General features: G+C 37.3%; 1 long non-coding RNA gene and 1 pseudogene across 2 annotated transcripts; both read right to left on the bottom strand.

The window, feature by feature from the left end:
- Positions 1-69,648: 69,648 nt before the first annotated feature.
- Positions 69,649-190,308, bottom strand: LOC110214932 (uncharacterized). 2 transcript variants are annotated; one of them, XR_013482866.1, is made up of 4 exons: positions 190,133-190,308; positions 187,688-187,801; positions 138,752-138,855; positions 69,649-70,806 (listed from the first exon to the last, which is right to left on the bottom strand). It is a non-coding gene; the product is annotated as an uncharacterized LOC110214932 (long non-coding RNA). The 2 variants fall into 2 exon arrangements; XR_013482865.1 differs by lacking the exon at positions 190,133-190,308 and adding an exon at positions 189,752-190,023.
- Positions 190,309-217,476: 27,168 nt separating this feature from the next.
- LOC110214794 (mitochondrial import receptor subunit TOM6 homolog pseudogene) lies at positions 217,477-217,730 on the bottom strand (annotated as a pseudogene).
- Positions 217,731-227,500: the final 9,770 nt, after the last annotated feature.

The following is a 227,500-nucleotide window of genomic DNA, read 5'->3' as shown; positions in this document are numbered from 1 at the left end:
TAACTAGTACCAAACTGTTTGATGATTACTGCTTTGTGGTAGTCTGAGATCTAGTACTGCCAGGCTCCCTTCTCCCAGTTTTTTTTTTTATTATATCTCTTGAATTTCTTGACCTTTTGTTTATTTATTTTCCTCCACAAGAATTTAGTTATCCTCCCCCATCTCCATCCCTGCTCTACGTAATATTCCTTTGGTAGTTTAATTGGTATGCTATTGAATAAGTGGGAAAACTAAGTAGTATAGTGGATAGAGCACACCGAAGCCTGGAGTCAGGAAGACCTGAGTTTAAATTTGGCCTCAGACACTTACTAGCTGTGTGACTCTGGGTAAGTAATTTAATTCTGTTTGCCTTAGTTTACTCATTTGTAAAGTGAGCTGGAGAAGGAAATGGCAAACCACTTCAGTATCTTTGCCAAGAAAACCTCATATGGGGTCACCAGGAGTCAAACATGACTGAAACAACTGAACACATACTGAATAAATAAATCAGTTTAGGGAATATTACTATTTTTATTTGTAGTAAGATTCTGGACTTACTTTATCGGTCTCCATATGCACTAGTTGATCAGATCCCCAGAGCCCTACAGCATGACTAGGAATACTTCTGAGAGTTGGGATATTTTTCTTTTTTTTATTTTTAGTTTTCAACATTCACTTCCACAAGATTTTGAGTTCCAAATTTTCTCCCCATCTCATCCCTCCCCTCACCCCAAGATGGCATGCATTCTGTATACCCCTTCTCCTAATCTGCTCTCCCTTCTGTCTCACCTCTCCCTGGCCCCTTTTCTTATTCTCTTCCCCTTCTATTTTCCTGTAGGGCAGCATAGATGTCTATACCCCATTTCCTGTATTTCTTATTTCCCAGTTGCATGTGAAAACAATTTTTTTTAACATGTGTTTTTAAAACTTTAGGTTCCAGATTTTCTCCCTTCCTCCCTCCCTTCCCACTCTCTTTGAAAAGCCAAGCAACTCAATACAGGTCATGCAAAACACTTCCATAGTAGTCATGTTGTGAAAAACTAAGTGTATTTCCCTTCATCCTATCCCCCCCCATTTATTCTATTCTTTCTTTTGACCCTGTCCCTCCTCAGAAGTGTTTGCTTCTGATTACCCCCTCCCCCAATCTGCCCTCTCCTCTATCATCCCCCTGCTCTCTTGTCCCCTTCCTCCACTATTTTCCCGTAGGGTAAGATAGATTTCCAGTTGGGTTATTTTTCTAACCACATCTATTCAAGTCTCCATTGCCCAGCACCATTTAATGTTCTCCTCAAATTCACTGCTACTAGTAATCTAGTCTAACACTTTAAGAAACCTAATACTCTGTGTATTTTCTACTGTATATTGTATAAACACTTTCCCATTGATTGACCTCTCTACTTTTTAGCTAGTACTAAGTTATTTTAATGATTACATATTGTAGTATTGTTTGAAATCTAATAGTGATAGATCCCTTCCTTCTTGCCTTTTTCCCCCATTATAACCTTTAAGATCCTTGATCTTTTGTTTTTCCATATGTTTTTTAATCTCTGTAAAATATTCCCTTCATAGTCTGATTGGCATAGCACTGAATAAATTAATTTAGGTAGTATTGTCATTATTTTATATTGGCTTAATCAACCCATTGAAAAAATTAATGTTTCTCCAGTTATTTAGATCTGTCATTATTTCTGCCAGGCTGTTTTATAGATTCATAGAGTTCCTAAGTGAATCTTGGTATATACCCTCCCAAACATTTTATAGCTTCTGCAGTTAATTTGAATATAGTTTTTTAGCTCTTTTTTTCTCTTGAGTTTTGTTGGTAATAATGATGATGATTTATGTGGATTTATATCTTATTTGTATTTATTTATATTTATTTATTATGTAATATATAACATATAATAAAAATGGTATATTTCTTTATATATTTATTTATTTATCATATATATACATATATATATATCCTATAGTTTTGCTAAAATTGTTACTTCAATTAATTTTTATGTAACTATCCAGTGTTCTCTAGGTACTTCACCATATTATTTGCAAAATTTCATAATTCTGTTTCTTCTTTGCCTATGCTTATTCCCTCAATTTCTTTTTCTTGTATTATTGACATGACAATATTATTTCTAGCATTAGAATTACCAGTAGTGGGGATAATTGGCATTCTTTCTTTATCCCTGATTTTATTGGAAAGGCCTCTAACTTTTTTCCATTAAATATAAGGTTTGTTCTTGGTTTTAGATATTATTTACAATATTAGTGAAAATTATTTATTCTTATTCTATATTCTTCCATTTTGTTGATAAATTTATTGAATTCACATTCACAGTACAATTACTACTGTTTTTTTTTATATTTTCCTCCATCCTGTCTTCTTGTACTCTTTCTTTTGCCCCCACTTTCCTCTTTACAAATAAGAAGGTAGTAAAAGGAAGGGTGTTTACCTGGTATGTAATTTTATAAGTGAACAGCCTGTTTTCTGTTTGTTACAGCTCTTCTTTTGCCTTTACCCTGACCCCAATACCAGGTTTTTACTCTTCGTTTCTTTCTTTTTAATCCTCCCTTCAAGTTCCTCCCTCCAACATGGGAATTTGGTTAGTTTACAGTTATTACTTTCCTTCCCTCACTCTTACACCCCTTTTCAGTTGTGTGTGTGTGTGTATGTGCGAGTGTGTGTGTGTGTGTGTGTGTGTGTGTGTGTGATTGTGTTCAATCTTCCATTGTCTGGTTCAGATTAAAGTAAGGTTCATGGGATATCCATTCCCATAATCCTTCCTCCATGACTATACGTTCATTCTTTTATGTATCTCTATTATGCAGTAGTGATTTTCTCCCCCTTCTTCCTCTTTTCCTCTCCCATATAATTCCTCGTCCCTCCCATTTTTGTCTTCTCCTAAGATTATTAAAACAGAACAAAACCACACCAGACCCTATCATTTTAACCTATCTATAATGACACTTAAAAATATTTAAGTTCTAAAAAAGACATTTGTTTCTTATCCTATTAATATGAAAACAATTTATCACCACATATCCCTTTTCAATACAGAAATATCAGTACCTTTCTATATTTCTCTTGACACCTACATTTCTATTTCAAAATGTCTTCTCAGTTCTGACATTTTCATCAGCAATGTTTGGAAATCTATTCCATTAAGGTTCTTTTTTTTCCCTATAGGATTATACTTAGTTTTGCCAGATAGATTTTATTTGATCAACCTTTATTTCTTCTGAACTATCACATTACAAGTGCGCTCTCTCTCTCTCTCTCTCTCTCTCTCTCTCTCTCTCTCTCTCTCTCTCTCTCTCTCTCTCTCTCTCTCTCTCTCTTTTTCTGGTAACTGCTAGTCTTGTGTGATCTTTACTGTGGCTCCTGCTCCTTGGTACTTGAACTCTTTCCTTTTGGTTGCTTGTACTATTTTATTTTAAAAATTGTCTTGGAAGCTCTGGATTTTGGCTATTATGGTCTTAGAAGATTTCGTTCTGGGAGATTCTTCCCAAAGGTGACTGACTTTCCAAATGTTCACTTTGCTCTCTGGCTGTAAGAATTCTTGGAAATTTTCATTTATATTTTCCTGAAATATGGTGTCTTGATTTTTTTATTATCATGGTTTTTAAATACTCCTATAATTCTTAGATGAACTCTTCTTGACTTCTTTTCCAGGTCATTTGGGTTTTTTATATTATATTTATTATACTTTCTTCTTTTTTCTGAACTTTGGTTTTATTTTAATTTTTATGTTTTCTTATCAAATCATTGTATGTCTAGAACATTCTAATATTCTGAGTATTTTATTCTTGGATGAGGTTTTTCATGATCTGTTCTAGGGGGTAAACCTCTCTAGTTTTTGCACTTAAAATCTCATTTCATTTTTTCCAGGTACTCCTAATGTCCCTGTGGAAAGGATATATTTTTTTTCTCTCTAAGGCTTTACCTGATTTTTCTTGTGGGGTCACTATCCTGCATGGAATTTATCCCTTGGGAGTCTCTCAACCTAAGTCATTTCCTTGTAGTATTTCGAGTTTTCCTCCATTTACTCGTTTCATCAGCCTCAACATCTGGGTTGGGGAGCCTGCAGTTGGGTTAAACTCCACAGCTGAAAGACAAGGTACCTTGGGCATACTCCAGAACTTGGCTGTAGGACCTCTCCCTTTTATAGGCTCTTACTGGAGTACTTCACATCTCCTAACCCCCATGGCTGGGCTCTCAGGTATTACTCTTGTCCTACATTTCTCTTTCAGCCCTCAAGGACTATTTTGGGCTGGATTTGACCAATGTTTCTCTCCCATAAATGGGCCTGGACCACTAGTATTTCAGTAGACTCACTTCAAATACCCTGAGCCATATTTCTCTAGCTGGGATCCTATGTCCAAAGGCTTTGGTGAAGGTTAGGGCTCAACTTGAGCACTGGTAGGCTCAGTCAGGGAGTACTGTACTATCTCTGTTCTACCTTCCACCTACCCTACTTGTCTATCCCAAGGTCTCTAAAAGACCTCATGGTTCCCTCTGGACTCTGGGGTTGGCTCAAGGACTCTAGAGGTAATTCTTTTTATTTCTTTGGAGGATCCGAAAGATCTGGACTCTTCTGTGTTCTATTATACTTCCATCATCCTACAAATCCCATTGACTAACTTTTACAAAGGGACATTTATTGAAAAGATATAGCAAGAACCTAAGTATTAAAACATCACCTTGAACTAGGATATCCTTTCCTCTTAATGACTCAGTCACTGGGGAGAGTGGGCTCAAATTTAAAGAGATAGCTACAAATCCCACCCCAGAATTAACTTCCAGGGACAATGTATCTGTTGGATAAGCTATACCTTTGCTGCTGGTGCTTCTGGGTTGACTTGTCACTGGGCTGGATTCCAGCTCATTCCTTAGACTGTGCTCCTCATTGGGTTTGGCTAATGGCAAACTCTGGGATAGACTCAATTTTCTAGATCTGTTGGCTCTTCCAATCTTTGAAGCTCATAAGGTCAGAATGAAAAAAAAAACACAGACAGAAAACCAACAAGGTTAGGGTTCAAGGTCATAGGAGCTTGGGTATAGGGTTAAGGGTCTACAGCTTTTCTCTCCCCAACCAAAGGCTTGCAGTATTTTTTAATTTTTACTCAGTCACAACCTGGAGAGATAGATTTGGCTTATTTTGTGCGTACCCTCAATTTGGGCACAGTAGTCATTGAAAAGGCTTTTCTTTATCATTTAGTAAGCAGATAGGAAAGTCACAGAACATCTTTGTGTGCTCTGAACTGGGGAACAAGATTCCTCCTTCATACATCATTAGATACTTCCAGAAGCAGGCTCACCAGTCTCCTCTCCCTCCCCCATGGGTTAGGATCAGACAGAATCTATTGCATATGGTCCCAAGACTGGGGATAGTCTCCCATTCTATATTTTATGAACAATTAATATTTTTGTAGTTGTTTAAGTGTGTCCTTATTTCTGTAAAGAGTGTTTAGTCATAGTATTCCTATAGTTCCTATGTGTATTTTGGTAGGTAGAGTCCCAAATATTTAATACCTTATACAATTATTTTGAATGGATTTTCTCTTTCTGTCTCTTCTTAATAGGTTTTGTTGGCCAAACATTAAATTTTACAACTAACAGTTTTGAAAGATTTATATGTGTCATAGGGCAGGGTTGGAAGAATTGGGTGAGAAGAGAAAAAAAGCATCTCTATTTCAGAAGATAAGTTGTTTGGACTAGATGGTTTCTAAGGTCTCTATTGTCTATAGAATGAGTGGGTTGGATCATAGATTCCTAGTGAGACAGAAAAAAGTCTGCCGTCCTCCTGGGTTTCTGGGATACAAGGCAGAATTAGGGAAGTTGTATGGGCTGTTCTAGGACACTGGGCAGTAGGAAAGTAATGTTCTGCACTGTGGATCTACCTGGACTCCCCGATTTCCTGAATCCCGGGGGTAGGGAGGTGGGGAGATACTTTTGTCCAGGAAAATCTCAAATTCCCAGTAAATCTGAGAATTGGTGAACGTATTAGTACTCTTGATGCCCAAGAAGCTCTTTCAAAAATAGGGTCTATTTTATTAAATAGTCTTTGTATGATTTTAAATAAGGCCCAACCCTCATCAAAATTACAAATGACATGAAATTTATCTATGAAGGGTCAATTCAGCTCTTTGTGTCTTTTCTCCTCCTCAGCAGAATTCTTTCTTCCTCAGGCACCCAATTCTCATAAAACAGTGGAATTGTGAAAGGACCTAAAAATCATCAAATCTTCCTCCCCTAGATGAAGAAACTGAGGTGCAGAGAGATATATTGATTTAACCAGTGCCTCAAAGGGAATTAATGGCAAAGCTGGTACTCTACCCTAGGTTTGGGAACTTAATAATCTAATACTCTTTGCACAATACTACATAGTAACCTGTCCTGTCTTTTCCTCTCTCCTTATCTGTCAGATATTATTCAGGTATTATTCAATTTTTATCTATGTGTATGCAATAACTAATGGCAAATACATAATTAATTTTTGTTGAATTATTTTCAGAGGCTTCATTCACACTAAAGTACTGATGAAATTTCAAAGTTGGAGACAGTCATTGTTCACAAATATCCCTTAAAATATTTTCTATTTTAATAGGTATCAAATATTTTAACTAAAGGGCTGAAATTCAGACTGAAGAAATTTAAGTAATAATCAGAAGGTGAGGAAGGATTTGGGGGTAATGTCAGAGTCTTTGAAACCATACCAAGGAACCCTCAAGCTGTCTCTGTCTCAAGCTATTTAGATTTTAATTCCTGAAGCACTATTGTGACAGTGATAATGTTTGAACAGATGGTCCTTACACTCCAAGTTGGTGTGCTCTGTGTGCATTAGGTTTAGATTTTGGTCTTAGTTCACAACCCCTGAAAAGTTTCTTGTTTGCTACCATAGCCCAAATGTCCTAGAACTAGAGCAATTACTTTTTGGGCTGTCCCTGAGAAGCTAAAGGCTAACTCCAGATGACCAGTTTTTGTTTTGGTGATTCAGTACTTACTCATTACCTGCTCCAGGATATACTGTCGGAAAACAGATTAGGAGGAAATATCTGTAATTTTTGGCAAGGGGTGATGATTTTCAGTGCATTTTTAGTCATAAAATTCAAAAAAGAACAGAGGGTCAATATAACCTCATGGCTGTGGTTAGGAATGGGCTAAGAAATTTGAAAGATCAAAATAAACAATTCCTTCAGTCAAAATTTCAATGAATTCCAGCCCTGTCTATGAAATAAGTTTATGGACTAGAAATACATGCACTGGACACTTGGAGCTTTTAGAGGGTTGGAGAGACAGAGGTGAGAACTTCAGCTAGGTCTTCATTAGTGTGAATAACAAATCCTCTGAAGTGGTTGTATACATTTGAATTTTACTGTTCAAAGTCATAATTATGTAAAATGCAGTAATTTGTTCCAGACCAATGGAAATATGAAGTATGAATTTAAATAATGTGACCACTTCAGGGGATTAATTATTCATACTAATAAACCAGCTGTTTTTAAGACTAAAATTCCTTAATAAATTAGCTAGAAGAGACCTTAGAAATTCATAGGATGCTTAGTAATTCTTAGATCCCCTTCAGATCCAAAATTCTGAAATTGCAAGTTGAAGTGTTTCAACAACAATGATTTCAGGGCTGAACAGATATTTTTGGATCATCCAGGTTCTTTGCTTTTCCTCCCTCAGCTTCTTGGTAGCCATCTTCTGGGTATTTCCCCCTTTGGTAGCACTTGCCTCACAGTGGAACTGTGGAACCAGAACATAATGTGAAGATGAAATTTACCTGGTTTCCTAATTTTTTAGTCACTGGTGAAATATTTGGTGACAGAGAAAGTTGCATACCAAAATTAGCTTTGGTGCACATTTTATCTACAATGTTTTCTATAGCTTTCATTAGCATAAGTAAATTAGAGTATACTATTGATAGGTCAACTTAAATAATTGTGCCAAAAATTTAGTCAGAGAAACTCCAGTTCAAATATCCTTTTTCATACCTCATAAGCTTTTTCATTTTAAATAACACCCTCCAAGATAATCTTATGTTATTATTATTATTTTTTAATTACCTGAGAAATGTCAAGTTATGCAATATTGGAAAAAGTCTCTCTGGACCTCAGTTTCCTCATTCATAAAAAGAGGGGTTTGGATAAGATGATCTTTAAGATTGCTTCCAAATCTATAGTAAATTTCTATATTTTCTATTATTTCTATAATAAAGTGTCTACTGTATATAAGGTCATATGGTAGGTGCTATGGGAGATACAAGGCAACATAAAAATACAAACCCTCAAATAAGTTAAAAAGAGAGATATAGGACATAAACATGAAGTAAGTCTTCATGTTTTGTACCAATAAGAGACATTGTGGCTTAATGGATAACATGCTGGATTTGAAGTCAGGAAGACTTAAGTTCAAATACCACCTCTACCATCAACTAGCCATTACGTTTGCAAAAAAGTCACTTAAACCCTCTAAATTGTAGGTGATTTTCTAAGATTTATTTTCTAAGTTATGAACAGATTACAATTTTCTTTGCTGGAGTTAGTTCTCACATCTATGAAATTATAGATCCTTAGTGTATTGTATAGACATGTATATATTCTATGTACTTACACAACAATATAATTCAAGATTTTAGATAACAATTCAAGAAAATATTGCATAAAAGATGTCTGTAAGGAAGGACAAAGTTAATCACTGAAGGAATGGCACAGACAAGATGTACTAGAGGAGTTCTAAGGAAGTTAGTTGGTGCAGTGGATACAGTGCTGGGTCTAAAGTCAGAAAGACTTTGTGAGTTCAAATCCAGCCTCAGACACTTACTAGTTGTGTGACCCTGGACAAGTCACATAACCCTGTTTGCCTCAGTTTCCTTATCTGTAAAATGAGCTGGAGAAGGCAATGGCAAACTACTCCAATATCTTTAAGAAGAAAACTCCAAATGGAGTCACAAAGAGCTGGACATGACTGAAAATTGTCTCACCACCAACAACTACAAGAACAGTCAGAAAAATTTTCACAGAAGAGGTTAGATTTAAATTCACCCTGGAAAATATAGGCAGAAAGGAGAATAGAGTATTCCACAGTAGAGAATCAGTATTAACAAAAATATCAATGTAGAAAAGCATGAGACCTTTGGGGGTCCATAGTGTAAGGATTGAAGAAGAGAATTCTCTTAAGAGAGAAATGGGAGATAAAAATGGAAAATTAGGTTGAGATCATATTGTGAAGGCACTGAATATCATGCTAAGAGTTTGGACTTAATCTTATAGGCAATAGCCACCAAATCTTCTCGAATAGGGGAATGACAAGATGACAACTGTGAGAAACACATGAAATCATAGAATTTTAGAATGTGAAGAGACTTCAAGGGTCCTCTAGTCCAACCTAAAAAAAGACCCCATTATGACACATCCAGGAACTGGTCGACCAAAATGGTGGATGATTTGATTGACCTATTAAAATGGTTTGATTCTTAAAGACCTCTAGTAAAAGTGAAACTATCCACCTTCCACCGTAAACTATTCCACTTTTGGACAGATCTAATTCTTAGGAAGCTCTTCCTAATATCAAGCCTAAATTTGCCTTCCATTCATTGCTCCTTGTTCTGCCCTCTGGAGCCACATAACAACCCTCCAAATATTTGATCACAGTTATAATGTCCCTCCTGAGTCCTCACTTCTCTAAATATCCCCAAGGATTTAAGGCCTTCAATAATCCTGTTTGCCCTTTTCTGGATACTCTCCTGGTTATCAATGGCCCCTCTGAACTGTGATGTCCTAAGTGACTACAATATATCAGATAAAGTCTGATAACAGAGATCAATAAAACTATGACTTCTCTGTTCCTGAAAACTCTTTCATTGCATCCCAAGATCACATTAGTCTTTGTTTTTTGTTCACTACATCAAATTATAGACTCAAATTAAGCTAGAAACTCACTAAAACCTACAGATTCCTTGCAGATAAATTGCTATTTAACCATGCCTTTTCCACCTTGCACTTGTGAGGCTAATCTTTTGAACCCAAGTAGAAGTCTTTACCAAGTTTTGTATCATCTGTAAATTTGATGAACATGGCATCTATTTTTTTATCTAAATAATAAACATGATAAATAGTACAGGGACAAGTACAGATCCCTGGGACATTCTCCTGTAGACTTCTTCCTGCTCAGCTGTCATTAAAATATTAGTGAATACCTTTTGAGTCTGGTCATTCAGCTGTATTACCATTTAGTCTACATTTCTTCAGATTTTCCACAAGAAAAGCATGAGGTACTTTATAAAATGCTTTGCTAAAATCTACATACACTCCAAAATGCTCACCTAATTTACTTGTTTAGTTAGTAATTCTGTCAAAAAAAGAAATAAGGTTAGTCTGGAATGTCCTGGTCTTAATGAAGCTATGCTAGTTATTTATAATCCTGGCTGCCTTTTCTAGAAGCTACCAAGGCCTCTTGTGAATGAAATGTTGAATTTCCCCATGAATGTGTGTGAGAAAGACTGTCTGCTGGTGGTATGCTGAATGGTTTGGAGTGAAGAGACATTGCTGGCGAAAGGATGATTTGCTGCAGTAGTCTCATCGAATAGAATATAGTAGATTGTCTGTTGGTTCAAAAGCTATTTTAGGCTCAAGACTTGGGTTTTTTAAAAATTCTTAGTCATGTTAGTTTTGTTGCTCAGTGCTTTATAGATAACAGGTATTTAAGAAATGTTGAATGACTATTCAATATTGAATTAGGTATACATTGTTATACATTGATAAAATGTTAGTAATCATTGTCATCTAGGCTAGAGATTCTACAGAGAAAGTCTTCTAGAAGACTTCTTTTTCCATTGCTCTTATGCCAAAGAATACACAAATAGACCTATGCCTCACCCCAAATAATACTTTATTCAGTGGCAAAGATGACAATCCATCCACACTTTTGCATCTTGAGCAATCTTGTTCATGTCTTCCCATAAATCCTCCAAAGAATATCTGCCAACAAGCTGAGCTGAGCATCCTGGATGCTACTTGAGTGCATAGGCATTAGCTATCCTTTCCTCTCATTACATCACTGGGCCACCTCATTTTATGGTTATGCCTTTATTCTTTTTTTTCTTTTTTTAATTAATTAATTAATTTTTAGTTTTCAACAATCACTTCCATAAGCTTTTGAGTTTTAAATTTTCTCTCCCTCCCCAATATGGCATACATCTGATATAGGCTCTACATATACAATTCTATTAAACCTATTTTTGTATTGATCCTGATGTAAAAAAGAATTAGAACCAATAGGAAGAACCACAAGAAAAAAGAAACAAAACAAAACAAGGAAAAAAAGAGCAAATAGTATGTTTCAATCTGTATTCAAACTCCATAGTTCTTTCTCTGGACGTTGATAGCATTTTCCATCATGAGATTTTTGGAGATGTCTTAGATTCTTGCACCGCTGAGAAGAGCTAATTTTATCAGAGTTAGTCATCACACAACATGGCTGTTACTGTGTACAACATTCTCCTGGTTCTGCTCACTTCACTCAGCATCAGTCCATACAAGTCTTTCCAGGTTTTCCTGAAGTCTGCTTGCTCATCATTTCTTATAGCACGATAGCATTCCATTACATTCATATCCCACAACTTGTTCAGCCATTCCCCAATTGATGGGCATCCCCTCAATTTCCAATTCTTTACCACCACAGAAAGAGCTCCTATAAATATTTTTGTACGTGTAGGTCCTTTTCTCATTTCTATGATCTCTTTGGGATACAGCCCTAGAAGTGCTATTGCTGGGTCAAAGGGTGTGCACATTGCTCTCCAAATTGCTCTCCAAAATGGTTGGATGGGTGGAGCCAAGATGACGGAGTAAAAGCAGTGACTTGCTTGAACTCTCCCCCAAACCCCTCCAAATACCTGTTAAAAAAAATGGCTCTAAACAAAATGGTTGGATCATTTTACAACTCTACCAACAATGCATTAGTGTTCCAATTTTCCCACGTCTTCTCCAGCATTTATCATTTCCCTGTTTTGTCATGTTAGTCAATCTGATAGGTATGACGTGGTATGTCAGAGTCATTTTGATTTGCATTTCTCTAATCAATAGTGACTTAGAGCATTTTTTAATATGACTGTAGACAGCATTAACTTCTTCATCCAAAAACTGCCTGTTCATATCCTTTGACCATTTATCAATTGGGGAATGACTTGTATTCTTATAAATTTGACTTAGTTCTCTATATAGTTTAGAAATGAGGCCCTTATCAGAGACAGTGGTTGTAAAAATTCTTTCCCAGTTTTCTGTATCCCTCCCAATCTTGGTTGCATCAGCTTTGTTTGTACAAAAACTTTTCAACTTAGTGTAACCAAAATTATCCATTTTGCATTTCATAATGTTCTCTATCTCTTATTTGGTCATAAATTATTCTGTTGTTCATAAATCTGACAGGTAAACTATTCTGTGCTCTCCCAGTTTGCTTATATTATTAGCCTTTATATCTAAATCATGTGTCCATTTTGACTTTATTTTGATATAAGGTGTAAGATGTTGGTCTATGCCTAGTTTCTGCTACACTTTTTTCCAGTTTTCCCACCAGTTTTTGTCAAATAGTGAGTTCTTATTCCAGAAGCTGGGGTCTTTGCATTCATCAAACAGTAGATTACTGTAGTCATTGCCTACTGTGTCTTACATACTTAACCTATTCCACTGATCTACCACTCTATTTCTTAGCTAGTACCAAGTAGTTTTGATGATTGCTACTTTATAACACAATTTAAGATCCAGAACATATGCTTTTATCCTTCATGCCACTTCTGTGCAATTTTTCATGGTTAATAGCCTGACTCACTTCTACCATGCCCCTTTCTATCTCCTTTTGGGTGACCTATAAGTTTAACTCTTGGGAGACTGGAATTCAGTCAATCAAACCATCAACTATTTTGATTGACCACTTGTGCGTCATAGACATATAACATCACTGGAAGAATGGTGATCTTAAAAAGATGGGCCTTTGTTTCAGGCAGAAATTTGAGTTCACTAAAGGTAATTTCCCAAAGCCAGTCCAGTCAGCTCTCTTGCTCTTACTCCATTTTGGATGCAATTCATCTTCCATGTACAATATCTAATGTACTGCATATCTATTCTATTCCGCTGATCCACCATTCTATTTCTTAGTACCAGATAGACTTAATAATTACCACCTTATAATACAGTTCAAGATCTGGTACTGCTGACCTCTTTCTTTTACATTTTTTTTTATTAATTCCTTCGATTTTCTTGACCTTTTGTTCTTCCAAATGAATTTTGTAATTAAATTTTCTAGCTCAATAAAATAATTTTTGGTGGTTTAATTGGGATGACACTGAATAAGCAAATTAGTTTAGGTAGAATTGTCATTTTTATTATATTGGCTCTGATCACCCATGAACAATTAATATTTCTCCAATTATTTAAATCTGACTTTATTTGCATAAAAAGTATTTTTATAATTATGTTCTTATAGTTCCTAGGATTGTCTTGGCAGGTACACTCCCAAGTATTTTACATTGTCTACGGTTATTTTAAATGAAATCTTTTACTATCTTTTCTTGTAAGGCCTTGTTGGTGATACATAGAAATGATGATGATTTATGTGAGTTTATTTTATATACTGCTTTTTGCTAAAATTATTGTTTAAACTATTTTTAGTTGAAATTCTAAGATTTTATGAGTATACCATCATATTGTCTATAGTTTTTTTTTTCTCATTGCCCATGCTAGTGCCTTCAATTTCTTTTTCTTCTCTTACTGCTATTGCTAGCATTTCTAGCACAATATTGGATAACACTGGTAATAATGGGCATCTTTGTTTCACTCCTGATCTTATTGGGAAGGTTTCTGGCTTATCTCCATTAAAGATAATGCTTGCTGATGGTTTTCGGTAGATGCTTCTTATCATTTTAAGAAAAATTCATTTATACCTATGTTTTTAAGTGTTTTTAAATAAAATTGAGTGTTGTATTTTGTGAAAAATTTTTTCTGCTTCTATTGATATAATCGTATGATTTTTGTTGTTTTTGTTATTGATATAACCAATTATGTTAATAGCTTTCCTTATTTGAACCAGCCCTGCTTTTCTGGTATAAATCCTACTTGGTTATAATATATAATAAGCTTTGTGATATATTGTTCTAGTCTCCTAGCTAGTATTTTATTTAGGATTTTTGCATCAATATTCATTAGTGATATTTGTCTATAATTTTCTTTCTCTATTTTTTTCTCTTCCTGGATTAGATATTAGCACCATATTTGTTTCACAAAATGAGTTTGGTAGAACTCCTTCTTTGCTCATTATTCCAAATAATTTATTTAATTTTGGAATTAGTTGTTTTTTTACATGTTTGAGAGAATTCACTTGTAAATTCTTCTGGTCCTGATGCTTTTTTCTTAGGAAGTTCATTTATGACCTGTTCAATTTCTTTTTCTGAAATAGGTTTATTAAGATATTTTATTTTCTCTTCTGTTTTTCTGGGTAGTTTGTATTTGTGTAAGTATTCTTCCATTTCACTTGTTAAATTTATTGGCATATAATTGGGTAAAATAACTCCTAATAATTGCTTTAATTTCATCTTCATTCACCCTTTTCATTTTTGATACCAGTAATTTAGTTTTCTTCTCTTTTATAAAAAAATCACATTAATCTATGGTTTATTTATTTTACTGGGCTATTACATTATTTATATAATATTTTAATATATTATTATAGCCTATTTGATAATATTTTATTCAACATTTTGCACTGATATTCATTAGATATTATTCTAACAAGGACACTAAAAAGCTTGAGAGTGCCAGGCCTAAAGTCAGGAAGACTCACCTTTCTGAGTTTAAATTTGACCTCAGTCAACTTACTAGCTTTGTAAACATGGGCAAGTCACTTAACCCTGTTTGCCTCAGCTTCCTCATCTGTAGAATGAGCTGGAGAAGGAAATGACCAACCACTCCAGTATTTTTGCCAAGAAAACTCCAAATGGTATCATAAAGAGTTGGACATGACTCAAATGACTGAACAACTTTTCCCTAATAGCAAGAATATGCAATAAGGATTGGGGGTCTTTAGTCCCCCTCCTCTCAATCTGGAAATGTGTCTGGTCAGCAAGTCATCAGGGTATGGTGATTTTTTTGTTTCAGGCAGTCTGAGAGGCACAGACTACACACAGCTAGGACTTTTTTATGCCTCTTAACCAAGAGACAACTCGAGGGAATTACTGAGAGAGGAAATTGTGTCAACGAAGCTGGGGTTGAAGGGGAGTCATGTCAAGAAAATGCGATACTGGTAGGCCATTTTGCTTACTCTGGGGAGTCAAGCAAAATGATTGTTACTGCTGCATCTTGTCCTCTCCTCACCAGCTGTGGCCACATGCCTGGCTTAGTCATGGTAGGAAGGGCCAAAATGACTTCTGACGAAGAGACAAATCTTAAGGGCAGAAAGTTGCTCTTATTTAAAATCTTCAGCAAGGTGTCTTCCTGAATCAGTTTAGATTACGAATTCTGAGAGGGGTTCAGGATCATGTAGTCCATCAAGGATTTCTAAATACTCTGAATTTCACTCACTATCAAGATAAAAATCAAATCAAGTTCAAGAAGGCATTTTCATAGGCATCACACTCAATCTAGATCTCATACTCATTGACATAGGTGACAATCACAAAGTAGACTATATAGACCAGAGTATTGTCACTACAATCATTCACCAAGGTGTAATTTATTTTTTTTCTTTTTTTTTCTTTTTCTTTTTATTTTTTTTCCATATGCTTTTGAGTTGAAAATTTTTTTCTCCTTTTTTCTCCCCCCACCACCCTCCCCAAGATGGCGTACAATCTGACATAGGCTTTACATTTACATACCCATTAAACATATTTTCACATTAGTGAAGTTGTAAGTAAAAATTAAAACCAATAGGAGGAACTATCAGAAAGATGAAACAAAACTCAACTGAAGGTAAAAATAAGTGAGAGCGATTTGACTTCCATAGTTCTTTCTTTGGATGTGGACAGCATTTTCCATCCTGAGTCCTCTGGAGATGTCTTAGATCCTCGTAATGCTGAGAAGGGTTCAGTTTAACGTTCTTAGTCATTGCATAACGTGGCTGCTATTGTATACAAAGTCCTCCTGATTCTGCTCACTTCACTCAGCATCAGACCATATAAGTCTTCCCAGGTTTTTCTGAAGTCAGCCTGTTCATCATTTCTTATAGAACAATAGTATTCCATTACATTCATATACCACAACTTGCTCAGCCATTCCCCAATTGATGGGCATCTTCTCAATTTCCAATTCTTTGCCACCACAAAAAGAGCTGCTATGAATATTTTTGTACATGTGGGTCCTTTTCCCATTTGTTTGATCTCTTTCGGATATAGCCTTAGAAGTGCTATTGCTGGATCAAAGGGTATGCACATTTTTGTAGCCCTTTGGGCATAGTTCCAAATTGCACCAAGGTCTAATTTAAAAAGACATATAGGGCATATCCTAAAATATATCTTGGAGTGCTTTATCTCAGTTTAAATACAATAGAGAGAAAATTTTGGGAAATATTTTCTCACTATGGAACTTTCAGTTACAGTAAACAATGTAGTTTACAATCAATATTTGACTAACTGGATGATCCAGTGGACTTTCTCTTGTTTATTTTGAGAGATAGATGATTCAGAAGAGGCTATAGAAAGGGCAAGTGGAATAGAAGTGGATTGCAGAAGGAATCATGTGGATTATTATACCACTAAGAGAGTATTCCCATCCCACCTCCCCCCCCACACCAACAGGTATCTATAATGGTAGATCTATTCCCTATAGTGGAGGTGGTGGTAGATGTAGTGATTCTTATAATGATTAAGGATATGACAGCTATGAATATGATTACATAAAAGATCACTTTTCCCAGCTGATATTGATCAAAGTGGGGAAATTTTCTTCCTATAGTCCAAGATGCTATGAGGAATTAGATTTTTAAAATTCTTTTTGGATTTCTTCAATTTTTTAAATTTCTCTACCTCTCTAAAAGAAACTTTAAAAAATCCTTTTGTTTATTTAGAATTTAAATTTTATCAGTTGACATATTGCTGTTTTTATAATTCTTATTATACTCTGAAAAACTATGATCATTGTACTTTTGAGTAATTATATTAAATAAAAGGAAGAATATTTTATAATATTTTTGTTTTCACAAAAAATTCTTATGTAATCAAATGAGGAAAGAAATGATTTATAGTTTTGAAAAGCTTGTTTTGTATGAATCATTATACACATACTGTAAGAAAAATTTTCATTTTGCGTGATATTTTTCTTCGTTAGTTAATTGCCTATTTTGAAGAAAAATAGTAATGGATGTAAAAACTATTCAGTATGACCTGTAAAAAGTTGGAAACTACAGAAGAAAATTGATTCTTGTTCATTTTTTTTTTTGAAAAAAAATTGAATACTAAAAATTGGGACTATCTCAGTGCTGGTACATGTTTTCACTTGTCAAATGTTGTATCTGGGTGTGGAGGTGGCAAAGAGTTGGGGTAGATATCTGGGTCAGTAAATAACTGGAGGGCCAAACAGAACACATAGGCAATGGCAATTCTGTAGCTTTATTATAAGTCTGGGAAATTGAAGAAAATATCCTCTGTATGGATCATGATGTCTGAAGAGGCTTTACAAAGAGCTGAGGAAAGAAGGAAAGTGAAAAGTAAAGGAGAAAGGGAAAAATATCCAAATGAATGCAGAATTCCAGAGATGAGCAAGGAAAGATAAGGTTTTCTTAAATGAGCCATGCAAAGAAATAGAAGAAAACAAAAGAATGTAAAAGATAAGATATCTCTTCAAGAAAATTAGACATATCAAGGGAGTGATGTTTCATGCAAAAACGGGCATCATAAAAAACAAAAATGGTAGGAATTTAACAGAAGTAGAAGAGATTAAGAAGAGGTGGCAAGAATATACAGAAGAACTATACAAGTAAGATTTTAATATCACTGATAACCATGATGGTGTGGTTTACTGATCTAGAGCCAGACATTTTGGAGAATAAAGTCAAGTGGGCCTTAAGAAGTATTGCTAACAATAAGGCTAGTGGAGGTAATGGAATTCCAGCTGAGTTATTTAAAATCCTAAAAAAAATGATGCTGTTAAAGTGCTGCACTCAACATGCCAGAAAATTTGGAAAACTCAACAGGGGCCATTGAATTGGAAAAGATCACTTTATGTCTCAATACCTAAGAAGGGCAATGCCAAGGAATGTTCAAATCACTGAGTAATTGCATTCATTTCACACAACAGCAAGGTTATGCTTAAGATTCTGCAAGCTAGGCTTTAGCAATATGTGAACTGAGAATTACCAGAAGAGCAGGCTGGTTTTCAAAGAGGCAGAAGAACTAGAGACCAAATTGCTCATAATGGCTAGATTATGGTGAAAGGAAGGGAATTCCAAAAAAGAAAAAAAATCTACTTCTGTTTCATTGACTACACTAAAGCCTTTGACTGTGTGATCACAGCAAAATGTGTCAAGTTCTTAAAGAGATGGGAGTACCAGATCATCTTACTTGTCTCTTGAGGAACCTGTATGTGGGCCAAGAAATAAGTTAGAACCGAACATGGAACAGATTGGTTTGAGACTGGGAAAGGAGTATGACAAGGCTGTATATTGTCACCTTATTTAACTTACACACAGAGTACATCATGTGAAATACCAGGCTGGACAAATCAAAAGCCAGAATTAAGGTTGCCAGGAGAAATATCAACGATCTCAGACATGCAGATGATACCATTGTGATAGCAGAAAGTGAGGAAGAATGAAAAAATCTTTTGATGAGAGTGAAAGAAGAAAGTCTAAGAGCTAGTTTGTAGCTTAACATTATAAAAAAAATTGGTTCTATCACTTACTGGCAAAATGAAGTAGAAGAAATGGAGGCAGTGTCAGATTTTATATTCTTGGGCTCAAAGATCACTTCAGACAGCAACTACACTCATGAAATTAAAAGATGCTTGCTCCTTGAAAGCAAAGCTATGTCAAATCTGGACAGCATACTAAAAAGCAAAGCTATAACCTTGCTAACAAAGTTTGTATGCCAAAGCTATGGATTTTGTTGTTGTTGTTGTTGTTGTTTTTTGTTTTTGTCCAGTAGCAATGGAATTGAACTGTAAGGAAAGTTGAGTCCGACAGAATCAATGATTTTGAACTGCGGTGCTGGAGAAGACTTGTGAGAGTCCTTTGAACTGCTCATTGGAAGGACAAACACCAAAGTTTCAGCTTACGTACTTTTGCCATATAATGAGAAGACAGGGCTCATTAGAAAAGACCCTGATGTTGGGAAAGACTGAAGGCAAATGGAAAAGGGGATGGCAGAGGATGAGATGGACAAATAGTCTCATGGAAGCAATGAACATGAGCTTTAATAGACTTTAGTAGATAATGGAAGATAGAAAGGCCTGGAATGCTATGGCCCTCAGGGTCACGGAGAGGTGAATATGACTGAATGACTGAACAACAACATAGAACATGCCCTTGAGTCTTGAACAAGCCTGGAGTCTAAGGCCCTACTCGTCTTGGTGATGGGCTTTCCTTGTCTTGTAAGGTCCCTTCTGATTCTAAAAGCCTACGACCAGAGGGCTATAATCAATCTTCACCGCGGTACCTAACAAATACTTAAGAAATGTTGAGTTAAAAGTGTACAAGTAGTTTATCCTTTTATAACTGAATGTTATAAAATTTGTCAGCCTCTGCAAAGGATGGAGACAAAAAGGAAAGGATGAGATGGAAGGTCTTGGACAGGGGTCCCTGCTACTATTCCTTCCCACTTTCTGAGCTCAATGGACTCCAGCAGGTCACCAAATACATGTTCTCTGGGATAGTTCACCATTGCTGGCAGAAAAAGAAGAAAAAAGATGTGATTATCTATTAACTGGGTGAAAGGATTGCCAATTTCAATGAAGTTCTACTGGATTAATAAAAAATATTTCTATATATGGGAACTTTTTTGATCTTCCTGCAGAAAACAATCTGGGGTTTTTTAAAAATGTAACTAGGAGAAATGTTGTAAGACCAAGGAATTTTTTAGACATTTCTATATTTTTTCACAACAAAAAATTCATTAACTCAACACTGACAATGAACTCCTTTTTGTATATGTTACTTATGTCAAACACCGTTTGAAGGATATGTGGAATGAGAGGGTATAGAAGATAACAGCTTATCTGTCAGAAACATTTGTTTCTTCCTCTTTACATATATTGCTTTTCCAAATAGTATCATGTTTATTAAATATGGTCCCATCAAAAATCTGTTAATTATGGTCAGATTAAAAAAGAATATGTTTTGCTCTCCAAAGTTCTTTAATTTAATTACAGCTTAGAAATGTGACTGAAAATTTGATTTTTTTTTTGCCTCAAAGTTTCTAAATATTAAAGTAGTAGGCATCAACATACCTCAGCCATGTCTCAAGAATGTCAATAACACAACACACAAAATAAAACCAGGTCTTGAATATAAATCCTAAGGAAAAGGAAAAGATATTGCCATATATTTTCCAGCAGAGGGCATCATGATTTTAAAATAAAAGTTTCTTGCTCTTTCTGTTTTTCACTTAAGTCTTGGTGTACATTCAAAAGGTTTTAATTGGCCAAAGGGAGCCTCTCTTCTTCTTTCTTTCTGCTTTTAAATGTGTGCCTGTTTTCAGGTGATGAGCCAGGACTACTATAACTCTCTGGGTGGGGGTGAAGGGAAGGAGAGAGAGACAGAGACAGACAAAGAGACACAGAGAAAGACAGAGAGAAAGAGACACAGAGACAGAGAGAAAGAAAGACAGAGACAGAGACACACAGAGAGAAAGAGCACCAACATACTACTCTCCTTTGTGCTGAGCCATATGTGTCCTTGGAAGTTGCCAGGGAAACTCTGAGAAGGCCTCAGGGGCTGGATCGAGCTAACCTATCCACATACATACTCCAAGGGGTATAATTCAGGCTAAAACAGAAGAAATTAAAAATAGACATATAATTAAATATAACATAATTAGGGGAAAAGGGAACTAGCAACTGAGGCATCAGGAAAGGCTTTATGTAGAAGATAGTGCTTATAAAGGAAGATGTTAAAATTGGACACAATTTCAGCACCTGGATGAGGATAGTAGAATGAAAATTATATAAATCATTGAGTTAAAAGTGACCAGATCCCATTAATGTTAAAGAATAGATTACTTATTTGCATGTTCATTATTGCTATGTCTATAATTAGATGGGAAGACGCAAAATCCAGTTTTATTCCATTAGATGGGAAGACTTTGGAGTAATAAGATAGGAAGACTTTGGAATAAGAGAACAGTTCAGCAAAATCCAGTTTTATTCCAAACAGGTCTTTGACAAGAAAATGGTCAATGTCAGTGAAACCACAACTGGACCAGACCTAATGGCCTGTAGCCTGGGTCTGGCCTCAGCTCCCAGACATAAGCAGCCTTTTGGAAACTAGTCTCATCCACTTCATTGCTTGGGCCTTCCTTTCCCAAATGCTCAAAGGCAGACGCTCTGCCTGGGTTCTGCCTGAACCAAATTAAAACATAATTGGGAAAATATTTAACAAAATAAAAAATATAATAAAACATCTATATGTTCCATTTTAAAACCAAGTCAGTATGCAGCTTATAAGAATCCTTGTGTACAGATTAGGAGCCCCCATTTCTACCTGAGTTTGACACCACTGCTCTAAAAGTCTTAGAAGGCTCCCCAGATACATTCCTTACCATTCTCTGGGTCCCACCCAGCACAGAGGCCAGAGGACAAAGTGCAGCAAAGAAGCATGGTTCAGTGGAAAGAATGTAGGTGTCAAGGTCACAAAATCTGGGTTCCATTCCAGCTTTCCCACTTACTAGTTGTGTGATCTTTGGCTATTCCAATGTCCTTTCTGATATTAAGTTTCCTCGTTTGTAAAATGAGGCAATAATGAGACATCCCAACCATTCTCCTCAAACTAACAACTTCACAATTCCAAAATGGGGCAATGCAAAAAAGATGGTTAGAGTCAGAAAAATTGGTGTGAAAGACATCTGGGTGGTTTAATGGACTAAATGATCAATATATTTCAAAAGTACAATAGAATGGAACAAAAATTAACCCGAGACCTCATTAAATAAAACAAAATCTAAAGTATCATGCTCAGGTGATGCCTGAATCTGGTTAGCTTTGCCACTAATCAGCTTTGACTGTTCTCATTCCAATTCCTCTATGGCAGTATTTCTCCAATCTACCTTTCAATTTCTGACTTACCTCATCCTCCCCATCTCTACACGATACCTTTCTGCTGCTACTTCTACCCATGCTGTCATGTCTATTTACTCCACTCCACTTGAAAATAATCACTAGCAATTATATTGCATGTTAAGGTTTGCAAAGCACTTCACAAATATCTTATCTGATCTTCACAATAAACCTGGAGGTGGGTGCTATTATTATTATTCCCACTTTACAGATGATGAAACAGAGGCAAATAGAAATTCAGTGACTTGCCCAGAGTCATAGAGCTAGTTAAGTGCCTGAGGCTAGATTTTCTAGCACTGTCCACTGTGCTACCCAGATACCTCTTCACTTTATTCTTTATCTTCCCAGGAACCCTGCTTTATTGTTAAATTCCTCATCATACTTGATCTCTTCTGCAGCTGTTCTCTTCCACTTCTTCCACCATTAAATACAACCTGATTTTGCTTTGAGGACTCCAGATTAGTAGCTGTCCCATCTAACGTTGGCCACTCTTCCCCCTTGACACCTTGTCTTTCAGAGCCTTGAGGTGAGAATGGCATATTCTTTGCTCAGCCTTGTCACTTCCAGACCTCTTCTAGGTCCCTATCTGTTCTTTGCCTCCATCACAACTTTTTGTTCTGCTCTTCTCCTTGTTCTCACAATCTATCAGCCCAGTTTCAGTAGCAGGAAAGAGAGGAGAATAAAGAGTGAGGAGGGAAATCAGAAGCAAATGAGTGAGAATACAAGAGAAAGGCTGAAAGACCAAAAGTTCAAGTGAAGAAACCCAAGGAAAAAACCCAGTCTATAAGGAAATAAAGCAAAAGGGTCATAAGGACAGAAAGAAAAATGAGAAAAACATTAAAGGAAAACCAAACAGAAATAAAGTATAAATAGTAATAGGAAGAAAAATGAATCAATTATTCTACATAAAAAACAGAATCTTAGGGACTGTTTAGAAATTGTGGAATAAAAGAACAGCAATACATAAACAAACTAATAAATTAACCAATCAAAAACAATTTTAAAAATTCCATAATGGTTTAAAAGAGCAATAAAAACTTTAAAAGAAGGAATTAGGAACAAAATTGGATCTGGAAACAGATCTCTCAATGCAAAATGTAGAGGTCATGAAAAGAAAAAGAAGAAAAACAATACATAATAAAGAATCTCTTCACAAAAGTTGTAGCTGTGGTTTGTCCTTTGTTCTCAAAGAGGACCATGACATTAGGAAGATGGTGCCATGATTTGCAAGTGAATTGGATTTAAGTGAGGGAGGGCTGTGCAGTCACTAGTTTCACTTTCTCCTCCAGAGCCATGTGGGCCCAGCGGCCAGATATACATCAGGATGAACTGGAGATGGCCCAAAATGCAGTGGGAGACCTTGGCCTTTTTAAGCTGACGTCTTTCCCAGGTCTCTATCTGAGTGAGGCAACACCCATTCAGTGACTAAGGCTAGATAAGAAATGAGGCAAAGAAATTAAGCCTCTTTTACCTAGTTGAAAAAATTTTAAATTAAAATAATAATAAGTAAAAAAAAAAAGCAATCTGAGAGGGGAAGAACCTCCAGGTTTCTGGCCAAAACAGAAACAGTTGGTATTTACATTCACTCTGAGCCATCAGGGCTCAAACAATGACCAGGTGGGTCACAAAAGTAGAGGCTCTGAGAAAGAGAATAACAGATTTGAAACACAAAAAAATATTGAAGTAAAGGGAAATTTGACAGAAGAGAAGTAAAAGGTAATGTCAAAATATATGAATTCTGTGAAATTAAAAAGATAGATCTTTACAAAAGAAAGTACAGAGATAATTTTTCTGAAATTTTTTGCTTTGCTGAAAGCAGGCACTGTCTCATCTTTCTGTTAGATATTCACTAAGGTGTATTGATGTTAATGATTTAATCAGAATTGTAGCAAAAATGCTACCACAATTTATAAAAAAAAAAAAAGCTGTTAATATGACCAAGTAGGATTGATAATAGGAATATAAAGATGTTTCAACATCAGGGCAACGATTAACATAACCTTACCCCAATTTAAGTGAAACCATACCTTCTGGTCTAAAGTCCAATGACCCCCAACTTTCTCTGGGAGCACCATTGCCCGACCCCTTGAATTTTACCCATGGACCATCTGTATGGATTAAGTGGACAAAATGCTACCTGCCATCTTTTCTCTCTAATCTCTCCCTGTATGGCTAAAGGTCCACTATCTTTTCCTCCATTGCCGAGTCTACCTCGACTTTCAGGGAGATGAATTGCCCAAAACATTTAGGAGGAAAGGTACAGGCTTCAAAAATTTTTTAGTTTTCTCTTTAATTTATGGAATAAAACAAGCATTTTCATATCATAGTAAAATAAAAAATAAAGCAAGCATAGGATTAAGGGAACCAATGGCAAGCATTGTTTCCTAAAGTAAATCAACTTATTTAGCAAAGATAGGGGCCCAAAATCAAAGCTAGTCTTTAAGAAATCTATTCCTATTGCTTAATAAGCCACTTACCTGAGGGTGACCGGCCAGATGAAAACACCAGGTGATAAGAGATTCAGCACAATTCTGAACAGTGCCAGAAATAAAGCAGGCCCCTTAATCAAGGAAAATGACAGAAGAGGGGCCATAAGGAGAAAGTCTGTGAATGGTATTATTCTGTTTAGTCAAGGGAATATTTGGTTGCTAATTATGCAAATAGTTGTCTGCTCTGCCCCAACAGGCCAGAAGTCGAGCCTCCAGTATCCCTACCAATTCAGTAAGACCCAAAGCACTAACCCACTGGGAATTCCTCAGAAAATCACTAGGATAGAGACAAGCTTGGAGGAGGTCCAGCAGGGGAAGCCAAGCCCACCATGGGCAGAGCTCTCCACAAACCAAACTTGAAATGTCCTAATACTCTCAAGGAATAACCACTCCTGTGGTTAGAGCTGACCATGGCAGGGAAAAGAGTTCTGGAAGTACCATCCTCATGGAGGTGAGTGAGCTTTTCATTGAAGTTGCTGGCACCACCAGGTCCAGACTTAGCACATTCTTGGCTCCTACCCATCCTGTTGAAGTCTGTCTGCCATAAGCGTGCATATTTCAGCAACAACCCCAGGGATACAGCACTATTGGATTTTAATAGGGCAGGATGGGTTATGTAAATCAAGGGTCTTCCAATGAATAATCTTTACTGTAATGAACCAGACTGGTGAAACACTAACTTGAACTAGGACCAACTTCTTCAAACCCAATAAATCTATTCCTACTACACATTCAGGATGATTTATAACTCTGTTAGGGTCACAAACTACTGGTGATCCTCCCACATTTGTCTGGACAGCAGTTTTTGTCTGCCATGTAACCTCCACCCTCACCCCACCCTCCAAAAAAACCTTCCCATTCACGAAGATTCTATGTCTAATTTGAGTGGAATAGCAGGGATGACAGTCACCTGAAGACCTCCGAACTTTTGAATCCTGACTTCTACTCAATAAATGGTTACCCTTTTGGTCCAGTGAGAAGATGTGAATGGGGTTGGCGAATTTAGCCTCAGCAATGGTAATCTTTAAATTCCATAAGGTCGGGGTATGAAGAGTTTTTGAGGAACAGATCAGAATGTAACTGAGGGCACCACTGCCTCTTCCTTCTTCTCTTTGACATTTCCTAAGCCTCTAAGGGGCATGGTTGTCAGTCTTACCCATTCCACATTTTATAACCAAATCCATAAAGCCTGTCAAGACAAGGCTTTCTTGTCCACTTAGAGTAGGCCACTTGAGAGGGCAGTAGTACTCCAGTCTGCTTAACATGAAGAAGGCCTCAGGGAGGTCCAAAATATGTTCAAAATTCCAAAGCATATGTATGCCCAATCCTAAAAAGAAACAAATAGGGTAAGGCCTAAAGCAAGCCACTGCTTCCAAACCAGAGGAACACCTTCTAAGAGAGCATCTCTAAAGGTCTCTGAAGTAGGCTGGTACTAAGGGGAAAAGAAAGAGGACAGGTCTTGTTCAACTGATCAGTATTAGCAGCCAACCAAAAAGCCCTAGCTCTTTTTAGATAATGAGAGCCCTCCTGAATCTGTTTCCAGATCAAAACAGGAAGGGCATGACAGCCATCCTTAGAGGTCCGAGCCAGCCTGGTTCACATCTGAAACCACTAGAAGAGAGAAAGAAATCTCCTAGGTTGACTGTATAAGGCATCAAAACAACTTTGGTCCCTCCTTGGCTAATTATTTTTTAATTTTAAATTTTATTTTATTTTAAAATAAGTTTTATTGATATTTTCTGTTTCTTACATCACCATAGTTTCTGCATGTATCCCTTCTCTTTTCCTTCTTAGAAGATCTGTCCCAGAAGACAAAGATTTTTTCAAGAGAAAGAAAAAATCAGCACAACTAATCAATATATTAAAATACATTAAAAAGTTCAAAAACACATATTATGTGTAACACCTAGGGACTTACCACCACCATGAAGGGGTAGGTTAGGGATGTCTTCTCATGTCTCTTAATTTGATTCCCACTTAATCTTTTTAATTTTGTGACATTTACTTTTGATTTTTTGATGCCATTCTTTCTACTCACTCTACATCAGTTCATGTATTCATCACACACATTTCTTAGAACATAGTAATATTCCATTATATTAATATGCCATATTTGCTTAGTCATTCCCCAACTGACTGGCAGCTATTTTGCTTTCAAATCTTAGCTATTACAAAAAGTGCTGCTATAAATATTATGGAACATGTAGGGCCTTTTATTTTTTTAAATCAATGGAGTTTCTAGATCAAGATACAAATTCAGAAGATAACATGAACACAGTTACAAGCAAAGCATCAAAAAAAATTTGCAAATTGGACACAAGCCAAACAAGAATTCTTGGAAAAGCTAAAGATAGAGATAAGAATAGTAGAAGGAAAATTGGGAAAAGAAATGAGAGGGATGAAAAAAGAAAGTATAAAAATTATTCAAAAAAATTAACAGCTTGGTTAAAGTAGCACAAAAAATACTGAAGAAATTAACATCTTAAAAAACAGAATTGAACAAATGGAAGCACAAAATTTCACTGAAGAAAAGAACTCTGTAAAAAACAGTATTGGCCAAATGGTTAAAAGAGATATAAAAACTCACTGAAGAAAATACTTCCTTAAAAATTAGCATTGGCAATCAGAAGCTAATGACTCCACGAGACATCAAGAAACAATAAAACAAAGTCAAAAGAATGAAAAAAAGAAGAAAATTTGAAATCTTGTGAAAAATAACTGATCTGGAAAACAAATCAAGAAGTAATTTAAGAATTATTGGACTACCTGAAAAACATGATGAAAAAAAGAGCTTAGATATCATATTTCAAGAAATTATAAAGAAAAACTGCCTTGATATCTTAGAACCAGAGAGTAAGATAGAACTGAAAGAACTCATTAGTCACCTCCTAAAAAAAAATCTCCAAATGAAAATTCACAGGGATATTATAGCCAAATTTTAGAAATCAAGGAGAAAATATTCTAAGTAGACAGAAAGAAACCATTCAAATATTGTGGAGCCACAGTCAGATTTAGCAGCTTCCATGTAAAAGCAGCAGAGGGCCTGGAACATGATATTCTGAAGAGCTAAGGAGCTAATATTACAACCAAAAATCACCTACACAGCAAAACTGAGTATAATCCTTCAAGGGAAAAAATGGATATTACATGAGAGAGAGGAGTTTCAAGCATTCCTGATGCAAAGACCAGAGCTGATTAGAAAATTTAATATTTAAACACAAGACTCAAGAGAAGCATAAAAAGATAAACACAAAAGAAAAATCATAAGGGACTTAGTAAGATTAAGCTGCTTACATTCCTACATGGGACAATGATACATATAATTCCTAAAAACTTTATAATTATTAGGGTAGTTAGAAGGAATTTACATAGACAGAGGGCTTAGGTATGAGTCAATTATACTGGGATGATCTAAAAAAAAATTGAAGGAGTGAGAAAGAGGTATGCACTGGGAGAAGGAAGGGAGCAGAAGAACAGGGAAAATTAACAAAGAAGAACTTTTACACTGGAATGTTGGTAATGGGCAGTATTTGCATCTCATTTTCATCAGAGCTGGTTCAAAGAGAGAAGACTATAGAGAAATGCTCAGTTGGTTTCAGAAATCTTATCCAACAGGGAGGGAAGAGGGAAAGGACATAAGACAAAGGTGGGGAGGGGTGTGACAAAAGGCTAGAAGCAAAATAGACTTTTGAGGAGGGATGTGGTAAAAAGAGAGAAGGATAAACAGGAGAAAATGTGAAAAAAGGAAATACACATTAAGTAATCATAACTGTGAATGTGAATGGGATGAACTCACCCATAAAATGGAAGTGGGGAGCAGAATGGATTAGAAATCAGAATCCAACAATATGTTGTTTACAAGAAATTCACTTGAAATAGAAACACACATAGGGAGTTAAAATAAGGGGCTACAGCAGAATCTATTATGCTTCAGTTGAGGCAAAAAAAAAGGAGGGATAGCAATCATGATCTTAGATAAAACAAAATTAAAAAAATAGATCTAACTAAAAGAGATAAGCAGGAAAACTAGTTTGCAAAAAGTACCATAGACAACAAAGTAATAGTAATACTAAACATCTACTCATCAAATGGCAGAGCATCCAAATTCTTAAACGCACAAACAAAACCAATGTAGTGAAAATCAGAAGGAAAGTAGGAAACTGGGGAAACAATTTTTAAACTCAGTTTCTCTGATAAAGGCCTCATTTCTCAAATATATAAATGGAATTTAGTCACATTTATAAAAAGAAGATCCATTCCCCAATTGACAAATGGTCAAAGGTTATGAACAGGCAGTTTTCAGAAGAATTCAAAGCTATCTACAATCATATGAAAAAAATGCACTATTAGGGAAATGTAAATTAAAACAACTCTGAGGTATCACCTCATACCTATTAGACTGGCTAACAGGACAAAAAAGGAAAATGACAAATGCTGGAGGGAATGTGGAAAAATAGGTACACTAATGCATTGTTAACTGATCCAACGATTCTGGAAAACAATTTGGAATTATGTTCAGAGGGCTATAAAACTGTACATACCCCTTGACCAGCAATACCACTACAAGTTTGGAATCCTAAAGAGATCAAAGAAAAAGGCAAACACACACACACACACACACACACACACACACATAAAAATATTTATAGCAGCTTTTTGTGGTGGCAAAGAATTGAAAATTGAGGGGATGTTCATCAATTGGGGAATGGCTGAACAAGTTGTGATATGTGATTGTATAGAATATGCTATAAAAAATGATGAGTAGGATGCTTTCAGAAAAACCTGGGAACACTTACATGAATTAATGCAAAGTGAAGTGAGCAGAACCAGAAGATTGTACGTAATAACAGCAATATGGTAAACATGATCAAAGACTTAGCTGCTCTAACCAATTCAATTATCCAGGACAACTCTGAAGGACTCATGATGAAAAATGTTATCTACCTTCAGAGAGAGAAATGATAAACTCTGAGTGTAAACTGAAATAGAATTTTTTTTCGCTTTTTTTCTCTTTTTTTCTGCAACATGGTTAATATGAAAATATATTTAACATGATTTCATGTGTATAATTGATGTCGTATTGCTTGCCTTCTCAATGGGTGGGGGAGGGGTGGAGGAAGGGAGAGAATTTGAAGAAAGAATAAATTAAAAATTCAATGAAATTAAATATAAATTCCTAAACTTCATTAAAAAAAATCAACTGTACTAATTATAGGATAGGAAAGTCCTGTCTGGACAATAGTTGATGTGAAAAAGATCTGGGGATTTTAGTGAACAAGTTCAAGATGAGTCAGAGATACAACCAATTAGGCCAAAAAGGCTCATGCCATATTTGGATGCATTAGTAGAGAGAGAATGTTCAGATTGCTCAGAACACACATGGAGTGTTATGTTCAGGGATGGTGCCTCATTTTGGGACGGCATTGGTAAATGAGAGACTATCCAGGGAAGGTCATCCAAGAACAGTGAGGGTTGTGGAAACCAGGCCATATTAGGATGAGTTGAAGTAACTGGGTATGTTTAGGCTGGAGAGAAGGCTCAGGGGAGACACGCTAACTCTCCTTAAGTATTTGAAGGGCTGCCATGTGCAAGAAGAACTGCATTTATTCTGTTTAATTTTGGTGGGTAAAACTGGGAGTAATGGGCAGAAGTTAAGACGTAGCTTTCACTCAAAGTAAGGAAAAATTCCTAACAATTGAAGCTGTCCAAAAGGGTAATGCCTCAGGAAAGCAGCAAACAGTCTTTCCTTGGAAGCCTTCAGGTGAAATCTGGAAGGCTGTAGACGGGGCTCTTGACTAGGCATGAGTTGAGATTAGATTTTTGGATATTTTGAGCAGAATGATGGCATTTCCGAGTCTCTTTTTTCTTCTCTTGGAGGCATTTGCTTTATTGCTTGAGGAAGATAATATTAAAGAATAAACTCAGTCACTACCTTCACATAGCTCACAGCACGATAATAGTTTTTACGTTGTTAGGCTGGTGGACCTCTTAAGTGCTAGCGCTTCCTCTACCAAAGCAGATCCCAGCCCTTCCATGTCTCTTCATCCTCATTTTGTTCACATTTTCCCATAAACACTTCAGGGGACTCATCCAATGCACTGGAAAACTGGTATACCATTCTGGCTGTCCATGTGTTCATTCTCATAACATGACTGACCTCATATTACAGGCACTTGAAGCTAATACATTACCAAAAAAATAAACCAGATATAAATTGCCTGACCAAATTAGTACAATGGCAGAACACTAGATGCTAATTTAAACATATTTTAGGTGCCATCCAAATTTGACACTATTGATCTATCATCAGTGTACCTTGGTTTCTTTTTTAAGTGGTGAAGAAGGGTTTGTTCTGGGATGGTGATACAGTCACTCATTTTTTTTTAAACAAAAAATTGCATGTATTGGTGAGATAGCTGGACAGGTTTAAGTAATTAGTTTGTGCAAATCTGACCTTCTCTGGAAACTAATGCCATTAAGCATGGTGCAGTAGAAAGAGAGCTACATTTGGAGTCAAAGGATGGGTTAAATTTCTGGGCTCTGTACCTCACTCCCTGTGTAACCTCAGGCCACAACTTCTAGGGGGCTCAGCTTCCTACTCTATAAAATGAAGGGGTTGAATCAGATGATTTCTGGTCTCCTTCAGCTCTAAATCTATGTTTCTATTATTTTAGCCTCATCAGATACTCTCAATTCAGCACTAACTAGCTCAGGCAGATGTAAAGTGTCAGTAATGAACAAACAGTTAAAGAAATATTGAAATCTTTCTTTTTTCTTAAAGGAAAACTTAATAAGGTAAAAGATTCTCCAAAGAATACAGTTTGGGAGACATTTTGAGCCAACTTGTGCACAAATGGAAGTAAAGAAAAAAATGAAAAAAAAATAAAAACATGAGTGATACTCATTGAAAGTAAATTTCAACACTTAGGTATTAAATGAAATGCAGAGCGGAAGCACCAGCAATGAGGGGTGTTTTTCTGTGGCAATGCCATTCCAACATATCACCTGTCTCTATTACTAAAGAAGAGTGGAAGGTTTTCAGGAAATGTCAGGAATTTTATGTCCTGTTTTCTTTACGTAATTTTTTCGCATTTTAATTATTTTTAATTAAAAAACGTTTTGTATTCTTCCCTTCCCTTCCCCCTACTCTCCCTAAGTCCCAGTAGGGTCTCTGGAATGTGCAGCATCTGGAAGAGATTTAAGAAAACTAAAGGGTAGGATTAGCAAGAGGATGAAGGCCGAGGAACAACTCAGAGAAATGTAATTGAGGTAGGAAGCTCTTGAGAGAAATGCTTGAAGAACATAATCGCTTTGCTTTAAAATTGATAGAGGGGAGTAAGAATAACATGGCAAAATGAACAAAGGGAAGCGGCTTTAGCAGAGGAACTTCCACTAATAGGAACATTAAGCTTGCCTAGGATAAAGTGAATAATCATTTAGAGGTGATGAGAGAATGCTGTTATGTCATTTAAAGCAAGCAACAATGATCAGATTTGTTTTTCTAAAAAGCAGAATATGGTGAGGAACACAGAAGTATAAAAGCACCTAAAATAGCAGTTGTTAATCCATGGAATCTAACCCAAGAAAGGATTGGCTCTTCTGCTCTGGGGGAGCACAAAGTTACTGTCTGTGGTAGGCCACAGCCGGGCCTGTACATATTTCCTGGGTTTGAGCTGGCCCTGTAACACAGATAGAAGTTCAAGGGTGAAGTCTCTAGACTGTGGAGTAGATAGGATTCCAAACCACATGGGAAGTAGGAAATGCTGCTGACCAGTAGTCTCAGTTATACAGGCAGCTAGGACATAAAGGTTTATTTCATGCATAAAGGAAAGGTGTGTTCTTATGTATCCCTGACATTCCAATGAGCATATAAAAGCAACCAGTTAAAGGACCTCTATCTCCTTCCACCTGGTAGATTCTTCACTCAATATGGGCTCTATTCTACCTGCCACTGCCCTGGCATTAATTCTTGTGGAAAGTCAGTCAACAAGCACTCATTAAGCACCTACTGTGTGTCAGATACTGTGCTAAGTACTGGGGATGCAAACAAGGGCAAAAGATAATCCCTGCCCCTGAGGAGCTCACAATCTAATAGGTGAAACAATATGACAACAATTAGGTATGAATAAACTATATATAGGATGAACAGGAAATAATCAACAAAGAGAAGGTACTAGAATTAAAGAGGGATTGGGAAAGATTTCCTGTAGAAGGCAAGATTTTATGTGGGACTTGAAGGAAGCCAGGGAAGGAGGTGGAGATGGGAAGGAAGAACATTGCATGCATGAGAGCCAGTGACAGTGCCTGTGTGTGCGTGTGGTGGTTGGTGGTGTCTAAAGTGTAAGAAGACTGGAAGATGGGAGAGGGGTAAATTATTATGGACTTTGAATGCCAAAGGATTTTATATTTATTTTATTTTTATTTATTTATTTTATATATAATCTTGGAGATGATAGGGAGCCACTGGAGTTTTATTGCTTAGCAAAGTGACTTGTGTTAAAAACCTGTCTTTTATGGTGGCTGAATGGAGGATGAGTTGGAGTGGAGAAAAACCTGTCATTGGTAGACTGACCAGCAACCTATTGCAATAGTTCAGGTGAGAGGAGATGAGAAGATGCCATTAGGGTGACGGCAGTATCAGAGAAGGGAAGGCAGCACATTTAAGAGATACAGCAAAGGTAAAATTAACAGGCCATGGTAACAGATTGGATATGGGGAAGGGGTAGGTGAGAGACAGTGAAGAGCTGAGCCGAGGAGGATGAGTGGATGATGGTGTCCTCAACAGCAATAAGGAAGTTTGGAAGGGAGGAGGGTTTTGAGGGAAAGATAATGAGTTTAGTTTTGGACATGTTGAGTTTAAGATGTTTACTGGATATTAAGTTCAAAATGACTAACAGGCAGTTGGAGGTGAGACTGGAGATTTGCAGAGTTAGAATTATCAGCAAAGAGATGACAATTGAATCCGTGGGAGTTGATAAGGTCACCAAGGGAAATAGGAGAGAAGGAGAAGAGAAGGCAGAGAGAGAGAGAGAGAGAGAGAGAGAGAGAGAGAGAGAGAGAGAGAGAGGCAGGCTTGTAAGACCATGATGGATTGTGCTTATAACCTGGATAAAGAGCCAGCCAAGGGGACTGGGGAGTAGTTAGATAGGAGGAGAAAGTAGTATACCAAAAACCTAGAGACAAGAGAGTATCCATAGTGTCAAAAGTTACAAAACAGTGAAGAAGGATGAAGAATGAGAAAGGCTAATTAGTTTTTAGCAATTAAGAGATCATTAGTAACTTTGGAGAGAGCATTTTCAATTGAATGATAAAGTGGAAGCCAGACTGTAGAGTTAAAGAGAGTAAGAGCAAAGGATGTGAGGGTACAAAGCCTTCTCAAGATACATAGTGACAGGGGCAGCTAGGTGGTACAGTGGATAGAGCACTGGCCCTGGAGTCAGGAGGTCTTGAATTCAAATCTGGCCTCAGAAACTTGGCACTTACTAGCTGTGTGACCCTGGGCGAGTGACTTAACCCTAATTGCCCTGGAAAAAAAAAGATGTGTAGTGTGACAAAAGGGAGAAGAGACATGGGATCACAGCTAGTTGGAACAGATGATCAAGTGATTGCTTTTTGGGGATAGGGAAAAACATGGGTATGTCTGTTGGCAGTAGAGAAGCAGCCAGTGGAAACGACATTGAAGACAAGTGAGTGGGAATGATAAAAGGAGCAATCTACAGGAGATGGGATAGAATGGTACCATGTGTACAGGTAGAGGGGTTTGCCTTGGCCAGGAGACCTGCTTTTTTATGTTGGATAGAGGACAAAGGCATCTGAGTGCCATGAAATGAAGAGGAGTAAAAAGAGAACTCATGCAGAGGGATGGACACTCAACAAGAAATGTCAATGTGTGTCTTTGCCCCATGTTTGATAACTTCACATATATGTGTGTGTGTGTATGTACGTGTATATATATATGTGTGTGTGTAGACACACATACATGCCAAGCTATATATGTAATACATATATGTATATACATACATACACATGTACTATATAAGCAAACATTCTTTATACCCTTTACTTATGTCATATCAGACATTTACATCACTCTAATACTTAGGCTAAGGATGGCAGCCAGCAACCCACCTAAGACATCTTTTCATGAAAGCTTTATCATTTTTGCTCCCATCCCCCAAGGACAGAGAACTATATCCTTGTGTGCTTAAAAATTGTGTTTAATTCACATTGGGAAACTTATATTTCTATCTCATACATGTACATGCACAAAAATTTTAGAACTGGAAGGGTCCTCAGAGGCTTACCTAGACCATTTCATAGCCCAAAGACATCTCAGGATAGCAGGAAGAATGTTTGTCAAATCTTTATTGTAAAGCAGCTCATGTAAAATATGATTCTCTGCATATATACATATATCTGTATACATAATGAGATGGAAGGAGAGGAAGGGGAAAGATGAAAGAAACTGAAATTATAAGAGAAATGATAAATGTGAATTTCATAGGGAACAAGTCTTAGAAAACAGAAACTGTGTTTATAAAATCCAACTAATTTATGGAACATAAAGCAACAGAAATTCTAGGTGATATACTCAAAGAATCTCAGTTAAGAAATTATATCTCCTTGAAATATATATTTTAAAAATATATCATAATACAAAAGTAATTTCCACTGAAATTAAGAAAAGCAATTTATATACAGGCTTTACATGAATAAGTTAAGGATAGGGTTTGTTGAAGGTTAGAATAAAATTAATTTAACCAAAAGTTGCCTGAGAATGAACATAGCTGTAGATCTAACCAAGAAGCCTCACTATTTAGTCATTCTGAGCCAAATGGATGGAGTACTCAATACCTGATACAAACAAATTTTGACCAATGATGAATTAAGGATGCCACCATCCTTATATAATTTTTGAAAGGGAAGACCTGTCTGGGTGAAGATTTATATAATTTCCCCTCTGCTTCATCTTCAATCTTTCTCTTTTCAGTGGCTTTTCTTTTCAAAATACAGCCCGCCCCTCAAACAGATTATACTGTTTAATTCCAAAAAAGGTAGTCTGTTATGTTTTCATTCACTCACTCAACTCCCTACAATCTTTCACCTCACCTCCATCACTCCATTAACATGGCTCACACAGAGTCAAGGACAATCCATGTTAGAAATGGCATAGGTTAGGTTATTCATTTCTTCATCATCTTGTCCTTTTTTTAAAAGGGTTTCTTGATTGAATGGTAAGAGTGAGCAAGTGTTTTGACAGATCAAATCTATGCACCGGTATTTACCCTATAAGTGTAGGTCTCATAGGTAACTCATCTTTTCTGTAAAGACAAGCACATTCTTAAGCTGTGTTAAAGTCTGAACTGAAGGTGTAGTTGAAAGAACACTGTATGAGGAATTGAGGTCTGGGTTCTAGGGCTGACATTGCCTTTAAAAAGCTGTGTGGTATTAAGGAAGCCCTTTAATATTTTGGAGGCTCCACTTCATCATCTCTAAAGCAAGACTCATACCACTCTTACTAAACTCTAGTACTGTGATTTTTCTAAGCTACCTTCGAGGTGGAAGGACAAAAGGGACAAAAAATGTCTCAATAACACTTAAATAAGGTAATTACATTTAGTCTGAACAACCACAGATTAGGAAGCCAAAGACTTGGCAGATTTAACAAACCAAAAACTTCAAAATAAAGTCAAATGCAAGAAAATAAAATGTGGAAACATATAGTAGATTCTGAGTCAATCTAAAGGGTGGAATATATTTTCATCTATGTTAAATCAGAAATTTTTCTGAGGAAGAACTGTTTTAAAGTGATTTTTTTAAAAAGAACTTTGAAGACAAAGAGATAATTAGTCAACAAGATATGTAAAGACAGACAGGCATTAGGGTAAAGGATGGAGCAGGTCCCTGAATTTTAAAAAGGTCAGGAAATATTCTTTTTATACAACAGATCTGAAACACTTAAATCTTATTAATGAAATGACCAACTACCATTCCTGAAGACTGATGATGAAGCATATTACCTACTTCTTAATGGATAATGGATTTAAGAGACAGTACAAGATATTCAAAAGTTGGGACTCAGCCAGTATTAGAATTTGTTTTGCTTGACTATGCATGTGTTACAAGGGTTTTGGTTTTTCTTTTCTTTTCTTTTTTTTCAATGTGGGAGAAGGGAATGGGAAAGAGAGAAAATGTCTGTTAACTAAAAAATAAAAAGATACAATAGGGAATAAAACCCGACTCCCTCCAACAATTTAATGCTAACACAGTTGGTTTGTGAGGGAAATGAAAATTCAACTTGAGAATGCTGGATTCTTTTGGATGTCTTTCCCTACCTCTGAATTCTTTCACGGCTGTAACAGGACAAATAATGTGCATATATTTCTAAAAAGCAGTTTGTGTGTGGGAGTGTTGTATCCATTTCAAATCTATGTCTTAATAAAATTTGCTGCCTCTTTGACCATAAATACCCAAATACTTCAATTTGGTTTTTTGGTCTGTGGTAGTTGTATAGGATGAATGGTGGACAAGGAACCCTCATATCTCATTTCCAAACAGGCAGACATTATTTTAAAATCTCAAATTTATTAATTTTATTTTTGTGAAACTACAGTAGTTACAAAAATACATTACATCACTAAAGTCCATGGTTGCATGCATAGGTTTGTCTTTGCCCATTTTCTACTTTAAATGTAGGAATCTATATTAATTTTAAATACATAATTCCTAGTTTAAAAGCCTAGTAAATCTCATTAGTCACTTGTAATTTCCTGCCAAATAGTGTGTTCTTTCTTATTAATGAAAATTTAAAATTAGCTTTCATTTATTGAAATTTTTGGGAAAAAACCCACTGGTGGTATGAAATGAAACTATCAATAACTTTCACAGCAAATATAAGTCATGTAATGATTGTGCCTCTCCAACAAGGACCATACTGTGGTACTAGTTGTCCATTTCTAACTTTGACTTGAAATTCTATATCAAAACCTCTCATCTTGCCTTTACAAGTGATTCCAAAGCGCAGTAAAAATCCAGTTTTGGTTTAATTCCTCACTTCAATATTGAGGAGTAAAGGGCAGGAAAGTAAACGGACATAGCCAATGTGCTTGGACTTCTAATCCATGAGGGAGAAGGGAACTGCAAGAAGGATTTTTCTTTCCGAAACTGAAGAAAGAATTCTCAGTTTCTGTGACAATGAGGCAGTGCAGATATAGAAAGGCAATCAGACAGGGAATTTGGCTGCCACAATTATATGTGGAATGCTGGGACTGAAGTGAAAGACTAAAATGAGTAGAAAAGAAAGATCATAAAAAGTGAGACCAACAGGTACAGAAGTAGAGAAGTCTAAGTATATGTGCGGGAAAACAGCAGTTTTATTTCATTCACAGCCCTAGCACATAGAGTTACAGGAATTATATATACAAATAGATAAGTAGTGAATGACCAAATAAGTAAATGTAATGAACGTTTCTAAGTTGGGTGGGGAGGGCAGGGGAAGAAGGAGGATTTGAGAAGACTTCACTAAACTTTTAAATCAAGATTTAAGACATTTAAAAACTAAGAATAGCTGACTGTGTTTAACAATACTCTTCTCTGTAAACAATTACTATTATGGATGGTGAAAACCATCTTTAAAAAAAAAGTAATTTCCTTGAAATCTTCCCAAAGGCAAACTTCATGAATTTTCTTTTATTTCTGTAAAACAGGTAGTCATAAAATCAAGTATGAAACCTGGACTCCAGACAGTAGTAGGACGTACATTCCCAGGTAGCCTGAAACCCAGCAGACAATGTAGCTGTTACTTAATAAACACAGAATTCTACATTGTATGCCAGGTTCATGCCCCAAACCTGGATGCTCTCCCTACAAAACCAGTTCTGTTGATTTGGATAACCTAATTCAGCTCTTATGTTTCAAAATGTACTTATTCTATTCATCATATATAGAGACAATTGAAAGACCAGAAGCTAATAAGCAAGCTGGATTTCCTTAGGCAAAAACGGTTAGATGAGGGAGCATCAGATAACATTACAATTTAAATATTGCATTATTCAGAAATTATAATCTTAAAGCCTATGGAAACACGGATTTGCATTCTTAGAAAGGTATATGTGAGTGAATGATACATTCTATGGAAACAAAGGAATCAACAGATACTCAGAATCCTTCACTCAGAGGCTATTTATCATATCTCATTATTTAGATACGACACTGATGATGAACATATTTGTGGTCATGCTGGAGAACTTTTTAGCACCATGAATTTCTTATGTATATTGAAGACAAGACAAAATTCTCATGGTCCAAGAAGTTACAGTCTTCACTGGAAGATTGAGACAGAAGCTCTAAGATGCCATCAGAGACCCAGTAGCCAGATGTAGCTGCTGATTGAAAGGGACAGGATCTACACTGACTACTGAGCGAATGAGGGACAAAACAGGCAGAAGGAGCCATGCCTTTTCATGGAGATATTCTGTGGAAAGAAGGGGAAAACATTTAGTTCTACAAGTTGACCCAGAATATTGAAAAGAAACTAATTATCTATTCTTCTGGGAAATGAATCTCCTATACCTCAGGAGGGAAGAGTTCTCATGAAATAAGCTATAAATTATTGTTAGTCAGTTGAAACTATTTATGCTTAAAAAAAAGTTTTGATGTAGCTTTAAAGAAATTTTCAGGCAATAAAAATCAGAAGTTACAGAAAGTCTTATATTGCTCAAAGGGCTTCTTAAACTTCTTCCACTTGCGATCCCTTTTCTCATTCCGGCAGCATTAGTTGGCATTGGGTGGTGTCATGGCATGCAAAGGGAAAAGTGCGCATGCTTTGTGTTTAGAACCAAGGCTGCAGGGAAGTTGCTGGATGCAATATGGGCAAGCTCTGGCTGCCACAAACACCTCGGACTCATCACAGGTTTGATTCTGAATTAATTTCTGGTTGCTGCATGTTCAGAAACCTTTTACTGTTGCCAAATTTTTTTGACCCCATATGGGGTCGCAACCCACAGTTTAAGAAGTGCTAGAGATACTCTTTAGTGCAAAGGTTCTTAAGTTTCATGGTGTCATGGACCCCTTTGGAAGTTTGGGGAAGCCTTTGGATAAAATAAAATACATAGGATTACAAGTGAACACAATTATATCAAAATAGTTATCAAAATGCTTTAAAAAAATCCATATACCTCCAGATTAAGAATTCTTGCTATGGTGGGTCAATGCCCACCCATATTTTTATACCAACTTTAGTTACAAAAATATACTGTTAATATGTATGGAATGATGAGAGGGTAATCATTCATCCCATACTTAACAAAACAGCATTGCTCTGTAACCGAAAGGAGCAGTGCTACTGGTATTGGTAGACGGTTGGTAGCTGATATTACCAATGCAACCTTATTTCATTCTTTTATACAGATTCAAAACATGTCACCCAGTGTCCAAAGAACTTAGAGAAATTTCTCTTTTAAAGTTTTATTATTGGAAGGAAGTAGAGTATAGGCTAATAAGCAAGAAGGAAGATGAACAAAACGAGGGTACTAATTCAAAACAAATTAAGGAAAGTAATCTTTCATAAAAATTAGTTTTGCTTTTGTTGTAGAATGTCAAAAGACAATTAGCTATGAAGACTGTTGTATCATGGCCTATTCTGATTTAGATCAGGATTCAAGTTTGGACACAAGCATTAGAGTTGAGATATCACTCCTGAATACTATATATATATATATATGTATATATATATATATATATATATATATATATATATACACATATACATACATATATATATATACACACACACACACACATACATAAACATAGTTATATACATATATACCTATTATACACATACATACATACACACCTATATACATGCATACACACACACACACACACACACACATAATCTCCAGTTTGGGTGTGAACAAAAATGTAAAGTAAACTGGTGGGATAAAGAGCTGCCACCTGCTGCTAGATCTACTGTTCAGGAATAAGGTAATTTTTAAGATAACTTTTTGTTATGCCAGTCAGTCAATAAGTATTCATTAAAGCACCTTCTCTGTACCAGGGAATGCTAAGCACTGTTGCATGTGCATAGATTACAATGAAAAGTTAAGATAGTGCTGATAAACAACTGGGATAAAATACTACAAAGAAACAACTAATATCTAAAGGAAATAGCCTGAAAAATGTTACATAACAAAAGGTACTCAATGAAATCTCACTGACACTACCTGTAATCAGGGAGAAGTTGCTGCTTTATGGGTTACTTACTCTCTTATGCGAATATAGACCCTTGGAGAACCACTCTGACCTTTTAAGATTAGAAGAACTATTTAGTTGCTCCCTACAGTTTTTATTTTATATAGTAAACATACTTATGATCCTGTAACGTCTCTTTGAAAGTGATATCTGTATCTATATACCTATATGTACATATATACATCCCATATATAATTTTCTGAACAGAAAACTTTAATATTGGGGAACAACTGCATGTATGGAAGTAGATGATGGATTGAAAGCTGTAAGGAAATGAGAGTATTTATAAAAACTCCTTAATTTTACGGATAAAAAATCCTAAGACCTAGAGAGGTAAATAATTTGGCCACTGTTATAAAGACGGCAAATAGCAGAAGTAGATGAAGGCTGCTAACTTTTAATAAGCTATCAAATGAGTATACCTAATGAGAATTCTTAATGAGAATACCAAAAATTTTAATTTTTCTTTGCAAAATTTTAGAGAATTTTTAGTCATGTTTATAATTTTGGATTAGATAGATAGCTCCTAAGATCCCTTCTGGCCCTAAGATCACATGATATTGCAAAATGCTCTCCACTCCAAGTTAATTTGCACACCACATTCATGCCTGCAATTTAATTATGTCCCAAATTTATTACAAGTGTAAACATTCTTCCATTACTAAATTCTCAATCTATTTGTGTCTTAAGAATACTTATGGATTTGAAACAATTGATTGTTGTTACAATAAAAGACGAGCCTACTTTGTAAGTGATGATATAATTGAAAAAGTTCTGCCCAAAAATTTTAGTACACTGCAAGGTATCATTTAAAGAACACACACACACGTGCACACATACTGATTCCCCTTATGCAACAGAGTGAAATTATGCCAGAGGCAAAACCAACATTTGAAGTACAGGTGTCTAATTAAAGTATGTTCTTATGAACTTGAATTCCTGCTGTGTTACATAGTTATATTAGAGCCAGGGTATCACCATAACTGGCAAATGTTTGTAGTGAATCCAGCTCTTGCATACCTGAGACCCTGTGACTATATTGATCAAAAACATTTACACCAGCTGATGGTCACTTGACTCTCACATCATACTATTTAGTAAATTGCCTTCTAAGTCAACATTAAGATTGGGCTGAACATTTTGATGGAAATTCTTGCTAAAGATTTTTTCCCCCTTAAAGGACTTTGCCAGACAATACTAGTATGAGCAGGTCTGGGGTTGGCACAAGAATTTAAAACAAGTTACTCAAGGCAAAACCTGTTGTATACCCATAAAGACAGACTCAAACTAGTTAAAAATATTTATTAGTAATTATCTTTAACTCTTTTCTCTATTAGAATCAAACTTCTTCACAATCATTTGGTGAAGACGTGAATATTTTACTCTGGGGGAACAGGGAAAATGAGGGGGTGGAGAGACACCCTGAAGAAGAAAGAGTTTTACCCAAGAGTGGCCAAGTTCAGGAATTAATGACATTGTATAGGAGAAGAGTATGTGAGCGTGCACGCACGCACGCGCGCACACACACACACACACACACACTTTTTTTTAAGCTGGAATATATATGGAGTTAAAAGAACCTGCATGCTAATGTCCTTCAAGGAAAATGCAATGTGTGACAAGAGTTGGCAGTAAGGGAAATTCTTGGCATATTTTAAGAACTAACAAACGAAATAACATTGTCAAGATAAGCTCAGGTAACATTATGGTCCACCAACGACTAGTGAAGTAATTTAGAATGCTTAAGTGAGCTGAATGTTTTCTGAAGAGATAGAAAGTGATAGAGAAAAGAGGCAAGAAACAGAAGAGGTCAGTCTCTTAAAAAAGAGTTCATGATGGGAGATTATAAATTATCATCCCTCATGATGAACAGAATGACCACTTCTGTGTTATCACTAAGTTCTTTCTCCCCTGATGCTCACATCTTTAAAATGCCTTTTGTGTTTTGTTTTGTTTTGTTTTTAAAGCCAATATAAACTTCATTAAGTACTTAATTATAGGCAAGGCATGAACTCCCTGCAGAGGATAAAGATGAACCAAGGTCCTATTTTCCCTGTAAGGTAGTAAGCTCTATGACATGTACAAGTAACTATAATAAAAGGTAGAATGTCAAAGTCCCAATAAGAATAATAAAATTTTTAGGAGATATCAAGAGAGATTACTCTCAATTTTTGGAGGGATGGCAGTCAGATGGATGGGGGATAAGAGAAAGCTTTATAGAAGAGTCTGCATTTGAGTGCCATATTGAAAGGATGGGTAAAGCCATATGTTACATCGCACTATATTGACAGCAATTACCACTACAGTAACAATCACATGGATACACAGAAATGCATTTTGGGTTGGAATATACTGTCATGTGCAAATAGGCTCATTTTGGGCATGACTTTTCCCACTTAGCCTCATACAGCTGACATGAAGTAGAAGAAAGGAAAGGAAAAAAAAACTGTGTTTAATAACTACAATACCTCATAACTGTAAAGACAAATACCTCAAAAATGCTTTCAGACTAAACTAAGAAGCGAGGTGGAAAAACCCTAACTCTAGAAATAGAGATTCTTATATTTCTTTATCCTTAGAAATTTCTGGTTTCACCAGTTTGGATCTTTGGCATAGTCTACGAAATTTTAAAGAAGTGATCAACTACTATGTATAGATAAATAATGTAAGTGAAACACAACCTAATAGCTTTTTTATAAAACTATATTGCTAATAAATTCAAACTTTTGTACAGAATCACAGGAAATTCAGGGACCTAAGAGCTCACACATTCCAAACCCCCTCTTACCACAGAAGAAGAAATTAAAGCTCAGAATGGTAAAGTAAATTGGCCAACTTCATACAGCTCATTAATAGTGAAGCTGGGACAAGAGCCAATAGGGTTCTACTAAACTCTCTCCCCACCATGTTCAGTGCCCTCCCTCTATTGATTACTTTCAGTTTTTCCTGGAGGTAGCTTGCCTGTCCATATTTATTGGCTTGTTGTCTCTGCCCCATTAGACTATTAAGCTCCTTGAGGGCAAGGATTTTTGGTTTTTCTTTTTCTGCACGTGGCAGAAGCTTAATAAATGCTTATTGACTAACTACTACATCCTCTTACTTCAGGCTACAAGTGAAAACTTATCAAACCTTCATAATTGTGTACTATAGGTAAAATTACATTGAGTCAGAACCAAAAAGAAAAATCAATTTCTGAGGAAAATAAGTTATTTTGGTCTTGGATTATTTGGAATGGCTATGTTAATCACAGGATAATGCAACATCATCCCACTTCACTTTGCTTGTAGTTTCTTGCGTATGAACGTACTCAGTTTTAACTCACTTTAAAAAAAAATCCAATAGATTTTGCTATCCTTTCTACAAGAAAGATGATGATTCTGGTGTAAGGGTGGGGCTGAAACCACCCCACCCCACTTTGGCCCTGATACCTTCACTAGGTAAGAACATGTCTCAATAAATCAATCAAGAGCACTGGACTTGTATGTGGTGCCTTGATTTTCAGGGATTCACTGGAGAAATTCTCCACCCAAGATTTTCAGTATTGGAGACTCTAGATCCACTAGAAAAAAAAGGCAGTTTTTCTCGTTTTAATTGGCAATTGATACAGCAGTCAGCTTTTCGGCTTTATTTCTTTAAAATTCAGGCCAGTTTTTTTGAGACTGCCTTTGCTTGTTTGAAAGCTTATGTACCAATATCTGCAGCTTTACTATAAGCTACTATGAATACTGCAGCTAATATAAAATGTAAGGCTTTTATGTATCCCTAAAATAAAATCTGTAAGATGCTAGTGCCTGGAGAACACTATTATTTTTCATAAACAATCATATTTTAATTTATACTTTTAAGATGTCATAGGCTACCTGTCTTACTTGTGACCTGAATTCAGATGGTTTGTTGGAGGTCTTTTTTTTTTTTCAGACTGCAGGTCCAGAGTTTGCCACATGGCCTGGAAACCCCAAATAATCAACCCTCTAAATGCTCAATCTTTTTTCTTGGGATCCTCACTCTTGTTCAGGGGCTATTTTATCTTGTTTTCTTTACCCTCTAACTAAGAATACTCGTCCAATTCGGAATTCTAGGAGGAATTCTAGGAGGAATGCCCTTGTAGTGGCAGGAATGCCTTGTGGGAAAATCTTGTTGTCCTCTGGGAATAGGGACCCAGAGGACAACTGCCTAGACCTCAAAAGGGACTGTATATAGTAGAGGGTCCTTTGTAGAAGTTTCTGTAGGACCTGTAGAAAGGGACACTTGGGAAAATTTGTCCCAAATCCAGTTAGATTGAAGAAAGGGAGGAAGGGAAAAAGGAAGGAAATAAGCCATTTGTTAAGTGCCTACTATGTCCCAGGTACTGTGCTAAGTGCTTTACAAACATTATCTTATTTTTATCCTCAGAATAACCCTATAAGGAAGGTACTATTATTATCTACATTCTGTAAATGAGGAAAGCGAGGTAGACAGAGAGGTGGTGATTTGCCCAGAATCACACAGCTAATAAGTGTCTGAGGTTGAATTTGAACTCATCTTCCTAATCCTGGGCCTCTTGCTTTATTCTGTTCATCACCTAATTCCCTCTACATATCTAGGCATAAGGATAGTCTTTCACACTGAACAAATCACCAAAGGAATTTCACTTACAACATTTTGATTTCTCACCTGAGAGTAAAGAGATGATTTCCCCCTGATCCCCATAGGAAGAGTACCATATGCTTTGAAATCACTGCAGGGACTCAACTTTCCATCCGAGATGTTCAATTTTATTTCCCTTTTTAAGTCAGCAAATGATTAAAGCCACACTAATACTGTGGGTCCAGAGAAGGAGGGGTAGCTTGGTTAATGGGAGAGAGGGTAACGGGTCCCTTAGCTTAGGCTCAGTCTCCTTTCTTCCCCTTTATCCCCCACCTTAAGCAGGAGTCTGCAAGTTTCAAAGGGCCCATGAGATTTTTGGATAATTAACATTTCTGAGTAATAGAAGTTCCAGCAAATATGAAACCACCAATTACACAATGGGCAGGTGCTAATAAAACTAATGTGGACGCATAATTTTGTGATTGGCATATAATTTTGTGATCTTGGTTACAACTACATTAAGAAATGGATGAAGAGATACAATGTATATAATAAAATCTTATTTGCATTTCCTCACTGGTTTCTGATTTTGAGGTATTTTGTAAGAATCAATGAATGGGTGTTGCCTCAGTCAAAGTGAGAACTTGGAAAGACCTTAGTTTAAAAAGGCCACTGCATCCTGGGCTATCTCCAGTTGTCCTGACCTATATCTGGCCACTAGACTCTGATGGCTCTAGAGGAGAGAATGAGGCTGGTGACTTTGCACAGCCCTTCCTCACTTAAATCCAATTCAATTGCAAGTCATGGCATCATCTTCCTGATGTCATGGTCCTCTTCAAGAATGAAGGACAAACCACACAGACTAACATTTATTGAATGCCTACTACATACATGTCTGGCAATGCCAAGCACTGGGAACACAGAGATAAAGAAGAAATTCTCTGTCTTCCAGGAGTTTACATTCTCAACAACATATATGGATGTGCACATTACTTGGGACAAGCAATAATTTTGTGACAGCAGTCATATGTGCTGGTTGATACTAAACTGACTGAGAACATCTGCCACTAATCAGATGAAACAAGATTTCATTGGTTTCCTCATTTTTAGTTAAGTTTTCTATCAGTTGGATGGTGGATTTTGTGATTATATATATATATATATATATGTATGTATGTTTCATTGTTCTCTTTCACTGTTTTTAATTCTATAGCTTTTAAGAATGGATTTTACTCTAAGAAAGTGTAAAAGTTGTTCCTCTTAAAGAGCACACTTCAATAACAGTTAGAGATATCAAAGCTGCTATTGGTGTGAGGGAGTCAAGGGTTTCAAAAATCATTCAAGACTACAATGTAATAGGATCAATCACACCAAAGAGCAAAGGAAGGGCAGTCAAAAGTGAAAAGCAATACCAAGAACTGACAAATCACTGCTGTAATGATTCCTAACTAATTCCTGAGAAATAAATTATCACGTTCAGAGGTATATTGCAATTTGCCGAGTTTGTCTGAGTTCTCTAGACAAAGCTTCTTGAAGTTGGAAGAATAGCAGGAAGATGAATAAAACAATACAAAGACTGGGGTAATGAAGATTGGTAAAAGGTAATTTTTACTGTGAAACCATTCTTTCATTCAAGCCTATAATCAAAATCCCAGCTAGAAGGCTGAGTGAACCAGTAATAACTGGGCAATGGCCTGGAAGCTCCCCTGATTTAAACTCAGTTGAAAACCTATGGGTTATATAATCAGTGCTAGACTTGGGGGGGGGGGAGAACTATCTGTCAAAGGTACAGTCCGAGCTGATAAAAATGTGGTTTCATGATTAAGAATTACATGTCAAAATTGCATTGTGTAAAATAAGGGATGACAGCAATGATGATGATGATGATGATGATGACGGTGAAAAGAATGAGTTATAGCATTTATATCATGTTTTAAGGTCTGCAAAGCACTGTACCAATAAATGAGGGAATTGGACTAGCTTACCTCTGTGGTCCCTGTCCAGCATTAAATCTATGATTCTATGAACTGAAGTAGATTTAGGAAGAGACTACTTAGAAAGAACTTTCTTTAAGGAGTCAGCTGAGAAAGAGAAGGTTAATCACAGGACTGACCAGAGTCAAGAGATCAGAGAAGGAAGCATTTCTTCCTGAAGAAAGGACTGTCACATATTTTATGGCAGGGTTGAAAGAGGAAACAGCAGAAGCAAAACCACTATTTGTATTGACAGCAGGAACAAAGGAGAAATTTAGTTCCTCTTTCTATATTAAGGAAAGAGGTCAAGCTAGGCATTTTGCCCTAAAGTACTACATACCTCTGGATGATTCATGGAGATTAAGAAAGCATAAAATCTGGCCTATTGGGAGAGTAGGAATAAGAAGTTATTTTCAGTATCAAAGGAGTAGCAAGTACTTTCACTTAAAAAAAGTAAATGGCTGTGTTGAAGAAGCTTAGAAATATGAAAGGTAAGTATGGTTAGGACCTGAGAGAAACAAGGTAGTCAGCTACAAATGGTATAACACACAAAAAGGCACAAGTACAGATACTTAAAACTATTTCCAAAGCACTCAGGTTTAACAAGTACATTTTCTCACAGAAAGCCTGTGAGGTGGGTATATACATTATCTTCATTTTAAAGAGGAAACTAAGATACAAAAAAGTGATTTGACCAAAGCCATATAACTAGTAAGTATCAGTCAGAATATGAACCCAAGGCTCATGATTAAAAAATTCATTGCTGCATACCACACTATATAACTCTATCTCCTGCAAGAAAATTCACTATAGCTGCAGGTATTTATTTTGTGATAATTCATAATACTAGAGAAAACTGGAAAGCTTTGAGATATAATTTTTCACAAATGACTTTGTTGCTAAGGGTAAACAGATGTTGAGACAGTTTATCTAGTTGTATGGGGGCAAGCACACTGAATTTTACACTGAAAAAATAGGGTTTGACTGAATTAATCACTCCTGACAATTATCATAAATAACAAGATGCTATATTGCCCTGATACCTTTATCAGATGAGAATACTTCTATTAAATGATTCAAAAACATTATCCTAGACATGAAAAGTCCTTAATTTGGAAGGAGCAAAATGCACGTAGCCATTAGATGATAAGAGCTGATGAAACACAGAAAGTATATTAAGGCTGGTTAAGGAGATCAGTCACTCATGGGGCCTGGATAAAAGCAGTATGGTAGATTGTAATCAGGTATTCCAGCAAGGGGTCATCTTAGTGGGGTATAGCTATAGCCAAGCATGACTCTGAGAGGTAAATCCCTTAGGACGGAGAGTCTCTGTCCACCTCTTCCACTCCCCTCTTGGCTAGACAAAGACTGCAAACTTGAAAAGGCTGAGAGATTCGGGACTTCCCACTTATGACTATGAGGGTATCTCTGAAACATCAGTGGCTGACAGCTGAGAGACACAGTGAAGACAAACCAGATGTCCTGAGGAAAGGTAGTTTTAGAACTTGACAAGGAGCCCAGCAGAAACCTAAGTCACACCTAAGTAAAACTTCATGAAAATTCCACAAAAGTGGGGAAATGGACTCCCAGCAGTGAGTTACCCCTGGGCCACACAGTTGAGTGTAAGGCCACTTCCATACACACATACCTATTGGAAAGCGTAGGTAATTTATTTTTACTAACTGTTCTTCTTTGTACCATTGTAGCAAATACCCATTTCTAAGAGCTAATTAAGTCAGGATGGCTAACTGATATCAACTGAGAGTCAATGGGAGAGAGCCATGGCCAGGGGCTCATGAGTGATATCACTAGGAAAACTGCCCCAGCCTCTCAGGTTAATAGTAGTAGCCATAGGGTGAAGTCTTGACCTGTCAGTGAGAGTGGCAGAGGTGAGCTTGAGTGCTTGTGCCGTGGTACAACACGGTAAGAGATTTAGAGCTTGAAGGAACCCAAAAGGCAATCTAATCCCACCTACTCATTTGTTGAGATTCAGAGAAGTTAAAATGACAAAGGTTGCACCAGTAGTAAGTACAAAGATGGGATTTGAACCCAAGTCCAGAGTCAGTGATCTTTCTACTATAACAGACGGCTTTGATTTGAACCCTGACTCTGCCATTTGTTAGCTATGTGAACTTGGGTATGGGATTTAGAGCTGGAAAGGACATTAGAAATCTTTTTTACTCTCAGCTATAAAATGGAGTAACAATACCTGTTCCCCTTATCTTGTACAGCTTTTACAAAAATGTATAGAAATGAAAATGAAAAACCAAATGAAAATGTATATAAAGCACTCTGCAAACCTGAAAGTGCTATTTAAATCTAATAGACTGTTTTTCTTATAAAAGTGAAAAAGGACAATGATAAGCACTAATATGAGATGGTCACTGAGTCACAACTGGCTATGAGCTTGGGAAGGTTTTCAGGTGGTATGCATGCAAACCTCCTGTATCCTTGTTTTACAACCCTTTGCTCCATTTTTGTTTCATTTGAAGGATTCTGATCCTGATCATTGCTAAAGCACAAAATGCTCTAGTAGTATTTTAGACTACTTAAGAAAAAAAGAAAAGATAAACGAATCAAGTACATGGCATTTTATTTATATGTCACAACTTGCTATTCCAAGGTGAAGTGGAGTATTTGGAATAAGAATCCACTGAAAGCCATGCTTCATTTAATGAGATTAAAATACTACAGAGCTCTAAAATGTGACATGAAATTACAGATTTCATCCCTTATTAGCTCTATATAATAGTTTATATGGTTCTTTTCTGCCAGTTACTACTCCACAAATGTCCATGAAGGGGAACACAAAGAAAAGAAATGAATTTCTTTTATTTATATATAAATAGTCATGAGCATAAAGATGTGCTGTTTGAAAAGTCTAAAAAGCAAGAAATGGGTTCCAATGCATTCACAACATCAGGGCTACCAATGGTAAAAATTAGAAGAGGAGCATTACCTTAAAAAAACTTGTTTTTATGTGGCATCTTTTGGTTAAAGACTTGAGTGTAACTAGAAACTGGATGTCTTTGGGACAGGACAGAGATACTGTTCTGATACAAGCAAAGAGGCTAGGATTGTTACTTAATGGACACTTTTTCATTCTAAGGGGCAGGGAAGAATATAAACCTCTAGAGAGGTGAGAAGCGACAAGATTCCACAAAGGGAAGACATCAGGTTTTTTGCATTATGAGAAAACAGAGCACTGCAGCTCTGAGGGGTACAGGGAGCTTCCGTCCTGGCTATTGGCCAACAGAGACTGTAATGCCAAATCCGAGTTTTGGTGAATCTTTGGCCCTTCTCTCTTCTCCTGACTTCTGCCTCTTCTTTCCAGGGAGAAGCATGCTTTAGTTTGTTTTACCATCTCCTCTACCAGCTCCTCTGAACTAATATGTTTGCTTATTGTATTGCTGGCTTGTATGAGTGTGATCTTGGTCAAATGTAGCTGAGAGGGGGACACTTGGAGGTAAGATTGATAGACGTAATTAAAGCTGGGAGATATTCCTTGGCAAAATATGGGGTCTGGTAAATAGAATTAGTAATGTGTTATTGATCCTTATTTTACAACTTTCCACCATCAGAGAAAGACACAATGAATCTGGACTATAAACTTAGGATCAGCTTGAGTCAAAAATAGCCCATGTAGGGAAGAGAGTTTTTCTTTCCTTCTACTTTGAATTTCCTTTGCGCCTTCCCCTTTTTCTAATCTCATTACCATGGTGCTAACTGAAGCCTTGATTGACATCACCACTTCCTCTTCCCTCTGATTGGAAGGTTGGAGGGTAGAGTATTAAACTCCTCCCAATGCCTTCCTTTGTGGAAGGCAGAAACTGGACCAGTCTGCATCTGTTGCCCAGCCTGGTTTTAAATTCCCAGAACAAGACATCCCCTGGTCTCCTCAGCCCTCTTTCCTCTTGCATGCTGTCTCCCCCACTCCCCATTAGACTGTAAACTCCTTGAGGGCAGGGGGCTAGTGTTCTTTTTTATTAATTGTATCCTTAGTGCTTGCTTAGCACAGTGCATGGAACATAGATGTTTACTGGATTGGGCTTGACTGAAAAGAGGTGGGTCCCAATGGCTGGTGTGGCCCACAGAAGGGTGTTCACCAGAAAGAGGGAGTATCGGTTCTCCTGTCCATCAAGATGCATCTTCTATTTCACACAACTGTTGAATTTGGTTTGGTTTTAGTGTCAAACTGCACCATTCCACCTCCATATTAGATACATTTGTGTGAAATAATTAAACTGGAATCTGTAACTGTACATCCAGCTACTCTTCAAGTAGAAAAGTAATACTGATACTGCTTCCTATCACCTAATTAAAATCTTACAAACAAAAGCATATACAGATATTAAAATTACTTTCACAGTTTAATTTTGGTGTCTGAATCAAAAGATATATTAAGTCTATATCATATAATTTTGGCTTCTATATTGAGCCGAAACTATTTACTTATAGTTAAATACAAAATCAATAATTTCATGTAATTTATGGACAATAAAGGGAGAATACACTTAAAATAATCATTTTCTAAAATTTAGGTTGAATTAAATAATACTATATTGCTGTATTAAATAATATAATAAACAGGTCCTTTAAAAGTTAAAGTGTACAAAAACATTTCAGGAACATTATATTTGTAATAGCAAAAAACTGAACACACCTATATAGCCAAAAATGAAGGGATGACTAAACAATGATTGTTTAGTAATATCATGGAGTGTTACTGCCATAAGAATTGATGTGTAAAAAACCTAAAGAAATACAGAAAGAAATGGCATGATGTAAGGTGAAGACAGTAAAATATAAATAGCAACATTAGGAATAAAATCTGGAAATCATATAAAAAAGGATGCAGAGAAGGGAAATGTAAATAAACAGGGTGAGTTTTATGCTACTTAATTAATTAAATTAATTTACACGTATCTGTTACTTAAACCAAAAGTTTATGTATATTTTTTTGCTTTTGTCTTTTTTTTGAATTTGTACTTGTTAAAGGATATTATATTTATAATATTTTTTTTTCATTTTTTCAAAAGCTTGAAAATCTAAACATTTTATCAGTATTTCCTGAACACTGACAAAGGTTACCAATTTTAATTAATGCTAATTAATCCAATTAGCAAATGAATAAAATTTTCATATAGCATACTATTATTAGTGCTCTCTTTAGAGTTTCTTCTGCTGAAGTTACAGAAATTACTAGATTTTCCTGTTCTAAATTGTATTATACACGCCATTTTTTTACAAGTACCCTTTTCCTCTGCTCTGCACAAATATATGGCTTTGTACAAATACATCTATTCAAATTTCTCCTAGGTGCAAAATGAAAAGGGAAAAAAAGTTTGCAAAGGCCTATAAAAGTACTATGCATAAAGCAACAGATAAAATCAAACTCGATCTGAAAGTCTAAAGACAGTAAGAGTTATTAGCTCTCCCTTCAGGGGGAAGCATTGCTATAAAGTTTTGTTATTGGAGGGCAACCAGTTCAAAGTTCAATTTTTACAGTTGATGTGGGTTTCCTTTTAGATGCCTGGAAAATGACTCTGCTGACCACATCCACATTCTGAAATACTTTTTGAGAACTTCTAACCAAACTGTAGGAACTGACTCATTTAACAGTGCCTGGCCACTGCATAACTGTTTTAGAATATGCCTTAGACAAAGCCCAGAATATCAAGGACCCAGAATATGTGCCATTTATTGATGCTGATTAACCATTTATTTATATGGGGGGAGAAAAGGGGAAAATCCCAAGACAAACAGATTAGCAAAATAGCCTATGCCTCATTTTGAATGTGCCTTAGGCGGTCTATTACTCATGCATACTGGACAGACTAAGACACACACATACCCCTCTCTCATTCAAAGGGGAACAGTTAGGGCCCTTAGGAAATACCTTTATACTGTCCCTAAAAAGTAAACAGGGACACCACCAAGAAGGCTAGCAAGTTCCAAAGCAGAATATGTTGGGATGGATATATTGCAGCTAACACTCACATGAGAGGTAGGGGCTGGTCCTTTCTACTCTAAAACTCTACAAATCCCATTTTGTTCCAGGAGGGTAAGCCCTAGCTTTACATACAAAAGTATACTACTGGAACCTCAAATTTCCAGTACTTTCTCTGCCCTGCCCCCCAGGTTTCCTTACCAATAAAATGAGAGGATTAGGCTACAAGATTTCTAGCTCTAACAGTCTAAGACTCCAGGTCTGAACCAAAATTTTACATGACAGAACTTAGACTTAGGAATCATAGAAAACCAGCTGGCTCAGTCACACTACTTAGAGCTAACCTAGTCGGGGCTAACAGTCAATTTGGTCAAATTAAAGTGATTTAACTGACTTTCCCCCACTGAACAGAAAATGAGTGTGTAGGGTGTAGTTATCTCTAACACTTCACTACCTATTCAATAGAAGGGAGAGTTTGAAGGGAAATATGAGTTCTATTTTGAACATGTTAAATAAAGCTTGAAGATGTCTTCAGTATTTGCAACATATTCAGCTTGATAGGCAATAGTTACTGAGGATTAAGGTAGACAGGATTAAGGTACAGGTGGGAGTTATCTGCACAGAGATATTAAACTAAAAAGAGTTGATGAGATCACCAAGAGAAACATGAAAATGGGAGACAAGAGAACCCAGAACATGGCCTTGGGCTGTGGAAGAGATGAAAAAGGAGCAGTAATCAGAGAGGGAGAAGAATTAGGAGAGTACTGCTACAACAGAAAAACAAAACAGAAAGGGGAGAATATATAAGAGTAGAGAGTGGTGAACACCATGACATGTGTGAGGATTGAGAAAAGATCATCAGATCTGGCAATTAATGATGGCTGGTAACTTCGGAGACAGCAGTTTCAGTTGAGTGATGATGAAATCAGAGGCCAGATTGCAAAGGGGTGAGGAATGAGAGGAGAGGAAGTGGAAGCAATGAGTAGAGCAAGCTTCTTCAAGGAGTCTGGCTAAGAAAGGCAGGGGAGATGCAGAACAAAAGTTGAATGGATGGTACCCTCTAGTGAGGGTGTTTCCAAGATGGGGAAAACCTGTTCGTGGCTGTAGGTAGAGGGAAGGAGCCCACTGAAGATTACAGAACAGGAGAGGGGGTGATTGAGATGGTTGGAGAAGAAACGGAATGGTGGACAGACACTGGAGAGTTGGCCTTGATTGAAAGAAGGATCTTATCAGACACTAGAAGAGGAAAGACAGAAGGATGAAGTCCAAGGGTTTTGGGATAAAGAGCCTAAATTTTTGAGTAAAAAGGTGATATCCTCAGCTGAGGGAGGTAGGTAATGAAGAATGGGAGGTGTAGTAGGCTTGAAAAAATAAGAGAAGGTCTGGAACAGCAATGGTGTATGAGTTGGGGAATCAGGCAAAGAACTGCCTACCTGAAAGAAGGTGTTCAGTAGAAGTCAGATAATATATTTGCAGGGATCCTAGTCAACCAATTTGCTTAAGTTTCTCCAGTCCTTTTCAGTAGTGGGTCAGTTGGGGCCAACGAAGAAATTAGTGGAAGTAATCCAGGCTTGGGGTTTGGCAAGAGAAGGGTTATGATGGGGGTGTGGAGAAAGGAGGGATTAAAGAGTGGAAGACAGTGTGAGTAATTGAACAGGTTAACTATTGGGTTAAGACTGGAAAAGGTGGAAAAAGTCAGACTTGAAAATGGCCTAAAGGCTTTGAAAGAGGAAAGACTTAGAACTGTGAAAGACTTTAGAGCTTGTATAAACGCAATGACCAGCCATGATTCCAGAGGGCTTACAAAGAAAAATGCTACCTAGCTACTTCCTGAGAAAAAAGTTACACACACAGCCAAGCAAAAAAGTTCTACCACTGACTCTGTGTGTGTATACATGCATATATATGTGTGTGTGTGTGTGTGTGTGTGTATGTATATATATATGTGTGTGTATATATACATATATATACATATATATATGTATATATATATACATATATATACATATATATATGTACATGGTTAGTGTGGGAATTTAGTTTGCTTGGCTATACATATTTGTAATGATTTTTTTTCTTTCATTCTCAGTGGTCAGAGAAGACAGAGTTAATTGAAAAAAAAAATTAAGAGAAAAAAACGGCCTGAGAAAACACTGAGAGGTAGAGGGATTAGAGGTCATAATGAAGGTGAAGAATAGGCTTAGGAGGAGTAAGGAAAAGAGATAGATTCAATCACAGGAAGTTATGGTCAGACAGAGGATTACTAGAGATTTTAGTCAAGGATGTGAACTACCTTGCTGTATAGTGAGGGCCAAGTAAAGGCTAAATAACAGAAATTTGTAGTGTACTGAATCAAATGAGTTGCTTAATTTAACTTCCTCCACCTGTTCAGCAGCAAGTCTGTAGAGGCTGAGGAAAGGGGGGGAAGAAAGAAAAGAAATCCAGGTTGGGTAAGATCCAGGGTTGTGATTATTCTTACAAACCCTTAATTTTATTTTTAGAGATTCACAACTTGGTTGTATTGTGATAACAAGGCCAATCCCCTATTCTGACGTTCACTCAAAAAAAAAAACCCACCCCAAAACCCCAACAACCCCATGTTTTTGGGTTATCAATAAAGAAGACTGTGTTTGGGCTTTGCAACAATTTTATCACTACAATAGGCATAAGATAAGGAATTGAAAAAGGTTTATTCAGAGGGTGAATGAAGAAAGTATCTGAATTTACCATCTTTATGCCTTGGATTTTTGCCATTTCTTCTTATTAGATCTCTGCATTTCAGATGTTAAGGCAGGGAGAAGACCCCCTGAGATCGTTCTCCACCATTTTATGATTTATATTAACACTGCCCTTCACTGGAGTGAATGATGGAATGTTGACTTAAATTTATAGATTACTGATGGCATGCTACAATAGATAACATTTTGTTGTCTTTGTTTATGAGTTCTTAGAAAATAAAATGCATCTTGATCTAAATGCAATTCATATTGCTTCATTTTCCTATTATTTACATAAATGTCTCCCAATTTTATAGGCACTGGATCATGGAAAGGTGGTCATGTCCAGCTTTTTGGACATGAAAGTACACCTCATGGCTGGATGAAGGTATTAAGCAGAAAACTATAGGTCACTTACTAGACAGGGCCAAATAAATTCACCAGCAGGAGGGAAAAAAAAGGAACTCCTTAGCCTGATTCTGAACTGGATATCTTTAATTGCAAGTCGTAAGTTTTTTTTTTAAACAAACGGACAGAGAAGGTATTAAATTTGAAGTTATTCCTCAGGTGGGCTTGTTAATCCTCTGGCTTGGAGTAGAACAGCATAACATCATTAACAAGTAAATGGTTCTAGATTCCTCAAGAGTTCCATGACAAGTATAAAAGGCCCAGTTTAATTTTAGGTAGCACATGTTTCAACGGTCCACATGGATGCTCTTAACAGTTTCCATGGGAGATTTATCTACCCCATCTACTTGTCTCTAGAAGGAATGCCTTTCTGTGTAGATATTTTAACATTCTGTGGGTACCAGTATAGAATTCAGGCTTCTATTGTCCTTCATTCTCACTACATAGTCAATCTACCTCATTTTCCTATCACTCTTCTTAGATGTTAACCTTTTAAATCACTCCTCACAGGGTCACAGATCCTTCTCAGGAAGGGCCCTGAAAGGCCAACTTGGCCAACTCCCTCATTTTACACATGAGGAACTGAGGTCAGACAGATAAAAGGCTTATCCCTGGTAACAAAGGTAGTAAACATAAGAGATGGGAGTCTCCATAGCTCCATGTCATTGGTAATGTGCTGTCATCTATCCAGCAAATGACCCTCTTTGGTGTCACTAGTAATTTTGATTCTTCTCGAATTGTGGTATTATTCCATGGTTCAAAGGCATGTTGAATCATCACAAAAATACTGAGATTAAAAAGGCAAGTTTGTGTATCAGAAAGATGTCTGAGATTGCTGAAAGCACTTAAAAACTTCTTGTCCCCTTGTTCAATTCTGGGTCCACCTCAAGTGTTTTCCCACAGTTTTTGTCCAAGATTATATGTAATGGTGGACTAACTCATGTCACAGTCTAGATCATAGGCAAAGAGATGAAAAATGAAACAAATCTGCCAGTACTTCTAAAGTGCTTTGCTTGCATCATCTATGGCAATACTTGTACTCTTAACACCCAAGTACTTGATGGTGAAATGAAGATGGCACTTGAGAAAATTAAGTTGAAGAAAACAGCTGGACTGGATCAAATACACAAAGAAGAAAGTTGTGACAGAGGTGACATTTTGAAAATAATGAAAAATCAAATGTCAAGATACGTGAAAAAAATTGGAAGATAGCAAATAATTGGGATAAAAATCATGAATGGTATTATTACTCCCCCAAAAGGTAACTGAGAAGACTTCAGTAACAGCTGACCTATGAGAAATCCTACTCATCTCTTCTCTGTATGAGACTGATATACACGTGTATCAAGAATATCTGTAATTAAAACATGAGAAGGAAACAGACTTTTGGAAAATAATATTCTATGGGGCCAAGCATCTTCATTTGCACAAATGACTAAAATGTATCAAAAATATAAGATCCTGCTATGTTTACTTGGTGACTATTTTTTTCAAAAACACTTTACTTGACAGAGAGAAATACAGCCTTAATAAGCCTTCTCCAACAAGCTATCTCCCCCACAAACATTTTGATCATACAAGTTTCCTCAATGGATATAACCATAAACATAACACTGTTCAATAAAATGGAATGTGAATACGCTATAAAAGGAACTTGCCCCTATAGGAACTCTATATAAAAGGTCTTCCAACATGGAAGACACCTTGTCCAGAGTATGAATATGGGGGGGGGGGGAATACAGCAGTGATGTCATTCAGATGCTCTCATTTGCAAATAACAGGGTATAAACCATATCAAGCTCCATACTCTGCACCAAGACTCAATCAATCCAACAATCCACACAGGGGGGAAAAAAACAGAAAATAATGAATGTGAGTAGTAGGTACTTCAATAATCAAGAGAAGCTAATCTGAGAGAGTAGGTTGAGACCCCTCATTTTCTTGAGTCCCATTACGTGCATTCAGGGTTCTTTCAGGAAGATGGCAACAATTAAGCTTTATGTAAGAAATGAGACTTTCCCCTTCGTTATCTACCAATTCTTTCTCTATCATGTAGAGAACATTGTAGTATGATATGGGAGACAGAATACTATAGTGGAAAGAAAAAAAGAACTGGAAAGTTGGGAGACCTGGGTTCTAGTATTGGCTGCTGCAGTCAGAACTTTTTTTTGCATATGCTTCCTAAGTCTAACACCTGGGTTATTAAAGATAAACAGAAATTAATATAGTTTTGCCATCGGAAAAAGGTCTCTGATACTCACATTTGTTGTTTTCAAACAGCAAGAAAATTCAGTACTGTGTTTTAAAATCAGAGCTCTTAATTGCTTTTCTGTGTATTAATAGGACATGTAAAACCACAAAAATGTCTGTATGGTGATAGTAAGAAAGTCCCTATTTCATAGTTTCACAAAAATTGTTAGCTGAAACTCCCCTTCTCCACACAGGGATGGTTCTTTCTGGATCTATCTAGTAGAAGTCTGAAAAGGTCACAGTAAATTTGACTAAGGGTAGATGAGGAATATTTCACTTTGGTTTATACTTTTAAAGAAATACAATTTACTTTCCAAAACAAATTTCTACAAGTCTTTGATGTCTTCCCATCAATTTCTTATACTGATGTTTTAAGAATAAAAGAGACAGTTGGTTCCAAAAACTTTTAAAATCCACTGCTACTCACATCATTTCCCGACCACAATCAGAAAAAAAGAAAGAAAGAAAGAAAACAAAGAAAAACATTTTCTCCATGTCATTCCAGCCTGTTCCCCACCCCCACCACCCCCTTCTCCGCCCCCTTGCTTTGAAATGGCAACCATGGCAGCAGCCAGCAGAGGCTGCTTGGGGGCTTTAAGAAAATCAGTCAGTGGAATGTGCTTTGTCCCTGCCAGGGTGAAGGATAGAATTAAAGGCGCACTCCTTGGCTGGGCTGGGCTAAGACAAGGGGAGGAGAATAGCACTCACCTACCCTCTCCCAGATACCTCTCAGCCCCCCATCCCGTCCTTCTCTATCATTGTCTAATGTCCCCAAGGCTGGGACTGGAGAATGCTACAGTGAGCTGGATAAAGGCTGTGAAGCAGGCACAAACATGGGTTTGAGACTCCAACCTGAATTCGACCAGAGGAGTGATCATGGGCTGCTGCTGCAGCTGCCTAATCTAATCCCCTTTCACTACACATCAGGTTATCTCAAACCTGCAACCTGGGGCTTGCAACAGGCTACCTGCAGTACCTTCCTTCTGCCGTGCCTCTTTGGCCCTCTGCTTAGCAGGGGTGGGGAACTGCGGCCTCAAGGCCATATGTGGCCCTCTTAAGTCCTCGGGTAGGGCCTTCTGACTGAGTCCAAGTTTTACAGAACAAATCCTTTTATTAAGGGGATTCATTGTGTGAAGTTTGGATTCAGTCAAAGGGTGGCACTTGAGGACCTAGAAGGCCACAGGTTCCCCACTCTTGATTTCCAGGGACATATACTGCATCAGGTTTAACACATCTTTATGAAGGCTAAGAAAGACTAGATAACTGGTAGTAGTAATAACAGATGACTGCTCTAAACTTGAAACAACATAAAATGCGAGTTTGAGAAGAATTCACTGTTTCCAAAGTGATGGAGGGTAGACCAACTTCAGGATGGGAAGACAGGTCACACTGCATCCTTTCTGTGATACAGTCAATGGTAGAAGATGCAGATCTCTACCCCTTTTTTCGTTATGCAAGTTTCCAGCTATGACTCTTACATGCTAGTTAACTTAGGCACCCACACAAGCCACTGGTGCCATTGGGAAAAATCAACCCTCAGCCCCTCAGATCCCTTCGTCTGGATGCAGCAGGCCCCTCTAAGAGGACAGAGCTGGGTATCAGTGCAGTGACTGGTAAGGGCCTTCCCTCCTCCCTCTTCAACTCAAGTTGGAAAGAGTGACAAATAAGCACGGATGGGTTGTAGTCCTCACTACAGATCTTATTTTATTAGCTTTCCTCTCACCTCTTCCAAAATGCCCCATTTCCTTCTTTCCATCTAAACTATCACCTTCTGTGTGACCTCAGTGCTTTCTTTGACTCCTGACTCTTCCTCATCCCACACATGCAATTCTACCGCCACATCTCTCTCACATGTCCTCTATTTACAGAGCTGTCGCTCTAGTTCATGCCCTCATCATCTCTCACCTGGACTACTTCATCAGTCTCCTAATTCTTCTCCCTACTTGTGTCTCCTCTCTCCAATCCATCCTCCACAGATAACAATGTGATCTTCCTAAAGCACAGGTCTGGCGATCACCTCCTTATCCAATAAACTTCAGTGGCTCTACTGGCACTGGTATAAAATATAATTTCATCTCTTTAAATTTCTATATGTGCATAAGTTTTATAAGGTACATAACTATTAGTACAACAGTACATGTATTTAATTTAAATATGCATATAGCCCAGGCTTAGCACAGACCCTTACTCTTGTTCTGTGGCCTACTTACATCACTCGATCTGCACTCACACTGGCACATCTTGGGTCTCTAGGTGGATAGGCCTGCCATGAGACTACCATTCTACCTCTCTCTCAAAGTCATAGAGATAACCCTGATTTGGAGGGACATACTCCTGATACCCACCACTGTAGCTCCTGAGGCCTCACTAATGATTTTATACAAAATCAATCCGAGTGACACTATTAACTCTTAAATTACAAATTACTCAATAGAAGGCAAAAGTAGAAAAATCATAACAATAAAATTAACCCATAAATCCTGGATTACAGTCTCCCACCAATGTATATAATATATTCATGGTTAAAAGCAGGTACACACAGAAACTTAGCAAGCACACGAATGGGAAAACTCATGTCCATGGCAACTCACAACTCTGAAATGTAGGCTTTGACAGCCTTGGCGCCATCAGGAACAATGTGCGTCTTATCAAGTCACTTCTCTTTTTACTGCTTCCCTTCTGGTCCTCACCACTTTTCTGGCTGAGCAAAAATCAGTCCTCTAGCCAATGAGGCAATGGAATGCTTTTAGTGAAAAATAAAATAAAAATTAAAAAAAACCCCATGCATGTGCGGACACGGACACACACACACACACACACACACACACACACACACACACACACACACACACCCTTGTTCAGCAAGTAAACAAGCAGTTCCCTTAAGCCACCCGATGGCAAAGCAACTCAGGTGGGCCCTCTGGGCAATGCAGACAAGTCCAGCCAGATCTTCATTCAACAGAATTCTGCTTCCCCCTAATCAATTTCTAGCAAAGCAAAGCCTTTTCTCCAATAAATATAGCTTCCAGCAAAACAGATGGGAAGCCTGTCTTTCCTCTTCTGTGTCTCCAGCCTTGGACCACAGATGTAGAGGATGACCAGACATTCCTGGGAATTTCTCCACCCCCTTTCCCACCCCTCAGTCCCCAGGCCATGGATGGCATCAGAGAGCAGCAAGCCAGAGACCTCTGTACACAGAAGCCAGATTGATCTCCCTACTGATCAGCTCAGCCGGAGAATTCTCTAAGCTGACCCCCACCTTTCTCCAGTGAATCAGCAGGCTCCCAGCAAAACAGCTGAAAAATCAGCTGTCTCAGCTGGAAGCAGTCTCCCTTGTAAGGCCTTACAAGCCTTCTTCCTGGACATTCTTCCATGGACTCTTCTTGCGTTCCATTTACTCTTTTGCTCTGTGTTCATGCTCTGGCTTCTCCTGTTCCTGTAACTTCTCTCCAGGGTCTCACGCTTCAAATCAGTGCCTCCTCCTAAGCTGCAATATCTCTAACTTAGAATGTGAAACCCAACACTTCGACCTTTCAGGCAGGTAAGACACCAGAAGTCCATCATTTGATTTACAATTTTGTCAGTTATAATCTTGAAAACTCTGGCAAGTTGCAAGCAAATGAGCAGCTGGACTACAATGTCCTGAGGCTATCTTCACCTTCCAGTGCTTTCTATCTGGTCCTCTGAACAGTCCCTCAACAACATTTTATCTGAGACACCACGTTTCTTCAAAAGTTGTTTCTATCAATTTTCTTTAGACAAATGGTTTTCTGCCTCTTTCTGCAAAAAGATTATTCATACACAACTGGGGACATTATTTAAGACATACATATCAGGGTACCTGGTAAAATTTGTTTTAGAGAGGCACGCAAATCCAAACTGTTTGGAGGCCACTGTCCTGGACCAAAGATATCCAAAAAGCCAAAACTCATTGGAATGTAAAGACGAATCCTAACGAAAATACATCCTCTTTCGGTCGCTTTATTTATTTATTTTTGGTGAGGCATTCGATGTTAAGCGACTTGTCTAGGGTCACACCACTAGTAAGCATCATGTGTCTGAGGCTGCATCAGAACTCAAGTCCTCCTCACCCCAGAGCCAGTGCTCTATCCACTGCACCACCTAGCTGCCCTTGGTCACTTTAAAAATCACTGACCTACCTCTTTCCTTCAGCATGTGGTTTACAAATAGGGGTGACTCCCATTGTTATTCCTTGATGAGACTTTCCATTTTTTAAGAAAAATTAACAGAATATAAACAGGACACTGCAAAGACATGTTAGGAATTCTACATGCTAATTAGCTTTGCTACTAAGCTTACGTTAGGGTTAATATGCTATTAAAGTGACTTCTTTATTAGATGTGAGTAAGAGTCTCAAAGAGGAAAAACAACCACGGAAGCAATGCTCCAAGTCCCAAATTGTAGTGCTGAATGATACCTTTTATAAATCAACCGGTCCAACTGAGATAGATAGAAATTAAAATGATTGTGCCCAAGATCAAACAACTGGTAAAGTAGCAGAGCTGTGACCAAAACTTAGCTTCTACTCATCTTTCCCTCCTACTCCTTTCACCCATACCCCAATTTTAGGGTGAAAATACTAGGGGAAAAGTAGGGGAACATATGTAATAAATGTGGTAGTATAGGAGTTCTTAAATTGAAAACCAGGAATTCCCCTATAATACAACTGTGTAATAGATATATCTAGATAATAGATGACTAAAATAGATCCACTTGAACTGTGAGATAAGCAGAAAATGTCATCTTTGTATTTCAAAAGCAAGCATACTTTTTACTGCAAATGAAAAAAAAAATCAGACTTTCGACTTCACTCACTTGGGCAGACCATGGTGTTTCCCTCCAAAAGTTTTTCCTATGTGTTATATATTCATCATGAAAGCAGTGATACAAATTAGAACAGGGACCTAAGTTTCAGGTATTAAAAGAATTAAAACAAAGAAGTCAGGTTAACATGTAAGTAAAAGTTTTCCAAAAAATTGAAACATGACCCTCAGTACTGGCATGATGATGTTTCCTCGAGTTTCTACTGCTCACTGTCATTCAACAAAACATCCTTCTGCTGCTGAAAAATGTGGGAAATGCTGAAAATTTTCAGCTAGGGTGATCTCTGGAAGCAATCTGTAAAAATCTCTGCTAAAAATCCTGTGTGAATCAAATCCAACACTATTTTACATTTTTAAAAGCAATATATCGGGTCCCTTTTCTTCATCACAACCCACTATTTATTTATAAAACTATTTAACCCAATTCAGATTTAAGGTAGGAAAGCTAAGCGTTCTTCTTACACACACACACACACACACACACACACACACACACACACAGAGTCAACTCACCCTGTCAACAGAAGAGAAGGAGGTTTATTACAACATTCTCACTTTCTGCCCCACAACCTTCAACCAAATGACTTTAGACTTTCCAATATAATCCTTTGGTTCCACTGAGCCAATCTTTGGTAAAAGACATGAAGACCCATTACCACCATCAACACCATAATCATAACAATAACAATAATACCTAACATTTTTTACAACTCTTTTAACTTTTGCAAGGAATTTCTCACATATGATTTCATTGGATTCTCACAATCCCAGGAGGGTAGGTGCTGTTATTCTCATTTTACAAATGAGGAAATGAAGAAAAGAGAAGTAAAGAGATTGACCCAAGGTCACATGGCTAGTGAGTGTCTGAGGCATAATTTGAACTCAGCTCAGCATGATATCCATTCCACCACTTAGCTGGCTAATAAAAGTATTTGGTTATTCTTTATCAACAGTTAGGATATCCATGTTATAAATATTTGGCTGCTATTTTAAATCAGAAGCTTCTTTTCAGTAGGACTACTTTAAATATTACATTCTTGTCATTGACTTTGCTATGAGGAAGATTTTCTATTTCTAGTGATTATGTTGCTAAAGAAACATAAAATGTCTGCACCCAATACAGACACTATATAAAAGCACACAAATATATGTAAAATGTTTCAACTTCTGTATAACTGTAATTTACATAATTATCAATTTTGTCATTCAAAATAGTAAAAAATGAATTATCGTAAGTAAAAATGACTTGGGAATCTTCTGAAAAACCCTATATATAAAGTATATAGTACATATACACACAGACTATATATATATGAATATGTATTATGGTATAGTATGTGTGTACACACACATACTATGACATTGTTTATAAATGTCATAGTATGTGTGTACACACACATACTATGACATTGTTTATAAATGGCAATACATTTCAGGCACATATTTTAAATGATCTCCTAATACTAGGATGGTTTTTACTAGAAACTAAAATAAATTTAAGAACTTAATATAATGGGTTAAGGCTCAGAATTTAGAAACTTGAGTCAGGAAATGCCAAGACTTAGATTACTTACAATCCCCTTAATATAGCATTTAGAACAATTTGTGCATTAATTTCCAGAGATTTTTTTAAAGGGGGAAAAGGGTAGAGAGTGGGTGAATGGAAACGGATTGTGCTTTTGCTTCTAAGGGATGTTAAAAATGCTTCAAAAATTTTACTTTAATCAAAGGCAGTCTAAAAAATCCCAAAATGTTTTTATTCTATATGCTCTTACTTATAACTTAGAATCCATGTCACTTTAGCTATACTTTCATGATTTTTTAAAATTCAAATTTGGGGCTTTGTTTCCTCTCTATTGAAAGTATTTTTTTTTTACTAGGTTTGAAGTTTACAATTTTAACATCTAGAATTACACAAAGTCACTTTTTGAGAAAGAAAAATAACTTCCACTGATGTTAACATTAAATGTGATCTAAGAGAAAGAAAAACCTAGCAGACAAAAAACAGTTTCAATTACTTATAACAGTCTGTGATTTGTGACAGTGGGAGGGAGAATGGGTGGCAGTTGGGGGGCGCAGGAGGCATAATACTAAATTCTTTCTTAAGTTCATTTGAGGCAAAAGAGCTGCTAAGCATTATTTGTCTGGGGGAAAAAATGTCAAGTTTTAAAGATCTAATTTTCTTTTTTGCTCAGCCTTACCTTTATCTCCTAGCAACAATTGTAGGCATAGCACCTCTGAATGATGAAGATTCTTTTGGTGTGAAAATATTTACCCCACCAAGGCTCAGTTTCCTCATTTGTTTAAAAAAAAAAAAGGTTAATACCCAAAGCATTGGTAAAATTCACTTGCTTATTGTGATGTTCAGATCAAATAATGCATGTAAAGCACTTTGCTTTACTATTTTACTATTAATTACTATCCTATCTGTGTGACTTTGGCCAAGTCACAATCTCTCTGGCCTCAGTTTGCTCATCTGCAAAGTGAGTTAGACTAGATAATCTCTAAGTTCCTTTCAGGTCTAAAACTCTAATCCTAGGATCATCACAGTATAAACATCATCTGACTTTAAAAAATTGAGAGCACTCAACACACAGAATCTGAAGGCCCCTTGAAAACATTTAGCTTTAATTTTCCAAATAAAAAAGTAATTGGTCAGCCCAATAAGAACTTTCTTAGAAACTTATAATGGCATTACCGCCATGTAATTTTAACATCCTCACTATTACAAACAGTAAACATGAGATAGAGTTGAATGCCAATACTTTGATATACTTTTGATAAAAATTGTACTGAAGAGCTATGCGAAAAGTGTCTTGCAAAAGGTATATAAATTAATACGTAGTTTTCCCCTCAGATTTGAGTGATGGCTATATTTTATAATCATCTGCCATGAATTACTAAACTGAAACCAAGAAAAGCTATATGGCTACCAGAAGACAAAATGTTGATTCTGAATCTTTCAAGTTATTGGGGATGGGGGAAATCCCATATTTATCCATAACCAACAAAACAGTTATTCTTCCACATTCTCCCCTTTCCTTTCCCCAAATTAATGACAGAACCTGAGTCTGCTATCTACATTCAGGAAAGAGCCTGGAGAAAATTCTGTAGAAATGCAAAATTTGTGTTCAAATAAAAGGGTTCCTCGCTTCCCACAAAGGGGGGGAAATTTTTTTTCCTTTTCCAAGAAGCCATATTGATTTTTTAAAAAAAGTTATTACATTGGAAAGACTCTGAAGAGATCAAATAAGAACCAACAACCTTGAAGAACCATTTTCAAAACATTCAGCAATAGGTTGCTCTTGGTTATGATAATGGGGGGCACCAGGAACTACTCGAACAACTGAAATCCTCCACTTATTTCAGTAAAGAATTCCAATACCTTCCTCTCCAAATGCTTGCGCAGAACTCTAATAATTTGATGTCCATTTCCTTTTTCCTTTGACTTTCCACTCTCTGGAGGTGTGAATGAGCAATGAAATGGGAGGGAAGGGGTTGACAAAAACAAACAAACAAACAAACAAAAACAAAACAAAAAACCAGGTTCAGGGGCAGAAAGTGGTAGCGGGGCATGGCCATTAAAATAATACAAAATCAAAGATTTAGAGCCACAAAGGGCCTTAGAGGCCACTGAGTCTGCTCCTTTCCCCTTCTCCACCTTATTTTAGAGATAAGGCCCAAGGTCACAAAGGTGTTAAGCAGCAGTGGTAGATTTGAATCTAGGATCTCAGACTCCAGCACTCTTTCTACTGTACCACATTGCATTACTCCCTGAATAATTCAGTTACAGCGCTAAGCTCCAGTTCCCCAAAAACTAAAACAAAAAATCTTCACTTTCTATAAAATAAGTCTAATCATTCAGACTTAAGATTCCAAGGCAAATCATTTTCACCATTTTTCAAAAGCTTTAAAAAAAATATCCTATAATACGAGATAATCTACGGTTATCATGATCTATCACATTAAATGTTATCATATTTAATGCTAAAAGCTCATCTTTGCCTCTTGGAAGCACATAAGGGAAGCCAAATGATCAAAGAACAAGCATTCCTCCAGCACCTCTTGGAAAAAGACTGCACCTCAGAATAAGAGGGGAGATGCACAAATGTCATAGAAAGTGGTAAACCATACTGCTACCAAAGGAATTCCCCCATACCACATTTTAAGGAAACCTTTTCAGATGCTGAAGTTACACCATAACCAGTTCAAGATGTTCCCACTGACAGCTAACATGGGAGAAAAGACTTTCAGCTACCGAGTACATTTTTCTATTATCTTTCTTGCTCCGTAAATATCTCTCCTCCACTTTGCTCCATTTTCCTGACCCCCTCTTCCACCGTCCTTCATTTAGCTCTTAAGACTTCACGTTACCCAAAACTACACCATTCTAATTTTATTTTCAGGACAGTCTGTAGAAAGATACAGGCACACACATGGTTTATTGTGCCATTTCCCTAGCCTGGCTTTACCCCTTCCCATCAATCTCCCACCCAATGAGGCTGTAGTGGGAGGTCTGAATGACATTTCCACAATCAATGCTTATAGCTATATTTCAAAACACCTAACTACCCTGTTGCCATAGGAGCAATATTATGAAGCTTATTTTGGTTGCATTAAATGATCATTTGTTTCATTTGTGATTGAAGGCCTCCCCCAAATATGTACACTTAAATGCAGCATTTAATCGGGCATAGATTCCATGTACCACATTAAAATCAATTACAGGGATAACCAGATGGGTATACATGTTCATATTGCTAATTAGTAAATGTTGTGGGGAGGGTCAAGTCAGTCATAACACAGAAAGCAGATGAATGGTATCCCTTTCTACACACATGCTTGAACACAGAAGATCCCCCATGAATGATAATAACCACTAGAAACTTAAATGTACCCAAAGGCAGAATTAAACATGATAGAAGTACTACTTCTAATTCCATTCATTTTATGTATGCATTTTATTAATAAATGAATAGCTGAAAAAAGATGGTTAGACTTAATAGACAGGATGCAAAAAAATTCCACTGAGACCCAGTATGACATACTTTAAAGTAATTCAAACAAGTATTTCCAAATAGATGAGTAAAACCTAAAGGGACAGAAAGACTTATCATTAAGTGTGAGAATGAGATCTATTAAAACATAAGGTTTCAAACATGATGAAATGAAATACACAGCAATGAATCATTTATGAGTTATTATCACAAATCAGTAGTTTGATGAATAACCTAGCTACAAACTTCATACTTTCCATCATTATCAAAAGATCAGAGGACCTAAACATTCATGTACTTTGGACAAGCAAGCAGAATTTTTCCAGGTGTTCAGTCAGCCACACCTTAAATAAAATCAATTGTGATATACAATAGGTTGTATCACATTCTTTCTGATTTGCTGGAGAGCCCTGCCCTTAATAGGAATGCTTATCTTAAAAGTCTTTCTTTTATTACTTCTCTTATTAGACATTTCCGTCCACCCCCCCCTTACAAATTTAGTCACACAAAAGTCTTGAGTTCTATTTTTATAAAAAGCATTGTTCAGAACGTTTTCCAAGGCTAGGGGTTGGAGGGTGGGGAAGAGGGAAGGAAAAAGGGAGGGAAGGTAATGTTTACTCTCTTTCCTGACCCTACCATCTTTCCTACTTCTCCCAAAGCAACTTGGTTAACCCTTGCTATATTGCAGAGATGATAGAGTATATATAAAATATTATATTATAATTATATGTGTGATATAATGCATAAGATGGTATCTTATAAATTATACCATACATATAATTATATCTTTCTAGAAAAAGCATATAAGTCCTTGAAAAGTATGTTTCTCTAACAGAATAGCCTTTATTTAACATTACACTTTTCAATTTTAGTTACTATAAGAAAATAAAAGCACAGAAACGCATATCCCTGCTTCACAAACCAATCTCTTGTTTTTTATTATAACTTTTATGTGTTAAGCACACACAATTTAAAAAACTTAAATCCAAAAAGGAACAAGCACAAAACATTTTTGCACTTAATATTTTTAGTTTTTTATTATGTAAATAGGGATCACGTGATTAGGCCAACTGACCAATAAGAAAATATACCCATCATTCTTATTCTGTTTTCCTCTTATTATCAAATTTCAGCATAACCATTCAAAAGAAACCAAATATCAATGTAAAATACAAAAATGTATTTTCTTACAGCATTTGAAAAAGAAGCTATTAGTTATATAACATTATATATCCAGATAAACCTTATTTTTCTCTAGAAACCTTAAAAGTTTCATGTTGAGAGACAGAAAGAGAAGGGGAAAGGAGCATTAAGCATAACATTCTAAAATGAGATGACTTATACAGGAAAAAAAAACCAAAAACACCCTTTTGGGTCTAACTGAATCCATATATCCACGAATTAGAACAATTCTGAAATTCATACATCATTAAAAAGACTACTCTCATACCACAATCTGTTAATCACAACTAAAATAAATGTATTAAAATACCTTATTTGATCTGTTATTTGGTAAAGATTTTCATTAGATACTTTCATTTAAAGAGGGTATTAACAGGCTAACCCTAAAGAAAAACACCCCTACTGGCATATTACACACTAGTTAGGGCAGATGGAAATATGTACACAGAAAATGTTTTTGCTACCATTGTACAGAAAGATTCATTTGCTTATCAACTATTTTTTCCCCCACCCTTTAAAGTCATCTCCTTGCATTAAATATACTCAAACAAAAGCAAGTAACAGTTGAAGTTTTCTTAATTGCCTGATTTTTTTCCCCCAGATAGTATTTTATATTCTCGTACTACCCTTAAAAAATTCTTCCAGTGTGCTTTTGTGTTCTTGGCTTCCACAGAGTTATTAGGAATCTGCAAACAATTTTACAATTCTAACATGCACCAGATGATATCCATTAGTAGGCAATACCATTTTTTTACTTACCCCATTCTGGATAAAGCATTATTTCCTGGGGACAATGCTGCAGCTTCCGTTAGCTAAAAACTCCCTCTTCACAACTAGATAAATCTTCACAAGTAGATAAAAAGCTTTGTTTCAGATCCTTGGGAACTGTCCCCTCCACCCCCCTTCTAACAGAAGTCCTCCAAAGTAAGAAGTTATCAGCGTTTCATTCCTGTGACAAAACAAAGGAGAAAAAAAAAAGGAATAAGTCCACACAAGTTCCTGGCAAAGACTTTAAACTGCATTCTTCTAAGTTTAATCAGTAAACAATCTTAAAGTGACAGTTACCAGTTCATAAAAGCCAGAGATTAATCCCATCAGCAGCAACTGGCTTACTTGCATACCACTGGCCTGGTCAATCAGCAGCACTGATAACTTTTTAATCACATGTTGCTGAATCACTCTACTCTCAACGTTACAACATACGTGTAACTGAAGACTGGAGCAGTTAGCTTCAGTTAAGCGCTAGCTCTGGAAGCTCTTATAGAGAACCGCCAATTAGCTGATGACCAATCACAGCCTGCAACTAGTGCCTCAGTCACATGATAGGGCAAGTCCCCATTACTGCAAAATTTCTGAATTACTGGGGTTACACAAAGGACACTCCATGGGGAGGGGCTGGGGAAGGAGTAAATTCAAATAGAAAACGCCCAGGCTGAGGCAGCTAGTCCTATAAAGCAGGAAACACCCTAGCCTCACACAGACATAGATACATTCACAACTAGCCCTAAGAGGGATGTCTGGCACATGTTAAATTAATCCCTGGGCAAGAGATTGGGTTTATAAATCTACTACAGAAATAAACTCATTCCACTTGTTCTCCTTCCCCCTCCCTCTTTACAATGTTTTTAAAATTTTCATTTCCAAAAACATTAAAAGAAAAAGGATTGATTTCCCCATAACATTAGCTATACTATAATGCTCCCCCCTTTCCTTCATTTTTGGTTTCTGAAAGGATATTATGTCAAATGTAGGTTTTTCAATTAGAAGTACTTATTTCAAACTGCTATGATAAATCAGGTAAAAGTAACGAATTGCTGGGACCAATTAGCACAGTAACTAGTGAAACATAACCGTCACAAAAACAATTCTGAACTTTTGTTCAAGTCTCCAGGAAAAATTCAACAGAAAACTGAAATCTCTCCCCTTTTAAGTAAAAATAATTTTTAAAACATGAATTCCCTCCAACTTATCAAATATTTTAAAGATCTGTTCTAGGTGTAAAAAAAAAATAGGACATTTGCAGCTCCCCAAAATAAGTGTTTCTTAATGAATTTTAGTTTTTCTCATTCTATTTTCAAGCCACCGAATATGACTGATTTCAAAATGTGGTGTCTGCTTCATCTTTCATGTCTGGGGTGGTCACATTTTGATCACAAAGCCGCAGTAGCTGTTTTTCTTTAAGTAACAGGAGGAAGAACCCTGGTTGCTGCTTGCCATTCCCAATTTATGGTAGTAAGTACATGTCAGGAAAACCAGCCATGATTACTCCAGCTCCTTAAACCTAAACCCCATCCATTTGCTCCCCAGAACAAGGGTGTTTTTTCAGAAGTGGGGTAAAAGGGCCCAAGTAGATATGATTCAGTGATACTATTGCACAGTGACGACTATGGTTAATCCCAGAAATATAGTGAAAGTTACAGACAGTAAAGGCTAAATATAGACATTTCATTTGAAAATGTAAGTTTCCTACAACTGGATAATATGTAGAAGAAAGTCTTAAAATTGGTTTGAAAAAAAGTTATATATTCTTTTTCTCACCACAAAATAGCTGTTACCAATTTTACAAGTGAAGAGACAACTAAAATTTCTAGTTCATATATCACCATTAAGTAGATTTTACATATTAAATTTAAATCACTACATTTAAACACCATTTTCTGATCGCCAGTTAAATGGCTTAATGACTGAATCCTTTGGAAACCTTCCTTTTACATTTCATTTTCTACTAGTTTAAAAATTACAACCCTAACCTTTTCATATCATACTTTGCTGCCCTTTAAAAATAGAATTGCAAACCAGGAAAACTTTCCTTGAATTATTTAATTTCTTTACAATAGGCACCTAGGTAACACATTCTAGAAATATGTAATTACTGCTTCCCTAAGGAGGCACTGTGTTACTGTGGGAAAAGCACTGGTTCTGAAGTCAGATGTCATAGGTTCAAATTCTGTCTCTAACTGCTTACTACATATATGACCTGGGGCAACTGATGTAGCTGGGCCTCAGTTTCCTAATCTACAAAATGAATGGTTATCTAGACAGTCTTTGAGATGCCTTCTAGCACTAGATCTCATGAGCCCTCACTACCTCTAGATTTGATTTCCTGGACAAATTGCTGGGGATAAAAATAAACCTAACTTCATATGCTATATTTTCTTGGTTTCTATTATTATTCTATGCAAAGGTTTTTCATGGTTTTTTTTTTAAGCTAAAATAACCTTACTAACATTGAAACCACATGAATAGTAAAATGGCAGAGCTCTCCTATTCAGTTCCTGGGATAAGCCAAATTCTTTGAATGCATAAGCAATTCCTTTGGAATATGCCACTGGCAAAACAGCTCTTTCAGGCCACCAAAGGTGTTACTTAGGGGAATTACTGCTTGACAACATTAAAGTAGTAGTGGTGGTTCAAGAGTTAATTATGGATTTCAATTGTTCCTAAGAGACAAGTCTATAAGTAGCTTATAATTCTGGTTAATTCTGTACCTTTGTCAAACCTAATTTAGATTTTTAGGTCCCAGGGGGTTTCTTTTTTCCTCCCAGGAAGTAGTAAGGATAATGGAAGCCATATTAAGGGTTTCACTTTTGTATTCAGAATAGCTCTTATAAAAACAGATATAACCACGCACACACACACACACACACACACACACACACACACACACTCATGAAAACATCAAATAACGCAAGGAAAAATATTCTAACCTCAACAAGCTTATGATCCACAAAGCATAAATTTACAATCATGTACAGCTCGATCTTCAACAATTACAGTTTATTGTATTTACTTCCATAATTTTCCTTGTGTCTGTTCTTCCCCTCCTTCAATAGACATGTTAACATCAACACTAGCGGGAAGAAATTATAAATTATAAATTGCTACCTGTTGCCATGCTAACATGTGAATGCTATGTCTAGAAGCATAATTTTCCTATGAAGACTTGGTCATAGGAGTTAATTACTGTTAACTCTTTCAGCATTGCTATTTTTCAAATACCATAAAGTTAAGTACAAGCTTGGAGTATCAATTGCTAGTCAGTCAATAAACATTTATTAAGTTACTACTACTATGTGTTGAGCCCTATACTAGGCACTGAAGATACAAAAAGAGGCAAAAGACAGTCCCTGCATTCAAGGAGCTCAAAATTTAATCAACAAACATACAAGTATGTACAGACAAGTTATATACAGCATAGAGATAGAGAGAGAGTGAGAAGAGGAAAAAAAAAGATGGAAGGCGCTACCATTAAGAGGAGTTGGTTAAGACTTCCTGTAGAAAATGGCATTTTAGCAGGGACTTAAAAGAAGCCAGGAGGTTAGAGATGAGGAGAGACAGCATTCCAGGCATGGAACATAGCCAGAGAAAATGCCTAGAGCTGAGAGATGTAGTGTCTTGTTTGTGAAACAAGCAAAGAAGTCAGTGATACTGCAATTAAGAGTATGCATCAGAGAATAAAGTATAAGACTGAAAAGATGGGAGAAGGCTAGGCAAGAAGGACTTTAAATGCCAGAGGATTTTGTATTTGATGCTAGAGGCAACTGAGAGCCACTGGAGTTCACTGAGTATTGACATGATTAGATGTGTACTTTAAGAAAATCCCTTTGATGGCTGAATGTAGGATGGGTTGGAGTCCTGAGGCAGGCTGACCACCAGCAGGCTATTGTGATGGTCCAATTATGAAGTGATGAGGGTCTGCACCAGAGTGGTGACAGTGTCAGAGGAGAGAACGGGCATATTTGAGAATTGGCACACCTTGGCAACACCTTGGAGATAGTGGGGTGAGAGATAATGAGGAATCCAGGATGACTGGGAGGATGGTGGTTCCCTCTCTCGTAATAAGGAAGTAAGAAGGTGGGAAGGGTTTGGGGGAAAAGATAATTAATTCAGTTTTGGACGTATTGAGTTTAAGATGTCTACTGCACATTCAGTTTGAGATGCCTGAAAGGTGACTGGAGGTGTGAGATTGGTAGTCAACAGAGAGGTTAGGGCAGGTAGATTTGAGAATCACCAGCATGGATAGGGTAATTAAATCCACAGAGCTGATGTGATCACCAAGTAAAATGATACTGATGGAGAAGACAACCCAGGAGAGAAGAACCCTGTGGGACACCTATGATTAGAGGACATGACCTGGATGAGGATGCAGGAAGGAGCAGTCAGACAGGTGGGAGGAGAACCAGGAGAAAGTGGTGTCCTGAAAACCTCGATAGAAAAGAGTACGACGGAGAAGAGAGAGTGATCAACACTGTCACAGGCTGCAGAAAGGTCCAAGAGAATAGGATTGCTAAAAAACAAACTAGTTATCCAGAGAAAAAATAATGTGGAAGGAAAACAATTCCCTATTTCCTCCTCAAATAAAGGAGAAAAAGCTGAGGGGAGAAGACATCAACATACAAATATGGTATAAATCAGCCAAATCAGGATTGAGCAGTAGGCAAGATCTCAGATCAAATGAGATAATATTTGTAAAGCACTTAGCACAGTGCCTGGCACACAGTCGGTGCTTAATAAATGCTTCATTCCTCCTCTCTTAATGCGCTTTACAAAATGAGTACTTCTCCCACTGACTCATACGCATAAGACTTAAATCAATAGGTAAATTTTGAATAACCTAAGAATTTAATTAGAATTACAAAAATTTAATTCACATAATACCTTTCAAGAACATGTTTACTGAGGCATAAATGGTTAATGTATGAGGCCTTCACATTTGTACATAACATTTCATTCAGTAATTAAACTAGGTACTTCAAGACAGTGATTAATCTAGCTATTCATTTTGTTCTGTAACTCATCACTGACCTAAACAAAGTTACATTAATAAGTACAGAGACTATCATTTTATAATCATACAGCTTCCTATTAAAATAACTACAAAAATATTAATTAAAAAAACACTACAAAATGTCCATCACAACATATTTCCTATTGTTGTGTATGTCCTACATATTATTATTAATGATAATAATGATGTTGATGATAATACTGAGCTTTAAGATTTTCAAAGTTCTTCACAAATATTATTTCATACTAGCCTCACAACAACCCAGGGGAGTAGGTCCTATTATTATCCTCATTTTTGCAGGTAAGGAAACAGTCACAGAGAGGTTAAGTGACTTGCATAGTCACACAGCTAGTAAGAATAGAGGCTACATTTAACTCAGGACTTCCTGACTATAGGTCCAGCACTCCACCCTCTCCACCAGCCAGCTAGCTGCCTCACGGCTGAGTCATTCACAAATTGCCATTTATGAATGTGGAAAACCCAATTCCATGTGTTTTATCATTTGCATCCTTTTTTCCCTTCATGACAGTCATCTATTTCAGTATTTAAAAAATAGTCTCAGTGATTTAAACACTTGGTTTTATGAATGTGATTTAATTCTTCTAAATCTTCTAGTTTTTCCATAAAAACATATGTACACATATATACACACACACATACATATACACACATACACACATATATAAATGTGTGTATGTGTATATAAAATCTTATAGAATGTAAGCCACAGACAACAAGGAAGAAATTATTGATCACATCCTTATTACTTTTATGATTTGGGATCTAGTAGTATAGTTTACTGAGAAAAAGGACTTCTTGCTCTTCCTTTCTTCCCCCGCCCATTTTAAAGTACATACTGACTCAGTTTTAGGCTTCAATGACAGATGAATATATAGTGGGTGGGGGTGGTTAAGGGGGTGGGCTGGGTAGGAGAAAAGGAAGATGGAGAAGATGGTTGGGAACCAAGAGCTGAATCATGCCATGTGAGTAATATCAGGGTGGGTTTTTTTTTCTTGCTAAGGGTATGAATCAAATTAAGTTTGTTTTCCTGTGGGTGAAGGGAGACTATAATAGCATGAATCAGAGCAATTATCAAAAATGTGGCACAAACTAAAAATTAATTACAATCACTGCCCTCTCTCAAATTTCTGCCAGAAGATGCTGGGGACCTTTTGTTAATCGATATAATCTTTATAAAACATTCTAAAAGTCTGAACTTTTCAAATACCACCCCTCCTTAACCTTTTCTCCCCTTATTGTTTATTAATATCCCAGAAACAGGAACTTACTGAGATGTTTCTATAAAGATACATTTTTTATATCCCATTAAGATCACACAACGAATCTCTTCTGCTAGGTAGGTCCTGGGGTAAAATTTCAGTTTAGGTAAGGTACAATGCAGCCTTCGGAGAACTTACAGTCTATTCAGAGAATGAAATAAGGCACAAGTATAAATAACCACAGTGTGTAATATTACTTGCGAAGGAACAAAAATACCATGAGTGACGATGGGAATGCACCAGGTTGCAATTCATTTTGCCACCATCAAAGCATGGGGAAGTGTTGTTACAAAAACAAGGACAACAATTAGGGATTTTGCCCCAAGAACATTCCAGTAAAAATACTCAACATTCACATGCACACACGAAAAGTGATAGATTATAATTATAAAAACTTTGACTGGAAGTGAAAAAGTCACCTGAAAGGCCTTTCAAAATTTTAAAATTGTTTCATGTTGAAGAAAACAAATGACGATTAGCCAATGGTTTATAGCAGGGGCCAACAAACGACAGCCTGGGGGGCCTGTTAGCCAGTGCCATCTCCTAAGGCCTTGGAGCTAAGAATTTGTTTGTATATTCTTTTAAATAAAAATGTAAAAACCATTTTTAGCTTACGGGCTATACAAAAACAGATGATATCCTGAGCTTGCAAGATCACAGATTTAGGGCTGGCAAGGATCTCAGAAGTTATCTAATCTAACCATTTTTATGAGATGAGGAAACTGAGGCTTCAAGGATATTAAATGTGTGCCCATGGTCACGCTACTAGTAAGCACTGGGGATGGGATTTGAACTCAGGTCTTTAACACTAGAGGCAGTGAATGTTCTTTCCAGTGTACTACACTTCCTCCTTTTGCATGGAGTAAAAAAGAAAGGGGTTTTTATTTTGTTTTTTAAAGTATATGGAATATCTTTTGATGTTTATTTACAGTACTAGAAAGCACTGTTATTTAACTGATGCATTCTAAAAAGAACCATGGCATTCTGTAATATCCAATGCTTGAAACATTTTTGGTGCTATTCTGTCACTAAACTCTCTGAATTCTCTTTCAGGGTCATTGGTGAGCAAAGTACTTTGTAAATGGTCAAGTGCTATGTGAATGAGAGTTATTATTTATTTGCTTACTTCAATACTCCAAAATATTTGCTTGGGCATTGCTTATGTTACCCTTTGGAACCTCAACATAAATTTCTTTTATTTTTAAAATTCTATTTTATTTTATGTTTAGGTCTGCATTCTCTCCTTCTCATCCCACTCCACCCTCACTCCCCTCCCCCATGAAAAAAATCAAGAAAAGCAAAACTCTTGTTAAAAAACACATTGAGCAAAACAAATTCCTGCCTTGGCTATGTTAAAAAAAAAAAAAGGATTCAATCTACACTCCAAGTCTGTCACCTATCAGAAAGAAGGTAACATGTTTTATCATGAATCCTTTGGAACTGTAGTTGGTTACTGTGTTGATCAGGGTTCCTGTTCCTAAGTCTTTCAAAGCTGTTTCTCTTTACAATATTCTTGTTAGTGTGTAAATAGTTCTGGTTGCGTTCATTTTGCTTTGCATCAGTTCATACAACTCTTCTCGGTTTTTCAGAAATCATTCCTTTCATCACGCAATAATATTCTATCACATTTGTATACCATAACTTGACAAACAAAAATGTCAATCCCTCCACACTTATTGTAGGTAGTTTCACAAATTGATATGGCTCTGAAGTTCATCACCTGCTGGCCCTCTACTAATGCATCTCTCCTAACTCAGGTAGGCAAAGCCTCTTTGGAAACATATTAGTGTGCCTTCAAGAGAAATAAGTAAGTTTGGAAGAGGGGAAGGGTTGCAGGGATTTTTTGGGGGGGGAGTGAGGACAATAAGTTCTGTTTTGGTCATTTTAATTTTGAAGTCCAGTTCAAAAGTCTAATAGGCAGCTGACAATGCAAGATTAGAGCCCAAGAGAGTGACTAAGGTTAGAATACAGATCTGGGAATTGTCTGCAAAGAGATAACTGAACCCATAGGAGCTGGTGTGATTATCAAGTAAGATTGCATTGAAAGAAAAGAGAGCCCCCAGGACAAAGTATTGGAAGACACCCAAATGGAGGTGACATGGATGATGAATGAGCAAAGGAGATTGAGGAGGACCAGGAGCAAACCTGGAGAAGAGAGAGTATCCAAGAGGACAAAGGAGGTCAGGAGTGCCAAATGCTGCATAAATGATAAGAAAGATGAGGACTGAGAAGAGCCTGAGAGTGGCAATTAAGAGATCCTGAGTAACTCCGGAGAGAGCGATGAGGCTAGAAAGGTAGGCTGCAGAAGTTAAAGAAAGTAAGTAAAGAGGAAGTGTCAGAGTTTGGCTAAGACAGGGAATAATGATGACAGTACAATTTTATTATTTTATTTTATTATTGTTTTTAAAAGATGGTGGAGACTGGGGTATGCAAGGAAGGAGCAAGTTGATAGGGAAAGGCAAGATCAGAAAGAGGCAGAGATAGAATAAGTCAGGGCAATCTTCTGGAGAATATGGGAGGGGATTGGATAAGGGGTACATTTAGAGGGGTTGGCATTCTCCAGGAGTTCTCATTCCAGCGAAATGAACACAACCAGAAGAACTATTTATACACTAGTACACCCCATACTTCTTCATCAGAGATTGAAGGAAATAGTGGGGGGGATGGTGTCAACGAGTTGCTGGATGGGGAGGAAAGAAGTGGAAGCTTTCTGGGAACGTGCTTGATTTTTTTTCAGTAAAATATTAAGTAAAGACCTCATCTGAAGAGGGGAAGAAATACTGTGGGAGGCATGAGGAGACAAGAAGGGGAATGAAGACATTAGGGAGAAGAAAGACCACCATGATGAAACAAAGGCCCAGTTTGTGTCAGATTACATAAATGTGTAGTGGCCCAGTCAGCACAGGTTAATTGTTCTCTCTAATTCTATCAAACAGCATGTGAGTAGGAACAAAGCAGGTGGATTGGGGGAGACATAAGGGTTTGGGGTTTGGCAAGGCATGAAGCAAATAGGAAAAGGGAGCAAAGAACTCAAGAAAAGAGAATAGAATGGAGTCGAACTAGTTCACTAAAGGACTAGGATTGGGAAAGGAGAAGAATGAAACCAGGTAAGAGGTGGCCTGGCCAATTTACAGGGATGGAGGGATTGTAGGTCATGGTGAATGTAATGCCTAAGTTAAGGAAGAATAAGATACAGGGAAAGAGAGAATACCAGGAGATAGTGATCAGATAATGAGATGTCAAGGTTTTTAATGACAGAAGTGGAATGCTTGTGCATTCTAGTGAGATCATAAAGCATCACCATTCCTATGAGTAGATTAGGTAATATGAAATAGTAGGTCTTCAGATAAATTATCTCAATTTACCAAATAGGATAAGCCAAGTTGTAACTTTTCAATTTCTACTTAAATCTCCATTTTGAAGTTTTGATTATGAAAATGTAGCTCCCCCTGAGTTAAAAGTTTTAGATTTAAATTGTTCCAGATCTACATAATCCTCAAATCAACCCATGCACTCTAAGCATGACAGATATCCTTAATTAACACGTGAGCACATACCAAGTTGGAGTTCAAATGCAACAGTCAAGAAGTATCTATTACACACCTACTGTGTGCCAGGCATTAGGGATATAGTGCCTAGGCATTGGGGAATACAAATACAAAGAATGAAACAATTCCTACTTGTAATGAACTTACATTCCAACAGAGCTAAGTAAAATATGTCACATATAACCTACAACTACATCGTCTACACAAAGTGGTTAAAATATAAGGCAATTTGAGAGTGAGCGCATGAGATAGAGGCAGTGGAAGGAAGGAGAGGGGAATTAGGAAAGACAAATGAGTTAGAAGCAGATCTTCCTTTCAGACTAGGTACTCATCAATGGTAAGTGTTGAACTTCCTCCTCAGGATTATAATTCAGCAATGGAGAATGTCAAAATATAGATGCAGCCATTCTCGAGATCATATTTCAGTGACATCTCTCTAGTGAAAATCTTGATTTTTATAGAGGTCAACTTTGCTATACAATTTCTAACTTGGGTTTTGCACATAAGGACAGTTTTGAAATTCCCCAGAGTTTTCCCCCGCCACATTTCTCAAAACAAATTTTAACTAACTCTAACATGTACCATTTCTAAAAGGTATAGAGAACATTGGAAAAAGTAGAAGGAGGGAGGAAAGAGTACTACATTTCCAAAGAGGCTAGCAATCTCTGGTCTAAAGAATAGAGATGTGAGCTTATATACCATGGGATACTGTACAAGTCTCCCACAAAATGATTATTCACTTCATAGTTAAACCTTTTCATTTCTCATCTGCTATGCTCCTTGGACTGAACTTAATCATCATTATACTCCTTGGAAACCCATCATTTTCACTGAATCAGCTTTGGTACTAACACCTTTTCAGTGCCCTCAATATCCTCTGCCCTACTAATGGGGGGCTAGAGAGTAGGGCAAATAACTCTTCCCAAAGCCTCCATTTAAAGAGGGCTTACAGATCAGCCAACTCTTTTATTTTCCCATCATCTGCACTCCTTGGACTGGGATCTACCATTCCCCTTTAGCATTCTTTTGTGTGTTGTCTTCCATTAGATTGTAAGCTCCTTGAGGACAGGGACTATCTTTTTCTTATTTGTGCCCCCAGCACTTAGCATAGTGTCTGGCACACAGTAGGTGCTTAATAAATATTTATTCCCTGATTGATTAAACAGCAGTTTCTCTAACTAGAGTATAGATTCCTTTAGTTGAGAGAGATTCCTTCTTCTACAGTTGAGTTCTTAGTAACAGACTGTGTTTTGAAAGTTTGTTTATTAAGCTGGAGCTCAGATCACATTTTTTAAGTGGAAAATGAAGTTTATAAACTATTATTTAACACATAATGCATACCATGTTCCACTCAGGTACTATTCTGGTATCTCATGGTAGAGTGAAGATGGCTCTGGAAAACTAAACTTCATCAGTCCATACCAATCTGGAGGAGTCTCTAATAGGAGTCCAGCAACAGACTTGTCTGAGGATGGCTTAGTTTAATTTAGAGAGAATCAGGCACCAGATAATGTAAAAAATAATGAATCTGTGTTCAAAGGGAACTCATTAAACCACCTACAATGTGGCTGGAAGGGTTTAAATCTACGTGGGGGAAGGGAAGGGAGGAGGTTGATGAAGTCAGTACCAAAGCAATAGAAGTAGTTTATTCCTTGAGAATAGAGACTGTCATTTTAAAATCCTTGGTGCTTTGCACAATGCATGTTTTGTATGTAATAGGCACTTAATGTTAACTGAATTGAACAATGCAACTAAAAATACAATCTATCATGGGTTTGGTTCTATCTGCTAATTCAATTCACGCTGGAGGAAAGCAAATGTGACAGCTATGGAACCAAATGCCATCCCCTCCACAAGGTAACACGGTGAAAGGGGCTATATATCTCTGTCCCACTGTGGCTTTGGGGAGTGCAAGCAGTGGCTCAGGGAAGAGGATGAGGACCTATTTGCAGGGGAGACAAAAAGAGGAAACAGATGAGAGATATTTGGAAAGGCAGAATCACCGGGACTCGCAGTGAAGTTACTCGTGGTATGAAGGAGACAGAAGAGTTAAAGAGGAATGAGTTGAGAGGTGAAGTGGTCCATCTCTTCCCTCTACCAGCCAGCCTCCTAGAGAAGTAGCCCCATTTCCTCTCCTTTCCTCCATTCCTCAGCCCTTTGCTGAGGCTTCTGACCTCATGCTTCAACCTAAAACTGCTCTTTCCAAAGAAGCCAGTGGTCTTTTAATTGCCAAATCAGATGGTCTTTTCTCAATCCTCATCCTGCTACACTTCCTTGCAGCAATCCCTGTCTTTTCCCCCAAACCTACTTTCTCCCATACTTCCCTATTTCTGTTGAAATAGACAACAATGTTTTTGAAGTCACTCAGGTTCATAATCTTGGTGCTTTCTTCCCCTCCTCATTCTCATTCACCCCATATGTTAAATTACTTGCCAAATAATGTCTATCTCTACTTCCACAACATCTCTCACATCTGTCCCCTCCTCTTTACATACACAGCCAACACCCTAATTCAGTCTTGCATTCCCTTTTGACTACTGCAATAACCTCCTAGACTTTCTTCCTACTTCAAGTCTCTTCCTCTTCTCCTCAACTGGTCCTCCACACAGCTCCCAAAGTAATTTTCCTAAAGCACGGGTCTGCTCACGTCACTCCCCTCTTCAATAAACTCCAATGATTCTCTGATGCCTCTAGGATCATATATAAGCTCCTGTCTGACTTTTAAAGCCCCGCCTTCCTTTCCAATCTCATTATTCATTACTACTTTTCCTGTGCCATTGCGACCCATCATACTGGCCTTCTTGTTGTCCCTCAAGCACAACACTTCATCTCCTGCCTTCAAGTCTTTTTACTGGCTCTTTCCCATACCTGAAATGTACTCTCCCTTTTCTTCCACCTCTCATAATGCTTTGTTTCCTTCAAAACTATGGCCAAGGACCACTTTCTACATGAAGCCTTTCCTGATTCTTCTCAGCTGTCACTGCCTTCCTTCTCCTCCTGCAAAAAGTTTACCTTGTTTTTAGGTGGCTCAGTGGGTAGAGCACTTAATTAGGTTTGTACACAGAGGAGAAAGAGTAAGTAGAGATAGTCAGATTGTCAAATGCCAAATCATTTCAGAATAATTATATCTTCAAAGAAATGATCATGGAATAATCATATCTTCAAGGGAGGAAAAAGAGGGAGCTTTCAGGTGTTTTTAACTGGGGCACTGGAATTTAAATATGTCACTGACATTAACCAAAAAATCTGATTTAGAGACTGTACTTGAATACAGTAACTGTTGAAACTCAACATGTGTCACATAGTCATACACTGGAAGAATTTTTTTAAAAAGTGGGAAGGATGGTAAAAAGCAGTGTTGGCTGGGAGATTATTAGCAGGGTAGAATGTAGAAAAGAATTCCTAATGCTATAAGACCCATCTGGTTCAATTCCATTTTACAGATGAGGAAACTGAAGCCCAGAGAAGTGAAGCAGTTTATCCAAGGTCCCACAGCTAGCTCATGTGGAAACGCCAAGTCCAACAATCTGTGTTGTTTCCACTAAACCATCCACTGGTGGGCAGCATGAGCTTATGGGGGAAGTGACAGGAAGGGGTGATGGACTTCACTGGGATGATAGGTGGAAGAAACAAGCTGCCAGATCTTCCTGACAAGTCCTTCCCACGGTTAAAAAAAGGTGGTTGTGGTGGGGGTAATTATGGCACAATTACAGGGAAGAGAATGGAAGTCTAGGAAAGGAACCCACTGACAAGTGCAGAATTAGATTTCTAGAAATTAACATTATATCAGATGCTGCAGGAGGTTATACATATTATCTAAAAGCCGTTGTGGCACAGTGGATAGAGAGGTCAGTCGTGGAGTCAGGGTTCAAGGCTTGCCCCTGATACTAGCTATATGACCATGGGCAAGTCATTTCCTCTCTGGGCCTCTATACAACTCTCCTGAGACCCTAATATACAGGCAAACTGCCGATCTGCACCTCTGCAGGAAGTTTCCAAACTAGGAGTTCTTTACACAGCTGAAATCACAAGTTTGAGTAACAACAAAACATTTATGTGTTTATCAGTATAACTAGTATTTTCTTCAATTCAATTTCTTCCCTCTTTGCTCAGCCCTAACAGTATCTCTAGGTTGTATTCAGAACTTCACTGGTCATGACCAATCTTTTTTAAGAATCCACTGGGAGACAACTTTATTAGGCATTATGGGTGCTCACTGTTAAATAATTAAACAATTTGGAGATTTTATTGGAAGCATGGTTACTGACTCAACAAATTGGGAAATAGTTCAAAGTACTCTAATCAATTAATTATCATTTATTAAGTGTCTATTATGTACCAGGAATGGTGCCAGGCCTTGGTCATACAAATAACTACACCTACACACACACAGACACACAGACACACACACACACATACACACACACACACACTTTTTGTTTAGTCAATTAGATGTGTCCAACTCTTTATGACCCCATTTGGGGTTTTCTTGGCAAAGATACTGGAGTGGTTTTGCCATATCTTTCTCCAGATCATCTTACAGATAAAGAAACTGAGGCAAACAGGGTTAAGTGACTTGCCCAGGGTCACATAGCTAGTAAGTGCCTGAAACTGGATTTGAACTCAGATCCTCCTAATTCCACAGCCAGCATTCTACAAGTGTGACCTACCTGCATGCATATTTTTATATGTGTTTATATATGTATGTATGCATGTATGTATAAAATGACTTAGACACAAAGGGTGACATCATAAATTAGAGGAACAAGGAAAAAATTACTTTTAATACCTATAGCTAAGGGAAAAGTTCATGATCAAACAAGGGATTTAGAAGATCACAGAAGGTAAAATGGACAATATTGATAATATGAAATTATTTTTGCACAAACAAAACCAATGCAGCTAAAATTAGAAGAGATTGTAGCTGGGAGATGGGGGTGGGTAGCAATCTCTGCAGCGGGTCTCTCTAATAAAAATCTCATTGCTAATATTTATAAGGAACCAATTTAAATTTATAAGACCAACAGCCATTCTCCAATTTATAAATGATCAAGTGATATGAACAGGTAGTTTTCAGAAGAATAAATCAAAGCTTTCAAAACTATATGGAAAAAATACACAAATCACTTATAATTGGAGTAATGCAAATTAAAGCAACTCTGAGGTTTTACCTTACACCTGTTAGATTGGAAAAGTTGACAAAAAAAGAAAATGACATTCTGGAGGGCTACAGGAAAACAGGTATACTGATACATGGTTGGTGGATCTATGAATTGGTCTAATCCAGGGGTAGGAAACCTGTGGCCTTCTAAGTCCTTGGGTGGGGCTTTTTGAATGAGTCCAAGTTTTACAGAACAAATCCTTTTATTAAGAGGATTTGTTTTGTGAAGTTTGGATTCAGTCAAAGGGCTGCACTTGAGGACCTAGAGGGCCACATGTGGCCTCAAGGCTGAAGGCTCCCCACCCCTGGTGTCATTTTGAAAAGCAATTTAGAACTATGCTCAAAAAGTTATTAAATTGTACATGCGATTTGACCTAGTGATAACATTACTAGATTTACCTAGTACTACCATTAGTAGGACTACACCCTAAATAGATAAAAGAAAGAGATCCTATATGTACAAAAATATTAATAGTAGCAAAGAGATTCCCTTTTCTCTCTCTTTCTGCAATTAGGATGGGAGGGAGGAAGGGAGGGGTAGGGAAGTACTAATAGTGTGCATGTGGGGAAAAAATGGAGCTGGATAGTGGTTTACATATAGAAATCAAAAGAACTTGCCACATTTAGCCAACAACGTTAAGCTGATGACACTGCTACTCATGGTAATAAGTTAGATCAAGTCTGAAGGTACTATGTCCAGGGCCACCATGTCTTCTGAAGTGCCCCCCCCCCCAAGAGACTGAGCTCTTTTGATATTGAAACTGATTGAGTATTGTCACTTTCAAGTCTATCCCAGTATGGATCCAGGGCATGCCAAGGGCAATGAGTCCAAGAGAGAAACTGGTTTTCTTGGGATTGGTTTCTGGAGAGCTTTGTGACTTGGGTTACAATTCCTTTGGATTACTGACTCCCTATCACACTCCCCACAGCATCTGCTCTAGGTTCAAGTCATTTAAGCCATTCTTCCCCCCTTCCCCTTAAGTAGATAACATTGCACCAAGAAAATTGAGGCCTCCCGTTCACAGCTCCCCCTTATCTCCACTTCTATTAAGTCCACTGAACATCACTGAAGAAAGATGTACATCATTCAATAACACTGGAGAAAGGCCTTGCCATGGTTGATCCCTCTCTCTGTGCTCTTGATTGTATTCTCCCAAGCTGCTTTCTCCAGCAGCTTGTCCCTTCCATGCTTCACTTTCTTTCTAATGTTCAACCATTCCTTATCTATTCCCTGATGTCTTCAAACATGCTTAGGTTTCTCCATCCTTAAACAACCCTCATTTGATCCTACAATTCCCTCAAGCTATCACCCTGTACCTCTTTCTCTTTTACTGTCAAATTCCATGAAAATCTTTCTACATTCTTTCCTCCACTCGATCACCTTCTACTCACTTCTTAACCCTGTGCAATCTGACTTCAATGCCCACAACTCAATTGCTCTCTCCAAAGTTACCAACGATTTCTTTAAAAAAATAATTAAATTCCATGGCCTCTTCCCAGTTCTCAAACGCTTGCTGATTAACTGATCAACCTCTCTACAGTGTTTAACAATACTGACTCCCCAACTTCTTTTGTGGATATTCTTTCCTCCCTAGATTTTCATGACAATTCTCTTCCATGGTTCTCTTCCCAGTTATTGAAATAGTCTTCTCAGTCTTGATTCAACAAGTAGGATGAGAATCATGACAATCTATATCCTCTTCCTAAGTGTGGTTATACCCCAAGATATGCTCTCTCTCCTTCTCCTCTCCTCCCCCCTTTCTCATTTCAAATCAACATATTTAGGTCTCATCTCTCTCCTGAGCTCTAGTTCTTTCTCTTCAGCTTTGCCTATCTCCAAATGAGAATTTATTATTTTCCCCAAAATCCAACCCTCTTCCCAACTTTCCTACTTCTTTTTTTTTTAAGGCATTTGGGGTTAAGTGACTTCCCCAGGGTCACACAGCTAGTAAGTGTCAAGTGTTTGGTCTGAGGCTGGATTTGAACTCAGGTACTCCTGACTTCAGGGCCGGTGCTCTATCTACTGTGCCACCTGGCTGCCCCCAACTTTCCTACTTCTGATGAAGGCACCACCGCATTCCTCTAGTTACACACAAACACACACACACACACACACACACACACACACACACACACACACACAGGAGTCATCCTCCACTATTCACTCTCACCCACCACGCTCCCTCTTCCCCAAAGTTGATCAATTACAAAATGTTGCTGATTCTATCCCCGCATCTCCCATATCCTTCCTCTTCTCTCTATTCACACTATACAACTGCAACAGCCTCTTCACTGGTCTCCATTCTTTATAATTCATTCTCCACACAGATCTGCCAAACTGATATTTCTAAAGTACTGATCTGGCCATGTCATTCTCATGCTCAAGAAAGAAGCTTTTGGTGGCTTTGTATTTCCTTGAGGATAAAATACTAATTCCTCTGTTTGACATTTACAGCCTTTAACAATTTGACTTGAACATCCTTCCAGGATGATTATCCATTATGATCCACAAGTTCCCTGAGGTAAATCACAATCTAACCATGCCTGCCTATCCTTTCTCAGTTTCCTCATAAGTTTACCACATCAGGTCCACTCAAACTGCTGGAGGCCATCCTTGATTTCTCCTTTCACCATGTGACCAACTCATCTTTCCTTTTTATCAGTAAATCTTTAGATGATACCTTTTACCACTGCTCTTCAAAGTTCCTTGCTGGTTTTATCTTGCAGCCTGCTCACACCACCATGAACCTTTCTGTTGCCTTCTGCAAGATATTAATTTTTAATTCTCCAGAGACAATTGTATTTTAGGTCTTGCTATAACATAGAGAGTGCTTTCTTTCTATGGTGAATATTGCTATTTTTTAAAAGATGGTTGAGCTTACAGTTAGTAATGGGGCTTTGTAATTTCCCAAAGGCAATTTAGCCTGCTCTACTCCTCCCCATCTTGTGAATGTGACTTTATAGAGTAATCAAACTGAACTGAAATTAACATTTTCATTTACCATTTCTGCAAATTAAAACACAACTCTTAATTTTTGTAAATACTAGGATTAAAGAGAATAAGCAAAATGCTTTATACTCGGGTATATTCTTGTGGTCCATGTACACTGTAAGAGGGATATAAAAATTTCAGAAGACAAAAAAAAAGGTAAGAATGACCTCAGCTCATAAAAAACCTCACAAAATTTTGATCATCTGTATATTGCTTTTACATATACAAATGGGCTATTAACTTTATTCTACTGTCCTGGGCTTCTATTATGAAAAGCTTACGATTTCCATTACTTATGAAACTGAAGAAAATCCTTCCACCCTTCATTTACACTTATAATGAAGAAGGAAAGGGTTAACCTTCTATAGTTTTCCAAATATGGAAGCTATGGGGAGGGGAGGAAGAGGGAGGTGAAGAGGGAGGCAAAGAGGGAGGGAGTGAAGGAAGGAAGAAAGGAAGGAAGGAAGGAAGGAAGGAAGGAAGGAAGGAAGGAAGGAAAGAAACTTCCATAAGATTAAATACTTCTGGGAGTGATCATCCTGCAAAAAATTTTCGGAGACTCTTTCCTTAACCATGAGAAACCAGAATTTTCAAAACTACAACAGTATTTTAAGCCCATTAAAGAGGGGGAAAAAATGCATGGCAAAACATTTATATCCCATTTAAACTATAGTTTAATATCTTCTCTTCAAATACAACCCAGCCCAGTGATTAAAAACACATTCAAATTTCTCAAAATTCAAATTCAATTTGCTTTAGCATAGAAAATGGCTCCATAAAACTAAGTCCCTACTTGACAGAAATCTTGAGAAAGTATTACATTGTCAGAAAGGTTAGGGTAAATTATTGTTCTGATGTGAAACGCCAAGTTCTAACAAAATATTTATATAAATTTGGCTTCCAACTAAAAATCACATTAAACACTGGTTAAAAATAATATTTGTTAAAATATTTTAAAAGCCAATTTCATACTTCTAAATAACCTAGAAATCCAACTCATACACAGAAATTCTCCTTGTACGCGGAGGAAAACTATAGGGTTTAGGATGTGCTGCAAGATCCTTTTAGCAGCAGTTTGGCACAGACCACTGAACGTGGGCTGTATCTTTAAAAGGTGTCAGAGGAAAAGCAGATGAAGTGCCATAATCTCCACCCACTGTCATTTAAGAACTGGGGCCTACGCACTCCACACACCCATCCTGCAAATCCACCCTTCTTTACAAACCCACTGTATTAGGCGATGGAAAACTCAGGATATATAACCACAGTGGCCCCCGAGAAGGCTCCAGCCACACCACGCAGCACTTTGGTGACCTCTACCTACGTGGTCATACTTCCCCTTGATATCCTGTGAGTGGGTTGGCTGGTGGAGTCAGTACTTCCCACAGCTCCACCAGACTGCAGCAGCCGCCCTTATCCTGGAAATTACAAACCCCGCTCTTTTAAAACATTCCATTCTCCTCTAACTCCGACAGGGTTTCCTGCTCCCCTCCCCTTCTAAACAACACGTCTTTTAACCTAATCTTCCACCCCAGCAACACCTTTAAACATTTAGCTATTAAGTAAAGTGCTTAAAATTACACTTCAGATCTCCTAAGGAGATTGTTCCCTGATTTTTGGAGAGATGTTTGGATAAGCCACGCAGCAACATTCACTGTTATGGGTCACTATGAAAGGACAGGCAGTATTTAAAGTTTGAACTCGATCTCAGGGACATTTGCACAAGAATAAAACTACTTTCATTAAAGAATTACTTCTTTCTTTGGCGAAAGAGGATTCCTATTTAGACAAACCAAAGCATTACCCCGATTAACCTGGATTTATTTATATGGCTAGAAGTTTTCAGAAATCTTTGACCAATATTCACTATAAAAAAAGACCCATTAACCTTAATGAATGTTGCGTAGTTTGACTTTCATTCTTGAGGCCAATTCTCCTCTTTGTCTTAATAGCTTAAAGAGGGAACACCGAATATTTTAGCTTTAAAACTGGAGAGAATAATTCATTTTATTTCATCAATGGTAGAAATGGTTCATAGACTGAATAGCTGAAAGGGATCTCGGATCAGATAATCTAACCTATTTATTTTACAAGGGATGAAACTGGAACTCAGAGGTGTGGTCTAACTCTCCGCGACCCCATCTGGGGTTTTGTTGGCAAAGATACAGGAGTGGCTTGCCATTTCCTTCTCCAGCTCATTTTATAGGTGAGGAACAGAAGCAAACAAGGTTAAGTGACTTGACCAGGGCCACATAGCTAGTAAGTGTCTGAGGACAAATTTGAACTCAGGAAGATGCTTCTTCCTAATTGTAGGCCAAGGAACTCTATCCACTGTGCCAGCTAAGCCGCCCAGAACTCAGAGAGGTCACAGTAAATAAATATCAGCTGGTATTTGAACCCAAATCCTCTGACTCAAAATTCAATGTAAATCAATTCAACAAACATTTATTAATTGATTAACAGGCACTGTGCAAATCCATATACTATGTCACATTACCTTTATATGATGTTGTTAGTTAATATCCTTTAACTACAATTCTGGCACTATATTGATTTGAAAGGGGGAAAAGGGCTCGAATTCAAATGAGTTCTGTAGGTCAGTTTATATAAGATGTGAATAAGGTAGCAATCCATATAGTATGTAACCTTCTATACATCATTTGCCAAAATTGAGACAAAAACAAACTGGACATGTGTTACAGAACACAAAATAGGTTATTTTTTTTTTGGCTTAAAATAATCTGCTGATTATTTCCTTTGAGTAATCATACATAAATATGTAATATGTGCTTAGGAACATATATTTATGTCAATCATGGCTCAAGGAACTCTACCTCTGGGTTCAAGGGGACCAGGTTCAGTCGTGGGAAAGCCTGACCCTTAAAGAGAGAGCATCAAAAATTCTCTCATTCCTCATCCCCCAGTTCTGGAGAAATACTCTTCAATAAAGCTTAGGGATGATTCATTCCTAGGAGATCCCCTAAAAGGGATTAATAAGATCCTTCCTAGAAAAGTTACTCACTGCATAAACTAAGTTATCAGGGACAGGACAGCTACTTATTTCTTCCATCACATGTACACAAAAATGATCAATATACATAAGACCTGTAAGAGCACATTTACAAATACTTCTATCTTAAGACAACAACCTATTGCTTTTTATATCTTTTCAGGGAGATAATGCCAACTTTGTAGGAGTCCAGACCACATGGTTCCTTTTCACCTCTCACCTTCCTTTTGCCTATACGACTCACAAGCCTGGAACTCCTGGCTAGCTAGAGCAAGGCTTAGTTATTCTTGATCTTTTCTGCTGTAGCATCCTCCTGATGGTAGTGATGTCCTCAGAGAAATGACACCATTTCAGAAGTACCTCCAGCTCTTCGACTCAGGTATTTCTGACCTTTCTCAAATTCAACAAGGTTACCCCGTGGGCTGCAAGCATTGACTCCTCAGAATTCCTACGGGTAATCTGGCTGGTGGAAGGATGCACAGAAAAGGAGAGGAAGATGGTGTCCTGAGGTTCAGTTCTAGGCTCACCTAGGCAGGCATACATTTCCACTGTGATGTGGAATCCATGAGAGAGCTGACAAGGGTGCGAACCACAACGAGGCTGCTTCCAAAGAGGATGGAATCTGTCTCCCCTTGCTCCTTGGAGCCTAGAATGGCATGTTCTTCCTGCATTAGCAGCCAGTCCTCTTCAACATAGCTCCCAGTCACAGGGACCAATGTCAAAAAGCAGACACAAGCCCTTCACATTCAAAGGCCAAACGCATCATCTCAGCAAAGGAAAGAAGGTGTTCTGAGCTCAGCAAGAGGCCAGTATATGTGCCCAGCTCTGTCATACCTTTTCCATTCATCAGAGATGAGTTTTTTCATCCTTACTACTACCATTCATTAAATGGAAGAACTTCAGTGGACAAATAGAGAAGGAAGATTTGATCAAATTAATTTAAGTGCCAAGGTGTGCAAAGAAAAAGATTAAATAGTCCATGTCTGAAAAAACTTAAGTGTTTGGGAGTGGGCCACACAGTATGTAATTGATGACAAGCAAAGTTAATAATGCCTTTCCTCTGGGAAAGCTTTCCCAGAGGTGGTAGCACCTGAGGTGAGCCTTAAAGGAAAAATAAGGATTCAAAGGCAAAGGTGAGGAGGGAATGAATTCTAGGGGGAGACAGCTAACTAGGCCAGTCTGATCGGAGAGAAAAGTAAGAGTAACAATGTAAGTTTGGAAAGGAAGACTGGAGCCAGATCATGGAAAGGTTTAGGCAGAGGTTTAAAATTGGATATCCTACGTCACAGATTTTTAACCTAAAATGTGTGAACTTAATTTTTTTCAATAGCTATTTCAATATAATTGTTTTCTTTTATAATTTTACGTATTTTATTTTTATGCATTTTAAAAAACATATTATGCTAAGAAGGGGTTCATAGGCTTCACCAGACTGCCAAAAGGATCCATGACATTTTTAAAAAAAAAGGTTAAGAATCCTTGTCCTAGAGGCAGTGAGACTTCTAAGAACTATTCATTTGATCTAAATTTATGGCTCTGTATTAACTGTGGTTGAAATTTGCAAGGAAAAAAAATCAACATTCATTAACAAGTAACAGCCTACATACACACACACAAATCTCAGGTTTGTGACTGCTTATATTATCCTTATTCCTTAATATAATTTTTAAAATGTCTGCTTCAATTCAAGATGTCTGGATTTTAACTTCATTCATACATGCAAAGACAAAAATCAAAAGAACAAGCCAACTTAATTTACCTTACAATGACAGTTTGTTGAAATGTTTCCACTCACAAAAAGGGTAAGGATCTCACCAGGGCTACACTAGATACTCTCAGTCCTGAAGTAGAACTATTGCTACGATGCATGCAGGGAGTTTTCTCTAGATAAAGCAATGATCCCTTGAATGCTGCAAAAGCTAACATCAAAGATGCATTCATAATCCTATGACCTTTTACTGTACATTTGGTGACTTACAAGAATGACTATATCCCTCAAAGTCTACATTACAATGGTGAGATTCAATCTGACAGGATCTGGTTCCTAAGACAGGTTTTTTGAAGAAAATATTTAAGACAGGGTGGGGGTGGGGAGTCTTCCAACTTAAACAAGTCCCCTTTAAACTCTGTTCTTAATGAGAGTAGAGACTTGGATCTAGGATTGGTCTTGGAAGGTAAACCGCTACCATAACCTACTTTGTACATTGTGTAATTTCTCTAGGAGGGGTTGGTTCAAGTCATTTAATCTCTTGGGGTCCCCAGGAAACTCTCTACGATTACAAATTGGAGTTGAGTTGTCTAGCTGCATCAGTGGAGGGAATTCCCACAGCAGAAGTTTCCCACACCAATGAAACCAGAGGTCCTGACCCTGCCAAAATAAAGCAGATGCTAGGATCATGGGGGGAGCCACCATGAAGTAGGAGGGCATGGTTTTGTATTCCACAAGAATTCAGAATAACCATTAGTCTTCAACAAAAAAGGGAGATGCCCAGCTACCCTACTCCTCAATGTTTTTATTGGTAGTAATTTTTTTGAAAATATCTGAGAAAATAAAAGACTGGCAGGAATCAGGAGTAAGCTTTCTAAGTCAGCTTTCTAAATCATCTCCAAATAGCCGTGAAAGAAAGAAACAAAAATGGTTATGAAGCCTTCAATAAGAACAATCTCCATAATGAAATCTATTCAGCATCTGGGCATAAATTACAATAAACAACCTAGTTTAGTCATTTTGACTAAATAGGGCTACTGCATTCTCATGTTTGGTTTGGATACCACCGAAACCCTTGTTAGGTCTGGGGCTCCTCAAACCTAATGTCCTTTGGGGAAGCAAAAGGGAGGGGGCAGGTCAGAGGGGTGAAGGAAGGCTGACTACTGCTGGTAGTCCTATTTTCTACAGGAAGGCTTTCCCAACCCCTCTTAATTCTAGGGCCTTCCTTCTTCAATTCCACCCCTCCCCCCTATTTATCTTGTATGTGGCTTGTTGGTATATATTTGTTTGTTCCTTGTCTCTCCCATTAGACTGTAAGCTCCTAGAAGGCAGGGACTGTCTTTTATCTCACTTTTTTCTTTCTCTCTTTGTTTTCTACTGCTTAGCATGGTGCCCAGCATACAGTAGGAACTTAATAAATATTTACTGACTTGACAGGTTTGTGAGCTGAGTGGCAGGTATACACTACTCCTAAATGCCAGAGACATTCATTATGTGAAAAAGTCTTGTCCTTCCTAGGATTCAGGAGCCAGCTTGATTCAGTTCAGAATTGAGTGAAATCACCCATTTTCTGGCAAGTGAAACAAAAATCATCAGCCTGGGAAGAGATTTCAATCAAACACTGATTGAAGCATGTAAATGACTGCCATACGCCAGGCACTATACTACAAATTCAAATACAAAGAATGAAAAAAATTCCTACTCTCAGGCAGCTAATATTCTAATGGAAAAGACAAGTGTTTGTATATAAGCATATGTAGAATATAAAGAGAATAAAATACAAGGTAGTTGGGCAGGGTGGGCATCAGCATCTGGAAAGAGGAAGAAAGGCTTCCCAGGTGGGAGAATGACTTAGGACTCCAAAGGAAAGCCATAGGCCAAACTGCTCCTAATTTACACCCATGAATCTAGATGAAATTAGTCAGACCAGTTCCTTTCTTAAGTGAACAGTACCTAGCTCACTGTCTTCTTGTTTCCTACCCCTATATTTGGAGACTTAGACATCCATGTGGATGCTCTAAAAAACACCCCAACATCCCAGTTCTACGTCCAACTCTAAACTGGATGTCCTATAGGCATCCCAAACTCAACCTGTCCAAAACTGAACTCATTATCTCCTCCCCCCACCATTAACTTTTCTTCACCATTTGTGCAAACATTAAGTTTGCAGCTTCAGTGTTATCCTTGACTCATATCCAGTCAGCTGCTAAATCTTGTTTCTGTTCTACCTCTACAACATGTCTCACATCAATCTCCTCTAGGCTCACACAGTCACCTCCTCTCCTAGTTCAGGCCTTCTTCACCTTTCACCTGGGGTTTTTGCAATCACTTTCCAATTGATCTTCTACTTCAAATCTCAAAGCTCTCCATTTACTCAGCCGCCAAAGTGATTTTCCTAATGCACAGGTGTGATTGACGCCTCTCCCCGCACCCCACCACTTAACTGACTCCAGTGGTTCCCCATTATTTCCAGGATCAAATATAAAGTTCTCTGTTCAGTGTTTCAAAGTTTTTTTTTTTCTACCTGGTCCCTCCCTACGTCTGATGTGCTGCGTTGCAGCAGTTACAACTGTTTTGTAGTATTGTTCTTTCCATTTCTATCATTATAAACATTGTGTATATGTTTTCTTTGGTTCTGCCTACTTAATTTTAGATCAGTTCACATAAGTCTCCCCATGCTTCTCTGTGTTCTTCATATGAAACATTTCTTACAGAAAAATAATATTCCATTACCAACCACACCATTGATATCATCATCAACTAGCACTTATTAAATGGCTACTAAGTGCCAGGAATTGGAGACACAATGATAAAAATGACAAGTCTGTGCCCTCAAGGAACTTATATTCCATCCAGGGGGAAGGAGAAGGGAAAAACACGTACAGATATAGTTATATACAAAGTGCACAGAAAGGGAGGAGGTGCTAGTAACTGGGAAAGGGGTCAAAGATACCAGGAAAAGCTGTAAGATGAGTTCCAAAAGAAGCCAAGGCTTCTAAGAGACAGAGGTGAGATAAGAATCATTGTTCAGCAATCACGGAGAGCTCATGTCAAAGCATGGCGATGGGGGGATGGATTTACTCTGATTAAGGAAACAGGCCAGTTTAGTTTGAAGTGTGTGTGTGTGTGTGTGTGTGTGTGTGTGTGTGTGAAGGGGATTAATGTGTAATAATGCTGGAAAGGTAGGCTGGATGGAGTCAGGCTGTGAAGGCCTTTAAATACCAAATACAACAGAGTTTGCATTTGAGCCTAGAGAAAACAGGAGGCCACTGGAACTTATTTGAGTAGTGACGACGACCTGTGCTTTAGAGAAATCACTGGTGGAAGCTGGATTAGAGAAGGGAGGAACTAAGCAGAGACTGATTAAGAAGCTATTGCTCAAGAGTCCAGGTGAGAAATGAGGACCTGAACTAGGGTAGTGGCTATGTGAGCGAAGAGAAGGTGAAAGACGGTAGAGATTTTGTAGGGTAGAACTGCCAAAATACGGCACCCATGGATATGGGCAAGGAGTTGAGGTGACTAGAGGACTTGTGGACATAAGGAAGTTTGGGAAAATGGCAAATTGAGCAGGGGAAGGGAAAGATGATGAGTTTTATTTTTGGACAGGTTGTGCTTGAAATGGTTATGGAACATTCAGATCAAATGTCCAATAGACAACAGTTAGTTTTTGATGTGGGGCTGGAATGAAGAGCCACTAAGGTTAGCTATATAGATTTGGAGGTCAACTATGTAGAGATACTAAGTGAATCCTTAGGAACTGAGGTATCAACAAAAGAGAGTATTTAAAGAAAAGGGGGCTAAGGACAGAGCCTTGGGGGTCCAACCGCCTTTAGGTAACATGCTGTGGCATAGCAAAGAAGACTGAGGAGAGGCCTGACAGAAAGCAGATGTAGGAGAGAGGAGTGTCACGAAACCTCAGAGAGGGAAAAGGTGGCCAATGTCAAATGCCATGAGAAATCAAGAAGCATAAAATGTGAGGAAAGGCCATGGGGTTACACTGGGGTTATACCCTCTCTAGCCTTTTCTAATTGATAAACATCTATTTTGTTTCCAGGTTTTTGCCACCAAAAAAGGGGGACTGGGGGTTGCTCTATATGGGCATAAAGAGGACCTTTCTGTTGGTCACTGCTTGTGGTTACAGAGTATATACACTGAATACTTTTTTTCAACTCAACATGAAGAAGCATACTCAGAGGTGCTAAGTCAAGGACTATATAGTGACAAGACAGCAGGCAGCAAGAGTCCAGTATTAAAAGGCATTCTATTCTTAAAAACTTCTAGAATGAAATCCAATAGAAAGCAACAGCTTTTCAGTGAATGAAAGGGGATTCAACAGAAGGACATGCTCTATTTCCTTTAATCACTGATTTAAAAAAAATAGTAATACAGCTGCTGTTTTAAAAATAGATGGGTTTTCTCCAGAAAGGAAAAAAAAAAGTAGACATGACAGCTAAGAAAAGGTTAGGTACCTGAATACACTCTAGGCTGTATTGCCATGAGGGTGATTGATTGAAAACCTGGGTACAAAAAAAGAACAGGAATTCCTGGGTTTCTGAGTGAGGGGGTCTGTTTCTCTGAACCTGGGTGGCTACTGATACAAAAGACGCCAAGTGTGACCTGGGAAACTACACAGTGGCTATGAGGCCACCTGTATGTGCTTTCAGTCTTCACAATTTCACAACTACAGAGCGTTTCTTGGTGTGTAACTCAAGGATCAAAAACATTCATAACCTAAAACCTGTCACAGCTTCATCGTTAGGAGCTGTTATTCTGAAGCAATATAATTTCCTTCACTGTAGATTATTAATTATGGGAATGGCTTAAACAAGTCTTCTCTTGGACACCATGGTGTTGGATTAATTAACCCCAGAAGGACTTAGGTTCTATAATTTGAGTTAGTATAATCATGAAATTTAATGAGAAAATGGCAAAAAATGGCCCTAAGCTGCATGATCTGAATTATCCTCATAGTGGCCTTAAGCAAAGACTCAAGTTTTAAAATGGTGATGAAGGTAGGCATCCCTATAGATTTGTTTCTCATTTCGATATAGGGTTAGGCATGCTTATTCTCGTTATACTAACATATACATGAGACTCTCCTTAAAGAAAGATATGTATTATACATCATATACTGGGCATTTGGGATATAATATAGTATTCCTTGTAAGACTATGTCAAAGTAATATACATACTACTATGTTTCTTATCATGAGACAGAAAGAAAGAGGGAAAGAAGGGAGGGAAGAAAGGAAGGAAGGAAGGGAGGGGGAAGGGAGGGTGAGAGAGAAAGAAAGAAAACAAATGAAATGAAACACCACCTTGATAAGGAATTGTAAACATTTTTTTTGGATATGAATCTTGACCTTAAAGACAGAACATAAGTTCTGGATTTATAAGGGATGATTTCACTTATTCATTTTCCTAAGCTTTCTTTCACTCAAAGTAAAAATAAAAACAAAAAGAAAAACAAAAAAAACTTCAGCATGATGCTTAAGTTAGGAAACATCTCCTACTCAACATGTTCAATAGAGAACTTCATTATTTTCTGCCCACAAACTCATTCTTCTTCCTAACTTTTATTTCTAATAAGAGCATCACCTCCTTCCAGGCACTAGGTTAACTTGGTATGAGGGATGCAGGGAGGGGTGTCATCCTTATATCTCTGTTCTCCTCACCTCTGATGTCCAATCAGTGGTTAACACTTACAGGTTCTACCTCTACAATAGATCTCCTGTCTGTTCCCACTCTCCCAGTGTTTCAGGCCTTTGTGTCCCTTCTCTATCAGCATTTCAGTGCTTACTATTGCCACACATTGTGCTAGATATTAGGGAAACAAAGATAAAATGAAACAGCTCCTGTCCTCAAGAAGAGTGTGTGTGTATGTACACACACATATACATACACATAGAGTTATAGTTATTTATGTATGTAAGTATATATGCAAATTAATTTCAAGAGGTAGGTCCTGATAGCTGGAGACAGAAAGATCACCAGAGAACAGAGAAACTTTCTGTAGGAGGTGACGCTTCAGGTGATCTTTGAAGGAAGCCAGGGATTCTGAGAAGCAGAAGTGAGGAGGCAGTGAATGACTTTCATGCATGAGGGACAGTCTATGCTAAGGCCCAGAGACAGGAGTCGGGAATGTCAAATATATCTATGTTATGTGTGTGTGTGTGTGTGTGTGGGAAACCCAGCAGGAAATCTTGCCTGGACTATTCATAGGCTCATAGAATCATAGATTTAGAGCTTGACATACACAGAGGTTAAGTGAATTGCCAAGAAGCAGACAGCTATTGAGTTTCTGGAGTGGGATCTGAACACAGGTCTTTCTTCCCGACTTTAAATCCTGTCATTCTGCCAAGCAATATGCATTAAGCACCTACTATGTGTCACGCATTGTGTTAAGTACTAGGGACACAAAGAAACACAAAAGGAGGTCCCTGTTCCCCCAGAGCTCACAGTCTAATGGGGAAAGCACGCACACTACTACGCACAATAAGATCTGTTCCTAAATCAGGAAGAATCTCTGGGAGATGGAGGACTAGGAAAGGCTTCCTGCAGAAAATAGGACTTTAGCTGAGACTCGAAGGAAGCCAGGGATGCCCGAGATGAGGAGGTAGAATTCCAGGTGTGGTAGACAGTCAGTGAAAATGCCCAGTCAGGAGATGATGTGTCTTATGAGAGGAACACCAAGAAAGTCAATGTCACTGGGTCCCACAGTTCTTGGAGGGGAGTAAGGTGCAAGAATACTGGAGAGGTTAGGAAGGAGCCAGGTTATGAAGGGCTTGTAGGCCAGACTGAGGATTGGTCCTGAAGGTAAACTGGAGTTTACTGAATGGGAGAGGGGGAAAGGCAACTTTAGTGCATTGAAACAATTGGTCACCTCTAATTCCAAAGTACAATCAATAAACTTTTATTGTGCAGCTGCTGGGGGGGGGGGGCAGAATATAAATGCTTGTGAGAGAAGGGAGGGGAGGGAGAGGGGAGAAGGAGGGGAGGTGGAGAGGAAAGGGAGAGGGGAGGAGGGTGGGAGGAGAAGAAAGGGAGGAGGAAGAGGAGAGGGAGGAGGGGAAGGAAAGGAGGGGCAGGGGAGGAAGAAAGGAGAGGAAGGAGGAGGGGAGGTGAAGAGTAGAGGGAGGGGGAAGGGCAAGAGGAAGGGGAGGAGAAGAGAAGGAGGGGGAAGGGGAGGGAGAAGGGGGAAGGGAGAGAGGGGGAGGAGGAAAGAAGGAGAAAGAAGAGGAGGGGAGGTGGAGGGGAGAAGGAAAGGAGGAATGGAGAGGAGGAGGGGGAGGAGACATAATACATAATGTTGCTTTTACCTGTCATCATGTTTCAATTACCTATCACTTCCTAATTAGTCACTGTACTAAGTCTCTCCCCACTCCAATTTATCCTCTACACAGCTACCAAACCGATTTCTGTAAAGCACAGGTCTGATCACGACCCCTCCCTCAAACAATTCTAGTAGTTGCTCAAGGAGAAAATTTAAATTCCTCTTTTTGACATTTAACGCCCTCTATAATCTGACTCCTGCCCACCTTTCCAGATTTATTACACATTTCTCCTCATCATTCATTCTGTCTTAAAGCATACTGATGTACTTTTGTTTCTCCCATATAATAGCTAATAGCTAAACATTTCTGTGGCCCTTGCTATGTGCCAAGAACCTTGTAAAGTGCTTTATAATTATTATCTCATTCTATCCTCACCACAACCCTGTGAGGTAGGTGTTATTATCCCCTTGATTTTACAGACAAGGAAACTGAGGGAAACAGGTTAAGTGACTTGTCCAGTCACACAGGAGTAAGCCTCAGAGAATTTGGACTCGGGTCTAGCGCTCTGTGCACTATGGCGCCACCTAGCAGCCCTCTATGGCATTTTATTTCCAGTCTTGTGCCTTTACACAGGCCAATAGCCTCCATGCCTGGAAGGCCCTCCCTCCTCATCTCTGCCTTAGAACCCCTCCCTCCCCAGCTTCTGTCAAAGTTCAGCTCAAACGCCACAACCTTCAAAAGTCCCTTCCTGATCTCTCCATCTGCCACTACCTTCCCCTTCCATCCCCATCTTCAACCAATACAACTGAACTCCATCAACTTTGTCTATATTTTGTATGCATGTATACATATCACTCGCAGTGGAATATAAATTTCCTGAGGTTGAGACTATTTACTCCATTTCTGTCTATCTCTAGCATCTAGTACAGTGTCTGGAAGAACTTTGTAAATATTCTGTTGACTGATTTTAGAGAGACATCATTTATTCAGTCGACACAAAACTGATACAATTCCTACAAAATGTGTTCGGATTAGAATTTTGGCTATCAGGTTATGTCAATACAAATTTAAAAATAAAATTTCACAAATTCTCTTTCTCTCTCTTTTTTTCATTTAGACCTATGATTTCATCTGTGTAGGGAGCTCAAAGAATAGAAATTCCCTCTACAAATACAGATAGGCAATGGAGAAGTGCCTGAGAGGTTAAGCAATTAGCCCTGGGTCAGCCATGTGTCAGAGAGGAGACTGGAAACGTGTCAGATCATCCCAGCTTAGAAGCCAGCCCTTCATCTACTACCCCAAGCTCACTCTCTTTTGATTTTACCATAAAATTAATTTTGGTCTGAATGCTTGTCTTCCTCTTTTTAAAAATAAGTGTATTTTTTTAAAAAATTTTCAACCTTCCTTTAAAATTTGAGTTCCAAATTCTCTCTCTCTCCCTCTAGTCCCTCTCCCACCCATTGAGAAAGCAAGAAATATGATATCAATTATACATGTGAAATCATGCAAAACATATTTCCATATGGTCTGAATGACTGGAAAACAGACATTAAGTGCTATGAAAACTGCTCTACTAATATTTTCCTCCAATTTAAATTTATACTATTTTGCCTTACTGATATATTTAGATGCTTTGTTATTGTTAAATTGTTTCAGTTGTGACTGACTTTTTGTGACCTCATTTGGTTTTTTTTTTTTGTTGTTGTTGTTGTTATTGTTCTGGCAAAGATACTAGAGTGGTTTGCCACTTCCTTCTCTAGCTCATTTTACAGATGAAGAAACTGAGGCAAACAAGGTTATATAACTTGCCCAGGTTCACACAGCTATTAAGTGAGCCAGATCTGAACTCTGGAAGATGAGTCTCCCTGATTCCAGGCCCTGCACTGTATCCCCTGTGCCGCCTAGCTACCCCAGCCACCATCTCATCAGTGTGCTAAGAATGACATAATTCTTAGGCCATCTATAAACTTTAAATCAATTGTTTTACTCTTAAGCACTACTAGGAGAACTGAAGCACATCTCCAGAAGTACCCTCAAGTCACCAGGAGAAAGCCTCCAAGTTCTTTGAGTGAACAGAACTATGGAAGATGGATGGGAAGGCACCAACAAAAACAAAGATTCTGCCCAACCACTTTAAAAAAAAAAAGAGGAAAACAGTCACTAGTACTGACGACCAATATTTTTTTTGTTAAAAGAGGGTGCTAATCCATCTTGCCATCCTGTCTCCAGCTCTGCCTTCTTTCTTAGACCAGAATAAACTATAAACTCTTCTAAAAGTAGAAATTCACGGTGTTTCAAAACAGACCAGCCTTTAGACGAGCAAGTTATTTGCATTATGGAGGTGAAGGTTCCTCAATAGTACTTTGATAATAAAATTTCCCAAACTAGTCATTCACCCCAGAAGAAAAGCAGCCATTCTTCTCCCTTCCTTCTCTCCCCTCTAAATCAAATTTTCTTAACTCCCTCTCATAAATGTTAGCAGTGTTCTCCTGTTTTTTCATATCATACATATATAGATATGAGTTTCATTACGATGCTGTGACCCAGATGTGGCTATTAGGTGTGTGACTGTATTCAGTGAATTCAGTTTCTAGACTCATAATGCTGTCTAGTGAGTAATCTACACATTCAGGCATGCCATGTGCCACAGGAGTCTGAACTTGCACATGCTATGGCTCACTCAGGTACTAAAATCAAGATGGTAATTTTTATGTAGCTGAGGTGAGTGGGTAACCTGTGATTACATTTTTTTAAAGTCTAAAGCAGTGAATACTGCTTTTCTGAATTTATTTGTGTATATACATGTATATAATATATATATATATATATATATATATATTATATATCTTATTTTAAACCTATGTAGAACTCCCCAAAATTAAATAGCTAACCATATGTTGAATTTAGTGTAACAGTAATAAAACAGGAGATAAAAATCAACTACTGAGAACAGTCTCCTTAAGAGGACGTGTTTAAAGTGGATGAAGAAAAATATTTCTTTAGAAAATTCCAATATAGGGGAAAAAAATCATTTGAGGCCACATAATTAAATGTTACAAAATGCTGTGCCAATAGGTCACACATTTCACAATGTTACATACATGTTCTGGGAATCTAGTTTAACTAGTTATTATCGCATATCTGACATTTATTAAACACTGAAAACAAGAAAAAATAGAGAGCTTTTAAAACACCTCCTCTCATAAAGCTTTCAGATTTTAAAAGTACATGATAATGAGCAATCTAGGGAATTGGTTAACTAGCTCATTACTTTAAAGCCTTGTATTACAACCACCGGAAAGGTTTTCACTTTACATTAGAATAATAAATAAATTGAGAGAGAGATTACTGGTGCAAAAGGGTTTCAAAGTACCTGATGTCAAATACAAAGGAAAATTAAGGAAAAAAACCCAGCTGTGATCATATGAAAAAAAAAATCTCTGGAAAGAGAAAATGTGATCTTTACTTTTGGGATGTCTCTGATTTCAAAGTTCTCGTGACCTATTCCTTCATATGACAGCAGCTAACTTTTGTATATCAACTTAAAGGTTTACAAAATCGCTTTTTTCCCTTAATAATTCTGTAATGTAGGTAAAACACAGGTATGTTTATATCCATTTCACAAATGATAGGAAACTGTTACCAAAAGAGAATGGCTAACCCACAGTAACATAGCTAGTAAATGACTGAAAATTAGATTTCTCCTGATTCTAAGTTCAATGATCTTTCCCCTTTACAACATGTGGCTAACTGCTTCATAAAACTGTACAAATACAACCATCTCTTTCTATTTTCACACAAACAAAACATTAAGTTAATAAAATCTGATTTTCACTTATGAACAACTGCTTACAAGAACAACTAAAAATTCATTTCTCTCTTGTTTGCTTAAACACACAAGAAAGTTCCAAGAGGGAAACACAAAAGATCATAGGAAATGTATAATAATGATAAACTGAAGTAGTAAAAGTGTAAATAAAAATTTGGAAGTTGACCAAAAATAGTTCCAAATCAGCTAAACATTAACTTTAGATTGTTTGCAGTTAGCCTGGTGTGTGATACAGTATATGCCTTAGTCCTATGTATTCATGGGAGCTTAGAGCTCAAAAACCAAGTTTTCAAATTCTTCAGCAGGTTAGAAGCATTCCTTTGACATATTTCTGCATCAGTCTTAATTTGAGTTCCCAAGCTGTAATATGATACAGTAATGAGTATAAATGGATTTCTTCAAAAAGGCTTCTTTCATTCTTGATATATAATAAATACTTGATCTCACTGTAAAATAAAATAACATATTTCAAATTTTTTAAAATAATTTTGTTTCTTATATACTGAATTGTCAGGTTATGACAACAGAATTATCGATGGGGTGGATTCTCAGAGCAGGCCATGACAACAAGCCACTGAAAAACTTTGTATCTGTCCCCCAAATAATTCCCAAGCCAAAAATTCCTGCCACTGGGTTATCTCCTTTGTCTTAAGGCATTTTTTTTTACAGAAATCTAGCCCCTCAAATGCCAGTGTCTCATCTAAATAGGGAGAGATACATTAATGCATTAACAGGAATAGTTCTAGAGTACAACCGTTTATCAGTTTCCTAGAAGAGCATGGGTGGGTGGGTAGGGTTGTACAAAAAGGGAAAAGAAAATGTATAATTTCAGGTAGGAAGACAGAAGTAAGAAAGAGCTGAATGGAGCTGAACAACAAGATTCAGTCTGGTTACTCATAATAACCAACTGAACACCTGAGGGTGCTTATTAGTTAAGGGTGATTGTCACTGGGTACCTAGAGCTGGAAAGAGGTGAGGTGAAACAACGGAAGAGAGAGAAAGTGCAGTGGACAGGGCACTGGACTTGGAGGCAGGAAGACATAAGTGTTCATATCTGGTCTCAGATGCTATTTGCTGTGTGACCCTGAGCAAAGCATTTCATCCAGCTGAAAAATGGAAATAATGGCAGCACCTACCTCCCAGGGTTGCTGTGAGAATCAAATGAGATAATATTTCTAAAGCACTCTACCAACCTTAAAGTGTTAAATAAATTCCAGCTATTGTTATTATTGTTACTTTATTCCACCCAAGTTATACATTAGAAAGTACAATGGATTAGCCCTTTAAAGGACCTGGGCTTGAATGTGACTCAGCTAATTTACTAGTTATGTTGTCTTAATTGGGGCTTCAGGAAGGAGCTGGGCCAGAGGTCCTTTCTAGCTCAAAATCTTATGATCTTAAAAACTTGTGCATTCATGTGGGTAAAGAGATAATTCTAATTTTACACTAATGACATCATATACTCAAACTTCTTAAAAGAAGAAGAAAAAAGTTTGAAAGAGCAATTATTTATACACACCATCTATGGAAATGCAATTAATCTTGAAGTATCAAAATGGTGTAGTGGATAGAGCACTAGACTTGGGAGTCAGGAAAACCTGGGTTCCAATCCTGCTCACTAGCTGTGTGACCCTGGTCAAGTCACTTACAGTCTCTTTCAGTTTCATTTTCTTCATTTGTAAAATGAGAACAATAACAGCACCCACATCACAGGGTAGTTGTGAGGATCAAATGAGATAGCATGGGTAGCACTTTGCAAACCTTAAGGAACTATACAAATGTTAATTATTAATTATTGTTGTTTTCCCAGTCAAAGCGGGCATTCTGTTAAACATACAAATGGCACCCCTTACTGTCCTGTCATCTTAGTTTTTGATACTTTATGTGTTACTCCGTTACTCCAGCTAGAAATTAATCATACTTTCAAAATGATTATTTCTTAGAACAATAGCACATAGACTATTCTATCCAAATTCAACTAGACTTTGAATGCTCTAAATAAGTCTATCTTCACTGATTGTATAATCACATGTAACTCCTTCTACTCTTCTTAATTTCAGGGACAGCTTTATATAGAACACCTGTGTGTAGCACAGGATTTATTTGGGAATGCTTTGTCTTCATCAGCATTAAAAGAAAACAGCATATACTATTCCCGAAATAACAAGTTCAGGTCATTGCTGTCAACCTTTGCCAGCTGTATTATGAGATGACAAATGATACATCTTTACAAAATATTTAAATTATATTCAGGGTAGAAGTGCAGAATACCAAAGGGGAGAAGCTGGGAAATAGAAACTGGTGATTTAGATTCAGAATTACTAATACAGGTATGTACAATTCACATATATATATTTGCAAGTATTTTCTAACTCAAAAGTTGGTTTGACAAACCATCATCTTACCGGGGAATAAATATTTATAACCTAAAACATGAGTATTCATTTCTCCTAAACATTCTGAAAGCAGAACCTTTGTTTGGAGCTAAAATGTTACAAAGAAGTTACTTTAGAGCTCTGAGGCAGGAAGATGACCCTGATTTTTCAATGGCTCTCACAATACAATTTAATCTCTGGAAGGTTTAAAGCAAACTGGGAAGGCTTTGATCCAAGTAGGGAGGGATCCAGTGATGGGGACCAGTCTGGATAGGTTCAAGGTTGGCCACAGGGGAATGAATTTTAGAGCGCTGTAACTCTAGAAGTCCTACTACTAAGTCACAGAAGAGTTGAAATATACATTGGTGAAGGGAGTCATTACACCAGTGAAATTAGGATCCTTGAAAAGTTCTGAAGAACTTTCCAAGAGGAAAATACTGTCTAATAAGAAAATGCATGTTTTTAAATGATTCAAATATTTTACAAGGTTTTCTTTACAAGAATATATCTAAAATATTTTTGTACATTTTAGATGCCCCCATCCCTAAGCCCTCTTGAAAAAAGCTACATTTGCTTCACCTATAAGTTTATACATGGCTGCTAAATGATTGTGAACAAGTTTATAAAACTCTGTGGCTCAATTTCCTTATATGTAAAACAAGGGAAATTTTTTTTTTTAGTTCTTGTGCCTTTTCAAAGAGACCAAACTCAGGAAGCACTTTTCAAGTATGCAATTCCATTTACAAGATTTCAGAAAGTTAACAGAAGTGACTCAAATGTGATTCTATTCTGATTCTTGATTTTATTAACTTTTCCAAAGAATATCAACTTCAGCTCTAATGCTTTCAAAAATCATGATGCAAAAACCTCAGACACTAAAACAATTTTAAATAAGCAACCTTTAAGTAGCGAAACAGTACTAAACTATAAGAAACAGCAAAGTATAAAGAATTCAGAGATGCCTGGGAAAGCTTACATTAACTGATGCATGCAGGATGAAGTAAGCAGAACCATGAAAAAAAAACAATATGCAACAATTAAAATTATGCATATGGGCACCTAAGAGATCCAGCACATAGAGAGCAGGGACTAGAGTTGGGAAGACCTGTGTTCAAATCCAGCCTCAGACACTTACTAGCTTTGTGACCCTGGGCGTGTCACTTAAACCTGTTTGCCTTACTTTCCTCATCTGTAAAATAAGCTGGAGAAGAAAATGGCAAACTACTGCAGTATCTCTGCCAAGAAAACCCCAAATGGGGTCACAAAGAGTCAGATATGATTAACACAACTGAACAACAAGAAAAATGCATAGAACTACAACAAACAATAAAGAAATGCAAAACTATGTAATTATAACATCCAAGCTTAGTTCCAGAGAAGAGTTGAAAAAAATGTCCCTTCCTCCTTACATGGAAGAGGCAGGGAGACTATGGGTGCAGAATATGGCATCTACTATCAGATGTGGTCAATATATCGATTGGCATCGGTGAACTGCTTCCTCATCCCCATTAAATCTTTGTTACAATAGATGGCTCATTGGGCAGGGATGTATTCAGAAAAGAATATGAGGTAAAAACAAAAAGCGTTAATAAAGATAAGATATGTACAAAGCAATCTTGTGGACTCTGGTAGCTAATTATTATAGATTTTAAGCTCAATTAAAATCCTCACTAACAGTGTACTGAAATAAAACTCATTAGTTTGGTTTGCAATAATGAAGTAACTCCACTAGATGGCATCCTATCAGCTTAGATTTAGATAAACACTTTTTTGCATTTTCACTCTATTAACCTCTTCAGGTAATGAGTTCCATGAGTTTACTACCCACTGTATAAAGCATCAGATCCATTTGTTCAGGACTTGATTAATAAACCTGTGCTCACTCTAATCATACCCTTTCATGATTTTATAGACTGATCAAATTCCCCCCTTCGACCTTCATCTCTCCAGGATGAAGAGTCTCATTAAAAAAAAAAAAATCTTCATAAGGAAATCCCTCCTTTTCTTCATCATTTTAGTTACCCTTATCTGTATTACCCCCCCTCCCCATCCCCTACTCCCAAGTCTCTTTTTTTTTTCTAATTCTTTTAAGGGCCAGAATTATACAGCATTATTATAGGTATAGATGAAATGATTTGTACAAGCAGAGATAATATCTACTTTGTTTTTTAACCTTTTCCCCTGCTGACTTCCAGGATTTTGTTGACTTTTTCACTTGAACAGAACCTTGAATAATCTACGACTACTATATCCTTTTTTTAGGTCAAAACAAATAGCCCAGCTTCATCATTTGTATTTATTTTCACTGCCAGGTTGTTACTATATCACATTATAGCATATATGTCACTTTTTTTTTAACCATTCATACAAACTCCCGAGATAATTTTGTCAATCATGGCATCTTATTACAATACAAAGAAGAGCTGTCCTGAAGCTAAGAGTTAAAATTCTACTATATAGATAATCAGGAAAATGGGACATAGGAAGTTATTTGGAATACATACACAAAGATATCTACATATGTGTGTGTGTGTGTGTGTGTGTGTGTATATATATATATATATGTATATATGTGTGTGTGTGTGCATATATGTATGCATACATATAAATTTTAGTTTTATATAAATTTTATACATATAAAATTAGTGTTAAAATAGATACAGCACAGATGTATAAAAGTGCTATTATATGTAATAGCTAATCAAAACAAGTTAGGATGTATACTGCTTACTGCATTAAAAATGAACTATTCATTTCTGAGTTTAATGAAATGAGTTCAGAGTTCTAATGATATTCTAAAACATAAATGAGGCTCCAAATTTTATAAAGCTATTGATATTCGTACAACTTCAAAATTAACTGGAAGTAATAAGATTCTCTGTAAAATAATGAATGCTTATTCATGTGACTCTGATCAAAACTCTGTAAGAGACAGAACCGGAAGAAATGGAAGTCTAAATTAAAGTGTAGTGTGTGTGTGTGTGTATGTGTGTGTGTGTGTGTGTGTGTGTGTGTGTGTGTGTGTACCGACCACACACACACACACACACACACACACACACACACACACACACACACACTGATCATTCTCTCCAAAAAGCTTTTTCTCATGCTCTACAAAAAGTAAAATAGAAAGACTAACCTAGACTCTGGATCTTAAAATATTTTCCTTTCAAAAAATGTTCATTAATTCCAAGGAACAGAAATAAAGCAAACTTTCCCTATAAAGTATATGGGCAATCATCTAACAGACTGATTTTCTAAGAGTATATTATCTGAATTTCTAAACCATTAATTATTAGGCAATGGTATCAAATAATTACATTTTTTCCCTCATAGAACCTCTAAATGAAATCACAGACAAGTCAAATCCTTTTCTCTTAAAATTTAAAATCAATTGTATATTTTCTATGTTGAAATTCATTGTGAACATGATTTCAAAATTACTGCTTTTCCTAAGGATTTCATAAGTTTTGAAATATTATTTAAATTTTCAATTTGGGCAAAATTGATTTCCATGGTGCACATGAATTTAGCTAAAATTTTATCCTATTCAATTAGATGTTCAGTGTTAATCAATGTCTTAAAACTTTCCTGATTCAGACCATGATGCCATTTTAAGGTATTTTGAAGGTGGGAATTCAGTTGAACAAACATTTATTAATCACCTACTGTGTACATGGCACTGTGATAAGGAAAGTATTTTTAATCATCATATAATGCAGATAAAAACTATTTCTCTAGAAAACTTAAAATCCAAATTTAGTCAATGGTTTTCCCATCTACTTGACTTACTTTACAGATAGTCTTAACAGCAAAAATTACTTAACCAAGTTTTTATATAACGAATTAGTCTAAATGTAGGTTAGAAACAGAGTATCTTATAAGCCAATGTTGTAACTTTAGTGTAAAACCATAATTAACCGGAACCCAACTTTCTAGAACTCTTACCTAATAGGAGAGATGGGGAGGAAATTAGCATGTGAGTTTTAGAAAAGCCAAATCATCTTTTTAAAAGTTCATACCAGAGAATTTAGCAACAAATGAAATTCCAGGGAATGTTCTGGCATCAGTACAATCACTTGCATCTTCTAAATCTATGTATAATCTCAGATGTTCATAGCAGACATACCAAAGTACTACAAGGTGCTGAACAAGAAAAAATTCTCCTCTGGAAATTATTCTTACTAAAAGCAGGAAAGTGTATTTATTAATCATTTTAGATTTCCTACAACAAGGATATTCTGGTTAATGGAAGATTCTGTCAATAGAACACCTCTTCCTTGAGTATTCCAGGTAAATTAAGTCTTGTGAGCATACCACACTGTAACTAATTGAAAATGAGAATATCTGGACTTGTAGACAGACACTGTTGGTTAATTCTTATAATTCTTTGTCTTGGTTAAGGATCTAATACACATACAAAAAAAATCTGCTTTACACAAACCTTTCAAATTCCCAATTCTCACACACAATGCCACGCTTTTTAAGAAATGAATTCATTAATCATGTTTATTTCTGTCCTCCAACACAATTTCTTCACTAAAAAACTCTACTAAAGCAAGTTCATTTGCTCAGAGTTCCCCTTAGGATTTAAGTAGAAAAGAATAAAATATAAAACAACTTTACCAGATTACAGGTAGAGGCATTATCAGGAGAATAAACTGATTTATTTCCACATATCCCTTAAGGAATCTTCAGCTCTCTAAAGAACAATTGAGCTGGTAAGAAAGCTAACCTTTAAATAACTCTCATTCTACTTATATCCTTCTAAATTCACCATTGTTACTCATAGTGAGTTCACTGCTATTAGTCAGCTCATTTACCCTTAGTCACAAAATTTATCATACTACCCTGGCTTCTTTTTTTCTGTTTTTCCTCTCCTTGGGTATTTTGTAATATTTAAACAGATGAGTAATTGACTCAAGATTTTCTTGCTTGTTTGTTTAAATAATAACCACATCCTCAATCAGTATATTTAACACAATTCTTCGTAGTTATATCCTCTTCTACCAGATAGTGACACCAAAATAACATCAGTATACTTCTGGATAGAGTTAAATCTAATCAAATACATTTTAATTAACCATTGGTACTTATTTATGTGTCATTTGCATAATAATACATCTCCAAAACCAATTATTCCTTTATACAAAAACAAATTGGACTAAAACATATTCCCCTGAGGTTCATAGTTTGGAAATGTCCTGAACTAGCCTAAATTTTCTGTTCATAATAGACAGGTACTAAGAAAGAATGAAATACCCAAGAACGAAAGGGAACTCAAAACATCATCTAGTGATTCAAAGCTCCCATAATTTAGCTGTAAACAACCCTGTGTTTTGTTGTTGTGTCATGTTAAGTAAGTATGCATGCATGCATGTAATACATACATATATATACTTAATTTCAATACAAACTTTTTAGTAGATATATACATGGACACACACACACACATATATACATACACATGCACATGTGTGCATGTGCATATATAATACATACACACATATAAACATAGTTTTAAAACAAACTTTTTAGTACAAAATTAAAAATTAAAAAAAAACACAAGCAAAACCCTTAAGCTGCATTTACAATTTTTTACTCAGTTATAGTTAGTATATGTAGTATAATGATCCTGATATCTTGGCATAACTTCATAAGCATTCCTGTGTCATATGCCATTCTCATTGTTGCGATTTAACACACAATAACATTTCATTTCATCCACACGCCACAATTTTCCAGCCATTCAACAATCAATGGGCCTACAAAAATGAACATAGTTTGGGTTTTTGTTTTTGGTACTATAATTTTGGCATGCATTTTTTTTTTCCACAGATAGGTCTCCCTCTCCTTCATTTAGCTCATTAGTGTATAATCTCTAACAGTGGTCTAAAAGGACAGGAATGGTTTATACCTCTAATTGTATATTGTCACATGGTTCCCAAAAAGACTATGTCAGTTCACAGCAGTATCAGCAGCATAATACAATACTCGTTTCTCCCCAGTCCCACCACAGTGAATTTGATCACTTTTAACTATCTTTTCCAGTTTAATGGGTATAAAGTGGTATATCTCAAAGTCCAAACTATGTTTCCAGTATTACCTGCCACACTCCTCCATTCTAGTCAACGTGGATACTCACTGTCCTACCATGTGAGTCATTCTACTTGACTGAAATGTTCTATTCCTTCCTCTTTGCCTATGCAAAGCCAGCCCTTCTTAACATAGACCAAGTCTCACTCCTTTAAAACTTTCCTTACCATCTTAACCACAGTAATTTTGCCATTTTTTGGAATCCATCCAGTCTTTGTCCTTAAGGAGCAAGTACATGAACATATATAGGCATATATAAGGTAGACGCAAAGTCATTTTGGAGAAAAGGCACTAATGATAGCTAATAATAATAGCTAACATTTAAATAATGCTTACTATGTGCCAGGCACTATGCTAAGCGCTTTACAATCATTACCTCAATTGATACACAGTCAGGTGGATCAGGAAAAGCTTCACAGAAGGTGGCACCCCTACCTATTCATATCTTGCCTCCTGATCCCTTTGTACTATTATCTGAACTTCTAATTTTTTTTCCATCTAATGTTCCCAATTAGATTATAAACTCCTTGAGTAAAGGGACTATGTCTTACAGTTCTTATACTGGATTACAGATATATACACAGTGTATGTGTACAGGCATGTATGTGTGTGTGTATATATATATGCATACGCACATATACCTACACATATAAAACACATACACTCATATATAAAACAAACCTGCATTCTAATTGTCTTAATTGTCTCAAAAGTGTTACTGTTTGTTATTAAGTTCAGTTTATTGCATTACTTAAGTATATTGGTAGATCATGTATGTATAAGGCATTCTTAACACTTTTGAGTATGCACCTCCCACCATCAGCTCAAGAAAAGAGATTTATGACTTTTTGAGACCTAAATTGAGTGATTTTCCAGAACGAACCTGGTTTTTATGCCTATGTGTGCATACACACACATCCACACCTATATATGTGTGTATGCACACATGTACACAAAGTAGATATTTATGTGTATATATGTATGTATATGCATGCATATATATGTGTGCACACACCTACATACTCATCAAAACCAGGTTCGTTCTGGAAAGTTATTCAATTTAGGTCTCAAAAAGTCATACATCTCTCTTCTTGAGCTGATGGGACGTACATACTTAAAATTATTAAGAACGTCTTATTCATACATGATCAACCAACATCTTTAAGTAATGCAGCGAACCAAACTTAATAATAAATAATACAACTTTCGTGTAAATTAGGACAATTAGAATCCAGGGCATTTTGGGTTTTTTTTGCTTGTTTCTGGCTGATTGGTTTTGGTAAAGAAAAATTTAAATAGCAGAAAGAGTAGCACTCAAATTATGATACGTGCCTATTGAAAAAAGTTATATTGGCCAAGAGGGTGGGATGGGTTAAACTTTGCACTCCAAAAGCATTTCTTCTCGGGACAAAATCTGCATCAACAAAGTAGCTCAGCTTTGCTCCTACCTGGGTTCCGGAGTTACCTTCCCAGTGGGTTGAATGATTAGTCATCAGCTGATCACCTGACTGGTGCTTGGGGGGGTTGGGGAGGGGGGTGAGAATCAGCTGACCGCCCTTGCTAGTTGGCTTCTGCTTAACTGCTCGTCTCCATAGCATTTTGTCATGTGAGCCAGTACAGAACCAGCTGTCATTGCTTCAGAAAGAGGGAAATGGGCCCCTTGGTTCCCACCCCCTTCCTCCCTTCTCTTCTCCATTCTTTGACTTGCTGCTCACTGAACGGCAGGGCTGGGGTCTCCCAGGAGGAGCCACATTCCACAACATGCAAACATTCCCCCCCCCCCACTTGCATCTTCAGGTTTCTCAACTAGCAGCCTGGGTAGTCCTTTCAAGCTGCTGTCCTCCCCTCTGTGCCCCCTTCTCGACAATAGCGCCCCTTCCCTCCTCCCTACACTGTCCCCCCACCACCCCTTCTCCATCTCTCCTTTCCTTAAGAAATCAAAGGGAAAAACAGGAGGGGGGGGGGAGCCTTCTACAACTCTCAGTCAGCCCTGGCAGGCTATGAGGCATTTTCAGTCACAGAGCACAAAATGCATTAGTCAGAGTTGAGAGACCACACACTTTGTACCACTGCCCAAGACTCCCAGAGAACGTGGTCCAACCTAAGCTGAGAGACGAAAAGAAAAATGGAAGGAGAAGGGGGGGGGAGAGAGAGAGAGTGAGAGAGAGAGAGAGAGAGAGAGAGAGAGAGAGAGAGAGAGAGAGAGAGAGAGAGAGAGACAGACAGACAGACAGACAGACAGACAGAAGAGGCGCTCCTATCATGGCTCTAACTTGTCACCTTTTCCTAAAATAAATAAATAGAAAGTTAATCCACAGAAGGAATGCATAAAAAGGGTTCTACACACTTAATGACTGCTTAAACCATCACAATCCAAGCATGCCTATAGTACTATAAGGTGGTCTTGAAGGAGAGACTGCCTGTCTACTATATAAATCAGTCTAAGGACTGCAAGGCATTATCTAAATCATCCATTATGGTTTGTTCATAGTAAATTGAAGCCCAGGGAAAAAAAAAAGTGAAAGTCATGCCACATGATTCAAATTCTCCCAAACCACATATTCTTTCAATTCTAACCTTCGTTCTTGTTCTTTGGCAACTTCCTGTCTCTCAACAACTAAATCCAGACCAAGGAACTTCCTTCTGGTTGTTTTTCCTGTTTATGCCTAAGCAGCATCAATCAATTCTGCCTTCCAGTTGAAATCCATCAGATTTCTAAAGGGAACAACCCCAAAGGTTTCCATGTGAAAACCCCACTCCTTATCCAGATGAGCTAATCATTCATCCATCTGTTCACAGCTCCAGCTCTGTCTTCCCCACCCCTTTCCCCCTTATCTATAGCTTCAAAGCATTTATTTTAGCAGCACATACCAGTTTGGGAGGAAATGCCACTTTTTAATCACACTCTTCAGAAAGTACTTGAGCACATGCTGTTGTCCATTCAAAACAGAAGCGCACAGAGCTCCCACCAGACCATAGTTCTGAATTCCCCACAGTCCCTAACCCACCCAGTCTTACTGACTGTAATTCAGCGAGCAAGGGGGAGTATTGGGGGGGTGGTGAAAGGGGAGGGGGTGTGTGCAAACCTAAACCATTTACCCTGGAATTTTCAGTTGAGGAAAGTCCATGCTTTGAGTATGAAAGTCTGATATTAGATATCACAAAGAAACCTTTATTTCTGAGGGTACATGACTCAGATTTGACTTTTTCTGTTCTTTGTGGTTTGGTTGTGTTATATCTTTAAAAAAACCTTTTTTTTTAAGTACAATTTTTTCCTATCCTTGCATACGAGGTCTGTCTTTCAACATTTTCTATAAATAAAATTTCAGAACGCTTGGGTTGGCACTGTTTAAAGGTACAATTTTACACATTGAAAATAAAAATCCTAAAACTAAAAGGTTGTGTTTCAAAAATGATCCAAGAACAGCAAAAGGCATTTTAAAATGTTATTTAGAACTAGATTCTCTCTCTGAAGCATGGCATTCTTAGTAACCCTTATGACCATTATGCTAAATTGTAGCCCCAAACAAATGATGGTTGCTAACATGTAGTCCTTTAGCAAAGGAAGGCTATATCACAAGACAGTCAGGGATTGAACATAGTCCCCATTCTAACAAAAGCAGCAAAATGAATAATTCATGGACAGAGGGAGTGTACTAGCATTACAAGACCTATTTCATGAATGGTCCTTGCACTGGTCCTCTGTCCTTTCCGTTACTCTTTCCTTCTAAATACAGAACTAACTCTCCATTTCTCTGATATTGCATTGTGTAAATTGGTAAAGGTGAGACATAAAACGTATAAGAAAATCAATACTCAAGCAGGTAGAAAAAGAGAACACAGAAAAGCTTTTCTATTCAGTCAAATTTCATTCTAATGAAGGGCAAACTTATAGGCAATATATATGCAGCTTTTTAAAAAGTACAAGTTATGCTCAATTTTCCACCTCAAGAATTATTATAGAAGAAGGTGGGACTGCAATGCCCAAGTCTATTTCCTCTGAAAATAGAGACATAATGAAATCTCTATTTGAAATATCTTGGCCTTAAAGCTAAAACTCACGAAGTTGAGTTTCAAAAGTGTCACATGGCTTCTTGGCATTCGATAATTTAAATTATGCAGATGAGCTGTGGTTCCCAGTATGATTTTCCTAAATGCATTCAGGTGTATGAAACTGCTAGCCCAGTGACAAGTATATTTGCATAGTGTTTCCATGTAACTTGCATCCTCCTACACAGACTACTGTCTGTTCAAAAGCAACTGTCAAGCTAAAAAAGTTTGTCACTGAAACCCCAAAGAATGACATTCCTTAGTTTTTTTTTCTCCTACTCCTTTTCTCAATTCAGCCTCACCTAGATACCCCCTGGTCACCCCAAATCTGTATAACTTTGGGGTTTACCCTGTGATGCATGGAGAACATGTAGGGATACATATGTAATATATGCAGGAATAGGTGGGGGCTATTGAAAATCCAGACATGTTTCAAAATGTACATACTGCCCAGAGGCATAGAGAAAATTGTTAGTACTGGAGGTTAGGCCTTCCACACAGACCTCACAATGTGCTGAACACTAGAATCTCTTGTAGGATCCTTCCCGGGTTAATCTTGGGGGCTTGTAAAATGTTGATTTTTATTTTAATTTCTTTTAATTAATATTACGTGCTCAGTCTCCATTGGGACCCTCACATCTTTCAGAATTATTTTGTTGTTGTTCAATTGTTTCAGTCATGTCCGACTCTTGGTGACCCTATTTGAGGTTTTCCTGGCAAAGATATTGGAGTGGTTTGCTGTTTCCTTCTTCAACTCACTGAGGCAAACAGGGTTAAATGACTCGCCCAAGGTCACAGAGTAAGTATCCGAGGATGGATTTAATCACAGGTTCTCCTGACTCCAGGCCTGGCACTTTGTCCACTGTGCCACCTAGCTGCCCTAGACAAAGGAATACTGAGTTCAAAACCATCCTCAAAACCAGGCAGGTCTCCCTTAACCTCTTTCTACCCCAGTTTCCCCACCTACAAAATGGGGCTAATAATAATACTTTCCTCCTAGGGTTGCTACAAGAATAAAATGAGAATATAAAGTTTCATGTAAGTGTTAATAACAATTATTGTTATCATTATTATTACAATATAGGAATTCACTGAAAGAAGTTTATGGATTTCTTTACATGCTGAATAGAACTATGGGAAGAATTTTTACCCAGGTCAGTTTTGGTTCTCACCTTAGAATAAGATGACCTCAGATACTCAATCCCTTTTAGAAGAACCCCACTTGCTCTGGAAACTCATCTGGGACTAGACTTTAGTTCTATTTTTCTTTCCTTTTTTTCCACAATAAATTCGGATGCTTTATTTTTTTAAATTTAAAAAATTTATTGATATAGCATGGACATGTCACCTGACCACTGTTTCTCATCCAACTTTCACTCAAAGTTTAGCAGCTTGGAGGCTCTCAGAGGGAGGAGCCATTGCTGCAAGGCTACAACTAACTGTCCAGGCTCTAGAGGTAACCCTATTGGGTGGCTACTCTTCTGTTATTGTACATTGAATCTCCTAGGCTCCCACCAGTGTGCTTCACATTTAACAAATGGGACAACTAAAATCCATTAATTCTTAATTAGAAACATCTACTAAACAGAAGGCAGAGCCGAAATAATTACAATCTAATTTTCAAACTCATAAATTGAGTACAAGTCTATGGGGGAAAAGAGGCACAAACTTCCAGAAATATATGAGAGAGGCAAATGCAGAGAGAACACATGTGCTTGGGACAACTCATAACTAGGACAGTGGGCCTTTGCTTTCCTTAAGAATAGCCTATACAACAACTCACTGATGGGCAGGGCCACTTTTCTGCTGGCTCCACTTTTGGGCCCCTCTTCTCTCCTAGAAGGAAGAGCTACTTTTCTGCTGGCCACTCCTTTTCTGGGCTGCTCTTTCAGCAAAAGCAGAAATCCAAAGCCTGGCATCTACAGAATTTTTCCAAGGTAGTTCCTTTAGCTAGGAATGAGGGGTTTCTACCTTCCAAACAGCAGGTAGTAGTGCAAACTCTGAGGATTTTTCCTAGACCCGAATGGAAATCTCTCCTGAAATCAGCTCTGCTCTGAGCAGGTACCCTCTCCTGTTCCAAATAAGGGACTCATCAATGAGAATCCTCATTTCTTTTTCATGGTGATAAAACCAAAACCCTTAATTCTCTCTATAACTAGCCAGTATGTATTCATACCAAAGCTACCAGCCTTAGGAATCAAGGTTTTCCAGCTATTAATTTCAAAGTCCTTATGTCATTCACTTTTATTTTTTTTAGAGAGGCAATTGGGGTTAAGTGACTTGCCCAGGGTCACACAGCTAGTAAGTATAGGAGTCTAGATTTGAATTCAGGTCCTTCTGACTCCAGGCCTAGTGCTCTATCCACTGTGCAAACTAGATATTGGGAAACAGGAAACATGGGTCATCTTCATCTTCTATCCTTTAGCCTTCTCTAGGTGGGGCTGCTTTGTCAATATTTTTCCTCACAACTGTCCTTTTTTCTGCTTCTTTCCATGAGAAAACTATCTATTATCTAATAGTACCCCCTTACTTGGATAGTTTTGTTTTCACATCACCTAGACTTCCCAACACATTCCTCTCGTCCCACTTTCTCCACCCCCCATATCAAAGAATAACATGTGTGACCCTGGGCAAGTCACTTAACCCCATTGCCTAGCCAAAACAAACAAACAAAAAAAAAAGAATAAGAAAAAGAAAAGAAGTTCAGTAAAACTACTCAACTTTTTGAAGAAGTCTCATATATGTAGTGTTCTACACCTATAGGTCTTCACCTCTGCAAGGAAGCTGGAGGTTGGGTTTTGGAAAAGGCTCTAATGCCAGCACTGTCTTAGTTCAGTTTGATGTTAGGATGAAAGGAGACTCTTGTGAGTTCTCCAACAGTGAACAAAAGGAAGCTTACTTTGCCTTGACACTGCAAGGATACAGTGGCCCTTAGCTTCTGTGGACATGGCTCCTCTCATCTCCCTATGCAGACATGCCTGGCTCTCCAGGGCAGGATATAGCAAAGTACATGGTGAATTGAGTGGTCTTTAGTAATCCGCCAAGGCTAAGAGGACCTGTCTACTGGGGCCAATCAGGTCTCAGAACAACTCTGTCTCCTTTGAAGGAAAACTAAGAGTTTCACAGTCCAGCCAAAGGAAAACTATAAAGCCCAAACTTGAGGAAAGTTAATTAGTATTGGAGGAGCAGGAGGCTGGGTGACCCCATGTTGGGGGTTAGGGGAAAAGAAGCTGCATCAGGAAAACACTGACATATATTAGTTCATCCTAGGGGGAAAAGGGTATTTTTTTATTTGGGGGTCAACTTTCATCATTATAATTGTACAGCATTACCTTTCAATTGTTTCATTCTTGATTTTTTTCTTTCCACTTAGGCTGTTGTAGTCACTGTGTATATTCTTTTCCTAATTCTCTTAAATCAGTCCATAAAAGCCTGCCCATGTTTCTCTGTATTCACCATATTCATGACTTCTTACAGTTCACTAATATTCCATTACATTGATGTACCGCTGCAGGATTAGCCATTCCTCAACAGATGGTCATTTACTTTGTTTCCAATTTTCTATTACTACAAAAAAAGCTGTCATAAATACTTTGGTCCATGGGGAGTCTCTCTCTTTATTTTTGTCATCAACCTTGTTGGGGTACATGCCTACCACGGAATTTCTGTGCTAAAGAGTATGGACAATTCAGTTATTCTTTTCATATGATTCCAGATTGCTTTCCAAAATGATTGTAGCAGTTCATAGCTTCACCCATACTGCATCAGTTAAGAGGAGAAATATTAAATGAGAATGACAAGGTAGAGGAGAATCATCCTATGGACTTTCTACAATCCTTCCAATATTGCTTATTCTCGCGTTTTTATACCGACTGGTGTGAGTGAAATTCCCTCAGCATCATTTTCATTTGTTATTGATGATCTGGAACATTCTTTCATATGGCTGGTGATGGTTTGCAACTTTTCTGTTGAGAATTGCTTGTTCATAGGGGGCAGCTAGGTGGTGCAGTGGATAGAGCACTGGCCCTGAAGTCAGGAGGACCTGAGTTCAAATCCAGCCTCAGACCAAACACTTGACACTTACTAGCTGTGTGATCCTGGGCAAGTCACTTAACCCCATTGCCTAACCAAAAAGAGAGAGAGAGAGAGAGAGAGAATTGTTTGTTCATATCATTTGACCACTTACCTATCTATATATATGTATAATAGATATACTATATAATATATTATAATGTAGGAGATAACTTGTACCTAGGTAAAAGTATGTGTGTGTGCTTGTGTGTGTGTGTGTGTGTGTGTGTGTGTGTGTATATACACACACACACACACACACACATATAGTCCTAACCTTAATTCAGTGCCAAATAAAGATGATTTCTCTAGGAAAAAAAAATGTAGGGTAAGAGTTATATTTGTGTAAACACATCCATAAATAAATATATATTACCTGTATACACACACTTGTATATGTACAGGTTATCTCCTCCATTAAAAGGCATAAGTTCCTTGAAGGCAAGGACTGTTTCACTTCTCTCTTGTTCAGCATGTAGCATGGGGTCTAGAACCTAGTATGCGCTAAATAAATGCTCATTGATTCACTGATTGCTGAAGTGAACACAGGCCCCAGAAGATTTCTTCTGTTTTGCTATTTTCTTCTCTAAGAATGAGTTAGAGACCAGCAATCCTGAGAAATGAAAGGGGATGCAAAGCATTCTAAATATCCATCACTATGTGCCAGTCACCATGCAAAGAGCTGAGGATACAAAAAGAGGCAAAAGACAGTCTCTGACCTCAAGGAGCTTACAAACTAATGGAAGACACAACCTACAAATAAATATATACAAAGCAAGCTATATACAGGATAAAGAGTAAATAATTAATAGAGGGAAGGCACTGGAATTAAGAGGCATTAGGCAAGGCTTCCTGTAGAAGGTGAGATTTTAGTTGGGACTTAAAAGAAGCTAGAGAGGTAACTTAAAGGTAGTCAGAGATAAGGAGGTAGAGCATTCCAGGTTTCAGAGTGGTGACAATGTCAGAGGAGGGAAAAGGGTGTATTGAGAGATGGTGTCAAGGTGAAATCAACAAGCCTTGGCAACAGCTTGAATATCGGTGGTAAGAGGTAGTAAGAAATCCAGGAAGTTTCCTAGAGGTTGCAAGCCAGAGGGACTAGGAGGATGGTATTGCCCTCCATGGTAACAGGGAACATAGAAGGGAGGGAGAGTTTATAGGGGGAAAGGTGAGTTCCATTTTGGACATACTGAATTTAAGATGTCTACTGGATATCCAGTTCAAGATGTCTGAAATGCATTTGGAGATGCAAGATTGGAGGTCAGCAGAGAGGTTGGGACAGGATAGGCAGATCTGAGAACATATAGATAGTAATTAATTAAGTTCATGGGAGCTAACGAGATCATCAAATGAAGCAGTATAAAGGGAGAAGAGAGAAGAGAGGGGAGCCTGAGACAAAACCCTGAGGGACACCTACATGGATACAGAATGGCCATGTACGAGGAATAGTTAGACCAACTTAATTGAAATAGTTTCTTAAGGAGAGAAACATTAAATAAAGCTGACAAGATAGAAAAGAACCATCCTATAGAGGACTAGGCATGTCAATTTGCTTGGTCCTTTGAGATATTATTAAATTCCATTCCCCAAACTGAAGATTTTCTATTTTCTCTGCATAGAGGCAACAGGAGGCTAAAGATTTTGGGGTATTGAAGCAACCTTATAACACTTGTGTTTTAGGTGGTTATATGGATGGATTACAAAGGAAAGAGGCTGAACGCAGGAAAGCAATTAAGAGGTGATGGGACCCTGAACTGGTGTATAAGTTGTATAAATCAACAGAAGATGGATGGGAGAGCTATTTGGAGAAAAAAATATTTTAAATCTGACAACAGACTGGATATGGGGAATATGGAAAAGGAAAGAGTGAAGAACAACTCCAAAGTTGAGAAATTAGTTGAATGGAAAGAATGGTAGCCTCAAAAGAAATAAAGATGTTGGAAAGAGGGGTAAGATTGAGCGAAAAGAGGAATTCCATTTTAGACTGGCTGTATTTCAGATAGCAATAATAAAAATTTCAGAGAATAACAACAATAATAATCTGCACATAGTAATACATATGACAGCCACTGTCATAGTAAGAATCATAGGAGAAAAGGTGGTACTATCAAAAAATACCTCTAAAGACAGGCATCAAACAACACTACAGCCAAAATGACTTGAGAGAATTATTAAAGATCTGTGGCAAGGCACTGAAAGATTGCAGCAATATTTACCCAGTAAAATGAACTTAATGCCATAGTTAATGTGATCAACTTAAATGCCATACTACTCAACAACAACTGAAAAAATGTGGAAAGAAATATGTAAAACAAAAGCATTGTGCAGCTAGGTAGCACAGTGGATAGAGAACTGTAACCTGAGTTACAAATCTGGCCTCAGGCACATGATACTTACTAGTTGTATGACCCTGGGGAAGTCACTTAACCCCAAATGCCTCACCAAAAAAAAAAAATACCAGAAATTCTAGATTTGTTAAATCAGAAATTGAAGGGAAAAGTCAAAAGTTTAAAGTAATATAAAGAGTCAAAGCAGCACAAAGCAAAAAATAACACTGATCAAAAAATGTACCACAGACATGAGAGAAATGAATCAAGGACAAGACAGAACTCCCAAAGAAAGAGGAAGTAGAAACTTCCTGGTCATTTATATGATCCCTGAAGTTCTGAAACTGCAGATTAGATCAAACAAGAAGCAGAAAGCTTGTGCACAATTAATTTAATGAACAACTAAGGAAAGGGGATGGAAACTCTAATGTTACTGCAAGACTAGAAAGCAGTAGATCCCTAATTATGAGCTCAAACACTTCACAGTGGTACATGAATGACTACCAAAGCTCTATATGATCATTCTCTCTCATGTAAGCCTGATCTTATGGAGATACAGCATATCTGTTTATTAACAAAGGAGGAAAGCAAGCATGACCCCTTCAAATAGAGGCCAATTACAGGTTTATGTATTTTATTTATACAAAGCATTCACAACTTGCATCATGAGAAAAAAAAATCTATATCTCTTGCAAGAAAACAATAGATGGCTTGAGAAACAAAAAGGCTGCGACAAAAAGTCCTGGGAGTATAAAGAAACAACTTATAATCAATTCGGTAATTATTGAACAACCTATCCCAAAGCACCATAAAACATATACTTCTATTTTTGGTTATCACAAAGCCTCAGTTCTGCACTCATGACTCAATTACATCTGCAAAGCCAGACAACAGACCCAGGTGTAGTGAGAATGCTTGAGCATTTGATTTCCATGTGGGAAACAGATCTATACTTAAAACATGCCACCAACACAATAACAGAACAATTCATATAAAACACAGCATTTTTCTGGGAGAGTATAAGTTCATTATGTTCTGCCTAGTCTTAAATTTGTTATCATCTTTCCTAAATGAAATTGAGTTTGGCTTTCAAATTAATGGAAATAGTCCAAAATATCTTATTAACTACATGATGTATATGGATGACATCAAGCTATATGGATCCACCTAAAAATACACTGAACAGCTCCTCCATTTTGTGAAACTTTTCTCCAATAATATAAAATTGCATTTGGACTCCGCAAATATAAATCCTGGTCGGGATTTTTCACAAGGAGAATCATGACCTCAGGGAGAAGTCTGTGGCTGAATATATTTAAGAGAGTTATGGGCATTATGAAGTCAAACCTGAATGAGAAGAACCCCTTTAAGGCAATTAACCCCCTTGCAATATCAGTGTTAAGATGGACTTTCGTATCTTTAATATACTATAATTAACATGAAAATACCTCCAACAAAAACCCGTACAATATTAAAACACGGAGCACATAACTCTAAGGCAGCTATAAGAGAGATAACCACTTCTATGTGAAAAAGGAGGAAGGGGATTATAGATATTCTTAGAACATATGACTGGGCAAAAACCTGTACAAATACTTCTAACATTAGTTCAGAGTAACAGTAAAGGCTGATGACAGGTACCCACCATTGGCTTTGTCCAGTGTAACAATCATAAGTGGACTGCATCCATGTCAAACTTAGGAAAAGACTATGGCCCAAGAGCAGAATCAAAAGGCACTCCATGGGTGACAACTGAATGAACTTAACAAGCTGCCAACAAAGAAACACTGAACAAATAGCTGAGTCCTGTGTATCTGTTTATGTAAAGGGATGGGCTCATGACAGCAATTCAGGGCCAGATCACTGCCAAGAGAAACTGCAGAAACATCCTTTGTAAGGAGCCTAGATTTAACGATCAATATATATCATGCAAGGAAATAATAGAAATTATCAAATATGTTACTGTAGGCTGCAAAAAAAAAAACACCAAACCCCTACCAAATATCTGGTAAAATATGACCTGGTAGAGAGAATTTTACATCAAAAGCCCTGTCTTTCAAATACTGACTAATAACAAATTCCCATATTACAAATGCAGACCTCAACATATCCTGGAAAAATTAACCATTAAGTGGTACTAGAACTCAGACCATTATCATGTACTAAATTATTGCCCACAGTCACCTGGATATAATATTGTTCCATAAAAACTTAAGAACAACATTTTTTAACAGATGTCACCAGACTACAAACTTATACTCTCTACGCTTCAAGTAATGAAAAAGGTTTCAAAATATAGTAGATTGGATGAAGGATATCAAAATTATGGGGGAACATGATGAGGTACCTATCATTACTTTTCCCCATCTGTCCCCAAAACTGAAGATGCTTTCAGTGAGCCTACAGAGGATAAGCTTACACCCAATATCTTTACTAACCAATAAAAAGCAGGGAGGTTTTCATCTGTAGAATTTTATGTTTAAAAGAATAATACCAGGATGGTGACTTGTCCCAGAGTTCTTTTTATTTGAAACCCAATGAAAATGACGATAGTGGAAGAGGCTGAGTTAAGGTGATGGGGTAAAAGGTCACAACTTCAAAACCTCCCCTACAAAATGACAGAAAACAACAGAGTTATGAGCAGGAAAGCCAATAAAAAAATCACAGTGAGTCATTTTTCAGCCCAAGGAAGCTCAGGGGACAGAGAGATCTATGGAAAGTGGGGCTGGGACTAGCATGGCACAGCGGAAGCAGAGAATGGCAGATGCGGCATTAGCTGTAGGCAGTAGCAGTAACCAAGGAAGACAAGAAGAATGAATACCTGGGTCAGAAAGAAATCCCAAGGGGGACCCTGCACTAGCACTGGGACGAAGATAAGGTGCCATGTGGCAGCTCTGTTGCCCATTACTCAGTTCCAGGTCATAGTTCAAGGGTGGAGGGGAGCAGTCATAGTCACAAGGGAGCAGTGATTCTACTTGTATAAGGACCAGAGCCCAGAGCAGGAGGGCAGTGACCAGACCACTCCCTGTATCATACCACACTGGAAGCACCAAAAACTTACAGGTCCCAGATCAAGATGTGAAAGGAGAAGAAGGACATAAAAGAAGCTCAGGCCAGTCACTACCACCCCCTCCCAGATGTAAGCAGAGCCCAACTCTCACAGAAAGACTAAATCTTCTTGAGTAGGCTGGAAAATGAGCAGACTACAACAAAAGAACCTGACCATAATGAGCTACTATGGTGCAAAAGAAGCTTAAAACATAAACTCAGAAGACTATGATTAAAGCAAAGCCTCAAAGGAAAAAAATGCAGATTGGACATAAGCTCAACAGGAATTCCTAGAAAAGCTAAAGTAAGAGATTTTTTTTAAAAAGAAAAAATGATTTAAAAAACCAATAAAGAGTCATAGAAGAAAAATTAGGGAAAGAAATGAGACCTATGAAAGAAAATTATGATAAGAGAATTAATAATTTGGTAAATGAGACATAAAATCTCATTGAAGAAAATAATTCCTTAAAAATGAGAATTGGTCAAGTGGAAACTAATGACTACATAAGACATCAAGAAGCAATAAAACAAAGTCAAAAGAAAGAAAAAGTAGAAGAAAATGTGAAATCTCATAGCAGAAACAACTATCTTGGAAAATAAATTGAGAAATAACTTAAGAATCATTTGACTAATATTGCTTGCCTTCTAAGTGAGTAAGGGAGAGGCTGGGTAGAGAATTGAGAATTATATTTGTTAAAATGAATGTTAAAAAAAATTAAAATGAATGTTAAAATGTTAAAAACAAATAACAAATTTATTGGATTTGGATTGGAAACCGTGATTAAAAACAGACCTTAGACATCATATTTCAAGAAATTAGAAAGGAAAACTGTCCAGATACCTTAGAACCATAAAGCCAAATAGAAACTAAAAGAATCCACAAGTCACCTCCTGAAAGAAATTCCAAAACAAAATATGATATTCCAGAAGGCAAAGGAACTAGGATTAGAGCCAAGAATAATCTACACAGCAAATCAGTATAACTCTACTGGGGAAAAATGGAGACTTAATGAAATAGGGGACTTTAAAATATTCCTGTTGAAAAGACCAGAGCTGAATAGAAAATATGACATTCAAACACAAGACTCAAGCAAAGGATAGAAAGGTAAACATGAAAGAGAAATCACAAGGGACTTCAGAAGAAGAAATTTCTTATATACCTATATAGGAAGATGATACATGTAACTTCTAAAACTTTATCATTATTAGGGAAATTAGAAGGAGTCTACACAGATAGAAGGTATAAGTGTGAATCAATTATATTGGGATGATCTCAAAAAAACCCAAAAGAATGGAAAGGTGAGAAAGAGGGACACACTAGGAGAAGGGGGAAAGAAAAGGAATAATGGGGGAAGTTATTTACAATGGAGGGGGAAAATGGAGTACAGAGGAGCAAGCAATGCTTGAACCTCACTTTCATTTAAACTGGTTCAAGGAGGGAAGAATAAACACACACACAAAATGGAGTATAGAAATTCATCTTACTCAACAGGGAAGTAGAGAAAGAGGCAAAAAGAAAGAAGAGGGCAGATAAAAGGAAGGGTAGATTAAGGGAGGCATTGGTCAAAAGCAAAACAGACTTTTGAAGAGGGTACAGGGACAAATAAGAGAATATGATGGATAGAAATACAGAGTTAGCAGTCCTGAGTATTTGGACAGGATAAATTCAACCATAAAACAGAAGAGAGCAGAATGGATTAAAAACCAGAATCCAACAAAATGTTATTTGTAAGAGACATAATTCAAACAAAAAGACACATACAGAGTTAAAATAAGGGGCTGGAGCATAATCCTTTATGTGTAAAATAGCAGAGGCAAGGGTGATAACCATGACGTTCAATAAAACAAAAGCAAAAATAGACCAATTAAAAGAGATAATCAGGGAAACTACAGGTAACACAGACAATGGACTAAACATATATGCACAAAATGGCATAGCATATAAATTCTTAAAGGAAAGGTTAAAAACTATACTAATGGAAGACCTCAGTTAATGAGAACCTCAATATATCCCTCTCAGACCTAGATAAATCTGACTATAAAGTAAACAAGAAAGAACTTAAGGATATAGATAGAATTTTAGAAAAGTTAGATATGATAGACCTCTGGAGAATAGTGAATGGGAATACAAAGGAGTATACCTATTTTTCAGCTGTATGTAACACCCTCACAAAAACTGGCCATGTATTAGGGGCATAAAAACTTCACAAATGCAGAAAAACAGAAATATTAAACACATGCTTTTCAGACCATAATGAAATAAAACTTAAATTCAATAAAGAGCCTTAACTAACTGTAAAATAAATAATCTAATCCTAAAGAATGAGTACAGGAAAGAACAAATCATAGAAATAATAATTTTATTAAAGATGACAGCAATGAAACAACATACCAAAATTGGTGGGATGAGACCAAAGCAGTACTTGGGGAAATTTAAGATCTTTAAATGCTTATATCGATAAAAGACCGAAAAAGATCAACAAATTGGGCATGCAGCTAAAAAAAAAATAGAAGAACAAATTAAAACCCCCAATTAAACACCAAAATAGAAATCCTGAAAGTCAAAGCAGATTAATAAAACTGAAAGCAAAAAGAAAAACTGAATGAATAAAACTAGCTTGTTGTTTTTATGAAACAAAATTGTTTTTATGAAACAAAAAACAAAATAGATAAACATTGGCTAATTTGACTTTTAAAAAGAAAGAAGAAAACCAAATTACCAATATCAAAAATGGAGAGGGTTAATGTGCAAGCAAGGAAGATAAAATTAAAGCAATTATTAGGAGTTATTTTGCCTACCTATGTGACAATAAAATTGGCAATCTAAATGATATGGATAAGTATTTGCAAAAAAATATTTGCCCAGATTAGCAGAAAAGGAAATAGAATATTTAAATAACCCTATCTTAGAAAAAAAGAAATTGAACAAGTCATAAATGAGCTCCCTAAGGAAAACCCCCAGGACCAGGTGGCTTTACAAGGGAATTCTACCAAACATTTAAAGAACAATTCATTCCAATATTATATAAGCTGTTTGAAAAAATTAGGAGTTCTACCAAATTCCTTCTATGACACCAATATAGTTTTAATACCTAAACCAAGGAGAGTAAAAACAGAGAAAGGAAACCACAGACCAATTTTCCTAATGAATATTGATCTAAAAATATTAAGATTAAAGTAGTAGATCACAAAAATCATACACTACGGTCAGGCTAGATTCATACCAGGAGGGCAGGGCTGGTTCAATATTTTTTTAAAAGCTATGGTATAATCAATCTTATCAATAACAAAAAACAAACATCATATTATTATATCAATAAATACAGAAAAGCCACTTAAAATTTCATTATTTAATTTTAGTATTTATTTAAAAAATTTTTTTGAGTTACAAAATAGATCTTTCTCCCTCCAGTCCCTCTCTCACCCAATGAGAAGGTAAGCAATATAGTATCAATTAAAACATACATAAAACACATTTTCATATCAGCCCCATGTGCAAAAAAAGCAAGAAAAATAAAGTAAAAAAAATTATATTGTGATCTGCACCCATAATTCATCACTTCTCCCTCTGGAGGTGGATAGCATTTTTCATTGGAAGTCCTTTGGAACTGTCTTGGATCATTGTATTGATCAGAGTAGCTAAGTCTTCCACAGTTAATCATCTTTACAATATTACTATTATTATGTACAATGTTCTTCTCCTGATATTTCTGATAGCACAATAGTATTCCATCACAATCATATACTGCAGTTTGTTCAGCCATTCCCCAATTGATGGGCATCCCCTCAATTTCCAATTCTTGGCCACCACAAAAAGAGCTATCATAAATATCTTGGTACATACATTTCCTTCTTTAATCTCTTTGGGATATAGACCTAGTAGTGGTATTGCTAAGTCAGATGGTACATACAGTTTTATAACCCTTTGAGCATAGTTCCAAATTGTTCTCCACAACGGACTGACCTGTTCACAATTCCACCAACAGTTCATTAGCATACCTATTTTTCCACATCCCCTTCAGCATTTGTCATTTTCCTTTTCTTTCATGTTAGTCAACCTGATGGGTTACTGTGCTTATTTGCCTCTGCATATTGTGTATAGATTGTTTTGATGATTTGTTTCGTAGTATAGTTTAGTACTGCCAGACCCCTTTCCTTCACATTTTTTCCCATTGATTCCCTTAATTTTCTTGACTTTTTGTTCCTCCAAATTTTTTTAGATCTATAGCCCAAAGAGATCAAAGAAAAAAGAAAAGGACCCATATGTACAAAAATATCTATAGCAAGCTCTTTTTTTGTGGTGGCAAAGAATTGGAAACTGAGGAGATGCTTATTACTTGAAGAAATGGCTAAACAAGTTATAGTGTATAAATGTGATTGGAATACTATTGTACCATAAGAAATGACAAAGGGGCTTGCTTCAGAAAAAACCCAGAAAGACTTAGATGAAATGACGCAAAATGAAATGAGCAGAACCAAGAGAACATTGTACACAGTAACAACAATATTGTAATGATGATAAACTAAGGAAGACTTAGTTACTCTGACCAATACAATGATTTAAGACAATTCCACAGGACTCCTGATGAAAAATGCTATCCACCTCCACAGAGAGAGAAATGGTGAACTCTGAATGCAGACTGAAGCATATTTTTTCTCTTTCTTCATTTTTCTTGCTTTTATCCCCTTATAAAATGAGTAATATGGAAATATGTTTTGCATAACTTCATGTATCATATTTCTTGCCCATTCAATTGGATAGAAGTAGAGAATTTGAAACTGAGAACCAAAATTTAAAATAAAAAAACACACCAAAATAAATACAGTTGAAAATGAAAAACAATGCTAAGAAATGACAAACTATTAGGTAAAATCACCTATTTAAGCAAAGATTCAAGGCTATACCTAGATCATTGTCCAAAGAAATTTAAAAGAGCTAATAAAATTTGGGCATCTTCGCATAAGAGTGGAAAAAACATTCACCCTAAAAAATGTTTTGGTTTTTCTTCCCCCAGCATGCCCAGACTACCCCCCTTGAAATAATGATGAGCTCTGACAGACACACTGGTATACTAAGGAGCAGAATGGGTTCAGAATTATAAAAATTATAAAAATTATTTTAAAAATTGTAAAAATTATTTTAAAAATTATAAAAATTCCTAAATGTATACTGGCTATGAAAACTTGACCTTTCACCATGCCACATGTCACAAAAAATGTGTCTGAGAGATAGAAATGAACATGCTTCAGTGGCTTGGTAACTCACCTCACTGAAAACTCACCCTAGTGAATGCTATAATCAAGGCTAGACTTGGAAAAGGATTGTTTGTCAAAGACACACATGATATCAAATGCAATACAAGCATGATTTCATAATGAAGAATATGGGTAAAAATCTTGTTAATTCATTGCCAAATCTAGCAAAACAGGGGACTGCAGCAAAAGTAAGACATATTGCCTATCAAGTTTTTAAAAAATATAAAAAGCTGTAAGGTTTGTTATATAAGTCAATAAATTTAATTATTTTACCCTGACCCATTTATTTTGCACAATGAGAAAACGTCTTATAGTGGAGTGGTTCCTAGGAATGGTGCAGCATATTGAAAACCACAAATTAACATTATCTACGTTGCACTGTATTTTTACTTATTTTGTTAAACATTGCTCGATTATATTTTAATCTGGTTTAGGTTGCAATCTGGAGTTTTGTGGCTGCTTGGGGCAAGTCTGACACCTCTGGTATAATGGATAGAGAGCTAGCCTCAATGCCAAGAAGACCTGAGCCCAAGTCCTGCCTCTGACACACATCAGCCCTGTTACCCTGGGTAAGTTACTTGTCCTCTTAATGCCTAAGGCAGCTCTCTAAGATTATCAGTTAGAGAGAAGTTACTGACCCTCATCAGTAGAGGGAGTTTCCTTACTTGGGAGTTTCTCATACCAATTAAATAACTAGTCTACTCCTTATCTCTATTTCTGATTTGCAGAACAATATATTATTCTCATTTTACAGATTAGGAAACTTGAGACTGACAAAGGTTTAGTGACTTGCCCAGAGTCATACAGCTGGTAAATATCTGAGCTAGAATTCAAACTCAGGTTTTCCTGAGTTGAACATTCTATTCAATACATGCAGAGTTGGCAGGAAATCCAGGTGTCCAATAACGTACAATAATAAGTTGGTAATATAGGACTGGAGATCAGGGGAGAGATTAGGTCTGGATATAAAGACTTGGGAATCATCTAGACCAAGAAGGAATGGACAAAACACTAGTAGCCAATTGTCAGTAGAGTTGTGAATTGAGCCAACCATTCTTTTTTTTTTTAGGTTATACATGTGCAGTTATGCAAAACACTTCCATAGTAGACATGTTGTGAAAAACTAACTCTATTTCCTTTAATCTTACCTGCCCTCCCATTTATTCTATTCTTTCTTTTGACCCTATCCCTCTTCAGAAGTATTTGCTTCCGATTACTCCCTTTCCCAATCTGCCCTCTTCTCTATCATCCCCCTGTTCTCTTGTCCCCTTCTCCCCTTATTTTCCCATAGGGTAAGACAGATTTCCTTACCCAACTGAATGTGTATGTTATTCCCTCCTTAAGCCAAATCCTATGAGAATAAGATTCACTCATTCCCTCACACCTTCCCCCATTTCCCCTCCACTGTAAGAGCATTTTCTTTTCTGTTGTTTTTTTTTGTGAAATAATTTACCCCATTTTGCTTCTCCCTTTCTTCCTCTCCAAATATAATCTTCTCTCATCCCTTAATTTTATTCTCCAGATATGACCCCTTAATCTTCAACTCACCCTGTGCCCTCTATCTATCTATCTGTCTATCATCTATCTATCTATCTATCTATCTATCTATCTATCTATCTATCTATCTATCTATCTATCTATCTTTCTTTCTTTCTTCCTTTCTATCTATCTATCTACCTACCTATACATATATATAATTTTTTTCCTCCAACTACCGTAATACTGACAAAGGTCTCATGAGTTATAAATGTCATCTTCCTAGGCAGGAATGTAAGCAGTTCGACGTTAATAAGTCTCTTACGATTTCTCTTTCCTGTTTACCTCTTTATGTTCCGCCTAAGTCTTGTATTTGAAAGTCAAATTTTCTATTCAGCTCTGGTCTTTTCATCAAGAATGCTTGAAAGTCCTCTATTTCACTCAATGACCATTTTTTTCCCCTGAAGGATTATACTCAGTTTTGCTGGGTAGGTGATTCTTGGTTGTAATCCTATCTCCTTTGCCCCCCAGAATATTATATTTCATGCCCTGTGGTCCTTTAATTTGGAAGCTGCTAAATCTTGTGTTATCCTGATTGTGTTTCCACAGTACTTGAATTGTTTCTTTTTAGCAGCTTGTAATATTTTCTCCTTGACCTGGGAACTCTGGAATTTGGCTACAATATTCCTAGGAGTTTTCCTTTGGGGATCTCTTTCAGGAGGAGATTTGTGGATTCTTTCAATTTCTATTTTGTCCTCTGGTTCTACTATATCAGGGCAGTTTTCCTTGATAATTTCTTTAAAGACGAAGTCTAGGCTCTTTTTTTGATCATGGCTTTCAGATAGTCCAATAATTTTTAAATTATCTCTCCTGGATCTATTTTACAGGTCAGTTGGTTTTCCAATGAGATATTTCACATTCTCTTCTACTTTTTCATTCTTTTGGATTTGTTTTACAGTGTGTTGATTTCTCATAAAGTCACTAGCTTCCAATTGCCCTATTCTAATTTTTAAGGAAGTATTTTCTTCAGTAGTCTTTTAGACTTCCTTTTCCATTTGGCCAATTTTTTTTTTAGAGCATTCTTCTCCTCATTGGCTTTTTGGACCTCTTTTGCCATTTGGGTTAGGCTGTTTTTTAAGGTGTTATTTTCTTCCGTATTTTTTTGGGTCTCCTTTAGCAAGCTGTTGACTTGTTTTTTGTGATTTTCTTGCATCACTCTCATTTCTCTTCCCAGTTTTTCCTCTACTTCTCTTACTTGCTTCTCAAAATCCCTTTTGAGCTCTTCCAAGGCCTGGGACTGATTCATATTTTTCTTGGAGGCTTTGGATGTAGGAGCTCTGACTTTGTTGTCTTCTTCTGGTTGTATATTTTGATCTTCTTTGTCACCAAAGTAAGATAATATAGTCTGACTCTTTTTGTGCTGCTTGCTCATGATTCCTGCCAATTACTTGAGTTTTAAACTCTTTGTTAAGGTAAGAGTCTGTTTCCAATGTGGAGAATGTACTGTCACAAGCTTTGGGGGTTTATATAGCTGTTTTCAGAGATACTTGTAGGGACCCATAAATTTTCAGTTCTTGCAAGGTGGTATGATAAGGGGCGAGGTGTTTACTCCTTTCCTGGCCTGTGCTGTGGTCTATTAGTGACCACAAGCACTCCTTTCTGCCATGGAACTGTGAGGAAGGTTTCCTGTCCACAGCCACTACAAGCTCCACTCCTCCTTACCCCAGAACCCCCGTCCAGAACTGTGACCCAGATCCAAGCATGGGCAAAGCAAGAGATTCCTGCCTCAGCACCAGCAGAGAGATCCCTGCAATCCCTCTCTGATCAGCCACTCAATTCCCCCTCAGTCTGTGGGCCAGAAGCTCAGAAAGCAGCTGCCCACCCCAGGGTCATGCTCTTGGGGAATGGAGCTGAGATCCCACCTTCCTCTCTCAGCACTGCAGAAACAGACTTTTCCCACTGACCTTCTAGGTTGTCTTTGGTATTCGTGGATTGAGGACTCTGGAAACTGCCAGAGCTGCCTGTGATTCAGTCCTCTGAGGCCTGCTCCAGGTTTGCTGTGGCCTGTGCACCCATGCTGCGCTGCGCTCTGCTCCCAGCCCGGTGAAATATACCTTTCTGATCAATCATCCAGGTTGTCTTGGGCTGGAAATTTGTTTTACTCTGTCTTTTTGTGGGTTAAGCTGCCTTAGAATTTGTTTAGAGCCATTTGGGGGAGAGCTCAAGCAAGTTGCTGCTTTCACTCCGCCATCTTCTGATCCAACCATTCTGGAGAGCAATTTGGAACTATGCCCAAAGGGCTACAAATCTGTGCACACCCTTTGATCCAGCAATATCACTGCTAGGTCTGTATCCCAAAGAGATCATAAAAATGGGAAAAGATCCCACATGTTCAAAAATATTTATAGCAGCTCTTTTTGTGATGGCAAGAATTAGAAATTGAGGGGATGCCCATCAATTGGGGAATGGCTGAACAAGTTGTGGTATATGAATGTAATGGAATACTATTATTCCATAAGAAAACATGAGCAGGCAGATTTCAGAAAAACCCAGAAAGACTTGCATGAACTGATGTTGAGTGAAGTGAGCAGAACCAGGAAAACAACATACCCAGTAACAGCAACACTATTGACCAACTTTGATAGACTTAGCTCTTCTCAGCAATGCAATGATCTAAGACAATTCCAAAAGATCCATGATGGAAAATGCTATCCACATCCAGAGAAAGAACTATGCAGTATGAATGCAGATCAAAGCATACTATTTTTTTTGGGGGGGGGTGTTTCTTTCTTGTGGTTTTTCCCCTTTGGTTCTAATTCTTTACAACATGAGTAATGTGGAAATACGTTTAATATGATTGTACATGTATAGCTTATATCAGACTGCATGCTGTCTTGGGTAGGAGGGAGGGGAAGAAAACTCAAAATCTTATAAAAATGAATGTTGAAAACTATAAATAAATGCTTTAAAAAAAAATAAAAGAAAAAAGAAAAAAAACCTAGTAGCCAAGACAGCAGAGTGGCCAGGAGGAGGGAGTGGTCAGTAGTGTCAAAAGCTCTAGAGAGATCAAGTGGAATGAGCCCTGAAAAAATACATTTGGATTTAATAGCTAAAGGTTCATTGGTAACTTTGCATGGAGCAATTTCTATCAAATAGTAAGGTCAGACACCAGATTCCAAGGGTTTGTTAAATGAGTGGAAGGTTAAGAAATGGACGTAATTAGTACAGATGACCCACGATGACAGCTTGAGGGGATAGCTGCAGAATCAAGTGATTTTTTTTAAAAGATAAAAGGTAGTTTGAGCATGCTTATAGTTATAGGCGAAGAAGTCAGTGAATAAGATTTAAATGTAAGAAAACAGAAAGAATGATTTAGGTGGTGTCTTAAGTGCTTTGTTTGGGTCTTCTGGAATAATTGAAAAGGGGAACTGACCAGATTCTCTTGTCCATATTATTTCCTATGTTTAGCAGCAACTGTTGTCTAAATGAGAAATACTGTGACATGCTAGTGACCTATACCTGAGAGAAAAGAATATCTTACACACTGAGTTATATATCTTAATGAGGTTTTATCCAAAGATATTCCTTGTAGTTAGCAAAGAATGTCTGAAAAGTAATGGCTGTTGTTTCCTGGGTCTAAGTTTTGATGAGCATCTCCACCAGCCATCTAAGCAACACAGGGACCTTTGATTTCAGATCAGCCCATTGGAAAAAAAAACAACTCCTATTAGATGGCTCATAGGAATTACAGCACCATAAAAAGTGGAGGGAGATAGTATCAAGGAGGGGCTCACCAGCTTTCCTTTTCTATATGGGAAAGGTCTCATCCCTGATACTCATCACTGATGTTTCAGTTTTCTTGTTCCCAGAAACTCAAGGGCAAGTGATTAGAGAGATGGGATGCCAAGCATAAGAAGAGAACACTCATCTTTCTTATCTCTGGTCAGGAGGTATAAATCTTTTATCTTTATAAATCTTTTATCAAACAAGGATTCTATAAAAAAAATTAGCCCATTTGGACTGAGAAGAGCATTAGCTATGAAATTATAACTGTTAGAAACAGGAATGAGCTTCTTAGCAGTCGGGGGTATGAGGCAAAATAGTGAAATCTGTAAAGATAAGCAGAAAGACATCTCTTTAATAAGAACTAGAGTTCTTTTATCTCTAAATATCATAACCACTAGGGCCTGTGCTTAAGCAGTTGCAAATATCACTTGATATATTTCCTAGCAAGAAATATCAATTTATCCAAAAGGAAAGGGGAATTTTTAATACTACAAATGTTAAGGAACATCATATTATTTTATATGTGTGTGTGTGTGTTATAAACATATACAGTAACTATAAATCAGAAATTATGGAATACATTGCAGCCATCCCTGAAGGCATGGAATCAAGACAGTGTGGAAGGATAAGCCTTTGCAAAGAAATAAAAATGCCAGCTCTTCATCAGAGAAGAGAAGGAAGAAAGAAAAGGGGATAATGAAAAGAAGTATCAAAGTGTAGAATAAGGAAGAGGAGGGGAACTTGAGACAGATAGCCTCAATTTTCTCAGTAAAGCAGGAAGTGAAATCAACTATCATCTTTATGATGATGATTCCCAAATGTGTCACTAACCTGTATGATGCTTCCAAATTCCAGATTCATATTGTCTACTGTCTCCTTTATATATCCATTAGTACCTCAATCACTGTGTATCCAAAAATATCCTTCTCCCCCCCAAAAATAAACTGCTTCCCCTCCTCTTGATGTCCTTACCATTTCTGCCACCAGAAACACATCCATCTCTTTCTCTTGATTCCTACTTACACCCCACTTCAAGTTCTCATTTTTAGAGCATTACAATATCCCTCCTGCAGGTTTCTCTGACTCCAGCATCCCATTGACACTGCTAGCACACTGCTGCCATTGTAAATTTTTTAAGAGTATCACTCTGTGCCACTCATTTGCTCAAAAACCATCCATGATTTCCCATTATCTACCAGACAAAGTCTAGAAGACTCAACCTCACATTTAAGATTCTCTATATTTATCAACTGCCCCCCAAAAAAGATATGGCCCTACCCTATCTTTTTAGCCTTCTGTCCTATGACTTTTCACCTACTCTATGTTACAGCTAATTGGGTTTTCTCGACTCTGGATGTTCCTTCCAACTGGAATGTACTCCCCTTTGCCCAATCAACACCTGTCCAATTAATTCTTCAAGAACCAGCCCAAGCATTAGGTCTTCCCTATGAAGAGGGAGCTAAGAGAGGAAAGCTGTACCAGGAGTCAGGCAGACCTGAGTCCAAATCTAGCTTCAGAGACACTTGTTAGATGTGTGATTATGGGTAAACCTATCTGCCTCAATTTCCTCATCTGTACAATGAGGAGAATGATAAAAAGTCAAGGGATGACAATATTATAGTGTGGCCAACGGTGCATATGCTGGAGTGAAGCTAAGTAAAATAGTACTAACTGATAACACAAGGACGATGGTGCACACTCATACATTCAATAAATAAAATTGAATGAATATTCAATGAGGCACCTACTGTGTACAGAATGCTAAACCAAGGTCTAAGAAAAAGAGAAAGAGAGAGAGAACAACAAAAATCCCTCCTACCTCATGGGTCGTAAGACTGTGGGACTTGGAGTCAGGAGGCCTTGGTTACAGTCCAGCTAGCTGTGGGCAAGTCACTTAGAACTACAAAGTCTCAGTTTCATCACCTGTAAAGTAGGAATAATCATACTGTATTAAATAGTTCACAGATTTGTTTTATTATGAAGAAAGTATTTTGTAAACTTTAAAGCCCTAAACATGCTATTATTATTATTCTCTAGTAATGAAGATATAACATTACATGCACAAAAATTTATAATTATAATACATATTGCATATATTATATTACATATTCCATGTATTATGTATTATAAAAATAATACCTTATCGATGCGTAAGTGAGATACAGGTAGTGCTATTTGATGTCTGAGGGAAAGGTCATGACTAAGTGGAAAGAATCAGAAAAGGGCTCATAAAGAAAGTGATATTTAAGTTGGGTTTTAAAGGATGATAGGGGTTCAGTAGGCAAGGGAAGGATATCAGAACATAAGGTAGTCTACACATTGTACTCCATGATCTACATGAACTCAAGGTCAAAGCCAGGATGTTAGTGGGTTAAAGCCTCCGGGTAGGTTTTTTGTAGCTCACTGGAATGTACTAAACAACATAAGGAAAGGTATTCCCTCTACTAATTACACAAAATTCACCTGCTAAGTTTTGCTACTGACATTACAATTCACCCCTCAAATACCACAAATTGATATGGCAAATATCATTTGTACTCCTTGTGTTTTAAAACCGTTGTCTGTGCTGCTCACTTTAATATTCTCTGCTGAACAAAAACATTTTAATATTCTCAGAATAAAGGGTTTTTTTTTAATGCCAAACAATTCATATAGCTTACTACTTAAAATGCAGAGTAGAAGGCAATGAGCCACATGCCTATTTGCCCAGGGAAACCACTTTATCCTGAAATAGAAAAGAGCACTAATATAATTTGTTTTATTGCCAGTAACCTTCCTTGAGGAAGCAATGACTAGTTTTTAAAAGTCTCACAGAGTCTTTAATTTTTTTGTATTTATTTACAAGAACAAGTTCCTTTAGAGACAAATCACTTAGATAACCATCTTTTCCTTCTAGTGTGATTTTTATTATCCATTTATTATTCAGCTGAAAAATATTAATATGGTTTCATTTAAAACAAATTGTTTTAATCAACTTACAAGATAACACCAAGAAACAACTAGTGTATACAGATAAGCAAACATAAACATAGACAAAAGAGAATATCTGCCTCTAATATTTATTAACTATGTGACCTTGGTTAAGTCACAATCTCCCTGGGTCTCAGTTTCCTCATTTATAAAATGAGGGGAAAGAAATAGATGGCCACTTCGGTTTCTCTCAGCTAAAGACAAATAATTGATACTAAAATAATTCATAATCTGCCATATTGCTCTACTGTCTTGCCAAAGAATTGTGAGGTGTTTCCTATCAATTATGGATTACATTCAACAATGGAGAGGAAAAGAAGCACAAATAATTCAAAAATGGCTTTGATTTTTTTTGTTTCTTTTATTTTTGTGCTTATTTAATTGTGGCCATATCTGATGTTCTAGGAATTCTTTTCCAACAAATTAATGAAGCCAAATTGAAATTTTCCTGTAAAAGAACATGTTGATGAATTTCCTATAGAACTTAAGTTTTTAACCTTCTGGGTGCTATCCTTCTCATAATGTTTTTAAACAACTGAAGGAAATGCTAAATTTGAGGGAGAGGTTATAGGAGAAATTTTTTTTTCTACATTAGTTTCTGGACCCCCTGAAATCTACCCACAGATCCCTTCTGTGGCCAATACAAGGTTGCCTCTATCAGTATCATTTTTGCAACATCACCATTAACACACTATAACTATAAAACCCAACTGTAAAGTTGCAATTCTCTGTGGCAAAATCATTCCACCAACTGCCCATTTATAAACACTGTGCCCACAAAATGGCCTCAAGTACTTCATTCTGTCTAAGACATTCTCACAAAGCAATGATATGGAAGTGTAAATTTCTATCTCCTAGCAGCAGACCTAAAGCTTGGAGTGGATGTGGGTTTGCATCTGGCCTTAGACATACACTTAGCAGTGACTACAGGTGAGTTTTTTGCTTAACTCTTCTCAAGGCTCAGTTTCCTCATCTGTAAAATGAGTAACACTTCCAGGTCTTGCCTCCCAGAATTGCTGAATGGGGATCAAAAGACATAATGTATATGAAATGTTTTGTAAAACTTTAAAACACTAATGTTCAAAAATTATTATAAAGTACATCCATGCATACATATATACATATGCACACAGAATATATATATACATACGGACTAGAGCAGCTGTTAGGAGATAAACAAAGGGTCTTTTGGGAACTACTCTACAGGAAATAATGCGGCTCTGGATGACAGTCAACTTGTAAATAAAAAAGAAAGTCAAGCTTCTGGGCTAATGATAGAGAAAAAGCATGAATTGATTTGGTAGAAGCCGGGGACCAATGAAGACAAAGAAGTCTGGTGGCCTACTATGGGAAACAGCCTACAGTAGAAATAGAAGTAAATTAGGAAAGCAAAGAATGTAGGCCTCTTAGACACCCAAGGAAAGCAGCCTCTGAAACAAATGAAAAGAACAAATAAAAAAAAGAAAAAGAAAAGAACAAATGATAGGGAGAAGAACAACAAATTTCTCATCTGAAGATTTGGGCTCAAAACGTGGTATTATTTGTATGACCTTATGAAAGCTGCTTCACTTCAAAATAACAACAAAAAAAAGCATTAAATGAAAGAATAACAAGAGAGAGAGAGAGAGAGAGAGAGAGAGAGAGAGAGAGAGAGAGAGAGAGAGAGAGAGAGAGAAAGAAAGAACAAGAACAATGATCTCTTCACATGGAAAACCTCACAGAAGACAAAAGAGATAAACAAACAAAAAAGAGGCCCTAATGTAATAAATAACACAGGGAAGGAATCTTGAAAAGAAAGGATTAATACTGCACTAACAAAAATGAGACCTCCAGAAATAAGAAGTGAATTACAACACCCTTTACAGGAGGAGCATTAAAGGAAGATGTAGAGAAACTAGAATATCTTCAATTTTAAAGGCAAGCCAGAGAATTAAGCATTTACAACAGATAATGGGAAAATATTAATAGAGCAATAATACTCTGAAAAAGAGAGTGGCAGAAATTGAATCCATAGATATAGTACAACCCCCACCCCACAAAAAAAACCCTATCAGAAATAAAAACAAAAAATTACCAAAATATTTGGCATCTTTACAAACCAAAACAACAGGCCCTTAATAAATCTCTATAAGAAAATTTAGGAATAGTTCCCTTACCCCACCCCCAAAAAAATTACAATTAAAGAGCTTGACTACTCCATTTCAAGAACTCACTCAAGAAAATCTTCCAGAAGTATTGGGAAAACAGGGCATAGTGCAGATGAAAATAGTCCATAGGGCACTGTCAAGCTTAACTCACTCAGGACTAGAGTCAACAAGTTGAAACTCTTCAATTTCACCAATAACAACATGAATTGTAAAAGCTACCAGGAGAAGGCAGTTTAGCTATGGAGGCATTCCAGTTTAAAATGAGTAGGCCCCTAATCTATAATGATAGAAAAGACTCCTCACTAAGCCCAATTCCTCTTTTTGTGCCCTGATCATATCTCCTCTGAAAGGTCATTTGTCAGTCATGCCCTGTATTCTTCAATCTTTCCCTATCACTGGACGTTTCATGATCCTTATAAACCCAGTTTGAAGGGATAATAGGATCAAGTGTTCATTCCCTATTTCTTTTTCCTTTCACAGATTAACACATTTCTAGAAAAAAAGCTCTCTATATTCATTAACTGTACTCCCTCTCTTCTCATATATTTCTGAAAAATGAGATTCTGATAACTAAAATGGGAAGAGGTGTCAGAGGGTAGATAAATGATAGACCAATATCTCTGATAAATATTGCAGAAATACTGAATTAAATATATCAAAGAGAGGACAACCTCCAAATTATAAAGATTAGACACTATGACCAGTTTGAATTTATACCAGGAATAGAGGACTGATTCAATTTGGGAAAATTATAAAATTATAGAACATATTAGTAAGAGAACTAATAAAAATCACAGATTATTCAATAATAGCTAACATTTATATGTAGCTTACTATGCGCCAGGTAGTATGCTAAGTGCCTCATAATTACTATCTCATTTGATCAAGAAATATAAATAGAACTTCCCTTAATACAGTGAGCAATACTTGTCTAAAACAAGAGCCCATCCATACAAAATAAATGTTAGAGGTCTTTCCAGTAAAATCAGGGGTAATGCCACTATGTACATTGTCACTACTATTATTTGATGTAATTGCAGAAATAGTAGCTATCGCAACATCACAAGAAAAAAATCAACACAGGGAATAAACACAGGCAAAAAGGGAACAAAATTATTACTTTACAGATGACATGATGGTTTTATTTAAACAGTGGTAGAGATTCACCTAACATTAAGAGAAATTCAAACATGAGTAAAATAGCAAGACATAAAATAAAACCACCAAAAGACCATCAGACTTTCCAAACATTACAAACTATTCTCATCAGAGATAGACATTACACTCAGAATTTCTACAAAATATCTGAGAGTTTCTTCAGACACACAAGGGAATTATATGAATATAACTATAAAACACTGCATTAAAAAAGGGTAACAAACAGAAAAGAATTACTCACAGACGGACCATGCTAATATAATAAAAATGACAATATGACTTAATACGACTTAAATTGGTTTAAGATTTAGTACCATACCAAGCAAACTACCCAATAATTACTTTATAGAACTAAGAAAAAGAAAAAGAAAGTTCACCTAGAGGACTAAGAGGTCAAGAATCTCAAGGAAAATAAAATTTTAAAAGTAGGAAAAGTTAAGGGAGCTTAGTAGTGCCAAATTCAAAACTGTACTACAAAGCAGTAATCATAATAACTATTTGGACAGACTGAAAACTGATCAATAGAAAATATAATGTACACAAGATTCAGAAAAACTTAATACAGTAGCATAGTATTCAATAAAATCAAATACAAAAACTCCTGGGTCAGTGACTCAGTATTTGAAAAAATACTGCTGGGAAAACCAAAAGGCAGAGAAATTAGGTATAGATGAATATGCTACAATAGATACATAACCCAGAAATAAAAGGTTATGTCATAAACAAATTAGAGAGAACAGAAGGTGATACCTTTCACAGGTATGGATGGGGCAAAGTTCTTGATCAAATAAGGAACAGAGTGAATCACAGAAAATGAAATGGATATTTTTCATGACATAAAACTTAAACGTTTAGCAAAAACAAAAGCAATTCAATTAGAATTAGAAGGAAAAGAGTTAACTTGGAAAAAAAATCTTTGCAGCAATTCCTCTGATGAAGGTCTGACAGCCACGATATATAGGAAATTGATTCAAATATTTAGGAGCAAATGCCAACCAATAATTGGTCAAAGGACATAAGCAGCCAGTTTTCAAGGGAAGAAATCTAATCTATCAACAACCATATGAAAATATGCTGCAAATCAATAATTGTAAGAAAAATAGAAGTTACAATAACAGAGACTTCATCTCACACTGGTCCAACCAGATTGGCAAACATGACAAAAGATGAAAATTACAACTGTTGGAGGGGCTGTGTGTGAATAATACTCTAAGGAGCTGTTGGCAGAATTGTGAATTGGACCTATAATCACAAAAGCAATTTAGAATTGTATAGAAAACGTCACTAAACTATGCATATACCCTTTGACCCACTAATAACCTACTAGGAATATACCCCAAAGAGATCACATGTAGACAAAACGTGTTCATTTACTCAAAAATAATTATTTTGCTGTTGTTCGGTCATTTCTGTTCTGTCCGACAATTCATGACTCCATTTTGGGTTTTCTTGGCAAAGATCCTAGAGTGGTTTGCCATTTCCTTCTCTATTGGATCCATTTTGTTAGGCAATCAGAGGTTAAGTGACTTGCTCAGGGTCACACAGCTAGGAAATATCTGAGGCTGGATTTGAACTCAGGTCTTCCTGACTCCAGGCCCAGTGCTCTCTCTACCAAGCCTCAGCTGCCTCTAAAAATAGTTATAGTACCACTCTATATTGTAGCAAAGGAGTAGAAACAAAGTGGGTGCACATTAACTACGGAATGGATGAACAAATTATATTATACAAATACTAATTCATTTAATGCATCCCCTCAAATATTCATGCTGACCAATTAGAAACTCATGCCAAAACTGCAAGGATGCTTCAATATTAGAAAAAAAAATGAGTTACATAAATAATAAAAATTGTACAATTATGTCAAATCACAGAAAAAGTCTTCAACAAAATACATTTACATTCAAACACTTAGAAGTACAGGAATGAAAGTACCAAATCCTTAGGCAAAACCGAAGTACCTGCTGATGCAGTTGGGTCATGAAAATGATAAGTCACATTACTACCCAAACTACAAATTTTGATGCTGTATACATCAATCAGTTTATTCACAGATGTAGACAAAATAACATCCAAATGAAATAATAAAAAATAAAGACTATTAAGGGATATAATGGAAAAAGGCACTCAGTAATACCAAAGTTCAATTTATGTAATAAAGCAGTAATTATCAAAACAATCTGATACTACAATTAAAAAAGAGAGACTAACACAGATTAAATAACACTCAGAAACAAATCTGCAGAGAGTCTTGTGTTTCCTAAATGCAAGAATACACACCACTAAGAAAAAGGACTTTTTATATTATTGAAAAGATAGGGACTGGATCTGTAAATTCATTTCTACAGGTAGCTCTCAATGAGGAACTCCCCGCTAGTAATGCACATTGGCACTTTCTTTCCAATTTATAGGATCTGAAAGTTGTTTGGATTATTGAGAGGTTAAATTACTTGCTCAGGATACCTCAGCAACTATGTGTCAGAGAAGGAATTTGAAAACTGGTCTTTTTGGTTCCAAGACAAGCTTTCTATCATATGTCATACTTTCTCTATATGGCAAGAACTAGAAGGAATATTGGAAAGCAGTTTGGGGTTATTACAAAAATCCCAACTGGATAAATAACCTCAATACACACACACACACACACACAATCACACAATCACACCTTACTTTAACTAGAGAAGAGTCAGAGGCTCTGGTAGTAGAGGACTTCAACGTTTCTCTCTCAAGGGCTGGGCAAATCTAATAAAAAGATTAATAAAAAGGAATATATAGAAGTGAATTTTTGGAGAAGTTGAGAGCTGACAGTCTCATGGTATCTTCTAAACAGAACACTACATAAACACAAGAGGGAAAAGGCTATAGAACTGACAAAGAAAACTAAAAACCTAAAAGACTTAACAAAGTTAGTAAACCTTTTGCTAACCTGATTAACCCCATGACCTTTTTACAAGTGAATAAATGCACTTTTATGAGATGTGATTGCAGAGTGGCAGCTAGGCAGCGCAGTGGGTAAACCATGAGGCCTTCAAATCTGGCCTTAGACACATACTAGCTGTGTGACCCTGGGCAAGTCACTTCACTCTGTTTGACTCAGTTTCTTCATCTGTAAAATGAGCTGGATAAGGAAATGGCAAGTAAATCCAGTATCCTTGCCAAGATAACTCTAAGACGGAGGCACAAAAAGTCAAACAGGACTGAAATGACTGAACAACAAAAACAACAGTTGCAGAGTGGGAAGGTAAGGGAGCAGATAAGGGACTGGAGAAGCTGCAGGAGAATGAGAGAAATAACAGAAGGGAGGGATTCAGCTTGGGGTCTCAACCCAAAAGTGGGGGAGTGGTTACCGCAGAAGAGTATTCTTATTGGAGAAGTATATGCCAGAAATCAATCAACCTAGAAGTATTTATTTAATGCCTATGTGCTAGGCACTGGGAATAAAAGGTACAAATAATTAAATATTATCTACCCACAAGGAACTTCCATCCTAATGAGAAAGACTACAAGTACATATATAAATATATACTGCATAAAAATAAAGTGAATAAATATAAATACATGCAAAGTAATTACATTCAAGTTTAATATGGGAATGAAGGCCACCTTTTCTGAGAGTGCCTTAATGGGCAACATCAAGGCTGGGGGAACATGGCCCCAGAGAAAAGGATCACAGAGAAGGCAAAATAAAGACTGCCCAATTTAGGACACAGGGTAATCTCTACCACTTCGAGTTCCTTCTGTCCAACATTATTTCCCTCACAAAGGGTCTAGGATGAGAATCAGAGAAAACATCAGAATATGCTAGCAGAGAGGAGACAAGGAAGAAAATGAAGCAAAGAAAGCTTCTTAGAACAAAGTGCAGTAAAAAGAAAACTAACAAACACAGGAAGTTGGAGAAGAGTGGAGATTTTTAACTAGATGCTTAACTGAGAAGGGAATGATAAAGGACCAAAGAAAAGGATAGATTAAAAAAAAGAAATCAATTAAGTTAGGTAAAACTCCCCCAAACCACAGAAACAGTAGGCAAAGAGGAGCAGGGGAGGAAAGCTTGTGGGGATATCAAAGCAATTTAAGTTAATAACTGGGGCAAAGTATTGACAAAGAGAAAGGAGATATGAAAATCAATCAATCAATAAACATAGGACATTAATAGACTAATACGTGAAATCTAATCTAATAATATGAAAGAGAATGGACCAACTAAATCTGCTATTTACAAAAAGCACATCTAAAGGGCAAAGAAACATAGAATCAAAATGACACTGGAACAAAATTTACTACACAAGATACAAATAAAAAAGCAAATTGCAAGCATATTAACAAAGTAAAAGTAAAATTCACAATGTCAGTAATTAAACAAGGAAATAACATTATGTATGCTTAACAAAATCAAAGACAACAAACCAATATTATTATTAAACACACGTAACAAACTTCATAGCATCTAAATTCTTTTTTGAAATTAAGTGAATTGTACAAAGATACAGTTAGTAACAGAGTAGTTAGTAGGTGCCCTTAAAGTTCCTCTCTCAGAAATGTAAACAAAAAGGAAAATAGAAAATTAAACAAACTGCTGACAAATTTAAATCTAAAAGATTTATGACACCTTCTGAATGGGACCTTTAAAGACTAAACATATTTGTCAGCACCACTTGGCGCTTAAAAAAAAAAAAAACAAAAAACAAACTGGCCACGTACTAGGGAAAGAGAAAATGCAAAGAAATGTTATCTTTTAGTGTTTCTTAAAGAAAAAAAAATACACATTCCTTGGCCCAGCAGTCAAGGCCCTCTATGATCTGGCCCCAAACCATCTCCTAATCTATTTACTACTCCTCCCTATTGAATGATATGTGCTTTTGTTAAATTGAATGGCAGAGTTTAAATACTACCCAAAGGTTGGTCTCCAGGTGATGAATTTTTTTAAAAAAATTAATTTATTTTTAGTTTTCAATATTTACTTCCATAAGAGTTTGAGTTTTAAATTTTTCCTCCCTTTCTCTCCTCCTCCCTCCCTAAGATGGCATGCAATCTGAGATAGGCTCTACTTACACATTCATATTAAACATATTTTCACATTAGTCATGATGTAAAGAATTAGAACTAATGGGAAGAACCAAGAGAATGAAGCAATAAAAGAAAACGATGAAAGAAAAGGAGAGCAAATAGTATGCTTCCATCTGCATTCAGACTCCACAGTTCTTTCTCTGGATGTGGATAGCATTTTCCATCGTGAGTCTCATGGAGTTATTTTAGATCCTTACATTGCTGAGAAGAGCCAAGTCTAGGTAATGAACTTTTCTGCCACAGGAATTCATGAAATGCAAATGTGTATGATCTTTGATGGCAGAGAGGCACAGTAGTTTAAGTTACTGAACTTCCAAAATATCAAAATATGAACATGTATATGTCTGAGGCAGTTATTTCCAATGTCAGTGTTTATACAAATGCTTAGTCAAAACAACACTATTTTCCTTTAGTCAGGGTCTTAATTTTTAGTTGAAGGATGGAACCTATAATGAACTTGTCTACTACAGAGTTAACTTAGTTTGCTCAAAACCAAACAAGAGGCTCAAGTTCAAAAATTATGTACCTGGATTATGTACTCTGGATTAGTCTAAAGTACATAGCCTGTGAATAGGACTGGTTTTCCCTTTTATCTCTTCAGCCTTTCTTTCAGACCCTTTCTCTTTCCTTCTGATCCTTTTACACTCTGATCTTCTACTACAAATTTAATAACATCAATTGGGTCCAACTAGAAGGGTCAGAACTTCCTTATCTGCCATAGCAGACCTCCTAAAAATCCCACAGTATTTCCCAGTTGTCCCCAGACACGATCTCCCCCATCGTCTTGCATCAACCTACTACTCTTAAGTCACAGACTCAAAGAAATGTTACAACTGGCCTAGTTGGACCTTAAAGATCATCTAATCCTTATTTTACAACTCGAATGGACTTTGTTCAGTTCTCATCTGTCTCGAACTCTGAAAGCACTAATAAATGATCATTGTCTTCTCCTAGATACACACTCTCTCTCTCTTTTCAGTCCTCTTACACTTTACTTCCTTCCCTCTGTGTACAGACAGCTCTCTCTTTACCTGGGGACCTCTATGGACCTGGGGAAGGGAAGGAAGGAACGAGAGAGGGATGGAGGCAAGAAGGGGGCCTTGCACCTATGGAGGGAGGGAGCTGGAAGGCACATGGCCAGGGACAGAGAAGTGGAGGCAAGAGGAGGACCTGAGGGGGCCAGAGTCAGCCATGTAAGGGGGAAGCATGTAAGGGCTGGACACTGACAGGAGAGGACAGGGATAGGCTTGATACCCAAGGGCCAACAGACCGATGGCAGACACAGCAGCAGGAGTACAGAGTGGGACAAAAGTTTTCCCTAGCAGTGCTGGAGGTCTCAAGCCTAGCCCCCAACCCAGCTGCAGGGCTGGTCTTCTGCTTTCACTTGGAGGGTATTTTTTTGGTGGGGGGGGAGGAGAGGGTAGGATGCTGAGGAGTGCCACTAATTGGTGTGGCAGGTGCAGAGACAGCAAGCACAGTATTATATAGGAAAGTTAACACAGGTATTTTTAAAGAATTCTTTACTAAAAGTCAACTTTTGCCTAAAAAGTGAGAACTATCTGCACTTCTCTACTCAACAACTCGGCCACACTTACTCTGGGATAAGTCTTGAAGAAAGCAGAGGTGGAGCGTCCTGTTTGAGGGATGGCAAGAAGGCCAGTGACACTTTCTCCTCTTCCCTAAATTTCACTGGCTGCCTCTTACTTCAAGAATCAAATTCAACTCCTCTGTTGGGTACTTAAAGCCTTCACAACCAGGCCCTTGCCTATACATCTTCTTCCAGTAAACTATGAGAAAATTATACTGGCTTTCCTATTCTTCCTCTTAAATGATTCCACTTTCTCCCACCATGCTTTGCACTGGTCATATACTTCCTTCTCACACATCTCAGAATCTCTAGCTTCTTTTCAACATTCAGCTCAAAATGCCAACTTCTGTTATTACTCAGTAGTTTTTTTAGTCTTGTCCAACTCTTTGTGACCCCATTTGGGGTTTCTTGGCAAAGATAGAGGACTGGTTTGCCATTTCCTGCTCCAGCTCATTTTACATATGAGGAAATTGAGGTAAACAGGGTGAAGTGACTTGCCCAAGGTCACACGGCTAGGAAGTGTCTGCGGCTGGATTTGAACTCACAAAGATGAGTCTTCCTGATTCCAGGCCACCTAATTGCCAACTTCTACATGAAACTTTTTCTGATCTCTCCAGCTGAAGTGTCTCCCCCACAAAACAAAACAAAAACAAAGAAACCCACACGCACTCTGTATTTATTTTAGATGCTGCCTCTACAGCTAGATTATAAGCTCCTTGAAGGCAGGAATTGTTTTACTCTTGTCTCTGCATCCCAGTGTCTGGAATATAGCAGGCTCCTTACATTTACTTATCATTTCAGAGGGAGAACAATTTAAATAGGATCATAGAATCATACATTTACAACTGAAAGGGACCTTTAGAGGCTATCAAGTCCAACCCCCTTCATTTTACAGATGAGGAAACTAAGGCTGAGAGAAATTAAGTGATCTGCCCTAGGTCATACAGTCAGAAAGTGATTAAGGCAGGATTCAAACTCAGGTCTTCTTGACTCTAAATGGGCTCTCTATACATTGCTATCTATCTAAATTGCTGATCTGCCCTCATTCTATTCAGCCTGTGGGAGATTAGAGCCTGCTATTAGCTCAATCCCAGGTCTCAGGTTCCCACATGCCTCTTATAATGCATCTAGCTGAGGGTTAACCTGCAACATTGTCTCTGTTATATGGCTGCACAGGTTAGCAAAGCTAATGAATGAAACAGTCTTACCCAATCTTCTTTCCAAGGATTTCTGGTTAGCTAGAAGCACCCTGACAAGTAAGCTTTGATTTGGCACCTTCTCTTGACTTTATGGGGGTGGGGGGAAGGGCAATAAGCATTTACATAGCACCTACTATGTGCCAGGCACTATGCTAAGCACTTTACTATCTTATTTGATCCTTACAACTGGCCTTACTAGGATTTCTGGTTACCTAGAAGTACCCTACTGAGTAAACTTTGACTTGGCACCCTTCTCTTACCTTATGGGGGTAGGGGAAAGGGACTAAATACATACATACATACATATACACACACACACACACACACACACACCACACACACACACATATATACACACACATATACACACACACACATATATATATTTTGTTGTTGTTATACACACACACACACACACACACTATGTACCAGGTATCATGTTAAGCACTTTACGAATATTATCTCAATTGATCTTCACAACAACCCTTGAGGTAAGTGCTGTTATTGTCTCCTTTTTACAGTTAAGGAAACTGAGGCAAACAGTGGTTAAGTGACTTGCCCAGGATCACATGGCTAGTAAGGAGGCTGCATTCAAACTCAGGTCTTCCTGACTGCAGTCTCAGTGCTTTATCCATTGTGTCACCTAGCTGCCTTAGAGGGTGAAGCAGAAAGAAGGAACAGTAATATGGTGATTACTGATTACCCTCTAATAACATACTTATCTGCAAAGCCTGTTTGAAGAGTGATCCCCCCCCCCTTAATCATCAGTTTTCCTGCCACCTAAATCATTTTACCTGTTTTTATTTTATTCTACTTGAGGACAAGTCCTAGTTCTTCCTCTCCTGAGAAGCTTAGTTGAATGTAGTGAAAATAAAATTTACATTCAATTGTTTCCATAGCAACCAACCATCTCAGATCCATCTGTTCTCTATTATAGAATCGGATAGGATTGCCTACTTTTAAAGAAAAGCTTTTAAAAAAAAACAAACTTTTTTGTGTCCTGGATCCCTGGGCCGCTGCCTATGGACTCCTCAGAATAATAATTTTAAATGCAAAAAATACATCGGATTACAAAGGAAACTAATTATATTAAAATTCTATTATTGAAATATTTTTTAAAACAGTTCACAGACTCCAATTTAAGAACTCCAGTTTAAAAGAAAGTTCCTGGCTGCAGGTTCCCCACCTCTGCCCTAGGCCTTTCCTAGCTACAACTGTACTTTACAGATTCAAGGGAGTTTTAAAGGTAATTTTGACTATATTTTCTCCTTTACCCAAAGAATTTAGAACCTAAGCCTCTTGTGAGACATAATTTTCTCATAGTAGGCTTCTTTAAAGAAAGAGTTTCCAGAATAACAGAGTTTCATTCACAGGGTCATAGATTTAGAAGCCATCTAATCTAATCCCCTTCTTTTATAGATGAAGAAGAGGTCTCAAGTGACTTGCTTAAGGTCACGTTGGTAGTAAGTCAGAAAGCTGAGATTTAAACTCAAGTCCTCTAACTCGGTCCTAGTGCTCTCTCTACTGTACCATGCAGGTTCCTCAGAAAACCCTCTCTGATTTCCCAGCCATCACTGTTTTTACAGAAAACCTGTCCCCCAAAAGCTTAGATTCTTTGACACCTGAACCTTCCATGCTCCAAGCAGCCCCACTAATTGGCACTTGCTTGACCATCAGAGGTAGGTAAGAAACTCACAATCTCTGCCTTTATGAACCCACATGGGAAATACAAGTTCTTTACGGACAGCGTTGAAAGGAAAATTCTTCATTTGGGCTTTCACTTTGATTAAGGAGGCTAAAGTGAATTAAAATGATTTATCATACACATGTCAAGATAGCAACACGTTGTTGGGCTGATCGCTGAAGATCGGCAATGGCTTCAAGGTGGGGATGATATATTATAGGTAACTTGAAGACAATTCAGAACGGTCCTCCTGGTCTGGGCCCTTGCATCTCAGTTCCTCTCCAAGGTAGCAAGAACATGACAATTTGCAGGTAGGTGTACTTCAAAGAGACTAAAGCTGCAGAGCTGGGGTCTCCTTCCCCACCAGAGCCTCTCCCAACACTGTTTAATAAGCAGGGCTGGGAACAATGGGTAACTGAGTCAACGTAGCTTTCAACAACAACAACAATTTAGTATTTCTTTATCCTAAACACTTAAGGTTGCTCTGCTGCTGTTTTGCCCTTCATTTTCGAAGAGGACCACGATTTCAGGGAGGTGATGCCATGACATGCAAGTGAATTGGATTGAAGTGAGGCAGGGCTGTGCAAAGTCACCAGCCTTGCTTTCTCCTCTAAAGCCATCTGGGGCCAGTGGCCAGATACAGGTCAGGATGACTGGAGATGGCCCAGGATGCAACGGGAAGCCTTGGCCTTTTTAAGCTCTTTTCCAGGTCTCAATCCAACTGAGCACCCATTTAGTGATTAAGGAAGTAGCACTTAAGAAAACTCTGTAAAACAGAATGGAAGGATGTGACCATAGTCTCCTTGGGGCATCTAAGATGCTCACATTCCTTCAAGGATCACCCCCTGTGGCAGGTAACTCCTAAGTCTCTCCCCAAGCTCCAGTCCCTCATTTTTAACAATCTGACGTTTCAAATGAATGAATACATGTAAAGTGCTTTGCAAACTTAACAACACTATATAAATGTTAGCTCTTATTATCTGTGTCCCACCAACACCTCAACATATTCAAAATGATTTCATCTTCCCTTCCACATCTTCCTCTTCCTCTCAACCCCACCCCACCCCCATTTCTGCTAATGGGATCTTAGGTGAAGAAGCTTATACCTACATACAGTATCCCCCCACATAGTTGCTAATGGATGCCTTGAGAAAAAGGTACACAAAAATCAACTTTGCTCTCACCACACAGCCCAGAAGGTGAGTGCTCAGATCCCAAGTTCTAGAACTCAGGTTTCTAGTGAGAGAAAGGAGAGCTGCTAGTCAGTGTCAGTCTTTTGGGGAGAAGTGAATTGCCAATGAGTCCCCGGTAGCTGGACAGACAGCAAGGGATTAAAACCACAACAGAGGGGAACAAAGGAACCAAATTCTGCCTTCTCCCATCGCCACTAGTCATTCAGACGCTATGGGAGGGGGGGATGTCTCTCTGACAACTCCCAGTTCATTTTCTACCTAGGGAAGTTTAAGCTCTTAGGGTGGCCATGAGGCCAGATGCCTGTGTGGGTCATTGGCGTAAAACTGAAACTTACAGTAATGTCAGAGGACTGCCTTTCCACCAACTACAGGTTCTTGTCCAAGGCACAGGGTGATAACGCCCCTAAATCCTGGGGTAGGTGGGACTGATGAGAGAAAGAATTGTATTGATTGTTTATAGGCTACTTTGAGTTCTATTATAGTGAGATAATATTTGTAAAACTCTAGCTTGTCTCCTTCCCTCCTTTTCAGCATTTTTTTAGAGTGGAAAAAAAAGAGCTAGCCTTTATATACATTTTTAGATCCTTACATAGGAGCTGAGGATCTTTTGACAAACATCATAGGAGTCTGAAATATGATCTGTATTGGAAGGAAGCCAAAGATGAGTTCAGAGAACTACTCTCATAAGACTAATCCAATCTTTGTAAGCCCTAAAGTTTGCAGTGGTGAGGCAGCTAGGTGAGCCAGGAATCGGGAAGACCTGAGTTCAAATCCAGCCTCAGACACTTACAAGCCTTATGACTCTGGGTAAGTCATTTAACCCCTTTCTGCTTCAGGTTCCTCAACTGTAGGGTTGTTGCGAGGATAAAACAAGATGACATTCGTTAAGTGCTTTGCATAGTGCCTGAGTCATAATATTAGTATTTGTTTCCTACCTTCCCTGGGTTATATCTGGATTCCCCATTTGCTTTTATATCAGATTTTATATTGTAGGTAGTTAAATAAGATATTGAGTCGTTTTGGTCACGTCTGACTCTCAGTGACCACATTTGGGGTTTTCTTGGCAAAGATACTAGAATTAAGGTTTCCTCCAGCTCATTTTATAGCTGAGGAACTGAGGCAAACAGGGTTAAGTCAGTTGCCCAGGTTAATACAGCAAGTATGTGTCTGAGGCTGGATTTGAACTCTGGTGCTTCAGACTTCACACCCGGTGCTCTTGTTAGAGTTAGAAGGGCTTAAGTTTCCACAGGTAGAATAATGCAGAGATTTAAAGAAGAACAGCTCCAGGAAGTAGTACACTGTAGGTGGGCTTGGGCTTAGCCAATAAAAAGTAAGTTGATGGTTCCTAAAAGACCCCCAAATCAAGATAAGGGTCAAGCCAGCTCAGACCAGTTAGGGTCAACCTGAGGACACCTGAAAAATGTTAGTGCACCTGCTTAATGCGCTTCATTACTATTATCTGACACACCCCGCATAAAATTAGAGCCTCATTAACAAGTCATGGGACATGTGACCAAGGGAGGGGGAACATACTTGAGCATATCAAGGGGAAACATGTAAGGAAAGGTGTAACCTGGGAAGGGATGGACCAATCCAGGCCTGGGAGGTTTCACACCAAATTCAACTGCATAAAAGCACACTTGCCCTTGCACTCAGGGCCCACCCCTCCTGAAGAGGGGTGGAGCCCGCTTCTGGCCAGAAATGTCTAAATCCTCTGGACTTTCTTTGTAATAAATTTTCTTGATGCTAAATTTTTGGTGTCAAGCCTATTTCTAACACTCTCTATCCACCGCACCACCTGGCTGCCCAGTAAGATGTTAGCTGAATTGAATTAACACACAATTCTGATCCCTTAATGTACTTATAATATTAAATCTGTCATGTGCCCTTTCTCTAGTGAAAATGTTCCATCTCTGTGTGACCCTGGGCAAAGTCACTTAACCCCAATTGCCTAAAAAAATAAAAATTAAAATAAAAATTTTTTAAAAGAGAAAATGTTCCATCTACCCCTATGACTTGTCATCTTTTTAGAATAACAAACTTTGATTGGTTAATCAAGTTATTTAACAAGGGTGATACACCTAGTCAGCCACAGAGCTTAGAATTTCTCTTTAATCTTTTACTGGTAAAAAGATATACATGACACAATGGCCAGACTGACTTACCAAGGCACGAAAGGAAAGGAGAAATAGAAAAACAGAATAAAACTGTAAGCACCTTGTGGGCAGAGACTGTCTTCTGTCTCTCTCTTTTTTTTTTTTATTCCCAGCACTCAACACAATGCCTGGATATCTAGGTGCTTAATAAATGTTTATTAATTGATTGAAAATGATAAAGCTAAATTTGCAGTAAGAAAGAACTAGCAAACCTTGCAGAGCAACCACCAGACCACTAATTTACCACTTCTGAATAGAGTTTTTGGTTCCTTCCATCTCAGGGCTTCAATTCTGTGTTCCAGCTTCACTAACAGCCTCCATACAAATAAGGGGGAGTTGCTAGAGAGGGCCATTGGGAAACAAGGATTTGGCTGTGGATTACTTCAGGCTTTTTGGCTTTAGACTTGCTTAGGTGAGCCTGAAGTATCCAGACCTCTGGAACCAGGATCTCATGCAGTGAGCACATTTTTATTACCCTCTTCACTCTCCAGGTCTGTGAGATGGAGGAGAAAGAAGAAAAAAAAATCTTCTAGCATCATACTGAGATTAAGTTCAGTTGAGATAAAAACACACCTCTCATTACAAATGCAAATACAAATGGTAATGTGAACTTGAAGAGCTATATCCACACTATGTGAGAATATCAATAGTCTTAAAATACCCTAAAATCAATGGAATTGGAAGGTCCCCTATGATGCTTAGGCATTAAAATGTGATACCTAAGTGTTATCAACTGCTCAGAGCCAGTGAGTTCCTAGTAGCAGCCTGACCCCAGTCATATTCAATAAATATTTATGAATATGCCATGAAATACCTTCCTTTAAACTTTACTGCTTTTAATGTAGAGTTTTAAATCAGATATATTTTCATATGCTAAGCTAAACTGCTTTATATTGATAGCATCTTAAATATCAAGAATACATCATAACTTCTTTGGGGTATAATTTTCTAATCAAATATTCATAATTAATTAAAGCAATTAACTGAAAAGTTGACTAGAAACATTCAAAACCAGGTTTTAGGTTAATAACTGAAATAATTAACTTCAAAAAGTTGATTAGAAATCTTTTGGGCTCCTTATTTTCATGTCTTAAAACTTAAATATAGTACAGTGGATAGATATATAACACATATTTCTATCTTCCTTAAAAAGACTAAGGAACAACTTATACAATTGTCAAGGATATATGGCTTTGTTATATAAAAGAACCAGAGAGAACCAAAAGGGAAAAAAAAAGGATAAATTGCAACAGGATTGATTCAAGTTAGACAAAGGAGGATTTTCTTGAATCAATCAACTCATCAGCATCTGAGTTACAAAGGACCTAAAAGGTCATCTAGTCTAACCCCTTACAGAAGCACAAAAATCCTTCCATAACAACCCCTCCAAATGGCCATCCAGTGCCTATCCAAATGCCTCCTGTGACCTGGCCTTTTTTAAACTCATAAGACAGACCATCCCATTTTCTCACATCATTATCAGGAAATCTTTCTTTATATGGAGCCAAAATGCTACCCTATAACTTTCCTTGAATTGGTCTTAGTTCTTCCTTCTAGGGCCAAGCAGAATATTTAATGCCCCTTCCTCATCACAGCCCTCCAAATGTCTCTGGAATTTCATGACAGAACAAACTGTCATCTCCCCTTAAACTGTCCATTGTCTTGGGCTCTCTCCTTTGCCTCTATTAACAGTTAATCTTGGATCAACTTATTGGCATGATGCCATCCTTCATCCCACCTTATTCTCCTCTGTTATACTTCAAGTAACTTAATGGAAGGAATTACACACCTGAGAAAGATTAAGAGGCCGAATACTGCCACTACCTTGACCACAATTGGATCTGCCATGGGGAGTGGGTGTAAAAAAGACTGGAAAGATGGGAGAGAGGCCAGGGCTTTGAATGCCAGAAGATTCTATATTTTATTTTAGAAGCGATAAAGAGACACTGGAGTTAACTGAATGCTAGTGGGGTGCCATGGTCAGACCTGTGCTTTAAGAAGATCAATTTGTATTGAATTTAAACAACAGAATTATATTTTTACTTAATCAGTTTCGTTGGAAAACTGATTCTGTGATTACCCCAGTTAATATTTATTTTTAAATGTATTCTCACCTAGGAAATAAGAACATTCAATGAGTTTTTTTAAAAATTCTGATAAAATAATTCATAAAAGAAAAAAAAGTACTTCAGGAAGATAAAGAGAAAAATTTAGTAGAAGCATGACTGCTGCTTTCTGCCTTATTTTATGCAAAATACATTCCTACCCAAGTTCCAGGGATTCTTACTTAGTTATCCAATTCTCTCTCTCTTAAAGAAAATACTTTGTTACCATAGCAATACTTTCCCACCCTGATATTATTTCCCACTAGCTTGGTCTAGGGTTTTGCACATAGCAACCACACAGCTCCCTTTTGCAAACTGTCAGGATTACCAGGCTCTTTGGCGACATTTAGAAATGAATATATCTGTAAATTACAGGAGCATTCAGCTGAAAAATCATACTTCAAACATTCCAAAAGTGTCATCTAGGCTGAATCTATCCCCAATCTGTCTATTCCTATGAATAGCACATCTCGACTCATGAAAGCTGTACTACAGAAAGATTGTTTTAAGTTGTTCCCTGAGCCTGTGTTATGGCCATTAAACACACAATGGCCTGCATCTGCAACCGAATGGCTTATCATCATAGTCCATGCGTATTTTCCACTCTTGACAATTGTTAATTACAAATTAACAATGGTACTTTTATTTGAAGTCTGAGTAAAACTTATGGTCCCAAAAGATTTGAAAATCGTCTTTGCACATAAATTTGGCTGCTGGTATATCTTTGAGTCTATGGAATATTTGTGGGCTGTCTTGCTTTACTATTACATTTTTGTCTAGCATTAACTCAAGTGGAAAATAAAGCCATTTAAGGGAACTGTACTCAACTCCTCTCATGAACGTCCTCTGGCAATAATGTTCTTGTCCCTGGCACTGCAATTTGATTTTTGACTCACTCATGCAACTTTCAGGTTGAAGCCTTGATGCTAACAAAGACACCACCAAGAAAGCTACCCGTTAATCTGTACTGTTCATTTTATTTTGAATTGCATTTTTATTACAGAAAGCAAAAGGAGGGGGACATGGAAAAGTAGCAGAACAGGATAGGAAGAAAGGTGGTATATGTAACCCGAGTTCAAATCCCAGCTCTAAAACTTAATATGTGTCTGTGGGCAGGTAATTTCTTTTGCTTCCACAATTATAAAATGGGGGGCCACATCCTGGGAGGTCCCTTCCAGCTCTAAATTTATGATTCTTCAAACTATATGGAATAAAAATAATGTTTAAATATCACTGATCATTCACTAGGTTTTAAAACTCAGGTTAACTACCCTCACTCAACCCAGCCCCCAAGGTAAAAATGCTTATTTTTTCACTATTAGCTCATTTACTGCTCCATTGAAAAGGGTAGAGAATTAGTTGATAAAATAGGGGAATTCTTTATAAAAGTAGTACAGATTAGCAACTTTTCCTAATCTAATGAATCATCACTTAGACTAGATGATGTGTTTTCTTACTCTGAGGTGGAACTGAAATGAGTCACCCCTTAGGGGAGAAATGTACTTAGCAGTTCACTTTCCTTGCTATGTAAGCTACAATGATAGGAAACAGTTTACCATGACAGATTACCCAGCTAACCACAATTTTTCACTTAAATGTGATCATCTCCAAAAAAACCCCGAGAAATTGAAATTAAATATACATAGGTTAGCCGGTACTAAATTCAAATTCCAGTCATATGAAGGATAGTAACACATTACACAAAAACACAAATAAACGACAGAGGAGTTCCAACTTTCATGTTGTTTAGTTGTTTTCAGTCATGTCTGACTCTTTGTGACCCCTTTTGGAGTTTTCCTGGCAAAGAGACTAGAGTGGTCTGCCATTTCCTTCTCTTTCTGATTTTACAGATGAGGAAACTGAGGCAAACAGAATTAAGTGGCTTGCCCAGGGTCACACTGCTAGTAAATGTTTGAGGCCCCATTTGACCTTAGGTCATCCTGACTCTAGGCCCTACACTCTATCCAGCGCACCACCAACCTGCCCAGCTCTCAAAGATGTATGCGGTTGAATCTTCAAGATTTACAACAGCACCAAAAAAAACCTGTGATTTGTTTATTTTAAGACTAGGCAGTAGCCAAGTTATTTTATCTGCATGTGGTAGATTTTAAACATATAAAACCAAATACCTTTCAGAAAAAGAAAAAAAACTATTCATTTTTAGATTGCCTTCACTTTTCCTGTTCAGTGATACCAAAGCAAGATGTGTCATCAGATGGCCATTCCAGTTAAATAATAATCTAATAGCTCGCATTCAGATCGCACTTTAAGAATTCCAAGGCACAGTACATAACCTGATAGCCTAGAGAACGTTCTTTCACATGTTTATTTAAAGTATAAGTTCCCACAAAAGAGCGATGCAAGAAATGAGCTTTAATAAATTCAAGAATTACCTGTTTTATACTTAGATTCAAAGTGCAAATTGTTCTTTTTTTAGGTGATGTTTAAAGTAATGCTTTATGCACTGATCATGGGCTGTAGCAGATGAAAGCTGAGACTGAGATTGGTTTACAAGGTATGAAATGCAAGACCAGAAATTCAATCCTATTTTTGAAATCAATCAACAAGAGCCTATGCTGCGGGAGGCACTGGGCTGGGCACCGTAGATACAAAGGCAAAAGTGAAACACAGTCCCTATACCTATTGATAAGGACCAGGCTCGATAGTCATTTAATGCAGGGAGCCTCAACTAATGAAGGCTGGCATCTCCTCTAATGCATAGTCTTGGAAAGTTTTCCCCAGCATTGAGCAATTAAAGGATTTACCCAAGGTCACATGGGCAGCATGGCTAAAGGCATGGCTTGAGTAGAGAGGGAGCATAAGGCAGCATTGTGGATGGAGCACTGAACTTGGAATCATGAGGATCTGCATTGAAATCCTGCCTCAGTAAAAAAAAAACTTACTAGTAAAAAAAAAAACCTGGACAAGTCACATGACTTTTTTTGTGTCTCAGTTTTACCATCTAAAAAATGGGGGGAGGGAAAGAGTTTAGGCTGGACAGCCTCTAAAAGTCTCTTGTGGCTCGACATCTATGACCTAATTAAGCCCAAGTATTCCTGGTTGTAGGCCACCATTGAAGATGGTGATGACCACTGAAGTTTATTGAGAAAGGGCATAACATGGTCAGACCTGCACTTTATGCAAATCACTTTGGCAGCTTTTCATGATCATATGTTTGGAAGCCTTTCTCTCCTCATGCAGCAAAGTGGTGCAGTGGGTACAGGACTGAGTCTGCAATCAAGAAGACCTGATTTGAAATCCAGCCACGCATACTTACTGGCTGTGTGACCATGGGCCAGTCACTTAACCTCAGTCACCCTCAGTCTCTTCAACTGTTGAATGGGGATAATAATATCACCTACTTCAAAGGGTTGTTATGAGGATAAAAACAAGAATAATTAGCTTTTATTATTCCTATTATTATTAAGCATGCAGTTGAGATAATCTGGTCAATCAGGATTCAAGTCAACAAATATTCATTAAGTGCAGGGCACGGTTCTAGGTGATGGGAATTAAACAAAAGTCTGTCCTCAAGAAGCTTATAATCTCCTGGGTGGGGTAGGGAGAAATAAGTAAAATACTATAGAAACACACATATTCATATATCTGTATAAACATACAGGGCAGCTAGGTGGCACGATGAATACAGCCCTGGGCTTGGAGTCAGGAAGATTCATCTTTCTAAATCTAAACGTAGCCTCAGAGACTCACCAGCTATGTGACCCTGGGCAAGTCACTTAACCCTGTTTGCCTCAGCTTCCCCCTCTGTAAAATGAGCTGGAGAAGAAAATGGCAAACCCCTCCAGTATCTTTGCCAAGAAAACTCCAAATGGGGTCAAGAAGACACAACTAGGAAAACAACTGAACAATAACAAATATACAATAGATAGAAATACACATATATGTACATATCTATACATATACATATGTGTGTGTGTGTGTGTGTGTGTGTGTGTGTGTGTGTGTAGAAATACATACACATATAAATGTAAATAACTACAAAGCAATTTCATGTAGCACAAAGCTGGCATACTAATAGCCAGAAGGATAGGGAAATATGGAAGGGTCGGGGAGAGTAGAGAAAAATCTACAGAGGTCTGGTGTAGACACTAGAAGGAAGACAAGTATATCCTAGGCATGGGAACATTTTTTTAAAGGTACATAGCCAGGACAGGGAATGTCACATTCAGGAATAATCAGAGCCATCGGTCTGGAACCACACCAGGAATCTAGAAAGGTATGTTGAGGCCAGTTTTTGAGGTTTTAAATGCATCTTTTGAATATGGTCATGGTCAGCTCTATGTTTTAGAAACATTGGAGACTGGAAGCAGGAAGACCAGCTAAAAGGCTACTGAAATAGTCCTGCTGAGAAATGATGAGGGTGTGAACTAGAGTGATCTCCTGCTACCAAAAAGAAAGGGAGATGGGAGAGAGATGCAAGAGATATTGTAAAGGGTAGAATCAACAGATTTGGCAATTGATTGGCTATGGAACAGGGGAAGTGGTGAGAGAGGGGAAAAATAGTCAAGATGGACTGTAAAAGTGCTAATCTGTTTCTAGAAGGAGGGTAGTAGCCTAAAGATATATAGGGAAGTGTGGAGGGATGATGTGTTAAGATCAGTATCTATCAACCCCTCCAACATGGATTAGTTTTCTCTAAAAGACCACAAAGCTGTCCCAGGGACCTGGTTGACCCTTACCTCCCTTGATACAGCTTCCTAGTCACCTAAGGGCATAACAGGTCCCAGCCACAGCGAGCTGGGGCCCCTCCAATTTGATGGATGTCTGAAAACCATGAAAGTCACCACATCCTGCCATGCTGACGTAGAGACATTTCTCTACGGGGGAAGTAAGAGTGGAAGGATCAGCTATAGAAGGTAATGTGCGCTTTATAACCTTACTGCATACCCTTGCTATGTTTGGGGTAAGTAAACCTTGTGTTAACTGTTTAACAACATATTCATTTCATACCAAAACTGAACCTGAACAGGGCTCAGGTCCAGCCCTAACATATCAACAGGTATTAGGAAGATGTGATGAGGTTCATTAAAAGCCAAGACAACACTCATAAAACAAGATGTTCCACAATGTTTCCATTTGCCCATGACTTAGGCTCGGCTACTAGAACACTCATCACTAAAGGGTAGAATTGACCTTAGGTATCCATATGATCATCATCCAGGATGACTTAATTATCGAGGTATCCATTAGTCTCACCTCTAAAGCAAACCTAAAGCATGGGTACTGAGGTTCTAGTTTATAATAAACATTAAATAATAATATAATTCATAACAATAATATGTACTAATAAATAAACCTAATAAATATTAAATCTAATTCTCTTTTCTGGTCACAATTCATAATCAATATTCTTCTCCTTGTGCCTTGCAACCCCAAACCCTGTACTTTGCCCTCAGTGGGACAGCCAATCCCTTGACCTCTCAGTTCTTTCCCAGACCATCACCCTGGCAGTCATCTCCTCATTTCCTCATCTTGAGCCCTTGGCAAATTAGCATAATTCTACACTGTTCTCTTCTCAAGAGTTACTTGCCCCTTTATTCCATTATCAATCCTATCCTGTCAAGTCTTAGCTTTCCATTACTCCCAAATCCACTGCCTTTGTTCCTACTCACATGCTGACAAAAAAAAAAGCTGGAAAAAAACCATGAAACTATCTCTAATAGAGATGCAAAAATTTTAAATAAAATATTAGCAAAGAGATTACAGCAATTTATCTCAAAGATAATACACTATGACCAGGTAGAATTTATACCAGGAATGCAGGGCTGGTTAAATATGAAGAAAACTATCAGCACAATTGACCATATCAACAACAAAACCAACAGAAACCACATGATCATCTCAATAGATGCAGAAAAAGCTTTTGACAAAATACAACACCTATTCCTACTAAAAACACTAGAGAGCATAGGAATAAATGGAGTCTTCCTTAAAATGATAGATAGCATCTATCTAAAACCATCAACAAGCATCATATGTAATAGGGATAAGCTAGAAGCATTTCCAATAAGATCAGGGGTGAAACAAGGATGTCCATTATCACCACTGTTGTACAATATGGTACTAGAAATGCTAGCTTTAGCAATAAGAGAAGAAAAAGAAACTGAAGGAATTAGAATAGGCAAAGAAGAAATAAAGCTATTGCTCTTTGCAGATGATATGATGATATACTTAGAGAATCCTAGAGGATCAAGTAAAAAAGCTACCTGAAATAATAAACAAATTTAGCAAAATTGCAGGATATAAAATAAACCCACATAAATAACTGGAATTTCTATATATTACTAACAAAGCCCAACAGCAAGAGATAGAGAAATTCCATTTAAAGTTATTGCAAACATTAAAAAATATTTGGGAGTTCACCTGCCAAAACAAACCCAGGAACCATATGGACACAATTCTAAAACACTTTTCACACAAATAAAGTCAGATCTAAATAATTGGAAAAATATCAGTTTCTCATGGGTAGGTCAAGCTAATATAATAAAAATAACAATTTTACCTGAATTGGTGCCATACCAATCAAACTACCAAAAATTACTTTATAGAGCTAGAAAAAAAACAATAAAAAAATTGAACTGGAACAACAAAAGGTCCAGCATACCAAGGGAATTAATGAAAAGAAATGCAAGGGAAGGTGGCCTGGCTGTACGAGATCTTAAATTGTATTAGAAAGCAGCAATCATCAAAACTACTTGGTACTGGCTAAGAAAGAGAATGGTGGATCAGTGGAATAGGTTAGGTATGTAACAATAGTCAGTGACTATTGCAACCTACCATTTGATAAATCCAAAGACTCTAACTTCTGGGATAAGAATTCATTATTTAACAAAAACTGCTGGAAAAACTGGAAAAGTGTATGGTAGAAGCTAAACATAGACCAACATCTTACAACATATACCAAGATAAAGTCAAAATAGGTACATAATTTAGATATAAAGGCTGATACTATAAACAAACCGGGAGAGCAAGGAATAGTTTACCTGTCAGATTTACAGAGAACAGAAAAAAATTTATGACCAAACAAGAGATAGAGAACATTATGAAATGAAAGATGGATGACTTTGATTACATTAAATTGAAAAGTTTTTGCACAAAGCCAATGCAACCAAGAGAAAGCAGAAAGCTGGGAAATTATTTTTACAGCCAGTGTCTCTGATAAAGGCCTCTTTTCTAAAATACATAGAGAACTGAATCAAATTGATAAGAATACAAGTCATTACCCAACTGAGAAATGGTCAAAGGATATGAACAGGCAGTTTTCAGAGGAAGAAAGCAAAGCTATCTATAGTCATATGAAAAAATGCTCTAAATCACCACTGATTAGAGAAATGCCAATCAAAGTAACTCTGAGGTACCATATCATACCTATCACATTGGCTAATGTGACAAAACAGGACAATGATAAATGTTGGAGAAGATGTGGGAAAATTGGAACACTAATGCATTGTTAGTGGAGTTATGAACTGATCCAACCACTCTGGATAGCATTTTGGAACTATGCCCAAAGGGTTATAAACTGTGCATACCCTCTGACCCAGTAATACAACATCTATATCCCAAAGAGATCATAAAAAAAAGAAAAGGACCCACATGTACAAAAATATTTATAGCAGTTCTTTTTTGTGGTGGCAAAGAACTGGAAATTAAGGGGATATCTATCAACTGGGGAATGGCTGAGCAAGTTGTAGTATATAAATATAATGGAATACTGTTGTGCTATAAGAAATGATGAACAAATGGACTTCAGAAAAACCTAGAAAGACTTATATGAACTGATGCTGAGTGAAATGAGCAGAACCAGGAGAGTGTTATAGGCAGTAACAACCACATTATGTGATGATTGACTTTGGTAGACTGTTTGTTCCCGCTATCATCCCGACTGACTCACTTTTCTTTAATTTCTCCCCATCTACTTACTACTTTCATTTTACTTCATCCAAACATGTTACGTCTCCTCCATCTTATAAAAAAAATCCTCATTTGATCTGTCCAATCCTGAGAGCTATCCTCTGATATCGTTCCTTCCTTTTGTAGCTAAACAACTTGAGAAAACCTTCCACAGTCAATGTCTCCACTTCCTTTCCTCTCATTCTCTTAACTCTCTATAATCTGAATTCTGACCTCATTATTCAACTGAAATTGCTCTAGCTCCAAAACATCAATGATCTCTTACTTGCCAAAGCTCATGGGTTTTTATCAGTCCTCATCCCTCTTGACTTCTCTATAGCTGTTAGTTTCCATGACATTAATCTGTTCTGGCTTTCCTCATACCTCTCTTACTGCTTCTTCTTGGCTTCCTTGTATATGCTGCCTCCTCTCTCTGATGCCTCCACCACTCTGATTCTGGCCTTTAGCAACTCATGTCTAGACGACTGCACTAGCCTGTTTGCTGGCCTCCCTGCCTCAACTACTCTCCCCTTTCCAGTCTGTCATCCATCCACTTGACTGTCAAACTGACCTTCCAAAAGTGCAGGTTCTACCACATCAACCCCTATTACTTCCCTATCACCTACAGGATCAAATGTGAAATTTTCTGCTTGGTTTTCAAAGCCTTTCATAATCCGGCTCCTTCCTACTTGTCTAGTTTTCTTATACCTTATATGCTTCCCCACAATGTACTCTTTGATTCAACGACACAGGCCTTCTTGCTGTCCCTCATACAAGACACTCTATTTCCAGATTCTGGGTGTTTTCACCAGCTGAACTCCATGCCTGAAATTCTCTCCCTCCCATCTCTGCCTCCTGGCTTCCCTGGCTTCTTTCAATTCCCACCATCTACAAACAGACTTTCCTAATCTCCTTTAATGCTAGTTAGCACCTTCCCCATATTGATTATTGACAATTTATCCTGCAGATATTGTTTTCATGTTCTCTCCCTCACTAGACTGTTAGCTCCTTGAGAAGAAGGACTGCCTTTTTTTCACCTTTCTTTCTATTTTCAGAGCTTAGCACAGTGCCTGGGCACATAGTAAATGCTTAATAAAAGCTACTTAACTGTGATTAAAATTAGTATGTTAGCATCTGATTCACCAATTTTTCTGTTTCCATATGATAACAGCTACACTTGTAAGTGCTCTGATTTCTGCCAAATATGGAGGCAAATCCAGATTTGAGAAAACAGATCCATACTTCCCCTCCAAAACTTGTACTATTGGCTGTGAAATCCCTCCCACTCTCAAAACTCCTTTATAAATGTTCTAAGGGAAGTTGTTTCCACCCCCCACCAATGGCAAAACTGTCAACTCAGTGAGAAGAGTTGATTAATCTTGGTTTTCCTTTCCTTTCAAATGAATTTGGTATACGTCTGTGGTACTGCAGGAGAACCCCGTCAGAGGACAGAGTCATAATTGCTCAATGAACCTCATGGCTAATAATCAGTCTATGAAAGGTCCAAATAACACCCTACCCTCATATTTCAAAAGGGCCCTGAGAAATAAGCAGGTGCCATAGAAATACCTTGTTTTAAACACAGAGAAATACACTTTTTCTCTCATTACTTTTTTTTTCTAACACCTTTGCATGAAATCAACACCAGCAGTTAAAATGATGGTTGCTTTTTGGACTGTAGTTTTCACAGAAATAATACTTCTTGACAGAACTACTGACTTAGGTTATATAATATCCATGGTCATGGGCTTTTTATGCATTCAAGAACTTAATTAATTGCATGTTATTGTTTAATTACATTGTGCCAAATGCCTATAATGCCCTCATGCTAATACATATCTTAATTGGTTTAACTTAATTTACAAATTCCTTAAAAATTAATATTTGTTCAAAGCAAATTATTTATGACATCACAATTATTTAATCAACTCAAGATATTACTGAAAAAGTAATAACAGATCACATATTTAAGTAGGCATATGAAAACAAAATAAGCATTATAGCACAGTAGATAGAAGGCCAGTCTTAGAAGTAGGTCCTGCCTCTGACACATACTAGCTGCATAACCATGGACAAATGACTCAGGCAAGTCCACGATGACAAATTACAGAGAAGTTGTCCATCTGTACTTGAAGTGACTTTATAGACTATCTCTATGGGTCGTTAGTCCAGCTCTATGTCATAGCCAGGATGACAGACATTTTTCATCCGCTTAGTTTTTCCAGTGTGGATAGGGTAAACTCGGTGATTCGAGTTTTCTCTTAGGAGGCTCTGCAACATCCCAAAGTTTGATGGGATTCACACAATGTTATTCATAGACAGGAGCCTCTGGAGGAGCTCACCATCTATAGGGAATCCCTCTTCAATCTGAACTTTGTGCCAGACTTCCTCCATGAAAGTGCCAAATACCTCTGGCCAACACATTTTGAGAAGGGGAAACGGAAAAAAGGAAATAAGCATTTACATAGCATGGCATTATGCTAAGCACTTCACAAATACTATCTCATTTGATCCTCACAACAACTCTGTAAAGTAGATGCTGTTTTTATTCCCTTTTTCCGTGTGAGGAAACAGAAGCAAACAGAGGTTAAGTTGCCCAAGGTTGCACAGCTAGTAAGCGTCTGTGACTGGATTTGAACTCAGGTCTTCTTGACTCCAGGCCCAACACTCTATCCATTGGGCCACCTAGCTGACAGCATTGGCCCCAATTTATATCTCATTTGATATTAATAATCAGAGGATCATTCTGTTGTTTGGGAAGCAGAGTAAAGTGGCAGGACTGCTGGACTTGGAGTAAGAAAATTGAGGTTCAAATCCAAGTTCTGCTATTTATAATCTGTGTGACCTTCTACAATTTATTTAACCAGTCTTTATTTCAGTTTCTTCACTGTAAAACAAGAAGACTGAACTAGATGATTTCAAAGGTCCCTTCCAGCTCTAATTATATTAGCCTATAATCAATCTGGACTACTACGGTTACATCCTTTAAAGAATATTCAAATGATTTAGACGTGTCTGAAAGTACCTTTTTCAAAAAGCACCTTTTAAGCTGTATTTCACTTTACAAAATAAATGCGTTTTGAAAGGCAATTTTTAAAAAATTAGATGAAATTACATATCCACAGAGTACTAGGTAGCATTCATAATCTCTTCAAATTTCATTAGTTTTGTCTATATGATGGATATTGTTGACTGATAGATTCGATATTTTTCCTTAAGAAATTTTATTTTGAATTTTTGGATTTGGATTTATTTGGATTATTTTGGATGATCAGAGATTTACAATAAATGGCCAAAAAGTGTCAAAAACCAATTAAACTCTCAAGGTTTCCATAATTAAATACAAGAAGAAACATTTAGTGAATACACACTGTGAGATCAGCATTATATTAGGCACTAAAAGAGAAAAAAAAAGCATTAGATATTCTCCTTCCCTTGCTGAATCTTATAATTTCTTAGTGAGAGAGAGGTAATATTAACACATTAAATAATCAGAGAATGCTATAAAAGAAAACATATGATTGTGACAAATTTTGTGATACTGATCACATGCAACAGAAGTTCAAAGAAAAGAGAGGGTTGGTTAACCATCTATATTGAATCAAATAGAATTTGATTCTTGATACTCCCAGGTCCTGATGTGCAACCTAAGAAGTTTTCTCAAGTCACTATTATTTTCTCCTACTGTTATTCTTGCTTTATTATATTTTTACATATCCTTTCCTTTGGAGAAAAAAAAGACACCTTAAGAAATGATTTCACGAAATGATCTAGAAGATTATAATGCCTCCTTAAATTTTGGCCTCCAAATATTCATTTTCTTTGTCTTCTCCCAATGGCAACTCAACACAGAAATGGAAGTAGAGTAGCATGATACACTGATTTGTGGAAATCCATAAACTTTAGGAAGGGGAAAATAATTGTCAAAATGAGAAATGGGGTATGCAGTGGGAAGTCATGAAGACCACTGGTGGAACTAGAAGAAAAATTTTAGATGAAGGTCACAAAGCTAACACAGAAGAAAGGATGTGATTGTGTTGGGAGATTTCAACTATTCAGATATTTATTAAGAGGTATTTCTCTATTAAAACTAGAGCGAATGATCAATCCTTAATTTGACTCACTAATAATTTCACTTTTAAGAATCAATAATTAATATATACTCAAGGGTTGCTATGTTCCAGGCATTGTATCAAGTGCTTGGGATACACACACAAAAAAGCAAAAACAATCCCTTCCCTCAAGGAGCTTACATTCTAATAAAATATATAACATATATAAATGGACACATACAAGATAACACATAGAATAGATGGAAGGTAATCTCCAAGAAGAAGAGGAAAGCCCCCAGGAGAAGGTAATTTTTGAGCTGAATTTTGAAGCAATCCAGGGATTCTATGAAGCAGAGGTGAGAAGGGAGAGAGAGCCTGCACAAAGGCACAGAAATGAGATACAACAAAACATTATCCCCCCAAAAGCTCTGTCATTTTAAAGAACAACTCATTATGATTCAATAATTACAAGTAATCTCAAAGTGCCATAAAATTTATACCATCTTTATTATCATGAAGCTTTTGACTTAGTTCTGCACTTAACAGCTTATTCACCTATTGTAAATACACAAAAAATACAAATATAGTGAGTACACTATGGCATTTGATGTTTACATGGAAAACTGTGCTCTATTTAAACTATACCACTATCACAATGATGTCAGGAAAAACTGCTGTCGTATATGGTACTTGTAAGTTTCTTAGCATGTATGTGTTGGCCACTATGGCTTGACCATAGAATTACAATGTGTAAGAAGGCTAGAAAGGCAGAATCCATCTGGATCTTATTTTAAGGAATAAGGAAGGACTGGTTGGAGAATTAAAAATGATGGGAACCTTAGAAGGCATAGGCTTTGCCTTAAGAGTTTAAAAAAATAAGGGGAATAGCAGACATAGTCTGCTATGTCCCCTAAATATTATGTAAAAAGAGTTCAAAACTGGAATAGCTAGGATTCCATGAGATTCCAAAAAGGAAATTAGCTCAAGTGGGATAAGAAGCATCAAGAATGAAATTGTCATGACAAGCATCACAATGCCAAAGAACAGGAAAGAGGTAGGGATTGGGGTATAGGTTGGGAAAGGTGTCTTAAGAGATTATCATGGTTGAACTTAGAGCTCATTGGCTAATTCATTTTTAAAAGCTATGGAATTAATGAAAAATTATTATTAAACACTTACTATGTGCCCAACATTATGGCATTAAGTCCTAGAGATCAGACTGAAAAAGTGATATTGTTCCTGTCTTCAAGGCACTCACTCTAATTGGGGAAGTAACATATGTAAAAGTTTATTTATTAGGAAGATGGAAAGGCAAGGAATTCATAAGAATAGAGCAGTGGAAAAAGGTCCAGGGGTCCTTAGGGTATATAAGTAGACTAAATGTAGGGCTCCAAGATAAAGTCTGATGGGCTTATCTCCATCTTAACCAGAAGGATCATAGTTGGTGTCTTTTAGCTCACTCAAGTGCTATTAGCAGCCTTACAACTTTTGCTGCCCAGTCAGGGTTGGGGGAAAAGGAACCCCCATTAGAAGTGGTTCTCTCCCCCAGAGGACACATGGGATATCCAGGTGACAAAAAAGAAAGAAAGAAAGAAAGAAAGAAAGAAAGAAAGAAAGAAAGAAAGAAAGAAAGAAAGAAAGAAAGAAAGAAAGAAAGAAAGAAAGAAAGAAAGAAAAAGAAAGAAAGAAAGAAAGAAAGAAAGAAAGAAAGAAAGAAAGAAAGAAAGAAAGAAAGAAAGAAAGAAAGAAAGAAACATGTGGAACAGAATCCAGAAAATAAAAGCATAAACAGAAATTCTAGACATCCTCAATCAACAATTAACAAAAACCAAAAAGTTGTGATAACACAAAGCAATGCAAAGAACAAAATAAACAATTCAACATCAATCAAAAACTTTACTAAGAAGGTTTGAGAAGCAAAGAAATCAGAGGAGAGAGAGAACCTCCAAGGGAAGATATGGAAAATTCGTGGTCATAGATAGCATTAACAAGAAGGCCCACACAAAGAAAATGGAACTTGGATCAAGGGCAAGGCAGGAAGCTTGAGTTCTATTTACATAATGAATGACAGCATAGTAACATCAAGAAAGATGACTAAAATGGGATTTTTTATTTTGCAAAATCAGCAGACCTAGAGAAGATTCATAATTATTGGCTCAAACTCTTTACAAAGGCCAGTGACTTACTAGCAAAGTACTTCACCATCTTCCTCTCAGATACAAACCTGATTCCATCTTTCTTAATAGAAGGTATTATATACCTAGTACCTAAGGATGAGAACACCAAGAACCCCTCCAAATACAGGCCAATAATGTGCTATATGTACTGTATACAGAGTATTCACATCTTGCATTACCCAAAAATTCTAGAATATTTATGAGAAAATAATACATTAACTGAAAAGCAAAAAGGACCAAAAAAGTCTCTAGGCTTTAAAGAACAACTCATTATTGATTCAGTAATTATTGAACAAGCCATCCAAAAGTGCCATCACCTTTATACCACCTTTATTATCACAAAGCTTTTGACCAATTCTACATTTATGGCTTATTCACATATTTAAAGCGTATAAAAAGAGCTAAATATATGAGTACACTGTAACATTTGATGTTTACATGGAAATATCAAGAACATTACTACAGTATATGATACTTTTAAGCCCAGTATGGTTCTGCCTGGCATTAAACCTATCATTATCTCTCCCAAAGGGAACTGATTAAGAATTCTAAGTCAGAGAGAGTTGTATCGCAACATCACGCTAATCACTTCCTATACATGGATAACTAAGTGACGTAGTTCCACCAAAAAAAAAAATTCCACACTAAAAACTTCATTCCACAGTAATGATATGAAAATGCCATTTGGACTCAATTAGTGTAAACAACTCTTCATGTGTGCCAAGGAAAATAGAAACTGAAGGCTGTGAGTTCATATTCAGAGCTCAAATAGAGCTAATGAATATAGGTATATCTTTTCTAGGCACCACACATCAAGCACACAGCTGTCAAGTAGGAAACTGGTTGTGTAGGTCAAGAAACTTACTGGCAGCTTAAAATCAATGCTAACGGGGAGAATTTACAATGATTTATACATTTTGTGTTACCAGACTTAAGGCACACTTTTGGAACAGTAAAAAGGATGACAATTAATTTAGAAAGTATCCAAATAAGACTCTTTATAATATCAACTAAACTCAATACTCATCATCCCAAAGGCAGAAGGGTTACCACTTCCATATCAAGAAAAAAGGAAGATTAATAGAGGTGCTCAAATTATAAGATAATTAGGTTAAAAAACTGACAGAAAAATATTTCTGGAACATACACAAGTTCACAGAACAACAGGTATATGTCATTAGATTTGTTGACTATAATCAGTACTGGTTTACCTCCAAATGCAGCCTATAAAACAACAAAGATCCAGGAACCAAGAGGCCCTCAAAGTGCTATCCATATGATGTCAACCAATACCATGTCAACAGAGAAGTGAACCAAATGGCTGGGTTGTTGAGATCTGTCAACATGTATTATTATTATTATTATTATTAGAGTTTATTATATGTATAATATCATATATAATATTATAGAAATGTACAGATTCATGTAATCACCAAATAAGACCAGGTGATGGCTACTGGAAATTAGAGAAAGGTAAAAAGCCCTGAATTACTTATTAATGAAAATTATGCAAGAATATTATGGAAACTATTCAATATATTACTGCAGAACGCAAAAAGTTATAGTCTCCTAAAGAGCTACAGCAAAATATAGTTAAGCAACCAAAAATATATAGAAGTTTGCTCTCCTTCATAAATTAACAGATGAGAAATCCCCATGCTACAAATACAACCTCCAAAATATCCTTGAAATTTCAAAAAACACATTGTATTGAAACTAGAGCATTATCATAAACAAAATTGCTGCACACAATTGCAATGACCTATAAGAATATTAAAATGTATTTAATAGATGTCAGCATGTTCTGGATTCATAATTTCCAAAACATGAAATAGAAAGCTCTCAAAGTGCAGTACCCAGTGAAGTAGAGGGATACAAGAGGAAATTAAGGCAATGTAAAAATAAATCAGTAAAAATCTGTTAAAGTAAAAAATAGAAACCTAGTTGAAGAAATAGAAACCCTGTTATATACCTGGATGACCAGTAGTATGTCAGTGGTCCTGGTAGAAATAGAAAATTATGAAAGAGTTCAGGTGGGAAGATAATCATTTCCATTTTGGACACATTGAATTTGAGGTTCCATAAGAAATTCAGGTGGTGCTGCTGTCGGCTACTGAGGTTGCCTTGAAAATGCCTTCACTGAATCTGCAGAAGATTACCTTTACATTCCGATTTTTTTAATCTTGCCACAAAACACAATCACTTTGTCCATCTGATCCATAGTCATAATATTAACCATAAAAAAAAATTAGTGGAATAGCAATTTGCCTCAGCATTGTCTTTCTCTGAACTCCATCCAACATAGGACTAGAAAAATGAGGAAGGGGAATTTAATAAATAATTGAACAAAAAATATTTTTAAAAAATAAAGTAGAATCTGTAGAAAAAAAGGAAGAGGGGGACAGTAAATGGGAGACAGTAAAAAGTAGTTCCAATTTTTCAAACAGGAAAGAAGGGGGATTGTTCAAATTATAGGCCAGAGAGCTTCAAATAAATTCCTACTAAAATTCTAGATTGGGATGATAATAGCCAATAGTATTTATATAGCACTTTAAGGTTTATGAAGTGCTTTATAAATATCTTATCATCCAATGATCCTAAGGGGTAGGGGGCTATTATTATCCTCATTTTACAGATGAGAAAACTGAGGCAGACAGAGGTTAAATGATTTACTCAAGAGTCACACAGTAAGTGTCTGAGGCTAAATTTGAACTCAGTTCTTTCTGACTCTAGGTCCAGCACTCTATCCACTAACTGCCCCAAGGAGCTATGATTTCATGGGGGTAGTAATTTCCTGTTAAGCAAACTTCCTTTTAGAATGCAGGATGGTACCTTCTATTGCCTTAAAGAGTTGCCTAAAACTCAAAGAGTTTAAGTGACTTGGTTGTGGTCACACACACAGGCAGAGCATGAACACAAATCTTCCTGACTTCAAGGCTGACTCTCTAAAAAAATTCTAGAGCTGTCCAAAAATAGAATGGCTTATAGCTCAAGACATAGTGAGTTCCCAGTAACTGGAGATCTGGGACTAAACGACCGGCTGTTGGGAACACTGTAGATAGGATTCATGATTTAGGAAGGGATAAGACTAATGTAACAGTTCCACTCCAATTTCTAAGCTTATTAGGTTATAAATATGAGCAATGATAATGGTCAGGAATTTCATTTAAAACAGGAATATAGTGAAATGTTTTAATTGACTACTTACCTAAATGGCACTTGGATTTCTGAAGCAATGATTTTATTTCTTGAAGAGTGGAGAGCTAAACAAACATTTCACAACAGCTTGGGCTGTTTACAGATTATACTAGGGTTGGAGGCAGTAGTTTGAAGTAAAATAAGTAAAGAAGGTGGAAGTATAATATATATTACAACTTTAAGACATCCATCTTAAACCTGTTAGTTTCTCAATGTCTCTACATCCCCAAATTTAAAGTCTAAGGAATCTTACTATCCTGGGATGTGAGACCATAGCCAGGTTTGCAACTATGACTACGTAAAGCTTAGAATGCAACACCAGAGCAGATGATGATGATGATGATGATGAAGAAAATGATGATAATGACAGCTAGCATTTATACAGCATCTATTATACGTTAGGCACTGTGTGAAGCGCTTTACAAATCTTATCTCATTTGATCTCCACAACAATCCTGGAAGGTAGGTGCTATTATTATCTGCTTTGTACAGCTGAGGAAACTGAGGCAAAGAGGCTAAGTCATTTACCTAAGGTTATACAGCCAAAAAGTTTTATGAGTCAGGATTTGAACTCGGATCTTCCTGACTTCACACTCCACCACACTTCTGTCACCTCTTAAAATCTGGAACTGTTTTAAAAATGCTAATATGTAATCCAAGACCATACCAGAGCTTAATTGATAAAACTGATAAATTTTAATTGATCTAAATTAATCTAGAATGATAAAAATAAAAGCTAGTATATAATGCTTTAAGTTTGCTAAGTGCTTTATAAATATTATCTAACTTTATCCTCATATAAATCTTGAGAGGTAGGTGCTATTATTATTCCCATTTTACAGATGAGGATACTGAGGCCAATGAAGGTTAAGTGACTTGCTCAGGGTCACAAAGCTGGTAAGAGGCTGAGGCTTGCATTTGAACTCAGGTCTTCCTGACTGTAGGTCCAATGTTCTATCCACTGTGCAGGTGAGACATCTTACTTTTTTTTTTTTATGGACAGGCCAAAGAAGGGTAGGAGAAAACAAACATAATTTCAGGTCTTTTCAAGAATTTCTGTCCATTATCACAAAGGCATAAATGATGATATTTAATAGATGTTAAAACTTGCACTCTCTAAAAAAACAGTCAGTCTAATTTGTGGTTTACTCTGAAAGATAATCATCAATTAGCTTAAAAAGACCCTTTATTACCTTAAAAGACACTTTAGTACCATAAAAATATTGATTTTAGACCTTTGGCTCCAAAACTCAGAATAAGCACTTACAAAATTAAAATTCATTCTTTCCTTCTTCCTCCCTCCCTCCCTTTTTTCCTTCCTTTCATCCTTTCTTTCTCTTCTTCCTTCCTTCCTTCCTTCCCATTCTTCTTTCTCCAGCATCCAACAATTCTTCCTCTCTACTCACAATTTAGTTCAGGCCCTCATCACCTCCTGCCTAGGTTTCTGCAGTAGCCTCTTAAGCAGTCTCTCTCTCACAACATCCTCCATGCTGCTGTCAACATGATTTTCCTTAAACACAGACCTTATTAGGTTAACCAACTCTATTGGATCTCAATTACATTTAGGATAAAATAATAACTTCTCTCTTTAACTTTTAAAGCTCCAACCCACCCACTTCACTTAACCTACATAACAAAGGAATACACAAAACAACTGTGTTGTTCAGTCCTCCTGCCAACTTTTCCTGACCCTGTTTGGGGTTTTCTTGCCAAAGATACTGGAGTGGTTTGCCATTTCCTTCTCCAGCTCATTTTACAGATGAGGAGACTGAGGCAAACAAGGTTGAGTGACTTGCCCAGGGTCATACTGCTAGTAAGCACCTGCGGCTGGATTTAAACTCACAAAGATGAGTCTTCCTGATTCCAGGCCCAGTGCTCGATACACTGTACCACCTAGCTGCCCATACAAAATAATGCTTTTACACAAGTCAAAATGCACTAAAATGCAGACATATTAAACACTGCACCATGATAATAAACAGAATTATTAAATGAAAGGTAAAGTTAATGATAAAGTATGCACAGTACTGTAAAGTTAACAAAGGTGTGAAATATGTTGCTCCTTCCCCACCCATTGCACCTAGCACTGATGGTTGGCTGGGCAACATTTTTTATGATGCTATTAAGAGTTATATGTGGGGCAGGTAGGTGGCGCAGTGGATAGAGCACTGGCCCTGAAGTCAGAAGGACCTGAGTTCAAATCTGGCCTCAGACACCTAACACTAGCTGTGTGACCCTAGGCAAGTCACTTAACCCCATTGCCTACCCCCCCCAAAAAAAAGAGAGAGAGAGAGTTATATGGAATTTTTTTTGAATTTTTGAATTATTTGGATCCATTTTTTCAATACAAGAAAAAATTCACTCAAATGAACTGCTTCTCTCAACTGTTTTATTGTGAACCTTTTCGGTTCGACCTTGGTTTCTCAAGCTTCCCTGTCTTCTTCTGCAATCTTTACGACTAGCAGCTCTATCAGATCCTCATTCAGAAGCCTTATTTAGATGTCTTTCAGAATCTTTATGTAAAGTTGAATTTGTAAAATGCAAGTTTTTGTAAAACAAGAACTGTCTGTAGACATACTTGTTGTCTTCCTTATCAGAATGCAAGCCCCTTGTGAGTAAGTAGTATTTCACACTCTATCCGTATCCCCACTCTCTAGAAAAGTGCCCAGCACAGAGTAGGTTCTTTATACTTATTGTTTAATTGCCCAGGAATGACTGTATTAAACTAGAGAGGTCTCAGTTTAAATAGATGATCATAGTTGGGGGGGAAATACTACACAGTTATTGTCTAGTTTCTTTCTTTTTTTTGATTAGGCAATGGAGTTAAGTGACTTGCCTAGGGTCACACAATTAGTGAGTGTTTGTTATGTGTCTGAGGCCAGATTTGAACTCAGGTCCTCCTGACTCCGGGGCTGGTGCTCTATCCACTTTGCCACCTAGCTGCCCCTGCTGTCTGGTTTCTTAAGTCAATGATATTTTTTGCACTTAATATCACTACACAAATAAAGCTTAATTCAAATTAAAAATGTATTTTATTCTTTTAAGTAATGGCAACATCATTTGTTTTAACTATTAGGATAATTTTTAATTATGAATTTCTTATCAAAATCTTAGAGCTGGAAGGAACTTTAATCAGTGTGGTAGAGTGAAAAGAACTCTGGATTTGGAATCAAAAGATTCAGGTTCAAATCCCACCATAACCATCACTGTGTGACTTTGGGCAAGTCACTTAACCGAGCTATGCCTCAGTTTCCTCATCTGCAAAATGAGGGGTACAGATGACATAACATCTCAGGTCCCTCCTAACTCTGAATCTGTGATCATATGTATAGTCCCGACTCCTTCATTTTACATTTGATGGAACCCAGGCTGAGAGTTCTCACAGCTAACACAGTGTTCTGATATTACCAGGTTGCTGCTGTGATTCCATGACAGGCAAGTGAACTGGATTTAAGTGAGAGAGGGCTGTGCAAAGTCACCAGTGTCACCAGTTGCTTATTTTTCAAATCTATGCATTTTGAATGGAGTTTGAACTAAAAATTCAAACAGAAAGAAAAACTGCTTATAACGGCTTCATATTTAAAAATATTAAGCTTCTCATTCTCTCATTTCTAAATATACAATTGGCATAGGAAATGTCTGCTAATATGACTTGGATTCTCCTGAGCAAATTATTCACACAAAATGGGAAGAAAACATTTAGAAATGGATCCATAGCTCATTATATTATAGAAGAAATAGAAAATGAACTTAAAGGTCAATGCATTACCAAGGTCTACCTATAGAATAACTATTCAAGTTAAAAGGATGGGAAACAAGTCATCATATTGCACACAAAAAGGATTCAAGAACAGTACCATAAAGAGGACCATATCATCAGTTTATTCCAGTTCTCCCTCTTTAGGACAGTGAAGCAGCAAATGCTTGCTATGAAAATTCATTTTTTCATGAAGTCGAATAATGTTAATGCTTAAAGAGAAGAATCCATAAGAAGAGCAGATAAGGCAATGAAAAATAATGCATGCTGTCAAAGTGAAGCCAGGTTATATACCTTATGCCAACATAAATTATGAGAGGCCTTTGTTAGACGCTCAAAGAAATGAACTCTATGTCCCACTTTGTAGGTCCCTGAAATTTCTCTTACGTATCCACATGACATTCCATCTCTCAGCTCCAGGCATTTCCTCTGGCTGTCTCCCATGCCTGGAATGCTCTGCCTCCTCAGTCCCCTGGCTTCCTTTACATCCCAATTAAAATCCCACCTTTCACAGGAGGCTCCCAAACCCTTTTAATTCTAGTGCCTTCCCTTTTTTAATTATTTCCATTTTATCCTGTATGTAGATTGTTTGCATATATTTGTTGTGCATGTTGCTCCCATTAGATTGTGAGCTTCTCAAGGGCGAGGACTGTCTTTTACTTCTTTTTCTATTCCTAGCACTTAGCAAGATGCCTGGCACATAGGAGGTGCTTAATAAATGTTTCTTGACTAACCAACCTAATATTAAACTTATGGAGACGTCCCTGTCCTTACATATTGGCTCCTATGTTCTTTCACAACTGACTTTATAAGGAACGTAAAATGAGAAAAGAAAAAAAAATCACTTTGCAGGCATCTGCTTTCCTAGAAAGAAGATCAATGTTATGTTATGCATTAATAATAAAGAACAATTTTTCATACAGAAGTAAATATAAAAATGCACAATAGAATATCTTAAACTAGATGACATTCCTTTGGGGAAACTGAACAAAAGTTCCTTTATTTCATCTTGAATGAAAATATATCTTCTATTATGTAGTTTATGATATACAAGCGCAGCATAGTCTACTGAAAAGAATTATAGCAATACCTGGATTCACATCCCACTTCTACCATATATTGGTTTTAGAACCCTGTTTTAGCCTCTTGGTAGCCCCCAGACAACTACAGTTGTTGAGAAGGTACTGACCTGCATTGGTGAGAGAAGTTTCTTCAAGAGAGATCTCCTCATACCAATGAAATTAAAGACCCAGTCTATCCTTATAAGTATTACATAATTGTCCACCACCAAGAATTCCTTGAATAGCAATAGCAAAGGAAAAATAAGTAGTCCATAATGCAGTAATTCACCTCTCAGAGAAAGTTCTAACCTTTAATTTGGCAAACCAAAAAAATGTTGTTTACAAATGTCAAAGATTTAATAATACAAATAGAACAAGAATTTCAAGTGGCATATTACTTTAATGCTCCATTATTCTTTAACTTAAATATTTGGGTTGAGCTATGTTACTGGTCAATGGGAATAATAAAATCACATCACCTAGAAAAGCCAGTTTCTTTAGTGTTTTTGCAGATCCTGATTTTAAAAATCAAACCACCAGCTTTCTTTTGCTCATGAAGTAATCCCATGGAAATTCTTGAGTGACTATTACTTAATGAATCATAGTGCAGAGTGAAATCACAGAAATTACCCACGTTCTTTGGGGTCAAATTCTGTATATCCTCTCACATGGCACTATGCCTAGGAAAGTACTTAATTATTTTTAACAATATTCAAAAAATGTCCTCCAGATATATTAGTGTTCCCAACCTCGAAATTCTGCCTAGGGTCTTACCCTAGGATATTAAGACTCTACTTTCCTTTTACTCTTCCCTCTTTCAATCCCTGCCCCACTCCTGTCTTTATAGCTTGAATTTTTTTTTTTAAAGAAAAGCATTCAGGGAATTCGGTAGAAAATTTTTTTAAAAAAATTACACTTTAAAAATAGAAAATTGACATTCCGTTCAAGTTGCTTCTTTAATATTTTAATTTATATTTTCCAATTTGAAAGCTATCAAGATGTCTCATGGGAGAAAAGGAAATGGGACATCCTTCTCTACACTTCAGTTATTTTCCCTGCAAAGCACCCTGTGTTTGTTTCCAAGTGTCCGTCATCCTCCTAAACCATCTCACTAGTTTTCAGGGGCCATCCTTCTTCCAACCTATTCACAGTACATACAGGTCTAGGTTTCAAAAAGAAGAATAAAAAGAGAAAAGGATAGCTCTGGTTCCTAGGGTGGTACAGTGGATAGAACACTAGCCCTGGAGCCAGGAAGTCCTGAGTTCAAATCCAACCTCAGATCATTTAATCTGTCTATTTCAGTTCCTTCAACTATAAAATGGAGATAATAATAGCATCTACCTCCCAGGGTTGAAGTGAGGATCAAATGAGGTTATTTGTAAAGTGCTTTGCAAACCTATACAAACGCTACCTCTTATTATTGCTGCTCTTATTCAATTATATGACATAATGCTCTAAAAGGCCCACTATTCTCATCATGGCAGACATGACGCTCCACAATACCGTGTCACATAGTAGGTCTTCAGAGTTTCTTGAAGGAGTTAAGAAAAAGTCTGTGCCAAGAACTGAACCGTAGGCCCTTCTAACTGTATGCCATTGATAAGAATGTCAATGATGGAATGAGACACTATCATGATGAATTTAAGAATTAAATCCTGTTGACAGCATAGGAACTGTTACGGGTGGGGGAAAAAAATCATCACACAGAACTGACTTTGAAAGTAAAGGGTGACAACTAACCTTTAGCTAAATCATATAGCCTCCTCACCACCATCATTCTGAATTTATTTCTTTAGCATATGTGTACCCCATACAGTTTTAACTTCCTAAAATAGGAAAATGCCTACACGTGATCTTTTACTACTGTTCTGAAGAACAATATGCTGACATCTTTGGTCTCCTGCTTAGATCTGATGTGATGTGATGCGGTGCCAGCCAAAGTAACACAGTCCTTTCCTCTCTACTTAAAGCCTTAAACTTGTTGGCAAGTTTGCAATCTCTTCCTCCATCTCCTTTCCTGGTAAAGGAAACCCCCAGCTTGCATTTTATTATTATTAACAACAGCTCACATTTATATTATGCTTTATGGTTTACAAAGAACATTGCCTTAGCAAATGTGCAAATATTAGCCCGATTTTATAGATGAAGAAGCAGGCTCAGAGGAGTTGTGACTTACTTAGTCACATAACTAGTAACCATTGGCACAGACTCTAACCTAAGCGTTGTAACACTTGTTCTACTCATTCTACGCCACACTGTATCTCCATTTTTATCATAGCAACAACATCAGGGACATTCCTATTAGAGTGTTAGCCAGCTACCATGAGGGGCAGGTTACACAAAGTTTCGGATCTCTCTCTCTCTCTCTCTCTCTCTCTCTCTCTCTCTCTCTCTCTCTCTCTTCTCTCTCTCTCTCTCTCCTTTTTCTCTCTTTTCCCTCATTCTCTCTCTCTCCTCTTTCTCTCTTCCTTTCTTTTTCTCTTCCTTTTTCTCCTCTTTCTCACTTTCTCTCCCTCTTTCCTTTCTCCCTTCTTCTTTCTCCCTGCCTTTCTCTCTTCCCTCTTTCTGTCCCCCTCTCCTCTCTTCTTCTTCTCTCTCCTTTTTTCTCCCATCTCTTTCTCTTCCTCTCTTCTCTCTCCCTTTCTCTGTCTTTTCCTTTTTCTCTCCTTCCTTCCTCCCTTTGTCTCTTCCTCTTTGTCTCTCTCTCGCTCTCTCGCTCTCTCTCTCTCTCTCTCTCTCTCTCTCTCTCTCTCCTTTTTCTCTCTTTTCCCTCATTCTCTCTCTCTCCTCTTTCTCTCTTCCTTTCTTTTTCTCTTCCTTTTTCTCCTCTTTCTCACTTTCTCTCCCTCTTTCCTTTCTCCCTTCTTCTTTCTCCCTGCCTTTCTCTCTTCCCTCTTTCTGTCCCCCTCTCCTCTCTTCTTCTTTCTCTCTCCTTTTTTCTCCCATCTCTTTCTCTTCCTCTCTTCTCTCTCCCTTTCTCTGTCTTTTCCTTTTTCTCTCCTTCCTTCCTCCCTTTGTCTCTCTCTCTCTCGCTCTCTCTCTCTCATTATTACTTTAAGTGAGCAAGATTTTATTTTAAAAGCAATCTATTAAAAGCTGATACTTGATGTGTCCCATTTATCAGAACCAAAAGCAACATGTACATTATAAGCATATTTTTAAAATAATGTTTTAAAATGAGTTTTTAAAAATGAGAGGTAGAGGAATATAGTCTATAGAGAGCCAGCCCCAGTCAGGAAGACTTGGGTTCAAGTCTTGGTTCTTGGGTTTGAGTTTTGATGGTAATGACTATGTGGTCCCTGGGCAAGTCACAACCTCTCACAATGCCCACAGGGCAGCTCTGAGATGAGGGTCAGTCAGTCAATAAACGTTAAGGGCCTACTATGTGCCAGGCATCGTGCTAAGCACTGAGGATATAAAAAGAGGCAAAATATAGTCCCTCCCCTCAAGAAGCTCACAATCTAATGTGGGAGAAAACAAGCAAATATGTTATCAACAAGTGATATACGGGATAAAAAGGAAATAACTAAGAGAGGGAAGGCACTGTAATTATGGGTTGGGAAAGGCTTCCTTTATAAGATGGGATTTTGGTGGGGGACTTAAAGGAACCAGGGAAGTTAGTAGTCAGAGCAGAGGAGGGAAAGCATTCCAGGCACGGGGATCAGCCAATGCTGGAGATGCAGAGTCTTGTTTATGGAGCAGCCAGGAGGTCAGTGTCACTAGATCTAAGAGGACGTGTGGGGGAGTAAGAAGACTGGAAAGGAGGGAGGAGGAGGAGCCTAGGTTATGAAGGGCTCTGAATGCCAAACAGAAGTTTCTGTATGTGATCCTGGAGGCACTGTTGTTTATTTGGGTGAAGGGTTTGGGCAGGTGGGGTAACATGATTAGATTTGCTCTTTAGGGAAATTACTTTGGTAGCTGAATAGAGACTGGACTAGAGAGGACAGAAACTTGAGGCAGGCAGACCCCCAGGCAGACTACTGAAATAATCTAGGTATTAGGTGATAAGGGTCTGTACCATATTGGTGACAGTGTCAGGGAAGAGAAGGGGGATTATTGGAGAGATGTTGCAAAGGTGGAATGGCAGGCCTTGACAACAGACTGGATATGAGAGGCAAGAGATAGTGAGGAGTAAATGGTAACCCCTAAGTTGGGAGTCTAATTAGTACCCATGTCTGATTTAAAGCTTTACATCCTCTCTTCCACCCCTCCCTGTTCCCCCACCTCTCCCTAAAACAGTACTTTAGTCATAGTAGATACTCAATAAATATTTGCTGAATAGAATTGATATCAAAAGGTTCCTCCTTGCCCTGAAGAATAGACTTGGGATTTCCCACAGTAGGAAAGTCCCTGCTACTTAATGAGTAATCACAGGGATTTCCAGGTGGCAGGTTTGGAAGGAAAAAAAAAGAGAGCAGCAAGGTGCTGATCACTGTCTTTGTCTCCTCTCCCAACACTCTTAGCACACCCTAATCAAAGGATCATTTCCCTACTTTCTAGTCAAAGGGAAGAAGCCAATTTTCCCTCCATCATCCCCTATAATGGGGCCAGTATTCCTTCCTCCCATCTAAACCATGGGAAGGTTTTACCTAAAAAAAACAAAGCTGCCCCTGGGACCTGGTTGGCCCCAGCTTCTCTGATGCAGCTTCCTGGTCATCTACTAAAGTCATAAAAAGTCCCAGTCACATGGTCCTCAAACTTGGTGGATTTCTGAAAACTGCCTGTCACTACATCCTTCACCACATTCTCCCCTGAAGACAAAAACACTTCCTCGTGGAGATTCAGGGGACTCCTCCAGAGAACATAAGGGGCCACTGTATCCTCGCTGCATACCCTTGCAAATTAAACCTCCTTTTGTCAACTGTTCAATGACTGGTGAGTCCTTCATTTTTGTCCTATTATTGAACCTAAACTAAGAGAGTGATACTGTTGGAGTTATCTCCAACATTCCTGTCTTCAGGGTCCTAAAGAGAATAAGGCCATATCTGATTTGCTTTGGGGAAGATAGAGAGATAAGTAGAAACCATGTTCATTCTGAGACTCCTAGGGCCATTTTGTACCTGATCCAAAATATATAGCAATACCTCTGAATCAACTGTCCCCCTGGAGTCCTTTCAATCAGGCTAGAGTACATTGGATTTCTCTAGATCAGCAGCAAAGGCTGAACCCAATCTTTTCCGATCTTATACTACAGGGGCTGGGCTAAAATTGGACTAATCTCACTGAGAAGTATGTCAGTCAAAGACTCAGGATTCTATATCTACTACAAACAGGAATTCAAGATGATCAGATGCCTACTTATTAATCCCACTCAAATTTCACTTGCACCATGATTACATTTCTGGCTTTTCTCTGAGTTTCTTTCAACTCTAGAGGGGGGCCCAGTCAAGTATTTGGTGATATGGAAAGACAGGCACAGTAGGCATTTGGAAAATAGCTACTATGTAGTTTCAATGAAAATGGCTGGAAATTTTCAGTGAGAAACTCGGAATTCAACTCAAGACTTCGAAGATCTTCCTTGTACAATCTATCCTCACCCACGCCCCAATCTCAGTGGTAACTAATATTACAAATCTGGGGTTTAAGTCATTTATTTGCAATAGACTTTCATATATTTTGGAACTTCCATATAGCTTATGTTTTGGTAATAAGCAGGAAGCAACAACAAATTTCTTAAAAATATATCCCAAAGCACCTATTAATTTCTCACCATGAATTTACCATATATAATTCAGTATTCAAATAAGTTCTCAGTCTGCTCTGTCTTCCTTTTTGACTTAAAAGAGAGTCTACTTCTGTTTGTCTTCCTAGAAAAACAAATTATCCCTTACTAATATTAGGATAGGATGGGAGAAAATTTTTTTCCTCCTCTGAGAACACCCAATATAGGTTTTCACTGTGAACATACTTCTTACTTTGGTAACTACTGAATGTAGATGTCCAGATGCCTCATCTTAAGATAAGAGACCTACAGTTCATAGAGATGAACTGACCTCACCAAAAAGTCACTCGGAAAATTAGTGACAGCCAGAATTAGAACCCAGGTCTTCTGACTCTTATCCCAGGGTTCTTCCCACTATGGCTATAGAAGATGTTAGGATATGAATACATGCATTCTGATTGTGACCAATGCCAGTTCACCTGACTTGTGATAAAATAGTTACATCTGAAAATTGTACTTTTATGTCACACTCACAAAAAACCAAAAACATGAATTCTATTCCATTTTTAGAATTTAATGAATTCTATTCCATTTTTGTCCTTAGTACAGTGCCTAGAATTTAAATCCTATATAAATGCTTATTTCCTATTCCCTCATTGCTTAATTAGGAAGGTCAAAGTAGGATGAAAGTCTGCTTTTGAGCTTGCAGGAAAAATATATGATGAGGAAAATATATAATACAAGAAGATAAACAACTTGTTTAAGGGAAATCATCTTTATGGAATTTGTATTTGTTTAAATCAACTTTGTTATACAAACAAAAAGAGAGTTTGCATTTTTATTAAAAATAGATACCAGCACATGTATTAGTACAACTTTCTCTATTTTGTTGAAAATGTTCCATTGACAATTACTAAAATTTTTTTACAATATTTGCAAATATTTACAATGGTATTTTTGCACACTGAGAAATTTTCTAACGCACAATTCTCAACTGTTTTCCAAATACTACTCATTCCTTTATGTCCCAACTATTGAGTTCTATCTTCTACAGGAAGCCATCCCCAAAACCTCTTAATTATAGTGCCTCTCCTCTGTTAATTATCACCTATTTATCATGTATGTAGCCTGCTTTGTATATATTTGTTTGCATATTGTCTCCCCATTAGATAGTAAGCTCCCTGAGGTCAGGGACTGTTTTCTGCCTCTTTGTATCCCAAGTGATTAGCACAGTGACTGGCAAATAGTAGCTCAATAAATGCTTATTAAAATTGATTGATTCCTAATATAAAAAATTGGCCATTATAAATATAAAGCTATTTCCACTAAAGGAAAAATAATTACAGTTAGAGAGAATATATGGTTATGCCAAAGAGACAATGCACTTAATTATTCAAGGGACCAAGCAACTTAATGATATTTTGTTTTTCTATGTGTGTGTGTGTGGGGGGGGTCATCACTGTTTAATTTAAATAATTACTAGACTATGTTGGGAAAGAGGCTTTTTCATCTCCTGAGGATACCTCAAAGTAGGTTTCGCTGTACTATTCATACTCCTTTAAACCATAATTTCAAAACAGTGAGATTTTAAAATTTTGATAAAACAGCAAATGTGTTCATAATAGTAGGAATACAATTATAAGATCATAGATGGTTGGTTTAATTGTTTTACGTACCTCTGGGTTTTCAAGTTTCTGTGCTTAATCACATTTCTTCACTCGTATTTTCTTTTATTTTCTGTTAATTTCTGGCAACTCTTACCCTTAGCTTCAACAGTGCCACCCGTAGTCCTATAGGAGAAGAAAAAAACTATTATCTTTTTAGAATCCTTTTACATAATTATAGAACAAATAGCAAAATAACTGATCTGATATTAAAGTTCCTATCATGGGAATGATAATTTATTAATTTATTATATATAATATACTACATAATTTTTTTATTAAGTGCCTCTTACAAGCCAAGCACCTTACTTTGTTGTTCAGTTGTGATTCAGTTTTGTCATGTCTCTCTCTTTGTGAGCCCATTTGGGGTTTTCTTGGCAAAGATCCTGGAGTGGTTTGCCATTGCCTTCTCCAGATAATTTTTTTTTAACAGATGAGGAACTGAGGCAAACAGGGTTAAGTGACTTGCCCAGGGTCACGCAGCTAGTTAAAGGTCTGAGGCCAGATTTGAATTTAGGAAGATGAGTCTTCGTGACTCCAGGCAGGGCACTCTCTCTAGTTCACCACCTTAGCGTTTTATATATAACTCATTTGATCCTGACAACAAAACCTGTGAAGTAGGTGCTATTTATGATCTCCATTTTATAGTTGAGGAAGCCAAGGCAGACAGAGGTTAAGTGACTTTACCCACAAAAGGAAGATTGATTTATTAAAATGCTCAATTAGACATATTGAAAAAAGATATATTTAGCCTCCTAATATGCCGTATATTAGTAATTAGATACTTTAAAAATAACTGCATAAAAGAGTTGTTTACAGAACATGGTTGCACTTACATTTTAAGGCATTTCACAACTTAGTTAAAATTAAGATAATTCTATCACATCACTTAATTGATAGTTTGAAATATTGTCTCATGAAAATTGAAAACATATTCATCCATTACTGACAAATTCGTTTTAAAATGGCTGTTAACAAATTAATTCCAATCAGTACCATAAAATTTCCCCCAACCCCCAAAGAATGTCACTAAATCATGTAAATTAAGCATTTCTGTGGCTCCATTCTATTTTAGTACAGGTATGTTTCACTCTATCAGAGAAATGGGGAATAGGTAAATTTATAAAAATCAGAAGCAACTGATACATAAGCAAGGACATGTTCCACATTATTCAGTTACTCTGTCTATGGTAAGTATTACTGCACATGTCGCCAAGAAATTACACTGGAAGGCCATGGAGATGCAACCCTACTCAAGCTCTGTGAGCTTGGTCCCTTAGGAGTCACATAAGAAGTTGCAAGTAAGAGGTACAAACGTAAACTGCACTTAATACCATCAAAACTAAATTATCTCAAGTTAGAAAAGCAGCATTTTCATTACCACTGGAGATGATGCCCCCTTTTAAGCAACAACTTACTTTTTTAAAATGTATTAGATTTCAAGGCACAACAGAGAAATCTTTACAATAAATTCTCTCCTCTTCACCCCACCCCCTTCTTCCTTCCAAATTTAGAATTAATTCCCGATTGTCCAACACTGCCTACAGGTACAAAAGGCATCACCTTTGAGGAAAAGCAAAACAAAACAAAACAAAACAAAAAGCCTGCCAGGAAAAAGGGAGCGCAGACGGACCTCACCCAAGAAGCCATAAAGTGCCCGTAGCACCTTCCCCAGGCTCAGGGCGCACATTATGTGGGACTCCAGTTAATGCAGCCGGCTGTTAGTGTTGTTTGGAAAGTGGGATGGGAGGAAGGCATCACCCCAAACTTAATATTTTGAAATTGCTACCCCCAAGGCTCCTCAAATCAGAGAACCGCTGGAGAGATAGTGAAAAGCAACGAGGGGTGGGTTGCCTCGCTTGCCTTAAAAAGGTGGGAGGCACTTTCTCCACACTTCCTTCCTCCGCACACCTCCCCACCTCGGCTGTAACACCTGCCCGCGCACACACCGCACACAGGGAAGGAGGGAAGGAAGGAAGGAAGAAAGGGAGGAAGGAAGGAAGGTGCTAAGCCAAAGAGTCTGTGCCCCAGCACAACCAAGAGGCGCCGCTGTCCAAGCGCTGGAGCGCAGCCCACCTGCGCACACCGGCTGCCTCCCCAGCAACGGCTGCCTGCCTCCTCCTGCCGCAGCCCCCGGGCAGCATGCCCCTCCTAGGGGCTCTCTTCCGCCGTCGCTCCGCTCTAAGCCAAGGGGAGCAGCTTCCCTTCAGGGCCCCTGCAACCACCGCCAAAGGATTCCCGGGCAAGCGCCCCTCTGCCCACACAACCGCCGCTGCGCCCCGAGTTGCACGTTGTGCAACCCAGCGAGCGCTTCTGCAGCTTCTCTCTTCCTCTTCCTCCTCTTCTTTCCCCTCCTCCTCCTCCGCCCAAGTGAGCTACCTAGAGGGCGGGTCCTGCCCACAGTAATCCTAGCCCTAGAGCGAGCCCCTTCCCACCCTTTCCTCGCCTGGCACCTACCCTCTCTCTTCCTGGCGGAGGAACCAAGGCACAGGACGTAGCTTCCAGCGCGCTCAGGCGTGCAGCTCCCCGGCCAGACGGGTGGAGAGGATGCAAACACAGCAAACATGCCCCCGGTCTCCTGCAACACAACCTGATAGCGCCGCGCTCTGTGGCTCTGCCCCTCCGCTTGCACCTTCCCTGCGCTGGCCCCGCCACTCCCCACCCCCTTTTCCTCTCGCACCAGCATCCTCCCCTGGCAGTGTGCTCTGTGTGCACACGCTGTCTGGCCCACCTGTCAGGGCTTCCGCCCTGCTCCACCCACTGCTTCCCCTCCCTCCTTCTTTGTAGGAGAATATTCAGAGCCCACCAACCACTCCGCAGCCAGCCCGAGAGCCCGCCTGCCCGCCCACTCAGCTGTGCACCCAGGAGAAGGGCGGAGGCACCCCACCCAGCCTTGGCTCTCAGCTCTCTTTCTCCCTATTGCCCTCTTCCTCTCTCAAGACGGAGCCTTCCGTAGTCTCAAATAAACTGAAGGTTGGCTCTGCCTCCTTTTGATTGGAGTGGAAAGAGTGTGTCTCTTAGCGGAGGAGAAAAGAGGAGGGGGAGCTTAATGCTGCTGATGATTGTGGTGGTGGTGGTGATAATGGTGAAGAAATTACCATGTAAACTGTTCCTGTACAAGTTTCTGCCTGTGCCTTTCTTCTGTTACATTGATAAATGTGATCTGTTGCATTTATAAAATATTCCAGGTGCAATTTTGAGTGAGGTGCATTTGTATGTATTTTTAAAATTTTTGCAGTTGAGGGGTTGCGGAGATTTTAAATTCAACCCCTGTGGGAGATTCAGGTTTCTAAAAAGTTTTCCCTAAAATGTTCATTTATATAACCACGATTTTGTTTTTTTTGCCTAGCAAAATAAAAATAACAGAACAGCTGTGTTTTGCAGAAACAGATCTTACAAATATGTTACTTGAAATGCATTATAATTATTTTAATTAGGGTTTGGGGGGGTTAAATATATTTTAGTGATCTTAAAAAGAATATTGACTTTGGAACCAGTGTTTGAGATACTTAAGCCTTGGTGTGTGCTACTTGTCATAGTTCTAACATTTCATTTTAATAGAAATCATTAACTGATGTAGACATTTTGAGAAAATAGATCTACCCATACCCCTCCCCCACTTTAGGATCATATTTGATTTTTAGATTTGATTTAGAACTGTTTTGTTAAACACTGGAGAAAAAAATTTTGTATTTTTATTCATTTGCTTAGTAATATTTATTTCATTATTTTTCCGCTTGACTATAGTTTTCTTTGTAATTTTCTTTTAAATAAGATTTAAGGCCCCAAGCAGAAGGTTATTCGTATTGTAAAATGAGGTACAAAAATTAATAGTAGCCCATTCTCAGGATGGAAAATTTTAGACTAACTAGTGATTAACAACTTCTTTGTTTGGTGTTACCACTGCTATGTGTTTAACTTGATACTTGAAAACTGACGCTTTAAAAAAAAGTTCATCAAACCAAGTCTTAGTTACTTCAGTATCCAGCACATAATCAGTGTTTAGCAAATATTATTTAAATTCTGAATAGTTCATTGAATTCTAATGGAAATTACTTATGAAAGGAGTACATATATTTTTCAGGCAGAAGAAGATACAAATAACATTCTTAACGTAGAAATTTAAAAGCAACAAAAGCATTCACTAGAAAATGGTGTTCAATCACTGCCTCTCTTCAACCATTGGCCAAAGGCTAAGTAATTGCTTTGGTTTCATAGATGTGCTTACTTTTTTCTCCTTTTGATAGCAGTCAGGAACAAAAATAATGCTCGAATGCAGTGTTTTGTTCATATTGCTTAGTATTTTCATTCCTTGATCATTTATTGAATATCAAGCCACACAGTAAAAATCATTATTTAAAAAAATTATTATTTTAAAATCCAAGTAAATGTCCCCAGGTGAATTTAATTTCAGATTTTGGATTTTGATTGTATTTAAACTTAGATAAAATTAAAACAAGAAAGGATGCTTAATAACAGATTCTCTGCTTGTCTCTCAAGATGTGCATTCATTATGATACTCAGTACAAAGTGACCTTTGACTTACTTTTATGTAGATTTGATACACTTTAAAATATTGCCTGATTAGCTGCCGTTTCTAATGTGTTCTTGTGTAACTACTCTATGAAACAATTTCTCAAAACAATGGGGGAGATAATCATAGAAAAGAAGGAACAACTAACAGTGTTGTTCTCCCAGAAGAATGGTTTATTTTTCTTCCTATGTTGCTAAACATGATTCTTGAGATAACTTGGAGCATGGGACAATGGCAAGAAAGGTAAATCTGGAGTCAGGAAGATTTAGGTTCAAATGTTACCTCTGTCACTATTTTTGTGACTTCGTACAAGTCACTTCACCTCAATTTCCTCATCTTAAAATGAGGGGGTTAAACTTGTTGACCTCCAACATCCATTCCAGGACTAAATCTATGATGCTCTAAACTATTTACATTGAACAGTGAAATTATAGTCCAATATCCTGCTGGCCACCATCTTCTTCCTCTGTTATTAATCTTCTCTGATATTTTTATTAAGGTTCAGTCTAACTTAATAGCCAGAAGGGTAAAGAATACTTTTCTAAGTAATGTTTTAACAGGGAAATTATAACTGGGTTTTCAAAAAATTTGAAAGGGTCTGCAGTTTGTAAAAACAAATACACAGAAGATAAGGTAAGGTGGCTGAATGGAAGATTATATCTAAATCCAATTTTTCATAATTTCAAAACAACAAAATATGCACCAAATAAGGGGGAGGGAAGCCAAAGAAATTGGTAAGCCAAAAAAATATTCATTGTCAAAAGTCTAACATGAGAGAAGAAGTCCTTAGAAGGCAAAAGGATACAAAGGGAAACCTTCAAAAGAAGAGATTAATTTTGTAGTACCTACAACTAGAAAAGAAAATGGAATGATACAAAAGCCTACAGATTAAATAAAAAGGCTGGTATACTATCTTCTCCACCATTCTCTCCTCCAACCTCCCCTCCAGGACTAGTACTAAGGACATAAAAGGGTAAATATTTTGAATGATAGCCAAGCATCTTGGGATTTTTAGTTTTGGATGATTTTAACTAATAGCATGATTTTTTAAAGCATTTTTTAACAGAGAAAGAAGCCACTGAGAGCAGGGCCAGGGAGTGGGGGGGAGGTGGGGGAGGTAGTTAGGCAATAAAGAGCAGGAGAAGGGAGTAAAGGGGAAAACAGTGGCACTCCCAGTCTTCAAAGAGAACATTTAAAGACTGCCTCTGTGGATGAAAAGAATTGTGTCTAAGAAGCTGAACAAAAAACCAAGCTTCTCCACTTTTTCCAACCATTCCATCCTTATAAATGAAGATTTAACCCCGGAATTTACTACTCCCTATACTCTGATCTTTTACTGTCCTGATGGTAAGGAACAACATAAGTCAGAGTCATACAAATAAAAGAGATTGTCTGGCATTGTCTTTAGAAAAAAAATCTTTGGCATTGTCTTTGTGTTCAGAGGGTTCAAAGGGGGTGACTTTGAGTGGGGTTTATAATTTCAGAATACATAAATTGGAATTCTTCTGTTCCAGTTTGGTGGCTTAGAGAACAAAAAAGGGGGAAAGATTAAGCCAAGGGAATTTTATTTCATTTTACCCAATAATCTGATCCTTCTCCTAACAGGCTAAGAACCTATAGGTGAAATCTATTGTCATTCACTTCTCCTTTGATTCAGGGAGTCTATCTTCTATTTACACTGTGTTGTGATATCCAGTTGTGGATTGCTAAGAGTGCTACTCTTGGGTCTCAAGAGGCCCCTAGTCTACCCTGAACTGGGATAAAGGTACAGGGAGGGAAAGAAAGAGTGGGTAGTTTATAGAAGGGAAAGTGTCACTGAAGCCAATCTGATGGTCTGGCAGGATTTTGACTCCTTTCATTACCTGAGAAGAGGGGGGAGTGAAGAGTGCATGACTGACCACCATAAGGCAATGGACCACCATAGTGAGAACTGGTGGTTACCATAGTAAAAGAATTGAAGGAAGGGATAAGGAACAAAATTAAAGTTCTTTAAGAAAAGTTCAAAAGGAGACTTGATGTTTTGGAAAAGTGAGCAGAGTTTGTTTGTTTGTTTGTTTGTTTTTAATAATAAAGCAATGAACATGCTGAAGAAGAGAATGGAGAATACAATTGAAAACATTTTAGCAAAGAGCAAACTTGGAAAAGACTCATTATTTGGAGTTTGCTTTCCACAATTTTATTGTGAGTCATCCTTGAATGAGAAGCCAGTCATTTCCTATTGACTATTTATTATCCCAGCGAAAGGTAAGATTGTTGACTTTTCATGCTACTCTATTGAAGAGAAGCTATTTTATAAATAATAAGTAAAAATTAGGGCCTATACATTCTAGATGGGGATGGTACCTCCATCCAGGTATAGAGACCTTCAACTGTCACATGGCTGTCAGATTCCTGCTGGTGAGTATGGCTTGAGACTAGAAGGTTACTACCACACTTGATTCATGACGCCATTGATAAGGGGACTCCCTTCTGGAAAAATACATAATCAAAAGGAAAGACTGAACACCATGTTTCAGAAAATCATAAAAGAAAATTGTCCATAAGTATTACAACTAAGCGGTAAAGTCAATAAAATTTGTCAGGCACAAGCAAAGAGGAGCCCTAGGTTTAACTCATTTAGACAAGAAAAACCAGACTTAGGAATAAATGCACACAGCAATCTTGTGTTCACCTAACCAGGAATGCTTACTATTAGAGAAGGGATTCTTTATCTAACAAGAATTTTTTTAAAAAACCTAGAAACTTATCTGGCAAAAATTAGGTTTAAACTAGCATCTTACACCATATTCCACATAATTTTAAAGTGGAAAGGCAGTCACACCATTTTTTTAATGACAGAAAAAATGGATAATTAGATATGAGATAGAAGAAATTTTATAAAACAAAACATCTATTATATAAAATGTATAAGCTTTCTTACAAAAGGGTCAGAAGAAAAGATAAGGCTTGAGAGAAAAATTTTACATTAGATATCTCTGATAAAAAGTCTGATATGCAAAATCTATAGGAGCATTATCTTCAGTAGTGAAAGGGGCAGAGGATGCTCTTAAGACTACTTTTCTAGTAGTTATCGCTAAAAAGCACCAGATCAAACTATGGCTTCAAAAAAAAAGATACTTCCATAAAATCTTTCATGCAGCCCAACACTACACAACCAGAAAACCAGAAGCTACAGATGCTGAAAAGGGAGACATGCTAAAGAATCTGGCACAAATGCTGGTAAACAGATGAGAAGCTCTGAGCCTGAGAGTCTTTGGTAGTACCCTGACAAGGAAAATCACAGCAGCACAGAAGTGCAGTTTCCTTGTAAGTAAAAACCCTATAAGGGTTCATCTACAAGGGATGCAAGACTATAGCAGCAATCTGACTAAGAAAGCTCCAGAAAGCACAAAAGAAACAAATACCTTGACTGGGAAAACTCTACATGGAAATTGGGAGGAAGGGCAGTGGACCTCAGTAGGTCACAGCAGTACCCTGTTCAGGAAAATCCCAGGAGAAGCAATAGAGCATGCATGGCAGCAGCCTTGGGGGGGGGGGGGTTCCACAGAACAGAGAAAAGATATTATCCTGATTAGGAACCCCCCAGTTCCTTGATCAAGGACAGCCAACAGCAAAGCTCTGACTAGGAACAATGAAGCTTTAAAAGCAGACTCATTAACTGAAATAGAAGCCAGCCGTAAGGTTGGCCATAAAGTGCCAGATTGCCCCTTTCAAGAGAATGAGAGAGGGCAGAGAGAGGCCCAAATCATGAACTGAGGCTATAGGTTTAAGTAACAGAAGACACCAAATACTATGAAGAAATATCATTAGTCAAGAATCAACTGAAAAAAAAAACAGAAGAAAATAATACCATAATAACCACAAGTAGAATTTCAGAGAAGACAGTAGTTTGGCCACAAGGACTACCAGGAGACAGTTTGGAAAAAATAAAGCAAGAGATTACAAATGAAATGAAAGCTATGGAGAAAAATCTTGGAATAATTAATAGCTTAGAAGAGAAGGTGGTTACTTTATCCAAGAAATGGACTTCCTAAAAATTAGAATGGACAAAATAGCAATCAATGACTTAAAAAAAAATAAGAAATATTATAACAACATCAAAAGATTGAGAAAAGATAATTTAAAGAACTTTTGAGAAAAAAGAACTGACCTGGAAAACATGTCAAGGAGAGATAATCTAAGAATCATCACACTACCTGAAAACTATGAGTAAAGAAAAGCCTGAATTCTGTATTTCAAGAAATCATAAATCAAATCTATTCAGATTCAGTAGAATAAGAAGGAAAAGTAAAAATAGAAAATCCATCATTCACTTCCTGAAATAATCAGGAATTGGCAACTCTAAAATCCAGAGCTTCCAGATCAAAGAAAAAACACTGCAAGTATACAGAAAGAGTTCATGTGCCAAGGAACCACAGTCAGAATCACTGTAGATTTGCCAGTAGTGACCTCAAAGAAGAGATGATCTTAGATTGATATATTCCCAAAAGCAAAAGATAGTCTTACAATTAAGAATATTACCCTGAAAAACTTGTAATTCTACAGGTGGAAAGGAATGAATAGAATAGATGACTTTTAAGCATTTTTGGTGAGAAGACCAGAGCTGCAAAGACACCACGTAAGAGACAACTGAAGAGGTAAATACAGTTGAGCATTTGGAAGTGAGTAAAGAATAATGAAGTACTCATATTGTAATAAGTGGAGGGGAGAAAAGGTGTCCCTTTGGAAACCTGATATCTCCAAGGGTCATAGAGGGAATTCAGTAAGCCTAAGAGATGGCCTGAAGGTGATTTGATCTACTTTTGATGGTTTTAAGAGAATATGGAAAAGAAAGCTATGCCAGGGAAGAAAAGAAAAGGAGGAGGAACTACCACATAAAAAAAGCTCACAAGATAAAGAGTATACAAACATAGAGGAAGGGGTGAAGGGCACAAGCATTACGTGAACTTCACTTTCACCTGAACTGGACCAAGTACAGTTCACACACACGTACACACACACACACACACACACACACACACACACACACACATTTGGCATAGAATTACAGTAAGCTCAACAAGGAAATAGGTGAAAATAGAAGGTAAGATCAGTGAGGAACAAGTCATAAGCAAAAGAAACTCTAATATTGGAAGGTGGATTGGATTTTGGAGGGGAGACTAAAAGGAAAGAATGAAAGTAAGAATCACAGTCTAGACAAAGAAAAAAGAAAGGAAAGAAACAAATTGCGAGAGACTGCTTCAATTACAGATCGCTAGTGGCTCAGTGGGTAGAGCACCAGGCCTGGAGTCAGGAAGACTCATCTTCCTGAATTCAAATATGGCCTCAGACACTTACTAGCTGTGTGATCCTGGGCAAGTCACTTAACCCTATTTGCCTCAGTTTCCCCTTCTGTAAGAGGAAACTGAACTGTAGAAGGAAATGGCAAACCATTTCAGTATCTTTGCCAAGAAAACCCGTAATTGAGCAGGGGGTGGGGGGAAGGTGATATCACAGAACTGGTTGTGACTGAAAAAAGACTGAACACAACACAGTGTTAAGAATGTTTCTCTTCATTTTAAAGATAAGGATGGAGGAAAAGAGAGAGAAAAGCAAGATAAGAGGATAGGATGGAGGGAAATACATAATTAATCTTAACAATCAATGTGAATGAATGAACTCACCCATTAAATAGAATAGAATAGTATAATCTGAACAATATGTTGTTTACAAGAAATACAATTGAAGCATAATGATTCATACAGATTTAAAATAAAAGGTTGGTGCAATATCTAGTATTCAGGTGAACTCAAAAAATCAAGTGTAGAAATCATTATCTCAGATATATAATAGTAAAAATAGACATGATTAAAAGGTTTATATATACATATATATACATACATATATGTATACATGCATAGCATCTAAATAGTTAATAGAAAAATCAATTAAATTATAGAGACAAATAGACAATAAAATATAAGGAGGGAGTCAAACACAGCTGAAATGACTCAACAACAACATATTATTACAGTTAAAAGACACTTCTTTCCTTTCTGTTAATAATCGAACAACTTCAGAAGTGGAAAGTGACATGCTATCAGACACCATCACACTATTGGATATTTTTTGCTGAACTGATTTTGGGGAATGCCCTTTGTAAGGGGAAGGCAGTTGTTTGATATTTGTTGGGAAATGAAATGTTTTAAAAAACAAAAGGAAACCTTTTTTTTAAACTTGGTTTTGTTTCTTTAATGAACAAATCTTTTTCTAATACAGACAAAATTAGATCAACAAAATTTGTTCTGCCATTTCCCAGTTGATGGACATCCCCTCAATTTCCAAAACTGACCTGCTATTGATAGTTTTATCTTGTATAGTGATCTTGTATCCATCACATCATAGAAAAGAGCAAATCTAAGTAGTTTTTATCTATATCATCACTACCAAAGATTACTTATTCCATTGACCAAACGTTGTAATGTTTTGTGTTGTGTGCCCTTTTAGTTCCTATATTGCTGAGTATTTTTCACTGATCTTCAGATAGTAGTGATTCAACATTGCCACTGCTACTAAGTTGTATTAGTCTCCATTCATCTTCAAGAGTAGCCTAATTATTCACTCCATTTAGAGCTTAGGAAAAAAATAAAAGCATTATGCTCCATTGACTGCAAGTATCTATAAAGGCATATGAGAATTTCCTATGTTCAGATATGGACATTTAGTGGAATTGAGGATTGAAACTGAATGCTGATCTTTTGGTCTTATTCATAGTTCCATTGACTCTCATATAATTTTGTAATAACTTCTTCCTTTTGGAATTATATTTCTTGATATTTATTCCTTTTTTTAAATCTCACTTTATCCTTGTTGTGGTTCAAAAGTTCCCACAATATTCTTAAGGATGATCTTTCTTTCCTTTCCAACTCCTGTTCTACTAGGGGAGATATCAATATAATATGTTGATACTCCTTCAAAAACCCTAAACTTCCAGTTTAGATATATAATTTACTAATTTCCCATGATTTACTCCTCCATTCCACCTCAATGTACAAAGATTGTCACATCCTTGATCTTGCCATCACCACCTCCATGTTCATAAACTCTGAAATTTTGGACTTCTATCTCTCCGTCTGTCTTCCAATTCCAAACCCTGCTCTTCATCCATACTGTGACCTCCAGTCCCTTGACTCCTTAGTTCTTTCCCAGGTCATCACTCCTGCACCAGCCGCATTCTCCTTGTAACTTCATACCTGGTGAACCAATTCAACTTTATACTGTTCTTTTCTCTTGATTCCCTCATCCTTTTATCATATTATTATGGATCATCTTAGATCATTCCTGTCATCTGCTGCCTTTGCTACTCTGTATGTCACCAAATGAAGGTAGAGAAAATCACAAAACAATATTGACTGGATCCACTACAGATTTATATTACATGACTTCAACTGGGCTCTCATGCTAGGGGTTGGCCCCTAACTACCAATTTCCATAAATATAACCAAATAAGTAGAGTTCTGTTATGTTAATTAAATGGATTTTGACACTCTATTAGTAAATAATGTCTATTTACATATAACAAAAACCTAAGAGAAAAATGTTAGTTTATAGATCTTGTTCCTAACCCTAACCCTAACCCTAATGGCCCTCTATGATTCCTTTCTAACCCTAATTCCTTTCTAACCCTAACCCTAATTATGATTCCTTTCTAATCCTTTCTAACCCTAATGATTCCTTTCTAACCCTAATCCTTATGATTCCTTTCTAACCCTAATTCTAACCCTAACCCTATGATTCCTTTCTAAACCTAATGATTCCTATGATTCCTTTCCAATCCTAACCCTAACCCTAACCCTAATGATTCCTTTCTAACCCTTTCTAAAGATTCCTTTTTTTCTAATCCGAATTATGATTCCTTTCTATGATTCTTTTCTAACCCTCATGATTCCTTCCTTTCTAACCCTAACCCTAACCATAACCCTAATGATTCCTTTCTAACCCTCTCTAACCCTAACCTAATGATTCCTAATTGCACTCTAATGATTCCTTTCTAATTATTCCTTTCTAACCATAATCCTTTCTAACCCTAACCCTATGATTCTTTTCTAATGCTTCCTAACCCTAATGATTCCTTGATTCCTTTCTAATGATTCCTTTCTAACCCTGATGATTCCTTTCTAATCCTAACCCTAACAATTCCTTATGATTCTTTTCTAACTCTTCCTTTCTTACCCTAACCCTTTCTAACCATTTCTAACCCTAACCCTATGATTCCTTTCTTTTTTTTTAGAATTTTTAATTTTATTAATTTATTTTGATTTATCAACAATCATTTCCATATGCTTTTGAGTTTAAAATTTTTCTCCCCCTTCCTCCCCACCACTCTCCCCAAGATGGCACACAATCTGATATAGGCTATACATTTACATTCCTATTAAACATATTTTCACATTAGTGAAGTTGTAAGTAAAAATTAAAAACCAATAGGAAGAACCATCAGAAAGAAGAAAGAAAACTCAACAGAAGAGAAAAAATAAGAGAGCGATTCAACTTCCACAGTTATGATTACTATCTGTCTTTTTTCCATCCCTTTCCCCCCGTTTATGCTTTTCTTTCTTCTTTCTCCTTTCCCCCCCTCACTAGTGTTTTGCTTTTGACCACTGCCTCCTTCAGTCTCTCCTCCCTTCTATTATCCCTTTCCCTTTTCTTCCCCTTTGCCCTTACTGCTTCTTCCCTCCCTTCTATTCCTTTTCTTTCCCCTTTTCCCTCCTACTGCTTATAGGGCAAGTTAGATTTCTATACCTAACTGGTTGTGTTATTCCCTTCTTGAGCCAAATCTGATGAGAATAAGTTTCAAACAATGCTCACACCCTCCTCCCTTCTTTCTTCTGGTGTAATAGGATTTTCTGTCTTTTCCTGTAATGTAATTTATCCTTGCCTGCCTCCTCCTTTCTCAGTACATTTTCTAAGATCAGACTAATCCACTTACTTGGATCCATTTAACCCACTTGATTAGATTAATTTTATCATTACATCAAAGTCAACTAACATCCACCCCCTTTATGTATACTCCTTTAACATGGTGTAATAACAATACAATTCCCAAGAGTTGCAAGTGTCATCTTTCCTTGTAGGGATGTAAACAGTCCACCCTTATTAACAACATTTTGTATCTTTCTCTCCCATTTACCTTTTTATGTCTTTCTTGAATCTTGTACTTGAAGATCAAATTTTTTGTTGAGCTCTGGTCCTTTTATGAGGAAGATTTAGAAGTCCCCTCTTTCATTGAATATCTATCTGCTCCCTTGAAAAATCCTGTTCATTTTTGCTGGTAGTTGATCCTTGGCTGCAATCCAAGCTCCTTTGCCTTATGGAATATCATGTTCCATACCCTGTGGTCATTTAATGTAGAAGCAGCAAGGTCCTGTGTAATCCTGACTGTGGTTCCATGATATTTAAATTGTTTTTTTCTGGCTGCTTGCAGCAACTTCTCTTTCATCTGGTAATTTTGGAATTTTGCTATTATATTCCTTGGCATTGTCAATTTGGGATCTCTTTCAGGTGGTGAGGAGTATATTCTTTCTATGGTTATTTTACCTTCTGGTCCTATTTTGCTAGGACTTCAGGGCAGTTTTCTTTTATGATTTCCTGAAAGATAATGTCCAGGCTCTTTTTTTCATCATGATTTTCAGGTAGTCCAGTGATTTTTAAATTGTCTCTCCTGGATCAATTTTCTAGGTCAGTTGTTTTACCAATGAGGCACTTTATGTTTTCATCTATTTTTTTATTTTTTTGTTTCTGTTTGACTGATTCTTGCTCTCTCATAGAGTCATTAGTTTCCATTTGTCCAATTCTAGTTTTTAACAGATTGTTTTCTTCTGTTAGTTTTTGTACTTCCTTCTCAATTGGCCAATTGCATTTTTAAGGGATTTGTTTTCTTCAGTGTACTTTTTTTCCAGTTTGCCAATTATGTTTTTTAGGGACTTGTTTTCTTCAGTGTACTTTTTTTCCAATTGGCCAATTGTATTTTTCAAGGACTCTTCCACCTCTCTCATTAGACTTTCAAAATCCTCCTTGAGCTCTTCTAAGAAGGCTTTTTGGGCTTCAGACCAGTTCGTATTCCCTTTTGATGTTGCAGATGTAGGTTTGTTGACAATGTTGTCCTCTTCAGATTTTCTGTCTTGATTTTCACTCTTCTCATAATATGATTCTATGATACGTTTCTTTTTACTCATGGTTTCTTTATTCCCTGGCCTTCAAAGAGATTGAGCTCTCCTGCTGGGGAAGAGAGAGCAGTAACCCAAGCTTCTTGTGTTGGGAGCCTAGGTCTTGGTCAATGGCTTTGTGTGCTGGGGCCTCTTATGTTGGCAATGGAGGCTGTAGGGTTTTGGCAGCTTACCTTATGTTGGGCAGGAATCAGCAAGGCTGGAACTTTCAGGCAATTCTAGGTTGCCTGCTTTTCCTTTCCTTTAGCTTTCCTCAGCTCCTTTCAGATGGGTGCTGCATGATGTTTATCTGCCTGGGGCCCCTTACAATGCTGCCTCCTTCATTTCTACTAATGCACTGGGAGATTCCTTTGCAGGAGAGTGCTGAGGCACCTGCTGGTTTTCTGAACTGGTTTCCACCAGTTCCCCCTGCCCTCACTGAGGCACTTGGAGGTCCAGGTGTTGGTGTTTGCCTGCTCTCCCACCTGGGTTTCAGGATCTCCAACTGGTTGACAGTTGGAGGCTGTAGGGTTCTGACAACTTACCTGGTGTTGGGTTGGAATCAGCTGGGCTAGGACTTTAGGAATACTCTAGGTTGCTTTCTTCAACTCCCGTATGATTCCTTTCTAATGATTCCTTTCTAACCCAATGATTCCTTCCTTATGATTCCTTTCTAACCCTAACCCTAAACCCTTCTAACACTAACCCTAAAGATTCCTTTCTAACCCTAACCCTAATCCTTTCTAATCCTAACCCTTTCTAACCCTAATTCCATTCTAAATTTATGATTCCTTTCTAAGCCTAATCCTTTCTAACCCTAACCCTAACCCCATGATTCCTTTCTAACCCTTTCTAACCCTAACCCTAACCCTAACCCTATGATTCCTTTCTAACACTAACCCTCATCCTAACCTATGATTTCTTTCTAAACCTAACCCTAACACTAACCCTAATACTAACCCTAACACTATGATTCCTTTCTAACCCTTACTAACCATAACCATAACCATAACCATAGCCTTAACCCTAACCCTAATGATTCTTTTTAACCCTTTCTAATGATTCCTTCCTTTCTAACCCTAATTATGATTCCTTTATATCATTCCTTTCTAACCCTTTCTAACCTTAACCCTAACCCTAAGCCTAATGATTCCTGTCTAACCCTAACCCTATGGTTCCTTTCTAATGATTCCTTTTTAACCCAATGATTCCTTCCTTATGATTCCTTTCTAACTCTAACTCTAACCCTAATGATTCCTTTCCTTTCTAACTCTAACCCTAATTGTGCTCTAACCCTTTCTAACCCTATGATTCTTTTCTAACCCTAATTATGATTACTTATGATTCCTTTGTAACCCTATGATTCCTTTCTAAGTCTAAACTTAATTCCTTTCTAACCCTAATTCCTTTATAATCCTAACTCTAACCCTAATTCCTGATTCCTTTTTAACCCTAACCCTAACCCTGATTCCTTTTTAACCCAAATCCTATGATTCCTTTTTAACCCTAACCCTAACCCCAACCCTAACCCTAACCCTAATTGCACTCTAACCCTAACCTAACCCTAAACCTAATACTTTGTAACCCTTTCCTATGATTCCTTTCTAACCTTAACCCTAATCCTAAACTTAATGATTCCTTTTTAATCCCAACCCTAACCCTTCCTTTCTAACCCTTTGATTCCTTTCTAATGCTAACCCTAATGATTGGTTTCTAACTCTAACCCAATCCCTAAATGCTTTTTAACCCTAATCCTAATTCCTTATCATTCATTTCTAACCCTTATGATTCCTTATGATTCCTTTCCAACCCTAACCCTTTCTAACCCTAATTATGATTCCTTATGATTCCTTTCTAAACCTATGATTCTTTTCTAAGCCTAACCCTAATTCCTTTCTAACCCTAACTCTAACCCAAACCCAAACCCTAATTCCTGATTCCATTCTAACCCTAACTCTAACCCTAACCCTGATTCCTTTCTAACCCTAATCCTATGATTCCTTTCTAACCCTAACCCTAACCCTAACCCTAACCTTAATGATTACTAATGATTCCTTTCTAACCCTAATGATTCCTTTCTAACCTTAACCCTAACCCTTTCTAACCCTAACCCTAACGCTAATCCTAACCCTAATTGTGCTCTGATTCATTATGATTCCTTTCTAGCCCTAATGATTCCTTTCTAACCCTTATGATTCCTAACCCTAACCCTAAGCCTAAGTCTAACCCTAACCCTAATCCTTTCTAACCCTTTCCTATGATTCCTTTCTAACCCTAACCCTAACCCTAATTCCTGATTCATTTCTAACCCTAACTCTAACCCTAACCTTGATTCCTTTCTAACCCTAATCCTAACCCTAACCCTAACCCTAAGATTCCTTTCTAACCCTAATGATTCCTTTCTAACCCTAATCCTTGATTCCTTATGATTCCTTTCTAACCCTAATGATTCCTTCCTTTGAACATATTAATATAACATAAAATTGTTATTAACGATCTAAGAAACTTAACGCAGCATAATGTAGAGGAATATGACCTAGATTGGGAGTCAAGAGACCTGGGATTTAATCTTGTCTCTGCCAATAACTAGCTATTAGCATCACTTGGGAAAATAAATTCATTCCTCTGGTCCTCAGTTTCCTCATCATGAAGGAATTGGATTAGATTGTAATAACAACAATAGCTAGCATTGATTTGGAACTATGCCCAAAAGGCTATAAAACTGTGTATACTCTTTGACCCAACAATAGCACTACTAGGTCTGTATCCCAAAGACATTTAAAAGGCAGAGAGGAAGAACATATATGTATAAAACTATCAATAGCAGGTCAGTTTTGGAAATTGAGGGGATGTCCATCAACTGGGGAATGGCAGAACAAGTTGTTGTATATGGTCGTGATGGAATGCTATTGTGCTATAAGAAATTATGAGCAGAATGCTCTTAGAAAAACCTGGAAACATTTACTAGAACTGATGCAGAGTAAAGTGAGCAGAACTAAGGGAACATTGTATACAATAATAGCAATACTGTACGATGATCAACAGTGAATGACTTAGCTATTCTCAGCAATACACACATGCTTATGTACATACAATACAAAAATGCTATCTGCTTCCAGAGAAAGAACTGATGGAGTCTAAATGCAGATCAAAGCATGCTTTTTAAAAATTTTCTTTATTTTTCTTGTTTTGGTCTGTGCTTTCTTTTGCAACGTGGCTAATGTGGAAATATGTTTTGTATGGCTGCACATATATAACCCATATTAAAATGTTGCCTTCTCAAGGATGGGAAAGAGTTGGGAGGGAGGGAGAGAATTTGGAACTCATAATTTTTAAAAACAAATGTTAAAAAATTTTACATGTAATTTAAAAAAAACTATAAAAAGAAAAATAAATTTTAAAACCAATAGCTAGCATTTATGGAGTGCTTTAAGGTTTGCAAAGTGCTTTATAAAAGTTTTACATAAGTTATTTCATTTGCTCCATATAACAGTACTGGGAGAGAGGTACTCTTATTATCCCCATTTTATAGATGAGGAAATAGAAGCAGATAATGGTTGGGTTACTTGGCCATAGCTACACAGTTAGCAAGTATCTGAGGTTGGATCTGAACTCAGGTCTTCCTGACTCCAAATACAATGCTCTATTATACATTGCATCAATTAACTGCTTCTAGATTCTAAAGTCATTTGTAAAAATTCTAGTATTCTATAATTCTAAGTGATTTTACTTCCATTAAGTCTTTCTTTTGCATTTGCCAACTGTAACTATGAGTCATGCCATGATTTTATTTTTTTTAATGATATAAGTGGCAAAAGTCACGAAAATAATATATTTTCATACATGGAAAGTTAATGTAATGTGAACTATTAGTCATCATTTCAACTCAACTTTAAAGAATATGTACAGAAATTTGCATTATTATAACATAAATACAATTTGTAATGGTAATTTAGGGTTGCACAGTGATGCTTTGAAAGGACATATGCCACTCTGAGGTTGTCTCCACAGTCCTAGGGATTCAAAAAACCTTAGGAACTTGGCCTCAAATTACCATTCAAGAGAGGAGTCACATGGGGATGCCCATGCCAATGCCAATCCTGTTATATTGAGGCAACCTAGCTCACACAGATATACCAAAGAACACAGAACTTTATAACTATCCTCATACCATCCCAAAAGGTTAGCTATTCATTGCTTCCCGAAATAGCTTCAAAAAATAAATCGTAGAATCTCATCGTTAGATTGCCCAGAGTCAATCTAGTATAACCTATCCTCGCATGTGTTCTTGTAGCCTTTGCTAAAGGCCATCATTCAGGGGGTAGCCCACTACCACCAAAGGCAGCACATTCCTCATTCATTAGCTCTAATGAAATTCCACATTCCATAGCATTAATGGGGCAGAAGTTTTCCTTTACAGAAAATCTAAATTCACCACTCTTTAACCTGTACCCATTACTTTTAGTTTATGCTCTGGGCAAAGAACAAATTTAATCCCTCTTCCACTTGACAGCCCCTAGTATTCTTGGAGGCAGCTGAAATGCTGCCCCCTCCCCCTCCTAAATTTTCTCTTCATCAAGCAAGGTATCTCTAATTCCTTTCATCAATTCTTATATGGCACAATTTTGAGTCTCTTCACCTTTCTGATCACCCTTCTGTCCGTTCTAGCACTATCCTTCCCAAAAGGTGTTGCCTAGAACTGAACACAAGACTCCAGATGTGGTCTGACCAGAGAGGACTGTTGCAAGACTGTTACCTTCCTAGGGTTGGACATTATACCTCTTTAAATTCAGCCTAAAATTGCGTTAGGCTTTTTTGGCTAACACCACATTATCAGTTCACATTATTTTAATGGTAATACAGATTCCGGATTTTTTTCCCCAGATGAACTGTCTGTCCATACCTCCTCTTCTTCTACGTGTGAAATTGATTTTTTGGTCCACATTGTATGCATTTGCATTCTTCATTATTAAATTTCAGCTTAGTAGATTCACCCTAGCATTCTAGCCTGTCAAGATCATTTTTGTATCTTCATTGTGTCACACAACAATGACTTTAAGTCATTTGAAAATTTTGATAAGCATGTTACCTAGACCTTTATCCAAGTGCAACAGGGCATACCACTAACTAACTAACTTTTATATAGCACTTACTATGTGCCAAGTATGGTGCTAACTGCTTTACAATTTATTATATCATTTGGTTTCAACAACTCTGGGAAGGCAGGTGCTGTTATTATTCCCATTTTACAGATGAGGAAACTAAGGCAAATAGAGGTTAAGTGAATGGCCTAGGGTCACACAACTACTATGCTTCTGAGGCTGGATTTGAACTCAGGTCTTCCTGACTCCAGACCCAGTATTTTATCCATTATGCCACCTAGAGCTACCTTACTTTCTCCCAGCTGACTTATTTGCTAGTTCAAAGTGCCTGGGTACTTTGGAAATGATGAAGCCCATGCTTGCTTCCAGATGGACATATGAAGGATTCAGATTCTTCAGTGATGATGAAGCAATCTCCTTACTGACCCCTGAGCAAGAAGAATCAATGACTCAGTTTACCTTTAAAAGGGAGTAACCCACCCTCGGCCACTCTCTTTTCTTTCTGGCTTTAGATCATATTAGTACTATTTGAATCTCTTCTAATGAAGGACAAGAGAATTCTAAATGATGTTCTTGTGTATCAGCTGAAGCAGAGTGTTTAACTTCATGAGTCTCGAACTTTCACTATTTCTTCTGATCAGCGTGTCTTTGCCTGACCATAGGTGACTGAACAGCAAACCTGAGAGGGATGCATTAAGTTCTAGAGACAACCTTGTTGTCAGTCACAGCTGACTGGCAGCAAGAGAAATTGCTCATTAGAAAGGATATGCTCAGCAGGACAGGGTCTCAGCCCCTAGCCTGGCTTGCTAAGAGAAATGGGCTTGTGCAAGGGGGAGGGGGGGAGAGATGGAGGAGAAGAAAGGAGTAAGAATTTATATAGAGTCTACTATGTACCAGGCACTGTGCTAAAGATTTGGTAATTGTTATCTCATTAACAACAACAACCTGGAAAGGTAGGTGCTGTTATTATCCTCATTTTACTGTTCAGGAAACTGAGACAAGCAATTACGTGACTTACTCAGGCTCACACAGTGTCTGTGGCTGGATTTGAACTCCAGTCTTTCCGACTTCAGAACCAGCACTCTGTACATTTCTTCACTTAGCTGCTTTGGAGGGGGTTATTTGGACAGTAAAGAACCTAGATGAAATATAAAATGAAGTTTACCAGTTTCACAAAATATTTTAAGCCTCAATCTTCTAGCAAAGCTTAACAGTAGTTACCAGTTAAAAGTCACTAATCGCTCAAGCAATCTTGTTTATCGATACACTCATTTGAGTGTTTGTGTTATTATTTCTTTTGTATGTAGGAAGCAAGTGTCTGTGCTATACCTTGTTAGTGTTGTGCATTAAGTATCATCCTATTTCTCTTTTGGAGGAGACCCTAAACATTAGTCAATCCTAAGCTCTAAGTAAATCTCCCCCAGAAACACCACGGTCAGGTATAACAAGCTAAGAGTATGAGAAAAAAAGAAGACAGACCCTACTTCTAGGTACTCATGCTCCTGAAGACAACCTTACATAATAAGCAGACTCAGTGAAGAAGGACCCCATGGTGGAGAAGGAAATAGCATCCTGGCCCCTGTGGTCTCAGCAGTGGATGAAATTGTTATTAATAATTAAATTTTTAAAAAAGTTAAACAACATAGGGCTAGGCACAGGACAATGGATCACTCTACTGGAGAACTCCTGCCACGCTGACATTGAAGCATTAATAGCCATTTTTTTGGTCCAGCCAGTTAGCCAGTTTTCATATCTTCCTAATTGCACTGTCTTCTAGTCATACATGTCTGTCTTTTCCATATGAATAACATGAGTTTTTTTTTTAGCCAATACATTACCAAAATACAGGTAAAGATTTCTTTCTTTTTATTTTTTTATAACATTTTCCTGAGTTGCCAGGCCATTAAAACTGTCCAAAAACACGTCCAAAAATGACATAAGGTTAATCAACCACGACCTATTATTGATGAAGTATGCTGGCTCTTTGTGGCCACCTCTTTTTCTAGATGTCCACAGGTCATCCCTTTGGGAATACTTTATAATTTTTGCCAGAAATGATAATCAAATGCACTGACCTATAGTTTACAGACTCCACCCTCTTCTACTTTAGAAGATTGTGACTTTGGCCCTAATTTGGCAATACCTCTCCCTTTCTCCATGTTCTTTCAGAGATCACCTACAGAACTCAGCTCTCACAGCCTAGTTGCTTAACCTCAGGCAGTGAGCATTATTAAATGCTGAATCATCAAACGAGGGGACGCTCAACAGCTTTGGGGATATGTGGGAGAGTTGCCATTATCCTGGAAAAGTAGTAGAATATCCTAGCTCCACGCCTACCACAAATTCTTTTTACTTGACTTGGATCTAGGCAGGATTTGAGTGTCATTTTCTCAAGTTAAGGATCATCTAGTAAAAGGCAAATAGTGGTAATTGATCATTCCTTGCTGAACAGTCTTCAATATTCTCAAGATATTTACAAAGGATAAGACAGAGAAGCTCCTAAGGCTTGTCAAATCAAGTTACTGCTACTCACTAGCAGGCTTTCATATGGGAAAAATGATTCTGCCAGAAGAAAGATAGAAAGCATTGCTAAGGTTTTTGAAGTTTTGGGCAACAAAACTAAAGACCGTGGTGGCTCGGGTAGTGTTTTAACCACTGCTGAAGACTGAAGGTAAGAGCTTTAGAAGAAAAAGGGAGATTTGGAAATTGAATAACTGATAAAGATGGTGCCTATGAATGGCATTTGGATTTATGTACCATGGCTTAAAGGACTGACATGACAAGCTTCTGGCTTGGTTTTGGAGCAAACCTAATAAGACCTGATAAACTTATACTTGCCTAGACTCTTGTGTATCTAAATGAATTTTTTAAAAAAACCACCTTTTATTGAGATGTATTGTTTCTACGTCATCTGCATTTTCCAGTACACTCCCTCTCCTTCCCAGACCATCATCCCTTATTTAAAAAAAAAATTCAGTAACACACATGAACACATCAACCAATTCCAATATTATATGCAGTGTTCTAAATACAAAACTTATTTCTACAAAGAAGGATGAGATGCCTTCTTATATTGCCTTGTTAGGGTAAAACTTGGTTGGTATAATTTCACAGAATAAATAGTTTTCTTTTTATTGTTCTTCCATTACAGACAAGTTATAGTCATCATTTATATATATATAATTTTTCTTATTCTGCTTATTTCATTTTGTACCTCTGGGTCAGAAGGTATAGGCATTGTTGTCAGTTTCTTAGTATAATTCCAAATTATTCTCCAGAATGATCAGAGATTCATACTCCATCAGCAGTGTACCTATCTTCTTTTTTAAAAATTGTTGTGGTTTTTTAAAAAAATTTTTGGTCTATCACCCTCTCTCAGGTCACTCTTCCAAGTTACACTACCATTAGCAACTTGAGTCCCCAGAGAAGTGGCTGTTTTTGTTCTCAATGTCAGAGGGGTAACCCCGTATGTGACATTTCTCCTGACACATCAGCTCACATGCCCCTACTGGTGTGCTTCACTTTAACAGTCAGTATACTTAGTTTTTGTTTGTTTGTTTGTTTTTAGCAAAAATAGTATTCAAATGGCATAAGAAGAACAGTAGTTACAAAGCATTTCACCCAAAATACAAGGAGCAACCTGCAGCTCTGAAGCTGCATGGTCTCAGTGTCCTTTCTCCAGAGGATACTCACAAAATTCACTTGTAGGGCATGGTGTTAGTGATGGATGAGTTACTCTTTAGCTCAGATGACTCTTCCCAGGTCATACCATCACTTCTGTTTGACTAGTGCTTTCATACTTAACCTCTTATTTACTTTTGGGAAGGAATTTTGAATGATGCTTCTATTGTTACTTTGTTGTCTGTAACCTCACATGTATATATGCATGTATGTATGTATGCATGCACACATGTGTCTATGTATTCTCTTTCTAGTCCTCTTTTTTTCTGGGGTAACTTATTTTATTACTTGAGCTTTCCTTGGTTGCTTCATTTACCTTTCTTTTATTTCTGTCGTTGGGGGTTATTTGCAAGCAAATAATCCTCTAGTATCTTTTTTTTTGGTATTAAGACTTCAAATGCTTTCTTTTATTGAATATCCATCTTTTTCATTGATAATTAAGCTCATGTTTGCAAGATATGTCACCTTGGATTGCATCTTGAGCTCCTTTGCCCTCCAGAACATTTCATTCCATTTCTTCCTTGAGTGCTGGTGGATATAGAATAGTCTGTTATTCTAATTTCCTTTCCTTTATATTTGAAGGTCTTTCTCCTGGTTACTTGAAAGATTTAATATTTGTCAATGGAATCGTTAAACTTAACTACTATGTATTTTGAAGTTTGCAGCATAGATTAAAATTTTTTTTTGTAAGTTATCTGTGAATTCTTTTGATTGACACTTTCTTTTCTGTGATCAGAAGTTTGAGGCAGTTTTTCTATATACATTATTGTGTTCAGGTTTTTTGACTTGTAGTGTTCTTCTAGAAGATCTATAAGCCTTTAGTTGTCTACATACATCCTGTCTTTATATGCGATATGTTTTGCTTATATAGAAATCCTGTTTTCTTATCATATCTTGCTTCTCTTCTTCCAGATTGTCCTTCTCTGAATTTGTATGCCTAATCTTTTTCCCTTTTATTCCTTTAGAGAGACTTACCACCATAGATTAAAACTGTTCTATTTTGACAATTATTTCTGCTATTTAGGCTATAATTTTTATTTCACTCTTCAGTCACTTGAGAACATCCTTCTCTGGTTCTTTACTTTCTTGGAAATCCATAGGGTCCTCTGCCTCATTAGGTTGATTCATTTTCCTTTGTCTTACAATATTGATTCAGAGAGGTTTGGATTCATTTAGATATCATAGAGGCCATAATTCTTTCTTTTATTAATATCTTCCCTCTAGATTTATGTGCTTGTGCTCAAAGTTTTTAACTGGGCTTTCTTTCTCCCGAAAAATTGGGTAATTTCAGTCTTTTCTTTTTCTTCATATTTCCCTTTTGCCCAATTTATTACTCCTTTACCTATGAAGGTAGATCAATCAATTAATAAACATTTATTAAGCATGGTGCCAGGCAAAAACAGGCAAAAGACAATCTCTGCCCTCAAGGATCTTATAATATGAGGAGAGTTTACCCCAAATTGCTGAACCTCAAAACTGTCTCAGCTTCTTCCCATGCTGGGGAATTCACTTTTTGCCAGCCTCAGTCTCTGCCCCAATTGACTTCTAGGGGGATAGATGCTAGTGTCTTTTCTCTGATGCAACTTCCCTTACTTACCCCCCACTCAATGATACACTGCCTCATCCCCTTTTGTTCTTTAGTCCCTGGCTGAGTGCTGCTACAACAGGTACTTAAGTCCCAGGCAAAACACATGTCTGATTTCATATACCTCTACCCACTCCATACAGGGTAATTGGGGGTAGGGGGAGAGAGTGAGTTCTGTTACTTATTGCCATGGAATGGTGGACTGAGGGCAGAAGCAGAGTGTATTGGTCCTATTTTGTTGCTCTACTAGAGTGGGGAGGTTGATGGAGGAAGAGGTGTTGAGTGAGCACATTAGGGATTATGTCTGCTGTGAATTCATCAGGTTGTTACCTTGTTAGAGTTCATTAGGGTTATTGGTGTCTTAACCTGAGGAGACAGCTGTAATTACTTCACCTCTTGTTTCATTCTTATATCTCTTACATCATTCTTATTTTGGGGAGTTCTGAGAAATCATAAGGATTGGAAAAAATGCTGGTCACATCTATGATTGCTAATTGTATATTTTCCTCTATCATATCCTGTTTTTATCCTTCCCCCTTTTACAGAACAGAAGTTAATAGAAGAGAAGAAATATTATCAATACCAGTGACCTACTAAAGTTATCTGGTTTTCATCTACTGGTTTACGTCTACCTCTCCCCATTTCTTCCCTTGCCTAGACTTAGGTCATTGGTTCTTGTCTTTCTTTTCCTTTTCTTTCCTTTTAATCCTCCCTTATAACATACGCTCAAAACTTGAGGTTTGTTTCACTTGTGTTTATTCCCTCCTTAACTTTACCCTCCCTCTTAAATCCCACTCCTCTTTTTTCAATATTTACCTGTTTCACTGTAAAGTTTAATGTATTACTACACCAAACTTTGTGTATATGTGTGTATGCATGTGTATTCAACCTTTATTTGTCTAATTCAGATGAGAATGAGTTTCTTGCAATGCTCATTCTGGCATTCCCATTACTCAATTTTTTGTATATTCTTCTTCTTGCTTGCTCTAATTGGGAGAAATAGTACATCCTCTCCTTTCTTATTTTTAACAAGTGAATTCTTCCATCATTTCCTTTTCTTTCCTCTCAGAAAACCATCAAAACAAAACAAAATCTCCCCCAATCCCTCTGTTTATCTTCTTTAATTACCTATATGACTCTTGAGTCGTTAGGATTCTTAAGGGATACTTGTCTCTTTCCCTCCTATTAAATTATAAGCACTTCATCATTGTTTAACACCTTCTAGTTGCTCAAATGTGTTTATCTTTCTAGGTTTCTGTACACTTCTATATTTACATTTCAAAGTGTATACTCAGCTCTAGTATTTACACAGAAATTCTTGAAAATTTCTTTCATTAGAGGTCCTTTTTCCTCTGTAAAAATGTATTCAGTCTTGCAGAGGAAAGTATTCTTGGTTGTAAGACTTTAACTTTTCCTTTTATGATAAGATATTATGTCCTTTATAATGTAAGAGGGTAAGGGATATTCCACTGCAATTCAGTGTTATCGTGGAAGGCCAGAATTGAGAAAGTCATTAGCCAGGAATTAGCCAGCAAATCAATGGGGTAAAAATGTAATCACAAAGTACAAGTTACATGTGTTGGAATTTTCCTTCAACCCTACCATAATGTATGAAAGAGGGTGTAATCGATTAGAAAGGATTATAGAGTTTTGGTCATTGGATAAAGACAAATGACACCATGAAAGAAACCTCTTGTCATTGGTTGAATTGATCACCTTTCACCACCAATATTAGGCTTATATATAAGGAAAGCAAGTCAATTCATGAGAGAATTCCAGTTTTAATTTATTGTGCAAGAGCTGGAGTAAGAAGGGGGAAGAAAAACCAAGTCCCTGCGAGGGCATTGTTCTTGATGAAGATGAGAGGATTTTAAAATTTTTTTCTCCTCCTCCTCCTCCTTTCCCTTTTCCTTCCTTCCTTCCCCCATTGACCATATCATCATAGAGAAGAAATAAGGAGACAACTCATCCTGCTGGGAGCAGAGAGATACCCTGAAAATAGATAAATACAAAGAGACAGTTACTTAAGGAGAAAGCCAGCTCCTGAGGAAAATTGAATAGTTTTTGCATCAATGAGGAGTGAATATGGGCTCAATAAAAGACTTCATATTTCTTACAGAGTTTTTTTTCTTTTTTTTAAATTTGGGGGTGGGATGGGAAGGAGAAAGGATAGAGCAGCAAAAAGGCAAAATAAAGAAGGCCAAAGAAAGAAAAGTAGGTCATTGAAGTATCTATTTTTAAAAATGCATAACAGAAAGCCAGAATAATCCATAAACAAGCAAAACAACTTTGAAAGTCATATGCTAAATGTATTGTATTTGTAAACATAATATAATATATAACATAGATAATATAATATGTAATACATTTATAAATATATTTTAAAATAAAAGCAATTTGTACATAATAGAGATCCAGAGTTTCACTGATCCTCTTTTTCTGTTCTACCATTTTATAGTAGCTCTTTTTATTTAGTGTTTATTAAGTTCAGACTTTAAAAAAGAAAAAGGAAAAACAGGATTTTCAGGCTTTCTGTACCAGGAGTTGTGAGTTACCATTTGCTACACAAGTATGCTATACATGTGCTTTGCTATCATTGTACACTCATTCTGAATCCATTCTTTCCATGGGCATATATATATTTGTGGGAAATTCTTTTCTAGGCTTTGGAGTAGAATGTTTTATACCAAATAGTCTTGATATATTACCAGATGCTTTTGCTAAAAGCTAATTAAATCTGTTAGATAATTGTTAATGGAAGGTACACTGGTGGGGGCTTGTGAACAACAGTATTAGAAATAGAGCCCCTGCATGTTGCCACTAGTATTCCAGGTAGCAGTTATCCTCGAGGAACCCAACCTCAAATATGAGTACAAGTAGGGGTAGTAGTTCTAAAAGGGGTGTTTTAATAGCTGCCAAGTCCTGCATAATCCTGACCACAGTTCCTTGGCACTTGAACTATTACATTCTACCTGCTTACAATATTTTTTTTCTTTTACCTGAAAGCTATGGATTTTGGCTGTGATATTTCTAGAAGTTTTCACAGTGGGATTTCTTTTATAAGATGGATTCATTCTATTTTTACTTTGCCCTCTGGTTCTAAAAAATTGGGTCAGTTTTTATTTCTGATTTCTTGAAATATAGTACCTAGCCTTTTAAAATCATGGTTTTCAGGGATTTTGATGATTCTTAAATGATCTCTCCTCAATCTATTTTGCAAGTAAGTTTTTTTAATATATATTTTCAATCTTTTGATTTTGATCTAATATTTCTTGTCTCTTTGAGTTATGGAGTTCAATTTTATCTATTCTGATTCTGATAAATGGTAAAGTTTTTCACTTTCTGTTCTAAGCTATTTATTCTTTCCCCACATTTTTACCCCCTTTCCAGGACACTTATTTATTTACATATTTTTATCTACTCCTTCAATTCTGTCAGGTACTCTTGTACTCTTGTGGTCCAGGCTTCCCACTCCACCAGAGTTCTGCTTCTAGTTGTGGTGGAGTTACTTTCTGCTATAGGTTTCCTCCTCATCAATTTTTGTCTAATATTTGTCCATAGTTTTTAGAATTTTCTTTTCTTATTTGTGTTAGGGCAATTCTTTACCCCTACCTGTTGTCTTGGATTGCATAGTCAATCCTGGTTTGGTTCTGATCTTGCTTTCTTGTGTTTCTCTTGCTGATTTACAACAAAAAATGACTTTCAATAAGTGGCCTTTAAAGTATAGATTAAAAATCAATTGGAAACTAAATAATCAAATCCTAAAGAATGAATGGGTGAAAGAACAAATCATAAAAACAATAAAAATTTTCATTAAAGATAATAACAAAATAAGACAACATACCAAAATTTGTGGTATACAGCCAAAAGCCAAAGGGGAAAATTTATATCTTTAAATGTGTACACCAGTGAAAGAGAAAAAGAGCAGATGGATGAATTGGGCATGAACCTAAAAAAAAATCTAGAAAACTAACAAATTAAGAATCCCCAATTAAACACCAAAATGGAAATCTTGAAAATCAAAGGAGAAATTAATAAAATCGAAAGTAAAACAAAACAAAACAAAACCTTGAAATAATAAAACTGAGCTGATTTTATGAAAAAACAATAAAATCAATAAATCATTGGTTAATTTGTTTTATTTTTTAAAAAGAAAACCAAATTACTACTATAAAAAAATTAAATCAGTGAATGAACTACTAATGAAGATGAAATTAAAATAATTATTAGGAATTATTTTGCCCAAAAACTAAAATATAAACTGCACAGATTAATAGAAGAGAAAATAAAATACTTAACCCTATCTTTTTTTTTCTTCATTAACTGTCTTTATTTCAAACATTTTAAGAGAAAAAAAATATTTGTGTAACTGAAGAGAACAGCAAATATCCTTGCAACACACTCCCTGCCTGGCATCTATCTACCCAACCTGCAAGGATTTGGAAGATATATACAATATATGGAGCAAAGGCAATATACCTATACTCTCATCGTGCCTAAGGTAGAGACTGAAGCTATGGCTGATCGTAGACTGACCAAGGAAGAAAGATATCTAGTGTACGGAAGGGAATGTAGCAAGTCTGAATCAGATTTGTGGCAGCCAGTCAAAGCAGGCCTTCTGATGGTCATGTCATGTCCATAGCTGCGGGTTGGATAGAGTTTCCAAGAAACTGCATTCAGATCACGGAAGGCAGTATTAGGAATGAAGTCACTAGTAACATCAGCTGTGCTGCAGGCCTGGCTGGGGTGCCATCAAGTCAATGTAGTTCAGGTTCCTAACCAGCCAGACACCAGCAGCAAAGAGTCCCAAATTAACAATCAAATTCCTCCGAAAGTCGTTCCTGGCGGTGGCAAAGAGATCGGCGCCCCGCAGCCACCCCCCGCCGCCCTCGGGGGCTCCGGTCCCTCCGCCGGAGGCTCCTGCAGGAGGCACCGCCTGAGGTGGCACCGAGGACCCGCTCGCAGCCATGGCAGGTAGCCCCAAGGGCTCAGCTCCACATGGACGCGACTCAGCAGCACCGCCGCCCGGCGCTTAAATAACCCTATGTTAGCAAAATACATTGAACACGCCATCAATGAGCTCCCTAAGAAAAAATTCCCGGAACCAGATGGATTCACAAGTGAATTCTACCAAACATTTAAAGAACAATTAATACCAATACCATATAAACTATTTGAAAAAATAGGTAAAGAAGGAGTCCTGCCAAATGTGATTTTGATACCTAAACCAGGGAGAGCAAAAACAGAGAAAAAATTATTGACCAATTTTCTTAGTGAATATTGATGCAAAAAATTTAAATAAAATGATAGCAAGGAGATTATAGCAATGTATCACAAAGGTTATACAGTATGACCAGATGGGATTTATGCTAGGAATGTAGGGTTGGTTCAATATTAGGAAAACTATGAGCATAATTGACCATACCAACAATAATAACAAAAATCATACAATCATAACAAAAAAATGCATAAAAGCCTTTGATGAAATACATCCATTATTATTTGAAAACAGTAGAAATCATAGCAATAAATGGAGACTTTTTAAAAATAAGTAGTATCTATCTAAAACCAAGAGCAAGCATTATCTGTAATGCGGCTAAACCTGAAGCCTTCCCAATGAGATCAGGAATGGAGGGAGGATGTCCATGATTATTAACATGAAATGCTAGCTATGGCAATAAGAGAAGAAAAAAATCAAAGAAATAAAAATAGGCAAAGAGGAAATGAAACTATCATTCTTTGAAGATGATATGATGTATACTTAAAGAACCCTAGACAATCAACTAAAAACTACTTGAAACAATTAACAATGTCAGCAAAGTTGCAGGATATAAAATAAACTCACATAAATCATTAGCATTTCTATATACCTCCAACAAAATCCAGCAGCAAGAGGTGGAAATAGAAATTCATTTTAAAATAACTTCAGACAATATAAAATACTTGGGAGTCTAATGTCAAGACAAACCCGGGGATTATATGAACAAAATTATAAAATACACAAATAAAGACAGAGCTAAACAACTAGAGAAATGTTAATTGCTCATGGGTAGGCCAAGCCAATATAATAAAAATGACAATTCTACCAAGGTTAATTTACTTAGTGCCATATAATATTAAAGGTAATATCACTATGGAAATATAATTTTGGAAAAAATTTGTTCACATCTTTTGATAACTAATATATCAAAGAATGTATCTTTGCTGTTTACTTACACTTGCATACATTCTACAAATATCTTGGATATCAGGCTCTTTCACCTTAATACAAATATCTATATCTATATCTATAAATTTCACAGCCAGTTCATAAACTGCACAAAAGAGTCTTATAGTCAGGCTTCGATTTTGACTCAAAATATTATTTACCTTGGTCCCCTACCTTACTTACCAGAAATGGCTTTGTATCACTTCTGGTTGTTTCCAAAAATAAACTTCTCCTTAAAGGATGAGGAATTAGTACCATTGAGTATAATTTTTTAAATGTGGCATGCTCCAAGGATAGTTGAAAAAACATTTAGAGCAACAGTGCTACTGATTTAATATGTATGTTGCCTTCAAACATGACTAGCTTCAAGGAAAACTCTTGCTTGGATGCATGAATCTTAGTATTTTGTCTTTACCTTAAACCTACAGAATATAAAAGTAATTCTTTATTATCATGTAGTGTTGTTTTTTATTTTAATTGAGTACTGGATTGATGTTTCTTAATTTGATGCAAATACAATTCTTGTAAACACACTACTTGACCATCACACACACACACACACACCTATTTATATCAGAGTGAACCAGACAATGTTCACTTGATATTATCCTTTGGGGCCTCTGACAGTAATAATGTGATAAGTCTAGCTCAAAAATATTTTTATTCACCTGTAATATGTATTCACCTTGGTCACTTAACCTCTATTTGTCTAGGAGGCAGCTAGGTGGCTCAGTGGATAGAACTCTGTGTCTGAAGTCAGGAAGAACTGAGTTCAAATCAGACCTCAGACAACTTAATAGCTATGTGACCCCGGTCAAGTTACTTAACCCTGTTTGCCTCAGCTTCCTCATCAGTAAAATGAGCTGGAGAAGGAAATGGTAAGCCGCTCCAGTATCCTTGCCAAGAAAACCCCATGGACAGTATGATTCACAGGGTCCTGAAGAGTTGGACACAACTGAACAACAGTAACGTATATTAGTTATGCATGAACTCTTTTGTAGCCACTCCTCTTAAATAAGGAAAGAATAATAGAAAGAAGAAGAGAAAGGTGATAGATAGATAGATAGATAGATAGATAGATAGATAGATAGATAGATAGGCATTTATTAAGCACTTACTACAGGCCAGGTACTTTGTTAAGTTCTGGGAATACAAAAACCAGAAAGTTGCAAAGTCCCTACCTCAGGGAGCTTACATTCTCATTGGCAAATACAATACATAAAGGTGAAGAAGGAAAGAGGGGCATGATGTGGAGACAGCTGGGAAATGATGGAGAACCTTGTTTCCAGGAAAGACAAGGAAAAAGCTCATTATCCCAGAGCCAGACTCTAAGGTTCCAGTGTTAGGAGAATAAAGATAATGGCCAGATGCAGAAAGAACGGCACAAATATTGCTAAGAGGGAAAAAAGACAGCATCAAAAACTAACCAGGGAAAAAACCCCAAAACAACGTACAGCGAAATCCCTTTATACGCAATTCTTACCCTAAAATATCAATCAGCCACAGCATTTGAAATTCTGTTATTAGAGATTAATTTCTTCGAGTTAAAACATTGGGTTAAAGAATGACATCCTTTGTTAAAAAAAATGTTTGGAGTCCTTACACAGGGAAGTTCATTGTACTGCCTTGTAGAGTTTTAATCCATGGGTTGGTATTTCCTAGTATTGTAGGCTATACAGTAGCATAACCAGATTCTGCTGCCAAAAATTCGAAAGGGAAAGAAAAAGGTATTATGTAAAGAGAATGAGGTAATAGAAACATGTGGTGGAACTTGAATATTTGTAAATAGGATGTGTGTATATGTTTGCATGTATAGGTGCACAAATGTATGCATGTAGAGGTATGCATATTGTCTATGTGTGTATGTATGCATGCCTATGTATAAGTGAATGCGTGCATATATATATATATATATATATATATATATATATATATATATATATTTATGCATGCATGTGTTGTGTTAAAGGATTTTTTGATAAAGGGATGGCATGTCCCTTCTTGGTCTTCCATTTGCTTCAGGGACCCTGAGGATGCATACCTGAGGCCAGGTTGGAAGGAGCAGGCACCTCAGGATGCAGCACTAAAAGGAACCCTCAGGCAATAACTGTACCAACCCTTCCCCCACACCACTCCACTCCACTAGGGCTCATTCCCTTACAGTTTCTCTCCTTTCTAGTTCACACAGTTCAGGTGGTATGATCTAAACATGCATTGATGTATAGATAGGTCCCTGCCATTAACCAGCCTTCGATGGGGAGACAAGGATGCTTCTTTCCTCCTCATGTGAACTTTCCCTTGGCCTCAAACCTCACACTTAAGAACTTAAATACAAATCATAGTAGAGGGCCATGGTTTTATGGTGACTTTATATAACATAAACCCCAATAAGCCTAGAAAAAGGGTTAGGCTTTTAGATTCAGGCTCTGGTAGCACCACAGCCAGGTTAATTGGGTTCCTTTTACTCTCTTTCCCTACCAGACTCAATATTGCAGGCTGCAATCATACCACAGTTAGGAGAGTACTTAGGTCCCTTTGACTCTCCTCACTCCTTCACACACTCTCAGACGGTTATTGAGAGCAAAGTGATTGGATAAATAAATGGGGAATATGTGCTGGCTTCCCTGAGGTAAGCTTCCCAGTAAGAAAGCGGAGAGCAAAGAGGGCTTCTAAGGGCATCTCACTAGGTAACTCACTGACAGTGTGCCTGCTGGCTCTCCCCAGTCTCTGCCCACCTGTTGTCACTGCATATTCAGTCTCTCCATCAGCTCCTTTACCATTCTCTCCATCCCTGATGTCATCCGCTTATCACTCAGCAGAGAATAAAGGTGACCTGCCATTATTTCTCTCCCCTGGTCAGTCAAGAAAGTTGTATTTGGGGGCAGTCAGGTGGTGCAGTGGCCCTGGAGTCAGGAGGATCTGAGTTCAAATCTTGCCCCTCAGACACTTGACACTTATTAGCTGTGTGACCCTGGGCAAATCATTTAACCTTGATTGCCTCGCCAAAAAAAAAAAAAAAGGAAGGAAAGAAAAAGAAAGTTGTGCTTGGCCCTACATCCCTGTGTCGGCTTTTGGAACAACCTAGGCTCTCTAGTTCAGGCATACGACCATGGGCTCTCAGAGCGAATGTGCCAGGCACACTAGCACATTTACTTTTAGTACATATAGTTGCCATATGTCAGAAACATGAATTAGGTATAGCCTAAACTTTATAACAATGTGGCTGTGTGCTTTAAAGTAAGTCTGTACTATATTTTCAAGTAATGGATAGCAAGTCACAATTTGTTTTGTACGAATGCTCTGTGGGTATGTTCTGTATCATTCCTTGATTATGGCAGTGCAGAACAGAGAGCACTGGGCCAAGAGTCAAGAAGATCTTCATTCAAATCCAGCTTTATATACTTTCTAGCTGTGTGACCCTGGGAAAGTCACTTAACCATTTTCCATATCTGTAAAATAGAGATAATAATAGCACCTGCCTCCCAGGGTTGTTGTAAGAATAAAAAGAGATAATAATGGTCCTGTTTCTTGCAAATGTTAAGGCACTATACAAATACTGGATATTACTATTATCATTAATTATTCTTTAATACTTTGATGGAATCTGTTATATTTTTGATGTTTTTCTGTCAATGGTACAGACTACAGTTCATCTATACCCTTTTCCTTGCATAATTTTTGTCCTATAAATAGTATTCTTCAAAGGTTCCAATGAACACTTTAGGGACCTTCCTATGAACATATTGACAACACAAGGATACCAGTAAAGTACATGAGCTCCATTTGTTATCCCTTGCACTCAGCTCACCTCCTTGCTCAGCCAGGCATCTATCTAATGGTATTCTTTGTGCTATTTGTCTTGTGTGCAGAAGCTCTTTTCCATTCTTTTCTATAGCGATGGAAAGAACAAAACAAAAACCTAATAGCAAGAAAGACTATTTGGCATCAGGAAGAAAAAAAAAAGATAATTCATCTGGATTTTAAAATTTCTATTGTGTTACTATTATGTCTAGGAAGGTAAGTGGGAAAATGGCTAGAGTTTTGGATTCAGAATGAGGAAGATCTGAGTTCAAATCCTGCCTCAGATACTTAACTAGCTATGGGCAAGTCATTTAACTTCTCTCTGCCCAGTTTTTTGATCTATAAAATGGGGATATAATTGCCCCAACATCACAGGGATGTTTTGAAGATCAAAGGAGATAGTGTATGATTTTGTGAACCTTAAAATGCTATGTAAATACTAGCTGTTATTAGTATTATAAACAGAGAGTTATTCTTTCATGTTGAATGTTAGCATTTGAGAAGCTTAGTAAATGGGGATCAGTTGTGTGCCTCAGACTGACAGGGCACCCAGATGCTCACAGCTGCCCATTGTTTCATAAGCTTACTTGGAAGCATGTAGATATACCTTTGTTACTTATGTTAGAGGTTTAAAGAAGCTAGCCTTGGGTGAGGTGGAGGAATGATAGCGTGAGAGACAGGGAGAAAGAATTGAGTATGTATTAAGGTTGGCTTGCAGCTTCACCACGCGAAGAAGGATGGTGGGTACAGTGTGAATGTAAGTGTTACGGAGCAAGGAGTTGGTGTGAATTCTGGTGCCTAATACCCTAAGATGTGGTAGAACCATTATTGGGAAACCACAATGAAGAGCCCAGTCCAATTCTATGGCAAACTCCCTATGGTCTCCATATAGGAAGAGAGTCCATGGGGAGGGGACAGCACAAGGAAATTGAGAGTACAGGTTGTGATTGATAGAAGCATATGATTGGGAGTGATAGGTTCTTAACAGCAATGTCAGTACCTACCATGGAAACAGCATCTCTTCTCTTAGTCATCCTGATAATTAAGATATCTTAAAAAGGGTAGGAAGGGAGAAATTCCAGGAACTCCAAACACTTACCACTAATTTCTTGGAACAACAAAATCACCTGAATCACATCTCACTTCCTGCTTCCCCAATTTCTGGGTTTCTTCAGGAGCCAGTCATCATGGTGACAGAATAGTGAGAGGCAGTACCATACGGGGAAGGAACAATGGACTTTGATTTAAGAAGACCTGCATCTGAATTGCTGTTCTGACACTATAAGCTATCTATGACATTTTGGCCACTTAACTTCCTGAATGTAAGTTTTCTTATCTTTGTAATGGATCCTTACTCCCTTTTTCTCCCTCCCCTTCTCAAGGCCCCCATCTCTTGGAACTTGCATAGATATTCTCTGTTTGATTCCTTCTGGCTATGGGTGATTAGCTGATGAGCCAGAACTCAGTGGACAAAAGGGACATATACATCCCTCCCCTCTCTCTCTCTTTGGATGATGGTCCCTTTGAGTGACAAGATGATAGCAGTAAGGAAATAGTCTTTTTCTGCTCTGAGGTAATTGCCAGTTTTCTGAGTTTCCATGTAGAGTTCCACCATGGGAAAGGAATGCCCCCACAAACAGCCACCCTCTTTGCCCTGAGGAAAAACTTTGGTCACCTCATCCTAGATGGTCAGCTCTGACTCAAGAGTTTGACTGCATTTAAGATAAGATAGTACATAATGTTATGATTGTCTGAAGCATGAGGTATCCATAAAAATGTTGTCATTGCTTTTTGTTTTCTGTGAAAGCAGCCCCAGATTATCTCCATTAAAGTTGACTCTTCCTGTAAAGGCTCCCTAAATTTTTTGACTACTATGAGTTATCTAGGAGTCAGTTTTTATATACACATGATGTTAATAACATCCTTTGAAAGTGTAGGATATAAGTAGTCTGAACTGGTTTGTCTTTAATGGCAGGACCTAACCTCTTAGGGTCCTTTCCCTCTTTCTTTGATCTCTTTGGGGTATATATTTAGTAGTGGAACTGTTGGATCAAAAGATATACAGAATTTAGTGACTCTGAAGGTATAAGTCCGAATTCCTTTCTAGAATGGCTAGATCAATTCACACTTCCACTAACAATGCATTAGTGTGCCTATTTTTCCACATTCCCTCCAAAATTTTCATTTCCCTTTTCCTAATATATTTGTAAATCTGGTGAATATAAAGTGGAGCTTGAGAGTTCTTTTAATTTATATGTATCTTATTGTCAGTGATTTGGAGAATTTTTTATGTGGTTGTTGATAGTTTAAATTTCTTCCTTTGATAACTTCTGATTAATTCTTTGACCATCTAACCATTTGAAATAGCTCTTGTCCTTACATATTTGAATCAGTATCCTATTTTAGATACTTATTGAAAATATTTTCCAGTCAATTTTTCCATTCTAATTTTAACTACATTGATTTTTTTGCGCAAAAGTTTTTTTTTAATTTTATCTTCTGTGTTTTTCTCTATCCCTTATTTGGTCAAGAACTTTCTTCTCTCTTTGTCCTTTCCATTTAGAAAGAAGATGGTGAAAAAGTGCTCTGACCAACACAAGTCATCTGTAATTGAAATGATGTACTTTTGCTTCATTGTGCCTTGCTTTGCCTAGACCCTGATCACTGATTCTTAGCCTTTCTTTATTTCCTTTTAATTTCCCCTTTATGTTATACCCTGTAAAGCTGGTTTGTTTTTCCTAAAACTCTTCCCTCACCAAATCTACCTTCCCTCTTAAATTCCCCTTTTCCTTCTCCCTGATCTCACTTGTTTCCCCATTGAGTTTAATGTATTTTTTATCCAAACTCTCTGTGTGTGTGTGTATGTGTGTGTGCATGCATATATAAAAGTATATAAACCTCCTTCTTCCTATTCAAGTGAGTCATGTTTATGTAATGTTCACTCCTCCCATCATGTTGTATACTCTTCTTTTGGCACACCTGAATTGTAAGAAACGGCAAGTTCCCTCTCCTTCTTTCTCCCTTAGCATGTTCCTTCCCCCACTCCTTATCTAATTACCAACAAAGCAACAAAACCATATCTAGACCTTCTTTTTGTCTTATTTAGCTTTCTTTGTAACCCTTGAAAATGTTAGGGTTCGGAAGGGACGCTTGTTTCTTCTCCCCCATTGCAACGTAAGCACTTCATCATCATTTATCCCCTTCCACTTACTCAAATGTATTTGCTCTTTATAGGTGTCTCTTGATTTCTGTGTTTGCATTTCAAAGTTTCTGGTCTTGCAGTTTTCTTAACAGCAAAACGGGAATAATAACAGCACCTATTTCCCAAGGTTGTTGTTCGTATCAGATGAGACAATAACGGTAAAGTACTTAGCACAATGCCTGGCACACAGTAAGTGCTATATGCATGTTAGCTGTTATTACTATTATTATGCAGCAAATAGTGCCTACCTCCCAGGATTGTTGTGGGGATTAAATGTGGTAATATTTGTAAAGCACTTTGCAAACTTTAAAGCACTATATAAATGAGAGCTCCTTATTATTATTTAAAAGGGAATATTTAGTTGAGGTTATTTCTTTGGAAAGGATTCTTGTATTTTTATTTCTTTTATGAGGCAATTGTGGTTAAGTGACTTGCCCAGAGTGACATAGCTGCTAAGTGTTATATGTCTGAGGCCGGATTTGAACTCAGATCCTCCTGACTCCAGGGTAGGTGCTCTATCCACTACACCACCTAGTTGCCCCCTTGATTCTTGTATTTTAAAAAGGCATAAATCAATATTAATTAAGGAAAATAAAGTGAATATGTATATCTAACTGAAATAATATTGGACAATCTCACTCATGTACTATTGGTATCAAATGGTAATCTAAATGAAAATCCCTATGATAGACTCCATCAAGATACTGTGTAGATATAACAAATTAGCATAAAATACAAACATAAAGTATGTTTATATAAAGTAAGTCTTAATATGACATAAGCAAATACTCTGTGTAGTTGTTTACCCAGATCAAACTGAGTCCTAGTTTATATGAGACTGTCAGTATAGGCCATGAAATTAGATATTGATTGTTCTGCAGCCCAGGTTATTATGTTTACCTCCTTGAATAAAGCAGAGCTGAATCTCCCTGCAGGGAAGGCATCCTTTTAACAGAGACTTCTAAATTCCTACAGAGGATTCTGGAACCAACTAGTCTAAACTGAAGGATCTTTTTTGACATCAGAACAGATGGTCAGAAACTCTCACTAGTAGCCTTTTCAGAAGGAAGAAAAATTTTTGAGCAGTTTTAGTTTTTAGTAGGGTAAGTGCTTCACTTGGGGGAAATTCCTAGAGATATGAAACATCTCAATGGATTTTGAATGAAAATAATGGTGAAGAGAACATTACCAAAGATGCTGTTGGCAAAAGATCTATGGATGTTGTTCTGAATCATGGAACTGAAGAATTGTAAGGCATCTTAGTAGCTATATATTCCTACTCGTGCCTGAAAGTAATTCTCATTACACCAAACCTGACAAGTAGTCATCCAAAGTCTTCTTTAAGATCTCTGAGGAAAGGGAACCCATCACCTCCTCAAGTAGTCTCATTTCACTTATGGGAACTGCTTCATTTTTTTCCTGACATTGAGCCTCAATTTTCCCCCTTGTAGTTTCCACACTGCTTGTGGTTTTGCCCTATGAATAGGCCTGTGAATAGAAAAAGAAAAAAAAATTCTATCTCACCTGG

Source organism: Phascolarctos cinereus, unplaced genomic scaffold (assembly GCF_003287225.1).
Source record: "Phascolarctos cinereus isolate Bilbo 61053 unplaced genomic scaffold, phaCin_HiC Scaffold_726;HRSCAF=1367, whole genome shotgun sequence".
Classification (NCBI taxonomy): Eukaryota; Metazoa; Chordata; class Mammalia; order Diprotodontia; family Phascolarctidae; genus Phascolarctos; species Phascolarctos cinereus.
This window is presented reverse-complemented; position numbering and strand designations above follow the sequence as displayed.